At 47.2% G+C, this 205,374-nt stretch overlaps 11 protein-coding genes, 2 long non-coding RNA genes and 1 other non-coding gene across 18 annotated transcripts; 5 read left to right on the top strand and 9 right to left on the bottom strand.

Annotated features, from left to right (window-relative positions):
* Positions 1–768: 768 nt before the first annotated feature.
* On the bottom strand, positions 769–21,876 carry LOC116491177. Of its 2 annotated transcripts, none has more exons than XR_004253466.1 (5): positions 21,837–21,876; positions 1,333–1,398; positions 1,200–1,246; positions 973–1,109; positions 769–839 (listed from the first exon to the last, which is right to left on the bottom strand). It is a non-coding gene; the product is annotated as an uncharacterized LOC116491177 (long non-coding RNA). The 2 variants fall into 2 exon arrangements; XR_004253465.1 differs by lacking the exon at positions 21,837–21,876 and adding an exon at positions 1,474–1,542.
* A 3,462-nt stretch (positions 21,877–25,338) lies between these two features.
* On the bottom strand, positions 25,339–28,084 carry LOC116491179. The gene is made up of 4 exons (XR_004253469.1): positions 28,054–28,084; positions 27,910–27,975; positions 27,777–27,823; positions 25,339–27,686 (listed from the first exon to the last, which is right to left on the bottom strand). It is a non-coding gene; the product is annotated as an uncharacterized LOC116491179 (long non-coding RNA).
* Positions 28,085–34,164: 6,080 nt separating this feature from the next.
* Positions 34,165–47,862, top strand: CWF19L1 (CWF19 like cell cycle control factor 1). Its single transcript, XM_032190949.1, has 14 exons — positions 34,165–34,210; positions 34,303–34,387; positions 34,821–34,899; positions 36,599–36,700; positions 37,412–37,626; positions 40,442–40,560; positions 41,287–41,371; positions 41,921–42,064; positions 42,517–42,628; positions 43,679–43,758; positions 44,706–44,915; positions 45,677–45,793; positions 47,532–47,629; positions 47,718–47,862. Exons 1-14 carry the CDS (start codon positions 34,191–34,193, stop codon positions 47,860–47,862), a joined length of 1,611 nt encoding a protein of 536 aa, XP_032046840.1. The 5' UTR covers positions 34,165–34,190.
* LOC116491665 lies at positions 45,369–45,512 on the top strand. The gene has a single exon (XR_004253508.1). It is a non-coding gene; the product is annotated as a small nucleolar RNA SNORA12 (small nucleolar RNA).
* A 79-nt stretch (positions 47,863–47,941) lies between the features above and the next one.
* On the top strand, positions 47,942–79,247 carry CHUK (component of inhibitor of nuclear factor kappa B kinase complex). Its single transcript, XM_032191079.1, is given in 22 exon segments — positions 47,942–48,056; positions 48,058–48,105; positions 48,176–48,270; positions 49,285–49,399; positions 51,469–51,538; positions 53,984–54,072; positions 54,736–54,825; positions 55,027–55,151; positions 56,119–56,226; positions 58,257–58,392; positions 59,383–59,577; positions 59,898–60,000; positions 61,059–61,182; positions 64,593–64,744; positions 65,872–65,933; positions 68,877–68,986; positions 70,927–70,976; positions 71,727–71,823; positions 72,663–72,810; positions 75,016–75,152; positions 76,616–76,715; positions 78,914–79,247. Coding segments are annotated over 22 exon segments (2,274 nt in total). The 5' UTR covers positions 47,942–47,963; the 3' UTR covers positions 78,941–79,247.
* Positions 79,248–79,360: 113 nt separating this feature from the next.
* On the top strand, positions 79,361–101,741 carry ERLIN1 (ER lipid raft associated 1). Of its 2 annotated transcripts, XM_032191294.1 has the most exons (12): positions 79,361–79,542; positions 79,829–79,952; positions 81,288–81,369; positions 81,845–81,891; positions 88,101–88,162; positions 89,114–89,239; positions 90,500–90,573; positions 95,886–95,944; positions 96,982–97,073; positions 97,561–97,650; positions 97,928–98,007; positions 98,212–101,741. In XM_032191294.1, exons 2-12 carry the CDS (start codon positions 79,840–79,842, stop codon positions 98,428–98,430), a joined length of 1,044 nt encoding a protein of 347 aa, XP_032047185.1. In that variant the 5' UTR covers positions 79,361–79,542; positions 79,829–79,839; the 3' UTR covers positions 98,431–101,741. The 2 variants fall into 2 exon arrangements, with proteins under 2 accessions (XP_032047185.1, XP_032047186.1); XM_032191295.1 differs by lacking the exon at positions 79,361–79,542 and having other exon boundaries at positions 79,884–81,009.
* Positions 101,742–103,053: 1,312 nt separating this feature from the next.
* On the bottom strand, positions 103,054–115,792 carry ADAM8 (ADAM metallopeptidase domain 8). The gene is made up of 22 exons (XM_032191134.1): positions 115,732–115,792; positions 114,867–114,976; positions 112,391–112,467; positions 112,025–112,103; positions 110,984–111,060; positions 109,842–110,040; positions 109,381–109,446; positions 109,223–109,291; positions 108,562–108,731; positions 108,407–108,488; positions 107,423–107,571; positions 107,037–107,214; positions 105,908–105,997; positions 105,211–105,406; positions 104,944–105,043; positions 104,677–104,860; positions 104,515–104,592; positions 104,304–104,388; positions 104,017–104,131; positions 103,740–103,914; positions 103,490–103,540; positions 103,054–103,144 (listed from the first exon to the last, which is right to left on the bottom strand). The coding sequence occupies exons 1-22, from the start codon at positions 115,790–115,792 to the stop codon at positions 103,094–103,096; spliced, it is 2,442 nt and encodes an 813-aa protein (XP_032047025.1). The 3' UTR covers positions 103,054–103,093.
* A 2,019-nt stretch (positions 115,793–117,811) lies between these two features.
* TUBGCP2 (tubulin gamma complex associated protein 2) lies at positions 117,812–145,993 on the bottom strand. Of its 2 annotated transcripts, none has more exons than XM_032191236.1 (18): positions 145,924–145,993; positions 144,864–145,017; positions 142,332–142,460; positions 141,803–141,979; positions 138,442–138,601; positions 136,589–136,796; positions 134,656–134,855; positions 133,317–133,506; positions 132,260–132,405; positions 131,428–131,608; positions 130,350–130,530; positions 129,465–129,637; positions 127,990–128,118; positions 126,496–126,616; positions 125,830–125,973; positions 125,101–125,229; positions 124,055–124,218; positions 117,812–118,150 (listed from the first exon to the last, which is right to left on the bottom strand). In XM_032191236.1, exons 2-18 carry the CDS (start codon positions 145,011–145,013, stop codon positions 118,045–118,047), a joined length of 2,688 nt encoding a protein of 895 aa, XP_032047127.1. In that variant the 5' UTR covers positions 145,014–145,017; positions 145,924–145,993; the 3' UTR covers positions 117,812–118,044. The 2 variants fall into 2 exon arrangements, with proteins under 2 accessions (XP_032047127.1, XP_032047129.1); XM_032191238.1 differs by lacking the exon at positions 145,924–145,993 and adding an exon at positions 145,225–145,624.
* A 57-nt stretch (positions 145,994–146,050) lies between these two features.
* On the top strand, positions 146,051–152,288 carry ZNF511 (zinc finger protein 511). Its single transcript, XM_032191133.1, has 6 exons — positions 146,051–146,147; positions 146,197–146,320; positions 146,871–147,072; positions 147,294–147,418; positions 148,298–148,483; positions 150,366–152,288. The coding sequence occupies exons 1-6, from the start codon at positions 146,051–146,053 to the stop codon at positions 150,433–150,435; spliced, it is 804 nt and encodes a 267-aa protein (XP_032047024.1). The 3' UTR covers positions 150,436–152,288.
* A 7,195-nt stretch (positions 152,289–159,483) lies between these two features.
* On the bottom strand, positions 159,484–162,740 carry ECHS1 (enoyl-CoA hydratase, short chain 1). Its single transcript, XM_032191132.1, has 9 exons — positions 162,735–162,740; positions 161,064–161,177; positions 160,705–160,888; positions 160,498–160,625; positions 160,325–160,424; positions 160,141–160,245; positions 159,946–160,065; positions 159,801–159,868; positions 159,484–159,715 (listed from the first exon to the last, which is right to left on the bottom strand). The coding sequence occupies exons 1-9, from the start codon at positions 162,738–162,740 to the stop codon at positions 159,650–159,652; spliced, it is 891 nt and encodes a 296-aa protein (XP_032047023.1). The 3' UTR covers positions 159,484–159,649.
* Positions 162,710–165,362, bottom strand: MTG1 (mitochondrial ribosome associated GTPase 1). The gene is made up of 11 exons (XM_032191131.1): positions 165,224–165,362; positions 165,089–165,153; positions 164,748–164,852; positions 164,584–164,664; positions 164,335–164,391; positions 164,006–164,096; positions 163,858–163,919; positions 163,541–163,637; positions 163,253–163,334; positions 163,050–163,162; positions 162,710–162,911 (listed from the first exon to the last, which is right to left on the bottom strand). Exons 1-11 carry the CDS (start codon positions 165,360–165,362, stop codon positions 162,814–162,816), a joined length of 990 nt encoding a protein of 329 aa, XP_032047022.1. The 3' UTR covers positions 162,710–162,813.
* Positions 165,363–165,778: 416 nt separating this feature from the next.
* PAOX (polyamine oxidase) lies at positions 165,779–168,699 on the bottom strand. 2 transcript variants are annotated; one of them, XM_032190856.1, is made up of 7 exons: positions 168,552–168,699; positions 167,993–168,482; positions 167,692–167,891; positions 167,133–167,388; positions 166,760–166,872; positions 166,425–166,582; positions 165,779–165,929 (listed from the first exon to the last, which is right to left on the bottom strand). In XM_032190856.1, exons 1-7 carry the CDS (start codon positions 168,697–168,699, stop codon positions 165,798–165,800), a joined length of 1,497 nt encoding a protein of 498 aa, XP_032046747.1. In that variant the 3' UTR covers positions 165,779–165,797. The 2 variants fall into 2 exon arrangements, with proteins under 2 accessions (XP_032046747.1, XP_032046746.1); XM_032190855.1 differs by lacking the exon at positions 165,779–165,929 and having other exon boundaries at positions 166,144–166,582.
* A 373-nt stretch (positions 168,700–169,072) lies between these two features.
* Positions 169,073–174,367, bottom strand: LOC116491123 (lipase member M-like). Its single transcript, XM_032190859.1, has 9 exons — positions 174,254–174,367; positions 173,060–173,177; positions 172,205–172,403; positions 171,448–171,557; positions 170,825–170,970; positions 170,310–170,456; positions 169,940–170,011; positions 169,507–169,572; positions 169,073–169,306 (listed from the first exon to the last, which is right to left on the bottom strand). The coding sequence occupies exons 1-9, from the start codon at positions 174,356–174,358 to the stop codon at positions 169,073–169,075; spliced, it is 1,197 nt and encodes a 398-aa protein (XP_032046750.1). The 5' UTR covers positions 174,359–174,367.
* A 7,746-nt stretch (positions 174,368–182,113) lies between these two features.
* LOC116491122 (lysosomal acid lipase/cholesteryl ester hydrolase-like) lies at positions 182,114–192,880 on the bottom strand. The gene is made up of 10 exons (XM_032190858.1): positions 192,820–192,880; positions 190,026–190,115; positions 189,293–189,458; positions 187,484–187,682; positions 186,856–186,965; positions 186,342–186,478; positions 185,354–185,497; positions 184,325–184,396; positions 183,013–183,078; positions 182,114–182,347 (listed from the first exon to the last, which is right to left on the bottom strand). The coding sequence occupies exons 2-10, from the start codon at positions 190,107–190,109 to the stop codon at positions 182,114–182,116; spliced, it is 1,212 nt and encodes a 403-aa protein (XP_032046749.1). The 5' UTR covers positions 190,110–190,115; positions 192,820–192,880.
* Positions 192,881–205,374: the final 12,494 nt, after the last annotated feature.

Raw genomic sequence — 205,374 nt, 5'->3', positions numbered from 1 at the left:
CAGCCACCCCCAGATGCTGGCCCCAAAGTTGTACAAGCAGCTCCCAGCCACCTGCAGAACAGGATTCCTACACTTGTACAAGCGATGTTTCCCAGCCCGCCTAGACACAGGCCCTGACCCCCCACAGATGCAGGCCCCAAAGGTGTACAAGCAGCTCCCCACCCCTCCCCCAGACGCAGGTCCCAAGCCCCCCCCCCCCAAACACAGGCCCCTACAACCAGCACCCAACCCCCACCCCCGATGCCAGGCCCAAAGGTTTAGAAGCAGCTCCAAACCTCCTCCCTCAACCCAGGCTCCAACAGTGTACAAGCAGCTCCCAACCAACCCTCCCCTTCCCCCCCCCCCCCCCGCCCCGACACAGGCTCCAAGGAATACAAGAGCTCCCACCCCTCCCCCAGATGCTGGTCTCAACCCCCCCCCGCCCCCAGAAGCAGGCCCCAAAGGTGTAGAGTCAGCTCCCAACCCCCACCATGCTGGCCCCAAGGGTCTACAAGCAGCTCCCCCCTTGCCCCCAGATACCGGCCCCCAGACACAGACCCCAAAAGCCTAATCACAGGCCCTGAACTCTAGAGGCAGGCTCCAAAACCCAGGACAAAGCCCCAGTGGTTCGAGACAGGGCCCAAATCCCAGACACAGGCCCCAAACGCTAAACATATGCCAAAAAAAGTATTAGTGCTGGTGCCAAATGTTACAGTGTCTGTAAAAAAAAAAAAAGCCCAAAAGCCCGAGATGCTCAAGGCTGAGACGTAACTTGGCTTTTTGAATTACTGGAAAGCAGCTTTCATTCTCAGATAATTGTGTGCAGGCTAGATAGGATGGGGCTTCAGGCACCTCTTCACCTGAGGAAACACACTGCCATCAGGCACCGCTGTGCCAGACAAGCTTGTTCTGCTAGAACACCCTACTCAGATGCACTGTGGCATTCAAGTGAACTGCTTTCATGCAAATATAACGACTGATGTTACAACCCACCTTGCCTGTGGCACCTGATGAACAGAAGAGTAAGCCACCGCAGCGCTTCAAAACCATCCCTGCACGTGCCGCTCCTTGTCGCTCTCTGGCCTTATCTCATATCCTTATCCACTTCTGTGGAGAGCCTGCCACGGCACCTGCAAAGCAAGACGGACACCTTTCATAGTCACCTTGTGCTACTTGGTCGTTCTGCTCCAACCCAGCTCATGACCAGCCCCTCTTCTTACACAGCTCTTCAGAGTGCAGTTTGCTCCTTTGAGCCTGTGCGAGACACCTGTGAAAGAAAAAGAAACGCATAGGCCGATGCAGCATCCAAAGACACAGCACAACTAGGTAAGTTACTCTCATCTGCTCCCTTACCTCTGCCGCTTACCAGCCCCCGAGGCAGATGCTTCAATCTACCCTCTTCAAACAGCTACAACACCTCTAAAAGACAAAGAGGGGATGCTTAGAGGAACAGTGAGACCTACAACACAACTGCTACATCTGTTCCTCACTCACCTTGCCAGAGGCAGCTCTGCGTGTGACGTCCCAGGTTGTACACTGCGTTACCTAACCCTTACCGTAACCCTTACCCTAACCCTTCTTGTAATACACAATAAATGTTTGTTCATTGTCTTTTGTATTATAAAACAAGGAGTTCCGTTTGAGGAGCAGGAGTTGCAAAAGCTCCTGCTGAAGTAAGATGTATAATACTTGGCTAGACACTATGAAAATTCTTTTGCTTAATGTAACAAAAAGAGAACCCCTCCCCTTCTCTCCTTCTGCATCTCAGTTGCCTCTTTTGTTCAAAGACACTGCTGCAAAGTTCATGTAACCATCTCCTGATAAGTTGCTAAACTAGTGTATCAACATCCTGCATTCCTGTCTCACGCTGGGCCAACATGACCAAATAAAAAAAGAAGTTGAACCACAATGCGGAGGAAGACTACGGCCTTCATCTTCACGACCACCAGAGGGACAGAGACGACCCCCTAGCAACAGTGCGTGCAGTCGCAGAATACACCAGGATGTGCTGCGTAATCCTGAAATCACCAAGATATAAAAAGGGACCGTGGGGGGGTGAGGTGCGCGCCGTTGGCGGAGCCGAGACTCCCCGGCCGCCCAGCGCTGTTTTGCTTGCTGTTGCTTACTCAATAAATTCCTTTCTATTATTAATGCAATGCTCTCTGAAAATTAATTAAGGGGGCAACTTATAACAAATTTGGTGCCGTGACTCGGATGAAGGCAATCTGATTGAAAGACCTTCGGAGGGGGCGCCCCGCTGATTTCAGCGGCCTTCGCTAGGACTGCTTTCATTCAAATCCTTCACCGACGAACTCTAAATTCAGCAGCAAGCAAATAAAGCCGGCAACCCCTAGTAATCTTTGTGCACGAAGACTGAACGAGACTCAGGAGTGAGTAAGTATAGGCCGGTGATCCGTTCGGTTGGGGTTGGGTATCCTGGAAGTGTGTCGTTTGTGAGACTCCAATTGCGGACGAACGAGTGCGGGACCCCTCGGTAGTGCGGTTCCCACATCCCGCGAGGACTGGGCCACGAAAAAGGGGGAAGCGATCTTGTGTGTGTGTGAAGGTGCTTCCAGAAGATGGGACAGAAGAAGAGTAAGCCTTCTGGTCCCATGGTGGGGTACGTCTGATGTGTAGGTTACCCCAGGATTAATGATTAAAAAATTGGCAGATTCCCCTTTTAGGCGGGGAAGGAAATAAAGTAAAAATGATACATTATTGTGTTGAAGTTTGGGTGGTAAACAGATTCGAGGAGACCACCTTTACTGGCCCGTATTTTTTGTCCTTTTGAAGATTGGGTTTGCCAGGCCTAAATATTTATGTAAACTCAAAAGAACCTTTTAGTTTGGAAGAAAGTGAATATGCACATTTGTGGATCAGCTCAGAAACTCGAGCCAATTTATATCCTCTAAAAGAAAAAGGAGGGGATGGGAGGCACAAGAAAAACTGAGAATTAGAGATCCCAGCCCCACTGCCTCCCTATATTCCACCACCCCCACCTGCAGCCCCTCTGACTCCCGGGCTTCTTTATCTGCAACCCCAAGGAGATGCCAATAACAACTCTGATTCTAGCACTCAGGGACCAGTGACTAGGAATATGTGGCAGTCCCCATTAACTCCGGGGATGTCTGAGATTTTAAGAGAGACAGGAGGAGGGTAAGCGATCTTTAATGGCAACTGACATAATGTTTGCAGCTGCTGAGGAATAATTCTAACTGGAATAATAACTGTACATTGTATATTGTATATATATAAGCCCAGGCATTTTTGTTAAAGTGTTCTTTTATACATATGTTAATATGTAAATATGTAAATATAAGAACTGCCATTGAGGTTGTATGTCTACGGGAACAAATTTGCCCAGGCATTATCGGCTCATCAGGTTTAATGTCCTCAGTGTAATTGTCTACAGGACAGTTAATTTACAGTGGTCTGATTTTACGTTGTGTATCTGTATATTTGGGATTTTGGAGGGATTTGGGATTGACTAGTAAAGATCTTCTAGGAAAACGGTGGAATATTAACCACTGTAGATTACAATAGGAAAAGTTCAAAGCAAAGAAATCCCAGAGGAAAAGCCCTCATAGGATGTATACTAACACATGGAGGGATATAGTGGGGTGAGAGGGTACAGAAAGTAAAAGAACCCTTATCAAATATTGTAATCAAGTGGTGGCCACTTTATAACTAGAGGATGGAGCGGAGTGGCCCCTAAATGGAACTACTAATTATAACACCATAGTTACAGTCAGTGTTGTTTTTGTGGAAAGAAGGAAAACAGGATGAAATGTTAGTATTGATGTTGTTTCAGCATCTTGGAGGGAAAAGGTACGGAATTAAGCTGGCCCTGACCTGAGCCTTTGATGTCGCATTAGAAAAGTAAAGGCTAGAGAAAGATAAAGGAAGTGTTAAAGGTTTGTTGAAAGTGTTAAAGGTATTCGAAGTTGAATGAGCAGGGAAAGTGATGTAGGCATTATCTAAGAACAGTCTAGAAGTTTTGGTATATTTGCATATTTGCTGTGGTGTTTGTTCAGTTTCCCAAGCATCGGGAGGGGGAACAGCCTGCTCCACCTGGGCCTCTCCAGCTGGCCGCAGGGGGGCTTCGGCTCCAGCGCCTGGAGCGCCTCCTCCCCCTCCTTCTGCACTGACTTTGGTGTCTGCGGGGGGGTTTCCTCGCTCTCCCAGCCGCTGTTGAGCAGCAGGTTTTGTTTGTTCTTTGTTTGTTTTGTTTTCGTGGATGTGCTCTCACAGAGGCATGGACTGTGTTGCTATGGCTTGGCTCTGGGCAGCAGTGGGGCACCTTTAGGGCAGATGAAATTGTCCCTTATCTACCACGGGGAGGTTTCTGTTTTTGTTTTGTTTTGCTTTGTTTTTGTTTTTGTTTTTGTTTTTGTTTTTTTTTTTTTCACGGGGGCTGCCACTGCAGTTTCGCACCCCCACACCCCTCACACCCCCCGAACCTTGCCATCAAACCCAATACACTGGGCAGCTAAGTCATTATTGACTTGTAAAGTATCAGGATTAAATTAACTAATGAAACCCTAAATGTGATGGGGATAGAAGGAGTGGGATAATAGTGCACTTTTGGGGATACCAAGCTGAGACTAGGGGATAAAATGATCACCGGGCAATTATTGTATGTATCCAAGGCAGAGAACTAACTTGTTGGGAAGAGGATTTGATGACTAAATTGGGCATTCAACTAGTAAATTGTTAGACTGGAATAACAGTGTTATTAATGGAGTGCTCTCTGGCCCTGAGAGCAAATGTACATTGTATATTCACCTCTGACTGGAAAGACCCTGAAATGGGGGCGGAAGCAAACAATATAGGTGGACAATTTTACCTCAGGGGTTTACAGGGCCACCTATCTATTTGGGTAAATTCTAAAAAAGATTTTGGGGCAATTACAACCTCCCAAGGAGGTATTAATGTTACAAATATGTGGATCATTTTAGGAAAATCGATACTCCCTGATGGGAGAGAAATGCTGAATAAAGTGATAATGAGGCAAATATTAACTGTTTTACATCAGAAGATCATTGGGAGGTGCAAGCAATGTGTGATGTTGTTCCTAAGAAAGCATGTCTGTGTAGCAATATATACTTTAGGGAAGCACACATGCAGAGGATGTACTAATATGTCAAAAGGTAAATAAAAAGGTCTTCTGTAAACCTAATCTAGAGCGGGACAGGAGCCAGGGCTTTGACCTTTCCAAAGTATACAGGTAGACTTTACTGAGTTACTTGTTTGGCCTAATTGACCACCTGACTGAATGGGTGTAAAGCTTTACTGCAAGGATTAAAGCAGGCCTTAGAGATTGAGTGGGATTTTCACAGCCCTTGCACCCCTCCTCTTCTGGAAAGGTAGAGCAATGAATGGTGAAATTAGAAACAGCTAACAAAACTTGTGCTAGAAACTAAGGCTTCTTGGTAAAATGCTTATCTCTTGCACTGTTAAACATATGGACGCAGCCCAGAACTGATACAGGAATTCTCCTTTTGAAATGCTATATGGTATGCCCTATGACTCGGAATTGCCACTTGATCACCCTCAATTCTAATTAAGACTTGAAAGAGACTTTTTTAACACCACTGTGGGAAGGCCCCTATGGTTGTTTGCTTACCACAGAAACGGCTATTCGAACTGCGCAGAAAGGATGGACGCATGCCGGCCGAGTGAAAGGACCAATCCGGGAACGTAAATGGGAGGCAGCTCCAGGCCCTGACGACTTGAAGCTGACGCTAAGACGGACTCGATAAGTATTGTGTATTATCTGTGTATCGTGGGAAGGGGAGGAGGCCCTGTTTCGAAGGCTCCCTAGTAGGTTTCCCCTGAAGAACACTGCTGCTGCCAAGAAGAACCGATACCTTGTAGTTCGCTGCAACCAAACTGACAAGCGAGGCAGAGAAGTGAAAACGGTGGGGGACGGAGGGGCCGACAATTTAGATGGGCTCCGACCACATCCTACGATACATGGGATGTCAGTATCATCGTTTTGGTCAGCTATGGGTCTGCGCATCCCCACCAGCCTTTTAAATGGAGCTTAATCAGATGGGAGGATCAATTCATCATCCAGCAAACAACGACAGCGGGTGCTCCCAGTTTCCGCATCACATTATGTGAACCTGGCGTCAGTGGCAGCCATTGCTTTAACCGATCAGGATTTTATTTCTGCCCAAGTTCTAACCCAGGAAAGGTTGTACTGTAATTATCCAAACGCATATTATTGTGCATACTGGGGGTGTGAAACCATTGATACGGACTGGACACTCGGGGCTGGTCGGAATAAAATTCTTACAAGTGGGATATGGGCCGCAAGATTGTAATTGACAAGTGGATCCTCGTTACAGGTGGCAAGGGCATGGTATAGGGTATACAGGAACCTTCCATGGAAATGAAGAAATTTGCAAGGTTCTATATATAAATATAACAACTTGGACGATACTAGCTGGGTACTAGGAAAAATGTCAGATTTTACGAACACGGAACAGATAGGGGAGGACTCATACTAATAAAAAGGAGGATGCTGATAGGCAGTAGGACCAAATGAGGTATTGTCAGAAAGTGTCCAGGGAATCCAGCCTGCGGAAAATACTACAGTGCCAACCCTCAGCAGCCCTATGAGCTCAGGTGATAATTATACCAAGGATTCTATACCACCCTGAGGATTGTATGTATACCCAGCACACAGTGGCAAGTTACCATCTGGAAAGACGGGAACCATTCACGGCTCTAACTTCGGCCACCCTAATAATCCTGGGAGGAGCTGGAGTGGGGACCGGGGTAGCCTCGTTGGTTTAAACAAATCAAGAATTTACTTCCTTACACATTGCTGTGGACAGGACCTGACACAAATTGAACAATCCATCTCGGCCCTGGAAAATCTATCAGGTCACTTTCAGAGGTAGTATTACAAAATCGTAGGGGATTAGATTTGGTTTTATTTTTTTTTTACAACAGGGTGGGCTGTGTGCAGCCCTGAAAGAGGAGTGCTGTGTGTATGCTGATCACACTGGAGTGGTAAGAGATACAATGGCAAGACCCAGGGAAGGGTTGAAAAAAAAAAAAAGGAAACGGGAGAATGAAGCCTGACAGAGCTGGTACGAATCTTGGTTTAATTATTCACCTTGGCTTACTACTTTATTATCAACAATAACAGGACCTTTCTTGTTATTAATAATAGCACTAACTTTTGGACCATGTATTTTTAATAAATTGATTGCGATTGTAAAGGGACATTTAGAAGCGGCACATCTAATGCTCATACATGCCAAATACGAGCCAATAAGTACCAACAAAGGAATCAAGGAAACATTAGTTCTTAGTAGCCAGGCATTGCAGAGATTCAATGAACAAAATGAGTAACTAAAGAAAAAGGAGGGATTGTAATACACAATAAATGTTTGTTCATTGTCTTTTGTATTATAAAACAAGGAGTTCCGTTTGAGGAGCAGGAGTTGCAAAAGCTCCCTGCTGAAGTAAGATGTATAATACTTGGCTAGACACTATGAAAATTCTTTTGCTTAATGTAACAAAAAAGAGAACCCCCTCCCCTTCTCTCCTTCTGCATCTCAGTTGCCTCTTTTGTTCAAAGACACTGCTGCAAAGTTCATGTAACCATCTCCTGATAAGTTGCTAAACTAGTGTATCAACATCCTGCATTCCTGTCTCACGCTGGGCCAACATGACCAAATAAAAAAAGAAGTTGAACCACAATGCGGAGGAAGACTACGGCCTTCATCTTCACGACCACCAGAGGGACAGAGACGACCCCCTAGCAACAGTGCGCGCAGTCGCAGAATACACCAGGATGTGCTGCGTAATCCTGAAATCACCAAGATATAAAAAGGGACCGTGGGGGGGGTGAGGTGCGCGCCGTTGGCGGAGCCAAGACTCCCCGGCCGCCCAGCGCTGTTTTGCTTGCTGTTGCTTACTCAATAAATTCCTTTCTATTATTAATGCAATGCTCTCTGAAAATTAATTAAGGGGGCAACTTATAACAAAAGGGAGGCCCCAAAGACCCCCAAATGGAGCCTCCTAGAGTGAACAAGCACCTCCCAACTCCCCCAGGCACAGGCACCCCCCCCCCCCCAAACACAGGCCACAAAGGTGTATAAACAGCCCAGACCCCCCTTCAAGACCCAGGCCCCTATAGTGTACAAGCAGCTCCCAACCACCCACAGATGCAGGCCCCAACCCCTCTCAAAGGGAGGCACCTAGAATGCATGAGCAGCTCCCAACCCCCTAAACATAGGTCCAAAAGTGCACAAGCAGCTCCCAACCTCCCTCAAATACAGACCCCAAAAGTGTACAAGTAGCTCCCCCCCAGAGACAGGACCCAAAGGTGTACAACCAGTTCCCAACACCCCTGAGACACAGCCCCCAACCCCCCCCCCCAGACACAGGGCCCCAAATTCTACAAGCAGCTCCCAACCCCTGCCAGGCAGGCCCCTACCCTATACAAGCAGCTCCCAACCCTCCCCCCCGCCCTGAGGGAGGCCCCCAAGCTGATTAAGGAGGTATTGGGGAGGTATTGGGGAGGCAAGGACAATCCCCAGACATGGACTGTATATCTCGAAACAAGACACTGGAACTCATGATAAGGAAGCGGCAGACGGACAGAGAAACGAATGTAAGGACTATAAATCTCAAAACTGGACATTGGAATTCATTATAAAGATACAACAAACGGGAGAATTAGCAACAACCAGCTCTTGCAATTAAGAAACATGCCAATTCAGCAGATTCCTGACCAAAGGTGAAAAGTACACTGTGAGGAAGACTCGGGGTCTTCCTCCCAAAGACCCCTGCCCACGTCCCAAAGACCCCTGCCCACAATTCTTGGAAGGCTCTGCGCAGGCGCAAGGTGCCAAAAGACTAATTAGCATGAGAAGCGAGGGAAGGCGGGGATAGGTAATGCATATGTATAGGTGCTTGTAGAATATTGATAGATTGATTGTATAAATTCAAGACTGCTTTCTGCTTTGAGTATGCACGATAGGTGGAGAGATCCCCCGTGCATCCAGCGCTGCAATAAAGAATATACCACTTAAAGGAATTTCGGCTTCGATCTTTGAATCAATCTGGCACCCCAGATGGGACGACCTCTCTGCCGGACTGCAGGACCCGCTGGGGACAGGACTCCCTAGGGTACCCCCGGGATTTCCCGGAGGGACTCCTCGACTCACCGGATCACTGCGGAGGCAGACAAGGACCCCATCATTGTAAGTGAGTATATTCTTTATTCTGGTTTGGTTTTCTGGTAGACCGGTCATCTGGGACTGTCCAGTAAGTCGGAAGGTGACTTCTGCAGGACAGTATTTGGTATATACTTTGTGGTTAGTACCACAAGTATATCTGGGGACCTTGGGGTCCATCTGTATCTGGAACTGTCTGTAAGTCAGAAGGTGATCTTCTGCGAGGCAGTGTTTGGTATATACTTTGTGGTAAGCACCATAAGTATATTTGGGGACCTTAAGGAAAGAGCTCGCTTTAAGGTCCATCTGGAATTGTGTTGTCTATTTCGGTTTTCTGACTCATGGAGTATGGTATTTAACTTTGGTTATTGTTACTGTGATTTTGGCTATTTTTCTGGTGGTAATAGTAGGTTCGTGGCATTGTTATAAGAGAGATATCGTTACGGTGTTACACAGTTCGGTTTTCTGACTTATCGCATGTGGAATTTGACTCTGACTATTGTTATTGTGATTTTAGCAATATTGCTGGTAATAGTAGCTTTGTGACATCGCCACTGAAAGATATTGCGTGCCTGTAATTTTGTGAGTGATACATTTTTGTGATACACTTTTGTAAGTAACACATGTATTCTGAAAGTGTAAACTGGAAAATGGGGGGGCAAACAAGCAGTGAAATTTTAAAGAAAAGTGTGTTAGGATGTGTTTTAAGTCACTGGAAGGATATTGGAGGATCTGCCGGTGGAAGTGTGAACAGGAAAACATTGATAAAATATCGTAACCAGTGGTGGCCGCTTTATAAGCTGGAATGTGGAGAAAAGTGGCCCCTAAATGGAACTTTAAACCATAATATTTTGCTACAGTTAATGTTGTTTTTTGAGAAGCAGAACAGGATGAAATGTTGTATACTGATGTTTCAGCATCTTGGTGGGAAAAGGTAGGGAATTAAGTTGGCCCCTGACTGAGCCTTTGATGATGGCATTAGAGAAGTACAGGCTGGAGAAAGATAAAGGAAGTGTTAAAAGGGTTGTTGAAAGTGTTAAAGGTGATTGAAGTTGAATGAGCAGGGAAAGAGGATGTAGGAATGTTAATAGTTCTGCCTCTGCCCGAGGCAGAGATCTTAAAATCATGGGTGTTAGCCCTTTGGGTCAAAGGGACCATGATTGGTCCGAGAGAGTTGTCACAGAAACAGAAAACCAGTTAACTCTTAAAACAACCTGAGTTCATGTGCGAGCTCAGATTGCCGATGGGACCCGCTCAGGGAACTGTGGACAATTGCATTCCCCTGACCGACCCCCACTAAGACCCGAATCATCCTGAAAATTATGAACAGTTATACTAAAAGTAAAATACTAAAAAGTAAATACTAAAACCTGGATGAATTGGGAATTGAGAATATGCTTCCAACAAGGTCTAAAAGAAAGCCCTATGGAATTTTTGGACCAACTCTGAAATGTAATGAAAATAAATAAATAAATAAATAAATAAAACAAAACGGTTTGGACCTGGCTTCGGAGGACAAATTGACTAGCCTTTTCCTAGGATAATCGACCCCTGATTTCAACAGGAATAACGGGGACCTGGGGAATCTACCCTAGCGGATCCTCCACTGGTTATAATGAAGCTAGGGGAGGAATGGAAGTGAAATTTCTTATTGATATGGGGCAACGTATTCAGTTCTAAATCAAGCATTAATGCCTTCACAGAATTATTATGTTAGGGTAAAAGATGTGTTGTGGTTTAACCCGGCCGGCAGCTAAACACCACGCAGCTGTTCGCTCACCCTCCCCCTCCCTCTCTGGGACGGGGGAGAGAAATGGAAAGTGAAGCCCGTGAGTTGAGATAAAGACAGTTTAATAAGACAAAATAATAATAATAATAATAATAATAATAAGAATAATAATAATAATAATAAAAATAATAATAATAATACAATGATGATAATAGTACCACTACTAATAATGTGTACAAACAAGTGATGCACAATGCAATTGCTCACCACCTGCTGTCCGATGCCCAGCCTAACCCCGAGCAGTCCGGCCCCCTCCTCCTGGCTAGCCACCCCTATGTATTGTTTAGCCTGACATCAGATGGTATGGAATACCCCTTTGGCTAGTTCGGGTCACCTGTCCTGGGTCTGTCCCCTCCCAGCTCTTGCTGCACCCCCAGCCTGCCTGTTGGCAGGACAGAGCAAAAGGCTGAGGTGTCCTTGGCTTGGTATAAGCACTGCTCTGCAACAATTAAAACATCAGGGTGTTATCAGCACTCTTCTCATCCTAAGCCAAAACATAGCATTCTCCCAGCTACTAGGAAGAAAATTAACTCTGTTCTAACTGAAACCAGGACAAGGTGTAACCGAAAAGCCTTATTTTTGTGAACCTTTGAAGTACAAGTTAGGGAAACAATGGGGCATACACAGATTTTTATCTATGCCTAGCTCCTCATGGGCACTCTTAGGTAGAGATTTATTAGAGCAAGTAGGAGCAGAAATTGTCTTTGAAAAAGGGAAAATGGAATTAAAATAGGAGAAAAACAACTAATAAATGTGTTAAGCTTGGCACTAATACAAACTGACCCTAAAAGTGAAATACCTTTAGAGATCACAGATCAAGTATGTCCAGGAGTTTGGGCTACTGAAACCCCTGAAAGAGGTAAAACTGTGACCTTAATAATTATTAAATTAAAGCCAGGAGAGAAACCCATTAAGGTTAAGTAATATCCTTTGAGGACAGAAGATAGGAAAGGAATTAAAGAGATAATTGATCAATTTTTACAGTATGGATTATTGATTGAATGCGAATCAGAATACAATACACCCATATTGCCAATTAAAAAGGCAGATGAAAAAGTTATAGGCTAGTTCCGGATTTGAGGGCCATAAATAAAATCACTGAGGATATACATCCAGTAGTGGCAAACCCTTATACTTTGCTGACTAAATTAAAGAATAGTCAAGTCTGGTTTACCGTACTGGATTTAAAAGATGCCTTCTTCTGCCTAGGCTTAGCCACAGAAAGCCAAAACCTATTCGCCTTTGAATGGGAAAATCCCGATTCAGGCAGAAAGACGCAGCTTACGTGGACATTACTACCTCAAGGATTCAAGAATAGCCCCACTATTTTTGGAAACCAATTAGCAAGGCAACTCGAAACATGGATACCTCCGGACACTGAAGGTGCTTTGTTACAATATGTAGATGATCTCTTAATAGCTACCGAGACTAAAGGGAGTTGTATTCAATGGACTATAAGTTGTCTTAATTTTCTGGGTTTAAATGGATATCAAGTCTCTTGACAGAAAGTCCAGCTGGCTCAACAAAGTGTGACCTATCTGGGATTTGACATTTCGGAAGGACAACGAGAACTAGGAACTGAACATAAGGAAGTCATTTGCCGGACTCCAGAACCTCAAATGGTAAAGGAGCTACAAAGCTTTTTAGGAATGACAGGTTGGTGTCGCCTTTGGATTTATAATTATGGACTATTGGTAAAGCCTCTATGTGAATTGATAAAGATTAACCAGTCAAAGTTAGTCTGGACTGGAGAAGCACAAAAAGTCTTTAAACAACTTAAACAAGAATTGATGATTTTGAAATATCAAGCAATATTGGTAGAACAGGACAACGTGGAAATTGTGATAACTAATATTGTGAATCTAGCCTCTTTTCTTAGTGATGCTCCAGCACAACCTGTGATTCACGATTGTTTAGAAACTCTAGAGACTGTGTATTTCAGCCGACCAGACCTTAAGGAGGAGCCCATGGAAGATGCGGAAGAAACTTGGTTCACGGATGGGAGCAGTTTTGTTACGCAAAGACAACGTAAAGCTGGATATGCTATAACAACTACTCAGCAGGTAATCGAGTCTAAGCCTTTACCCCCTGGAACATCAGCTCAAAAGGCGGAGATAGTTGCTCTCACGAGAGCATTGGAACTGGCAGCGGGAAAAAGGGTAAATATTTGGACAGATTCTAAATATACATTCGGTGTGGTACATGCTCATGGAGCAATTTGGAAAGAACATGGATTGCTGACCGCTCAGTGAAAACACAAAGTATGCTGAAGTAATTTTAAAATTGTTAGAGGCTGTAAAACAACCAGAAAAGGTAGCTATCATGCATTGTCAGGGACACCAAAAGGGGAACACCGATTTTGAAATTGGAAATCAATTGGCAGAGGCTAAGCAGGCAGCTGAAATAACTGAGGTGAAGGCATTGTCTTTGATACCAGACGGTAAAATCCAAACTATATCCAAATTATACAAAAGAAGACTTAAAATTAATTGAAGATTTGAAAGGTAAAATGAAACCAGATGGATGAGTATATTTAAAAGATAACCACATAGTAATACCCTCTAGTTTGACATGGCCCATAGTTCTTACAGAACACAATAAAACGCATTGGGGAGCTGGCACACTGCATAAGAGCCTGAGTCAGACATTAGTGGGACGATATGATAAAACAAGTAACTCAACAATGTAGCATTTGCTTACACAATAACCCCAATACCAAGAATAGAATAAAATTTGGAATAATCGGTAAAGGAAATTATTTGGGGCAACAGTGGCAAATTGATTTTTCAGAACTCCCTAGAAAAGGGGGGTATCATTATTTACTGGTTCTGACTGACACGTTTTCAGGAAGGCCTGAAGCCTTTCTCTGTCAAACAAACAAAGCAAGAGAAGTGGTTAAAGTCTTGTTAAATGAAATAATACCATGCTTTGGGATTCTAGTAGCAATGTCTTCTGATAGAGGTTCACATTTTTGTGCACAAGTGGTACAACAGATAAGTAAGATTCTAAAGATAGATTGGCAACTGCATGCTCCTTATAGACCACAGGCAAGTGGACAGGTAGAAAAAATGAACCATTTAATTAAACAATAAATAGCTAAAATTGGATAAGAAGCTAATTTGTCATGGCCTCAATCCCTCCCTTTAGCATTACTTGGAATTAGAGTTAAACCTAGAATAAAAGGGAATTTGAGTCCCTTCAAAATCTTATATGGAAGGCCATAGCAATTTCTATTTAGTGGAGAGGACCTAACGCAGTTAGGATCAGAATATTTATATGCTTATATAACTGAACTTCAGAAACAATTAAATAAAGTACATACATTTGTTTTAGGGACCAGGGCTAGAGGGTTGGATCAACCAATCCACCCCTTTAAGCTCGGGGATTATATATATATAAAGACTTTTTCAGGACAACTCCTACAGGAAAAATGGAAGGAAAGTGGATGGGACCATACCAAGTATTACTGACAACACACACCGCCATTAAGATTAAGAAGCAAGCAGCTTGGATCCGCAATTCAAGGGTGAAGAAGGTCCCGGCGAGGATATAGACCACCACTCCAATTGGACCAACAAAATTACGGTTTTCCAGATCCTAATGATTGCAGGGGTGCGGTTCTCGGATTTGGGGTGGGCAACTTGGGATGAGAACTTACACCTGACCTTAATACAAACAATTTCTCAAGTAACTAATAAGACGAACTGTTGGGTATGCACCCATCTGCCACAGCATGGGAATAAGGGTGTATCGTTAATTGGGATTCCCTTGCCTGCAAACTTATCTTGGACTAATTTGTGGGAAAACACATCTTGGGGTCGAAAATATTAAGAAGTTTTGGAACTAGAAGTGAGTAGCTTCATGCCGTTAGAATCCTATTATGTATGTGTACAAAGGTGTAACCCGCGTAAGGGTATAGGAAAACAGCATTGTATAAATACGGATACTACCTATGTGGGAAATCAGACATCTTGTAATTGAACAATTGATATTAGTACGACTAGCGGCTGGGCAAATTCAACCAGCTGGACGGTTCCAGAAGGAAAAGGGTGGTATTGGCTATGCAATGATACAGCCCGTAAGGTCTTGCCTGAGAATTGGAAGGGAACTTGCACTCTTGGAGCGGTAGTCCCCAATATGACAGTACATGATGTAGTGCCTCGAGGTTACTTGAGAACTCATATGCGGAGAATCAGACGAAAAATTAACAATCCATTGATAGAGAGACACACCGCTTTTCATAGTTTCGTTCGATGGTTTATCCCATGGTTAGGAGTGAGTGAATTGGAAAAGGCAATAGTTAATATTTCTGCAATTATAGAGAAGTTAGAAAACAAAACTCTGGATGCTATAAAGGCTCAACAAGAAGAGATATCTAGTTTATCACAGGTAGTATTACAAAATCGGATGGCCCTAGACTTGTTACTGGCCGCTCAAGGGGGAGTCTGTACAGTAATAAACACAAGTTGTTGTGTGTATGTAGATCAGAGTGGAAGGATCTCTACCGACCTGGAAGAAATATGGAAGCAGACAAGGGTCCTACATGAGATCAGTAAAGATGATCTTTCGTGGAGTTTTAGTGAAATATGGAATAAGTTGACCTCCTGGTTGCCCAATTTTCAATGGTTGAAACAAGTGTTCATTGCTCTAATCGCATTAGTAGTGTTAGGAATATTTGTGTGCATCTTGTTTAGATGCCTGCTTTGTTGTGTTACTGTAAATAATGAAAGTATCTGATGCAAAAGAATTTGCATGGGAAAAGAAAAGGGGGGATTGATTAAGGAGGTGTTGGTGAGGCATTGGGGAGGCAAGGACAATCCCCAGACATGGACTGTATATCTCAAAACAAGACACTGGAACTCATGATAAGGAAGCGGCAGACGGACAGAGAAACAAATGTAAGGACTATAAATCTCGAAACTGGACATTGGAATTCATTATAAAGATACAACAAACGGAAGAATTAGCAACAACCAGCTCTTGCAATTAATAAACCTGACAATTCAGCAGATTCCTGACCAAAGGTGAAAAGTACACTGTGAGGAAGACTCGGGGTCTTCCTCCCAAAGACCCCTGCCCACGTCCCAAAGACCCCTGCCCACAATTCTTGGAAGGCTCTGCGCAGGCGCAAGGTGCCAAAAGGCTAATTAGCATGAGAAGCGAGGGAAGGCGGGGATAGGTAATGCGTATGTATAGGTGCTTGTAGAATATTGATAGATTGATTGTATAAATTCAAGACTGCTTTCCGCTTTAGGTATGCACGATAGCTGGAGAGATCCCCCGTGCATCCAGCGCTGCAATAAAGAATATACCACTTAAAGGAATTTCGGCTTCGATCTTTGAATCACTATCAAGTTCGTCGCAATGTGAGCTTCAGGTATTTGTTTCCTGGAGCGATCTCCCACTTCTCGTCACAAATGGGTCCTTTAACGTGGCTGGCATGTGTCCATCCTTTCTCTGCAGTCCGGATGGCTTTTTCTGCAGTAAGCAAAACAACATAGGGGCCTTCCCCATCGTGGTGTTTAAAAAAGTCTCTTTCCAAGTCTTTATTAGAATTGAGGGTGATCAAGTGGCAATTCCAAGTCATAGGGCATACCATATAGCATTTCAAAAGGAGAAATTCCTACATCAGTTCTGGGCTGCGTCCATATGTTTAACAGTGCAAGGGGTAAGCATTTTACCCAAAAAGCCTTAGTTTCCAGCATAAGTTTTGTTAGTTGTTTCTTCATTTCACCATTCATTCGCTCTACCTTTCCAGAAGAGGAGGGGTGCCAGGGGCTGTGAAAATCCCACTCAATCTCTAAGGCCTGCTTTAATCCTTGCAGTAAAGCTTTACACTCATTCAGTCACGTGGTCAATTAGGCCAAACAAGTAACTCAGTAAAGTCTACCTGTATACTTTGGAAAGGTCAAAGCCCTGGCTCCCGTCCCGCTCTAGATAGGTTACAGAAGACCTTTTTATTTACCTTTTGACATATAGTACATCCTCTGCATGTGTGCTTCCCTAAAGTATATATTCCTACACAGACATGCTTTCTTAGGACAACATCACACATTGCTTGCACCTCCCAATGACTCTTCTGATGTAAAACAGTTAATATTTGCCTCATTATCACTTTATTCAGCATTTCTCTCCCATCAGGGAGTATCGATTTTCCTTAAAATGATCCACATATTTGTAACATTAATACCTCCTTGGGAGGTTGTAATTGCTCCAAAATCTTTTTTAGAATTTACCCAAATAGATAGGTGGCCCTGTAAACCCCTGAGGTAAATTGTCCACCTATATTGTTGCTTCCGCCCCCATTTCAGGGTCTTTCCAGTCAGAGGTGAATATACATGTACATTTGCTCTCAGGGCCAGAGAGCACTCCATTAATAACACTGTTATTCCAGTCTAACAATTTACTAGTTGAATGCCCAATTTAGTCATCAAATCTCTTCCCAACAAGTTAGTTTCTGCCTTGGATACATACAATAATTGCCCCGTGATCATTTTATCCCCTAGTCTCAGCTTGGTATCCCCCAAAAGTGGCACTATTATCCCACTCCCTTCTATCCCCATCACATTTAGGGTTTCATTAGTTAATTTAATCCCTTATACTTTACAAGTCAATAATGACTTAGCTGCCCCAGTGTATTGGGTTTGATGGCAAGGTTCGGGGGGTGTGAGGGGTGTGGGGGTGCAAAACTGCAGTGGCAGCCCCCGTGAAAAAAAAAAAAAAAAAAAAAAAAAAAAAAAAAAAAAAAAAAAAACAAAACAAAAACAGAAACAGAAACCTCCCCGTGGTAGATAAGGGACAATTTCATCTGGCCCTAAAGGGGCCCACTGCTGCCCAGAGCCAAGCCATAGCAACACAGTCCATGCCTCTGTGAGAGCACATCCACGAAAACAAACAAACAAAGAAACAAACAAAAACCTGCTGCTCAACAGCGGCTGGGAGAGCGAGAAACCCCCCCGCAGACACCAAAGTCAGCGCAGAAGGAGGGGGAGGAGGCGCTCCAGGCGCTGGAGCCGAAGCCCCCCTGCGGCCGCTGGAGAGGCCCCAGGTGGAGCAGGCTGTTCCCCCTCCCCGATGCTTGGGAAACTGAACAAACACCACAGCAAATATGCAAATATACCAAAACTTCTAGACTGTTACTTAGATAATGCCTACATCACCTTTCCCTGCTCATTCAACTTCGAATACCTTTAACACTTTCAACAAACCTTTTAACACTTCCTTTATCTTTCTCTAGCCTTTACTTTTCTAATGCCGACATCAAAGGCTCAGTCAGGGCCAGCTTAATTCCGTACCTTTTCCCTCCAAGATGCAGAAACAACATCAATATACAACATTTCATCCTGTTTTCCTTCTTTCCACAAAAACAACATTGACTGTAATATGGTGTTATAATTAATAGTTCCAGTTAGGGGCCACTCTGCTCCATCCTCTAGTTTATAAAGTGGCCACCATTGATTACAATATTTGATAAGAGTTCTTTTACTTTCTGTACCCTCTCACCCCACTATATCCCTCCAATGTCTTAGTATACATCCTAGAGGGCTTTTCCTCGGGATTTGTTTGCTTTGAATTTTTCCTATTGTAATCTACAGTGGTTAATATTCCACCGTTTTCCTAGAAGATCTTTACTAGTCAATCCCAATCCCTCCAAAATCCACAATATATAGATACACAAGTAAAATCAGACCACTGTAAATTAACTGCCTGTTGACAATTACACTGAGGACATTTAAACCTGATGAGCCGATAATATGCCTGGGCAAATTTTGTTCCCTTAGACATACACCTCAATGGCAGTTCTTATATTTACATATTTACATATTAACATATGTATAAAAGAATACTTTAACAAAAATGCCCGGACTTTTATATATACAATATACAATGTACAGTTATTATTCCAGTTAGAATTATTCCTCAGCAGCTGCAAACATTATGCCAGTTGCCATTAAAGTTCACTTACCCTCCTCCTGTGCTTTTCTTAAAATCTCGGACATCCCCGGAGTTAATGGGGATGGCCACATATTCCATTCCTGGCTGGGGTCCGCCCAATCGCTATTTCTCGTAGGGGATATAATCCCTCCCTTAAAGCAGATTTCTGATTTCTTGCCCTGCTTCTGGTTACCGGCCCCTGTGTTTCATGATCCGATTCCGATTCTGCTGGATTAGCTAATTCGGGGAGTCCATTAAGGACAGGAGCCGTTGGTGCGGGAGGTGGAATATAGGGCGGGGGCGGTGTCCGGACTTCTAAGTCCTTTCTCTTTTTATCCCACCCTCCTTTTTCTTTTAGAGGATATAGATGCGTCCTCGTATCTGAATTTATCCAGAGCTGCGCATACTCACTTTCTTCCAGACTAAAGGGTTCCTTTGAGTTTAGATAAATATTTAGGCCTGACAAACCCAATCTTCAAAAGACCCAAATACAGGCCAGTAAAGGTGGTCTCCTCGAATCTGTTTACCACCCCAAACTTCAACACAATAATGTGTCATTTTTACTTTATTCCTTCCCTGCCTAAAAGGGGAATCCTCCCAATTTTTAATCATTAATCCTGGGGTAACCTAACATCAGATGTTACCCCACCCATGGGACCAGAAGGCTTACTCTTCTTCTGTCCCATCTTCCGGAACACCTTCACACACACATGCATAGATCGCTTCCCCCTTTTCGTGGCCCAGTCCCTTGCGGGATGTGGGAACCGCACTACCGAGGGGTCCACACTCGCTTCGTCCGCAATTAGACGTCTCGTTTGTTGTGTTCCAGATGCCCAACCCCAACCGAACGGAACACCGGTCTATACTTACCCACCCCATGGGTCTTCGTTCAGTCTTTGTGCACAAAGGATGCCTGGGGTTTACCAGTTTTATTTGCTTGTGTCTAATTTTGGGTTCGTTGGTGAAGGATTTGAATGAAAGTAGTCCTAGCGAAGGCCGCTGAAATCAGCAGGGCGCCCCCTCTGAAGGTCTTTCAATCAGATTGCCTTCATCCAAGTCATGGCACCAAATTGTTATAAATTAGACCACACAATTTTCTGGTCTATTGAAATTATTTTATTAATCAAGTAAGCAGGCACAAACAAAACAGCGCTGGGCGGCTGGGGAGTATCCGCTCCGCAACAGCACGCAACTTCCCTTTCCAGGGTTGCTGTTTTATAGCAGTCGAATTCCAGCTTATCGGGACTTGTTGAACTGGCTGAGGCTGCGCAGTCTATTGTTGAGAGGGGGGTCGTTGTTCCTCTGCTTCGTGTTCAGGTGGGGGAAGTGAAGTGGCAAAAAGGATGTCTTGTGGTAAGGAATTTCACAGAGTCTGGTTTCACTCAAGGATGTTTACCCAACACCCCCTCCTGCTATTTGCTTGCTTAATCCTCCACCTTATAAAGGCCATTAAATTGTACAACCTTATCTCCTCAGCTGATTCTCCAAATTCCTCAAAGACAATGAACAAACCCCCACGAATTTATCATATCAACCCCCTAAAGCTAATGACACTGACCTTAATCCAAACCCCAAACTGCCCCTAACCCCAGACAACCAACAACGAAACACACACACACAAAGATGGAAACTACAAAAAGGCAAAACCCTGGATACAGGCCCCAAATCACAAATACACAACCAAAACGCTACAGAAAAGCCCCAGATGCAGGCCCCAAATGCTACAGCTAGGGCCTCAAAAGCTCAAGATGCAACCCAAAGCAAAATGCAGACCCACAAACGTTACAGAAAAGCCTCCAAACCAGGCTGCAGAAGTCTACAAGCAGGCCCCAAACTGCCAACAGAAGCAGGCACCAACCACACCCAGATGCAGACCCCAACTGCCCACAAGCAGCTCCTACTCCACCACCCCCTCCCAAGGAACTGGACTCCACACAGACACTGCCCAAGACCCGGGCCCGCCCCCGCCCCCCCTCACCTCCCCACCCTCCCCCCCGACACAGGGTACAAGCAGCTCACAACCCGCCCCTTCAGAGAACAGTCCCACCCCCCCCCCCCCCCGAAGACATGGGATGCGGAGGTGTACAACCAACTCCCAACTCCCTCCCCCTCAAAGGGAGGCCCCAAAGACCCCCAAATGGGGGCTCCTAGAGTGAACAAGCACCTCCCAACTCCCCCAGGCACAGGGTCCCCCCCCCCCAAACACAGGCCACAAGTTGTATAAACAGCCCAGACCCCCCTCCAAGACCATGGCCCCTATAGTGTACAAGCAGCTCCCAATCACCCACAGATGCAGGCTCCAACCCCTCTCAAAAGGGAGGCACCTAGAATGTATGAGCAGCTCCCAACCCCCCTAAACATAGGTCCAAAAGTGCACAAGCAGCTCCCAACCCCCCTCAAATACAGACCCCAAAAGTGTACAAGTAGCTCCCCCCCTGAGACAGGACCCAAAGGTGTACAACCAGTTCCCAACACCCCTGAGACACAGGCCCCAACCCCCCCCCCCCAGACACAGGGCCCCAAATTCTACAAGCAGCTCCCAACCCCTGCCAGGCAGGCCCCCTACCCTATACAAGCAGCTCCCAACCCTCCCCCCCCCTGCCCCGAGGGAGGCCTTCAAGGCCCCCCACAAACACAGGCCCCTACAGTGTACAGGCAGCTCCCAGCCACCCCCAGATGCTGGCCCCAAAGTTGTACAAACAGCTCCCAGCCACCCTGCAGAAACAGATTCCTACATTGTACAAGCAGTTCCCAGCCCCCTAGACACAGGCCCTGACCCCCCACAGATGCAGGCCCCAAAGGTGTACAAGCAGCTCCCACCCCTCCCCCAGACGCAGGTCCCCAGCCCCCCCCCCCCAAAACAGGCCCCTACAACCAGCACCCAACCCCCTACCCCCGATGCCAGCCCCAAAGGTGTAGAAGCAGCTCCAAACCTCCTCCCTCAACCCAGGCTCCAACAGTGTACAAGCAGCTCCCAACCAACCCTCCCCTTCCCCCTCCCCCCCACCCCCCTCCTACCTGACACAGGCTCCAAAGGAATACAAAGAGCTCCCAATGCAGGTCTCAACCCCCCCCCCCCAGAAGTAGGCCCCAAAGGTGTACAGTCAGCTCCCAACCCCCTCAATGCTGGCCCCAAGGGTCTACAAGCAGCTCCCCCCTTGCCCCCAGATACCTGGCCCCAGACACAGACCCCAAAAGCCTAATCACAGGCCCTGAACTCTAGAGGCAGGCTCCAAAACCCAGGACAAAGCCCCAGTGGTTCGAGACAGGGCCCAAATCCCAGACACAGGCCTCAAACGCTAAACATATGCCAAGAAAAGTATTAGTGCTGGTGCCAAATGTTACAGACAGGCCCAAAAGCCCGAGATGCACAAGGCTGAGACGTAACTTGGCTTTCTGAATTACTGGAAAGCAGCTTTCATTCTCAGATAATTGTGTGCAGGCTAGATAGGATGGGGCTTCAGGCACCTCTTCACCTGAGGAAACACACTGCCATCAGGCACCGCTGTGCCAGACAAGCTTTTTCTGCTAGAACACCCTACTCAGATGCACTGTGGCATTCAAGTGAACTGCTTTCATGCAAATATAACGACTGATGTTACAACCCACTTTGCCTGTGGCACCTGATGAACAGAAGAGTAAGCCACCGCAGCGCTTCAAAACCACCCCTGCACGTGCCGCTCCTTGTCGCTCTCTGGCCTTATCTGTGGGATTATTCTGGGTTGTGCCTGCGTGCATGAAAGGAGGGGTCTGGGGTGCCTGCGAGCACAGTGGGAGGGGTCCTGGGTATCTGGGTGGGACGCTTTGACACTATATAAGATAATGTCACGCAGTAATAAATTGGCTTACGGCACAGAACGCTGGTCGTTGTGTCCGTTTGTCCTGGGGCTTTCGGTCGGGTTATCCTACATATGGTGACCCCGACGTGATACGAACCCCAACGTGGAACTGGTTGGCGCGAGTTAGGCGCGGCGCGAGTTAGGCACGGTGTGTACCTGCTAGGTACGTGGGTGGCCATGGGGCCTGGAGTCGATGAGGTGGTGAGTACTTTAAAATCCTTGGCCAAGGAAGTAGGAATAACTTTACAAAAGAAGGACATTCGGTCCCTCTTGTTTTGGGTGACACGCCGGAATCTGGCGGGGTCTCCTGTCCATTGCCTGAGACAGGCTACTTTAGAAGCAGTGGGACGGGATTTATGTGACAGTGCTTGCATCGGGAACAAAGAGGCGCAGACTTTATTACCGACCTATGGGTCGGTGCGAGCGGTTTTGGAAAAGGTAGCCAACGAGGCATGCCTGTGGGCTACTGTGCACTGTATGCTTTTGTCCGATGGGGACAGTGAGAATAAGCAGGCTCCTATGGAGCTGCCGATAATAAACAATCTAAAGGAAGGGTCAGGGCAGGAGAAGGAGGAGGCTCGATCGGGGGATGAAAATAATGTGGAGCAGGAGAAAGAAGAGGGTGGGAAACCTTTTGTGGCCCCCCTGCGAGTTCGGTTGGATTGTGAAAGAATAGCAACACCTAGTGCTCCTCCAGCGGAAGGGAGCACAGTACATACTTCATCGGACGGGTCCTTTTGGGGGGTAAATAAGAAGGGCTCCCTTATTCTGTTCCCTGCCAGGGGTCCTGAAGGGGCAGGGGTGGCATCCGGGCAGGCGCCGGCGTTTTCGGGCTCCCTCCGGCCGCTGCTGTATGCAGCGCCCCCCACGTTTGACCCTGGAGGGCGGGAGGGGGGGGAAGCGCGAGTAGAGTCTTTTTCGGAGAAGCCCCTACCATCGTCCATGCGTTGCGTTCCCGTTCTGTCGGGTGCTGCATCCCGAGAGAGAGAACGAGTGGATAGTGAGAGTTCAACAGATGAGGAGTCTCGGGATCCTAGACAGGCTACCCCACGGCAGCCAATGCACATCCGCGAGGAGGTGCAAAAGGCAAGAGAAAAATGGACTATTAGTATGAGAGAATGTCTTCTCTCAGGTTGTGAAATAACGCCAAGTCCTGTGCGGATAGGGTGCTATCCTGTTTTTGCGGGGTCTCAAGGACATCAGTGGCAGCCGGTAGATTATAAGATGCTGCTACAGTTAAAAAAGGCTGTACAGGAGGGGGGATTCTCTAGCCCACTGACACAAGTTTTGTTGGATGCGGTGGCCTTGCAAGGGCCCCTGATGTTTGATTGGCGGCAGGTTGCCCGAGCCTGCCTGACGGCAGCGCAGATACCCATGTTTGAGTCTTTGCTAGAAGAGGAAGGTGAAGTGTTAATGGCGCGTGCATGGGCGAATCCCCAGGATCCTTTACATGGTATGCCTGGGGAAACGTTGTTGGGACGGGGGAGGTGGAATACTCTACAGGAACAGCTGTTGCTGCCGCAGCCCGTGCTGATTGCCGCTGCTGATTTGGGCCGTAGAGCATTAGAGCGGATGAATGCTGTAGTCAGCCCGACTCCCAGTTATCTCCATATTCGGCAAAAACCTGAGGAACATTTTGGGCACTTTGCAGATAGAGTGCAGACAGCTGTGGTGAGCAGTAATTTACCACCGGAAGCGCAAGATGTTGTTTTGAGAGAATGCTTAAGAATGGGAGCTCTACCTGAGTTCAAGGCCGCTCTTGCAGCGCTTCCAGCTTCTGCAAGCGCGGGCGAGCTGATTGCTCGCGGATGTGCGTTTGGCAAGGCTCAGGAGATGCAGCCTCTTGCTGCTGCTCTCAGTGAGCAGATGGTTGGGGTCACATCTGCCCTCCAGGAGTTTGCTCTCCAGATTCATCCTGGAGGTTGTTTTCGCTGCGGACAGTGTGGTCACGTAGCTCGTGATTGTTCCAAGAAAAGGGAACCTGTGATCGAAAACAGCCGTGTCCGTTGTTGGGTGTGTGGGCGGCCTGGCCACCGCGCTCGCGAGTGTTCACAACGAAAAGGGGAGGTAAAAGAGGAAAAGAGGGGGGGGCTGTCGGGAAACGCCAGCGCCAGGACGAAAAGGGACCCACCGTCTCGGCCACAAGCGTGGGTCCCAACCCCCATCGAGCAGGGGTGGACAAGTCCGCCGTCCAGTCTCAGGCCAGAAAACGATTGCATACCTTTGCATCCCGATGACACCAAGCGTTTTGCTCTAACCATTCCATCGTTGAACAATATGCAGCCAGCAGCCCGGTATGAATGGGTTGTCCTCCCTCAAGCGACTTCTGCTTGTCCTCGCCTTGTGCCCTGCAGTGTATGGGGGCTACTGGCAGGAGTATGCTGTGGGCTACCGGACCGCTCCGCTGTTTCCAATGCCATACACTTACAACCTACGGTCTGCTGAGCCAGTACTCAATGGGACACTTTGTGGGTTGTTCCCGCCTGTTACTTGCCAGGGAAGGAAGCTGACTACCATCCATATCAATGCCACCGTGCAGGCAGGTATCAATCTGACACATGAAATACACTTGTCATCGGACAGCACCACGCATGCGACGGAGGACGGAAAAGAAACCGTTCTGCCGGTGGCACAATTGTGCAGCTCCATTGACGTTTGGGACAATGGGACAATAGCGGATGTGACCGTTCCGCCGTGGACAGTTAAGACCACGGTGTGCAATCAGTCGGTGGCCTGGCTGTGGGTGGGGCCACCGGGTCAAGCTCCTGCACCAGTGGACTTTTTCCCTGGGGATGCTTGGACTGTAAATAACCGTGTGACAGCCCTTTATCAATCAGTCCGCGTCGCGCATGTTTCGAACTCTGTTCATTGGCCTTTACCTAACCCCTATTGGTTGCTCTGTTCTCAGGAACGTGCTTGGAAGGTGATTCCAGCTAACACGACACTTGGTCTGTGCTCTATGGGTCTGCTATTGTGGCCGCATCGCACTGCTCGCAGCCCTCGAGCAACCCGAGGAGTCTGTAAAATTCCAGTGTTGTTAAAAATGAGAGATAAAAGGTCAGTTCAGTACACACAGCAAGCAAGGAGCAATCAAGAGGAAAATTTAATGATAGGGTTAATTAGAGATTTTGCAAAAATGCAGAATGTGAATCAAGTGACCGCTTGTTTACCTATACCTAAATCTGCAGGCGATTCTATACCCTGGGGTATAATCACATCACCGATACCCCAGATTGAGAAAAACAAAACAATCCAATGTGAATCAGAAACAGTAATAGAGACAGAAAGGCTGGAAGGGTTTTATAGAAAGTGTCAGATTCGCCTTTATTCTGGGTGTCAAAAGGAAAGAAATTACATATTTACGGACCTAGACAACGAGGATGGACGACTAGGAATGTGTGAGTATGATGCACCCCGCACACGACAAAAGGAAAAGGTTATATGGAAGTGTAAAGAAGGTAATGAGATAGGAAGATTAGAGGGTTGGGAGTCAGCATGGGCATTAAGTATACTGCAGAAATACCAATATGGAGGGAATACTCCTTGGTGTTTGCAGTGGGTAGGAAGGACGAATAATGACCAGAGTTTACTATATGAGACAGCTCAGAGGGAAACTAGTAGTCGGGAGAGGGTAAAGGCAGTCCCGTGGTGGAATTGTACACAAATATTCAATAGTGACACTGCTTTAGAAACAATATCTCTGCTCCTGGTAAAGATAGCCTTAGCCACCGGATGTGCATGCAGAGGTCTACAAGTTAACATGAGTATAACCAATCGGAATATAGCCAGCCAGACTGGTAGGGAAAAGACCTTAGTGAATTGTAAATCTTCGACTATACGAAGCATGGGACATTTTGTGTGGGCCGCCAGTGATGGAACTTGGACAACTCATTTAAGTTTGGATGGCCCAGTAAAAGAAATAACTTTAGGATTGCCCACCCTTTGCCCGCTTTGGAAAAAATCTCCTCTCATAGAGAGAAGGACAAAAAGAGAAGTAAGTGAAGAAGACGATGAGTGGCAGGAACCGTCCACTGGGATAAAGATAGGATGGGTGGTAGAATCGTTGTTTGCCCTGATAGCCTCCTACCACAACAGGGAGCTGATATACAATTTGATGGGGCAAGTACATAGACTGGCCAACATAACCAAAAGGGGGTTTAAGGAATTAAATATACAGTTACAAGCCACAACTAGAATGACCCTGCAGAATAGATTGGCCCTGGATATGCTTCTGTTAAAGGAACATGGCATCTGTGGATACCTTAAAGATAAGGTTGACCATTGTTGTATACACATTCCGAATGTAACTGCCGATGTAGAACGTGACATATCCCAAATAGCCCAGGTAGAAGACAAAATAAAAGAAGAGCAGCGTGACGCAGAACAGAATTGGCTGGGGGCAACTCTCGAGGGGTTAGGCTTTCAGCTAGAAGGATGGCTTAAATCGCTCTTACAAACAATATTGCTACTGGTAATAGTATTCATTGTGATAGGGCTAGTATATGCATGTATTAAAGCAAAAATAGATAGAAGCAGTATAATGAATCGCAGCATGCTGACCATTCTCACCAAAAATCATGAAGGGTTCCCATTGCCACTGCTTGCTCCTGGGACGGATATTCGTCCCTAAGTAATTATGACTAAATCACGCTTAGTGTAACGGGTTAAAGGGGGTACATTACTGCATAAAGAGGGGGGAGGTGTGGGATTATTCTGGGTTGTGCCTGTGTGCACGAAAGGAGGGGACTGGGGTGCCTGCGAGCACAGTGGGAGGGGTCCTGGGTGGGACGCTTTGACACTATATAAGATAATGTCACGCAGTAATAAATTGGCTTACGGCACAGAACGCTGGTCGTTGTGTCCGTTTGTCCCGGGGCTTTCGGTCGGGTTATCCTACATTATCTCATATCCTTAGTCACTTCTGTGGAGAGCCTGCCACGGCACCTGCAAAGTGAGACGGACACCTTTCATAGTCACCTTGTGCTACTTGGTCATTCTGCTCCAACCCAGCTCATGACCAGCCCCTTTTCTTACACAGCTCTTCAGAATGCAGTTTGCTCCTTGGAGCCTGTGCGAGACACCTGTGAAAGAAAAAGAAATGCATAGGCCGATGCAGCATCCAAAGACACAGCACAAGTAGGTAAGTTACTCTCATCTGCTCCCTTACCTCTGCCGCTTACCAGCCCCCGAGGCAGATGCTTCAATCTACCCTCTTCAAACAGCTACAACACCTCTAAAAGACAAAGAGGGGATGCTTAGAGTAACAGTGAGACCTACAACACAACAACTGCTACATCTGTTCCTCACTCACCTTGCCAGAGGCAGCTCTGCGTGTGACGTCCCGGGTTGTACACTGCGTTACCTAACCCTTACCCTAACCCTTCTTACCCTTACCATTACCCAAATCCTTACCTTTACTTTTTCCTTACCCTTACTCTTTCCTTTAACTATAACCTTACCCTTACCCTTAGTCTTACACTTCCCGTTACCCTAACACATACCCTAACACTTTCCCTTACCCTTACACTTACCCTTACCATAAGCCGTACAATAACACTTATATGTACACTTACGCTTACACTTACCCTAGCAATTACTCGTACAATTACCCTAACCCTAACCCTTAACCTTACCCTTACCCATACTCTTACCCTTACCCTTACACTTACCCTAAGCATTACCCTTACCCTTAACCTAACCCTAAACCTTACCCTTATCCTAACACTTACCCTTACCCTAACCCTTACCCTTACACTTACTCTTAACCTTAACCTTACCCTTAACCTTAACCTAATACTTACCCTTACGCTTCCCTCACCCTAACCCTAAAATTAACCCTAACCATTACCCTAACACTTACCCTTACCCTAACCCTAACCCTAACCCTTACTCTAACCCTTACCCTAACCCTTACCCTTACACTTACCCTTACCCTTACTCTTACCCTAACCCTTACCCTTACCCTTTCCCTTACCCTTACCATAACCTGTACCCTAACACTTTCTCCTACCCTTACCCTTAACCTTATGCTAACCCTAACCCTTACCCTTACCATTACCACAATACATACCCTAATGCTCATCCTTACCCTTACACTTGCCCTTACCCTTGCAAACAGCTGCAACGAGCTGTGTGTCCTCCAGTGTGCTGACTCCACTTCAGTCGCTACCTGCTCTACCACAGCTCTAAAGGGCTGTGGTATGGTCCTGCCTGGTGACAAAGAAGGCACCATGTAAGAAGCGGAGGTTCTGTCCTGGTCTCTTGCCACCGGATACTATTCTGTCCAAGTGAGAGCGTGGCTCGTCTTCCCAAGGAGCACGGGACATCTCCTGACAGTTTTCTAGCCATTGCTCGGGGCTGGAGACCCACACCGGGCCTTAGAGTGCCCCCCGGACCTTTCCAAACCAGCACGGTTGCCTCCGTATCTTGCCGGGTGACAGCTTGAGCCACGCGGTGCCACTCAGCGGCTGCTGCCTCGGTCCCGTGCTCTGGCACACCGGCCCATCAGAAAAGTTGCCTTTCCAGCCCCTGGCCAGGTTAGGACAGCAACCTTCCTCTTCTTGGTCTGTGCTCCACCAGTGACCAAGAGTAGGAATGTCAGGGCACGTCTCTGCTGTCCTCCTTTGTCTGCCCTTTCATCAGGGAGCGTGATGGCATTTCAAGGCATCACCAAGTGGTCGGGCAAGATGCCAATGGCCCTGACAACACTGCAAGGAAGGCTAAGTTTCTGCAAGTATAAGGATGTGGGGTCGTGACCAGAGTCACTTACACACCGGAAGCCTTGTCCCCAGTATGCCGGATACCAGCGTGTGGATGACTCACACCGAGGTTCACCTGAGGTTTCTTACAATGCCTCAGCACTTTCTGGTGACTCACAGGTAAGCGCAAAGCGGTCTGCTGATGCCACCTTGCAATTAAAGGGCACTGCATGTGCCTCTCTGTCCCTTAGCAAGAGAAAACAAGCCAGAGCCTCGGGTCAAGTGACCAGAAAAACAACCCACCAGGGAATGGTGCCTAGTTGACTGTGGCATGGCAAGACAGTGCTGAAGCCAGCAGATTCTCCTGGTTACGGCTCACTTTCGGGCATGACTCAGCAGCCTCCTTCATCACTCTCCAGGGCCCCGTGCAGCTCTGGCCTCTCCTCAGCTGTGGAATCAGTACGGCTAGTCGGGTAAGGCGCGTGCTGCGCCCTTCCCCAAGAAAACACTCTGACCTTCCGTGGCTGAAGGCAACAGCTGAACTGCCCCTTTGCATGGCACCAAAGTGCATGCATCACTGAGGCTGGAGGGGAGCAGAGACCTTCCACGGGGAGGCCCTGACCCACTGCAGCAACTGGCCTCAGGGTCCCTCACCTGCACACACACAAGGGTTCTATCCAGATTGCAGGGGACCTTGTCTGACCGCTGCCTTCCGCCCACCCCAGTGCATCTGAGCCTCCTCCAGGCTCTGTCCTGCACTGGGGCAGTCCTCCTGAAGAGGCTTGCCTGTGCTCTGAGCTCCTCCATAGCCTGCGGGCACCGCTGTTGCTCAGGCTCGGCCTCCGCCTGTCAAATGGAAACGCTCGAGATGTCCCTTCATCAGTGCTCCACGGGAAAAGTCCTAAGTGTGGCCATGATCCCCAGCAAGGGGAGATGTGCACAACCCCTGCTCGTGGCCTGAGCCTCTTCACGTCTTCGCCAGCACCTGCAATGAGCCCTCAAATGGAGAATTGGTCTGAGGCAGAAACAGATCTGCCGTCAAGCAACTCTCTTCCGCCTTACGTGGCACAACAAGACAGCCAAACATTTCAGGGGAAGGAAGAATGTCTTTCATCTGCCAGCAGAGCTTTGAAAGCCCAAATTACCCTTTCTGCCTGGGCTTCACGTTCATGCCATTTCAGCTGCCTCGAGGCTCTGGGCTGCAGTATAAGAAGGTGCCAGCTCCCAGCTGCTCTATCCTCTGCTTGGGCCTTGCTCTCCTCTCTGAAATTGGTACGTCTCAGTTCACTCCCTTTGCCTCTTGTCTCCTCACTGCTCAGAGTGGATTTTGTGGAGAGGGCTGCACTCGTTTTTCCTCCCCCGTCCTCCACAAATGGCCCGGAACTGACAACCACGCCTGACTTCTCTTCTGGGAGGGAACGTGGGAAGGCGTAGCTTCTTTCACCTGAAACGGGGCTTGGGTGGCCTTCTTTGTCAGCTGTAGCTCTTTTCAAGGCTCGGGGCTATTGCCAACACTCTCTAAACAATGACCGGGCTTCTTCCTCCACCATCCGTGGGGAAGCAGTGCCCTTGTTTCATTTTTAGCATGATGAGGAGTTTCCAAAGTAGACCTAGACCAAACCCCTGCCCCACTCCCTCTCCCCCCACCGGCACCCCAGACGTGTGGCGGTACGGCGGCTAATGTCCTCAGGAGCCCCATTGTCTTTTACTCAGAGCTGTCCCCCGCTGAAAGAAGTGGGAGAGAGGAGTTTACCTGACAAGACCAGGGCGCTTGGGAGGGGGAGGAAACCTATTTGTCAGAGCAAACAAACTGAGGTCCAGATGCTGGAAGAATAAAGGAAGAATTGCCTTCTGCTGGGAACAGCGGCTGATGAGCAAGACCTTCACAGCGGGGTGGCAAGAGGGGGCCTCTTGGTCTGCGGTAGAAAATCTTGCCCTGTCTGAGGCACTAGCAGCGAGGCTAAACTCAACCGATGAGAAAGAATTTGCATCCAGGTCCTCCTACCTCCTCAGGAGTTGGTGAACTGAGGACTCGCATTTTCCTGGCAAATTTTCCAGTGCAGTCTTCAAGGTGGAGCAGAACCCTTGTTGTAGGTTGTGAAGGAAACAGCCTTGCAGGCTGGAGATGTACCCTTGGAAATGGAGCAAGCGGAGGCCGGAGAGGGCCTCCACTGGGCACGCTGGGGAGAGGTGAGACAGGCTGGACAGGAGCTTGAGTTGCACAGGGGGAGCCTCCCCTTCTGTGATCACCCATAAACTACCAACAGCTACACACTGCATGCCCACCCAAATACCCACAAACACCCCCTCTGGTGCCACGGCAGGGCCTTCAACAACTGGGTCGTGCTACCACAGTGTCTTGTGCTGCACAACTACTGCATTGTGCTGCACTGTGCTGTTCTGCCCAAACACAGTGTGGTGCCATGGCAGACCCTCTTGCCAGACATAGCTTGCCGGAACGAGGCCCCTCGCCAAGGTCCTTCTCACCGCTGAGCTCCCAGCTTACGAGAGGTGCTCAGCTGGGAGCTGGGGGAGACTGAAATGCTGTGACAGCTCACGCCTTCTGCTCCCTCCCACCTCCATCTTGCAGGGTCAGCTCCCTCCTCTGCCAGACATGTCGTGCTACAGCCCGTGCCTGCCAGCCGCCTGTGGCCCAGCTCCTCTTGCAAACAGCTGCAACGAACCGTGTGTCCTCTGGTGTGCTGACTCCAGCGTTGCGATTCAGCCCTCTCCAGTCCTGGTGATGTGACGGGCCCAATCCTCAGCTCCTTCCCTCAGAGCACAGCCGTGGGATCCACAGCATTGGCTGCCGTGGGGAGCTCGCTCGGTGCTGGCAGCGTGCCCATCAGTGCCAGGGGCTCCCTGGGCCTGGGGGGCTTTGGGTGGTCAGGGCTGGGCCGTGGGCTCTGTGGTCCTCTAGGACGGGGCAATCTCTTCTGCTAAAGCGCGTCCATCACCTGCCATCACCCCTTAGTCCAACCTACGCATTCATTCAGCATCAGCTTGAGCTGGTGTTCAATACACAGTCCACAGAGTTTGGAGTTTCTCAGATTTGTATACACAACTTCTCTGAGCAATCTGTTGCAGTGTCTGACCAGTCTCACAGTAAGAAAGTGTTTTCTTGTATCGACATTGAATTTCATGTGTCTAAATCACTTGCCGTGGTGATCAACACTTGTGCCTGAACAATCTGCAGCAGAGTGAAGGTTCACACTGTACGGGATGTTTTCCTCTACCAAGGAAAGCCTAGGGTGACAGAACCGCTAACATCTGGCAGCTCTCATGAGAGCAGCTGATGGGGCTTGGGCAGTGCCAGGAACAACAGTGACCAACCCCCACACTTATAAAAGGAAGCCCTAGAGAGAGCGCCGACCAGGGAGGACAATTTATGATGCAGTGTGCGTGAAAGGGCACAGGGTGGACACCTCTTAGAAAGACGGCTATTGTACTGGCAGAGTGGGACACTCAACACATGTTTAACCCAAGAACAGGGGACTGCTCAGTGGTGATTTGCTTTGCTCAAGGGCTCTCCTCCAACCTGAGCCTTAGGGCAGAATGTGCAGGACTCATCCAAGAGTAAAGCTCCAGCTGGGGGTCTGCACCATCTACACCAGTGCTGGCTGATGCCTCCACCCAGATGGAGCTGCTGAAGGGAAAGACTGCAGTGCATACCTCAGAGTGGAGATAATGCCTAGATCTTTCTCCTGTGGCAAGGATAGGAAGTAGACCTGCCTGAAAAAATGTGCCCAGGGGGAGGACCTCCTGGATGGCTCAGCTGCAGGAGGCAGTGAGAAGGCTGTGTAACGTCAGGGAGACTGCTACAATTGCAGTGGCAATTGTTGCAGAGCAGTGCTTACACCAAGCCAAGGGCTTTTCAGCTTCTCGCTCTGTCCTGCCAGCAGGCAGGCTAGGGGTGCAGTACGAGCTGGGAGGGGACAGACCCAGGACAGCTGACCCAAACTGGCCAAAGGGGTATTCCATACCATCTGGGGTCATGCTGAACAATATATAAGGGTGGCTAGCTGGGGTGGCGGGGCTGGCTGCTCGGGGTTAGGCTGGGCATCAGTCAGCAGGTGGTGATAGATTGCATTGTGCATCACTTGTTTTGTACACATTATTATCATTATTATTGTTATCCTGTCTCAATAAACTGTCTTTATCTCAACTCACAGGCTTCACTTTCCCGTTTCTGTTCCCCATCCCAGAGAAGGAGGGGGGAGGGTGAGCGAACGGCTGTGTGTTTAGCTGCCGACTGGGTTAAACACCAACAATCCTTTATCTTGTTCCCTGTCTCATCCCAGGCCCTTTTCTACCGATCTGCCTTCCGACTAGTCGCCTCCAGCACATCCTAGTTCGTGGGACTGCCCTTCCGCAGGGGCAGAGCTTTGTGTTTCCTTTAACTGAACCCCACGAGTTTTCTCTCAGGCTGGTGAGGTTCCTCTGCCTTCTCAGACGCTCCCACCGATTTTGCGTCACTTACGGCTGTGCTGAGGCTGCAGGCAGCCCCCAAGCTGCAGAAGGACCTTCACCAGGCTGGTGAAGAAGATTTCCCGTTCGTAAATCCACGCAAGCGACTCCTGCTGCCTATCAGACGAGTCCCGGAGGCCGCTGCGGGAGACCAGCACAGCCCCGCGCCGCGGACGAGCCCAGCCGCTACCGCCCGGCCGCCGCTGTTTCTCCCGCTTGGTGGCGACAGCGGGGCGCTGTGGGCGGTGCACCCGGAAGGGCGGCCCCGCCGAGCAGTTCCGAGATGGCGGCGCCGCTGCGCGTGTGAGCGGAGTGGGCTCGGGGCGGGGGCGAGGCGGCGGCCGAGGCGCTGCGGGGTCGTGCCGCGGCAACCGCTGAGGTTCTGTCTCCCGCAGGCTGGCGTGCGGCGACGCGGAGGGGCGGCTGGAGGCGCTCTTCGGGCGGGTCCGGGCCATCCAGGACAAGAGCGGCCGCTTCGACGTAAGGGCTGCGGCGGGGCGGGGGGAGCGGTGCCGGGGTGCGGCGCCCCCCTCGGCTCCCGCAGCGGGCACGGGGCGGAAGCTGTCCCGGAGGTGGCTGGCCGCCCTCCCCGCCGGCCTGTGCCGTGCCCGTGGGCAAGGGGGCTGGCGGCGGGGTCTTCGCAGGCCGTCGGCCTTGCTGGCCTTGCGCCGAGGTGCTGGGGGAGCAGAAGGCTGCAGGCTGGGCATGGAGGCGAGCAACTCTTTCTTTTTTAGATTTAAATGCAGTAAAGTCTCCCTTATGCCTTTAATTCGTGACATCAAAGAGCAGAGAGGGGTTTCCTTACCAAATGAAATGGTGTTGAAGAGATGCGTGTCATGGTGTGGTGAAACATCTTTGTGAGTGTACCTTGCTGTGGTTCTGTAGCAACTCTCACTTTATGCAATGTTTTTAGATGCTTTTGTGTGTTGGGAATTTCTTTGGCTCTACTTCAGACCCTGAATGGACAGAGTATCGCACAGGGGCCAAGAAAGGTAAGGAAGAAGTTGTTTTGGATGGCATATGCATTAATGTGCTGGGGATTGTCCTATTTAGCAACCCACTTATCTGCTTCGTTGTGACAGGTGTTTGAATTCAGTTGTACAGGTTGTAATGTTAGAGTAGTTAAACTCAGCTAAAGTAGGAAAATGCCATGCAGGAGGGAAAGATGGGTTTATTTTAAAATCAAACCCATTCCACTACCAGTCCTGTGCTCAGAAGCATGAGGATGTATGTCTCCAAGTGGTCCTTTCATGGCTTGGGCATCAAAGGTAGTTTTCTGCCTGTGGGTATGAAAAATGCTATGTGGGCTTCTCCTCTGCCTCTTTCCACATGGCTCTTACAAGGGAGATGCTCTCTCATGATGCACTTCTATGAGTATTTGTTCCTCTTTCCTTTTCAGCATTGCTCTGGCTCTTAACTCTGGCACAAGGAGAGCCACAAGGGAGCTAGGGTTCTGGCTTTCATGGTCATCTCTGCTTCTGCAACGCTCACCAGAGTTACACCCTGGCTTGTGTGAGCTGTCTGGACAACAGTTGTCCTGTATGCAACTCATAGATGAGGACTTAACATAGGGAGGCTAATCAGTCTCTCATAGCATTTGGTGGTGGGAGCTGGAACTTCAAGCACAAATCGAGCAAGAGCTGTGGCAGAGTTGCTATACTGCTGCAGCTCTGTGCTCCAAAGTGGAAAGCTATTGCTGGATTTCATTCAGGGAAAAGCTTAGTATGGCCTGACCATGTGAGATGTTGACAGGCTTACTGCCATGCTGGTCTGGCAGGAAATCTACAGGTGGTGTCTCTGACACCAGCCATTGCTTTTTCTAACTTTTAGTAGCTTGAGAAAATTGATTTATCCAAACAGCATAAGTACAGTCTTTACTGATCACTTAGCTGTAGAGAATGTAAAACGGGTACTTCACATTGTTTTTATTTTTAACATATATCCACTAGTTCCTGGCCTTGCAAGGGCCATGGTTTGTGCACATGTTGAGAGGGAATCATAGAATTGTTTATGTTGGAAGGGACCTTAAAGATCATCTAATTCCAACCCCCTGCCATGCACAGGGACACCTTCCACCAGCCCAGGCTGCTCAAAGCCCCATCCAGTCTGGCCTTAAGCACTTCCAGGCATGGGGCATCCTGTTCCAGTGCCTCACCTCCCTCAGAGTAAAGAATTTCTACCTTATATCATGTAACAAGTTATTCTGCCAAGTGAATCAAAACTGTGATGTTCTTGACCTTTTCCCTGAAGAAAAAATATCAGTGGTTTGCAGGTTTTCAATAGCCACAGGAATTTAGAATAGCTTAAAGTGAATCACCAGGTGTCCCTGTGTATTTACTTAACATCACCCTAGGGAAAATATGTGTTCTTAGGGCTGTGGATCACATAGGAGTAGATGATGCTCCTACATAGAACATCATATGCAGATGGCAGAGCTAGTTCTAGTTAAACCAGAGGTTGTTTTCAGCTGGTGAGATAAGCATTTTTTTGAAGCAGCAGGCTTGGGGACCTTACTTTGAAGGAAAGTTATATACTTGTTCTGGGCTTATTGCTTTTCAGCCCACTTGAAGGAAGGGGTGTCTGGATGGTGAATTGATGGCTGTGATTCCTAGTACACGTGGACTGAGCTTCTCTTAATGTACTTGATTTACACCAGACCAATTGCCTGACCAATTGTCTTTTCTCCCTCAGCTCCAATTCAAACCTTTGTTCTTGGCGCTAATAACCAAGAGACTGTGCGCTATTTTCCAGACTTCAGTGGCTGTGAATTAGCTGAGAACATCACTTATTTAGGTAATATAGTCGAGTGATAATGCTTTCATGAAGTTTTTCTGATTTTCCTGCTTCGAGCCTTCTGACACTAAGACAGGAGTTGAACTTCACATTAAAAGGCTGATATCTGCTCTGTAAAATGGGAAAAAGCAGTTTTTTATTGTTTTCTAACACTCTGAATTTTGCTAACCAAAAGAAAGAGTGGTTTATAGTTTTGTGTGAGAGCAATTTATTCCTGTCCTGTGTCCATCTCCGTGCGGTGAAGGTTTTCTGTGTGAAGCATGATTTTGTTGTGTTATAAGACTGTATTGGAGTAGCAGAGGTAAGTATCATCTTTAAAGATAATGAAGCTGTAGCAAAATGAAAAGCTGATTTCTTTCTAGAATGCAGCCTGACAAAATAGTAACAAATGAAGGCACTTCCAGATGGCTTTTTTTATTCAGTCTTTGTACCAAGCTTTTGATATCAATTGATTTTTGGGAGGTAAGGTAACAGTGAGGAAAGAAGAACTGGGAGTTGTCTAAATGTCGTCTGCACTGTCATCAGGGTTTGTTGCACTCTTTGTTGCCATTGCACTACAGCATATTTATGAACATAGAAAATGATCTATCCATAAGTAAAGTTTCAGTCAAAGTAAGGCATGACTGCTAAATTTGGTCCTCTGTTTACAACACAGATCAGATTTAAACACTGCAAGTAATCTCTTAAGTGCTTGCCTTTGTATTCATGCAGGCCGTCGAGGTGTTTTCAGCAGTACCTCTGGACTGCAGATTGCATACCTGAGTGGCACTGAGTCCCAGGATGAGCCAGCTCCTGCCTACAGCTTTAGCTCAAAGGATGTGACAGAATTAAAAACATCTTTGTTATCAACCCCAAACTTCAAGGGTGTGGATATATTGCTGACGTCTCCATGGCCCAGAGATGTGGGGAATTTTGCCAACAGTCCGGTAAGTCTTGTGTTTTCTAGTGGAATGAGTTTCTGGATAAATTTAGCAAATGACTGCCTTTCTGCTTGTTCTAGCTGTTAGCAGAAGGACCCTTCTCTTTGCTGGAATTTACTTAGGTAAGGGCTTTGGGGGATAATTGCCTTTAGACATGGAAAGAGTTGCCTTTAGGCTTTCTTTCCATGGAGATTACTAGCATTTGTGTAGAAAAGTTGAGGTCCAATAAGTAAAGCTTACAGCAAGGTGCTGTGCTCAGACTGTGAGGCTGTACGTCCTCACAGTGCTGCTCCCTTGGAATCATTATTTTCTCAGCGAAGTCTTCCTGAGTCCTACAGACTTGACCCCCTTGGGATCCTGGCATTTCAGTTGGAAGGCTCAAGTGGAAATGTTTGGTTTGCCTTGGTTGTGCAAAGGCAAAGCCCATTGCAGGAAAATGACCCCACAAAAAGCCTAGGATTGCAGTTTTCTCCATAGTCTACTGTAAGCCTTCAGGCTGCCAGGGTGCTAATGCTGTTTCATCAGATAAAAAAAATCATCCTAATCCTTAGATGTCTTTACTGCTGTCTCTGGAGTGAGTAATCCTTGCTCATTCTGTAACTGGTCATGCTTTACCTTAAACTTAGGTTTCTGTTAATATTTATTTTTTTTAAGAAACAACACACTTGTGATAATCATGGAAAGGCTAAGTTATTTCCTTGAATTCTGTTTGTTGTGTGTTTTTTTTTTTTCCTTGTACATATATTATTTTCTTTAATAGTCCCTTCATGGCACTGTTCCATTCTTGTAGCTCTGCACATTTAATCTAGTCAACATGAGTCTCTTGAACCCCAAAGCAGTGTTCCAAAGCAGGACTTATCAGTGGGTTTAAGTAAAAGCCGCTTGCTCTGTTTTTACAGGTTACTTCAATCCAGCGTTGAGAGCTGTCTTAAATGAAGGTGATGGAGGAAACTGCTCTGGTTTAAGAGTCATTTCTTCCCTCCAGCTCTTTAATTGTTAGAGGAAACTTGTATCAGGCTTACTCTGTACTTTCTCTGTCCTGGTGCCTCTCTTGCCAGCTGACCTTGTCAAACACAGGCTGCCGCTTAAAACTTGCCTCAGATATATAGAGAATATCTCTTAAAGATTTTTCCCTTTGGCACTGCAAAAGTCCAGAGCTGTAGAAATGTTACTTGTGAAGAATCAGATCCAACCTTCGCCTTTTGTGGATGTTGCTATGAGGGCTGCAAATGTTTTCCCAGTATGTCTTTTTCCCTCTCCACCCAGCATTCTTGATGCTCTGGAACTTCAGCTTTACCAAAGTAGCTGTCAGTTTTGTCATTTACATCAAAGTTGAATCCCACTCATTGGGCCATCTCCAAGGGCTTGCTAAAGTTGAGAGTGAAAAATGGACGTTGGATGTTCTGGCTCTTCTTCAACAATGAAGTTAAGGACAGATGGGGAGGTGGATTTGTGAAATTTCAGCGTGTTTTATCTTTCTGTGATAGAAAAATCAGAGTAAACAGTTTTCATTTACTCACAGGTTTTGCTCTGCATTCAACTGGGTGCAGTTATTGTGGGGCCGTGCCGTTAGTCTCTGAATGCTATGTTCTAACCACCTCCCTTATTACTTGATATAAAGTCATCTTTCTGCACCCTTCAAAACTTTTCAAGTGTTTGTGTTTATTTCCTTAAGTATCAGTCAGTTGTACTAAATGGTCTGATTCTTCCTCTGTCTGAATTTTGAGGGTGTTTAGTTTGTGTACAACTTACAGTTGTAATGTTTGCTTGGCAAAAATGACTTGCCAGTCATAACTAAGATGATCTGAAACCTCCCTGGTGAGGAATGCTACATATGACAAAATGACGACTTTTTGCTGCTTCTCAGCATCTTCTGACATGCAAAAGGGGGAGATATGATCCTCCCTGTAAAAGCATAAAAACTGTCTTCCCAGGCCCCTCAAAAAGCAAACGTCTACAAAACAATGAAACAAATAAAAAAGCCAACCCCACAAGACTAGGTGGTTGGAGAGGATCAAGATGTAGGGATGTTCTACGTTAAAGAAAAAAAATGTGCCTAGAAATCCACATGAGGATCCTCTGTAGTAGTTCAGCATATTGTTCTGATCTTGGTTTCCTTCAACATTAATTTCTGAAAACATACTCACTTGGATTAAGAGATGAATACGTTAATAATGATATTAAAATAGGCATCTTACTGAAATGTGTAGTTCGTGACCTGAAGATTTCTGTAATAAGTCTCCGAGATTCCCTTGTTCTCTACTTTACTTTTCAATAATGAAGTAACTTTTCAGGCTAATAAGGAACAGACAGGACAAAAATAGCCTTCACCGAAGATAACAGTTTGAAGTCTGCTCTTTGTTGGTATTTTGGTTTGCTCTGATGTCTTAGGGATGGGAGTGGGATAACATTTTGCTTCCTCAGGAAACTTCAGCATTTTCTTATTCACTTGATTCATGGACTATAGCTCTGACACTCTGGGCATGTGCTTAAAACTCATTTTAATGATTTTGATGTGTGTTGGTGTTTGCCAAAACTCATTATATGCTGCACTGGCTTCACGAGACCAAAAGAAGAAAAAAAGGACAAATTTGAATTGGTGAAATGAGTAGATACAAACCTTTAGCCCACAGAATGGAATAAATGAGTAGGCTTGGGTTGGAGATAAGGGATGTAGCCAATTTTACTTTCCTGCTACAAGGAATAGCAACAGTTGTAGTCATAACCTCTAAGTATCCAGTAAGCATTTTGTTATAAAACAATTTCTTTTCACTGTAACCTGACAGAGTTTTTAAAATAAAACTTGTTTTATATTTTGTAGGGAAAAATAAATACCAAGAAACATGGTTCCACATTAATATCTGATCTAGCTGCAAGTCTCAAACCAAGGTATCACTTTGCTGCACTGGAGAAGGCCTATTATGAAAGACTTCCGTACAGGTTTGTGAGACCCTCTGAAATCTCATTTATTTTGTAATGAGAGTTCAATTTTTGAAGGACATAGGAGGAAATCTCTAAGGTAATTTTATGAAGTCACGCTACCACTTTAAACCTCTCACTTTTTTCAACAAGGAGTAAAGATTGTTTTTCAGATATCTCTTATGACTATAATGCCTGCTGCCTCAAAAATTATGCTATTGTTGATGATACTGATCCAAGTATGCCATTGTGAATCTGATGGCAATTTAGTTGCCCTGAGTCCTATTTCAAAATTGTTCAGCCTAATTTAGGGGTATATCTCTAAAGTGTATTGTGGAAGAGCTCTCATATGGTTAAGAATTTGGTGTCTTTAATTGTAACTTCATATAGAAAATGTGATTAGTGACATAAAGAAGGTGTCAGAACAACCTACAAATAAAACTAAGGCTGTTTTTGTGAATGCTGCATAATACTCTTGCCACAGCAAAAACACTTGAAAAATGTAGTTGTTTTCAGTCTAGTGAATTGTCCTCTTGGCTCCATGTTTGGTCTGCAGTGAGATGCCATTTTGGTCTGCACAGCTGTTGGTCATTAGATCCCCTGAGTCTTTATGTTCTCAAACCTCCTTGTTCTCAGTGAAGGCCTTCACGTGTTTGATGTGGTATCTGAGTGCCTTCATGAAGGACGTGTGATTTTCTCACTCCTTTTACGTATGTGCCAATACAATCACATTTTGTTTCCCTACAGAAATCACACAGTGCTACAGGAGACCCCACAGCATGTGAGCAGGTTTATTGCTCTTGCTGATGTTGGCAATACAAGCAAGAAAAAGGTATTGGCACTCTTGAATCTTTCTTCTTTTCTCAAGTACAAATAACATGGCAGTAACCCCAAATTTGGCTAGTTGGAAGACAGTGTAAATCACTTAAAAGCTCTGCTGAAGTGGAGGTGTCTCACTTCAGTAACGTATCATTTGCCTGTCATGTCAGAACGATACCGACTGCAAGATGTATTCTGAGACTCCTTTGTTTCTTTCTACCTGCTCAAGTGGAATTTAGCTGTGAAGACTGCTGCAGAGGAAAATGCCATTCCTTCCCCTTCCTCAGCTTCTTTAATTTTCCCTTCCCATGGGCTGCTTTAGGAAAAAAGCAAAGTTCTATGAGAACCCTTACAAATTGTTTAAAATATCTTTTGGGGTGGGATGGGTGTTTTGTTTGTGGTTGTTTGTTGTTGTTGTTGTTTTAACCCGTTTCTCTTCTCCCCTTAAGAAAGTTACAGAATATTGGTATAGAGGGACATCTTGGTAGTTTAGAACTGACCTCTTCAGAGCTACTGTCGTGGCAAAAGCTTCTTGCATTTGAGCAGTCTGTTTTCTTTCCAGTATCTCTACGCATTCAGCATTGTTCCAATGAGCTTGATGGATCCTGCAGAGCTAGTGAAACAGCCACAAGATGTCACAGAAAATCCATACCGAAAGTCACGAAAGGAGGCACAGAAGACCACAAAACCACTTGTGTGTGCAGAGGTATTGCTGCACTCAGCTGCTCTGGTTTCACTCTGTGCTCAGGTGTTCTGTCTTAAATTACTGCTTACTCAAATGATTTCAGACTCCATGTGAGTTTGCTGTGAGTCTAGCCACAAAGAGATAAAGCCATCATTTTAGCACTGGCTGTGAAGTGAAAAGAGATATGAATCATCTGTAGAATTGAGCAATTCTGAATGTTGGACATGAGGCTATGCAGGGAAATGTAGCAGTTTGTGGCAGCTCTCCCATAACTCTTTCCCCGATTGAGGTTATGTATCCAGGCTGGCAAAGGTTATTGCATGAGTGGGAGAGTTGAAGCCGTTCTGATCCAGGATATTGAGGTTTTTCTAGATGGCTACACACTTCTTCAGGAAAACAGCAGATCCTTGTATGCACTGTGACTCTGGGATGCAGATATAATGAATGGGTTTTGATTTTCATTTTCTAAACAGGAAGAACCAGCATGTCAGTTTTTCTTTGATTTGAACAAACATCAAGGAAAGAAACGTCCCTCAGATGTGAAAGAAAGAGGGAACTCGCAACCTAAGCAAGCCAAAACCCCCTGTAAGTCTGGATGCTTTTTTTTTTTTCTTTCTTTTTTCCCCTAAGATCTTCTTTGAAGGCATTGGACCATCTGACTCCTCATTTTTCTCAGGCTGTTGGGCTCTCTATGATATCACCTTGCAAATGTACTAGGTAATGTAGGTATACAGAGGAATGAGCGATCCCTTGTTTCCTAAAAAACTGGCAGTAAACAGATGGAAGAAAAGTCAAAAATATAGTTTAAAAGTTAGTTGAACTGTGAGTCTTGGGCTAATGCCGTTTACCCTGTGAACCAGACCGGCATCTCCACTTGACAGCAGGCAGTTCTGCAGACCAGCTTGTTCTGTGGGACATAGCGTGCCCTTGTGCACATTCATATAACTTCCAAAATCTTCCGGAGTTTCATGTTGTGCGAAGGGAGCCTCAATACACTGTTTTGTTTGGAAATGAACCCTTGTCTTGGACCTTTGGTTTCCTGTGGTTCTTGAGAGAGCCCTATCATGTATTGTATTTGCAAAGCTGATTCCTGTACCTGTGCAAAGCTTGTGGAGGAGGGTGTGAATGCAGTGTTTAACCCTATTGAGAGGCCTAGGTTATCAGTGCCGTTAGTTTATATTAAAGATCAGATCAAGTATTGCGATTCGTGTGTGAATTCAGATGTTCTGAGTGTGATGAACAGGCCAAAACAAGCATGTGTGTTTGACAGCATCTATCCTTATATCTATACGGTAATTTTAACTCATTTTGATTTGTGTTTGAATTGAGTGGTGCTTTTTTATTAGTGAGCTGTAATCACAAAATTCTTGGACATAGTGCTCTTCCAGTAAATTAGAGCACTCAGTGGGAATGGCATTCAGCAAGTTTGTGACTCTGCCACCTGCTGCTCTTTTGGTGGAATTTCCCAGAGGAATCAGTTCTCTGGCCAGATCCTGTTTCCCAGGGCTGTGACCTTTTGACATCTTCAGCACTGCACCAACTGGTAAAGGTGGCTGGAAAATTCAGCTCTGCCAGACCTTGTTCTGACCAATGAGCTTTTATCTAACACTTGTTATTTTTCCTTTCCCAATAAAGCACAGCCCACAGGGCCCTGCTGGTTCTGCCTTGCCAGCCCAGAAGTGGAGAAGCACTTGGTCGTTAGCATTGGCACGCATGTAAGTACCCGTAGCAGTTTCCGACATGACAGCAGAATCATGCTAATGCGTGGCAATATAAAATACCTGTCCTCTAATTTTAAATGTTAAAAAAAGAAGAAAACAATCTGTTTGAACTGACTCCTATTTTTGTTTTGAGTTACTTTGCCCCCCCTCCCCCCCACGGGAAGACATAGGTATGTGGCAGAAGTCTTTTCAAGTATGAAATGTGGCCATTTTGCTCCATCAGCAGAGCTGAGTTCTAGAGCCTTAAGAGTTCTTGCTGTAGCAGTCTTCATGATTTGCTTCAGTTACTAAATTCAGAACTTTTCCACTATGAATTTGGTGTAAACTGAGACCATTGCTGACAAGGGGATGTACTGTCTGGAATTATGCCAAAACCCCCTGCATTGATTGGTTCCAATATTGTCACATGTAGATAAGCAGAAGATGAGACAGCTTTTAAGCCAACATTTCAAAGTACATCTTGGAGATTCATTAAGTCACTGGTATATTTACTTGAGCAACTTGTTGCCTCAAGTTGTTGCTACTGTATGGAATAATCCACTTCAAACTCCTAGGACACCTTTGTCCATGTTTTTAGTTTAAAAGTAGGTATAAATTTTCAAGGTGAATTTTCCTGTCATGATGAGAAATTCTAGCAGCAGTGGTAAAGTTCACCTCAGCTGTTTTCCTGCAGACCTTGCATTCTCTGGCATTCAGAAGAGTGTTATTTATTTATAAATTCAGCAGTTCATTTTCCTTTCTCATTCTGCTTGTAATTTATTGATTGCTATTCAACAATCCCTAATAAGTGAACATGGGGTAAAAGACTGTACTATTCCTAAGGTAAAACAGCTAGGCTGGGGGGATACCTAGAGTGCAGCCGGAGAGCACAAGTAAATTTGCACAGCACACCAGTAAGTGTTGCTTGCAGTGAGTAACTGTTGTGTATTGTGTCACTCTAGTGTTATCTTGCTCTGGCCAAAGGTGGATTGCTACCTGATCACGTGTTGATTTTGCCTATTGGGCACTATCAGTCGGTGGTTGACTTGTCTCCAGAGGTGATGGAAGAAGTGACCAAGTACAAATCTGCCCTGAAGGAATTTTTCAGAAGCAAGGGGAAGAGATATGTTTTATTTGAAAGAAACTATAAGAGTCAGCATCTGCAGTTACAGGTATGGTTTTAGTGTAACCTTAAGAGAGTATAACCTTGCACTTCAATAAATTGAAAGAGAAAGCTCACCTTCAAGCTTTCCCTCTTCATTCTGTGCCTTTTCAGAGTACAGGGAGAAGTCATTCTGCCCACAGATAGAGGCAAGATAAAAATAAAACCAGTGTGATGGTTCTGCCACAGCCCTTAAATTCTTCCTGGTACAGCAGCACAGTGTTGACTGTGTTGGAATGAATAAGGAATACTTTTCCCTTGGACCCTGATATTAAAAGCCCTCATGATTTCTAGACAAGTTACGAGACCTTGCTCTTCCTCTGATAGGCTCCCATGGATACAGAGGCTCTTGGTGCTCACAGTGTAACTGGAGTAGACTGAAAATCTAAGGATATATGCAGAACTCTGGTCATAGTCATACCAACCCTTTGGTTTTATTTTCCATGTATATCAGTCAGTGGCTCCTTGTGGTAGCTTCTGGATTTGGCAGATCTGTAACTGTATCAGAGCAGCCTTGAACTACCACAGAGATCAGAAAGGAGGGAGAACTGTGCTGAGAACTTCTTCAGACTCCTAGTTTTCAGCTTTTTGCTCACCTCCCACAGAAAATCTCTCATAAGTTTAAGTCTGTACAGGGAGGTGCTCACCATTCCTGTTTGATGATGTTGATCAGAACTGAGGAGCATACCAGCTCCAATGATGGATTGATCTGCTTTTTTTGCTTTGAGTTGTTTCACTCATCTCTTTGGAAATGTTGTCTCCCCTCCCCAGGTAATTCCTGTCCCATTGGACTGTACTTCCGAAGATATTAAAGAGTCCTTTATTACACAGGCACGGGAGCAACAGATTGATCTATTAGAAATCCCAGAGCACTCGGATATCACGCAAGTATGAGACAAGGTTTCACTTCCTTTTTACTTCACCTCTGCCCTGTTGGGGCTTCTGTTTCCCCATGAGATCACTTTGTGGGGTGAGGTTAAGCTGTTGGAGGCAGACCATGGTAGACTCAATTTGGAGCCCCCATGCCAAATGTGTTCTGCTCCAGGTAAAGTTCCTGTAAACAGTGTAAGATGCATTGTTTATCTGAAAATTAAGTGGTTTGTCTTGCCTACAGCATTGTTGACTACCTATGGAGGGGCCTAAAGCATGGGTCTTCTTTCCATTTGACACACGTCTGTGCTCTAGTTCTTTTAGCACTTCTGTCACAATGCAGAATGCTAAGATGTCCTCATGGTTTCCTCAGCATGGCTTTTCCTAGAGGCAAAACTCAAAATACAGCTAAGACACAAGGGTGACATACAAACATGATTCAGAGGGCAGGGATTTAAGAAATAGCCTTCATCATGTTACTTCAGCTCTGTGTAAGGCTTGCTGAACTTACTTGTCCTGAAATCAACAACCCCTTTTCCAGTGTCACTGCACATCAGGTAGTTTTAATTTCCACCAGATAAGAATTTTAAATCTTCCTGATATGGTGAGAGAAGTGAGTCAGCAGGGACTTAGGGTTCTTCTGTGTGTACCAAGTGGTCACAGGGAGTCCTGAAACAGCATGCACTGTGCATGCTGGTTGCTTTCTTAGTCATTACAATTGCTTATAGCCACCCTGGCAAGCTTTGAGGCCAGTTTCTCAGCTGAGAAGTACAAATGTACTCTCTTCATGTAATTTTCCCTTCTTCCTCTACAATATGGCATATTAGCATGGGATGGCTTTGCCAGGGAGTTCTGATCATTTGTACCCGAGCTCTGTTATTTAATGTCCCTGTAGTGCTATCTGCAGAATTAAACTGCAACAAATATTATAGTAGTGTTCTGTCCAGTGCCCTGTGTGGCAAGGGTAGACTGTGAACCCAGCAGAAACCAATCATAGAATTGTTTAGGTTGGAAAAGAACATCAAGTCCAACCGTTAGCCTAGCACTGCTAAGTCTGCCACCAAGCCATGTCCCTAAGCACCACATCTACACATCTTTTAAATACCTCCAGGGATGGGGACTTCCCTGGGTAGCCTGTCCAAATACTGCTTCACAACCCTTTCAGTGAAGGAATTCTTCCTGATACCCAACCTAAACCTGCTGTGGCACAACTTGAGGCCATTTCCTCTTACCCTCTTGCTGGTTGCTTGGGAGAAGAGATGGACCCCCACCCCACTGTGGCCTCCTTTGGGGTAGTTGTAGAGAGCAATGAGGTCTCCCCTGAGCCTCCTTTACTCCAGGCTATGAAACCCTAGTTCCATCTGCCTCTTTTTGTAAGACTTTTCAATCCACCACTTTCTTAGATTTGGAAGTTAACTTTTTGAGATCTCCACTGATGCAGTGTGGAATGTGTGCTGCAGTCTGGGTTTGCTTGTTTTGTTGGGCTCCCATGTAAAAGTAATGGAGCTGGAGCCTCTTGTGAGGCAATGCCTGCTCTTTAGAGTAGCTACCAGACATGGATAGGCTCTGCATGTGTTTTCAAACCAAAAGGCTTGAGCTTTTGGGTCTGTATGGTTTCGGAGAAGTGCTGGGGGACACACGAGTTCCCCTGGCACCTAGGGAGGCAAGTGGTGAGGAATCGGCAGGGAAACCCATCGCAGGGGGACGTTTGGCGATCAGAGCGCAGGCCTCAGCCTCCCTCTTCCCCTCCCCGCAGGTAGCACGGCCGGGCACGCCATACTTCTACGTGGAGCTGGACACGGGCGAGAAGCTCTTCCACAGCATCCGCCGCAGCTTCCCGCTGCAGTTCGGCAGGTGGGCGCCTCCCTCTTCCCTCTCCCCCTTCCCCCGGCCCCTCCGCCGGCCGCTGCCCGGCGCTGAGGCGGCCCCGTTGTGTTCGCAGGGCGGTGCTGGCCAGCCCGGCGCTGCTGGCGCTGCCGGAGCGCGCCGACTGGCGGCGCTGCGCCGCGGGGCGGGCCGAGGAGGCGGCGCAGGCCCGCGCCTTCCGCCGCGACTTCCAGCCCTTCGACTTGGCCCTGCCGGAGTGACGCCGGGGCGCCGGGCGGGGCGGGGGAACGGGCGGGCGGGCGGCGGCGCTGACGCGGCAATAAAGGCGGAGCTGTCCGGGCGCGGAGTCGGCTGCGGCGCCATGGAGCGGGGCGCGGAGCGGGGCCCCTCTAGCAGCGGCCCGGCGCCGCGCGGGCAGCCGGCGGCCAGCTGCGGGCTCTGGGAGATGCGCGACCCGCCTGGGCACCGGCGGCTTCGGCAACGTGTGCCTCTACCAGCACCAGGTGGGGCCGGGGGGCGGGGGGCCGGGGCCGGGGCCGGGAGCGGGCCCGCTGACGGCGCTGCGTCCCGCAGGACACGGGAGCCAAGGTGGCCGTCAAGTCGTGCCGGCTGGAGCTGAGCATGAAGAACAAGGACCGCTGGTGTCACGAGATCGACATCATGAAGAAGTGAGTGCGGAGCACGGCCCTCGAGTCGCCTCAGCTGCGATTCCCAGTCCTGGGCCGGGGCTTTCCCCGTGGGTGCCGGGACCTCGCCCGCCTGACCCCATCCTGGGGACCTGGGGGTCGCTGCAGCCTGCCAGGAGCCCTTGTCCCACCTAGCTCTCCTGCCGCGCCTCGCTGGCCTGGTGGCCAAGGAGGCCACTCGCAGGCAGCGCTTCGGAGCCCAGCCTGAGCTGGGACTAGGTGGTTGCCGCTCCTGCTAACGTTTTCATACAAACCTGTTAGTTGCCGAGCACAGACACTCAGACACATGTCTGTAACTGCTCTTGTGTTGGCTTGTAGGGGGGTTGGGATGTGTACAGAAGAGGAATTTGTCCTCAGGTTCTTCCTGATATGTTTGTCATAGAATGACAGAATGGTTTTGGTTGGAAGGGACCTTAAAGATTATCTAATTCCGTCATTGTTCCAAGCAGTAGTGAATTAAAGGTAGTTGGGGGGGGCCCTGCTAGAATTCAGTTGCAGAAATGAATCCTTTGTAGTGTACATGTGTTTCACCCACCTGGTTCCACCTCCCCCGTATAGTTAGACAATATTCTCAAGAAACCCCCTGGACCAGAAAGAAGCTGTACCCATATGCAGAGAGACATACAAAATGACTTTGCAGGGAATGTGCAGGAATCAAGAAACCTGGGTCTTTACCGTCAAAGTCCTATATCTTGGCTTTGAGATATTTCTGCTTCTTGCTGGTTTCTGTATTCATAGAATCACAGAATCATTAAGTGGCTTGGATTGGAAGGGGCCTTAAAGATCATCTAGTTCCAGCCCCCCTGCAGTGGTCAGGAATGACACAATGTAGAAATTTTATGCAATTGGATACCAACTGGTAGGTGGCACTTCTTAGCAGGGATATGTTTGGGGAACAGAAATGATACCTGAAATAAAACTGGTTAGCTGGCAATTTTTATTGCCCTTCTTCCAAAAGAGGAGTTGGAGTTTTCATCAAGATCTCCATGTGCCTAGGTTGAACCATCCCAATGTAGTAAAAGCCTGTGAAGTTCCTGAGGAGATGAACTTTCTTGTTAATGGTGTTCCTCGTCTGTCAATGGAGTATTGTTCAGGGGGTGACCTCCGTAAGGTAATGTCTGCTTTGCTTTGCACTGTGTAGCAAAATGAGTGCGACTAATACTGTGTCCATAGCTGTGGTCATCTGTGAAACCCTGTATGTTCTGTGGCACTTCTCTTTTTAGTAAAAGTGCAAGGAAATAAATGTACAGCGATCATGAGTGGGAAAGTAAGGTTTGCACTACTGAAGCCAGATGACAGACAGCAATCCCTATTACCTTATCTTGAAGCAGTGTATCCTTTCACAGAACTGCTTCAGCATTAGTGCAGCTTCCTGCAGCCTAGATCCTAGCACCCACTGTGTCTGGCTTTGTTGCTCTGTGTCTGTATCTGTTTAAAATTAATTTGTGGCTCTCTGGTGTTGCATTGCTTAAGGAAGAATTCTTTTGTACCGGATTGGGGCCACTAGGATTTCAGAGGCTTTAGCAGGTTCTTTCTTGTTGAGCTGGGAACTGCCCCCTGTGCAAGGCAGCAGTACTCGGGAAGGCAGCAGCTGCATGGCCAGAGGGGAGCTCATGCTCCATCTCCATTGTAGATAGTTAAGGTCAGGAAGCAGCCATTTGTGTACGGATGAAGAAGTAAATTTCTGTTGCTTAACATCTGCTTAGAAGTTAGATTATTTAAGCGATCGGGAAACTTTTTCTGTTAATTTTTTGTTTTTATTTCTGGAGATACATAGCAGATGAACTAGGAAATGTCAGCAGATGTTGAATGCAGTAACTGCATATCAGTGGCAGCAGTTAATGTGTAACTTACTTAGTCTCATTTTATTTTTTAGTGTTGTTTGAAACAATTGGGACATTAAGAGGCTGAAAGGTTGGCAGTTAAAGGAAGTGGGTGCGCACAAAAATAGCATATTGCAAAGAAAATTCCAAAGAATGGTGACAGTTGGGTGTTGTATTTATGGAAAAGTTTTGGGGACATTTAAAGGTAAATTGGAGCCCAAGAAATTTGGGGTTATATTAGCTCTACCTTCAGTGCAGTATTTAATTTCTAAAGCGTAAGTGGTGGTACAATTTAAGAAGTAACATGTTTTATTTCACTTGATCATATTTAATGCTTTGTTCCTTAAAAAAATAGCCATGGTTTCTTAGTTCTGATCCTACTCATCTTTGAATCTTTCTCTTCCAGTTGCTTGGCATTGTGTTTTGCACAGCTGTTAATTTCTCATTACACATCCATAATCTTTTATAAAGACAGCTTCTGTATATGGGCTATGCACGTATTTTTTGTTTGTGCTTTTTTAGGGCTTTGAGCCTGATTTCTGACTTTGCCCCATCCTCCTTTGTTGCTCAGTAGAGCAACACCCAGAGTTCAGGGAGCAGGATGGTGAAGTTTGGTTTCTCTTCCTGTAGAAGTCTGACTGCTGCTTGTGCCTGTGATGTCGGAGGCAGGCAGAAGTACGAGGGTACATCAGGTGGCTGCAGAGCAGAGAGTACCTCAGTCATTTATAAAAGTCCTCAGTGAAAAAAAAACAACAACAGATCACATGCCAGTTGATTCAAGGGCGTATTCACTGTCTGAGACGGTAATTCAGGAGAGGGTGTCCTGCAGCGCTTCTACCACACCTTTCTCTAGAGGAAAAATGCTCTGGGCAAGGGAGAGGAGAGATGAAGGAGCGCTTTAGAGTGGGTGCAGAGCTGAGACTCCAAATCATGGTCCATGATCTGCTTTTTACTTCAGGGTTAACCATGTGGTTGATCTCGGAGTCAGCATGCCTGAGTGCTGAGCAGCTTCTTGCCATTTTGGGAGAGTAGTCAGGAAGGAGACCGTGCTCCAAAACAGGGCTTGGTTAAGTCGCATGCAGCCCTGCCTGAGTCTCTTGCCTTCAGATGGCTTTTATGCTTCTGCACTATTATTCTAGCAGCCCAACTCTTTTCAACCCTGACTCAGTGCAGTGAATTTTTGTTTGTTCAAACTTGTTTTCTTTCCTCCCATCCCCTCTTTTATTTCACTCTGTTCAACTAGAGTTACATTTGAGCTATGGCTGTTTTCTGTGACATGTGGGCAGGGAATGTAAGATGACATTCTAGACTATTAACTGTTGCATTGTGAGTATAAACATCTTTTTCTTTACTGTAGCTGCTAAACAAACCAGAAAACTGCTGTGGACTTAAGGAAAGTCAAATACTGTCTCTGCTTAGCGACATTGGTATGTAGTCTACTGCCTATCTTGTTTGTTTGTTTTTATGTGTTTACTATGTGTAATGGCATTTTGCTTTTCAGCTGACCCTGAGAAGGTACTAACAAGGTCAGGGAGCAAAAACAAATTGGGCTTTTGTTACAGAGGAGGGACCTTGTGTCTGTCCCTCCTGACCACAGAGATGAGAAATTTGCACTAATGATGTCTGTGGGAAGGGACTGGAAAAGATGTGCAGTGATCAGTTGTGGGTAACTGCAGCATTAAGGTGGCAGTTTTACTGTTCTGAACGTTCAATTCATGGCTCTGCAGATGCCAATCTCCATGTCAGCTGAAGCAATTTGTGCATGCCTAAAAGCAAGAAGCAATCTGAGAAGCGCCAAAGTTGCAGTGTGGCTTGTCTGTGTGGGGTTTGCTTAGTAGCAGGGAAATTGTGTTTGGTGAAAGAAAAAAGCCATTTCAAGTGGGGGGCATGACACCACTTGAAAAATCACGGGAAACAGTCCAACTCAGAAGTGTTGGAGGTGCGGATCAGGTGCGTGAACTCAAAGGCCTCTCCAAATTCACAGCCCGTTTAGCAGCATGCTTCTCTTCTTCCAGTGCTCAGAGGACTTGCAGCTGAATTTCCCGAATTGGATGCAACTCCCATCTTCCTTCATCCCTGTTCCTTTTCCACATGCAGAGTTTTGCTGCCTTTGTATTAAATTCACGCTATAGGTGCTTTTCTGTGTCTGCAGTGGCTCTCAAGGCATTTGAAAATGCCATGGAGAAGAAATGCACAAATGAAAAGCTGTTAAGTGTGTAAATGAGTGATAAATCAGTGAAGGCTGGGGGCTTGGCTCTGATGGAATGAAGTGTTGAACTGTGGATAAGGCACATGGATTGAATTTTTCCCGTATAATAATGCCATAATGAATTTACAGGCATGGCTGGTTAGTACTAGGCTTCTGGATTAACACAATTTGCAGTCTGAATACCTTTCGCATAGCAAAATTTAAAGTACCCTATGATGGAGAGAGGAAGATACACTACCTGTCTTGGGCCTTTCACAGGATCTTTTTTTGTTTAGTTGTTTCCACTTGGACATCTCCAAGACTGAAAAATCATGACTTAGAAAAAAATAAATTTGATTTTGAAAGTCTTTTTTTTTTTTTTTTTCTATGGATTTGTCCTGTGGCAGATACTTAGCAGAAAACCTTTTATTTAGCAGCCTGCATTATTCTTTGGACAGACTTGATTTTTCCCCTTCTCTCCGGCAGGATTTATGCTGTGTTTCTTTTTTTGCTAGTGTCTGTACAGTCACCTCAAGGCAACTTGCCACAGTGCAAAATCCTGCCCTTTGCCTGTTCTTGGGCGAGTGCTCCTGTTCCCTCCAGCCTCACCCATAACAATGTGAGGAGTAGGCTCTGGAAACCAGCCTGGCTAAAACCTGATTTATTTTTTTCTTGTGCATTTTCCAGCTGGATCAGCTCCAGGATCAAGCTGATCACACAGCCCGATAAATGCTTGTGCTGCCATGGAAGTTGTGTCTGGGAAAGGAGAGCTCAGGAGCCTGTGTTCATTCTGGGGACAGACCCCATGTAGATCAGCTTAAAGCAACCATGGAATTAACATTCTTAAGGGTGGGAGTGACAAAAGCGATGCTGCTTCAAGCACACCGGTTCCCCAGCAGGAGAAGGGATTCCCTAAGCCAATGAGTTCAGTTCAATCTGCTGAAATGAGTTCAGCAGTTCAATCTGCTGTTACGGATGGGGCTGCTGCTCCATGCAGTCCTAAGCAGAGGCTACCCAGACATGAGTCCTTAGCTCCAGCTGTGCTTCTGTCTTACTGCAGCTGGACAGTCCCCTCCCTGAAGCAATGATGTGCACTGCACTGCTTCAGGGAGCAGTACAAGTTTATGAGACACTTTGTAAGCCACTGTTTGGTAGTAGTTCCAGGTCAAAAGAAAGTTGGACTTGTTTCATTTACATAATGAATGTCAGTGCTTTCTTACAACGGTATTTTGCATAACGTCTTAAAAGTATAAATAGGCCTTCTCATTATCTTGTCCTTATTTACCAGTGTCTTAGAACAGAGGACATGTAGAGAGGTTTCAGGCAGTCTGCACGTTTTAGAGACCTTTTTCGTGTCTGCATGTCATGATTCATTTTGTAACTGTACAGTTTGAGAAGAATTCATCTCCCTTCTCTCTCACCTTTAAGGCAAGGGATTTGACCTGCGGTTATACCACAAGGTCTAAACCCCACAATGGCCTCAATTTTTGCAGAGCAGAGAAACAGGGCTTGTTTAGTCCTGTATCCATATGCTTAAAGCTTATAAATCTAAGTCAAGTTCTTAGCGATGCTTTTAAGTGAAAATGTGCTGCTGTCAACTCTAAAATCAGACATTAGATTTTTATTAACAATGTCTTTAATCAGTGTGGTTTTTTTTTCCTCTTAAATCACACGTGTCTTTCAGGGTCTGGTATCCAGTATTTGCATGAAAACAAAATTATACACAGAGATTTGAAGCCTGAAAACATTGTTCTACAGGATGAAGGTGGGAAGGTAGGTCAGGTGGCCTCTGTCAGCAGTGTTCCAGCTGTCATTTCTAGAAATTGTCAGCATCTGCTTTGCCTGAGAGAAATAAAAGAGAGTGTGTAGTTTCTGGCATTGAACTGGGCTGAAAACTCAACTCTGAATTTATGAAAAGTTCACATCTTCTTCTTTGATTCACAGAATCAAATGCTATTTTGCTTATTCTGAAAACCATGTCAAACAACTTTTGCTTCCATTCAAGAACCTTTAATGAAACAGAATATGAAAGATATGAGATTGTAGCTTATGATAACAGTATATTTGTAGGGTTGACAGTTGCATGTACAATCAAACTAGTTAAAATAGACAACCTAGGGGATTTTTTTAATAAAAGGGGTTTTCTTTATTGTTACTGTTTTAATAAATAACTTCAAATGCCAGGATAGAAAGCTAGATACAGCCAAGCTATAACTGGCCAAGCTCTATAAATAGAGTCTAAGCTGAGTTAAGTGAATGAGGCCAGCTTACGTGGTGAAACAGCAGGCTTTAACACTGTATCACATTTCAGAGTTTCACCATGGACCTTTTCTGGAATTTCTGTTCTTTTTCCCCCTTCTTAGGTGCATGCTCTGGATGTCACTGAACAGGTTTTGTTTTGTTTGTTGTTTGATGAACTATTTAATCTGCTTTCAGATTGTTCACAAAATAATAGACCTGGGTTATGCAAAGGACCTGGATCAAGGAAGTTTATGCACTTCATTTGTTGGAACATTACAATATTTGGTAAGATGGGGGGGTGGGTGGGTGATGTATACAAATAACTTGTTATTACCACATTTTATACAATCATGGAAGCATGTGTCAGAACCTGCACAGGTCCCTTGTCAGCCTGCAGCTGGCACTGGGGCTGGCACCAGCTCTAGGTCAGGGCAGCTGTGGCCTGAAAACGCTGCTTTCAAAATGTCTTTTTATGCTGTTTTCTAGGCTCCTGAACTCTTTGAGAATAAATCCTACTCTGTTACTGTTGATTACTGGAGCTTTGGAACGATGGTGTTTGAGTGCATTGCAGGATTTCGACCTTTCTTACATAATCTACAGCCATTCACCTGGTAAGACATTCTCAAGAGGACCCAACGCCTGTTGTGTGTACTGAGGGGACTGTGTGAACCAGAATGACAGATTTATTGTTGGTTGCATGGTGAGGCTGTTGGTCTGTTCAGCTTTGCAGAAGCAGGTGTTTCTTCCATGGCATCAATGATGATTCAATTGGCTATTTATACATACTGTCATATGTGCTCATTACCTCATGTGATAGCCTCTGGGTATAGCAGTTCCTTCAAAAGGGAAATTTGAATCAAAAAAATTATAAACCAGTCAGTTAGTTAAATGATGGTGCATTGAGGCAGCAGCAGAGTCAGAAAAATTTCAGGTGTGGGGAGGAGTCATACAGTCCTATGTTCACCTAGGCTGTGAGGTTACTTACGTTTTGGCAATAAATAACACACACAAGACAATGTGTTCTGTAGTAAACACATAGAATATGCTTTTCAATAACTTTGCAAAAATGAGGACTAACAGACTTTAACTTGCATGTGGAAGTTTCTTCTTGCTCTTTGATAGCTACAACAAAGGGCAGAGATGCTTATTTATGTATTTCCACTTCTTGCCTTGCAATATCAGTACTGTATGTAAGCCAGGTATTTAAAAGAGTGATTCTGCAACAGAATAAACATTATTATTTTAATAATTCAGTATCTGTCCCACTTTTTCCAATATACGGAAAACTTGCCCTGGAGTCAGTGAAGGGTTACCTGTTGATCCTTTTGTTTAATGCTCTCCAGATGTCCTTGCAAGCAGATGTGAAAATGTTTCCAGAGGCAGAGATAATTGCAAGGGTTCGTTTCTTCCTCTTGGAGGTAGTTGTTCGAGGTGGATTGTTTGGAAATGTCTTCTTTGCGCTGAAAGAACAGTTTATTTTCTAAAGTTGCTATAATTTGGCACTTCCTGATGGTACCAAATTTAACTTGTACCTTTACAAAAGTAAAACTGTTAGTATATCCACAAATTGTTTTCTAGGCATGAAAAAATCAAGAAGAAGGATCCAAAGCACATATTTGCTTTTGAAGAGATGAATGGGGAAGTTCGCTTTAGTACTCATTTGCCACAGCCTCACAGTGTCTGTGGGTAAGTGTGATGATGTGATTTCAAGTGATATTTTTTCGCTTGCCTTTTAAACAGAAGGGTCCTTCTTTCTTCTAAACACTGTTTGAGCCCTCAGGCAAGCTACCATTTGCAGTTAAGTAATACAGTATGAGAAACATAAGCCCCATATTTAATAAGGGAAATAAGGAAGACTAGGGGAACTACAGGCCAGTCAGTCTTATCTCTGTACCCAGTAATATCATGGAGAAGATCCTCCTGGAAACTCTACCAAGGCACGTGGAAAATAAGGAGGTGATTAGTGACAGCCTACATGACTTCACTAAGGGCAGATTGTGCCTAACAAATCTGGTGGCCTGCTATGATGGGGTGTCCTGGTTTCGGTTAGGATAGAGTTAACTTTTCTCTTAGTAGCTGGTATGGTGCTGTGTTTGGGATTTAGGATGAGAATAATGTTGATATCACACTGATGTTTTAATTTTTGCAGAGCAGTGCTTACACTAAGACAAGGACTTTTCAGGTTCTCATTCTGGCCTGCAAGTGGGCAGGCTGGGGGTGCAGTACGAGCTGGGAGGGGACTGGGAGGGGACGGACCCAGGACAGCTGACCCAAACTGGCCAAAGGGGTATTCCATACCATCTGACAGCATGCTGAACAATTAATATGGGAGGGCTGGCCTGGGTGGGGGGACCGGCTGCTTTGGGGATAGGCTGGGCAACAATCAGCAGGTGGTGAGCAAATGGCTGTGTGGTGCTTAGTTGCTGTCCATGTTAAACCACAACAGGGGGTTACAACATTGCTGAATTGAGATGTTAGGAAGAAATTCTTCCCTGTGGGGGTGGTGGGACACTGGCACAGGCTGCCCAGAGAAGCTGTGGATGCCCCACCCCAGCAGTGCCCAAGGCCAACTTGGATGGGGCTCTGGGCAGCCGGGGCTGGTGGGAGGTGTTCCTGTGCATGGCAGGACTTGGAAATGGGTGGGCTTTAAGTTCCCTTCCAACCCATGCCATTCTGTGATTCTATGAATAGCCTATAGCCACAGTGGCTCTTTTTTTTTTTTTTTGATACTTTGGGCTCTCCAATGAGAGTGGAGCTATAAATAATATGGTAGCAGTTCACCTTGCAGTGTGAGCTCTGTCACTGCTTTCCACCCATTATCACACAGCCACTGAGTAGTATTAGTATCTACCTGAAAATTTGATGGTACTAAATATCATAAACCAGGTATTAAACATTTCTAATATAACTTAGTCACAGGTACTTGAATTAGCTGCTCTGTGAAAGCAAAGGCTTCTAGTACTTGTGATGGGTAAAAACTGCAGCAAGCCCAGCAAAGGACACGAAGATGGTCAGAGACTGCTAAGCGTATTAGAAAAGAGGTCCCTGAAGCTGCGCTTGTTCAGACAGACAAAGAAGGCAAAGGGGGATCTGATTTTTGTCTCCCACTGTCTAGTGGGACGTTACAGAGACAGTGGATTCAGACTCTTAACGGGGCAAAATGAAAGGACAGAAGGCCACAGTGCAAGTTTCAAAAAGAGAAGTGAAATTTGACATAAGAAAGTTTCCTCATGCTAGTAATGCATCCATGGGACAGGCCCAGGCAGTGGGAATTCTTCATGCTTTTATCCTTGATACAGCCCTGTGCAGCTTGCTGGATCTGTGGCACTGGCCCTGCTGGGAGCAATGCCCGGACTGAGAGACCTCTGGGTGTGCCTCCAACCCAAATAAAGAAGGAAGAATAAAGAATTCTAATCAAGTCAGAAGTCAAACTCAGGTTATTTGTCACTTATCTAAAGACACAAGTGCTAAAGTGCCTAGCAGGTGCAGCACAACTCATTGACCCAGGCAAACTTTGAGGAAAAGTACTGAAGTTGAGAATGAAATACAGAGTTACGTAGTGCTTTGAGCTTTCTGCACTGTGTACTATTCTTTGAGATGTTCTTGTAACTGTACTGCTTTTGTAAGACTCTGGTTTCCTAAGTGGGTTTAGCGTGGCAGAATATCTGTCTTCTCTTTCTCATCACTCTTCTGTTTATAAAATTATTATTGTTTAGTTTAATTGTAGAACCTATGGAAAACTGGTTGCAACTGATGCTGAATTGGGATCCACAACAGAGGGGTGGAGGTTTTGATCCTGAGACCAGTCGTCCAAAATGTTTCATAGTAATGGATCACATACTGAATCTGAAGGTGAGCGTAGTTCTATTGGGTTTACTGAAAGCAGAGGACAGAAATTGCATTCAGTGGAGCAAGGCTATAATCCTGGCATCATCAAACTTGTGGATCATGAGGAATGTTTTGTTGATACTGGGAAGTGTATATGCAGCCTGTCCAGTACATATTTGAAGGTAAAATACCACCAGTTATATTAATCTTTCCAGGAGAATGGCCCTATATTCCGGCCTGCCATCTTAATAAGGACTCAGCAAGCTCAAGTGATGGTTTAGTATTTTCTAATGACTGTTATTTTTGAACACTGTTACTGATACTGTGATTTCCAGGCCTGTGTACTACTATGTGTAGTAAAGCAGGGATTGTATTCGCTTGACTGTTCCCCTCCAAGTAATTTGTTGGAGCTTTGCTGCAGTGAGACTAGCTGAGGCAAGTGCATGCAGAAGCCAGAGGACAGTTCGGTCTGATCTGGAAGGATTCCAGAGGAATTGGAGACAGAAGCAAGAAATGTGCCAATAATTGGAACTTGAAAAAAATTGTATATTGTGGTGGGGTTTGAGTCCTACAGTCTCCACCCGGATACAGTAAAACTAGAGAAAGCAATGAGAAGATAGGCAGAGGTGTGTAAATGCTTTTTTTTTTTATATGGAGGAATTAAGAGATGTGAGACTCCCCTTCTTAGGAGTGATGTTGGCTAACATCAAAAACAACAGGATTGAAGATGGCCTTTTTTCTAGCTTGTTGCTATTCTGTTGGTGTAATTAAGCTGCAGAATGGCTTACAAAAGCTGTCAGTGGGTTTGATGATAGTTTTCTCTGACATTAAAAGTTAAAGGCCCAGGCTTTGAATTTTTTGTTATGGGGCTTTTAGTTGATTTTTGTGGCCATCAAAACTCTAATTATGCTCTTAGCCTAACTTCCACTTACTGCTACGTACTCCCTCTAATGCCTTTGGGTCCTTTGTCTTTGACAGCCAGTGATTTGTAATTAACTTGTACTCTTTTTACAGATAGTACATATTCTAAATATGACCTCTGCCAAGATTGTTTCATTTCTCTTGCATTCTGAGGAAAGCCTTCATTCCCTTCAGACTCGGATTGAGTATGAAACTGGAATAAGTACTGGTAATCAGGAACTGCTCTTGGAAACGGGAATTTGCCTGGACCCCCGGAAGCCTGCTTCCCAATGTGTTATTGATGGCGTAGTAAGAATGATTCTGTTAATTTAATGCCTTTCACATTCTCAGGAAATGTAAAATCTTAGGAAAGATTAATTGCCTTGTTCTCTTCCCACTGGGGAGTTTACTCTATGCAGCATTATTTTCTTTATTGGGTAATGTAAATTAGGTTCCTGTGGTTATACTCTAAATCTTTATTTAAAGTAACTTGCTAGCAAATGGTCCAGTGTTTCTGTAGGATCCATCAAAATGTGTTTTTTTTAAGGCACCAGATGAGTTTCTGTCAACAATAATTAACTCATGTTGTAACCAGGATTTCTCATGTTCATGTTCTTTTTCCTCACCAGAGAGGCTGGGATAGCTATATGGTCTATTTGTTTGATAAAAGCAAAACTGTCTATGATGGACCCTTTGCTTCTCGGAGTCTGTCCGACTGTGTAAATTACATTGGTAAGTAATGCTGGAGGACCCCTTGGACCTGAAAGCATTGCTTCTCACTTAATACGGAGGTAGATTTGCCTTACAGATCTCTGTGTATATCTTGAAGGGCAGCCTCTAGTTCAAAGAACGTTTAAGAACCTGGAGCAGCCTAAGAAAGTTTCATCTACAGTGCTGTATTTCCATGTTCTGTAGATTTAACAGGGCAAAGCATTTATTGCCTGACCTACTATACCTCTACAACAGAAAAAACAGTGTCAAAGGACAGGAAACATCTGCAAGGATGCTGCATGTAAAGGAAATGCCTCATGACACGTACCAGTTACTGTTAAATATATTAATTTTCTTTGGCCTGATTCTACAGGATTTCCCTGACTCCTTTTACTGACACTCAGGTTTATTCTGTGTGTTTGTTTGTTTGTTTTCTATATGTTGGACTATTTTAGTCTGGTGAGTCCCTTTGTATTGCCCTATTCTGCTGAATATCTTGGGGCTAAGGCTTTTTACAGCATGCTCATTGATATACCAGTGTACTGACAGTTCCTCGTCTCTGTAGGGGAATCCACGTGAATCCTACATCTTTTCTTTAGGTATCTACTTCAAGAATCTGGAGGGAAATGTAAAGAAGATTGGAAGGCAATTTCAGATGAAACACATGTCAGGACAGTGACCAGTGTCAGTTGGTTAAAGAGAGCAACTAAATTTGTTTTGATAGCTTAATCAAGTACTTCAGGTAACGGAGTTATTGGATAAAACCAGTCATGGGTCCTGTCTTCTGCCATGTTTCATGTGGTGTTAGTCCATGACTTGTAGTGCCAAAAACCAAAATGCTCAAAGAAATCTTAGCTGTGAGTTTAAACATGAGCTACTGCCTGGCCAGTACCTGAGAACTGTAACATGAAAAGCTTGTATGTGCTTAAGCATCACCATGTAACAAATAAGCAGCTCTTACATGTCTTGATCTCTTAGTTTAGGCACCTAAATCAGGAATTGGGAATGGTGTAATTACTAGGTTCCTTTTCAACAGTTGTTCTTTCATTTATGTACAGTCATGTTTTTCTTGCATTCAGTACAGGATAGTAAAATACAGCTGCCAATTCCTCAACTGCGCAAGGTATGGGCAGAAGCAGTTCACTACGTGATTGGCCTAAAAGAAGATTATAGCAGGCTTTTCCAGGGCCAGAGAGCTGCCATGTAAGTTGTTATTCCTAATTCTGGACATACAGTATTACGTAAGCATGGAGACTGTTTGAATGGAAATGTACATCTCAGGGGAGTTTTGATTACCAAAAATTTTACAGCCCTCTGCTCTTCTGCACTTTTACATTATAAAGCGTATCTGGGCTTGGAAATAGTTCCACTCCATGAATTTTACTGCATAGTTCCTGATGTTGATAATAATTTAAGAAAGTTGAACCTTACTTCTAGAATGGCTGAGTTTGGCAGGGACCTCTGGAGGTTATCTGGTCTAACCTCTGCTCACGCAGCTTTCCCAGGACCACATCCAGACAACTTGAAAAGATCTCCAAGGAGGGAGACCCCACAACCTCTCTGGGCAACTTATGTCAGTGCCCTGTCACCCACGCAGTAAAAACTTGTTTCCTGATGTTTAGATGGAACCTCCTGTGTTTTCATTTTTGGCTTATTGTATCTTGTCCTGTAACTGGGCACCACTGAAATGAGCCTGGCTCTGTCTATACCCTCCCTTCAGGTATTTGCACATGCTGATCCTCAGTCAGCCTTTTCTGCTCCAGGCTGAACAGTCCCTGCTCTCTCAGCCCATCCTCATAGGGGGGGGCTCCAGTCCCTTAATCATCTTCGTTGGACTCTCTGCAGTAGCTCCACATCTCTCCTGTACTGGGGAGAGCAAACCTGGACCCAGCTCCAGGTGTGATCTCACCACAGTTGAGCAGAAGGGAGGGATCACATCACCTCCCTCAGCCTGCTGGCAGTGCTCCTCCCAGCGCAGCCCAGTACAGTTGTTTTGCAGAATCCATGGAACTGGTGACAGAATCTATGGAACTGCTTGCTACATTTGTAGGTTTTATCCTATGACCGAGTAGCAGAATGGGCACTGTTCTATATCAATTGATTAAAAAAAAGGTGACATAAGAAGTAAGGCTAAAAGCTGGATTGCTACCCTGGACTTCCGGAGAGCCAACTTTGATCTCTTCCGGGACCTGCTTGGGCGTATCTCATGGGCTAGGTTGCTAGAAGGCAAGGGTGCATGTGAGAGCTGGGCTACATTTAAACAGCACTTCTTCCAAGCTCAGGACCTGTGCATCCCTAAGAGTAGGAAATTCCGGAAGGTGGGCAGGAAACCTGCGTGGATGAGCAAAGAGCTCATTGGCAAGATCAAAAAGAAGAGGAAGGTTTATGAAATGTGAAAAAAGGGCCTGTCCTCTTGGGAGGAGTATAGAAGTGTTGTCAGGGCCTGCAGGGAAATGACAAGGAAGGCTAAAGACCACCTAGAGATGAGGCTTGCAAAAGAGATAAAAGATAATAAGTTCTTTTTTTTTTTTGTTTGTTTTTAAAGTATGTAAACAGTAAAAGGAAGACTAGGGGTAACGTGGGTCCCTTGCTGAACGAGGGGGGTGTCCTGGTAATGAGAGACGCTGAGAAGGCGGAGATACTGAATGCTTTCTTTGCTTCAGGGACTCCCCCCCCTGGAGGGAGGAGAAAGAGTCTGGAAAGTGGAGATCTCCCCCCTTGTTGACAAAGGAGTGGTTCAGGAGCATCTGAGTGGGCTCAATGCACACAAATCCATGGGTTGCAATGGGATGCATCCACGTGTGCTAAGGCAGTTGGCAGAGGTGACAAGCCAAAACGCTCTCTATCATCTTTGAAAGGTCCTGGAGAACAGGAGAGGTGCCTGAAGATCGGAGGATAGCCACTCTCACTCCAGTCTTCAAGAAGGGCAAGAAGGACGATTCGGGAAACTACAGGCCAGTCAGTCTCATCTCTGTCCCTGGAAAGATGTTAAAGCAGCTTGTTCTGGATGCCATCTCCAGGCAATTGTAAGAGGAGAAGAAGAAGGTTATGAGGAGTGGTCAGCATGGATTCACCAAGGGGAAGTCGTGCTCGACCAACCTCGTTGCCTTCTATGATGCCATCACCAGCTGGGTAGATGGGGGGAGAGCAGTGGATGTCATCTACCTTGACTTTAGCAAGGTTTTCAGTACTGTCTCCCATGACATCCTCATAGCAAAGCTGAGAAAGTGTGGGATACAGCAGTGGACAGTAAGGTGGGTTGAGAAGGGGCTGACTGGCCAAGCTCACAGGGTGGTGATCGGCAGCACAGAGTCTGACTGGAGGCCTGTGACTAGCGGTGTTCCCCAGGGGTCGGTGCTGGGTCCAGTCTTGTTCAACATCTTCATTGACAACCTTGATGAGGGAATAGTGTCTGCCCTCAGCAAGTATGCCGATGACACAAAGCTGGGAGGAGTGGCTGACACGCCAGAAGGCTATGCTGCCATTCAGCGAGACCTGGACCAGCTGGAGAGATGGGCAGGAAGAAACCAAATGAGGTTTACCAAGAGCAAGTGCAGAGTCCTGCACCTGGGAAGTACCACACGTATCAGTACAGGCTAGGGGATGACCTGCTGGAGAGGAGCTCTGAGGAGAAGGACCTGGGGGTCCTGGTGGATGACAGGTTGACCATGAGCCAGCACTGTGCCCTTGTGGCCAAGAGGGCCAACGGGATCCTGGCGTGCATTAAAAGGAGTATGGCCAGCAGGTCAAGGGAGGTGATCCTCCCCCTCTACTCTGCCCTGGTCAGGCCTCACCTGGAGTACTATGTCCAGTTCTGGGCTCCCTGGTACAAGAAAGACAGAGATCTCCTGGAAAGAGTCCAGCGGAGGGCCACAAAGATGATACAGGGCCTGGAGCATCTTCCCTATGAGGAAAGGCTAAGAGACCTGGGTCTGTTCAGCCTGGAGAAGAGAAGACTGAGAGGGGATCTCATCAATGTGTATAAATACCTGAGGTGTGGAAGACAGAGGGATTTGGCCAACCTCTTCTCAGTGGTTTGTGGGGACAGGACAAGGGGCAATGGCCACAAAATGGAGTACAGGAATTTCCACACCAACATGTGAAAGAACTTCTTCACAGTGAGGGTGATGGAGTGCTGGGACAGGCTGCCCGGGGAGGTTGTGGGGTATCCTTCTCTGGAGATATTCAAGGCCCGTCTGGACGCCTACCTGGGCAGCCTGCTCTAAGGAACATGCTTTGGCAGGGGGGTTGGACCCAATGATCTTTTGAGGTCCCTTACAACCCCTTCAATTCTGTGACATCATTCACATGGAGCCACGTGTGCTACAGGAGTCCATATATGCTAAAAGTAGTCCACACTGCAAAGACTGTTTAATTGGGGGCTGGGGGGGATGAGGAACCATGGAAGTACTTTCTCTTTTGCTTGCTGAGCACCTGCAGCTTCTGTGGATGTGAGTCTGTGGCCCCACCAAGACTCCCTGTTCCAAAGATCCTAGGCAATTTTTTGCTAAGTGTCTTCCCTTCAGGTGATGTGACAGCTTCTTTGGTCTCTGGCTACGTAAGTCCACATACACTTTTCAACTAACATGTACTGTTCTTGTTTCACTTGTTAGGTTGAGTCTCCTTCGGTATAATGCCAACCTAATCAAAATGAAAAACAATATGGTATCAGCATCTCAGCAACTGAAAGCAAAGCTGGAATTCTTTCATCAGAGCATTCGCCTCGACCTGGAGAGATACAGTGACCAGATGGCTTACGGCATATGTACGTATTTGTGTAATACTCGCCTGAGTTTCTTTCCTGATCCTGTAAAGGATCAGGTTGACTATGAAGGACTGTGGGTAGGAACTAGCTTAAAAGAAAATGAATGTAGGAGCTGCCATTCTGTTCCTCAGCATCTCTATGTCTTTGCTGGGAGTAAATGCAAGAGAAGAGTTTGGCACAAGCAAAGGCAGGAAGATAAGTAAAAGATGTCTGTGTACCTTCAGGCACAGTGAAACAAGTAGATTGTTCCCTACTAATATCAAGCCAGGAAAATAAAGGAACATTGGGCTCCTGTAGCACATATGGCTCCATGTGAATGATGTCACTTTTTTATAATTTAAGATATATAACACTGCCCATTCTGCCACATACTCAAGTTGTAAATGTTTGCTGTTTATTTTTTCAAAGTTTTACAGATTTGGAATGGTCAGTGGGTATAAAATGAAGGGCAGAGTTGTTGCACTTGATGTGCAGTAGGAGAGCTGCTAACCATCTGTGGCAAAAGAAACCAACATGGTAATTGTAACACTGTTTTGAACAGTGCTGAAAGAGCAATTTTGTGGTGGCTGATACCAGGAGGTAGCGCAAGTCAGGTTGAGAGATTAGGTAAAAAAAAAAAAAAAAAAAAAAAAGCCCTAACTGCAGTTTTAATGTTGTAGAAATGTTTGGATATTACAAATATTATTCAGGGGACAGTAGCAATTTATGCATAGTTTGGACATATGGCTAGAAAGTGAAACTTGAGTCAAAAATTATAACTGGGCAGAAGGATTATGATGGAAAATAGAAGTACTCACTGAACTGTTTTTGTACAGTCTGTATTTAATCAAATGTGGCAGTTGTTGAGCTTAATAATGGTGTTTAAAGACTCAAAGCCATTTTAGACCAGTGCTTGCAAACAGTGAAATCCTATCAAAACAGTTTGCTTCAACTTAAGGTCAGCTTGGAGATTCTGTTACATTGTGGCTTTACTGGCTCTCTCTGATCTCTGGGTTTATGGCTCCTGCTTGGAGATTTGGCCTTATGCTGTTTGCGTTTAAATTCAACTGATAGATGCAAAGTTCAGGTCGTGCTTTATTTTTGTTATCTATAGCTTTTTTTTAAATTAACAAATCTCTTCTCTTAAGCTTCAGAAAAGATGCTCAAAGCATGGAAGGAGATGGAAGAGAAGGCTTCTCAGTGTGCCCAGGTAGGTGATATTAAAGAGACTTTGTTATCTCTCTGTAAAGGATGTGACAGCAACTTTAACTGTCTTGTATTGCTTTGTCCCTTTAGTCTATTTGATAAACTTTTTGCTGTGAGAATGAGAAAATCATGGCTACAGGTGGGAGCATTAAAAAGAAACAGTCCTCAGTCACAAGGTTGTTTGGATTTATTGGTTTGAACAAAACAAATGCAAATTTCACCAGACTCAGTTGTCTGTATAGGATGGTAGACTGCAGAAATGTTATTTATTGCAGAGAAGAAATAGCGTTGCTATAGCCAAGAGTATTTGTTGGTTTTGTTACACACACAAGTTTGCATTGCTGAAGCTGAAAATAGTACCAATCCCTTACTAAACAGTGGTTTCAAAATTGCACTACTTCATTGAGGACTACAGACATACATTTGTTTGTATTTTGCAAGTAAATATGCAAATTAGGTTTTGGTAAAAGAAATTAAATCATAGAATCATAGAATATCCTGAGTTGGAAGAGACCTGTAAGGATCATCAAGTCCAACTCCTGGCACTGCACAGGTCTACTCAATATTTTAGACCATGTGACTAAGAGCACAGTCAAACACTTCTTAAATTCAGACAGGCTTGGTGCAGTGACTATGTCCCTGGGGAGCCTGTTCCAGTGTACGACCACCCTCTCAGTGAAGAACCTCTTCCTGATGTCTAGCCTAAACCTCCCCTGCCTCAGCTTGACACCATTCCTGCGGGTCCTATCACTGGTGATTAAGGAGAATATGTTGGTGCCTGCCCCTCCACTCCCTCTTGTGAGGAAGCTGTAGACCACGATGAGGTCTCCCCTCAGCCTCCTCTTTTCCAGGCTGAACGGGCCAAGTGACCTCAGCCGCTCCTCATATGTCTTCCCCTCCAGGCTCTCCTCTGGACACAGCAGTTTTACATCCTTTTTGTACTGTTGTGCCCAGAACTGCACACAGTACTTGAGGTGAGGCCACACCAGCGCAGATGCGTTCTTAAGAAATTCAGAGTGGAGCTAGAGCTAGTTCTTACTCAGAGTTGTCCTAATGGATAATGGATGTCTTCATTTGTAGACAGCTGAGCTGACATAATGGCTTTCTGTTTCTCAGCTAGTTAGTCCTACAAGAAGGTTTAGTTGAAATTTATATCCTAATTAGAATTCTGATCTCCATTTTTGAGGAATGAGCATTTTAATTCTACTTCCACTGAAAGCAGTGAGGAGTTGGACTAATTCTGCTTACAGTTCTGTCCAGACCTTAATAGGGATAGAGTAAACTTCTAGCTATGAAAATTAGGTTTGGAAGTAGAATGAGTGTAAAAGTTTATTGTCAAATGCTGTTGCTTCTTCTTTTCTAATGGAAGCTGCAGCTTCCTTCAGGGCATACCCACCTGTTCCTTCGGGGGCTCTCTATGGGCTGTAGCATGGATGTCTGCTCTGACATGCTCCTCCACAGGCTGCAGGGAAACATCTGGTTTCCTATCTGGAGCACCTCCTTCCCTCCTTCACTGGTCTTGGTGTCTGCAGGGTTGCTTCTCTCATACTTTTCTCACTCCTCTCTCACTGCTGTTGCACTGCATTTTTAGCCCTTCCTTAAATAGGTTATGACAGCACCACTGATAGCATCTCTGCTTTGCCCAGCACCAGGTACGTTTCGAAGCTAGCTGGAACTGGCTCCGTCCAGGATGGGGGCAGCTCCTGGTCTGTTTGCACAGAGGCCACTCCTATAGCCCCTTGCTATGAAAACCTTGTCACATAAACCCAATACAGTTCCTTTTAGAATGCAAGAAAGATAGAATGGAAGCTGCTTCTAGCAGGATAATTGAAAGCTGTTGATGGCGGTTTACAGAAAACCAAGAGCATCAACATCTGTTTGCTTTTCAGAGAATCAGAATTATGTTCTGTCTTCAAGCTGTGTAGTCCAATAACTGGTCACACCACATAAGATTTATCAGGAATGGAAAATATTTTACCGTGTAGTATACAGTGGTATCTTAGACCATCTAGAGAGCACCTTAACTTCTGTGAGACACAGTTTGTGAGCCATCGTGCTCCAGATAGAGACTCTGACAACATGGTTTACTTCACATTTTTCTCACAATCTGATTCTCTTTTGACCATGTGTGACTTCTTCTCTTCTTGGTTTGTTCTTTACTTCCAAGATGTCCTTTTCTGGTCAAGGGGTCACATCCCACTTATACAGCCTCATGCCAAGTACTTCTGCAGCTTCAGCACCAAGTACATTCTAGAAAATACTCCTTCTGCAGATCCTACAACCCCAAGACAGAAAGAAAAAGCTGAAATATGGCAAAATACTTTCTCAGGAAGGCAGTTTCTTTGCCACCCAGTTGTATTGTGTGATCAGTGCCCAGTCCATGGTACAAAGATGTTAGCCTGTGTCTTCTCTACCATGCTACCAGAGATCTCTGGTGCGTGTCAGGCACCACTTGGCTAGTCCTCATGCTCAAGAAGTTCTTGATGTTTGCTTCATCTAAGTCATGTGGGGGGCTTGGTATGAGGTTGGTACCTTGCTCTGAGGAAGGTGTGAAATACTAGAAATATATCAGACCAAAATGCAGATTTATTTTACGCCCCTGGCATATGGAGGTATAAAATAAATGAGAACATCCTTCATTCATTCTGTAAGAGCAGGGGAAAAATTCTCCATTGCTGGAACATTTGTAGAGCCTGCGTGTGTGTGAAGTGTGCATCTTAAAGCACTGTGATTTATATAGAAGTTGTTTTTTCTCATCCAGTGTGATTGTCAGAGATGTGAATGGAGGTGATATCATCACTGAGAAGGTACTAATAATGACCTCAGTTATTACAGCAGCAGCCATGTTGAAGAGCCTTTGTCTCCTGAAGTCTGCCTGTTACACAAGTGTGTATTCTGGGAATTTCTATCTCCTTCAGTTTGATTTGCAGCTACGTTTCCCCATTAGGCTGAAGATATTGGATATCTAGATGAACAGATTATGGCTCTGCACACAGAGATTGTGGAGCTTCAGAAGAGTCCATACGCAAGACGCCAAGGAGAAGTCATGGAGAGTCTGTAAGTCTTTTGCTTGCTGTTTTTGTTGTACATGAATGGATTTTGTGGGCTTTGGTGTTTGAGCAATATTTTCTGTCTTTTGTAATGGCTGTTCTGTCAGCACTTTAGAAACGCGCTCCTCAATTTTTTTTTTTTTTTTTTTGCAAACTGAGTATGCAGAGTAGCTTTGCAATCAGTTTAAGATCATTCTGCTGGTAAGAGAGGAAGTCCCACTTTCTTTGACGTATGCTCCGCCTTCCTCTTGAAGATCAACTGATCAGTTAGCAACATGGCAAGGCAGATTGACACTGATTTGTCAGAAAGCTAGATGTCCAAGAAAGATTAGCATTCAGTCACAGGAGCAAGCTTACCTAGCTTATCTAACTTAACTGCAGCCACAGAATAACTAGACTTGGGGAAACCTGGAGAACACAGCTGGAGAAAACAGGATGCTTTTCTGTCATTGACTGTGAGACTTCATCTAAGAATAGGATGGGCCCAAGATATGAATATCTTGGTCTCGAAAATGCAGAAGATTTCTTTTGGCACTGGGGAAGAGTGAATTTACAATGTTTCCTGAGAAAGTTAGGAGTTCATTGTAAAATCGTGTTAAATAGCTTTAGTATGATTTCAGAGCAAGGATAATTAAAAACTCATGAATACTTTAATATTTTGGAACTTGAGTATTTGTTTTTTAAAAAGCATTAAAACATGAAAGAGTGAACAGATACTACTGATGTTAAGAAGTGCTAGGAAGCAATTATATTTCAAGCTGTTGTTGAGAGCACAAGTGACAATTATAAAAGAGGGGTCAAATAACCACCAAGGTTAGATCTGTTAATTTAACCTGTATTGAATATTCTGAGAGGAAACACGCCTGTTCACGGCATGTTCTCCCCTGTCCCTCTGCAGAGCTAGATCAGCTGCTAAAGGTTGTTTTTTTTTTTTTTTTCAAGAGAGGAAGTGCTGGAAGGGAGAAGCCACCTCTTGCAGCAGTAGCCCATATTCAGATCAGCTTAAACTAATGAATGTGCCTCCTAAAATGTTGTTTTTAGTATTTGGACCATGCAAGGCTGCATCAGCTATTTTCAGGGTGCTTAAAGCATGCCCTAAGCTGTTGATTATGCTAGTCTAACACTATGAAGGTGAAGTTCTGTGCTGCTGTTCTTAATGAGGAGAAAAGAGCACCTCTTCCCTATCTTTGCCTTAAGCATGAGTCTCAAGATAGATAACTATCCAGTATGCTGGAAACAATGTATATGAGAAGAAGCTTGCGCGATGGAACCATATTGGGGTGATCTAGGGGCAGTTAACGAAAGAGGCCTGGTGAGAGCCTAAAGTGCAGTGTCAAAACTGGCTAAACTGATTGTTTGTGACCAACTTCTGATTTAGATGTGAAGATTTGTTCAAAGGTAGAAGCTTCAGTGTTTGGCTTCTTTTGAAATATTTGAGAGAAAGAACATAGACTTAATGGGAAGAAGAAAAACACTATTGTTCTATTGTTTTTGATATGGCTATCTTTCTGTTTGCAGAATTTCACTGTGAAATTGACCAGGCAAAGTAAGCAGAACAGGAACAATAATTTTTCAGGCAGTTGTGCAGAAGTACCTATAGTTGAAAATTAAGTTTCACAATTAGAGATACCACAGAATGAATACATATCTGAGCCACATGAAAATTTGACACTAAAAATAACCTCCAGTTACTGTGGTTGTCTGAGAAGAAAATGCATAATCACAGGAAAAGAGAGACTGCTTTTAGGGAAGTCTTGACTTCCATCACAGGAAGACTGTTAACTGTATCCCAAATACCATACTTGTGCACTTGCAATGGAAGGCGGCATCTCCAATGTATGAGGTTCAGCAAGGCATAACTTAATTATAATGTTGTTGTGTTGTTTGTTTTTTTCTTGAGTCATCTCTTTGTTGATACATGTACGAATAATTTTCTTCTTTTCTAAGGGAACAGAGAGCCATAGACCTGTACAAGCAATTAAAAACAAGACCACCAGGTATGGAAGGAAATTGTTCAAAGACTGTTCTGAATTTGTACCTGACCACTAATTTTTGCTATTTTTTCTGAACTCAAATTCTGCAACCCTGAAAATAATGTTTAGGAGAAGGAAAATTATTGTATTAAAGCTAACCAGACTCAAGAGCATGCCTCAAGCTGATTTCTTCTTGCTCAGCCTAGAGCTCTCCCAAATTCCTGTAGCACTGTTCCTCAGACATGAGTTTGTCCTACAATTTTCAGACTTGGAACATCAGCCTTGAAGAAGTCTGTCTGCCTCCAGGCATTTTTTGTCCTGTCCCAGTTACAGGGTAGTCCTTTATTCCCCGCAGATTCAGGAAGAACTCTGTCATCACTCCAGTCAAAGGGCAGTCTCTTTTCTTCTCCTGCTTCTACCTCTTAATTGTACTGGATGGAGCCCCATGTCTGGGTGTTAGGTGTTCTGAACATAGTAGCTCATGAGCAGGAAGAGTCAGTTACGTATGTGTTTGACAGCCACCTGCAGACTGTATTGAAACCAGTATCTGGGCAGCAAGAGTTGCTGGAATTGTATACATATCTGTGGAGAGAAGAGACGTTAAGGAAAAGCTGTGCCTAATGAGAGATTTTAGCTAATTTCAGAATTTTTTAATTATGTTTGTTTATGTGACTGCACGTATTCAGTGACTTTCCTTGGTGCTGGGCATTTGTATCCACAGTGGCTCCTCACTGAAGAGTATTATACTTATATGGTGATTGATGTCCCTTCCAGATCATGCCTACAGTGACAGCACGGACATGGTGAAGATTATTGTGCAGACAGTTCAGAGTCAAGACCGAGTTCTCAAGGAACTTTTTGGCCATCTTAGGTATTTATGCAGAAAAACAAACAAACGCAACTTTCCATATTTGTATCTTTGTAGCAGGAAAGGAGAGGAAAACCATGGAGAACAGAACCCAGATGATGTGTTCACAAATGTGAACTTCTCATAGCAGTATTAGTTCTGCTCCTTTGTCAGAGTTGAATTTCCACCTAGCTCTTTTAAAATGCAGCTAATGTATGCAACTAGTAGCAAAAGGGAGGAGAACGTAATGGCTTGTACTGTTAGCATCCAAGAGGCTGCTCTAAAATGTGACAAATTCTGCCAGTGCTTAGGTTGGGATTTTTTATTTTTATTTTTTTAAATAAATTAAAGAACATTGTAACAGTTGAGAAGGTAACATTGATTTGTTCATTAAATTTTCAAACAGATCAACAAAAGAAATAATATGTAGATCTCAGTAATCAGCAAAACATGACCTAGTTTTATTTTCAGATGTAGCTTATGCCACAAAAAAAAAAGTTGCTAGCTAAAGTACGGTCATCCCACAGAGACCAGCACAGACCAAAGAAAATTAAAATACCATGGTTGAGTTTCTCTGTTGTTCATTGTCATTAGGACCAATTTTTGTATCTCGTATAAGAATAGCTTATATTCTGGGTATTGTTGTGTGTTGTCTGCCCACTTTTTTGAGTCTTAACTGGACTTAGAAAAGTCCAGGGGCCTCTCCAGTCTTGTGGCTATTGTACCTGCATCACAATGTTGTGCTAAGGGAAAGGGCTGTTCTCACAGGCGTTTTCATGAATCCCAAGATGAGGCCACCTTGGTCTTGCCAAAGCATATTGCCACACAAGTAGAAAAGTAACTGTGCTTTGTTTTAATTTCAGCAAGCTCTTGGGCTGCAAGCAGAAGATTATTGACTTGCTTCCAAAGATTGAAGTGGCTTTAAATAACATCAAAGAAGCTGATAACTCGGTGATGCAGATGCAGGGCAAAAGACAAAGGGAGATATGGCATTTGCTCAAAATTGCTTGCGTAAGTAGCTTTTGGATTAGTTGTTGTTTCTTCCTTCCATTACAGGAACCAGGGAACATCAAATGAAACTAAAGAGACAAGATCAAAACAGACCAAAAAAAAAAAATATATCCACACAACCGGTACTTTCCTGTAGAGAAGGGAAGTTTGAGATGCTAATAGTTCACACAGATTTAGAAAGGCACTAGACAAATTAATGGAAAAGAAGTCCAGTAAAAGAGTTGTTGGTTCCAGTGAGTCCTCAGATGGCAAACTGCTGGAGGCTGGAGTACAGTACACATGGCATGGCACGACATGAGCCTTGTTCTTATGTTCTCTGAGCATGTAGCACCAGAGGACATATACTGGGATAGGTGAACTCCAGACTGCTCTTTTAAACCTATCATTATGATAGTATTGCTGCAAAAGTGAAATAGGTGCTTTCTTGAATAGTATAAGGTGTTTTAAGGATACACTGCTTTTTATGCATTGTTTCTAGTGACTGCAGGGCCAAAACAATCTCCTGATTTCCACATGCTAACATTTAAGGTTATCATAGGAAACATAGCCTTTACACGCTCAAAATTGTTGTTGCTGTGCATGGCTCACGGTTTAGGACATGGCATATTGCAGTGGGTGGGCCTCCACATTCCCACCCAGCTGTGTTCTCACTTCCCTTCCAAAGCAGGACAGGGAGAGAAATAAAATGAATAACCTGTGGTTGGAGATGAGGACAGGCAGATTGCTTACTAATTACCATCAGTTGTCACAGACTCAGCTTGGAGAAGATTAATTTAATTTTTTGCCAGTTGATAACAGTAGGACAGTGAGAACTGAAAAAAAAAATAAAACCACTTTTGCTCACCCTCCCTTTCTTTCCACACTCAACTTTGATCTCTGTTCTTCTGCTTGTTCCTGCCCTGGGCAGCACGAGTGATGGTGAATGGGAGTTGCAGTCAGTCCATAATGCTTCATCTCTGATGTTCCTTCTTCCTCGTGCTCTTCCCCTGCTGCAGTGCAGGGTACCTCCCATGGGATGCATTGCTTCCCAATGTTATAAGTGGCTCAGTCTTCAAAATAGGATTATAATGAAAGTTTACAATTTATTAAAAGAATAGAGGTAAGCAAACAGTGCTGGGTGCACCGGGAGTCTCCGCTCCACCAGGACGCACACCAGTTACATCAAGTAGCTGATTTTTATGCTCCAAGACTAATACATATTCATTACTACTTCTAAAAAAAAAATAGGTTATTATAATTAGCTTCCGTGATCCAGTCCCTCCTACTGGAGCATGCGCATCGGTCTCCGGTGGTCCCTCTGGGGGTCTTTAGGGGTCTTTCATGCTGAAGGCTCGTAGTTTTTTTCTTTCCTCTCCCAAGTTTTTTTCTTGTCCTTCCCCTTTGTACTCCTTGGCAGCATGTCAAATTTACAGAGCATCCCCTGCAAGTCTTGTCTCCTAGCTGTCCTTCAGCTTCTTTTTTTTCTTCTTAATCTCCTGGCCAGATATCAGAGGCTTGCATAGTGTCCCATTCAGAAGCCATAACAGTCACTAGTTGTTAGCAGTTGTTCTGAAACCCCCAGACTTCAAAGAAAGAACATACAAACACAAATAGCTCTCTTATTGACACTTCACGAGTAGTTAAAACATTCCTCACAGGCCATTCACAGGGACAGTCACATCTATAGCAGTGCTAAATCAACCACAAAGAAGACAAAAAAGGCTGTAACTGTTAGAAATAAGAGTTCAGAATAACAAAAGCAAATAGGTTCATAGATTTGAGGAATATTTTCTGACACAAATTCCTTTGCAAGGTACAAGAACTATATACATCAACCATTCTGTTTTTCTTAGACTTGTGGTTATACAAGGGTATGTAAGACAGAAGGTCACATTTATCATACCATGTGGCCCTAGCACTGTTCCATACTGACACAAATCAGATGAACATATATAACGCCAAGCTGCTCCTTTGGATGGGATGGAGTCCTTCAGGAAAGGACTGCTCCAGCATAGGTCCCCCACAGGTTGCAGCTGCTTCCACAAACCTGCTCCAGGATGGGTTCTGCTCCACAAGCTGCATCTTCCTTCTAGGCACGTCCACCTGCTCCAGCATGGGTTCCTCCATGGGCTGCAGTGGGACAGCCAGCATCACAATGGTTCTGTCCATAGGCTGCAGGGGAACTTCATTTTGTCTATAACAGCAAATCGATTTTTTTTTTCCTAGACTCAGAGCTCTTCTCGATCACTGGTAAGCTCCAGCCTGGAAGGGGCAGCCTCAACTTCTGCAGCCACCTGGCTCCCCCAGAGCTCTTCGGAACATGTTCCTCACCCGCTATCACCTATGGCAACTCCTGAAGATGGGTAAGAACTATGGGGAAAGGATGCTGCTGCAGAGAAAGAGCCAATGTAACTATTGTTTGTGTGTACACTTTGAAATCCTGTCCTCTGCCACTGAAGTCTTCAGTGTTTGGGGCCCCATCCGTTTGACATGTCTTCGCTTCCCATGTGGTGGTTTCTGGGTAACAGGCAAGGAGTGTTATGGCATACTGTACTGCCTCCGAAGGCAACATTGTTCAGTTCCTGACTGGCATTTTTAAATAACTTCCTTCCAGCTACACCACAACAGTGGCCCAGGGGACCACAGCAAAATTAGACTTTGGCCGGTTTCTTTTCATACCCAAGTTCTCATAGAAGTCTTAGATAAATCAGACTATATTTATTGCTTGTTACAGACAGCTTCAGTAATTTTAAAAAGTCTTAATTGTGTGAATGGATGTCTGAAGCTGGGGTTATTAGTAAGCAGTCCATCTGCTTCAATATCTGTTTTTTTAATCCTTCTCAAAAAGCTTTCAATACCTAGTAAGTTACTAATACTATAAAAATCAGAAGTTAGGTTAACTTTATTCACAAACTTCCACACTCTGGTCCTGTGCAAGTTCTGCAAACTACTTTCAGCTACAGCTTGGAATCTCCATCAGCTAGCACTGTACAATTAATTTATTTCATGTCAGATTACTTAGTCTTGTGGTTGGGTAATTTTCATTATTAAGGTCTATCAGCTAGTCCTAGCTGAAGTAGGAGAGTTGTCAGGAGCTGAGGGGTTTGGATTTTGTCTTTTTTTTTTTTTTTTCCCGCTCTTCTGAATTCAGTAATAGTTTTACTTCCAGTCAGCCTAACAAAAAGAAGATACTCCTCAAAGACTGCTCAGCACTCGATCTGCAGCCATGATGATTTTGTTGACGAGGGCAGGGGGTATAAACACAAGCATTTAATTTATCAAACCATTTGGCCATCTCTTTGTTTTTTGGTTGTCAGGGAAATATTTAGGTTCTGAAGGTACACATTTTCTAAGCAGGCTGTTGCTGGAAGTCCGTTTTTTGAAACTTGAGCAACTCTTGCTACTTTGTCTTTTCTGTCTGCTGCTGCAGGGCAAATTCCACCTCCAAGGGATGTGCATTGATCACCCTTTAGCTGGTGATCTCTGGCAAAGCTCCTCCTTGAACTATGGCTTTTCTGTGAGGCACTACGAAAAGTTGAGAGATTTAATTCCAGTCCCTTTGTACTCAGTTTGCTTCCCAGGTTCTGTTAAGGTTGGATTTCAGTGTGGTTTGTGTACTGCCTCTGAAGAGCAAATCCAGTGTCAGGATCTGCACAATGCCACCTCAATACAGGTTTTGTGCACTACAAGGCAGCTCCTACAGTTGCATAGAACAATTAGTTCTTGTGTTGTTTTTGTTTGTTTTGTTTTGTTTTCTTCAGTGCAGGGCCTACTGACATCAGTTTTAATTGTCTTTTAAATCAGTCTTCTTATGCTTTCCCTACAGGGAAGATTTTATTGATGTGATAGAAGAGAATCTGAATTATCTTGACCGCTTCAGCAGTATTTTACAGGAGGCAAGACAAGAGCAGAGTAACAGCATGATGGTAAGTCTGTCGGTGTATTTCTGAGGACCTGATTTTTAAAAGCCACAAGATCCTCTTGGGGTGCGGATAACTCCTCCTTAAATAGGCTAATTTATAATTATGCAAATTGATGTGGCTGCCACATGATGTCTTTCACTCCCCTGGACTCTGCTAACATGCTGGTCCTTATGGAAAGTAGTACTTGGAAAAGTGTCAGCTGGCTAGACTGCACAGAGCGAGACTCTCCGGCGGGTAGAGTTTGATCAGAATATTGGTTTCATTTTCAACAAGACTGTTCTGGTTCACATCAAAGAGAAACCAAACTTCACCATCCTGCTCCCTGAACTCTGGGTGTTGCTCTACTGAGCAACAAAGGAGGATGGGGCAAAGTCATCCCTGCACTGGAGTGAGCAGGGCTCTCCAATTCTGAGAGCCCTTTTCTGATTATTAAATGAAGCTCTCCTTGTGGCAGAAGCAGAGAGTCCTAGGAAGGCTTTTTGTATTAGTCTGTGCTTGAAATACCAAGACGTGAAAAAAGTAGATAAAGATCACCCAGAAGCGTTGATGTGATCTGAAACTGTTCCTGAACTACTGGTGAAGGCTGGTAAGTTACTGCTTAAAAGAGCTCATTTACTGGGAGGATGAAGAGCACCACAGAACACCAGGTTTCTAGAAAAGGTTCTTACCTGATTTTGGAGGCTATATCATAGAAACACCTATATAAATACAATGAGAAAAGAACAATTAGGCATGTATATCAAACTTTTTATCAAGGAGAAGTGTCAATACAGCTTCTGTCAGCGTGAAATTGTCTCACAGATTTATTGCAGTCTTCTAAGGAAGTCACTGATCTGTGGAGAAGTAAGATCTGTTGGCATGCTATACCTTGGATTTTGAAAAAGCTTCTTATAGTGTCTTCTTAGGGCTAACATCTGTTCTCATGAGATAAAAAGTTAAAGCTGTTTACCAGTTGTAACTGCTGAAATAGCAAGGAGCAGAGGGTTGGAGAAATGAAGATGTTTGAAATGGAGCTCTTGTAAACATTTTAATTCATAGACATTTTAATGTTCTGCTGTTTATGAAACATAGTAAACAGCGAAGTGAGTTTGTTGGAGTTACTAAGTTATTCAGGATGAGTTCAGTGAAATGAAAATTCATCTGCAAATGAAAACTCATTAGTAGGAGTTGCAGACAACTTCATAATACCAAGGCATTGAGCAATATGCATGAGGGATGAAATTAGCCACTGAATAATGCAAAGTAGTTATGTTAGCAAGAAAACTGCCTTAATTATGCATAGCCATTGGCCATTGAATACTTTGTTCAGCCCTGACAGGGTTGGTATCAATTCTGTAATACAATCTTTCCTGTTGTGTTTCCTTGCTGTTGCTGGAGAGGAGAAAGTAGACCTGTGACTGCCTACTTATCTGTTGATCTCTGTCCTCTCCAGCCTCTCATTCCAAGGTGCAGCATCTGTCTCTGGTATATTTTAATCCAGAAAGATTGTTTGCTTGTGGTGGCATTATGCTCTGCAGATCAGCATATGGATTGTTGATGCATAGAATCATGGAATCACAGAATATCCCAAATTGGAAGGGACCCCTAAGGATCATAAAGTCCAACTCCTGGCACCGCACAGGTCTGCCCAAAAGTTTAGACCATGTGACTAAGTGCACAGTCCATTGCAGATTGTTTATGCTTGGTTTCCTTCCTGCTTTCCTTGCATCATGAAACAGAAGTTAGGCAACAGAAAAGCAGCAGAACATGAAATTTGTCCTCTTCAATTCACTTGGAAAAACACAGAGTTAAAAAAGAATAGCTGTAAGATTTTCTCTATTCTTACAGAAGTACGACTTGGAGCCTTTAGTTTTCTTTTTCTTTGGTGTTCTTGCAGTACCTGTACAATCAGTAGGACCAGTAGCACTAGGTTCTGTTCAGACACAGAATGTAATTCCCAAAATCATGTATTCACAGATCGTAATTTCCAAAGCGACTTCACAGTACAGCTTGTGATGTGCCCGAGTGCTGTAATGAGGACAGGGACTTTTGCACAGGAGGCAAACCAAGCAGTGAAATCGGGAGGATTTTTTTAGCTGTTCCCTCAAAATGATTCTTTCGAGGAGAGCCACGCAATAGTGAGAACCCTTCGGTTACTGCCTTGCCCTCAGGCATGGAGCAGCTGCTTCCTTCACCAGCCCTTTCCTTGCTTCTTCTTGCAGGGATTTGACTGGAGTTGGCTGAAGTAGCACTGAGACCTGCCGTGCTGCTGCCTGAAAAGAGGGTACTGGGCTACTGAGGGGCACAGCAGCCCCCTCGCCTCGCCTTTTGGAACCGCAGCCGAGCCGGTGCCAACGGCTGCAACGGACATACGTGCCTAGCAGTGAAGGGGCCTGGCGGCCGTTACCGCATGGAGCTGGGCGGCGCTGCACCGAGGGAGCAGCCGCCGCTGCCGGGCTCTGCGCTGAGGGGACGGGCTGGAGCGGTTCGCGCTGGGGTGCCGTGTGTTTTTAACCCGAGTTTATTGTAAATAAACGCTGCCCCGAGGCCCCCTGCTGCTGTCCTGCCGCTCTGCTCGGGCAACTGTGCAGCGGTCGCGCGCCGTGACGCCATCAGCGGGCGCCTCGTTTGCCGCGCTCTCCCCCTCGGCGGCTTTAGAGTGGGGGAGAGGCGGAGCCTGCGCGCAGGGCGTGGCGGGAGCGGTTGGGCCGCCGGTGCAGCGGGCGCGGCCCGGCCCGGCCTCGCCTTCAACAGGGGGCGCGGCGTCCGGCGGCACGGGCCCGCGCCTGCCTCCAAAAGTACGAGGGCCCGGCGGGCGCCTCCCCCGGGACGGCTCTGCCGGGTTAAACGGGTGAGAGCTGGTCCCGGGTCAACCCGCAGGGAGACGGCGAGGTGTGCGGCTCCCCGGTGTGGGGGGCGTCGAAGGAAGGTCGCGATAATTTGGGGGGCGGAGAGACCGCGCCGGCCGAGGCGGTAACAGCGCTGGGAACGGGGGAGGCCTGCGGGGTGCTGCGGGGGCGCCTCCCGCATCGCCGGCCTAAGCAGGCCCTTTGCTTCCCGTTGCAAAAGGGGCAGCGGGAGGGGAGGCGGGACCCCGGCCCCGCCGCCCGCTGAGCTGTTTTGTGTTTGTCCCGCAGGTGCTGCAAGGATGACCATGGCCCAGGCTGGAGCCGTAGTTGCCGCCGCCACGGGAGTTCTCGTCTTTTTCTTGTACGCCTCCATTCACAAGGTTGAGGAGGGGCACCTGGCTGTGTATTACAGGTACTGTTTCCTTCTAGCACTCTGAAGGTTTCCGTGGATTTTCGTCTATTTTTTTCCTGTTGCTAGGTTTCTTCCTCGGCCCTTGGACCACATTTGGAGGTGATTGCTCCCCTCTGATTTTTTCCCAGGGTTTCGTTCAGAGATTGGCAGGCTGAGTTGTTTCTGCCCTCTTACACGAATGTGGGTCTAGAAAGCCTGTCTGTGTATAGAGCCATTATGAACTTTGGTCTTTCTGAATCCTGAGCTACTTTTCATATCTCTTATGAGATGACTTTTCCGGTCATAACTTGGATCTAAAAGCGTAAAGTCAGTGTTCTTGGTTTACCCAGTCCTTTCCTGTTTGTAGACCCTCTTTCTCTCATGCTGAGTGCTGTTACCTCTGTCCCAGGCCATCCAGAATATTGACTCAGGACCAAGTTTCACAGGGGGCTTGCAGCTGCTGTGGATACTCTTTGCAGAGCAAGAGAGATAGTGGTAGCAGTCACTAAATGCCACTAGTTGACCAGATTTTACTTCAAACTTTAATGAAGGAACAGATGAATTCAGCACCCAGCCTTTCTGATTTTCTTTCTTTTTTTTTTTTTTTTTTCCTGCCGTATTTCTGTTACATCCTTTCTACGCTTCACATTTGCCATCATGGGCCATTTCCTTTGTGCTGCTTTTTCTTTTTATTACAAGCGCGTTGAAGTAGGATGCTGCAGGAGACATTAACGCACTGAGAGGATTCATTACTTAAGAGTTCTGTGTCTCTTGTCTTTTAACTAAATGACCACCCAGGAGACTGTAGATTTGTTTTGTGCTTTGGGTAAGGGACTGTACCGAATGCCTTGTGGAAATTCAAACTGACATTATCACACCAACTGAATTTTTCCATGGTTGCCAGTCAACTATTTAGGGAAGAAAAATATGTATTCTTGAAGCTCTTTGCAATGCTGCCAGTGATGGAGGATTTTAGCAATATCTGCTATCTCTAGAAGTTAATTGCTCACAGGACTGAAGAAAATGATTGTCAAGTGGCAATTGACAAGCATCTGATGCAGAATCAGCTCTTTCATAGGTGAGTTGTGTAGTCAGGGCAGTTCGCTTTATGCTCACCAGCTTGCTGTTTGGTATTGTAGTCTATAAGGTTACAGGCCTGCAGTGACTCCTTCTGAGACACCTTGTGTTGATGCTGCAACTTTGGAGCAGGTGAGTAATGTAATTTGCCCTACCACAGCTGTGACTCCTGGTGTTTTGAACATTCTCTCTCAGAACCAGCACATAGTATTTTCTGTTTGCTTGAATCTTTTCTCCATTTCCCTTTTTTTTCCTGCATTTCTCTTTCTCTCTCTCTAGGGGTGGTGCATTATTAACTAGTCCGAGTGGACCAGGCTACCACATCATGCTCCCATTCATTACCACCTTCAAATCTGTGCAGGTTAGTGCCTCCTCATCTTGGAAGAGGGTGAGTGGGAGCAAACGTCAGAAGGGATAGTGCTGCATAGGGGTGACTTAGGTAACTGGTGTTTCCAGAGAGGCTCAGTGAGTTGGCAGTTGGAGCAACAGCTCCTCAGAAACCCTATGTTCCCACCACCTGGGTGCCCTAGTGCATGTGCCTTGCTTGGACAAGACATGTCTTGCTTCAGGAAGACAGTCTGCATTTGTGGCCTGATTGTTTGCCAGGAGAGTTGCAGGATGTATGAGTAGGGAAATGAGCACAGCTGCATTGTGTCTTCCAAAATGCAGTCAGAACAAAGTCTGTCTTCAGCTCACACCTACAGAAGTCATGAGGGAGGCAGAGGACATGTTTTTGATTCCACATGCCTATGTAATGGTTGTAAGGGACTGGATACTGTGCAATCTTCCTTGGGAATGTGGTGTTTTTCTGAGCACTGGCTGTCTTTTTATTTCAGACCACGTTGCAGACTGATGAAGTGAAAAATGTGCCTTGTGGGACAAGGTACGTTTTTTCTCTGTATTTCTTCAGGTGATGGGCAGATGTCTTCTATTGCATAGCTTGCAACTGTATATATTACTGTGACACAGAGGCTGGAAAGTAAAGGCACCTACCCTAAAATTGGTCCCAAACATGAACACATACATTATACGTGGAAATTAAGCAGAGGTATGGGAGAGAATGTTCTTGCTTTCACTGGAATCTATGTTCAGAGATCATTTGCATTTCCAGTGATATTCTCTTAACTTGTTTTCTTCCCTCAGTTACTCTGCTAACCCGTTGTTGTGCCTTGGACTGCCCTGTGTTTTGCAGTATTTCTAGTCTGAGGCTTGTGGCTCATACAAGTGTTGACTCCAGCAGTGGGCAAAAGTAAATAATGAATGGGAGAATAGGAAGCCTCCCTTCTGATGGGGAGATGGTTCATGTCAAAAACAGCTCAAGAAAATGAGTTTCTTGGGATAGTTGGGGCATTTTTGGAATAAGCATTTCACCTGACGTAAAGGAAGAGGCAGGCTCAAGAGACAGCCTATGCATGGGTGGCCCTTGAGTGCTTCATAATTAAGTTGATCCTTTTATAGTTCCAACAAGTAGAGCAAGAACAGAAGTAGAGAGCAAGTTGAGTTGGGTTGCAGGTTCTGGTTTGTTCATTCATTCTCAAGTTAAAGGGATCACAGAATCTGTTCCTGCAGGATCAATCAAGACCAGTGATTCTTCCTGTGTTTTAACTGTAATGTGTTTTAACTTAATATTTCTGTTGTTGTTGTTGTTTTTTGGTTGGTTGGTTGTTTAAAAACAAACAAACAAACAAAAAAACCCTGCCAGTATGACTTGAGTAATGACACATAGCAACCCTGCTGAAATTGAAAGTTAAACACTAATAACATCCTAAATAAAACAAAGTTGATTTTGATCTCTTTTTCTTCTTAGAATTATTCCTATAGCAAGTCATGAGACATTGCTTGGGCTTAAATATTAAAATTAAATTCTTATGGATTGCTAACAGATCTAAAATTTTAGATCTTAAACTTCTTACAGGAGTGTTTGTAAATAATGCTACTGTTCAGAGCTGCAGCCAGGGCTTTGTTGTTAGGTAAAGAATCTTTGGGTGCAAATGAAAAGCAATTGCTGGAAGAGAAGTAAGACTTGTGATTTTTCCATGTCTTAAATGGCATGGTTAAAAATAAGTCGTCAGAGCAGAGTTTTAAGAATGTGTTTAATGCTAACTTCTTTGGCTTACAAGTATCAATAATATTTCACCTACTGGACTTAGTAAAACAGTGTCACACCTCTGGGCCAGAGACATTGTCCTGGAAGCCATCTCAGCAGACCTAACAGATTTCTGCTGAAGCTTAACCACGGTAGACATACAGTCAAAATTAAACTGTGCTGCTCTGTTCCTGCTTGAGCAGAGACAGTTGTTCTGCAGGTCTGTCATTTAACAGCTAAACTTTGTAGTTTCATATGACAAGTTCATTAAGCTCCTGCTAAGTTTCAGAGTTGCAGAATTCAGTTGTGCACTACAAGTCGTTGTGAAGTTGCAGGTAATACGCATGCTCAAATACACCAAACAGCAGCTGAAGTAGTTCTTAGTAATTGAATATACTTCAGACCAAAGGTCCCAGTAGACCTGTCCATTTTTAAGATGTTATTACTAGAATGAGTTTCTGTATTTTCTTTTATGCATTTAAATTTTCCGCATTTGGAATCAAAAGTCTGAAGCTACTCTGTGCCAAAGGTTTGAATCCAAATTTCTGTAATAAAACATTTGTTTATAAGTAATGAAGGGATCAAATCTGAAATTTTACTATCTAGGCTCAGAGTTTGTTAAAAGAGCAGACCCTAAACACTTAAAAGTTCTGTAATTGTATTCTGAACCATCAGACTTCAAAGGCTGGTTTCTCTTCCACCTTGTTCATGTCCCCTGTATCCTCATCTACATTGGGAAGATTTCCAGTGGCTGTGTGGGTGCCCATCTCCAATTTTTGCCTTACTTGTCCCATTTATACTTTACAGTATTAAATGATTATGTTTAATAGAGGTTTTAAAATATTTTGGCACCAGATGTATGTTTTTCATAAAACAGCTGTCACCCCAGAGACTACATGTAAAACCATTTCACTACAGCAGGTAGGATATTTATGTGCTCTAAGCCATGAAGAAAATCAATTATGTGATTGCCTCTAGCATCTGAGACTTCTGACTTTCCCTGACAAGAAAATGCCTTCTCACTTCCTTGGGAGGTTCAGCAGTTTCCTCAGGGCACATCTCCAAAATAAAGGAGAAATCAGGAGAGCTCAAGAAACTAGTTGTAGAAGAGCAAGGTATTCCAAAGAACTGACTTGAAGAATACTTCACTAAATGTATTACTTGTGCAATATAATAAACAAGTTGAGAGTAGTTTAGTCAAATATTACATGAGAGAATTAGGTAAGTGGCATTTTTCTTGCAAACTTAACTGGAAGGACTCATTCTAAATATTGTACAGGTTTTACCATGCCAAGAAACAATAAATAGTCAAGACACTAAGTAGTATTGTTACCCAGGTAACGTTAGATGTTTTATTTGTATTAACATAGATGTTTTATTTGTAGTATTAGATGTTTATTTGCAAAGGTGTGAGAGTTGTGTTGTGCTTGTGCTGAAGATCCTAGGCAGGAACCCAGAGTGCTAGAGGAATGCTGCTCTAGGATGGATCCCTGTTAGCTAGTCCTGTGGAAAAATGTGTTGTGCAGATTGCAAGTGGATGTGTTAGGTTTATCAGGTCTAACCTTCAAGCCTTGTTTTTGTATGCTGTCATTACCTAACCTTGTCTGGTCTTGTCTGTGGTCAGCTCTAGCAGTGAGCATTGAAGATTTGCTTTTTTTATAGCCTCTTTTATGGCAGCATCCTTAGTTCTTCCCTTGACTTCTCCTGGCCCAGCACAAGCTAAAATCCTGAAATGTATGAGACTAAATTCTACTGAAATGCTTGCTAGTGTATGTCAGTCTCCTGTAGCATCCCCTGTACGTTTTCAACTGTCCTGTAAAGTTAGGGATGGCTTTTTTTTTTTTTTTTTTTTTTTTAACAGTACCCAGAATAAGAGCATCTTGTTTTGTGGCTAGGGCTGACAGGTACTGCTGAAGGTTTGTAGTAGAGACATTGCTACCATGGGTCTCTTTCTAGCAACTTTTCTTGGTTTCATCTCTTAGATGATATAGCAAACTGCCACATGCTTAAACTTCTCCCAGATGCACATAGCCAATGTGCTGATTTTCCTTTCAGACTTCCTACGGACTTCTTGTTCTTCTCTCCCTGACTAAAGAGCCTGCTCAGTTCAGGGCTGCTCTGTCTGACCAACCTCATGAGCAGCTCTGACATGAGGACTTTGGGCCCTGTGAGTCACCACTACAGAGGCTGCAAATTTGAGTGCGTGAGAGGCTGCGGAAACTATGATGCAGAGTTGTAAGCACTGGAGGTCCCTGCGGGAGCTGTACTGTAAGAGTCACCCTGCCTTGCATCTGGCTCTTGTAAATTGAGGTGTTTTTTGAGTGGATGTCAGTTGCTGAAATGGGAAGAGCTTTGTCCTAGATGGCGTTTAAGCTGTAGGTGCTAAAGCAGTTGGATTCTCATCCCAAATCAGTGCATGGTGCTTTGCAAGAACAACTGTCCCCAAACTGCCCAGGATGCTATCTCCTGCAGCCCAGTAGATTACCAGTATCCTCTGTACCAGGCTGTTTGCGAGGAGATCTTGTCTGAGGTGCTCATCATAAGGTCAGTGTGTTACAGTCCAGTTTGGCTCCTGGATCTACATCAGCAAGGTCCAAAAGACCATCAACGCTGCCCAGTGTTAGATGAGATGCTTCAACAGCTGGCTGAACGTAAAACAGCGTTAACTGCTTTGTAGGCTTGCGCCCTCAGTGAGGAAGGAGGTGGCCTGCCTATTCAGCGGGCATACTCGCTTATGCCCCTTCTGTTGACCCACACTGGTGGCTGGGATCCTTGGAAGAGTTATAGATAGTGTTGGTTGGGTTGGGGTCAGCAGGCAGTCCTTTCTGACCTGAGGTGCTAATCACCTCATGCATGCACATGAGGTGATAAGGAATTGCATATGCATGCTGCATAGGAGACAGATTGTATGAGATGTTACCATTTTTCTTCTAATAGCCCCATAAAATTGAAATGCAAAAAAGACCCCAGTATTTAAATGTGCAGCATTGCTCTACTGGGGGATTGCAGTGGATGAAACCCACACTCTCTGCTATGGTTCCTCACCAGGATGTTTTGAAGATAAGCCAAGATGGTAACTGGATTTCCCTGTCCTTGTGGAAGCGTTATGAGGTGACTGGAGCAAATCATTAGGATGAAAGCAGGTTCAGAAAATCCTGCAGAATGATGTTGGAAGTCACTTGAAATGATAAATAGTCATTTTTTTGAGCACAGAGGGACAGAGTGCAGAACAAATGAGATGGAGAAAAATGCACATACCGTGTTGTTATAACTGCTCATATAGCTTGACACATCTGTGAAGGACTTTGAAGGCCTGTCTTAAATAAAAGTAATAATTCTTAAGTAGGAATGACCATGGCCTAGAAAGAAATCTTGAGAAAAAAAAAAAAAGAGAGAAATTCTCCTTAGAGTATTATCTCACCAGGGAATAAGTCTATCTTCAGCTATGAATGTCTTTTCTGCTGGCTTTTACATGTACCTCTCAGCAGACAAGTGCAGTCCATCATCATCTTTTTCAGATAACAGCTTACCGTGAAGCACACTGGTTTGTAGAACAAGCACAGGCTGTGCCTGGCAGACCTCTCCTAAAAGAGCACAGAAATGATGCTCTTGCAATAAGATTTGGCTTAAAACTGGCAAGGTAATTTTTCTGCAGACTTACTTTTTAACTTCATCAGTTAAAAGTTACAAAATAAGAAATCAAGTTTGTTGTGGGGAATACATCTGAGTTAAAACACTAGAGAGTCTTAGTTTGGAGCTGGATAAGATCCACATCTAGAGAGCAGCTGTCTCTTAATGGTTTCTGATAAAACTTCTTCTTTGTGCCCTGCCTTTCAACAGAGGGTAAAACAGAGAGTATCATATTTTAAAAACATGCTCTTCAGAAAGTTAAAAGCTGTTGCAAGTTAGTTTTTTCTACTCTGCAGAGTCTGTGCTTTTTACCTGTGTCATAAACAAGGCCTGAATTTAATGGCATTTAATTTCATAAATTAAAGGTAGGGATGAGCTCTAATAGAGGCTAAGGAGTGAAAGGGAGTGGAAGTACATTGGATGCCGCTTAATGCCTTGGACTGAGAGGCAAGTCTGGAGACCATTAGGATCAGGAGGTCCATGTGCTGATGATGGTTTATTTCCATCTAGTGCCACAGATTTAAAATAAATGGCTAGTGAGTCTTCCTGTGGGCTGGCTCAGAGCTTTCTCTTCTATTTTGGATTGTCACTGCTGTTGCTCTGGAGTATGAGCAGTAGCTCCAGTAGTCTGTTATCATTTGGAAGTGCTCATGGGACCAAGCCCTGCCAGCTTTCTCTGGCCCATCTGACAGTGCCTGGTCTCACCAGGAGGGCCATGGGTTCCTTCCTATCAGCATCTGGAGGTGTGGTTGTTTTTCTGCAGCTGCATTACTGCTGCAGAGCAGTTGTGGTGTGGCATGGTGACACGTGAATGCAAACTAAAATCTCTTACATGCTTTCTTTCTTTCATTTCTGACAGTGGCCTTGTCCAGTTACTGCTGGAGTTAGTGAACTTAAACAAGTGGATTTTCTGTTTAAATGTATTTGCTGTCTAGAAGAGCTGCCATCTGTCTCCAGTTTGTGTAAAACAGAGGCTGCTCTGCTGCTTTCAGTAGGTATACCTGCTGTCTTTGCTGCCTTCCCTTCATTGTGTTGGAATCCAACTTTCTGATGGTTGCAGCTACATTCCTGTTTGAGGTTATTTTCCTTCTGTTGGTTGAGTAGGAGATAAGGTGAAGTGAAAGCTGCCTTGCAGACTTGTTGAAACAGGCTTTTGATTTATGCAGAGAGAGGGACCAGTCTGTGCAAAGCTGGGGCTTGCTTGCTGCCATCTGATTGCAAAATGCTCGAGAGGTCAGAATTGTCCTGGGTAAAAATTAACTGCAAGTTTCCAACAGAGTTTGGTAAAAAAGTGAAAAAAGACAACTTTGCTTTAAATGCAAACCAGTGTTAACAATTTAATTAGTAATTCATTAACTCTTCTTTTTCACTTGTAGTGGCGGTGTTATGATCTACATTGACCGAATAGAAGTTGTGAATAAATTGGCACCATATGCAGGTATTTTCCTGTCCTGTTTCAACAAGCAGCACTGTGACTGTTTTCACTCATCCTCTAGCAGCTCTGTCTTGGTTTGCAGCACTGCTTCCTTTTTTTCTGTCTTAGTACCTTTGTGGTTACCAGTACTTAGTTTCATGTTTGTGTCTGCAAGCTTTTCAAAGAGCCATAGATTTGCGGAGATGACAATAAGTTCTAAGACTGCTTCTCCCTTGAAGGATTTTATACCTGGGTATGTTAGGCTGCTTGTGGCAAGTGCTAGAGCAATCCTATTTCTTGGAGCTGAAGAGAAGGGAGACCTGTGAAACTCAGCGTACACAGCAAAGCTCCCAGCTGCTTGCCAGCTCAACAGCTGAGACCATTACAAAGGCAAAGCCCATACAGGAGCCTCTTACCTTATTTCACCAGCTGCCAAACCCAAAGACCCAGACAGCTTTTTTTTCAGCAGCATAGTTTAATGCAAAACTCTTGTGTTACTGAGGCGTTTTTCATGTTACAGTTGTAGGAATGATGCTTTTTGTCATTTTTTTTCTAGTGTCCTTTCCTATACATGTGGGTCCTGAACAGGGGCCATTTTTTTTTATGTTGATCATAAACCAGGATAATGTTTGACAAAATATGTTGCTGTATTGACTCATCTCTTTGAAGTCATATAACTCCAGCAGTGCTTGTGGAGAGGACCGCTGTGGGTTTCTCCTCTGACCTCCCTCCCACTTGCTGCAGGCATATCATGAACAGCCGGTCTGGGCAGTTGTGACTGTGTCCGACCAAGTCCTGACACATCCAAGGATGGATGTCCCCTAACTCTCTGGTGACCTACTGCTGTACTAGTTTCCTGATGTCTTGAGCTGTCATTTTGATGTTCAGGCATTGCAGAAAGCAGTACTTGTCAACAGAGTCACTGGATGTGATCGATGCTGGTGGTGAGCTGAGATAATTCTCTTATTTCCTCAGTGTATGATATTGTGAAAAATTACACTGCGGACTACGATAAGACCTTGATCTTCAATAAAATTCATCATGAGCTGAATCAGTTCTGCAGTGCTCATACTCTTCAGGAAGTATACATCGAGCTGTTTGGTAAGTGGATGGCAGCCGGACACACCTACCAAGGTCTGTGTAGTCTCCCTCTTCTGTTGTGGAATATGTTACAACAGTTTCATGTGAGCAAACAGCCTCTGTACTGAAGTTGTAGTCTAGAAACCATCTCCTTATATATCTGTATGCCACTTCCTTTGTAGCTTTACTCCTTAATGATTTGGATTTCTTTGTCTTACCCCATCTATATGTGGGATTTGATTTGTCCTCTTCCACTTAGGACTGAATTCTGGATATACTAAGTAGCTCTCTGCTATTGTGCATGGAGTCGTGCTCATTGTTTTCATTATGATGATGCTTCTGTCTTGTTCGCTTACATTTTAAGCCTCCGTTCTGTTGCTGCATTAACTTCTTTACTTAAAAAGCTTAATTCTGACTGTTGGCAGGGAAGAGCCAGAAGGACGTGCTTGCAGTTCATTGCACTGCTCTAGTTTTTTCACAAGGGGTATCAGTCATTCAGGAATTATCCCATTTAATGGTCTGCTCCTGGGATCCAATGCCCTGACCTTGGCATATGCCTGTGGATCCAAAGGCATAACAGCATAATGTTCCTTCTTAAGGGAAGGAGGAAGGGAAAACGGATTTATCACTTTGGAAGGTGAAAGGCTGTCAGACTTCTAATGTTAAGAAACAGTAGATCTTTGAATGCTGTACTTAGACTTGCCAAATATCTGTAGTCAGAGAGGAATTTTCTGATGGTATGTGCAGTTTAATCCCATTGTTACTGTCCAGTTTAGTGGAAAAATCTTCCTGGAGCTTGGAAGTGACAAATACATTTTTTTTTCAGTAGCAAGTATTGGATCCTGCATGTCCCTCAAGACCAGAGCTTGCTGCTGGCAATGGGATTGGCATGGCTCTGGCTAGGGAGGGATGGGCTTCTGCTGTGGGCTCTGGGTATGTTTCCTTTCTGAGAAAAGCCACTTACCCTCAGCTCAGGTATCATGAATTCATCAGTAGTTTAACTTTTCCATAGGCACTAGTGTGTGGTTCTTACAGCTCTCCTCTTGGGAATATTTTCCAGGGAGTATAGGAAAGGAAGCAATGTACTCAAAAAGTCTTTTTATCTTGCACCATAGAGATGCCTCTTCAAAGCCAGCTGACTTGTTGTCACACAGAGAAATGATGATAAACACTGAAATGGAGATAATATGATGGAGATAATGGAGATAAATGATGGAGAATGGAAATAAGTGGAGAAATGGTGATAAAAGCTAACTGGTCTCTCTCTTGTCCTCCAAACAGATCAGATAGATGAGAATCTGAAGCTGGCCCTGCAGAAAGATCTCAATGTCATGGCACCAGGTCTTACTATCCAGGTAGGTTCCTTGCCTAACAAAACATATTTTTTTCTACCTCTTATTTGCTCATGTTTTACTGTATTGATGAAGTTTCTTGCTTCTGTTTTCCACCTCGTGAAATAGTTGAACCTGGAGATGTGAGGTTTGTCAGTTGAAGACTGTCCATGTGACAGTTACCACTTTGAAATGCTATGAATCCTGATTGATTTTCTGTTTAATGTTAGAAAATCATCTTTAGTCTTAGTCAGGCTATGGGACCTGCCAGCTTTTTGTCATGTTGAAGTTCAGGGCAACTGACTGGGAAAACCTTAGGCTTGCAAGGGCTAAAATGGAAGTCTCTGGAAACTTTCACTGTGGGGAAGAAAGAAACTAAATCTGTTTTGCTATTTTTATTGCGACATTTAGCTAAGCTGGCTGTGCAGGGACAGAGAGCCTCCCTTTGACAGCATATGAAGTGCTGCAATAAATACTGCTTTCTGCTTTAAGGTTTATTTTTGCCATAGGCTGCTCTGTTGACAAGAGTCAGCCACAGACAGTATCTTACCAAAAAAGATGAGATGGCTCTGCTCTTCCAAATATCCAACTGTACATTGCTCACAGCATTCCTATGGAAGATTTTCATAAAACAAAATTACCATCATGATTAAAAGCTCAGATCTTTTCTTATTATTTTTTAATAATTCATAGAATCATAGCATGGTTTGGGTTGGAAGGGACCTGAAAGATCATCTACTTCCAGGCCCCCTTCCACCAAACCAGGCTGTTCAAAGCCCCATCTGGGCTGGCCTTGAGCACTTCCAGGGATGGGGCATGCACAGCTTCTTGGGACAATCTGTGCCACTGCCTCACCACCCTCATAAGTAGAGAGTTCTTCCTTACATCTAATCTAAATCTGCCATCTATTAGTTTAAAGCCGTTACTCCTTGTCCTATCACTACACTTCCTGATAAAGGGTCCCTCCCAATTCATTATTGCAAAGGTGGTATTAGAGGGATTTAACAGCATTTATTTCAAGGTCCTATTAAAACTAGTTAATGTAGATGAAACTTTGACGACTCCTCCAAGTTGCTTGATAAAAAACTTTATTTCCTAGTGGAGTGGAACGTTGACCACAGTCTGAAGAGTTGGAATTGCTAGTTAGTCAAGGGAAATGCTTGTCCTGCTCTGCTTTGCACTGGTGCAGCCTCACCTCAAGTACTGTGTGCAGTTCTGGGCACCACAGTACAAAAAGGACATGAAACTGTTGGAGAGTGTCCAGAGTAGGGCTACAAAGATGCTGAAGGGCCTAGAGGGGAAGATGTCTGAAGAGCAGCTGAGATCATTTGGCCTGTTTAGCCTGGAGAAGAGGAGGCTGAGGGGAGACCTCATCGTGGCCTACAGCTTCCTCGCAAAGGGGAGTGGGGGGGAAGGAGTTGATCTGTTTTCTTTAGTCACTAGTGATAGGACCCATGGGAATGGTGTCAAGCTGAGGCAGGGAAGGTTTAGGCTGGATATCAGGAAGAGGTTCTTCACTGAGAGGGTGGTCACACACTGGAACAGTCTCCACAAGGAAGTAGTCACTGCACCAAGCCTGTTGGAGTTTAAGAAGTGTTTGGACTGTGCTCTTAGTCACATGACCTGAATTTTTGGGTAGACGTGTGTGGTGTTGGACTCTATGATCCTTACAGGTCCCTTCCAACTCAGGATATTCTGTGATTCTAAGAGAAGCGGAGGCCAGTGGATAGTAAGAAGGTGTCTAGGGACAGTGTCATAGGGCAGGCTTTTGCACTTTCCTTCAGATAGCAGTACATTCTTGGGCTTTTCCTATGTGTCTGGACACAAATGGGTGCATCTTGGGAAACAAAAATGTGCAACTGGAAACGCTTGCCTGTTTGCAGTCCCATGGCTTGTTGGGGATAGCTCACGAGATGAGATACTGTGTAAGTGAAGACTAGGCAAACACTGGGTATGGTGTGGTCCTTCTCTGCTACAGACTTTCACCCTAGCTGGGTGACGAATGAAGTAGATAAAGCTGCATGAGGAAAACCAAAGGAAGCATCGTTATCACTAGAACTCATGGAGAGCTTTAACCACTGACATATTTTTTGGAAGGGCAGAAAGGGTTGGCTGCAGGCAACACCAGATTTTCTGAAGGGCATTGAATACATATTTTGGCATGGGTATGGATGAACACAGTGCTCCCAACTGAGTTGAAAAGTGAAAAGCCTACAAAAGGGGATAGGTGAGCTGGGGCTTGGACTTAATGGTGGATGTTCAGGGTAACATAAAGGGCTTCAGAGGTGCATCCAAGCGAGAGGAAGCCTCAAGAAGCTGTAGGCCTACTGTACTGTGGGGCAGAGGATGTGGTGGCTAAGAACATGGAAAAGGCTCACGTACTTGGCACCTTCTTTGCCCATCGCTTCTTTCCAGCATGGCTTGCCCTCAGACTGCCCAGGTCCTTACCCTGCTGCCAGAATCTGCAGAGGTAAAGCATTGCCTGCAGTAGAAGACATTTGAGCATAGAAACCACTTAGGCAGATGGGAATACACAAATGGGTGGAACCAGGGGTGATGCTGCATCCAAAGGGTCTGAGTTGCTGCCTCCTGACATTGTGAAGCTACTCACTTATCTTTGAAAGGTTACAGCCAGCAAGGGAGGTTCCTAATAACTGTGAAAAGGAATCTTTGACCATGTTTGAAAAGCCACACTTCTGGAAACCAGTCTTTGTTTTGGTGCAGGTGGTATTACAGAGGTAGAAGTAATATACCCCTATGCAGCCTGCTGTGGCTGGGAGCATGAGGGAGTTGCTTCGAGGAGAGCTTTCTGCATGCAGAACCTTTCCAGGAACTTGGAAAGGCTTTGTTCCTGTTGGGAGCTTAAAAAAAGTCCTTTAGCTGAAAGATGTTCTGGTCTTAAGTACCATAAATCTGCTTGCTTTGCTTGTTTAGAGAAGCAGCAGTTGTTCCTGAGTGTCTTGTGATGCCATGCTGGCTGCTTCTCTCCAGGCAGGATGCATGTAACAGGGTTGAAGTACCTGTCATACAAATGTTTCCCTTTCTCTTACCACCTGCAAAGACTTGTTTCAGATGTGCCCATGTGATGTTCCCCTCTGTGGAAGTTTAGATCTGTTCTTTGCAGATTTGCTGGCCCCAGAGAGAAGTGAGCAGCAGGTTCGGTGCTAGACCTGCAGTGGAGCTGGAACAAGAGGGTTGTGAAACCATTGTACTGCCATGGACTGTGTTAATCTGCATCTTGCAAAGGTCCCTAATGAACCAGGCAGCACATGGGCTGTGTTATAAATGAAGTCTCAACTCAATCTGAATTTAGTAATATTTATAAAAGGAATATTTATAAAAGGCAAGTAAACAGTGCTGGGTGCGTGGGGAGTCTATGCTCTACCAACACACACACACGAACATAACTTTTAATCGGCTTTTACATACTAAACCCGAGTACACCTATACATATGTACAATCAGGAAAAGTAACAAACAGTCCTTTAAGTCTATTACTATTAATGTCCATGACTGGGGGAGCATAGTTGGCCTGGTTGAAGTGCTCCCATATCTTCCATGACTTACAACAGTCTCCATTTTCCATTCCTTCTCTTGATTACAAACACCAGAGAATTCCAGGGCTAGTCGTGGGAACAATATGTCTTGCTTTAAGTTGTCAAGCAACTCGGCCTTTGAGCCTTATATATCCTATTCTTTCCGGATTGAAGGAAAACATACCCATCTCCTTTTTAAGGCCTGGGTCAGAAGGCACGTCCAGGTCACCAGGGGGTGTAACAGCGAAAGCCTTTGATGGCTGTAGCAGCAGAGGGGCCGATGGCGTAGCAGTCAGATCAGTGAACGAGCCTGCAGCTCCCTCACTGTCTGGCAAACTACACGTTTCTGACTGTGGCCCCACACGGCTCTTTAAGGCCTCAGAGACTGCTCGCCAGGTGCCGAGCAATCCCACTGTAACCTTGTCGTTTTTACTTGCAGAGTCCCACACCTTGACCTTAATTTGGTCCCATATTTCAGGATCATAAACTGTCTGATTGTTACCAGGACAGTCTTTGTTTCTAAGGAGTATGATTCCCCGTAATGCACAACTGCTTACCAGCGAGGGGCAGTTGTGTGCGCAGCTCCGCTTCTCTCAGCTTGACCTTCTTCCCAGCTCCGGTGTGCCTATTTCCATCGACTTTCTGTAGGAGCTTCTCTGAGAAGGTTGCTGAGTTTGGCCGAACCTATCATCATGAGGTGATCAATGTGCCTGTTCCCGTCCTGGTCTCTGTTCTGCTAGCCTGTCCCTATTCATTCCTTTTTATCTTGAGGACAGGTTCCCCTCTTACACCCTTCGCCCCATAGCAGTTCTTTTCAAAACAACTTTTCATTGCTCACACAACTTGGCCCAGTAACAGCAAACACCCAGCAACTTCCATGCTGTAATGGCTGGAGAACAAGCAACCCAAGACTGCATGGCATCTCCTGAATCACCCTTTTTTGTTCCCTCTAACCTCTCTTACACTCCTGATGGCCTCATCGTTAAGAGTCTGATGTTATCATCAACCATGGGGCTTGCTGACCCCTGTGGCCACACTCCCAAATCTCCCCCTTCTTTATTAATATCAACCATCTTATTGACACAAATTATTACTCCGTATATCACAGCTGGGAGGCATCAGCTCTTGGTCTTGTCTCTAGATGTTTCCTTCCTGTTTCAGAGGAAGCCCTCTGCAGAGCAGCTCAGCAACTGGCTCTGCCTCTTGCCACGTGGTATCAGTATTGCCATGCAAATCGTTCTTGGTGATCAGCGGTCACATGCAGCAGCTGTGCCCAGTTGCCACATGCCCTGCTGCTCTCCTGTGTCTTCGCTGCAATGTCTGTCATTGCATGGTAGCTTCTGCAAGCTTTTCTCCTAGAAAACTCATTACTGAGCTTGTGGCTCTGCCTCTGTTTGCAATTCTTACTCCTGCAATTTAATTTCATTGGGTTGGTGAACCTCTTTCTTGAGCACTATTTTGGGAACTGTTGTCTGGTGATGCTTGAGGAGTCTTCCCATCTGTGGGATGTAGAGCTGGGCTTCTAGCAGAGTTGGCGAACCTCTTTAGGAGTCTTTTCCACATTCATTACTTGATCACTTTGGTTTCATTAAAGGTACAGAGACAGGAAATAAAATGTAAGGTACTTGTCTGGAAGTGGTTGTACTCAACTGTCTTGTACACAAGGACTGGAATCCTCTATGTGTGGTCTTGGGTTAATTTGAAGATGTCTGGTTTTGCAAAGACATTTCATAGCTATGCAGATCTCGTCAAAATGTTTAATCTAAAATGCACCCACTTTTTTTTTTTTTTTTCTTTATAGGCTGTTCGTGTTACGAAACCCAAAATCCCAGAAGCCATCCGAAGAAATTTTGAGCTCATGTGAGTAGCAACACCTAAAACTGTATGAATTGGTTTGGAAGGCTTATGCCTTCCACCCTGTGTATTGTTAGAAGACTCTAACCTCGCGTTCAGAAGGTGAGAGGTGGACTCTAGCCAAGCAGTTGCTTGGTTAGGTACACCTGTGCAGTCTTTTTCCATTTTCATATCTCTTTCACTCTGAAGCCTTTTAGCCTTTCATGGTTATTAGATGGTTAGTCTGTAGCAAGGCTACATTACTACTCCCTTTTGGAGGGGACACTAATCTATAGAGAACCTGTAGAAGATTGATAAACCAAATTCAGGGTTCTGGAGTCCGTGTGCTTTGCTTGCAAGGTCCTGTCTGCAAACTTAAAGAATCATAGAAAGATTTTAGTTTGATACAGACCTGTGGAGATCTCTTGTCCAAACCCCCTCCCAAAGCAGGGCCAACACCACAGTTCCTTGGGGCTGTGTCCCAGAGCATCAGGGTTGTCTCCAAGGACAGAAATGCCCTGCTTGCATGGGAAGGGCTGTCTCCTCGGGGCTGTGTGGTGCTACAACTTGTGCCGGTGCCTCCAGTGCTCTCACTGTACCCCTGGGAGCAGGGTCTGCCCACAGCATCTCCAGGACCCCCTTGGGCCAGAGGAGATGCCCTCAGGACCCTGGTGCCTCCTTGCCTGCAGCTGAGTAAGCCCTGCTTCTGCATCCTGGCCACACATACCCACCCCCCCCCACGTACGTGTTTTCCACCCACCATCACCAGAACCTCCCTGGGTTTGCTTCTGTTTGTTGATGTCTCCCTTGCAGTGGGGGGACTCAAACCATATGCAGTGTCCAGATGTGGCCTCACCAGTGCCAAATAAAGAGGAGGAATAATCTCTTCCATTGATCTGCTGGCAATTCATGTGCTCGTGCAGCTGAAGATAGAGCTAGCCTTCATTGCTGCAAGGGAATGCTACTGACATCTGGTCAACATCTTCCCACCCAGGCATCTACTGCCCTTGTTTGCAGAACTGCTCCCCTACTGTTTTCATGTGATGTTGTCTTTTGCTGTGCAGGGAAGCTGAGAAGACCAAGCTGCTCATTGCAGCCCAGAAGCAGAAGGTAGTAGAGAAGGAGGCAGAGACAGACCGAAAAAAAGCACTTATTGGTAAGTGAGCAGTCAGTACCAGCAGACTGGGGCTAGACAGTTTTCTCTGAAAGCTGCACCAACAGTCAGAGACGGTAGAAAACAGGAGTGTTTATGTTGCTGTATCTACTTCCCACAGCAGCAGAGCAACGAGTGCCTCCATCCTACAGCACGGCTGCTGCTGGAGTAGATCAAGAGTTAACAGTTCTGCCAGCAGAACTGATTGGGCTTTAAAATGTCCCCAAGTCAGGGAACATTGACATATTTGTAAAGGGAGGGGGTCAGCCAGTTCGGTACTAGACGCATCAGCACTATTGTCATTCTATAACTGTTTCTTGAAGCATAAACGCACTGAACCTATACAGGACCATAGGACCCAAGCAGAAAGGGAGGCAGCGGAGGGCAAATCACTTGCATGGCAGCATGTCCCTGACCATGTCTGGAGTCAGGGTGCTAATGCTTAGGCCTTAAGAAGTGAATATCTGAGATGAGCCTGTTGTGATTGCAGAGGCAGAGAAGGCTGCTCAGGTGGCCAGGATTCACTATCAACAGAAGATTATGGAGAAGGAAACTGAGAAGCGAATTTCTGAGATTGAAGGTAACCATAGTGCTGGCATGCTGCTGGGGGGCATCTTTCAGCCTAAGGGTGGTTGTGGGTTGAGAAGCCTCAAACTGGGCTCGCAAGCGGTACTGCCCTACAAAAATAATAAAGGGTGCAGTAGCGTGAGATCACCTCTCCAAGAAGCCAGAAGTGGAGGTGCCTAGCAGCGGAGCTGTCGCAGGTACACCTGGGTTAGTTTGTGCCATGCTGGGCACGCAGTATTTGTTCACTTCCTAATGCTTCTTTTCCTGTCCATCCTCTGTTGCTGTGTTAGATGCTGCATTCTTAGCAAGAGAGAAAGCAAAAGCAGATGCAGAGTATTACACTGCTCGGAAGCTGGCTGATTCCAACAAGGTGAGCACTTGAAAGCTGGTCACGAGAGGACTTGCTTACTCTTTTTCTCTGCACAGACTAGGTTAAGGTGGGCAGCATTGAAAAAAAACACACTAGATTTAACAGCCCACATTCCAGTTTCCAGGAGGCAGCTACCTGAGATGAAATCTAATGATGCCAACCCTAGAAAATTGTCTCTTACAGTCTCTGGTTTCTTTTTTGTAGCTGAAACTTACCCCAGAGTATCTGGAACTAATGAAGTATCAGGCGATAGCTACGAACAGCAAGCTGTATTTTGGTGACAGCATCCCCAGTGTGTTTCTGGATTCCTGTGCCTTTCAGCAAGCTGAACTGAGGACTGCCCAAGACACCAGCCTTTCTTCACAGGAAGGTCCAGACACCTCTGCAGAAAGCCACCTCAAACCAAAGGAAAGTACTGGCTGACAGGGGTAGAAAGAGACCTGGTGTAGCTTGACAGCTTACTCAGCTGTGAATGGGGATGTTGCCCTGTGCTGGTGGGGCACGTGTGGCGTATGTGGACATCTTGCATATAGGTGGCAGTTGGGTTGATTTTCTTCTAGCAGCACATTGCAAGTGCTCTGCCTCTTCCGTTTCTTCCCTATTAAATTGGTGCTTCCAAATGAGGGATAATTCTGTACTAACATACCTATACTGGAATATTAAAAGACGGTCACCAGGAAAGCCTTCTGCAGTAGGTGCAATTATTTAGCAAGCATTACCCTTGAGGTAGGATATTTGGCTTTGAGTGAAACGTGGCTGCACACTGGTTGTGCCACAGTGCTCTCGCTGAGGCTAAGCAGTTTTCCTTCGTCTTGCTGGGGAAGCTTCACTTTGTGGACTCCAAGGCAGATTTATGCTTACGGGACACAACTCTCCTCAATATCTCTGTAGTTGGCCAGCAGAGGCTGCCTGTTCTTGCTCAGAGCAATACCCAGCAAGGAGTGGTTTGGTGTGGAATAGTTTATTTGAATAGGATCTGCATAGCCATTATCTTTTCCTTTCCTGTAGGCAGTGGAAAGTAGATAACAACTCAGAGCAAGCAGTCTCTGATGGGGTTCTGTAACGCCCCTTCTCCAAGCAAGAGCCTTATGTTGGGTGGCCATGACTGACTGCAGTATACTTCATCTGGGTGGCTGCGTCTCACCTTGCTCCATAAACCAGTGTGTGGAACACCTCAGAGCAGCTGGTTGGGAACAGAGGGTCCAGAGCTGGGAAATCATTGGTCAGATTGCAGCTTCCCTCTAGGTCTTTTCACCACAGAAAGGGTGCTGAATTTACACGGCTTTGCCTTGCTGCAAAGCAAAGGGAGAGAATTGATGAGAGATGCAAGAAATTCTTGGGGTGGAGTGCAGGAGTCTTATCATTATCCTGCTTCTTAGATGGACTTCTGTTACAGACCACTGCCAGGCAGATAACCAGGTGCCTGAGGTCAGCAGGCAGCCTTTCCAGCCCAGTGCTGCTTTGCACTCTCCATCCCACTTGTGCAGTTGACCCTGCTCTGCAGCAGATTGATTCCTCAGCTGCAAAGCTGGCAGGGCATTGCCACTTCCCAGAGCAGCATTCATCACTCCAAGAAGCTGGACTGGCCTTGTACATCCTTGACCAGCTGTAGTGGGGAGTCTGTCTCCAGTCTCACAGGCACTGGCTGGGCTTTGCTGCCTCACAGGTTTTTGACTCATCAGCGATGCTGGCGGGATGACCTCCTGCTCTGGCATGTGTCATGATGTACCCATTTCCCTGCTCCCTGTGTATCACTTCAGGGTGAGAGAAGAGGCATGCAGCAAAGGTGAATTTCCTTGTGGGGGATGAAATCTGTTTGTATAATCTGCTTTCCTCTTTTCTTCCATGCTCCCCTTTGCCTATGAGGATGTGCTTGTTTCTAGAACCTGTTTCTTGTTGTGTTCTGTGACAGTCTCAGAAGATGATGTCTGGAGAAGCCACTGGCAAGGACCTGAGCCAGAAGGCCATGCCCCTGCTTGCAGTGCTGTCTGCCTCTTAACCCACCGCATGTTCAGAGACCACCTCTCCTCCATGTACCTTGGATATCTGTATGTTCCCGCTTTTCTGTCCCTAGCACCATCTACAGTCTTCTGGCAAGGGAAGGAACTCACTTAGCTTTTGCCTTGGTGGAGCATTCAACCCAGAATGAACAACATGAAAGTGTCTGCTAATGATCTCCCCAGGTAGTTGTGTGTGTGTGTTAGTTCTTCCAGTGCTATTTTGCTTATACTGTTTAGCTTTGTTGGCTGAAAGGATGGTGGTGTCACCCCCTGAGGAAGTTCAGTAACATAGGGTGCCTTACCATTTCTCAGTTCCTGCCCAGCTGCTGCTCATCCATCTCTGGAGTAGAGCAGGGATGTTTTAACCCTTTCTTTCCTCCATCTGCAGACTCCCAATGCCTAGTTACTACTCTGCTTCAGGATGCATGTGCATGGCACATGGGTTGCATGCCTCTGTGCAACTTACAGATGCAGTGCTTGGGGACTGCCAAGCAGAGCTTTTGCAGGGGGAGCTTGTCTCTTTGCTGCCAAAGGCTTGAGCAAGCAGTGTCCTCCTGCTGCAGAGCAGAGATGTAAAGGTGCTAATGGCTAGGGATTGCTGAGGGCCCTGAGGACTCCTCTTGGAGGTGGAGAAGCAGGAAGGGTGCTGAAATCCCATGGCTGGTGATGGGAGAGGAACAGGCAGGCACAGGGTTAGCCTTTCTAAAACTGGCAGGGCCTGCCCCTGGGGAAGGGTACAAGCCAGAGGCGGGATGGCAGCATGCTTTGTGTCTGTGGTGTTTGGAGTGGCTCCTGGAAGTACTCTCGGATTTACAAGACCCCCCTTTTCCCTGTGGGAAGGCCTTTGAGGAGCCAGTGGAGACACATATCAGTTCTTCAGTGTTGCTGGCTTGCAGCAGTCGCTTTGCAGCAGAAACACAGCCTCTCCTCGTCAGTTTGGTTGGCTTCTGAGATGAATGCTGACTTTCTGTGAACAGAAACCTTCCTTAGAGAGGTGACAGAATTGCCTGGGATTAGGCATTGCGTAGTGCTGGCATCAGACCCCAGGGGTCATGCCACAGGTGAGCAGACAAAGGTGGGTTATGCTAGCCTGGAGGTGCTGGGGAGTAAGGGCATCAGGGGACCTTGAGCTGACACCAAGGCAGCTTGCAGATCTCTACAGCAAAAGACCCCCACACAGGGAGAAGGGTAGCTAGTGCAGGAAGGGTTGAGCCATCTCCTGCCCCTGCAGCCATCCAGGTGTGTGTGTGGGTTTGCCTCCAGTGGCTGTCACTCTGGCTAAATGTTGTCCCCATCTGGCTAGGTGTGCATCTGCCACCTCCACCCTTTGTCTTATGGATGGGTTATCGATGCTCTTGGGGTTTGAGATCCTGCAGCAATATCTGCATGATGCTCAGTGCCTTGCACAAAAGCCTCCATCCCCACTTGATGGAGGAGCCTGAGTGGATGTACAAAGGGTGAGGTGCCATGGCTGGCAGCTGAATGAGCACCGTGACACCTGGGATGGGCTTTGCTTCTCACTCAGCCGGGAGGGCTGAGTGAGAATGTGGATGTAATGGGGAACATGGCTTTGAACTGTTTTTTCTCTGTTCAAAAGGGCCTGCATGCTGTTGTGACTAGAGGGGCTTGCTCCTTCATCAGCACCTTCTTTATAAAAAGCACTATACATATGTTCAAGTTTACATGCACAGTGTTGTGTTCTTTTTATAAAACAATAAAACTATTTTGTTACCATTTCTTTGGTGGCTTTGTGTGTCTTAGAGCTGGTGTCGCTTTTTCCTGCTCACACAGCAGTAATGCTGCCTCTGGTGTGTCTCCTGTTGACTGCAACACTGGAAGCCCCTCAAGCATCCCAAGCTCAAAGAGAACCACAGGACGGTGGAGCTGTGCAGTGAACACGGTATTTACAGCTTGTTCTGTCTCTACCCCCAGAGCTCGGGGTGGGAGCTGGGCTGCCACACATGCTGCAGCCATGTGATTCACAGGGATCTAGCATGGGACCTTTCCCAGGGACAGAGTCCTTGGGCAGAGATGTAAGGTACCCATAGGCTTTTCTTGTGACCACTGCGCTGATCTAACTGCCTGCAACTGGGAGAAGGCACTTGGCCCCTGCACCTCTGGCACAGGATGCAATTCAGCTCCAGCACTTTGCCCTTGCCCACCATCCACACCTTCTTGCCAAGCACAATTAGCACCGAACCCTGCAGCCCAGAGCTGTCCTCACATGGCTCTGGTTCGATGTGGTGCATCATGCATTTACCCTCCTGCCTCAAAGCTATGATGCGACACCCCAAGCCACTACTGTCTTCAGTCTTTTATTTGTATAAAAGCCCTCAACTTAAATGATGTAAAAAAAATGGGGAGGATCAATTTCACAACAAAGGGCTCAAAATGATTGTGTAATCAAATTAATGGCCACAGTAAAAACACACATGGGAAATCTCATTTCAAGAGATCAGTAGCTTGAGCAGCTAAAAACCTGCTGGGGAGGGAAATTACAGTAAAGCCAAGCCTGGCTCGGACCTGCCAGAGCACTGGCAAGATGCGTGGTGTGCCTGGCCCTGGCTGCAGTGTCAGGTCTACACAGCATCTTCATTGTGCCACCCCAGGGTGCTTAGGGCCAGGAGCTCCTTACTATGGCCTCAAAAGGGATGGGATGTGAGGAACAGGACATATTCACTACATGCAGGGAGAAGGCAGCAGCACCCAGAGCACATGACAGACTAACAACCCAGGCTGGCCTCCAAATCAGAGCTGTCCCATCAGTGGCACCAAGAGAGGCTTGGGGGAGAAAAACGGGCATTGTTTGGGGGAGGGGAGGGTTCTGGGGGTACAGTGGTGTCAGCACTGTCTCTGCTGCTGGTCTCCCTCTGACACTGAGCCCCCAGCTCATGGCTGTCTGGGCAATTCATAAAACTACGAAGTCTGTTAAGGCACAATTCAAGTATCTGTAAACATGAATGCTATCCAGGGAGGTTCAGCAAGCGATTCAGGTACCGGTGACAGAAGACGCAGCAGCCTTCAGCCAGCCTGCCAAAGTGCCAGCACCCATACCTCCTCTGCCACAGTGACGGACATGTCCCAGGTCACCTTCTGGCTGCTGTCGGCTTCAGGGCCACTTTGGGGGGGATGTCCAGCTGCAACAATGAAGGGGATGTTAGGGGGATGGGGCGCAAGATCCCCGTGGGGCCTCTTGCTGCTGGTAGGGGACAGAAGTGACACTGGGTGTTGGGGGGCACTGGGCACAAGCTCACCTGGGGCAATACTAGGAATGTGCATGGCTGAGACAAGAGGGTCGGAGGCTTAGTGGGAGGTGCTGGTGGTGATGGCGATGCTGCTCCTGCCACCATGCTGCAGGGCTGGGCAGAGGGGCAAGAGGCAAAGGCGAAGTAGACTCCCTGTAGGTGAGCCTGCACAGCCTTGCTCCCCAGCCACCAGCCCCAACTCCATCCCAGCACCAGTGCTGTACTGGGGGCACCTACCTCCTTGCTCTTTAGGGCTGGCAGAGGTTTCCTGGGTGGCTTTGGCCTCTGCTGGGGACAGGAGGGGAGAGACTTGAGTCCTGGGTGCTGGGAAGGGACCTGTGTGAGGGATGGCAGCCGGACTTCGGGGCAGAGGAACAGCTGCCCCAGGGAGCAGGGATGGTGCTGTCCATCAGGCAGAGGGATGTGGATGAGCCAGAGCTCAGGTTCACTGCAGCTCCCACCCCAGGACTTCATGCTGCACTCCTACCTGTGGGACCGGGCGGCGGGGCACCAGGGGCCGGGTGCTGTGTGGGGCCATGGTGGTGCTGAGCAGATTGGGGCTGCTGATGTCACGGTGGGACAGCTGGCTGCTGGGGGGCTGCAGCCGGTTCCCCTCGTGAAAGATCGCGTTGGTGAGGCCAGTGGTGGTTCTGCTGGAGGTCCTGTGAGGCCAAGGACCAACAGGCAACAAGGGCTGCTGCAGCCCTCCAGCCCTGAGCTTGTCCTGTATTCTTGTAGCTTAACCCTGCTGCAGGCCTTCTTACCCCTTCTGGAAGTACCTCATCCCTCTGCCTCTGAGCAGAACAACACCTCCACCGAGCAGGATGCTGGAGAGTGCCAGCACGGACAGCACAGCAGCCAGGACCATGCTGCTGCCCCCTACAGAGACACAGTTGGCACTGGGACAGACACCCCGATGCCAGAAATGCCCCATGGGGACAGAGAGGTGGCCAGCATGGCAGCAAGACACTGACCTCGTTCCTTGCTCCCACCCTGGCACAAGCACAAAGCTCAGAGAGATGATGCTGGCTACGTGCACAAGGTGCCCTACCTGGTGTGAGCTCCAAAACCTTGCGCTGGCAGTATGGTGGTGCCCACCCTGGCTCACAGTGGCACTCCCGCTTGTGATTGCACACCTGAAATCAGGGAGGGCAGAGTCAAGGCAAGGAGGCAAAGTGAACGGCAGGGACTACCACCCATGTTGCTTGGAGATGGAGAGCCCTGCTAGCTGCAGCCACAGGGAACATGGAAGCACAACCTACCCCATGGCTGTTACACTTTGCTGAGCAGTTCTTCTTGCCATAGACCAGAAGGTTCTGGCAGTGCCCAGTGTAGCAGACCTGGGGGTGGGTGAGAGGCTCTGAGCACAGCCCCATGGCCGGGAGTCACCTCCCACTGCTCCAGCACATCCCCCAGGCACTCACCATCTCCTCCCCACACTTGGTGCCAGTGGCCACCAGCCTGAGGTTAGCCACCATCTCATTGCCATCATTGCTGTCGAGAGCTGCTTTGCACTTGAATTGGCCAAAGGAGAGAGTGAAGAAGCCGCTCCCAAGGACAGGACTGGTGTTGTCACTCATGCACAGCAGTGTGCCGCACTTCACATCCCTGTCAGCAGAGCAGCTGTGAGCCCTGAGGAGCTTTGCCTGGTCCCCAGGGTCAGAACTGAAAACAGGCTCCCTGCTCCTTACTTGGGGCTGCAGGGCCTCTTCCCAGACTCAGTCAGGCAGTGGAGTTTGAGGTCTTGCCTGCTGTTCTGCTTAAAGCATTCATCGGGAGCTACTCGGGCTGCTGTGGGAGGCACAGAGCAGAAGGATCATGTGGAGCCAGAGCCTGCAGCAAGCCAACAGCAGCTGGCAGCAACATGAGGGCAGCTACCTCCGGCCATCCCTGACACCAAGAACTGCCTGCCCCACCACCAGCCCTCTCCCAAGGTGGGGGGAGAGGAGGAATGCTACCTGCACCCCAGAGCACACGGCACTGCTCAGCGTGTGAGGGGCAGGCCCCGTTGTAGCAGTAGCCATTGCCACTCTGGCAGGGGATGCCGTTTTCCTGGAAGACATCGTCCGGGCACTCGGAGCTGAGGCCAGTGCAGTGCTCTGGAAGGTCACAGTCATTCTTGCTGTCCCGGCACATTGTGCCAGCAGCCTTCACCTGTGCAGAAAGAAGGCTGTCAAGAGCCACACGGGCACCACATCCCATTGCCCTGATCCAGGACAGAGCCTGTCAGCACCCAGGTCTGCAAAGCATCTCTTTGCACCCCCAGAAAGGGGAATCCAGACACGGTGGCTTGTGTCACAGACAGATCTGTGCCAAAGATGGCACAAAGGTGTTTGCTTTTGACTGGGCTACTGCACAGGAAGGGGACATACCATTAGACCAGTTGTTCCTGTACTTAAGTACTTCCCCCCATGCAACACCTTGTGTTTTGCTTTTAGGTTGGACTTGCCCCAGTGTCTTCTTACTGTACTGTCCCTTCATATCAAGGCATTTCTTACACTGGACAGCAGCAGAGGTCCTCCAGGCCCTTTGGCAGCTGTAGGCATGCATTTCCTCTGCCACAAAGCTCCTCGGGAGTTGGAGTGGGGGGATAGGGGAGAGTGGGCATCATGCCCTAGCCAAACACTAGGCCTCCACCAGGTCTCTGCACAGTACCTTGCAGTCCTGGCAGCAGTCACCTTGTGCGCACTCGGCCCCCTCTCTCAGCTGGCAAGTGGTGGCATTGCAGCAGCGATCAAAGCACTCCTGTGAGACACAGCCAAAAATGGCTTGGTTTTGAGACAGCAGAGTCCAAAGTGGTTGGAGGAGGAGAAGTTGCATGGGGCCTGTGTTGGTGGGACCAAGAACCAAGGCTGCATGGGGCCTCTCATTACCACAGGACTGACAAGTCTCAGCTTTGCTTTAGCTGCAAGCTCCCAAGAGAAAAACACCATTGCCACAAATCCACGCTGCAGAGAGAGCAGCAAAAGCCTTCCAAAAGAGGAAGGGGCTGAAACTTTTCCAAGTGCCCCCTGAAAGAATCTATCCTTATTTTTGGGTGGCTGCCAAGTTACTAGGGCAGTGTAACCATCATAGGCATAAAATGGCTCCAGGTTGAACCATGGGGCAAAAGCACAGCAACGTCCTGGTCCAAAACTCTGCACTGCCTGACTGGGGCCCTGCACTGTGGATGTGAACTGTTCCTGCAGCATCTTTACCCCCATTACCACCATAAAACCAGAAGACTACAAAAGATTTTTCATAAGATGTGGAGTTTGGAGGAAAACAGACATGACCTTGGCCCCTGGAAAGGTAGCACCCTTCGCAAATCTCCAAGAATGACACAGAGGATCTCTGCGCTAACTGCATGAGGAAGGCAATGGGTTCCTCCCCAAAGGTCCCAGCACAGGTCTCCTGGCAGTTTGTCACAAAACTTCCCCCTGTGTTGTACTGAGATGAGGAAGAGCTAAACACGCCTCTTGTGAGGACAATGTGCTCTGATGTCCCCTTTCTTAGGCCATCTCTCCTGAGGACATGCTGGGGGATGTTTCCCTGGGGATGCCTTTCCTAGGAATGCTCCTGCTAAAACCACGGCCAGCTACATGAGGGGTGGGGGGGCACACATCTAAGTTAACAAATGCCTTCCCCAAGCTATTTTTTGGCATGAACATAAGGAGCACAGGGAATTCAGGAGGTCTTGCAAAGCCCAAGGGCGGGAAAGAAGCTTCCACAACCCCCTCCGAGTCTGAGTGAGGAGGTTTCAGGTCCCAGCCACTCCATTTCTTCCTGAGCACCCAAGCTGTACCTCTGGCCTGCCGCAGTCACACTGCTCTCCCCGCTCTACAAACCGGTTCCCACACACTGGCTCCCCATACAGCTCATCCGCCTGGGGGACGTTCAGCAGGCAGCTGGTCCTGGGGTCCTTGAGGAACCGCCACATGTCCTGCTCACTGCAGCTGCTGAAGAGCCTGGGATAAGTCTGGCTGAAGGGGCACAAAACCAGGCAGTAGTGAGCACGGTGGAGCACCTGCAGTCCTTCCCACCCAGCAAAGGTCAGTTAACAAAGTGGTGAATGTTCTCCCAGACTCCCTGACAGTCTACCAAGCTTCACTCCAGCTCTCATCAGGACATCTAGAAATATTTGCTGCCCAGGGCTACTCTTCACTCTTTCTTCACATTTTCTCCACTCACCTGATCTTTGCTGCCATAACACATCCTCCTTGATCTTTGATTACAGGACAGTGGCAGCCAGCAATATCTTCATCATGAGACATCCCTAGGTTGTGTCCCATCTCATGAGCCATGGTGGATGCAGCACCGATAGGATCCATGCTGTGGTCCTATGGAACAAAAAGTGAAATGTGGTCACAGAATCACAGAATATTAGGGATTGAAAGGGACCTTGAAAGATCATCTAGTCCAGTCCCCCTGCCAGAGCAGGAACACCTAAATCATTTCACACAGGAATGCATCCAGGCAGGTTTTGAAAGTCTCCAGAGAAGGAGATTCCACAACCCTCCTGGGCAGCCTGTTCCAGTGCCGTCACCCTCACTGTAAAAAAAGTTTTGTCTCATATTTAAGCGGAACCTCCTATGTTCCAGCTTGCATCCGTTGCCCCTTGTCCTATCATTGGGTGTCACTGAGAAGAGCCTGACTCCATCCTCCTGACACCCCCTTTACATATTTATAAATATAAATGTTAATAAGGTCACCCCTCAGTCTCATCATCTCCAAGATAAAGAGACCCAGCTCCCTCAGCCTTTCCTCGTAAGGGAGATGCTCCACTCCCCTAATCATCCTTGTGGCTCTGCACTGGCTGAGGTAACTGAACACAAAAGCTGAGCCTGGTGTCACAGCCTCTGAAGAACTCCAGACTGGGCTCTGAAGGGCATAAATCAGCATAGATAAAGCAGCTACCCTGAAATGCTGCTTTGCATGTCGCACATTTGACTGCTTACATTCCAGTAAAGGATGTCATCCCTGGGAAGGAGTGGATGGATGAGAAGCATAAACAAGATGACGAAAGACCAACTGCAAGTCAAGTCCCAACCATGTGACAGGTGGTGTGAGAAGCCCCATGTCCATAGAGCAACTCTGGGATGCTTTTTATTGCTCAGGTACCTCAAAGACCTCTGCTGCAGCCCTTGTGGCATGTGCCTAGGCAGTGGGACCCACCTGATTGACACCACCTGAGTCCCTGGTGCACATCGCAAGCTTCTTTGCCAGCCCTACGGTTGTGTCATGGAAGTCTACACCACTGTGGGAAGGAAAAGTGACCATGGGCATGGAATCTCTGTGCCAGCTCAGAAGAAACCATCCAGCCTGCTTACGTGATCAGCTGGGCATTGTCGTGCTGCTTCCTCTTCAGCAGCTCTGTCTCCCGCCAGCGGAGGAAGTTCTCCAGTGTCACCTCTGCATTGCGACTGACGGTGATTTTGTCCCTGTTGCTCCACACCTCCAAGCCAATCAAGGCCACACGCAGGCCCAGAGGCTGGTAAAGCTGCAAAGGAATACAGTGCTTGTACCTTAGCCATGCGGCAGAGGAACAGTCTCACCTCCCCTGGGAACTTGTTGCCCAGCCAGGCCAGGCCCCCCACCAGCAATACTATATGAGGTCTAGCACCTCAAGTCCTCCTCACAAAATAGCATGAGCTGGGCTAAACTATGTAGACAGGTCCTTCCTTTTCTTGAGGGCATCTGTAGGACATGTTCCCAGAAGAAATTTCCTGCTGTCCCTTCATGTGAAGTACCTAACAGAGAGCTCAGAGGCAGGCTTCACATGCTCCTGAGGACTCCAGGTAGAGGCGAGCCTCAATGCCTACTTTGCACACCCCACTGGCCAGCAGAGTTGGTCACCCTCTGGTCACCTATCTAACGGTGTGAGGTTGGCTCCAGCTCTATCACAGATCTCTCCCAGCTTTGACTGGGGTGACTGGGGCCTGTGCTAGCACTGCAGGAGTAAGGAAGGTAAGTTGGCACCCTGGGGCTCACCTTGTCGACATGGTTCACAATTTCCTTCATGCGGTTCTGCACCCTGTGCAAGTCCTTGTATTTTCTGAACTAGGGGAAGGACACAGAGAGATTCCCAAGTTGGCTTCCAGTTCCCAGAAGCCATGTAAGACTGAAAGCACGAACTCACCCTCCCTTACCTCTTCATTGTCCACAACCAGGACAAGCTCCACATATCGGGGCCCTTTGCGTAACTGGGCTGATTTCTGGAAGGGAAGACAAAAGTGAGTGCAGAAAAAAGTACAGCTCTCTGGTTTGCTGAGCCCTGTTGTTAACCATCCTGTGGGATTTGTTGGAACCTCAGGCATCTTCCAGTGCAATGCAAGACTAGAGGTTCTTCTAACTCTGCTTTCTGATGTTATTTTGCCCAGGTGTTTCAGACATCTTCCAACACACAAGGAAAAGCTCCAGCCTGCTACTGCTTTAAGGCAGATGAGAGGCTCTGTGAGACCCTGTGTGGGACTGTGCCAGGCAAGGAGCAGGGCAAGGGGAGGGAAGCATCTCCATGCAATGCAGCATGGCCCAGCTCTCTCCTGGGCTTCGCAGACCCTAGGCTCTCAAAAAGTCAGCTATGACAAGGAGAAGCAATGCAATCCTTAACCCAGTGATAAAGCTTCATGGGTGCAGCACTTTTAGGGTCGTGGTCATACTCCAGGTGCATACTCCAGGTGGCACCCGCCTCTTGGCATGCGCCGCGCTTTGTCCTGAGGTGGGCAGCTCTGTACACCACATGCCAGCCAGCCTCGTCCTCCTCTAGAGGCTTCAGCAGGAAGGTGGTCTCATTCACTTGGAAAAAGCCACTGCCAACAGAGAGGGCAGGCATCAGGCTGGGGCGGTGTCATGCCAGCAGCCTCATAGACACTGTGCAGGATGGACAGACCACACACCAGCCCTGTGAGCACCTGCGATACAACACACAGCCATACAGGAAAGCACCCACCACTTAACCCACCCTTCTGTGGCTCCCCTAGGTAGTTGGGATGAGTTACGGGCCATTCACAGGCTGTGGCAATCAGGTCCTCCTGGCCATGTGCAGGCCATCACAAACAGCAAAAAGCCCTAAGCAGCTCTTGGGCCATATGTTAATGTCCCATGTATGCACATGCTCTGCTGAGCCAGAGTCCCTGCAGACACAACCACTGCTCACAAAACAAGGAACCAGCTGCCACAAAGCTGCAGCAGGCACTTGTCCTGCAACCTGGCATTTGTTCATCCTGCTAACACACTTGCTAACTCCATTCACTGCTGCAGACACCTTGTCCTTCTCACACATACCCCTGCAAGACAACCATTCCTCCCCAGCTACTAGATTTATTCTTTTGCAATTTCCGTCTGTCAGCTGAGCTTTTTTAAGAATAGCAGGATGCAAATCTTGCATGGCAAACTGAGCAACCCTGCATGGAGCTGGGGGCTCAGGTTCCTCTGCAAGGGAACTTTCAGCTGCTATGTAAAGATAGAGCCAAAGCAGATTTTTGAGGAAGGAGCAGCAGCACTGCGAGAAGCTAGGGGAGAGCGAGTTTGGCGTGGTAGAGTGGATGGCTCTGGTCCCATTCCACTTTCACTCGGTGCCATGAATCACTCCCCCAGAAGTGACACTGTAAAGCTCTGTGGCTGTTTTCCCTGCTAGGCGCTGAGCCACAGAGCCATGCACACCCAGAATGTGGGGAAAGAACGTCTTTGGTTTTCCCTTTCTTCTGTACTGCCCCCAGCCAAACTGTTCCCCAGGGAAACCTCAGGTCCTACCTGAGCCCACCACAGGTGCTGATGCTTGCTGCAGAGTCTGTGTACCCCACAACATGGCCTTGATAAAAACAGTGATCCTGAAACACAGAAAAGAGGTGCATAACATTGTGTCTGACCAATCTGGCCCTCTGCAATGGAGCAATTGCATCAGTGGGCAAGGGAAGACCAACTGATGTCATCTACCTGGACTTCTGTATGGCCTTTGATATGGCAACACTCTTGCCTCTACATTGGAGAGACATGGATTTGATGGATGACTTTCTGATTTGATGGATGGACTATTTGGTGGATAAAGGATTGCCTGGGTGGCCACATCATAGAGTTGCAGTCAATGGCTCAATGTCTAAACGGAGACCAGTAGCAAGTGGTGTCCCTCAAGGGTCCATGCCAGGACCAATACTATTTAATATCTTAATCAGTGACATGGACAGTGGGATTGAGTACATCCTCAACAAGTCTGTGGATGACACCAAGCTGAGTGGTGTGGTTGATATGCTACTGGGAACTGATGTCACCCAGAGGGAATTGGACAAGGCACAAGGATGATCAAGGGGCTGGAGAACCTCTCCTATGAACACAGGCTGAGGGAGTTGGGGTTGTTCTGCCTAAAGAAGAGAATATTCCAGGAAGACCTTCTAGCATCCTTCCAGTGCCTAATGGGGGTTGCAGGAAAGCTGGGGGGGGGGGGGGGAGTACTTTTTACATGTGCCTGTAGCGCTATGACAAGGTGAAATGGTTTTAAACTAGAAGAGGTTAGATATAGATCACATAAGAATACAGAAGAACTTTTTACAGTGAGTGTGTGAGACACTGGAACAAGCTGACTGGAGAAGCTTGACTGTTGGAAGTGTTCAAAGTCAGGCTGGATGGGGCTTTGGGCGACCTGATCTAGTGAAAGCTGTCCCTGCCTATGGCAGGGTCTTGGAGTGGGTCTCAGCTCAGCCCTGGAGGCATCTCAGGAAGCATGATGAAGGCTCTCTGTCATTGGTGGTGACCCAAAAACTCCTCTTCCAGGAGGCTGCTGTTACTCCAGACCCGTACCTGGACATCTGGCTTCTCTGTGATCTCTGTGCCATCAGCCAAGTAGTGTGTCTCAGTGTAATGCTGTCCCAGCAGCTCCCTGCAGATCAGAAAAGGGAGCAGCATCAAGAGAAACATCAACTTTGGAGAGAAGATGGCTAGAAAGCAAGGCAGAAGCGTTCCATGTTGCTCCAGACCTCTCAAGCCAAATCTAACCCACCTGACCCACAGCACATTTGACACTCCCAAGAGCTTGGATTTATTTTCCCAGTGTGGGTCTGGGCTGATGGCTTTGGTGGCCAGAGCTGTGATGTTGGGTCCCAGAAAAGTGACGTGTGCAGCAGGGTGGTAAGTGAGCCTGCCCAGGGCCTGCCCACCCACACTCACCTGTTCTTCTCTACGTACAGAAGGTAGTCCCTGCCTTCAGCTTGGATGCTGTAGAGGACATGGTCCGGGTAGGTGCTCTGCAGGAAACAAGATGATGGCACAAGTCAACACAAACTGCATAAAGGATGGCTCCATTGCCCTGACCTTGCACATCCTTCCTTCTGCAAGGCAACTGTGGGATGGGGAGACTTGCTCCTCATTGGCCACGTGCAAGCTCACCCTGAAGGCATCCAGCAAAGACGCAAGAAATCAGACAAAAAGAAAGCATGTGGGCAATAATGTGAATCCCCAGCACATCCTGAGATAATAAGCAGGTCGCCAGCAATGAAGCTGAGTCAGCAAAAGCTGGTTTCCCGTGTCTGACACATGGCTGCAGATGGCCACATCAGAAACTGAAGTTTCCTGCTCATCAGTCACAAGAGCTCCTTTTCTGGGACTTAGTTCAGAACTTACTCACAGGCTGAACCACAAAGATCCCTGGTGCCCAACTGCTTTCATCAGCAGAGTCTTCCTTATCTCTGCCTGATCTAACACGAATATGATGAATAGAAAATAACCTGATTTGGATTCTTGTCTGCTACTGACGGTAAAGTTCAGTCTCATTGTATTGGATTCCTCCCTTCTCCCTCCTTCCCCCCCAGTATCACCATAGTGCTTGTGGAAGGGCCCCAAAGGTGTCTCAAGCACGCCCTATGGTCCCTAGGACCAGGTCAGTGGGGCAAAGGCCCAGAACCCCCATGGAGATGCTGTATATCCCCAGAGAGCAGGGCTGCTCCACCTTTATGGGAAGATTTGTTTTCAACTGGCCAAAGATCCCATGTGTTCCCCCACCCTTGGAGGCTGGGACAGAGACCTCCAGAGATCCCAGCTCCCTGGGGCTGGTGGGAGAGACAGCAAGGGATGTGGGACCTGAGACCTCCTCAGCCACTGCTGCAGCAAGGAGAGAGTGCCCTGAGGCGCATCCTCAGCTCTTATGGATCCTGGGGTGGGGACTCAAGCAAACTGGAAAGTGAGGGCTCACATTCCTCCTTGATGAGGTGTCTGGCTTCTGCCTGGGTGGATGGTGATGGTACCTATAATCATCATGGAGCCTGGTCAGGTAGAGGGGTTTTCCTGCTCTTGGTCACCCTCAGTCCTGCTGCCTGTCTTTCCAGCTTGCATTGCTGCTGGCAGTAATCGGCTGCCTGCCAGAAAACGCTCTCACAGGTTCCTGGCAAATTCTTCTCTCATGAACAATGTCTCCCATATGACATGTCTGTCCAGCGCCCTCAGACAAAGTGGTGCTGTGTTATTGTTGGCAGTTCTGGAGGCTTTAAGAAATTGCAGAAAAGCAATTCAGAGGGGAGAGTAGCGGCAGTCTCTTGGATACAACCACAGAGTGAGGAGACGAAAAAAAGCCATGATAAAGTTTCCCCACAATTCACCCAGCCACACATCAGAGGCTTGGCTGGCACCATCCCGGAGGACTGGTCCAGCCCAAGTTCCTCAAAGCCCTTCATGCTCCTCCTCCAGGACCCTTTCTTGTGGGGGAGCAGAGGGATGCAAAGAGAGGGGCAAAGATGCCCAGTGGCACAGATGGTGTCTTTAAATAGCAACATTTGTCTCATGGACAAGTTTAGGTTTCTAGAGCAGAGAAAACAGATGCTTTCGGGGAGTGTTTTTGAAACTGTTTTATCAGAAAGGGTTTGAATCACACATGAACAGGCTGTATGAAGAGTTTACTAGGAAACAAATGTCCTCAACCCTTCCATCCCCACAGGTGCTAAAATTGGTGCTTTTTCACTCAAAACACAAATCCATGTATTCGGCTGGTCTTCACTTCTTTCAAGGCAATGTGGAAAGCCTCTTGAGTTCAAGGCCTTCATCACATGAATGCCTACCTGAGCACTCAAAACTCCTGAGTCAAACCCCATTCCCTCCCTCAGATTACAAGGTTTCCCAAAAAAACAAAACAAAACAAACAAAAACAAACGAACAAACAAAAACCCACTGAGTTTCTTTCATGTGGGTTTCTGAAACTTTCTGATTCTTATTTCCTGTCCCCAAAGGATTAAAAAAAAAAAAAACAAAAAAAAACTTAAGCAAACACAGCAAGAAAAGTGCTTAAAGCTCAGCAAGAATCTGCAAACTCCTATTTAAGTAAAGACCAGATGTCACAAGATCAGTGCAAGGCTGGAAGGGATAGCCACACTACATAACATCTCCAAAGAAAGCACTAAACATTGCCCTCCCTGAGAGTCCTTCCTGCTATCAGCCCCTATTTTGACCTGAAACCATCCAGAAAAGCTGTTGTGATCAAATACCTCCACCCTCTGGGGTGGACAGAACATGCAGTATCATTCAACCAGTGCAGACACCTGGCTAAAGAGGTCCAGCTCTGAGCTCTGACTTCTGCTGACCAAAACCCTGCTGGACACCCTGAGAGGCAGTGAAGGTGGCTGTGCAGAGATGGAATTTGGGAGGCAACACTACTTACAGGTGATGCAGAGAGGTCCCTCTTCCCCCGGGGCTCCAGCACCCTGCGGGGCATCACCATCTCATACTGCTCGACATGGGCCAGCTCCTCCTCTGGTCCACTAGAGACACCTAGAAAATTCAAAGGGGGAAAAATTCAAAATTCATCTGTGCTTTGAGCTTGCCACCTTTGCAACCCTTGTTTTTTGATGTCTGAAAGCAGAGGCTCCTCAGCACAGGAGCCAGCCAGGCCAGCAGTGGAGCAAAGTGCCTGTCTGTGGTGCCTGGAGCCTCACACATGGTGCCCGAGAAGAGCCAGCAGCCTTTGCTGCCTCCCCCTCGGCTGGCTGAGTCACAGTTTCTCCACCAGCACATCTCAGGCTACCGATGACAAATCCCCCTTCCCCCCATTCTCACAGGAGTTTCATCCAGGTGCAATTGCATAACGCTGCACAGCCCACGGGCTGGCAGCATGGCACAGGACAGAGGTCACCAGGAGCACATCTGTGGTGGGGACCAGTGTCAGACGGGGGCTTCTCCGGCTGTAGGAGGCAAGCCAGGTGCTTGGGCTCAGTCCCAGTTTGCCATCCCCTGTCCTCAAGTGAATATGAGGTGGTGGATGGCACATGGAGAGGTGATGGAGAGTGGGGTGGTGATGGCGTGTGGGACGGCGATGGAGTGTGGGGCGGCGATGGCAGTGATGACCGCCAGCCTGGCACTGGAGCTCTAGCCCCCGTCTGAAGCAGCCGAAATCTTCCCGACCGAGCCGTCCCGACAATCCAGCACCCCTCCGGTCAGGAACCCCGCTGCTGCCGCGCCCCGCGAGCATCCCCGCGCACCCACCCGCGAGCTCCCCCAGAGCCCTGGGCACCTCCACCCGTTCTCACCGTGGCCGAGCAGCAATAGCAGCAGCAGCCCCAGCAGCCGGAGGACGAGCGTCGGGACCATGGCTCGGCACTGCCCGGCCCCATCCGCTCCGCGCCGCTCCGCTCCGCGCCGGCAGCCTCCGCCCGGCGTGACTCACCCACAGGCGGCAGGACAGGACGGGACGGGGCGAGACGGGCCTCCGATGGGGCCGCCCCCGGCAGGGGGGGGTCCGTGGGACCGGGTCGGGTAGACCGCAAGAGGAACGCAGCAGAGCCCCCCCCGCTTCCGGACAGCCGTCAGGCTGGGGGGGGGGGATGGTGACGGGGGAGCCCCGGCTGCAGGCGCTGCAGCGGCCCTATGGCCGTGGAGGAGAACCGCATCTTGGCCCTGGGGAGGGAAGCGCGGCTGGTGTCGCTTGCTTGTGGTCATGGGCTCCTTCCCAAGGGCTCGCATGACCCAAAGCTGCTGGGTTCTGGAGGCCTGGGTCTCCACTGGCCTCCAACTCCTTGCCACAACCTGGGGATGGGTGCTGCTTGGCGAGTCCCCCTCCTCTTCTGGGTTCTCCTGGGCTCGGGGACCACATGCTGGTTGTGGCTCTGCTTCATGTCCTTGGGCCAGTGGCTCTGTCCTGTGTCACCATTGCAAGTCACTGGGGTTTACTCACTGTCTTTTGCCTCTTGGCCAGGGTGTCCTAGGGAGCCTCAGGGACCTTGGTGGCCTGCAGCCGGGGTGCTGTCTACCTACTAGAACCCTTTTCCTGCCTATTTTTTCCTTCCATTACTTTCACCCGAACACTCCTAGTCATGTCTGATCATAACAATATTATTATTTCTATTACACAGTTGTACTCACTGCAATGACTGTGCTTGCAAGTTGTGCAGAGCTGAGCAGGCCTTGAAAGAACCACAGACCACTGCAGGCGACCTGGCTCACAGGAGAGATACGGACTGGTCAAGCAACAACAAGCTTCTCCAGACACTGAGACCTGACCTGTAGGATGTGAGGCTGCTGAATTCAGACGGTTGTTCCTTGCCACTCTCCTGGCACAAGAAGGCTATGCAGCCCTTTGTGGAGGGAAGACATACAGATGCCTCCTGCTCTGTGCTAGCAGGATGTCCAACCTGGCCTGCCCTTGGAGAGGGTGTATCTCTGAATACCCCCAAACCCCCCAGGTATTCAGAGGGACGATCCCTCTGAATACCCCCAAACCTTCAAAATTGCCACTCAGTCAAGCAAATAGCCACTTGTGGGTCACAGTTTTTGGGCAGCTGAAGTTACCTGTCAGTGTGTTCTCATTCTGGGGACACTGGAGGAAGCTTGCATGCTCTCCCCATGGCCAATGGCCAGGACAACACCTTATAAGAATATGAGTGTAAATGGCATATGCATGTGAAGCAGGATGAAGGAAAAACTGGAGGGTGTTCAAAAGATAGATGACCAACAACTGGATTAAACAGTAACCCAGGGAGCTTTAAAGGGGCTTTTGAAGCAAAGCAGCAATCAGCCTGACAGCCTACAAAGCTGTGTAAGGTGGGTGTAGAGCTCCGCATATAAACAGCAGGAGCTGAAGGCTGCTGGAACACTTCTGTTTTGCCCCACCAGCATCACCACCTCTGCCTAGGACAGTGAGCCATGTGTGTACATGTGCTGGTGTGACCAGGACATCTTGGGGTTACTCACAGATAGGTGCTTAGAAGTTATTTGTTAACTTTAAAAGTTAACATTTCACAGCTATTTGTTGTACTGTTTAAACTGATCCTGAATGTAGAGATCAATGATTGCCCACTACTATACCTGCTCCCAAACAGGCTTGTGCAATTCTTATGCCTGCACAACCCCACAGATACTGAGTGCTTCTGTGAAGGACTCAAGACAACATGATTTGAGTATCACATATTTTAACCAGCTACAAATCCCACTTCATCAGTTTGAGCAGCTGATCAGCTCCATTTCAGCAGCCATCCAGCTGGGCTGTCTTCACAAAACAATGCTGCATGCAGCTAAGCCAGACCTCTGTGAACTGACCAGGATTTAGTCATGTAAAGACTAATTTACAATGTCAGCTGTTAACAGAAAAAATTTTCATTTTTTTTTTTTTTATTTTACAACACACAAATACATCATTTTACAATGCAGTTTTAAAAAAAAGGGACTTAAAAGCCTCAGAAGGCAAAACCCAACACATACAATCCAGAAGATCATATATTCCCCTGTCTCTCTGCGATAACCCTTGTGGTTTGTTTCCAGCTCACAGTGAGTGTAGAGGGCTGGAAGCGATTGAGTGTCCTGTTCTCCGCTGGTGCAGAAGATACAGCAGTTGCAGTGGCAGGGCTTCACTGGGCAGCTATGGCTGTGTGGGGAAGCAGGGGAGCTGCCTTCTGGCTCCGCTCAGCAGACATGTGCTCCAGACGCTCTGTGTAGAACCCATTGAAGTCCAACCTGAGAGACAAAAGGCAGATAGTTCATCAGCCTCCTTGCTCACCTGCCCCAAACAGTGGCACGCAGCAAGCTGGATATGCTGCCCAGGGCCTCTGAGAGCTTACAAGTGCTGCAGCACGTTTGTCAGGGTGCTTGCAGGCAGCAAGGGGTTCCCAAAACACATTGACTGTTTTACAGGCCATATGAATTTCAGGACGCAGTTTGCTGAAAGGAAGGGGTCTGAACCAAAGCCGTGTATTTCAGCATCTGCCCTGTGCCACACGTGTGCTGTGACGCACCAGAGACATGTGCCCTGCTCTGGAGGAATGAGCCACTGAAGCCAACAGGAACAGCTGCCCAGCCACAGCAGGATTCTGTGTGTGCTGAAGCATGCTGCTGGGGCAAGCCCCTCACTACAGACCAAGAGGACAGGTATGGGCATCAGGCACCTGCAAGAACTGTATGAGGAAGCCGTGCATTTTACTGAGTGGCCAAGGAGCAACCCTACATGTCATCTGAGGAAAGCTGGGCTTTAATTCATCCCCACCATTACCCTGACTGCAAAAGCAGTAGCTATGTCCTGAAAATGGGACTTTTTTAGGACTAAATTTAGGACTTGTTAGTGTTAGGTCAGAGGTTGGACTAGGTGATCTTGGAGGTCTCTTCCAACCTAGATGATTCCGTGATTCTGTGAAAAGACACGCAGTACATTCTCCTTCCCAAATTATCTCCTTAAACATTGAACTCCTGTATGAGGAGTATAGCATGAAATCTACCAAATTATCTACTGTAACTACTATGAAATGCAGTTTCCATTACCACCATCTTTTTGTTAAGACAATTATGTTTTAAACAGATTAATGATTGAAGCAAACAAATGGCTGAATGCTGCTGAGGCAAAGTCACAGGTATCGCTGATACATTTAAATATATCTATAAAACAGACAATACCAGCAATATCATAAAACTGTGTCCTTAACAATCCAAGTGTCTCATATGCCACAGAAACACCCAGCTCCACTCCTGCTGTGGCCTTCCTTAGGCTGTTCTCTGCACTATGAAGCCACGTAACACACATGGGGCTCTTCAAAATGTGTGTGCTAGGAACACCAAGTGAAAAGTGTGAATCACACAAAAGTTGCTCTGTTCATTTCTCAAATAAGTTGTTCCAATACTCAATGAATGGGCACAATATTTGAGTTTCATGTTGCTTAACAACGTTGCATAAATGCCAACAAAGTGTTCCTTGACATTTTTTGAGACTGTGGAAAGCAGCCTAAACAGATGGAATTTACTAGTTGCTTTCTCCTGGTTGAAAAGCTTACAACTCTTTTGTCCTTTAAATGATATAAAAAGGAAATGCGACACTGAGGCAGTCATATTTACCAAATTTTGACTCAAATCTAAGGGCTTGTAAGGCCAGGACTCATTTACATCCTTTTCCATTTCAACTCTGTTTTTACGATCAAATTATTTTTGATAACTTTCTTAAGAATTTGCCTGGTGCTTCCTCAAACCCAGCATATACTTCAGTTTCTTGTTCTGTGGCTGGAACTTTTATTTGCTGTATTTCTCCCTCACTTCATATGTTCTACTGGTCTTACTCTAAGCTCAGTCATTGCTGTTGACTCCAAATTTGTGAAGGAAAGATATTTGATGAATGCTAGCTACACTTGATGAGTAAAGTTTTCGGAGTATTTGAAATCAGTCAGTCACCCATCTGACAGTTCCTTAGGCTGTAGTTCTCCTTCTGACTGCTGCAGAGTGAAAGAGAAACTTTGGGCATTTTCTGCAGCTGGCAGCTCCTTGCCAGCACTGTTGTTGATGAAGCCAAGACACCTGAGCATCTTCAGCATACTGAAAATCTGAATTATGTGTGTGCTTCACTGCTTGAAGAAACCCCCCTAGATCTCTGTCTCCTGTTCTTTGATGCTACAAATATGACAGTTGGTCCTCGGTTACTCAGTAAAAATGTACAGGTACTATAAACCGAATAAATATTATTCAGGATTAATAAAAGTATTAGAATTATGAATAAAAGGTATCCATTACCTATTTTACATTTTGACAATCATCTTTAACAAATAATCAATTAAAAAAGAAAAGACCAGTATTTCTTATAAACTCCTCTGTCTCTCAAGTATGGTATTTTAGATGGTAACCATGTCCATTTGGCTTCTTGGGTTCCTGTTGCCATAGAGTCCAGGACTCAATCCAATAATCTCTACAGACTGAATGAGAGCTAAATGTCAAGTCTGGGCATTCACCATGGGATTTTCACTTTTTAAAACATTATCTAGCAGCCTGTAGAAATAGAAAGACATTCTCTTGTATGGCCTGCTAACACACAGAATTCCAGTTGAGAAAATAGGGACATCTGCTTTGTAATTCAAGGTCCATCTGTGTCCAACATCTTGGTGAGGGCTCACATGATCCTAGATGGTCCAAACTGGGGGACTTAACAGCAGTGACAGTCCTGACAGCATAAAGACCCAGTACCCAATATTTCCTCTGCAACCCTTGAACAGAAATGAGGCATGGAAGTACCTGAGGGCAAAGGCCTCAGACTCTGTTCAGAACAGCCTGTCGTGGCTTAGCTCACCATCCTCAACGCAAACTGAAAAGGAAGAGTTCTGTAGCTCTGGAGTAGTTCTGGAGTGCGGCGAACAGGACAGGCAAACAGGGCGTGGTGCATCGAAGGGCGTGGCGCAGCAGTTTGTGCGGGCAGGGCGAGCGGGGGGCCCATCGTCTCTCTGTTGCAGCTGCCTCTCCCTTTGGTGCTTGTAACCTGCTTGCCTAGAACCTGACCATGGTATCAACCAGGCAGAAAACCGTGGCCTCTGCATCTCGTGCGGCATCTCCAGCCATGGTCTCCAGTGTGGCTACTCAGATGGAGGGCTCGGGGAAACATGCAGCCGTCCAGGTCCTGGGCTGCAGAGTGTGCCCCAGCCTTCTGTCGGTCTCCGACAGCAGTGGTGGGTATGCCTGTGGGAGGTGTGCCCAGGTTGAAGAACTGCTCAGCCAGGTAGCGGAGCTCCGGGAGGAGGTGAACAAGCTCAGGAGCATCAGGGAATCAGAGATGGAAATTGACTGGTGGAGGTGCACTCTACCCTCTCTGAGGCAGGCTCACGAGCCTGCCACAGCACAGGCATCTCCTGTTATGCAGAAGACGGAGGTTCCCTCCTCCTGCCAGGCAGCGGGAGGAGACCTAGATCAAGGGGGGGAATGGAGGCAGGTGCCTATTCGGGGTGGTAGGCGAGCCCTCTCTTTGCCCACCTCACCTTCTCATCTACCCTTAAATAATCGATATGAAGGACTAGAACAAGACAATCACCTCGAGTACTGTGTGCAGTTCTGGGCACCACAGTATAAAAAGGACATGAAACTGTTGGAGAGTGTCCAGAGGAGGGCTACGAAGATGGTGAAAGGCCTGGAGGGGAAGACGTACGAAGAACGGCTGAGGTCACTGGGCCTGTTCAGCCTGGAGAAGAGGAGGCTGAGGGGAGACCTCATCACAGTCTACAACTTCCTCGTAAGGGGGTTTCGAGAGGCAGGAGACCTTTTCTCCATTAACACCAGTGACAGGACCCGCAGGAACAGGGTTAAGCTGAGGCAGGGGAAATTTAGGCTTGACATCAGGAGGGGGTTCTTCACAGAGAGGGTGGTTGCACACTGGAACAGGCTCCCCAGGGAAGTGGTCACTGTACTGAGCCTGTCTGAATTTAAGAAGAGATCTGAATTTAAGAAGAGATTGGACTGTGCACTTAGTCACATGGTCTGAACTTTTGGGTAGACCTGTGCGGTGTCAAGGGTTGGACTTGATGATCCTTAAGGGTCCCTTCCAACTCAGGATGTTCTATGATTCTAAGTTTTCCCACATCCTGCTGAATCACCATACTTCTCTTTTCTTCAGAAGCAGGAAGTGCTCTTAAAAAACAAGTTCTCATTACTTGAAAGAACTGCCTCCACAGCTCAGGAGTTAACCTTCTGACACAGCTAACACTCGTGTGGTCTGTAAAACACAAAGAAATCTGGTGGAGGGTGACTCCTGGCCTGGACACCAGCGGCTCACAGCTGAACAGGATGCACCGGTAATCTCCATGGTGCAGCATCACCAAGAGATACAGCTTCCATCACCCTGCTGGAAGCATAAACAGTTGAGAGAAGGGTGGAGAGACAATGATAAAAGGGGTGAACCTCTGATGCTATGCTAGGAACAGCACTGGAAGGAGGGCAACACCTGAGCTACCACCAGAAAATACATTAATATAATCTCTGGCATAACATGTGATGGAAGGCTGCTCCAGGACATCTGCTGTTCCACGGTGGAAAGAATGGTCAAACACTTGACATTCTTCTGAATTCCTGAGTAAGCTGAGAACCACCTCCAGCCTTGGGCTGAGCTGGGTGAGGCCACCAATGGGAGGATCTCCACACGTTCTTTACAGGATTCAGGGACTGTGGGCCATGATGCTCTTCTATTAACAATTCAGGCAACTTGATCTTCAATAGTGTGTTGGCTGTGCCCAGTGCTGCCTGCAATGATGTTCAAGAGGCTGGATCATGGAGTTAGTTGCCATTAGGATCTCCTGGATGAAGCATCATAAAAAAGCCAGTCCATTGGAGCTTGTACTGGAAATGATAAAATGTCCTCCCTTACATGACGAATTCAGGGAAAATGACAATTTTCTACAGTGGTGTGGGAGCTGGTGGGCTAGATTTCACTCCTGGAACCACAAGTGGTAACAGGAATGACAGATTTTACTCTTCAACCTTGGTCTCAGCTGTGTGACCACATCTCAGGCATAGTATCAGATGCCAACACAGGAGGCTGGGAGCCGTGTAAATGTACAGTAGTTGCTGATCAAGAAGTTCTCAGAAGTAAAGGACAACTGGAAGCCCAGTCTCCTGCTGGAATACTTCACAAAGCAATATTTGAACACGTAGGTACCAGCGATCCTGGACGGGGCTATCAGATATGGCCAGAAAAGGCAAAGGAAAGTTTCAAGAGCCATGGCATGAGGAAGAGACAACAACCTGCATCAAAAAAATCTTCCTGAAGCCTTTACTCTCTTATTTCAGGTGTGGCACATCTCAACAGAGGTGTAAGAATGAATGTGTCTGTTAGGCTTACAAACAGAATAAGCACTTCAGAAGAGTTGGTGTTGAAATATTTTATAATAATATAATTAATATTAAATATTAAATTATTAAAAAATATTAAATATAATATGTTCCTGAAACTCCTAGCCTCTTAAAATTATTCCTCTGTGCAATACTGGAAAAAATAATTTTGTTTGTTTGTTAAGTGCCTAACAGTCTGCAAGAAGCATTACTGAACCATTAGAGTCTTTGCGAGGTGTGAGGCAGTCAGTATCCAAGAGCTCTTTTATGCAACTCCACCATGGAAAGTCTTTGAGTTAACAGATGCCAACTCCTGACAAACGTTTGTCTTCTTATTCTGTGGTCATGCACATGCCTCAGCTGAGCATTTCCAATCTGCAGGCTGACCGGTTTCATGAGTGTTTAACTCTTAAAAAACATAGTCCAGCCATAAATATTAAAAGCTGTTATCAAAATAGGCATTTCTGATTAAGCTCTTGCATGTTTTTCTAATTTTGGAATATTTATGCTGCATTCAGGAATTAGCTAGCACATTAAAGAAAAAATCCGTCTACTCAATGAGATAATCCCCATGAAAACTAATGTTTGTATTAGATTTACAACATTAATAGAAAAAAAAAAATCACATAATCCAAATGATTATTTTTAAATGTATGTGTTGAAAAGCAAAGCAACATTTCTTGTGATTTCAGTGTTATCACTAATGCAGGAGATGCACAATCATAAACATCAATCATTTCTTCTGGGCTGAATCTGAATACCACAGGAGGGAAAGTTACTGAGAGGAAACTACTGGCTCACCTGTAGATGATGTTGAGCATGCTATGCTCACAGTCATTGGTGCTGTAAACACTCAACTTGTCCAACAGGTCAAGCAGATGCATAGAGAAATTAGTATCAAACTTGTTGATTGTTGCTTCGAAGCCAGATGTCAGGTGGAAGTTGTCAGCATGCTCTGCTAAAAGCTACCAAAGCAAAGGATGAGTAGTCTCACATTTGCTGATTCACACTTGCTAAGGAGATGAAACCATTCCCTCCATTTTTCTAACCTGTTCAAAAATATTGCCATAAAACTTAACAGTCACTCAGGCACTGAAAGAAGATCTCCAAAGCAGTTGCAAGATCCTGGGTAATTAAAAACCTTGTCCTGCCCATCAGGGAGAACATCAGAGTAGATCCTAGTAGAGTAAACCTCAAATACATGCTGTTGCTTATTTTCAGGCAGTAGGAAAAGTCAGTAAGAAGAAAGGGGAGTGTTACCTAAGCCAGGCTGCAACCTCTGGAGTGCTCTCATTGCCTTGCAGTGTGATGGACTCTAGTGCCTCTGTGCTAGAGAGGGGCTTTCAGCAGGACAGTAGGCAGTCTGCTAACAGCAGAGCATGCCAAACAAATGCCTTAGTAAGCATGCCTCTAGACATGGAATACAAACAACACAAACAGGAATAACAGACAAGAATACAGACAACACAAACACCCCGGATATGAAAGGCTGTCACACTCACAGCTTTTTGGCTTATCTGTCATGAAATGCAAGTCTGGAAATAGGAAAGTTCTTGAGCTGCAGAAAGCCTGCATGTATCCACTGCACATCTGAAAACACAGCTAAGAACTTAAAAACAAGTGCAGTGAATTCTGTGGGAGACAAGGTCTTCAAAGCAGACTTTGAGAGCACCAGTGCTCTATGCTGCCCTCAAAAATGCCCACAATTCTGTGAAGATTCTGCTTTTGGGACCAGTGGTGCTCTAGAAACCAAATGGTCTATCTGCAGGAGGCACGAAAGCCACCCTGACCAAGCTGCAGCCCCAGGCAGCATTGATAGAGGCTGAGCTATTCTCCCAGCGTCCCACCTTGTTAGTCAGCTTCTTCTTTGTGGTCTCTTCAGCACGCTCCTCCTCTGTTGGTGGGCCCAGCATTGTGCCATGTTCTAAGGTGAGCCGGTCCATCTCATTATCCAGCTTCATGCTCTGGGTGAACCTCTTGGAAGGACAGAGGTTTGGAGAAACAGTGAGCTCCCATTTTTTCCACTTTGCAAACCATGAGGTTGATTCAATCCTGCTAGCCCTGATGCTAGCTAATCCCAATGGAAGCTAACTCTCTGAGATTAAAATTACAAAGTTAATAAACAAAACTGACTTAACCCAATGGAAGGTTGTTTTTTTGTTTTGTTTTAAGGCTCCCTGACATGCTGGCTAGAATCTGCCTAAGGAGAACAGTCTTCACGGGTCCTTACAACAGTGTGTTAAAAACTAGAGAGCATCTTAAAAACTGCAGAACTTACACCTCTAATTCTGCTGCAGAAATGGATGAAGAGAGGTAATGAGGTTCATATGAACCTGATCTCAGTACTGAAATAGAAGAGCATAAAGGCAATTTTGCAGAGGGAGAAGCTATAGAAATCACTTGGAGGAAAAGTCCGAGCCATCAAAGCTTATAAAGCCTGTTGGTGGGGGAAAGAGAGGCTCTTCCATATGTACCAATGACCAGAGGGGTAAGAGTTGAAAGAAGGGACTGTCAGGGCTGCCTGGCACCCAAAGCAACTGATGCCAGCATGGTAAAAATGGGGAGGCTATACATACCTGCATGCAGTTTGTGAACATGACACAGACAGACATCAGCTTGGAGAAGATCTTCAGCAGCTCTGGATTGGTTAGCATGCAGTCCTTCAGGCAGTTATCCAGGAAGCTCGTATGATGGCTCAAGACATCATCAATATTAGAAGCCTATTACAGGACAGAACATAAGTGAAACAAACCAGGACAGCTGGGCTGCACTGGACCAAAGCTCTAGGCCACCATCCTGCTTCTGACAATGACCTCTGAGACATGCTCTAGGACATGTTGAGTTACTTCTTGTGTACCTCAATGAATCAACTGACGATGCCTAGACCTGCTTGTGATCTTTGTACCCAGCATCCTTCTTCCTTTTCCACAGATTTCTTTTCTCTGTGTAAAGTGATGTTCAGTAGAACACCAACTTTCCATAGCAGGATGAAGAGTATGGGAGCTGGGAACAGATAGGAGGATGCACAAGAGGAAAGGGATTCATGACTAACAAAGCAGAAAGGTTATGCAGAACAGCAGCAGAGTTTGTAGTGTGATAAGAACAATAGTTCACCCAACAAAGTGTCTTAAATAAAATACTGAACAGTGGCCTACAGTAACCGAAATTAAGCAGTTTTTCCCTACATTAATTTTGGTAACTTAAGAATTTTCTTTGTACTTCTCTCAAGCATGTACACTCACCAGTTTCAAGTTCTTCTCAAGAATGTGCCACGTTGGCTCCATCACTTCAAACATCATGTAGTACTGGATATTCTGTACAAAATTCAGCATCCGCTGCCGCAGTGTGAAAGCACCAGCAAACCTAGGGAGAAAAAAATCACACCCACACAACTTAGAACTACCAGAAGCCATGAAGAGCTATCACTAAGCTTGCACAACCAAGCAAAGCAGAGAGCTAACTATTTCTGTCCTAGCAAATTCACTGCTGCAGTGTGACAGTGATTATAAAGTTAATGGAAAACATCTCTGTTTTCCACTTATTTAAATGTCTTTCCCTTAATTTTGAATCTGGACAGTTAATTTGAATATTTGCTCATACTCAGCCATAAATGGACAGTATTAAAGCCATTTTACTGGTGTAGCTATCTAGTGAGGCATGCATTTGTTAGCAGGGTAAAATATAACAAGATAAATGGCTCATGTTTCTTTCTAGCCTATAAATGCTTGCTTGTTAAATGAATACTTAAAAATATTAAATTTATTCAAATCACCTGCCACCAATGGCATTTAATGCAATTTCACCTTTGCAGGCTATGGCAGAATGGCGGGATTATATACAGGTTCTTTCAATGTTAATTTACACAGACACTGTGATGCCAAACTAAGAACTGACTTCACTAAAGTGGGACAGGCCACCAGAGAGGTGAGGGATACCCACCCTAGGGGTTTTCAGCCACAATGACCTGTCCACTGCTGGTGACAGTCACATTGTAAACAGGGCGTTGTACTAGAGACCTCCACAGGTCTCTTCCACTAACCTCCTCTACAATTACAGAGGAACCAGAGCTACAGTCATGTTGGCTGAGGTCACCTTGTGACAGGGAAGTGCCACTGGCAAGGCAGAAGGGATTGCCTTGCAGTGCTGGCACCTCTCTCATGCTCCAAACAGGCGTCCCCTTCACTTGGTGTGCAGCTCCAAAGACTAAAATCTACCCTCACAGATGGAACAAGGTTGAATCATTTTCTAGGAAAACACCTCACCAATTTTACCTTATTCACTTGGTATGACACCAAAATCCCAAACATTTGCCAAGCTATGTGAAGGTCACGAGTCTTGCATAGTGGCCTAGCTAGAAGTGAAGAAGAAGCTGCTTTTAAACTACTGGGGCCTTATCTAATCTTGCTGATGCTAAAGTAGCGAGCAAGACGATGTCCACAAACGTACTCTGCTGTAACTGCTTGGTATATAATGAGCCAACCCTAAAGATCATTGGCTTCCTTTCCTAAACTTTTTGTCAAAAAAGAGGAACAAGTCAAGCAGCGCAAAGATTATTGAGCAGACACTTTCAACTGAAACCTAAAATGTTATATTCTGACCTCTCTTAGCCTGTCAGAAATTTGTAATGATCTGTTTCCTGTCAAAGTGATCTGATTCATGTCATAGCATACCTGACTAACATGGAAACAAGGAAAACCAAAGCTTCACAACTGACCCAGTAGAAAAAAAGGCCATACCACTTAGCTGAATGTAGGGAGAACTGCTTGGCTGTCTTATTGCTGATCCAAACGTTGCACAATTGTCTTTCTACATGTTTGCAATAGAACATGTGTCTGAAAAGCATCTGGTATCTTGTCAGAGCTTTCCTGGAAAGAAAGGAGAAAACCATTCAGATTAAGCCCTTTTCTGATTGACAGACAAAGTAAGCTATGAAGGCTGAAGCTGCTCAAAGGAACACAATATGTTTCTTACGCCTTCAGATACACACAGATCTGCACTGAAATAATTCAAATCAAAGTAAAAAATTACATTTGTAATCATCCCAAAGAATTCCTCTCCAAGGAGACCCTCCTCCATACTTCCTGCCACAAGGTAGAGACTCCTTTTCCAGTTCCATTGAGCCACCTGTAGAAAGGTCACTCACATACCTACTGGTATGGAGGGCTAAAAGCCTGTAGTTTTATACCCGGTACATTAAGACTGCAACAACTGCCAAAACAATTCACCAGGATTCTTCAAAAAGATGAAGAAAAACTGTAACCAAGCTACAGGCAGCAATACTGTGCCAGCAATGCACTGCTAGAAACAGATGGGGATGCTTATTTATAGTATCTGGGACTGGATTCAGGTTTGCATTCAGACACTTCCATGTAGGTGTCTACAGAGGTCCAGTCGACACAGTTTGTGAACCTGCATCACATAGTATTTTCACTCTATAGTTACCATCAAAGTTAATATGCTCAATTTGAGAGAAAGAGACACAATTTCTAAAGCATCATGTCATTAGGAAAGTCCCGCTGTGTCAACTGATTTTTTTAAAGGAGAAATGAGGGGATAAGCTAATTACTGGCATTTAGCAATCAACATCTGTCACCCTTTTCACATAACACTGCCTGTCCCATTTGCCATGGCTCACAGTAGCATGTCTGCCAGTGTTCCTCCAGGAGAACAGGAGACACATTGCAGAAAAAAATTAAACATTTGGTTCCTCCTAATTCAATTAAATGCAAAATGGTTTATACAGTAATTCTAGCAACAGACTGTATCCTTCTAGTTTGTAACCAGGGCTACCAGAAAGGACTTTTTTTTCTGCCCCTCTACACCTAAGAAATGTTTGACTGGAAACATGGAAACCTTCTAGTGAGAGTTCACTTTCAAATGAAGATCTTCTCGTGGAGATTCTTCAAAAAGCTGTGGACAAAAGAACACTGGGAAACTGGTCACAAGATGACCATGGACCAGGCTGAGATTCCATTTAAAATGGAACCTTGACTTTCCAAGTACGTCTTTGGCATAGTCTGTTGGAGCTGTACTGTCACACGATATTCCATAGTCTGTAAGTGGAGCTCAGCAATCCCATAGCATTTTCTACTGGTTGATTTTTAACATCACTTTAAAGACATTGACTTGGCAGTATTTTGCTGTTTGCAAATGTGTTTTAACCCCACACAGAAATTTCTGCCTTTTTTCCTCCAGTGGATGAATACTTTACCTGTTTATAATAAGGGACAGAGGCCATTTAACGATGTAGTCAAAAGAAAATGCTTCCAGCCCGCTGAGAGTGAGCTCTGTGGGATCTGCACTAATAACGGCCTTTTCCTGTTTTGTTTCTATGGCCAACACCCTCAAGAGCTGCGTAATGAGGTCATGGGGCATTAAATCAATCTATAAAGAAGGAACAGGAAAAAAGTGAAGTCAATAGGGTACTCACAACTATTGCGTAGCAAGAGCTATGTGGCAGAACAACTGCATTTTATCCAAGTTGCTCTCAAGTCATCAGATCAACCTAGAATACAACGGTAAATAGTCTGATCTGGACAGTGCTACAGCAGACAGCAGAGAGTGTCACTGTAGTGTTTGACCATCACCATATAACATGCTACTATGCCAATAGTTCTACCTTGCCCTCGGCCTCTATCAGGTCAATTCAGATTCCACATTCCCCAAGTGCGGCTTCTGTGCCAATTCACATTCTGTAAAATACTACAGCAGAAGCTCTTGACTTTCACCTAAGATGTAGTAATCATTATATGTCAGGACATCTAATTAGATATTTCCTTGGACTCCAGAGCGGGCATCCAAGCTGAGAACAAGCATGAAACGTGCTACTGCTCCCATCTCATCCTGATGCCACCAAAAGCACCTTCTCTGTGTTTGGGCATCAGCCAAGAAAATGTGCCCCCTTGCACAGGACAAGTGTTTCCCATTGCTAATGTGGATGAAACAGGACTGAACTGAGAGAAGGTCTGCAGAAATATAGGCATTAATTCTGTTTTCATTGACTGCACTTTCAGCAGCTTCTTACAGGCATGCTGATTTTCCCAATAGCAGGCCTTCTGCTCAGATTCAGTTATCTTCTGCTTATGTACATTCTTACCTTTAAATCGTCCTTGAAAGGATCTGTGTTGGCTGTGCTCATTCGCAAGGCTAATTCAAGCAAAGCTTCTAGCCTAGTAGTTATGATGTCATCTACAGGCTTCTTAAGCTCCTCTTCTGTGAGATCCATAAAGTGAACAAAAAAGTCCCCTTGATCCATTAGGAAATAGTGTTTTATAGATCTGCTCAGGAAAATAAGGATAATTGATTACATTTTTAAAAAACAAACTTTTTTACTTGTTTACAGAATGCACTGATATAAATAACACATTTGAAAGCTAGTCTTTTATTCACGTTCCCCTCCATCCCATCACCTCAGTCAGCATGCTTTTGTGCACTCATATCAGGGTTGCTGCTGTTCTTTTTTTCCTGTAAAAATGCACATTAAGAAAAAAGGTATGCACTACACTGCTACGCAAAGGATCATATTGCTGCTCTCCTGAAAAACAACCCAGCCTCCACAGAGTCCAGATCTATCCAAGAGGCAGTTGCTAACTCAGTAGAATCCTGAAATCTCCTGACCAAGTATCTGTGCTGACTTTTGAAGTATTCCATGTACTTGTGTTGACTTCTGCTATAGTATGATGCATTAACTTCAATTATTACATGGCATGAGGGAGAATCAACTGCAGTGGGCCAGGAGCCCGGAAACAGCTCACAGAAGAGCTAGCATCTGGCCAAAGATCACACACGATCACTGCCATTTTCAGAGTGAAAATGGGACTAGCACAGTCTTAACATACTGTGGTTACACACGGGGCATGGGGCTGTGCGTCAGCATTGGGCTAGACAAAGCCAATGCCACCCTGACCTAGTTTTGGTGGTAGCCTTCAAGGAGGAAGTTGGACTAGAGACCCCTAGAAGTCTTTCGCACCCAATATTTCTGTGATTTTACACCATTTTTTATTATTTTTGGGAAAAAAAAAACAACTTTTTTTTTTTTTTTTAAGGTCAACATTTCTAACAGGAACAGAGCTAATACAATAGTAATATTCCAAGAAAATAGAACTAACTTTAAAACCTTATTTTCATTATCAGAAACAATCTATTTAACATACATTTAAGAAAATAAATCAAACCTCAGGTGAGCCACCAGCTCTTTCTCCTCCATTAGGAAATCCAGAAGAACTTTGCTAGCATAGTTGTATGCTTTCTCTATTTGTTCCACATACGCTCGCTCTTTTAAAGTATAGATGACCTCTTTAGCCACAGGGCAGGTAACATCACGTCCACATTCTCGCACAACATTCAAGTATTTCCCTGGATTAAAAGAGAAAGAATTACCAATATTCACAACATTGTATCTGCCTCCAAGAAAGAAGCTTCCAAATCACTATCATGAAGCAGAAGATACATTGTGAAATGTTTATATTAAGTTCTACAGAAAGCTGGAAAGGATTTAAATGCCTTTCAAAAGATGATACAGAATTTAAATTAGGCTACTAATACCATGTTTAAGGTGATTCAGAACAGTTTTGGGTTTTCCAGTGGTGGTAAAACACCTTTGCAGACAGCCAAAAAACTTTGAAAATCTGGTGCTGTACTTTTGTATTTTGAGGAGTTTGTACTTATGGCAGGGAACAATGGTAACCATTGGGTGGCATGCTTCCTTCAAGTGCCCGAACTAAGAGTCTGTGTGTCCAAACCTCAGCCATGTAGCTAGCTGCTAGAAAACTGTACCCACGTAACAGAGGAGTAAGACAGAAAGCTCCTCTTTCTGCTGTACTCCTTCAAACATTTTTTTATTTACATGATTTGGAGTTCCTTCTAATTTCCTCTTTTCCTCCGAGAAGTTGCAGCTGGATAACCCCATGAACTGGCAAAATGTGATGACATTTATTTAATCTTTATGTAAAGAATGGCGATGGTCATCTTAGATTTCTCTTATATCAGAAACATATCTTTACCGACCTGTGCTTAGTATTTTGTCAGCCATTTTCTGTAAGAATGATGGAATCTGTTGCTGTACAACAGTATATCTTTGATCCCAATACTTGTCATTATAGTCTTCCTGAATCTTCTCCTTCTGCAACTCGTGTTCCTCCACCATGAACTCACTGAACATTTAAAGGAGATGTTTAGAAGCAGGAAGTGGTACAATGAGGATTACTTGTTTTGACCTGTAAACTGGTAATATAATCTATCAGAAACAAGGTCTCATGAAGATACATTCCAACTGAGAACTGACATTAGTCTGTATTTGTAGTAAGAGAAGCATTTTGTGGAGTGTTTGCATTAATCTGCAATCAATTATCACAGATACAGAATTTTACAGGGCTCAGAAACCAAGCCTAAATGTTATTTGGCTGTTAGTGTACAGGTGAGAAAGCTGACCTTTGCTTTCTCACTATCAGGAAGGCTTTCTTTTTAGCTACATGTATTTTAGTTTCTCCCCTGTTAGGATTCTGAAAATGTGTGAAGAAATTAAAACACTTCCGTATGCAACAGGAGTGTTGCATAAACTATTAAGAACAGAAAAATGCTTTAAATGATTCTACAAGACAAGAAACTTTAGAGAGTGTTGTTAACTCATATCAGATGATCATATTAGTGGACTACATTAACACAGATTCAGTGAGTTAGCACACTTGCGCTTTATGAGAACAGGGTTCACCCCTGTCCTGAAGGGGATGTGGATATGGACGGAGAACAATTCCAGTGGGACAAGCATGGTAAGGTGGAATTTGACTGGATTACACATTTGAACTATCGTGCTATAAAACAAGTGAGCATGCCCCTGATTGTTTAACTACTGAATCAAATAGGAAATGTAGTTAAACACACTCCAGTAGCTCCCCTTCCAGGCAATGTTGCCTTGTGTACCAACTGCTGCTCGGTCTGGGCACTTATGCTATCCAGACTCTATAAAACAGAGGGACAAGTACACTAGAAAATGTAAAAACCACAAAGACCGAAACAATATTTCTTAACTTTTTGATTTCATTTTCATTCCTTAGCTGTTCTTTACCTGTATGGATCATTAATGATGCCTCGATATATCCACTTTTCCAGAATTTCAAAATAAGGCACACTGGCTGCCTTGGTTAAATACAGACACAGTTCCTGGGCCTGGCTGTCTCCCGTGTAGTTGAAAGTCTTATCATGGAGTAAGCTCAGGGTTGATCCTCCCATACACTCACCCTTATCCACAGAAGTAGCTAAAATTAAAAAATATAGGTGTGTGAGACACAAGGCTCTTTATTTAAATACACAAATTATCTGCACAAGCTATGCTGACCAACTTAATGACTTTATTAGTTGATTAGCTGACATCAACAGTTCTCCTAGTCAGCAGTAGACTCCTCCTATACATTTGTGAAGATGCAAGGCTATTCCACCATGCAACCAAAAGCCTATAGCCTGAAACACACTGAAGTAAAATCCCAAATGATCCACCTTACAAACAAGCAATAATGAAAAGCAGTTCTCCAAACAAGGAGAACTGAACTCAGGCAGACACAAAGCATCTGATGGCTCAAAGTTCGAAAGGCTTCTGTGCTGAAGCATATACAGAGATCTTTCTTTCCAGACACTAAAGAAAGAATCCTACACTTCAGTGACTTGCTTGTCAAACCTCTAATCTCAAAAGTACATCCATTCTCCAACGTAACACTGAGCTAGTCACACATACAGCTTGGAACACCTGATTTTGGGTAAGCTTGTAGTAAAATTTATACTTTGCACAGCAAAAGGGATGTAAGGGACAGAGGAAGTGGAATACAGTACTGTCATGAATTTTTGATTGAAGTAAACCTTAATGTAGATGGCTAATTGTTGTGTTCCAGAAACCTAAAAATTTCAGGAAACATGAATACCGGGAAGGATAATCCAACTTCGGATTCTATGTGAAACAGATTTTTATGTCCAGATAAAGCCTCTGGGCTTAGTAGACAGAAATATGAAAGTATTCTCATTCCAGAGAGTTTAATTTAATCAAAATTATTGAGGAAACAATACAATGAAGTAAGAAATTGAAAGTATTAAAATGCTATTAATGAAAGTGCTGCAATTCTTTCCTATAGGAAGGATTATCTGCCTGGCAGTATTCCTGTGAGATGTGCAAGCAATATATGTTCTCAAATGGGTTGCAACTGTGCCTCATCACTCAGCACACTAGTGTAATTCTGAGGTATCCAGAGAGGGCCTGTTCTGCCTTTCCACCATATGTGGTGCAGCAGATGGCTACTGCTGATGCAGTGCCTCTTAACATAATGATACATGCCATGTCTGTATTGTTACTATGTACAGTTCTCAGAAACCACTGTCATGCATCTGTCAAAACAATTACTGTATTTTTTGAAACTTACCAAGTGAAGCAAGAATCTCTAGAGTCCTCATTGTGGGCTGGATATAAAACCAGAGTTTCTGCAGTGACAGAAGTCCCTGTCTCTGAAGATGTTCCAGCTGTGTAATTAGTATCATGTATTCCTTGATCAGAGTACGCATAGCAGCAGCCAGAGCGTGATTTACCTGTCCATACTCAAAGGAAGACTTCTCCTCTATAAACCTGCAAAATGCAAAATGGAAACTCCTGGGTAGACAAGGCAATTTCCATCATTTTCAAGCACTTTAACTTCAGAAGGCTATACAAACATGAACAGACCATGTGTTGCAAAGCATACCAGTCTTCATCTGGAGTTTCATGTTTCACATTTGCTCTGTGTCCCCCTCTTTACTTCTCATCACCAAGTTTCTTAGTACAGAATGCTATGGGAAAATGTTTCCTCTCAAACTGCAGGGGATCTAGAATTTAGAGTAAAACCACTATAAAAAGTGAGAGCCACCATTTTCAAGGTGACTGCCTTTATATAAGAAACAGATTAGAAGACAGGAAAAGATCTCAAAAGGAAGCAGTATCATGGACCCAGACACTGGGGAAAACATTGTTGCTAGCTTCTGACTCTCCATGCCACAGCAGGAATTCACCTCATCAGACATAGACAGCTTCATATATGTTAGTGTGGTGGTTTTACTCAGGTGGGCAGCCAAACTCCACCACAACTGCTCTCTCACCTCCTGTCCTCAAGAAGAAGAGGGAAGAAAGTATACTGGAAAGAAAAAAAAAAAAAAAACAAAACTCACGGGCTGAGGTAAAGAAGATTTAATTAAAGGGAAAAGGAAGATGGAAAAAAAAAAAAAAAAAAAAAAAAAAAACAAGCAAAGGCTGCACAGAAGCACACAGAGAGAAAAGAAATTACTCACTACTTCCCATCAACGAGCAATGTTCAGCCACATCCTGAGAAGCAGGACCTCAATAAGTGTAGCAGTTGTTTGGGAGGACTGACATTTTCACAACGAGAGCACCCCTTCCCCTTTCCCATCTTTTATTACTGAGTGTGATACCGTATGGTATGGAATATCCCTTCAGCTGGTTTAGGTCAGCTGTGCTAGTATGTCTTTTCCCCACCTCTTGCCAACCCAGAGCCTGCTGGCTCCGGGGCGGGGGGGGGGGGGGTTGGAGGGAGTCCTGATGTGGTGCCAGTAGTGCTCAGCAATGGACAAAACACTGGTGTGATACCAGTACTGTTCTAGCTACATGTGCAGAGCACAGCACTGTGTGGGCTGCTTCAGGGAATGTTAACTCCATCCCAGCCAGACCCAGCACAGTTAGTGGACAAAGAAAGATGCTTCCAAATACAAGTCACATCAAGGAGTTGTGTAAAAGAGACTAGATAAATTGTTTCCTTAAAGAGTTTCTTTCTCTTTTCTGATCTTTTAGGGACATCAAATCAAACACAGACATCCACCCTACAAACGTCTGCTGTCAGTGAGCTGTACCTTATCCTAAAGCCTTTCAACCATTATTAAGGTAGCTACCAGAAATTAAGCAGCAGTAGGCTGTGTCTCCCGCTCAGCAGCAGACAGAAAGGTTGTTTTAGTCCTGGATGCCCAGAGGAGATCAAAAGACAGGAAACAAAGAGAAATCCATAGCAAAGCAGGAAGAGACAAGCCATAATAAAACAACACAACCCATTTTTCCTTTGTCTGAATGCACCAAGACAGTGTTTGGATACAGCAAAGGTGAGGTGAATGTAAAAGTGAATACACAGCACAGAGGAAAAAGTCAGAAAAAAAGAAATGCAGTCAAAACCATTTCAAATAAGGTGTCATTCTTATTTCATACCCCCAAAGGTTTAAATTTAGCTTGGAAGTCACAATCTGCAAAATGACAGACTATATTCTACATCTTAATGCTCAAAGGAGAACATCCTCCTTCGAGAGGAAATGTCAGTTCTGTACCTGGTGATAGCAGAGTAACTTGCTGCTACAGGAAGAATCCTGGTCACCAGCTCTTTGATGGACAAGTCCAAGTTTGGATCAACCGAAAATGTTCGGTTCTGCCTGCCTACAAGAGTCTGTGCTGTGATGTATCTTCCATCCACACCAATCAAAACATATAGCAAGTCCTCCACAATCACAGATTCCTGAGAGGCTAATGGCAAAGTACCTGTTTTCAAAAGGAAGACAAAAAAAGCACACAATCAGATCATGCCATTTCATTCATATCATTTTGACTGAAGACCTGAAGCTTAAAAGAAGACATACTACCATACAAAGAGAACAAAGATCAGCCAAAGCTGAACAAAGATACAAAGAAATATAACAGAATTAGGGTCAGCTCCAAAATCTTCTACCTTGCTTTCCAGGCAAAAAGAATCCTTTGGTCATTTATACTCAAAGTAAACCAGGCAGACAAGGCTATACATCTGACATCTGTGACCACAAAAACATCACTTGCACTGCCGATTCTTTCACTGAAATGGGCTCAGTTATACTGGATCTGAGGAGTTCTAGTCTTGCTGACAACTCCCCCTACTTCCCTTCATTGAAACATTCAAATATACAGTTTAAATACAGACAAAAATAAATGCTAACTCAGCAAAAGCTGCAGGTGAACCAGAAGTTGCAGGGTCTCTGAATGGTGCAATCAACTACAACCCACAAAGAAGGATAAAGGACTCAACTTGAAATGTGATATAGTATATTGGAGGACCAGATCAGAGTGGCTACAGCACTCACTATGGCAAACCTTATCTCATGAAACTAGCTAACAGTCCCTCTCAGTTTGTAGGACTGTATGTGCTGGTGCAGCATTTGACAGTCATTTGACAGTCACTCATCAGTGATTACTGGGCACTACACAATTTGTTAATCCCTGGAAAAAAAAACATTTAACTGAAGATATGACAGAGTCTCAGTCATATGATTCAAAAGACTCAAATAAAAGCATGTAAAATGTATGCATCAGGCATGCTTAAAACTCCCATGCAGCTAAAAGAACCATTTGACAACAGGGAAACACTCAGCCCTGCTATTCAAATCAGCATCTCAGAGAAAGATCTGTGTGCAGCAAAAACATACTGGCCTTTTCCAAACTTTGACAAAACAAATGGTTCTGAGCTTGCTGGGAACATACCCTTAAAGAACGTCCCAAGAGGACACAGCAGAAACACAATGGTGGATTTATTTATGTATCATTATTTAGGGGAACCTCCAGGAATAAGCCTACTGTTGTCATGTTCCACACAGTCCAAATTCACATAAGAAAGAAACTACAGGTTTCCTACAAAACTACAGGTTTCCTACAGGAGTTCTATACACAACTCTGCTTAAAGCTGTAACACAATAGGTTAAGATTGGTCCCTTGCAGCTCTGGCTAGAAACAAGAGCAAATCGGGCAGTTTTTTATAGTTTTACTGGAGAGGAGATTGAACTGGATGGATTAATGATGGCTCCTTTGACAGGTACAACTACAGATACAGCTGAGAATAGTTATGGAAGCTATGACTCGAGAAAAAGGACTGGGAAAACACAAAACAGATTACATTGTGTGGTTTAACAATGGGGATGGAATTCAGCACAGGAGAAGCACTGAAGGAAGTAAGTTTGTTGTTGTTGGTTTTGTTGTTTGTTTGTTTGCTTTTGTTTTGTTTTGTTTTTTTTGGAACCCTGGTCTTCATCTGCAGAGTCCAAGGAGTCATGTTTTGCTTTTAGACCACTTTCATCCTGAGTGTGATGAAATCTGAATTTCATCATGGCACTTCTGAATGGAACATAATACGTTAAGGTAACTTTCCCTGTGTATCACATACCTATAGGTACCATTGTGTCAGTGCTTAAACTGGTGCCAGTTAAGAAGTCACCAATAAGTGCAGGTCTCTCATATACCCAGGATGGAAATACTGGAACAGGCTGACCTGAATTCTTCTTGTTTTGCTTATCTCGGAGCACTTTTCGTGTAAGCTCAAGAGGCTGTTGAGAAAAGAGAGAGGGAGAGAGAAAAGGAAAAAGATCTTCAGAAGCACAAGAAATTTTGAATTTTAAGCAGAAATTGACTGAAGCTGCTACCTTGAGAACAGAAAATAGAATAACTGATGTAACTGATGTCCTGCACAGCGCAGGATTTGGTCTGTTAGTACCATCTAGTCTATTGGTCTCAGTGCTGCAGAGATGATTTTTTTTATACAGTTGGCATTCTTTTTATTGGAGAATACATCAAATAATGCCTTGCTGTATGCCTCCCCACCAGCCTCCGTGCTATGGCACAGATATGGGAGCAGAATGGGGACCTGCACAAGCACCAGGAATCTTATTAGTTTGCAAAGTGCATCACATAAAAGCCAGCAAACTACTTGGAGAAGCTGTAAGCAGTAACATCTTATTAAAGGAGCACTTGCAGACAGGTAAATGAACACTTTTGAACTCAGTTTCTGCAGAGTGCCCAGTGAACAGCTGTATCAGAAATGCAATCCCGATAATCCACTGGTGGAAAATAATGCTGTTTTTACTCTGAATCAGTCAGTGAAGGAATTAAGCTCTTAAAATGTCAAAAGTTTTCATCACCAGCTCTGGATATCTGTCAGTAAAATAAATGGAGCGAAAGATTAATTCTCAGCTATAGGGGCCTGCATGACATGTAACCTACATCAACATTTACACCCACAATTGCACAAACATGGGGGACATGCTTATAAAAGCTATTTCTTAAGCTCTACAAATACTTACGTGAAATGGAATATGCACAGGGTCATTTTATTTTCTTCTTGTAGAAGGTCTCAGAGGACTCAGAGGAATGTGGGAAGGAAGCGAGCAAACATGAGCTTTGCATCTTAAAGGACAGTGTGAATTCATTCACCCTGGGGCTTACCCCAACCATTCCTCACATCCTAAGAGATGCCCAGTGTGAGGTCTTAAAACCCTTCAAAACAATCAGCCACTGGACGGCTCCCCCAGACAACACCAGTTCTGCTGGTGTTTGCTGCAACCTCAGTGCTGGCATAACCCTGGTGCAAGGTCCTCAGACCTGAGAGGCACCAGATTCATGGCCTTGCAGAACATCCTATCTGCTTGGGAGCCTCTCTGCAGTGACAGCTGTGCCTCTGGATTTCTCTACCATCTCTACAACAGCTCACAAAGCGCCTCTGAACAGAAGTGATCTTCTCCGGCAAGCTTCAACTCAGAGGTATTGGATTTAGGGGAAAAAAAAAATTTTTTGATTCCTGGATTAAGCTGGAATTCTGGAACACCAAGAAGAAAGACAGATGAGGTCCAAACATTCCCACAAATATCTTCAGGATAGTAAGATTTGACAGGAGACCTTTTTTCCCCACATAGGAGCAGCAGCCGTAGGCTAGGCCAGCGGGGAGATGCAGGATCTCTTTCCTGGAGGGACAAAACAACAGCCACCCTCACTTAGTGCAGTTCTGTGAGAGGGCGGCTGAGATATTTCTGCTATGTGAGTTGATACGGTCACAATGACCCAATGACCCTGAGCATCAGACCTTTTATGAGAGTTTCAGCTCTGTAAGCCTGAGCTTGAAGAGCTCTGTAAGCTGCCATAAATGGAGCAGCTGGGAGGCATAAATCTTTTCAATTGGCTTATGTTGCCATTTCAATTCCTTTGGTTGCAGAGTCATAACTGTGCCTCAAAGGAAAAGCATGCATGGGAAACCAACTCGTAATTCAACTATACATCCTAGGGAACGCTGCTTACTCTTCTCTCCTCTTACAGTAAGTCCACACATAAATCCTATTAAAAACATCAGTTATCTTACTAGAAATTTGTCTTTCCTTCATGATCTAAATCAACCACTTGACTCAAAACATCTGTGGATTTGGATGAGGCAAGCAAACAGTCTGTGGAGACATGCGCTTCACAAATATCTGTGGAACAAGACCAGCATCATCACTGCCTGACAGAAGACGGGGGGTTTGCACTCCCCATCATCACGTGCACTTAAAGCCCTTAAAGCTGAGAAACCCTGTAGGCATCCCTAAACACTAAACATGGAGAGTTCCCCTACAGAGCGAGCACCTGAGTATTCACACCCCATCAATATGAACAGACAACACACACAATACAGACACAGCAATGCCTCCACAGACCTCAGGCAAAGAGCTGCTGTGGCATAGACTGAAGACTGAAAAGACCCTGGCACGTGTTTTCTGAGTGTTCACAAGCAGGTCTACATCTCAGAAACATTCAGAGCCTATAGGTTTGTCCCTTGATATATTTTATTGAATAGTCAGCCAAAAGGCAAAACAGAAACAAAACCAAAACTCTGAGGAGAATAGGAATCACAAAATTTTAAATGGAAGAATTTGCACATATTGTCCAGTTACTCACTACGGACCTCTGAGCCCCCACTCTTCTCCTTCTCCCCATATATCATCTTTGCTTCTGTCCAAATAACTGTTCATACTGTTGCTCCTGTGCCTTCTACAGCCAAAATGCCTAAGCATAGCTAGGAAATGGTCATTTATATAACTGATTATAGGAAAAATGATGTTTGGATTTAAGTAATAATCATCCCTTTGAACTTTCTGACCTACTGATAATGAAACATTTGCCTATCTGTTTTCTAAGCCTTACAATAATACAGTTTACTTTTACAGTTGTTTCATTTGTTTGTTTGTTTTTACCCTTTTTCCTCTTTGACTGGGATCAATTTGAAGCATTTATTACAGGAAGACTCATTCAAATAGCTCAGAAAGAATGGCTGTGCCCACTTGTGGAATGATTATGTGAGGCATTGCACCCACATATCTGGGAGAGCAGAATTTTCAGCAAGGATGGGACAGGTCATAAAGGCTTCTGGGCTCCCGAGTAAGCACTACTACAGGCAGAAAAGGAAATGCCTGAACAGGTTAAAGAGGTAGTTTGAAATGGAAAAGTGAAATTATATTGATCCCAGCCACTAAGGACTGCTGTGGCCTAAAATCAACTCACCTTTACTGACTTAAATAGAAAAGGCTACTTTTATGAAGAACAGCACAAAGATTTAATACATGTATAATTTGACTAACACATCTTGAGAGAGAAAATATATTATCTGCATAGATAGGAACATTTTTAATTCCACTAGATGATAAAAGTTAAGAAAGAGCACAGCTACATGCAAGCAGTAGGGAAAGATCTTGTTCCCAAGGCTAGGGAAGAGACTATGCTAGTACCTGCTGTACACTGGAGTTGGCTGTGACACTGCCTAGCTGCTTGCGTAGCTCCTCAAGCTCCTGTAGAGATATCTTGGAAGTAGATGAGGAAATGGAAAAATTTGTGCTGCCACTGGCTACTGCATTTGCTGCAAGTTCCGCTCTTTCTTTAGCATTTTGTTGCAAATACTGGAGTGTCTGTACACACACAAAAAAAAAAAAAAAGATTTTGTGAATACTGGTCAACATGTAATAAAGCAAAAAACATCTGACCATAAGATGGTTATGCTGCATCAGACCACAGGTCTTCACATCCCAGTATCATGTCTTAAAGTGGACTATGTCAAGAGGAGCGCAATTCTCAGTAGTACTTTAATGTAAATGCTAGAACTGGTTATATTTAACAGAAAATGCTAGAACTGGTTGTGTTCTGTTGATTTCAATGCATTTCACTTAACATTATCATCAGAAAGCACGTGCACTTAAGACCAATGCATTGCTACTACTTCTGAATACTTACAGCAAACTCAATTCTAATACAGAAACAAACCTCTTTATCTTCTGTGAGCTTTGACAGCAGATATACTAAAGAATCTAGATGTCTTGTATTTTTAGACTTCAGCTCATCGTACTTCTTTAAAAAATCTTCAGGTGTTCGAGAAAATTCTGCTATTTTAACCTGTAAAACACCATGTTAATATTAAATGTTTAACAGACATTATCATCACAGCATTCAAGGGAGGAGCATTATGCAAGGATGGAGACAAGGTGTAGGCTGGTGCTGGCTCCAAAGTACTTCAGGGTATAGGCTTTGGACTGAATGATACAGCATTGGCTTCCTACTAATAATTACAACAGAGGTGTGGGACGGTCCTAGCACTTCAGGTGATGGCCATGGTACTGCAGGAGTGAAAAGATTATGGAAAGCACAAGATCTGTAGCAGAACTGACTTTGTGCATGCACAATCTGAAGCAATAGTTTTGTATCAGCAGGCTTATTAAGGCACTTGGCACCAATGAAGCCCCATCTGGATACCAGGTCCTCTTTGGGGGCTTCACTAACAATAGAGATATGAACAAAAAGGATTGAACCCAGAGCATGGGCACAGCATGTTGCCCATTGCTCACAGAGGAGTTGCAGACTTTGCCATGAGAGGAACAGCAAAAGCACAGGAGGCACTGACACAAACAGCACCAAAGAAAGCCCAAGCTGTCCCTGGGGTCCTTTACTGAGAGAGCAATGCTGCCGTGGGATGGGGCCTAGGCAAACGAAGGAATCTCTTGAAGGTATTCAAAATACAGCTAAGCAATCTGCTGTGGCTGAGATGTTGGCCCTGCTATGAACAAAGGGTTGGACTATGGATCTCCAGCAGTGCCGCCTCCTCCTTTAACCTTCCCACATTTCAGTGAACTATAGCTGTAACATAAATGATGCGTAAGTCTGGAGTACAATGGCCATTGAAGTATGCCTGGTCATGAGTGTCAGGCTTTAAATCCCTGATACCATGGGTGGGTACTCAGAAAGAAAGTCAGATATTGTTCAGACAATCACATTTCATAGGATAACTATTTTTCATTTATTTCTCCAGAGAACAACCCCTCTAATTACAATTTGAAACAACCATCACAGGCACAAAATAAGCTCTTTTTAATTTTTCTCCCAGTTTTAACAAACCTCATGTTCTTTCACCAGTCCCTCCAAGATGCAAGGATTTTTTTATTCTATCTTTTCATGATGAGATCTTTTCTACTCTAAGTTGAAAATCAAGATTCCAGATGAGGTTATACACAAAGAAATCACACTGAAGAGAGTTTATGCCTAGTTTCTCCATAGGATGCCTTGTCTTCGTGGAGCCAGCAGTTTATAGAATCATAGAATCATTAAGGCTGGAAAAGACCTCCAAAATCATCTGGTCCAACCATCTCCCTACCACCACTACTACCCATTAAACCATGTCCCTGGGCACTATGTCCAACCTTTCCTTAAAGGCTGCCAGGGACGGTGACTCCACCACCTCCCTTGGCAACCCATTCCAATGCCTCATCGCTCTCTGAGCAGAAACGTCTCCTAATTCCCAACCTGAACCTCCCCTGGTGCAACTTGAGGCCATTCCCTCTAGTCCTATCACTAGTTACCTGTGAGAAGAGGCCGACCCACAGCTCCCCACACCTCTTTTTCAGGTACCTGGAGAGAGCAATGAGGTCTCCCCTGAGCCTCCTCTTCTCCAGACCAAACAACCCCAGTGCCCTCAGCCGCTCCTCACAGGACTTGTGGGCCAGGCCCTTCACCAGCTTTGTAGCCCTTCTCTGGACACGCTCCAGGGCCTCAATGTCCTTGTAGTGAGGGGCCCAAAGCTGAACACAGCACTTGAGGTGTGGCCTCACCAGAGCAGAGTACAGGAGGACAATCACCTCCCTGGTCCTGCTGGCTGCACTATTCCTGACACAAGCCAGGATGCCGTTGGCCTTCTTGGCCACCTGGGCACACTGCTGGTGCATGTTCAGGCGAGCATCGACCAACACCCTCAGGTCCTTTTCCTCTGCACAGGTTTCTAGCCACCCTGCCCCAAGCCTGTAGTGTTGCATGGGGTTGTTGTGACCAAAGTGCAGGACCCGGCATTTAGCCATGTTGAACATCATCCCCTTGGCCTCTGCCCATCGACCTATCCTGTTCAGGTCCCTCTGCATGGCCTTCCTACCCTATGGCAAACCGACACTTCCCCCCAATTTGGTGTCATCTGCAAACTTACTGAGGGTGCATTCAATTCCCCCATCCAAGTCATCAGTAAACATATTAAAGAGTTAGGGCCCCGACACCGACCACTGGAGAACACCACTGGTGACTGGTCGCGAGCTGGATTTCACTCCATTAACCAACACTCTGTGGGCCCAGCTGTGTAGCTAGTTTTTAGCCCAGCAAAGAGTGTACTTATCCAAGCCGTGGGCTGCCAGCTTCTCCAGCAGAATACTGTGGGAGACCGTGTCGCTTTTAGCAGCAATTGCAAAGGAAGAACAATGCTTCAGTAGGTCTGCCCATAAGACTTTAAACACATCTCAGCCGTTACTAAAGCACAGCATTTACCTTAGCACTGTGTGCAGAGACAGTGGTGGTAACATACGGCGTGCGGTTCTTCTGCAGAAGATCGATGTACACTTCAGCTCCTTCCCCTCCATGGACATGCAGCAGGCTGAGCAGCTCATTAACATCGTGGTGGATGCGGAACTCACTCATATTCCTGCCCGAGGTTACAAACCGCATGGTGCACAGAAAGGCAGTGAGATATTATTTTGCTTCTACATATAAAAATGTAACCAAACAAACAACATTTCCTAACTTTATTATGAGCCCACATGGTACACAGGGACATTTAATTGGAATAAAAAAAATACGTGTAAGGGGAGAAAGCAAGCAAAACTGCAACTCCGCATCTGGCCTGGTTTACCTCTGCTCACTTCAGGTGTGGGTGAACCAGCAGAGGACTTTTCATCATGGAAGTGACATGAGCTGCCAAGTAGTATACTGTCTCTTTACGAGAAGAGCTGACATGCTGAGCAACACGCTGCAGACACAGCCGAAACCCTCTATGCCCCCATTGTTTCTGGAGTTACTCAATGGCAGCTCTTCCATGCTGAAGGGTTTTTACATTCCACTGCCCTTTATTACGAACAGATGAACGCAAAATTAACTGTTAAAGTCTGCAGTTACGACGGCCACAAGTGAAAGAGCAGGACAGAACCAACAGTGAGGGGTTCGACACTGCAAGCCTTAGACGTGCTGAGCAGAGACCATATGGACGCGCTTTTGGCTTGCCGAAAAAGAGAAAAATTAAAAAAGAAAAAAGGAAAAAGGGAAAAAGGAAAAACAAAAAGGAAAAAAAGAAAAAAAAAGAAAAGGAAACAATGAAAAAAAAAATGAAAAAAGAGAAGAGAAAAAGAAAAATGAAAAGAGAAAAGGAAAAAGAACCGTTTGAAGCAGCTGCCTGAAGGCCCCAGCGTGAAGCTCCGCCCGGCGAGGAACCAGCGAGCGGTGGATCCCCGCCCCGGGGCCAGCCTCAAGCGGCGGCCCCGCTCTCTCCCGGCCGCCGCCGTGCCCCCTCCCGCCCCGCCCCGCCCCGCCCCGCCGTGCCGTGCCCCGTCCTCACCCCGCGGCTCCGAGCGGCTCCCGCTCCCCAGACCCAGCCCGAGCCCACCGCGGGCCTCCTCCCGGAAGCCTCCGCCACCACCCCACGGAAGCGCTGTCGGCGCCTGCGCGCTGCCCGGCCTGACCCCATGGCGCAGCTCCGCCGCCTGCGGGAGCGGCCCCCGCCGCCCTGCCGGGCTCTGCCGCGGCCGCCCTTCTCCTTCGCCCCGCGCCGCCTGCGCCTGGGCCCGCAGCACCCCCTGCTGGAGGTGAGGCGGAGCGGGGCGGGGGTAAGGGGGAGCGGCGCGGCCGCGGGCAACCCCCAGCTCTCCTCTCCTCTTGCAGGACGGCGACGTGCAGAGGCACCTGTACCTGCGGGACGCCCTCACGGGCCGGGCCGAGGAGGCAGAGAGACCCAGGTGCGGTGCTGGGGTTGTGACAGCCGACAGGGGACCCCAGCGAGCGGCGTCGCCACGATCCTAACTCCGTCGCGTCTTTCGGCTGTTTTTCGGATTGTTCGCGTACCCCGAGCTGGCAGGGACCCGCAAGGAGCGCTGAGCCCAGCTCCTGGCTCCATGCAGCACCACCCAAACCCCAAATCCTGTGCCTGAGAGCTCCTTGACCTCCAGCAGCTCAGTGCTGTGTGCCCAGTCCCGGGGCAGCCTGTCCCAGTGCCCAACACCTCTGGGTGCAGATCCTTTCCCTACCCCCCAGCCTGACCCTCCCCTGTCCCAGCTCCATGCCGTGCCCTCGGGTCCTGTCGCTGTCCCCAGAGAGCAGAGCTCAGCGCCTGTCCCTCTGCTCCCTGCGAGGGAGCTGCAGGCTGCAATCCTTCCTCTCCCCTTTCTTCTTAAAAAGGCCACAGTTAAATAAAATCTTCTAAAGAGGTATGCACAGCTTACATTAAGGCACTAATTTTTATATTGAATATGGCTGTAACATACTGTTGATATCCTAATTTCCTTGTAGGGTGTCTGAATTCTGTTGTCACATCTCTGGGTGCTCCCAGGTCTTTGACACCCTGGAGGGCTACGAGCACCACTACAACACACTGCACAGAAATGTCTGCTCCTTCTGCAAGCGCTCCTTTCCTTCAGGGCATCTCTTGGATATCCACATATTGGAGTGGCATGACTCACTCTTCCAGATAATGGCTGAGAAACAGAACATGGTGAGTCTTCCACTGGATGAGTCCTGTAGAAGTGGCAGTTGCCCTGTGTGTGGCAGGATGCTGGCAAGGCAGTGAGACTGGGAAAGCCATATTTTCTTTAACTTCTAGTTTTGCTCCATTCAGACATTATGAAGGAGGAGAGGAACCCACCAAAATGATCCTGCATCCCCCATAGGTTGCCTTTGCCAGTGGTGTCTTTTTTTTTTTTTCCTGTCTTTCAGTACAAGTGCTTGGTAGAAGGCTGTGCAGAGAAATTCAAGAGCAGCAAAGACAGAAAGGATCACTTGGTCACCATTCACCTTTATCCTGCTGACTTCCGATTTGGTAGACCAAAGAAAGTGAAAAGGTAACTGCTGAATTGCAATATCACAATGGGCTTTCCCACATAGAGGTAGTGTTATGCTTCTCTGCTGGTTTGCTCCCTTTCCAGAGTAAGCAAGTTAGACTCAGAAATTAAGTTTTTTTCACCTTATCTTAACGTTGAAGTGTGTCTTAGTTCTCTCATGCTTTCTTGAGTTTAAATGCAAAGTCCAACGTCTCTCTGCGTCACCTTTTGCATGTTTCCTGCTTTATCTGCAACTCTTTGTGATATTCCACTCCCAAGAAGTGTGAGTAGAGCACAGGGAGTCTTTGTAAATACAGTGGATGGTTTTCCCAGCTGGCTGCTTTCGAGCGAGCGCTGCATTTACTACAGGGATTAATACAGGGATTGATACTGCTTAAAACCAGTGTCAGTGACCTGGATGATGGGATGAAGAGAAAATTCCTTTCCTTTCTGCCATGGGGGTGCAGCCATGTGATGGGTGCCCAAAGGGACAGGGAGCCTGGGTCTATGGAGTCTTTCGACACTTGCTCGGGTGACGTGCTCCAGTCATACAGTACATCCTGTTTGAGGCAGAGGATTGGACTAAAGGCCTTCAGAGGTCCTGTCCAACCTAAGTTGGGAGTCAAGCCTGTGAATAAGTTATGCTTTCTGGATAGAAGAATAAAACTTAGGGACTAAGCTGTGTGCTATAATGCAGCAGTGCTAAATACTTTTGCTTAGCTCTCAAGCAGCTTTATGGCCTCTGTGGGTGTTTTGTGCAGCCAAATGTCTTTCATGCAATAACTCAAAAAAGTCTGACTTGACCTGCTTTATAACTTCATCATTAAATACCTTTTGTTTCCTTTGCTCTGGGCTCACATGGCATCTGCTGAGAAAGGATACAAAATGTTGTCTCTGCAGTGGCACCAAGCACATGAGCTGTCCCATGCAGCAGGGTGCAAGTGTGCCAATGGATGTCAGCATGGAGACTTCGGAGCAATTCCAAGTGGACCCCATGGAAGTAGGGCCCAGTGAGAGCATGGAGATCCCTCAGCCTGCAGCCAGCCCCAGCCCCACAGTGCCAGAGAAACGACTCTATAAATCCAGGTCTGTACCACTTGCCTTCACAGGCAAAAATTTCCAGGGTTGGGACCGTACCATCTTAATTTCATACTGCAACACAGCTCAGGCTGTCTCTTACTGAAGATAAAAGAGGTAATATTTCTATTTATTTTTTAAAAGCCCTTTTTAAAAAAGAGAAAAGCATAAGGAATAAAAAGTGTGTGTATGATGTGAAAGCCTTGTTAGCAAGTTGTTTCTGTTACTCTGCCAGCTGGTGATCTCTTCCCAGAGTACTGCAGAATGGCATGGGTCTGAAGGTAATTCTGTTGCAGTCTAAGCCCTAAAGTATTCAAACAAGTTTCTGTCCTGCTTTGTAGCACTTTCCCATCCTAGCTAACTCTGGGCCAAGCTGGTGTGTTTGGCTGTAGCTTTCTGGGCTCATGGGACAAGGTATAAATAAAGTAGGTGAACACCCTACTTACCTTTTCCAAGGCCAGATCAGCATTGCTGTATTTTCTGTTTTTTTAGATAAAAGCATTACAGAAAATTGAATCTGAACAGCCTAATACTGCCTTGACTTTTGAAATCATCTTTATCACTTACTGTAAAATCTATACACAGTGGCAGCATGTGATGTGATCCAAAGGTCACTGAAGCAGCATGTCACCCTCTTCCCAGCACCTGGATTATTGACATATTAGTGACAGTGTTAATGGTCAATATAGTTCAAGTATCCTGCTCTCGGCACCAATAGTTCCAGGTTTTCCTTATACTATTCCAGCTACCAAAGGGATACTTTGTTCTGAGTTTGCTGCATCTGAGACAGGCTCACAGTCTGGAAGAAGCATGGTGTGCCCACAACTGTGCTGGAGTGCCACACAGGGACCTCAGCTCCCTTGCACTTTCATTGGCATTTGCACTTCACTTTGTAAAATTATGCTGTTTCACAACTCTAAGTTGTGAAACCATGTCTGAAAGTGCTCACCAACATGCTACGGCCTACTGGGTCTGCTTTTGACAGTAGCATGTAATGGTCTATATGACAGAAAACTGTTGCTTTACACGTACATGGGGGTAAGGTGATGCTAAGTGGCTGACAGAGTGACATTTTAAACTTGACTGCTTTTTCAGGAGTAACAGGTTATAAGCAAGGAAGAAAAGCTGTCTTGAATTTGACATGATGCTCCTGGTCATAAGAGACTTTGCTGAAAGGCCTCACTTTTCTTGTTGCTTCTGCTCTTCGCAATCATACGCCTCCACAAAAACAAACACTCTAACTGCCCAGTGGCATATTACATTTTGTAACAGCTTGTAACTGCTTGTGAAGAGAGAGGAGAGCCCTCCAGCACATAAATGAAATGTGCAGAATAAATTGAAAAGAAGACAGTATTTCCCCCATATTTTGCTTTGTTGTGTGTGATGCCTTGCTCTTCCTATCCTGTGTGCTGGAAACCATGCAAGACAAAAAACATCCCAGTGAGCCTGTGGGAGGTGAGGTGTTAAAGGATGGGCAGGGTGTTGGGAAATGGGCTGGCTATAAGCACACCGAGAGCTTGTCCAGGCGAATCAGTGTGCAGCCAGCCCTTTGCACTAGCAACCTGTGTCCTACAGAGCTCCTGCAGTGCTTAATGTGCTGGCAAAAGCTGAAATAAGTGACTGTTTCTGCAAGACTTCCTAACACGGGCTGCAGCTGAGCCCTGTGCTTCAAGTCTTACTCTGTGCAGCAGTCAGTTCTGCACTAATATCAAATAAAGATCACTTAACTCGTTTAACTCCAGCATCATTACCTTGCATTCTTGGGCTAAGCCAGCTTCTCATTTTAAAGCATGACTGTTTCTGATAATTGAATGGTCACAGCAGGACCTCTGCTGATACACAAAGAGCAAAGATCTCACAAATGCGTGTTAACAGATGTCTCTCTTTCCAGGGTCCCATCCACAATTTGCTTCGGGCAAGGTGCCACCAGGGGATTCAAAGGCCCAAGGAAGAAAGTCTGAAGCACTAGAAATAGTCACAAGATGCAAATGTACCAGCTGCCACCACCAGCAAACATTATTGATAGTGCCGTGGCCATGCAGGAATATTTGCAGTCACATGCAAGGATCCACTCCCTTACAGGAAAGTGGAAAGGAGACAACAGGGGTTGTGCGGTTTGGGATGCATAAGTATCTCGGGAGGTACTTTGCTACAGTCCCTTTGTGTCTGCGTACCTCATCCCTTGGAGAGGATTTCTGAGCAGAGCCATGCTTATATTCATCTTCCATGAGCCACAAACCTCTCTTCTCTGATACCCCCAAAACCAAACTACAGATAAATTTGTCTGCCTCTGTGCTGCTGAGTTGTTGTGTCTCGTCATCAGCAGGACTCCTCTGGGTAGTAGCAACTTTCTAAGACATACCTTGCCTGATCTTGGTAAATGATTTTCTGAACTCCAGACAGACACAAGAATTGCACAGACTTAATCACTGCCAAAAATGCAGCCGGGGTAACACAGAGAAACATCCACTGTATGCCATCTTCTAGGAAGCCCTTCATCCTCCCAACCCCATCAGCTAGCCTGCTGGATGAGTATCACACTTCCCTACCAGCCCCTGCAGGTGAGGACTGTGTTTGTATGGAGCAGTGTCTGAGAAGGGCTGTTGGAGTGGCTTAGGGTTGCGCTGCTCCTGAGTGAAACCATGCATGCAGAAAAAAACATTATATTTGCCATACCTCTATCTTCTGCAATCTTGCCTTAAGTGTACAGAGCAGAGTATGTCTGAAAGCCCCTAGATAACAAGGCACAACACTTTCACAGTCTAGCTTACTTTTTGTCTGACGTTTTCTAGCAGCATTATTGAAAGATGATGGTGCAAACAGCCCTCCCAACAGCATATGGACATGGGGTGGGGTGAACTTTGTTTTTTTGTCACCAGCTGCTAGCAAAAAGTTCCAGCCTGCAGCAGAGCACTGCAACGTGGAGGTGAGAGTAAAGGTGCTGTCTTGCAATGCAGGTGGAGCCAGAAAGGCAGAAGGAACCTTTGGCCTTTGCCCCAAATAACTCCAAAATCAATTGATGATGGAGATGATTTTTCCATCCATAAAGAAAAAAAATAATCACAGGAGGTTGCTGGTATGGCATTTATCCAAGAAGCTTAGGATCTGTAATTGCTTTTTTTCCCTTTCTCCTCTCTAGAAGGAACAAAGGGCAAAAAAAAAGGCTTTGAAAATGCCTTGCAAATAGGAGCAGAGAGCAATTTTTAAAGGGACATAAGTGATTTCCCTGTGAGGTTTAAAATGTTTTATTCTGTTTAAAACAACTGGTTTGTCCAGCTTTAATCCTTGCTCCTCAGCTACAGCGGTCCCTGACCAACAAACCAACTGGAGCTGGGTAGAGTGGAGGGAAATGTGGAAAGGGAGGGCAGGGACAGCGTGAAGGCTGTGCAGAGGGAAGCACAGGTGCTGGTAGGGACAAATGGGGTGGAGGATATTACATAAGGAGGGATGTCACCCCGCATCTGGTGCCTGCCACCAGCCACAGCTACAGCAGTGCAGCAAGCACCATGCACTGCCCTGGGACCTCCAGCAGCAGAGGCAGGCCATCAAAAACACGTCCCAAAGCAGGAAGCCCCTAATGAGATATTTCCATGCTGAGATAACTGAAAATGTTAAGTCCCTGAGCCTGCAGGCTCAGGTGCGCTGAGGTATGAAGATCACACGGGAGAAACCAAGTCTGCTGCTCAGTGCTCCCCCTTGTATGTTTAGCTCTGAAGCTTCCATCTGGAAACATCTTTCTTCATTTTTCCCAGACTCTAAGTGTCTGAGTGTCCACCCTTGGTCTTAAAAAATAAGTAAAAATCATAATCACAGACTCTGGGCTCACTGCTGCTTCTTTTTGGGGTGATCAGCTTTTTGCAGAGTCCATGGGCCAGCCTTTCCTGGGTGGCTGGTGCCATTGAGAAAACTTTATTTCAAGCAAGGAAGTGAAGGGCATGTGGTGTGACCCCTGTTTAGCTTTGGCATCCCTGGCATGTCTCTGGTGGTACATAACCCTTTGGCTGGTGGCTCTTGGAGCTTGCTCCTCCCTGGCAGTGCTGCTGCTGGGGATGCCAGGCCTGCAGGGCTGTCTCCAGTCTCTGGAGCCATCACTGGACTTGGGATGTGGGTGGGCACCACCCTGAGGTCTTGCAGCCTTCAACAACAGAGATCTTTCCAGCTCCCCCTACTTCGCTAGCCTGGGAGCCCTGTGCTGCAGAAGACAGGTTTCGTGAGGCCCCAGGAGCCTTCAGGAGCAGCCAGCACAGGAAGGACCTGTCAGAGAGGGTCCAGAGGAAGCCATAAGGATGATCAAGAGGCTGAAGCACCTCTTCTTGTGAAGACAGGCTGAGGGAGCTGGGATTGTTCAGCCTGAAGTAGAAAAGGCTCCAGAGAGACCTGATAGCAGCTTTCCAGTGCCTAAAGGGGGCTACAGGAAAGCTGGAGAGGGGCTCTTTGTCAGGGGGTGTAGTGATAGGACAAGGGGGAATGGCTTTAAACTAAGTGTAGGTTTAGGTTAGACATTAGGAAGAAATTCTTCACTGTGAGGGTGGCAAGACACTGTCCCAGGCTGCCCAGAGAAGCTGTGGATGCTCTACCCCAGCAGTGCCCAAGGCCAGGTTGGATGGGGCTTTGGGCAACCTTGGTCTAATAGGAGGTGCCCCTGTCTGTGGCAGGGGTTGGAACAGGATAGGCTTTAAGGTCCCTTCCAACCCAAACCATTCTGTGATTTTGTTCTACGAATCCTGGAGGTGCTGTCTCTGGCTCCAGCACTGCCCAAGTGCAGCACTGCAAGAAGAGGAGGTGGTTGAGCAGCTTTGGCTTGCTGCAGAGGTTTTATGCCCCAGAAAAGGAAAACAAAACAAAAACTCAACAAAGGAAAAGGCAGCCAGCTCTAGGCTGTTTCTCCTCACAGTTATTCTGCCTCATTCACAAGCTGTACCTGAGGGTCAGAACAGAGGACAAGCCCCAGACTCACCACTTCCACCCAATGCACTGAAATGACAGGATTGCCTGCTGCTCACCTGCTACTCGCCTGCTGCTGGCACCCACCAGCACCATCCTGCTGCAACAGGTGGGAGATGGCACCAAAATCCCACTGGGATTCACGCACAGGGTGAGCAGGAAGCTTTGTCACGTGTAGGAGGTGCTGCTGAGGAAATGCCCACACTCTCACAGCCTCATGCACTGCTCCAGGCACCAGCAGCTGCTAGCTCAACCATTACAGTGGCAGCAGTCCTGGCAGTGTTGTAGCCACTGAAGCCACGCGCAGCACCTGGAGTAACATGGTCAAAATGCAGCATGTCCACCGTTGTTGGGAATTGGCATAATTGTTCGATCTAAGCTTGCTTTAAGCAACCAGGGTAGGCCTTAGAAATCTCAGGGCCTGCTGTAGCTGAGCAAACCAGGCTGCCAGAGTAACTGTGAGAAGCTCCCACGGCAATGACTCCCACATCACCCAATTAAGGAACTCAGAAAATATTGTTATCAGCAGCTGGCCTCAAGGACTAGGCCTACATGGCCGTAAAGCACAAAGGGGGTTGTTTTCCTAACTTCTAATCAAAAGGGGGGTTCTTTTCTTGCAGGTGGTGTTATTTTCTTAACGGTTTGTCTGAGTGCTTTTGACCAATAATCTTGTGTGAAACACTGTCCACCCCTGTAAAATTCACTATAAAAGTTGGACTATTCGGGCAATAAAATGGTGAAGCATGATCTGACTCTGCTGGTGTCTGTCGTGCTTTCGTCCGTGCTTCGCAACAAATGGCACCCGAACAGGCTGAGACCTGAACTGGACCTGAACAGGACATCGCAGCGGGAGACCTGAACAGGGCCTGAACAGGACATCGCAGCGGGACAGACATCGCACCGGAGCAGGACATCGCAGCACCGGAGCAGACATCGCAGCCGAGCACGGACATCGCAGCGGCGCCGGGGCGAACATCGCAGCGCAGCGGGACACCAGCGCAGCGGGACACCAGCGGCGCCGGCACATCTGAACGCAGGTAGAGCAGGAGACCAGCGGCGTTGGGACCAGCGGCGCCGGGCGCCGGGACATCGGCGCGGCGCCGGGACCAGTGCCGCCGGGGACCAGCGGCGCCGCGACATCACAGCGCCGAGACTGAGACATCGGAGCGGCGCGGGACATCGGAGTGGACATCGGAGCGGACATCGGACCGGCGCTGCACCTGACCAGACACCGAGCCGCAAACACTGTACAAAGGACTCACGGTAAGACACGGGGAAAGGAAACCGTGGGGAGCGTGGGAAAAGATCCGCGGGGAAGCGCGGGAAACGGAACCGCGCAGGGACGCGGGAAAAGGAGCCGCGGAAAACGCGGGACATTGAAATAATCGCGGTGCGATGCGGGACATCCGAGATGGAGTTGCTACGGGAGACCAGAGGCGTCAGTGGACAACGGTAGTCGACTCTCACCGTGTGGCGAGTCGGCACAGAGCAGAGGGACGGACATCAGGACCCTGCAGCCTGTCTGACGTAACCATGGAGGCAGCAGCGGCTGTGCTGCTTCTCTCTAGCATTCCTTTTCTAAGAGGTTTACCTTGCAATGCAAAAAAGACTATTCGTCCCCAGATCGGTGTTATAACTATGTTTCTGGATAACATTCCGTGGGGTTGCCACATTCTACAGACTATTAATGACGAATTAGCTCTATTGCGGGGCAGGAGTGCAGAGACGCAGATTACCCTGCCAAATGACCACCGGCAGGCTGTTTCACAAACAGCTTCTAAGGTTGCAGCCGGCACTGCCTGCAGCCGTATAGCAGACGTTACACTCTCTTTCCTAACTAGTAATCATGTGTCTCATCCATTTGTGGTGAATGGTCAGTGGCAAAAAGAAAAGGGGGAGAGTAAGGGGCGACAAAGACAGAAACGGAACCAGGAGGATGCCACTGACACTAACAGCAGGGGTAATAGGAGTAGTATAAGTGACACAGGTGTGGGGTGGTGGCGGGCGCTGCCGCGCTGCGGGGCGCTCTGCCTGCTGCTCGCCCTCGCCGGCCTGTGCACTGCTGCCGACAGTGCTAGAACAAAATGTGAAGACTGCTCAGATGGCAGTGATGAGAGTGCTTGTGTGAAGAACATGTGTGCTGAATCTGACTTTGTGTGCAACAGTGGTCAGTGTGCGCCAAACAGACGGCAGTGTGATGGGGATCTGGACTGTGAAGATGGGTCTGACGAAAGTGCTGAGCTGTGTCATATGAGAGCATGCCGGGTAACTGAAATCAGCTGTGGTCCTCAGTCAACCCAGTGTATCCCAGTGTCCTGGAAAGGTGATGGTGAAAAAGACTGTGACAGAGATCCTGATTGCAAGGATGGAAGTGATGAAATTAACTGCCTTTCTCAGACCTGCAGGCCAGACCAGTTCAGATGTGAAGATGGGAACTGTGTCCATGGGAGTAGGCAGTGCAGTGGTGTGAGAGACTGTCTGGATGGCACTGATGAAGCAAACTGTAACAATGTTATTCAGTGCTCTGGACCTGGCAAATTCAAGTGCAGAAGTGGAGAATGCATAGATATCAATAAAGTGTGTAACCAGCAGAGAGACTGCAAGGACTGGGGTGATGAGCCCCTGAAGGAATGCATCATAAATGAATGTGACTGTCCAGCTGGGTTTGAGTTTGTAGACAAGAGAAACTGTGGAGACATTGATGAATGCCAAAACCCTGGTAGCTGTAGTCAAATCTGTATCAACCTGAAAGGTGGCTACAAATGTGAATGTAGCCATGGCTATCAGATGGATCCTGCTACAGGAACCTGGAAAGGGCCATACGGGTACAGAAATACAAATAACACCTGTGATTACAATGACACTGCTAAGCAGGGTTTAGGGGTTTATAGCATGGAGACAAGCGGTAACAACTACAGTGTTTGGAACAATTGTACAGCTTTGGCCTTACCTCCTGATGCTTTTCTGATTTGTGGTGATAGGGCCTGGCAAGGTATCCCTGCAAATGCTATCAGATGTCCATGTTACTTAGATAAACTCATTGTATTTGCTCCTAGCTTGTTACAGTTGCGTGAGATCACCAGACATAAATGGGCATTGCTTGCACCGGATTGCAATGATAATGTTGAATTGTGTGGGGTTGCAGCTAGAGCGGCATTGGCAATTTTAGTGCCTGGAGTGGCATCTGCAGCCGCACGTAACAACTGCTTGGCTGTGGGGATCGGCTGTGGTGTGGACGCCCCTAGGTGCACCCTGAGCGTTTTGTTCGGAGGGGACTCCACTCTCAGCTGCTCACCGCAGGAGCAGACAAAGATCTCCTGAAGCTGCAGACAAACAGTATGTTTTCAGCTGCTGGAGGGATACTAACTGGAGTGTTAATAATTGTGTGTGTTATTCTTAAATGTCCAGGTATTTTGTGTTGAAAGTATTTGTGTAAGAGTAAGGTTTTAAAACAAAGTGTTGCAAGTCATTTCACGAGGAACACAATGAGAGAAAATACTTGTTTGTTTGCTTATCATTCTAAATTATGTTCTTGTGGTATGATTGAGAGTGAGATGTGCCAGAGGCCTCTGGGTGTGCGATTGTGCTCTGTATGTGTGATTGTACTATGTGAATAAGAGCGCGCTTTTGCCATAGTGCAGGTTATTGCCATAGTGCAGGTTTGCCACAGTGCAGGTTATTGCCTTAGTGCAGGTTTGCCATAGTGCAGGTTATTGCCATAGTGCAGGATTCCGGAATATGGCCCTAGTACCGGTTATTGTTGCCTTAGTGCAGGATTCCGGAATATAACCATAATACAGGTTGTCATTGCCAAAGTGCAGGATTCTGGAATATAGCCTTAGTACAGGTTATTGTTACCATAGTGCAGGCCGGCAAAAATTATCAAAAGATTTATTAGAAAGATTCAATATGATATCAATCCTTTTAATCAATAGTTCACTGATTTGTTTGAAACAATGCACAGATGGTTACTGGGATTAGTCAAAGGGGGATTAGGTTTAAGTGTGTCACTATTAAATTGTGTTACTTTCTATTAGATTGTGTTACCATTAAATGCTTACAGTAATTATAGTATTATTAGGGTTAAGTTATATAGTTGTGTTATATTGTATATTTGACACCTACTGTAAAACCAAGTACTGCCTGTACTAAAAGAAAACGGGGGAATTGTTGGGAATTGGCATAATTGTTCGATCTAAGCTTGCTTTAAGCAACCAGGGTAGGCCTTAGAAATCTCAGGGCCTGCTGTAGCTGAGCAAACCAGGCTGCCAGAGTAACTGTGAGAAGCTCCCACGGCAATGACTCCCACATCACCCAATTAAGGAACTCAGAAAATATTGTTATCAGCAGCTGGCCTCAAGGACTAGGCCTACATGGCCGTAAAGCACAAAGGGGGTTGTTTTCCTAACTTCTAATCAAAAGGGGGGTTCTTTTCTTGCAGGTGGTGTTATTTTCTTAACGGTTTGTCTGAGTGCTTTTGACCAATAATCTTGTGTGAAACACTGTCCACCCCTGTAAAATTCACTATAAAAGTTGGACTATTCGGGCAATAAAATGGTGAAGCATGATCTGACTCTGCTGGTGTCTGTCGTGCTTTCGTCCGTGCTTCGCAACACACCGTCACCTCCCGGGGGCTTTGGGTGCAAGCCACAAAACACAGGCCCACATGGACAGACCATCTCAATGTCCTGCTGACGGCCAATTCCTTTCTTAAAACACCAATGGCCCCCTTATGTACTGCTCACCCACCTGCACAGAAAAGCCCAGTAGTGCACAGCAGGTTGCAGCTGTAGTCGTGCATAGTGAAGTGCACGAGTCCCAGTGTAAAGTAGGGTGCAGGTGCAGCAGTGCAGGTCAGGGTGCACTGGCACTGCTTCCCCATGGAGCACCAGGAGACAGACACGTGGCTGCACCGCACCTGAGGATAAAGTGCGGGGCAAAGGCCAGGCGCGGGCAGAGGCAGCCATGGCTCTGTGCGGCACGGCCATCCTGCTGGGCACCGCTCTCCTCCTGCTGGCCCCCGGGGGCACCCAGGTGAGCTTGAGCCTCTGCGGCACAAGGAACTCTGATGCGAGGAGCCACTGCCCTCATGCATGCCCCCCTCTCTCCTGCAGGCTCTTGGTGGCCCCGTTGGGGAGGATGTGGACATGGACCTGGATGAGGTGAAGGAAATGTAAGAAATATCATGGCACCACTGTTCAGGGGGGTGGTGGAGGATCTGGCTGGGAAAAGCAGCAGGCAAAACAACACCCCCAAGCATAAGGCACCTCAGGGGGAATGCATTGCTCTTGCTACATGTGATTTGCCTGCCCTGCTGTCCTACATGCTGCCTCTGCTCTCCCTTCCAGCCTCCTGGGTCGAAGAGCGGTGGAGCCACCAGAGCAAGGTGAATGGGCCAAGGATACTGGAGCAAGTAACATGGTCTGCCCTGGCAGCGCCCAGGCCCTCTGCCACCACCTTGGCCACTTAAAACCTCTCTTCCCCCCTGCAGGGTCACCCCAAGTCCAGGTGGGACCGGAGGAGGACCGCGACCACCTCTACCACTCTGTAGTGGAGGCTGAGGCTGAGGAGCCTGCTGACCTCGGGAAACCCCTGGTTATGTCCATGGAGGTGCAGAATGGCCCTGAGAAGGACCGTGACCACCTCTACCATGGCTGAGTAGGACTGTGGCCCTGCCTGGGCTGCAGACGAGAGGCTCTGCCCTCCCCAGGTGCCCCCCCAATAAAAACTCTCCGCACTCCTTATCCTGGTTGTCTCCTCGTTTCTGCCAGGAGCACAGTTCTACAGTTCTGTACTATCTGGGGGTGTTTAAGGAAAGGTTGGATGTGGTACTTAGGGGCATGTGGCTTTAATGGGTAATATTGGTGGTAGCGGGACAGCTGGAGCTTAACGATCCTATGATTCTGTACCACAGTGCAGCCCCAAAATTCTCAGCTTTGGGGAACTTCGACAGGCTGGGGGGGGGCTCAGCCCATCACCCCGGTGCAGCGTGGGGACCTCAGCAAACCCCAACACTTCCCAGCTTGGGCGGGCCCCTGCCTGGCTACCAGCAAGGACACCAATGCTGCGGCAGCACCAGGAAAGCCTTTTAATAGTGATGTCTAACTCCCTGACAGGGATTGCCTTGCCTAGCGCAGAGGTAATTGGGGTGATGTGGTGCTGGGGGTGGGGTGTACATCCAGCTGAGGCACACGGGTGACAAACGGCAGCCGACACCTGTGCCATTGCAGCTCAGCTGTCAGTGAAGTCTGCTTTGCGCTTTTCCACAAATGCCGTCATCCCTTCCTTGCGGTCATCCTGGTGGAAGAGTAGAGGCTGGAGGAGGGGAGACCGTGGGCCTGCTCCACCCACACAATGCACCGAGGGCCGGCCCTACACTCACGGTGGCAAAGGTGGCGTAGAAGAGACGCTTCTCTGTCCTGTTCCCTTCCGCCAGTGTTGTCTCGAAGGCTGGGAAAGGGAGAGAAGATGGGGACACCATGCAGCCAGCACCTCCCACGGTGCTCCCTACCCCTAAAAACCCATACCAGCATTGACAGATTCCTTTGCCATAGCCACCACCAGCTTGGAGTTGCTGGCAATCTTCTCAGCACAGCTGATGGCCGCGTCCAGCAGCTTGTCCACGGGGAAGACCTTGCTGACAAGACCTAGAGGAAAAGCAGGGAGCTGGCAGCAGGGTCAGGGGGGTGTTGCTGTGATGCTGGCCTTGCTCACATCCCTACCTGCTGCCTTGGCCTCCGCTGCTGAGATCCGCTCCCCAGTGAGCACCATCTCCATGGCCAGCGACTTTCCCACTGCCCTGGTTAGCCTCTGCGTCCCACCAGCACCTGGGGAAGGGGTGATGGGCACAGTGGGCGGGGACCCCCAGCTGTCCCTGCCCTGCCGAGCTGTGACACCCGCGCTCACCTGGGATTGTTCCCAGCAGGATTTCAGGCTGCCCGAACTGCGCCGTCTCTCCAGCGTAGATGATGTCGCACATCATGGCCAGCTCACATCCACCGCCCAGCTGGCCACACAGCGGGGTTAGCACGGGCGTGGGGCACGCGGCGCAGGGCACGCAGGGACAACGGGACACTCACGGCATAGCCGTTGACAGCAGCGATAGTGGGTTTCCGGACAGTGGCCACCCGGTCCCAGCCAGCCAGGAAAGCGCCGCCATAGCACTGCTGGAAGCTTTTGCCCTGCATCTCCTTGATGTCTGCGCCGGCTGCAATGGGAGCAGGGGTGCTCATGGCATGGGGACCCCAAGGCAGGCAGGGCAGGGAGGCGGGCAGCCGCGGTGCTACCTGCGAAGGCCTTGTCGCTGCCGGTGATGACGATGGCGCCCACCTGCGCGTCGGCCTCGAAGGCGTCGAGCACCCGCTGCAGCTCCGCCATCAGCCCCTCGCAGAGGGCGTTCAGCGCCTGCGGCCGCTGCAGCCGAATCAGGCCCACGTTGCCCTTGCTCCCCGCCTTCTGCACCTGCAGGAACTGGAAGGGGGGCCCTGCCCGCGGCCCGGTGCCCGGTAACCGGTCACGCCGCCGCGTCCCCCCGCGCCCCCCCGCCCCCCACGCCGCGCCGCCCGCCGCCATTTCAGGGCGACCTTCGCCGGGCGCGGCGCCCTTTGCCCCGCGGGACGCTCCCGCTGCCCGGAGCCCCGCTCACCGGCGCTGCTGCAGCCCCGCGCCGCCGGCAGACGCCGGCCCGGCAAGACGGGGACGCACAGGCGGCGGCAGCAGACTGCGGGACGGAGGAGCGCGCGCACGGCGGCGGCCATGTCTGCGGAGCGCGGGGCCGGAGGGCAGCCGAGGCCACGCCCCCCGGCCCCGCGGAGCGCCCATTGGCTGGCGCGGCCCCGCCCCGCGGCGCGCCCCGCGCCGCGCGTGGGCGCGCACCGGCCGCGCAGCCCCGCTCCCTCCCGCGGCACGGCCAGACCGGAGGGGAACCAGCGGCGGGCCCTGTCCCGGTGAGCGCGGGGCGCGGGCGGGAGCCATCGCGCGCGTGTCTGGAAGCGCGCGGCCGCGGTGGTGCACGCCGGCGAGGCGCGGGAGGGAAGGAGAGGGGAGCGCGCGCGACCGCCGGCGTGATTTGGGCACGGGCGCGGGCACGCGGCCGCACGGCAGTGCCCACAGCCTCCTCTCGGGGCTGAGCGCGAACCCGCACGCGGGCGCGCCAGAGGGACACGGGAGCACACGAGGCTGTGCCACATGTGTGTAAGCCCGTGCGTGCACGCGCACGCACGTGCAAGACTCAGCAGGGTGCGCGCGTGCAGCCCGTGCGCTGCCGCACGTGCTACGCCCACACACCCCACGAGCGTCGCATAAGCGAGGGCACGCGTGCAACCCTGGCACGCTCTGCACGTGCTCGCATGCCTGCCACGCACCCATGCAGCCTGGCCATCCCTGCGCGCAGGTCCTGTGGAATGAGGCGGCGCCTGGCGTGGTGCTGGTCGCTGATGCTGCTCACCGCCACCTTCTGCGATGTGGCCGCCGGCAAGGGCGGGCGCGGGGGTGCCCGGGGTTCCGCGCGGGGCAGGGCGAGGGGGGCTGCCCGCAGCCGGCTGAGGGCCCTGCCCCGCTACGGTGGGGCCCTGCGCGTTGCGGCAGCGGCGGCTGCTGGCGGGGCGGCAGCAGGGGCTGCACTGCAGCAAGGCCGGCTGGCCAGTGGGCCTGACGACAGCATCGAGTACCGCGAGGGCAATGCAACAGCTGGCGCGTGGACCTCGGTGGCCCCGGGCTGGGTGGCCTGGGGTCAGGTTGCCTCCTGGCTCTGCCCACTCGCTGCCCTTCTGCACCGCTTGGTGGCCTGATCCTTCCCATCCCCCAGCAAGGACCAGACACCCACGCCTGGCCAGAGGTGCCCCCCGCTGTGGGCCAGGACCCCACAGAGCCCCGGGCTCATGGCCTGCCTGCGCCAATGTTAAACCCCACCACCTCAGACGCCCCTGTTTGTACCACCCCTTCGCACATGGGATTCTCGATGGTTTGACAGTGACAACGCAGCAATAAACCCAGGCAGAAAGTACACGTGACTGGCTGCAGCCCAGGCACCGAATACGGGATGGGTGGCACAAGCTGAGTGCCCTGGGGCAGCCGAAGCCCCTGTTCCAGGGCCACAGTGGTTTCATCTGGGGCTGGAGGTTGTGACTGCAGTGTTTGGTTTCTGCTCGAGGCACCCACTTCCCCCAGTCCTTGCAGGGTGGCCACAGCCATCACTGAGGCACCTCATCCCCCATAGCAACACTACAGGGCAAGGCCTATGGCACAGCCAACCCCCTCGCCCCCCAGACACGAGTTCCAGCAAGGCACAGATCAGCAAGAGCCACTTTAATCATACCCCCATGCTACCAGGGCCTGCCTCCCTGCTGCTGCTGAGATCTCTGCACCCCTTGGTGAGCCCACGCTGACCCCATCCCTCAGTCCAGCGTCACCCTGCCCAGGCGTCCGGCACGGAAGGCACGCAGGAACTCGTAAGCAGCAGCTGAGTAGTTGAGCATCGTCACATTGACATTCCCTGGAGAAGGAGGCAGCTAATGTGAAGGAAGGTGCCAGAGGCTGGTGCAAGCACTCAGCAGAGTCCACAGCCCTACAATCCCCCAAAACCCAAGACCACAAGACCCCCCAAGACCACAGAATGCCCCACACTCCTCACCTGTTCCCGTGAGCACCTTCACCTTCTGCGTCTTGCCCAGGATGAGCGCCACATGCTTCAGCACATGCCCAATGTCATCACTGGCCTCAGGCAGCCCATAGTGCTGCACGTACCTGCCAGAAAGACGTGGCTGCCACCTAGCCCAGCAGGTGGCTGTGCCTAAGGGTGCCTCCAGCTTCTCCCCGTCTCCACGCCATGCTCACCCAAATTGCTGCTGCCTGTTCAGTGTGTATAGCAGGTAGTCAGCCATGATGTCCTCCCCGACCAGGTGGTCACGGATAGCTCCTGGAAGAGAGGGCAAGTCCCGGCAACTTCAGCCTGCCTCAGCTCTGCGCTATGGCAGCCCCACTCCCAGCCCTGTCACCTCTCCCTGCACCCATGCATCACCTGTGGACACTAGGCCAGACACAAAGCCCTCAAGTGTTGGCTGCGGACAGTGGTGCTGCTCTGCCCAGTGGCCAGTGCCAGCTCATGCCCTGAATGCATCTTACCACACAGTGCCAGCTTCATGCCCATCTCCACGTCCCCCAGCTTTGGGGGCAGCACTCCAGGAGTGTCCACCAGGTACATAAGGGGTGTCTCGCAGACCTGCAGTGGGACGGCGGGGCTGTTATACAGACATGTGGTCCAGTAATTACTAACACAGGCTCAGGCAGGGGTGGTGACACCACTAACAAGCTGAGCTCTTCATTGGAGTCTTGCTGCAAAGTAACGGGGTACCTTGACAGGCTTCTGAGGACATGCAAGCGCTCAGGCCCTTCTCCAAGGCCAGCACCCACCCAGCTGGCAGGGAGAAAAGGGACAGTACCTGAATTCTGGTCAGCACTGCCTTGGTGACACCCGGCTCACCACCAACTGCGGTGGCTTTTCCTTTGGGGAAAGGAGAGAGTGAGGGAAACAAGTGACATGCCTCGGCACGGCTATGCCAGTGGCTCCTTCCTGCGCCAGAGAAATACCCTTTCTGAGGTGCAGCCTCCGCAGTGAGTTGATGAGTGATGACTTGCCCACGTTGGGCACACCGATCACCATGATGTTGTACTCAGCATTCTGGAAGCAAGGGGGATACGCGCAGGCAGAAGCTGGTTACCAGCCAGCTACACCTCAGCAGCCACACAGAAGCAGCCCAGTGTTTGCCAGCACTTCCAGGCATGCAGCACCCTCTCCTCAGCGGGAGAGGGAGGTGCCTGCAGCCCTGATTCCCTGGTCACCCGCTTGCTGGTGGGGCACTAAGACCGCAGGCCCAGAGTGACATTGCACACATGCTTGCAGTCTCGTCTCTTCTCACCTCGGCCCTGTCATAGCGGGGACTGCTGCTGACGAGCTTGGCAACCAGGGGGACAATCTGCAGGGAAGCAGGGAGAAGGGTTCTTACTTGGGGCCAAGGAGAGGATGGGGCACCTTGGCCAATTGGAGCCAGCCTTGGAGATGTGGAATACTGTGGCCCAGTGATGCTGGTCACCAGGCATGCTACTACGTGTCACCTCCCCACAGCATGGCATAGCGGGGAGCCACACTGGGGTTGCTGTCCCGTTACCTTCTTGACATTGCTGTCCCGCTGACAATCAGCAAAGACAACGTGAGAACATCCCTGCTGCTTCAGCTGCTCCAGGACTTTCTGTGGAGACAGAGGCACTTCTGGCACTGTCCTGCAGTAGCCCCACCAGGACCCTGGCCAGCTCCAGCACCCCTCCTGCTCACCAGCTGCTGGCGAGGGTCGGCCAGGTCCATCTTGTTCAGAACCAGAACATGTGGGCGGATGCCCAGTGCCTCCTGCAGCATGGGGTTACGGCCTGACAGCGGGATGTACTCACTGCTAAGGTGAACAACTGCATGCTGGCAGCAGGGGCAGATACTGGGGAAAACAGAAGGGCTGGGGGGGTGGGAGTGTGGTCCGGGGGCTAATTTGGGGGTTACAGGGCTTGTACGGGGGGGGGGGGGAGGGTTAAGGGACTTAGGCCAGGGCACCAGGAGGCGATGGGACACGGTGCTGGTGTCAACGCGGGGCGAGGTGCCGGGGAGGGTGGCGTGGCGGAGGATATGCGAGCGTCGTGCACCTCGACCAGGCAGTCTGCGCGCCGCAGGGAGCCCCGCATCTGCCGCAGCCCTGGAACGCAGCGCCGGGTGGTGAGCAGCGGGGCGCCCGCTGAGGGGCTCGCCCGCCGCCGGGCCCTCACCTTTGGCCATGTGCCCGGGGAACCAGGAGGCCACGTCGCGACCGCCGAAGTCGAAACGAGCTCGGAAGGCGCCTGGCCCCCAGCGAGGCCCGCCCGCGGCGGCGGCGGCCGCTCTCAGCGATCCCGCCCGCCCCGTCATGGCGGCGCCGGCGGCAGCGGCAGCGGGCGCGCAAGGGACGAGCGGGCCGCGGGGGGCGGGCTCGCGACCGGGATCGGGGCCGGGCCTCACCTCTCCCCGCCCCGCCCCGTTCCTAGAGCCATGGCGACACCGCGCGCTGCAGCGCCTGCGGCGGGGGGCGAAGCCTCGGCGGCGGGGCCGGGAGGGGCCCGAGGGGCGCCCCCCGAGGTCCCCGCCGCCCCCCAGCCGCCCGCCGCCGCCCCCCAGCCGCCCGCCGCGGAGCCCGCCCCGCAGCCCGCCCCGCAACCCGGCCCGGCGACGGCCCCGCTGGACGACGTGCGCTTCATGATCGCCAGCACCAACTGGTACTAGCGGCGCTGCGGGACTGGCGCCCCCCCCCCCCCCGGCGGCGCCGGGTTCAATAAAGGAGGCTCGGATCGCTGCGGCAAGGCGGGTTTATTGCCGCTCGGCGGCTCGCGGGAGCCGGTTGAGGCGGTCGGCCTCCCGCCAGCCCGACAGCAGCGCCCCGTGCGTAGTGGAGTAGAAGGTGCGGTGGGTGGCCTCGCCGGCGAAGAGGAGCTGCAGCGGCTGCGGGGAGGTGGGCGGTGGGAGGTGAGCTCCCCCGGGGGGCGGGGTTGTGCTGAAGCAGCTCCCCCAGGACCCAAAGGCCTCCCGTCCCCGGGGTCCGGCGTGGGGGGGGGGTGCCCACTCGCATGCACAACCTGCTGTGCGGAGAGCAAGAGGTGGGCACCTCTGCGCGCTGCAAGCACGGTGGCAGAGGCCAAGGAGGAATACTGCGTGGCCTGAGGGTGCTGGGAAGCGGGTGGGGGGGAGCTGCACATCCCCAGAGTGTATGGGAATGGGGTACCCCCCTCATCCCTGAAGCTTGGCAGGAGGACTCAAGCGTCATGGACTCCTGAACAGAGCAGAAGCCATCTATCTGTCCTTGTACCCCCTGTCCTTGGGGTACCCTGTTCCCACCTGTGGCCACCCATCCCCACACATCTCTGCCCAGTCAGAGGAACAGCACCAGGGCGGCTGTCCCATGGGTCCCATACACCCGCCATTTCCCGGCATAATTACCCTGGGGTCTGATGCGTCATCAGGCAGAGGCTGGGCCAGCGCATCAATGTCATCCCCTGAGCTGCCAACAGCCACGTAGCTGTAGGAGCCCCGGGTGTAGGGTGCACTGTGCCACTGGGACCGGAGAATGCTCTGGGGAGCAGGCAGGCTTGGGTTCCCTACACACATGGGGACAAAGCTGAGACCTGTCCTCCCAGCACCACTCTGGGTGTTGGGAGAGTCCGCCAGCCTTCTGCCTAAGCAGCCTGGGAGCTCTTGCATGGAGATTTAGGGGATCTTCCATCTCCGAAGGCACCCTGGCCCCACTGGGCAGCAGTGGGTAGGGGAGCAGGTACCTGTCAGCGTGCGGAGAACGTTGGTCATGGTGCGGAGAACCTCTGCATCGCTTAGCGTCTCCATGTACTCTGCCTCCTTCCCAGCAATGAAGCCACAGAGGACGTGCCCAAGCCTGGGGGAGGGAGAGGAGGGCACCTGTCAGGATGGAAGGCAATGGGGCTAGTTCCGCGCAGGCAAGAGCCCTCTCTGCCCTGGGAACACCACCGTTCCCACTGTGCTGCAGCCAGAGGTGACAGCGGCTCTGTGAAGGCTTGACACCACAGACGGGACCGAGACACTCATTCACGTTGCGTTGAAGGTGCCCAAACACAGCACTGCCTGCCAGCACTGCAGAGATGCCGTGGTGTGGGGCTGAAGTGCCCAGCCACATACTGCTCTGGTGGCTGGAGGACCACAAAGCCGATGAGCTTCTTGAACCAGCCGGCTTCCAGGTCAGTGCTGGGCTCTGCAAGGGGTGATTCGTCCTCCCACACCACTTCCAAGAGCTGCTGCTCAGGCTCCCAGAAGGGTTGCTCAAACTCCAGGAAGATCTTGTTGTTGGTGCCGAAGCCCAGGCGGCGAATGGCCTCTGCTTTCCACTTGGGCAGGGGGGGCTGGAAAAAGTCGTGATGGTGTTCTTTGAGGAAACCTACAGAGAAAAGATCAGGCAGCTCCTTCCACTGCAATCCAGCTGCTCACTGAGCCTGGGGTGGCAGTGGGGCTCAGCAGGGTGATGCAGCAGTCAGGGAAGGGGATAGGGCCGCAGTGCTTGGGTTTGGGATACTTTCTCCTCATGGTCCATGGGAAGGGGAGGCTGGGAAGGGGCTCAGGCCAATCCTGCCCATATTCAGCCTTGCCAGCCAGCAGCAGCGCACAGGAACATCCCCTCGTGGTGTGGGGCAGGGACTGTGGGTGCCAAGGGATGGGCAGGGCAGGGAATCGGTGGTCTCACCCAGCGGGATGGTGATGATGACGTGGTCAGCGAGAAAGGAGTCACCGTCCTCGCACTCCACCCGGACGGGGAAGATCCTCGCCACATCCCCCTTCTCACAGAAGGACCCCTGCCACTGGATGGTTTTCACTGGCTTGTTGAGGAGGACGGTGCCCTCAGGCAGAGCTGCAAGCATGCGGTCGGGCAGGCTGCTGTAGCCGCTGTGGGAGAGGATGACAACCGGGATGCCTGCCTGCCCTGCTTGGTCACCCTGTGTGGGACCCCACCAGGGGCTTCCCTCTGCTCCCTGCCCCACACTTACCCTGGGAAGGTGCAGTCAAGGCCGGGCAGCGAGGTGTACTCCCCAAAGGACCCCAGGGCCACCAGGTCCATGCTGTGGGTGCCGCTGATGCAGCACTCCAGCTTCAGACAGGTGCTGAGGATGGCCAGCCGGAGCCGCTTGCTGTCCTCATTCTCATCCCAGGTGGGGGCCAGCCGGGCGAGCTCTGCCCGCAGGTACTGCCCCACACCGGCAGCAGGCAGCTCCTTGGCATGGAGGAAGGCCTGGGCCGAGCCCAGCAGCTCAGAGAAGAGAGCGCGGGTGCTGCTCACCAGCTCGGGTCTCAGCACCTTCCCTGAGCTGCCGTAGGTGACACAGGGCAGCAGCGGGTGCCCCCCAGCCTCCACCTGCTGGTTCTCCTTCTCGGCAGCGCTGGGCCCCAGCAGGCCGTAGCAGGAGGCCAGGTGAAAGACGGGGTTCCCCTCCGAGGGCCCATGGATCCAGTGCGCGCCCAGCTCCGCCAGCCCCGAGGCTGCAGGAGGGGGACGGGCTCACCCCGGGGCTCCCGAGCTCGGAGCCCCCCCTCCACCTCACTACCTACCAAAAGGGTGGCTCCAGATGCGGCCCCCGACGCGGCTCCCCGCCTCCAGCAGCCGCACAGCGCCAGGGCCCTGCAGCCGCTGCGCCACCCCCAGCGCCGCCAGCCCCGCGCCCACCACCAGCACCCGCCGCCCGCCGCCAGCCTCCATGGGGCCCGCGCCGCTTCCGGGGCCACCCCGGATCTGCATGGCTGTGGGGAGCTGCGGCAGCGCCACAGCCCTGTCTCGTCCCCTTCAAGCAATGTGTTTATTTATTTATTTATATTTATTTTGTTTTTCTGGATGTGCGGGTATGGGTTTTGCAGCACGCAGCAGGGTGGGGACATGCAGAGCAGGAGCAGGCGGTTTGGCAGTGGCACCGCTGTCATCTGGCCCCATGTTCCCCGCATCCACCCCGAGCCCCCTGTGGCAGCTGAGGAAGGTTTGGCTCGATCCATCTCCTCGCTGCCACAGACAGGGGCTGCTCCCAGCACCCAGCCTCCCCGTGTCCAGATGCAACTGGCCTGCTGAGCTGGGTCCCGCTCTACCGGGACCTCTCCATCAGGGCCAGGATGTGGCTGTAGAGGCGCCTGGGGGCATCCAAACCCCAGATGAAGTCCCAGTGGTTCCAGTCAGCAATGTGCACGTAGGAGACGACATGGGCGATGCGGGGCAGCAGCAGGTGCACGTCCCTCCAGTCGGCTGCCCAGTCCTCACCCCCTGACCACACTGCAGTGGGCACAGTCATCTTCTCCAGCTGGTAGGAGGGAGGTATCTCCTGGAGAGACACAGACACGTCTGAGAACCCCCACAAGCTAACCCAGCCCTGCAACATCTGGGACAGACTCGGCGTGACGCTGGCAGTGGTTTTGGATGGGGACATCCTGGGGAATGAATGCAAGGGGGTTTCCCCAGCCCCTGCCACTGCCACCTGACCATCTCCCTCCTCCAGACACCAGCGCTGCAGCCTCCTCCTACCTGGTGGTATATTGCTTGGTTTTCACTGCCATAGTCAAAGGCTTTGAAGTCTCCTGAGGTCATCACCTGGGAGGAGAGGACCAAACTGCAGTGAGATGCGCAGTGGGGCCCCTCAGTGCAGCTGCAAAAGTCCCACATCTCAAAGCCTCCTTGAGGGACTACTTTGCAAGAGGGTGCTTGATGTTTCACAGTGGGGTAGCATCCCCACAGAGCCAGACCTTCCTCTTGTACAGGGGTGGTGATTTGACCTCCTGTGTCCATAGCTGCCAAGTTCACAAAGCAATGGGTTGCACATGATTTCGTGCTACCCTTGCACCTGTGTGACCCTTCTCGCCAGCAGTGTTTTGTGTGCTGGGTGCTGCAAGAGAACTTTCTGTTGGTGACTTTACTTTCACACACTCAATGTCCTTCTGCTCTCTTTCAGGGAACCTACCTGGGCCCAGTGTATCATGTTTTTGACAGATGTCCTGTCAGGATAGTGGGCTGTGTATACATCCAGCCGGGTCTGCAGGGAAAAACATTCAAGATATCATTCCTTGCAAATAGTTAGGACCAATGACAACAGTTGCCAGACAATGCATTTTCCAAAACAGCCGCTGCTGAGTTGTGCTGCATATAGACTTGGTTCAGGTTCAGAAATATAATTTCCATTAAAAATCAATTGCTCTGTGGTGCGGCTGTGGTGCTTCCTTGCGCTGCCAGGAGGTTTAGCATGTCTCCTGGGGACAAGCAGTGCACGTGCAGAAAGTTTGTGGACTTCTTCTTTTGGGGTGGCAGCAAGAGGGGTACAGAGGCACACATACCATGTTGAGGTTCTTCTCATTGTAGCCTCCCAGCAGGAACAACAGGGTGGCACAGGGCTTGTGCAAGACTGGGTGCCTGCACAAGTCAGGAAGAAATCTCCAGAGCTTCCTCATTCGCAGTGAGGCGTCTGTTTGGCCCAGCAAGAGCTGGGGAAACAAAGAGCAAAGGTAACTGCTTGCATTTCTCTTTCTGCACCCACCCCTCAGCCTGTCTTCTGCAACCCGGCTTGCCAGAGCCCTGCGGTGTCCCCATGAGCTGTCCTGTAAGGGGACGTGCTGCACAGGGTGCCTGTGGGAGCAAAACCTGCTTCCCTCTACCCTCCGCCCTGCTGGGATGCGTGCAGGTTGCTGAACGTTGTGCTGCCCATGTGCTGGTGGAAGGCACGCTGGGGAAATCGATGTTCTTGCCTCTTCTCTTTCACTCCACCTCTCTGGTGGGCTGAAAGCACTGGATTTGTTTCTCACTGTCATTAAAATTGAGCTCAAGGGAGTAGAGTAGGGACCATATTTCATACCTGAAATACCTTGAATTGTCTGTCAAGCAGGAACGACATTTTCATAACTGGACTTTTGGCGTGCTTAATTAACACTGCAGGAGCCAGGGCAAAAAACATTTTGATTTTCTGAGCCAGTTCTGGCATGGATGAAAACGCTATGAATGCTGAGAAAACAGAAAAACAATATGAGACTTGTTGGTCTTTGTTCTCTCTTATGTTCTCTCATACCTGTGGTGGCCTAGCTGGTGAAAAAAAAACAACAATGCGTGCTTCATCAGAAAGCACAAACTGTGACCTCCATGCAAAATGCCTCTGTGTTTGGTGCGGAACATTGCAATTCGATTTTCTGGACTGAAATTTGGTTTTCAGGAGCTTACTGAGGTCACCAAGAAATTTTCCTACTGATCTGGAACATGCTGGTCCTCCCAGTTCTCCTTTATAGAAAGCACTGCTGCTGAGGGATTCCTCACTGCAAGAGACCTTCTGAACATTGCCCTCATGTGCCTGCTCGGCTGTTCACAAAGATAGGACCTCTCTAGAATTTCTGTTCACATATGGAAAAATTATTGTTTTCAAGGTGGTACGGGCCATGCCTTCCCTGCTGTGGAGAGAAAGGTGATGTCCAACCCTTTCTAACACACCAATAGTGGCACCCTGAGAGTAGCCCACGTAATATATCTGCTTCTGGCCGGTCTTCCGCAGAACAAAGTTGATCATTGCTGGGAGGTCATACATAGCCATTTCATGGAAACTGCAATACAGGAATAGCATGTCAGTTACAAGGTATATATACAGAAGGCTTTGACATCTGAGGGTAATTTTCCAGTAGAAAATTCTCATGGCCAAGAAGAGCTCTGTGGTGGGTGGAACTACATGAGATCCGAAGGCATCTCTCCTACCATGGCCTCATCGTTCCTTGAAAAGGCTTAGTCCTCCCATAACCGTAGTTGGGAAACTGTGCAGACCCCAGCCAGCAGTGCAACACAGCATTTCAGGTGCAACACATGACAGCTCTGAAGACCCACAACTGGCTCTGCAGGTCAGGGTGCCAGCACCTGCTCTGCTTCTCAAGAGCTCCTGCCCATGTGTCTTTTAGAGTGATACGGTGAAATGCAGACCTACATTATTAGCTTGTCTACTGCAAGCTGGTGTCTCCACAGGGTGGAGACCTACAGAGGCTGCAGCACCCCACTGCCTGGAGATGCTGGCACCATATCACAAGCTGGGTTTGCACAGGTGTCTCCAGCCTTCCTGCCTCCAGCCTCCACTGGGAGGTCTGGGGGAGGCCATGTCTGGGACTATATGCTCTGACTTGCCTTCATGGAGGCACCCACCTCTGCCCAGAGGTTAGTGACAGATAGGAAAGTTTGCCAGCTTTTGTAATCCACTCCAGCCTACCTGAAATCCCAGAATTCAACCTGATCAGTGGAAAGATGCCGGTGTCTCTGGGACCAGCGTGTTCCCCGACTGTTTCCCAGCCAGACGTCATAGCCAGAGTCTGCTAGTATGAAGCCAAGGCTGTTGTTAGACAGATTTTCAACCCAGTTGCTGCCTTCACCGAGTAGCCCATGCTGAAGAAACACAACTGGTTTGGGGCCTGGATTTGAAAGAGAAACAGCATGTTTCATTCAAACAGAATCCTCCTACTTAACCCAAATTCAGGCTAAGACAGCCTCCTTGTTGCATGCTCAGACAACATGCAATGCATGTTGTTATGACATCTCCTTGAGAAGATGAAGCCTGGAGAAAGACATTAGATCAGGGACATTAGGAAATCTCTGCGGTAGTTGTCTCGTGGCTATTATCCTGGTTGTCTCAGGCTGGAGAGCTGCTGTTGTCTCTCCCAGGTCCTTCTGGTCCAACATGCCCATACCCTCAGTGCCGTGGCCACAGGCAGCTCACAGCAACCATGTAAAAGCTCAGGCCTACAGGCCTGTCCCCAGGATAGTACAGATTCCAAAGTCACAGATTTAGGAGGAAAAAGTAAAACTAAATTATCCCACGATATGTCTTCACCCTCTGAGCCTTGAAGCCAAGTTGCTGCTTGATAAAAAGGGTTCCCATGCTGCACCCATTTGCTGGCTGGCAAAACCTTGGCTGTAAATTGGAGAAGTGCCATGGATTTAGTATTTTAGCTTTAACAGCATATACTCCCTTAGCTGGATAAATTTCATCCCTTCACACAGATCTCAGGTAGCTGATCAGTGGGTTACACCTTTTTTTTGCTGGCTTCCTTGCCAAACAGAACCATACCTCCATTTCCAGGCTTTTCTCTCCCGTGAGGAATTCTGTTCAGGATGATGTAGTAACCATCACGAGTCAGGACTTCGTACTCCTCACTGGGGTACCCTCTGTAGCAGATCATTTGGCTCTGAGAAAACAAGAAACAAGGTGGAAAACCCAATCAAATGTTTGAAAATACCAAATGCTGAGGTCTACAAGGGATGAGGAGGCATGGGCAGTGACTGAGCAGGAGTGGGGCTGCTCAGGGTCAGGAGGCAGCAGGGCCCAGCTGCAACATGCATCACGTGTCTTTGGATTCCTCCAAAAGTGAGGGCTGAAAGCAAAAGGGCTTACTGGCTCCTGATACTAGCAGCAAAACATGTCATGTCATGCTCTGAGCCAGCTGGCAGGGCAGATAAGATTGTGGGCATATCCATCCTGCAGAGCTGGGCTGACTGGAAGTGCCTCTTGTGGCAACAGGACAAGCTCCGTAGGATTTTTCACAGGACTCACGTGGCTCTGCCAAAGCTTTATCTATGCTGAAAATTCAACAGATTGGGACGTTTCAGTCCAGTGAAATCAAGCCTACAGATTGCCATGCTTGCATTTTCACATGGTTGCTAGAAGAGGCTGATTTCAGCAATTTCATTGCCAAACTCCTGAGTGCATCTAAAGGTGCAGCCTGCTGGATCTGCAGTGCTGGCCCAGCTGGGAGTGGGGCCAGCAGGGGTCTGGATGCAAAGCCCTGCCCTGGTGCCTCCAACCCAGGACTGGTGTGCTGGTGAGCCTGTGCCTGGTGCAGCACCACCAGCGCTGGCTCCATTTTAGGCTCACTTGTGGGGCTTTTAATTCCTCACTGAGCTCCAGCCTTATCAAGGGGAATGGGAGAATGCCAAGCTGTTTGAACAAGGAGAAGAGGAGCGTGCAAAACTTTCTACCCTCAAGGAAGAAATCTGATCCAATCCACATTGTGATTACTGCCTCCTCTAACTGACCTGCTTATAATTGCACTTAATGCTGGGAGGAAAAAGATTCATTCAGGAAGCAGGGCTTGTTAATTGTGTTTTTGAGGCAGCATAATACTACTCAGCTGTACAAACCCAGCACACACAGCTACACAAGCCCTCTCCACACACCCTCCACCCCTCTGCAACCCTCTTTCCCCTAGCTACACATCTGCAAACCTTCAGACAGAGAGGAAATTCAGGCTTCTCCTGAACTTACAATATTCATGAATGTCTCAGGATTTGCACCCTTCGTGTGCTCCATGACATCTTCTGAGTTTGCAGCTGTTTGTGTCAAAAACAAAGTTGCAATGAACAACCACATCTTGCACCTGTGTAAAATATTATTAGTATATTATTATTATTCATTAATAACTGTATATCTGTAGATCACAAATGACAGGTTGTGCTGGGGAAGAAAAGGAGATTCCCATCTCCAGGTTTCATTTAGATTCCCTGCAGGGCTCTCCATGCTTCTCCACACAGGCTGGATCGGGAACTGGGCAAGACCCATTTGAAGTTTTAATCGTAAAAAGATGATGTAATGCAAGTACTAGGGTGATGGAAAATGCCGTTGGGCCAATTGTCACATGGAGGGAATGAATCCTAAATAAGAATTTGAACTACGAAAGAAACACATATCTATACTTTTGCTGTGTCTTTACTGCTTAGCTTTTGCACACAGAAGCCACCGAGGGTCCCATGAACTGAAACTACTAGAGACTTGTAGAAAGACTATTTATTAAATGTGTTGCCTGAAGAAAAAAAAAAAAAAAAAAAGGTTTTTAATCACCTTAGAATCTCTTGCCCCGAACAAAGATATATTCGTAACACAGTTAATATTATATGTGATTCCTAATGCTTTGCCAGTCTATTAGAAGTTAGAGTGTAACTTCTACTCAGTCACGTGAGCTGCAAATCTGTTTTTTCAAACCACCAGCCATCTGTTTTCTCTCTACCTTCCTTCATCCTCCTCCCGGTGGGTCTCCCACACCATGAGACATATCTGCCCTCTGAAATATTCCCAGTGTTCACAATAACTCTATGTTAATAACTAGAGATAAGTTACTGAGAAAAAAAAAAAGAAGAAAACAAACAAACAAACAAACAAACAAAAACAGTCAATGCTTTTTCACCCTCAGGATAGCTCCAACACAAATCTGAATTACAGTAAAATACGTTACCAGGCAGAGCCCACTGTCATATCTGATCAGGCTGGTGGTGGGAATGGTTGTAGCTCTACCAACACCAGCATTAAAAGGAGCGTGTTGTGTCAGAGCCCTGCTACGTCGGCACAACACTGGACCAGATCATGTGTCCTCCAATTAAGGGATGTGAGCATGGGTCATATCTTTGATAACTTCCTCCACTTGGTCTTGTGGTCATAACTCTCAGGCTTGCAACGGATTACATTTTCAGAAACAGCTGAGGTGACGCAGTAAGGAATTTCAGCTATGGAATTTCATCTTAAGCTGATGATAGCCACAGTAAAAAACATCCAAATATTTCATTTGGAAAAGGTCATTTCCTAACTCCCGTGTGCCCATGGGAATGCCTCTTAGAAGGGGTTGTGGAGGAAGGAGAAGACCCAGGCTGCTCTCACTGCCTGTGCACACAGACCCCATGAAATGATGTGGGCAAACGGCAGCTGTGTCTGGCTCTCTACCAGATTCATGAGGCCACACAAGCATGCTGACCTCTCCATCCTCTCACATGAGTGTCAGACCAGACTTCATTGGCTGTGTGGGTGGAAAACACTAGGCCATTACACTATCCTTCATAAATGGCAGCGGCCCAGGCAGCCCCTACATACCTCTTAGGCCCAAGCAGTATTGTATTTGCAGCTGGCAACTTGCAAAACCTCTGTAATGTTCTCTGGGAAAGCACCAACCTTAGCATCTTGCCGATAGACTGCAGAGAGGAGAGCTTGTGCAATGCCTCTGTTTGGCTGAAGCGATGTGTATTACACAGAGCAAAGGTGCTCTTTCTCCACCTGCAGCCCATGATGCTACAACCTGCGCTTTTCTGTAGCTGCTCAGTAGCCACCCAAAAGTCCAAGCCTTTGTCTGGCTACCAGGTGCCCTGCTTACATGTATATTTCCTGGACAAGGATTAGGTTGACTTCTAATATTTATACCAGCCATAGTCCAGGAGCAGTCTGTGAGTTGTGAAACACACTTCTTTAAAACACACACAGGTTACTCCATCCACAAGACTAATTTTCTATCAGTGCTCATCACTGACTGAAAGGAGCTATGTGTGTGGGTACAACCTTCCCACAACAGGTGTGCGAAAGCCTTTGCTGTTTCATTACCTCACTTCTGTCCATATTTGTGCCTCTTAAGTGTCTTCCCCCTCTTGTGAACACCAAAGTCCCACTACATAAGATAGACTTCACAAGTTGTGTAGAGGACAATTCCAGCATCCATCCTAAGAGTGTTTAAACAATGCCCCGTGGATGGAGAAACCAGCACCCAGCCTGTGTTCTCTACACTACCCTCTGGTTTCCTTCAACAGCATCAAGACAGACTTCACCTTTTACTTGTACAGTCAGCTGCTTCATCCACTGTCATGTCTGTTGCTTTCTGCCTCCGCTAGGTACTAGCTATGTGGTGGAGGTACTAGATACTAGCAGTAGTGACTAGTAGAGGTTGGAAAGATGGCAGTGTCCTCTGGCCAAGAGACAAGGCTGTCAGAGTGGTGTATCAGCACTGTGACTGGTGTCGCATTTAGCACTGGTACTTACCATATCTATGGTAGGAAAGAGAGGAGTTGCAAACAAAAAGCAGCTAGTTTTTTACTGAGAAATTCTTGTTTAGCTTAGTCAAAGGAAGAAATGAGGACCTTAGAGGTTTCTGAGGTTAGGGGACCAGAGCTGAACATTTTGACAGGTAGGTGCAAGTTTGGGTAAAAAGAACAATACTGTCATGACACTGCTGTGCATGTACATTTGACAGAACTGTGAATCATCACTGATATGAACCTACAGTGCCAGGGCCTCATAATACCTGGTAGGGTGCATAAGCAAATATTGGGTAGACTATTATGGGAATCTTAAAATTAAACTGTATAATCACACTCATGGAATATTCGTACAGTACTGTTGTAGGATCTAACTTAAGAAAACTCAAGAGCATTTAGAAACTGAAAGACATTCTACTTGACTTTCTAAGCAAGTAAACCATGCAAAGAACACACACTCTCAGCAGGGCCAAAATGTGTGTGTCCAAGTGGTCTGGCCGAGGTCAACAGAGGGTGACATGGAAGGCAAAGGTTGCCACTGTTGAGTTGTCAGTACACTTTCGGTTTCCTCTTGAGCACCCAGGCCAACTCCTTCCAGGACAGGCCTCTAAGGTCTTTTAGAAGACAAAAGTTGTGGTGTGATGTTTTGGCTCTGCATCTTATTTACTTCAGGCTTCATAAGTGTTAGGCAATGATGGGCATCTTTCATTTTCTTGTTTGGGATTATAACCTGTCATCCTCTTGGGATAACAGGAAGAGAAACAGCCCATAAGATGTACTCTATCCCCTCTGTTGTTGTTCTGTTGCCAGGCGCGTGTCTTCTGCCAATGAGTCACCTTTTCTGTGGCACATCAGGGTGCAAGCAACACATTCCTCAGTGCTTACAAGAGTGGTTGGTGTTAATCATGTCCTCGGCAATCAGTGCACACCAGATCAATGCATACTGTTCTTCTAACTCTTGTTTTGTCAATTCTCCTGGTGCTTTCACACACCTAACAGCTTCCAGGTAGTATGTCCAATGTGCTGGTTGTTACCTTCTACCTGCTAATGCTTACCAAGCATGAGGGTAGGCAAATCACAAGTAGGGAGATGCTTAACTAGCTGTTGTCTGGTCTTGGCATCCTGAGCTGGGAAGAACAGTATCATTCTGATTTTAGGAATGACAGACTCTTCTGTAATACCAGCCAGATAAATATGATTCCCTCACAATAAACTTAAACAACCTTGCTCGAGTGAAAAATCTGATAAGGAAAGTGCTGCTTATCTAGTTGTACATCTCCTAGTTTAAAGCCCCTCCATGAGGCTGGTATATCACCAGTATCTCTGATTAAACAGTTAATAGGGACTTTACCCATGTTGCACAGTCAGGCTTGATGAAACAATGAATTATTTTCACAACACCTTTCTATAGTTGTTCATGCAATCATTTTATGCACAGTAGTGAAACTGAATCAACAAGAGCTTACATGTTTCTTAAGGTTTATTGCAAAATAACCGTGATATGGTGACCAGTGATTTCTCTCACCTCTATTCCTGTTTCTTTGCTCAGGTGAATCCAGAAGAATCCTGAACTTCTTGTACTCTTCTGATCTCTCTTAACTGTACACTTCATTTTAAAACATGTCTAACATTGAAATAGTTTGGTTTGTTTATCAACAGACTTGGGCAACTTCAGAAAACTTAATAAATTAATATTAATAATTCAAAATATTATTAAAGTATTAACTTTTCAAATTTGGCATTTTAGTGCTCTTGGGCCTGTTTTTCAATGTATTGCAGAAAGTCTGACTTAGGGTCAAGGCAATCAGAGACCTTCAGGAAGCAGTAACAAGACCCACACAACAGAGTCCAGGGTGAGTTGCGGCAGTCAGGAACAGAGACCTACTCCGGTTAATGAAGAACACTGGAGTTAGTTATATCTCAAAATTATTTAGGCTAAACGTAACTTTCCATGGCTTCATCCTGTTCGCATCTGCCTAATGTACCAATGCACAAAAATACAAGTCTCCAGGACCAATTACCCATTCTTTCTTCCAAGCATTCATCTAGCAATCTTGAAAGAGGTTTCAGAAATAACTTCATAAATAACACAGAAATTGCTGATAGTTACTAAACCAAGAAATCTACGTGTCCTCAAATGAGAAAAACTCTGAATCTACTTAGCAATGGCAGTGACTGCGGGAGATGTTTTTCAGGCTTGCTGTTAAGGATCAGAGAAACATGAAAAGGCTGTGCACCATATGACATGGCTTGATGAAACCCTGTCCTAGTTTAATCCCAGTACAATTCAGTTTCTAAATAGCACTGTAGGCCAGTAGATTGCTCTAAGCAAATACTAAAACAATCCTAGGATTACTTACAAAAGCACATCGTCATTTTAGGCATGTGCCTTTGCATAATCCTCAAGCAGGAATGACTCCGTAGAAGATGCACTCACCACCTCCCTGATGTGGACACAGCCCTGTGAGCTGACCGTATGCTCCACACAAAGGCACATGAGCCTGCTGCTTCTTTTACATTGGCTGTGACGATAATAGAAAATTATAGGTCAGCAAATATGGTGTGATTACTGTGTTTTGAATGGGATGTGACATAGTTTTAAGCCCTTCCTGCTTGGCACACTGTGCACAAGCAGATCATGAATTGCTTTTCCTGAGAACATCTGGAAGAAAGTTAAGTAAGTGGCTAAATGAGCAACACCCTCCAGATATTCAGGTGTATGGTCGAGGTTTTTTCCTTTGCTCACCCCTGGAGAATAGAAAGGGAGTATTGCTGTGCCATGAATACACTCCCTGGGATGGTGAAGGCCTCATGCTGGGCTGTGAAGTCTAAGAGTGAGAGACTGAGCTGGTTTAGACCCCGACCCACGGGCTGCTGTCTGGGGCTGATCTTGCACCTATGTCATCACTGTGGACTTGCCTGATGAGTCTTAGTTGCACTTGGCCACCATCCTGCTCTGCTCCCTTGCTGGATGGAGGTTCTGGTACAGGGGCTGGTTGGGGAAACCTGGCTCTGCTGCCCAAAATATCCCCCTCATCTTTCTGCTGACCAGCTCTCAGAGAGCTGACAGCCCTCACAGTGCCTGGACATCCTTGTTCTGCCAAGAGACAGCTCAAGCCGCAAAACAACAGGCTTCAGATGGGCAAGGACTCCAGTCCCTCCAAGATCAGCACAGCTTCCCAGTTAACTCAGTCCATTTATTGATCAAGGCAATCTAAGATGACAGAACATCACAATATTTATGCTTACAAGCACCTTGATTTTTTACTGTTCTCTTTCCTTCCAAAATGCACTAGTTCAACTACTGCTGAAACCTTAACATGTGGTAGTTGATAAGTACCAGTTCCATAGGGAGCAAGGCACTTCTAAAACCTGGTTTGGAAAGAACTTCATCAAAACACTCCATTGTGGAAATGAATTAAATAAATTCAATACAAGCATTGCTTCAGACAATTACAGAAGTGGCAGAAACATTCTAAACTGACTAGAAAGAAAATGCTGCAATTCTTACGAACCTTCAGAATTAATAAGTTAGTACTTTTTAACTAAAAATAATTAAGTTCTTACAAGCTGTTCAGAAGTCTGTTTGGGAAAAGTCTTGCCAAGCTTTGTATGTTTATTTGCAAGGATAGAAGAGTCTTGCATTTGCATGGAGATCCACTGCAGCGCTGGAGGAATGTTGCTCTAGGACAGAGCCCTGCAGTAAATAACTACTCACACAGAAAAAGATGTCATTATAAATACAACAAGTGATGTAGCTCATCACTGGAGCTCCTTACAGTACCTAAAGGGCACCTACAGGAAAGCTGGAGAGGGATACTTTGTCGAGAAGTAATGGTATTAAACTAAAAGAGAGTTGATTTAGATTAGATATAAGGAAGAAATTCTTTATTGTGAGGGTGGTGGGCACTGGAAGAAGCTACCCAGAGAAGCTGTGAATACCCCATCCCTGGAAGTGTTGAAAGCCAGTTTGGATTGGGCTTTGGGCAACCTAGTCTGGTGGGAGGTATGATTACCTTGCCCAGTCCTGTTTTGTTCTAGCTTTAAGGATGGGGAGTGAATGTTTTTACAGTTGGTCTCCTTTGATCATTTCTGTAGACTCAGACAGAGCCTGCTACAGTTGTCCTGCAGGGATGCACACCAGCAGCCACATCCCATCACCTCTAGACTCTTGGATGGAAGCAGGTTGCTAGCACCCACAGCATGCCTTTGGGGAGGGCATTCCCACCCCTCCTCAACTTCCATCCTGCCCTCTGCCACCCAGCTCTTCCCTCAGGGTGTGTGGATGCTAGGGGCATTGTGGGCAGCGGGCACCTGCCAGTGTTGCAAGCCACAGAAAGCTGTCCTAGAGCAGGGGGAGGACTGGGTAAGCTGAAGTCCCTTGCTTGCATGCAACAAGAGGTCTGTGCTGAAAATCTCTGTGCTCCTCCAGAGGTTTAAGACAGTACAACCACACAGAGCCCAGTGGACCCTTTTTGCTTTATTATTATTTTTCATACATTTTGTGGGAAAAGTGCCTTATCCTTTGCCCTGCTTGCTTGTAGACATATTTTAAGAATATCATTGCACAAACAGGCAAATTCACCATTCCTCCCCTAATCAATACTTTATTATGAAGGGTAATCCAGAGGCTAAGAACAGAGTTAGACTCCCGACTCTTCTTCTCTCTCACACATAAAGAAAACCAAAGCATTTTATGAGACTCAGCAAAAAGTGACTCTTCCTGCTGGGTTTGTACCTTGGGACTAATACATAAAATGGTGCAAAATGGTCTTTTTTGGTACAGCTTATTGAAAACCCTGTTGTGTATGATCAAGTTTGGTGTCACCTGAATCAGCAGGACTAGTTCTTTTTATTACTAGCAGAAAGTTTTTAGCTCCTTCCGACTGTAAAACAATGAACTGTGTGGTCCCATCTGAGCACACTTGAAACACCAGCATGCACAACAGAGCCAAGCTACTATCCTGTTGTTCACAGCTGGGAACTCAGCCATAGGGAGGCCAGAGCCTACAGCAGCAGCCAAGAGCCAAGCTCCACAGAAATTTCCTGCTGCTGGAAACCCATGTGGGTGAGGCACCTGAGAGACTCAGAGTCAAAAGTCCATGCCCAACTTCTGCGAGGACCTCCATCTACTTAACCTAAATCCCACATGATTCTCTGATCATGGGATTAGCCTATTTTCCTCGTTGCCAGAGTAATAATAATCCCACAACAAGCGCAGCAGTTTAATGAACCTTTTCCCCCTCTTTTTTCCTTACTTTTTTTTTTTTTTTTCTTCAAATAAAAGAAGCCCCCAAAGACAAAGGAGAAATGAACAATTACTGCCACTTTTCCAACTCTAGGCATTCTTCTTCATCAGTTCAAGAATTTCTTTGTATACTTGCTCATATGCTTGCATACCCCAAAGGAAATCAAAGTGGACAAATTCAGGAATATACTTCTTGTACACCATGTTGGTTATACGAGGCAGTGTTATATTTACATCTTCAGGGGCTGAAATCCAGTCCCTGCCGCCATACCATGCAGCAAGTGGTGTTTTCATATTTTCCAGCTCATAGAAAGGAGGTGTGCTCTGGAAGATAAATAATATTACTTGAGAAAGAAAAGCCTGTGAAGTCACAGACAATTTGAAGATACAAAGTGTTCTTATTGCTGCTTGGAATTTCTTGCCTATCTGGAGAAATGGCCCAGAAAATATCACTGCAGATCTTGACTATGTCTTGGACTCCCACGCATCTCACCAGAGAGACGAAAAATCACCAATGAATGATATCACACATCACACAATTCTTCTTTATAAGAAAGGTACAATCCCATATGACAAGGTAAATTCCATAAATCCCATAAAATTCAGTCTCAGTCACAGCAATATTTTCATTGTCATTTGCTTTTCCTTCCTTCCTTCCTTCCTTCCTTCCTTCCTTCCTTCCTTCCTTCCTTCCTTCCTTCCTTCCTTCCTTCCTTCCTTCCTTCCTTCCTTCCTTCCTTCCTTCCTTCCTTTCTTTCTTTCTTTCTTTCTTTCTTTCTTTCTTTCTTTCTTTCTTTCTTTCTTTCTTTCTTTCTTTCTTTCCTTCCTTCCTTCCTTCCTTCCTTCCTTCCTTCCTTCCTTCCTTCCTTCCTTCCTTCCTTCCTTCCTTCCTTCCTTCCTTCCTTCCTTCCTTTCTTTCTTTCTTTCTTTCTTTCTTTCTTTCTTTCTTTCTTTCTTTCTATTGACAAATGAGAATGAATTTCTCTTACCTGGTTATAATGAAGCACATTGTCGCTGCCATAATCATAATATTTGAATTCCCCTGTTTGATAGAGCTAGAAGAGGAGAGCTATGTTTATTTTCCATGCATTGCATGAGACCATGAGAAAGATAAAAGCAGGTGAGGAAGGGTGGATAGATGATTTACTCCTGCATAGCTTCAAATATCAGTGAGAAGCTATTTTTGACTGCATATTGTATTAATAGCAGAAAAGATAGCCAAATTAAGCATGCTGATGCCCTAGAAATTACGTATTTCATTTCTCAATGGTAATAAACTGATTGAAACTGAACAGAAATGCTTTAGGAAGGTTTTGCACTGAAGCACTGGGTGTGCCATCATTTCAAATGTGAGCAGGGGACCAGAGTTCACTTTCCTCTGGGATGGAAGTATGAGCTGTGTTCCAGTTTGTATTTTCCTGTCATGCTTCTGCTGTCACACAAGATGCTTCGTTTTCACTTAATTAGTCCGACCAACACTTGATATCAACAGGAATCAACGGTTGCAGAAGGAGGACATTCCACCAGCTCTGTGCAATAAGCTCCCTGCTCCTTGGAGGAGGTTCAGCAGCTGGTGCCCAGTGCTGGGGCTTGCTGCCAGCCATCAGAGGGAACAACTGCATGGTGGAGGTTGCCAGGGGACCCCACTGCTCCCTCCTGCCACCAGGGCTCGAGGATGCTGCTTGTTGTGTGTGATATTGTCATTCACAAGGAGAGCTCGACTCCTAGGAAGATTTCAGTATGGCCTGTAAGTTCCCTCGGCATTGCTCATGGTTTTCCTCTCTCCTCTCTTGTGTGACTGGTAAGCTGCAGAGCATAGATGCCTGGAGGCTGAAGCCCCAGAAACACACAGTGCACCTAACACACATCCAAGAGCTATTCTCAAAAAAAGGCACATGTCATTAACTCTGGGCAAGTTTCCTTTGTCTGTCATAGTCCATGGCTACAACAGAAGTTGTGCTTGTTTTCAATGATTAATTGTTTTGGATACTGGATCTATTGGCCCTCATCTATTAGCCTTCACTCTAATACCTCTTGTTCTGATTTATTACTAGTTTTTCCTTCCTTCTCCATCTCCTAGCAGCTCTAAAGTCTTCTGGTCATCTTTTGTTGAAAGTTGCAGCCAAAAGAACTGCATCTGCACAACTATTTCATGCCAAATTTCCCCTTTCTCTCATAGAGCTCTGCAGGGAAAGTAATGGAGGATTATACCTAAGTAATGAAAAGAGGTCCTTGGCAGCTTAGAGAGAAGAATATGGTTCCTGGTTGCATGCTATCTTATTCTATATCAGGAAATATTACCTGGCGCCAATGTAACATGTTTTTTAGGGATGTTGAATCAGGGTAGCGAGACAAGTAGACATCTATGCGGCTCTGGAAGAAACCATGGAGATATTTATTCTCTGCACTGGGGGAAATCCCATTAGAAATACATTTAATCCTGTTCAGTAGCAATACAATGTCTTTGATTCACACAGGCTAGCTGGGGCTCTCATTTGCACAAACTGCTTCATCTTATCTCTTTGAAGGCAAGACTCAGCCCCATGTCATGCAAACCCACACTGCAGACAGACAGTGGCATGAAGGGTGCTGTAGAGATGCCTTCGGTAAGCCTGGCAATTTTCATGGGATGCTGGGTCAGATTACTTCAAATCAAAGTAAAACTGTATCTTGTGCTCAGGACCCTGTTGCAAAGACAATGTGCAACACATCACAGTAGTTCTACACATTATTTCTAAAGCATTCCCTCCTTGGAAAATTAAGGAATAACACCATCAATTTCTTTGAGAAATAGTGGCCTAGCTCTGACTCTATCCATGACCAACCTAGGTACCTCCATTGACCTGTCACTGATTTTACTTGCAGGAGCCAATTGTGACAGGATCTGGTTCTGAGGAAATGGCCCTTCCCCACATGAAGCTGTGAGGGGTCTCCATCCTTGGGGACAGCCTCAGCTCACCTGGACACAGCAATGAGCAACCTGGGTTGCTGCAGTGCTGGCCCTGTTGGGCGCAGATTTCTCGGTGAATGAAAGATGCAAAAGGCAGGTGAAGGCAGCTATCTGATGGTGCTGCTTTACTTGGCTTTGAGGCACTACATGTGTCAAGTCTTGGAGTATTTTAGGTGACTTAAGAGTCACGGGGTCCCAGAACGTTTCACACAATCTCTGCACTGAGGGGTCTGCCATGCAGGTGGCCAGCCCCACAGCCTGCCCCACTTCTGACAGCCAGTGAAAGCAGGATACCGTGCTTTCCCTGACACTGCACAGTCAAATCAGGCTTAAACAGTCAGAAACTGGATCACCTAACAAGTAATCTGTAGCATACATACCACATTTAAGCTGTTGGTAAACCCACCAGGCAAGTAAAGGACCAAAGAGCAAAAGCTTTTAAAGAATGTGTAGCTGCACAGACGGGAAGTCACTTGCTGCAAAATCTCGCCCTTATCGAAGACCAGTATGTGTCCTAAAATGAACTACAAAATGCAAAAGCATCAATCAGCATGGTTCACAATGCTTCAGCAGCATGCAGAGGAGAGCTCACAAAGCCAGAACAACCCTCAGAAGATGTTGGCTACCAAAGATGGGGACCAGGACTCACATTGTGTAGCTGATGCTGGCATGGGCACACTCTGTGTGGCCATGTAGGTCAGGAAAATGGGGAGCAAGGCTCTGTCTACTGGGACATCTACAACCACCTGAACTTGCTGTGCATCTGCCCTGGATTGGCAGCTGCAAGCACGCTGTGCCACTAGGATGTGACATGGAGGTGGCTGTCAGCAGTGAATCCCTACGCCCCCAAGCCTGCTGTGTGAGCTTGGCAGGAGGTGAGTCAGCAGCTCCATCCCTGCCCTTTGGAAGGGCCCACACTCCTATTTCTCTTCCAGATGTTCCGCCAGCAATCTGTTCACCCCTGGAAGTTGCTGTCTGCATTCCCACAACTTTGCTGTGCTTTGTAATTTGTCCTTTTCCAAAAAGATCAGGGCCCTGGAAGAGCCAGGATCTTTCCTAGAAGTTTCGTCTAGAAGGAAGGACTCAGATACAATATCTAGAAATAACTCTTCTCTGGTTAGGACTGGGCAGCATGATGCTTTACATGGTTTAATGCTCCCCAGTTTCAAGACTACAATTACAAATGTACCCTGCTCAATGCAAAAGGCACACAGAGAGCAGGGAAATGGAAGCGACTTTCACCTTCCCCTCTCAGTTCATATGTTTCAGGGCAAACCTTCCTTTTGGTAGGACCTTTCTCAAGTGCTAAACCAAGGACTGACCAACAGGAAAACCAGGAAACCAGGTGAGTGTGTGGCGAGAACCTACCTTAACGAGACCCTCAGGAAGGTCAAACACTCTGACCAAGGGTGACTTCATGTTTGAGCTTGTGGTGATAGGAGCCAACGCGAAAAACATCTTGATTTTGCGATCCAGCTCAGGAATGGAAGAAAATGCGATGAAACCTATTGGAGTGAGAAGAAATCAGACCCTGCCCTGCTATTTATGTGTGAGTTTTCGCTCCCTGATGCATGTGGCCATTGGAAGAGTCCCTAGAAAGTGCTCTAACACGCAAGAACAAGTGCATGTTGGTGACCTGACCTGGACCTTTTGCTGCTGATGCATTTCAGCTCCCAGCTAGAATGTTGAGACCAGCTGCAGCTCCCACAAGCCCTTCTTCAGGCTCTGGCAACAGCAGGATTAATCAAAAACCAATGCTGCAACAGTTTTTGGACCACCACTGCTCAAATATAATATAAACCTATACACAAATATAATACATATATAATAGACTTATACACGAGGTGCACAGCCAACCTGATCCTGATGCCGTCATAAGTACCTGTGGTGGTGCCTTGAGAGTAAGCCACATAGTATAACTGCTCCTGTCCTGTTTTCTGCAAAATATAGTTGATTGTTGCTGGAAGGTCATACATGGCCATTTCATGAAAGCTGCAACAGAGATGGGCATGTAACTAAACTATTAGAATGATGAGAGTAATAGGCATGCCATGACAAGTTTTTCCACGTAGTATTTCCACCAGCACATATGCAGGATCTGTGCTGCCACCTCTGAGTGGCAAAGTTTATTTGTTATTTGTCCCCATAAAAGATTAGTACATTTTCTCTGGAATGTGCCATCTGCTCCTATCATCTGGAGAAGCCCCAGCTGCATGAACACTTTTGAGAATGAATGTGTTTGCAGCAAAAGGCTAAATTAGGGAAAGACTATTTGGGTAGAGCTATTTTTGCTAGGTCTCTAGCAGATACGCCGGTCATGTCTTCGTAGTGAAAGTAAACTTTATGCCCAATGGCAGCTTGTGCAATTGCGCTGGTGGAGCCACTTCTCCAGTCTAAGGAAACTGCAGGGCCAGGGCTAGAAGCCCAACACAGTACCAGATACCTGCTTACTCTTCTGAAAGCACTCCTGGGCAGATCTAATGGCATTTCTGTAGCTTCATTGAAAATACCTGTAAGCTGAGTATTTCTCGTTGTGATATTCAAACTCTTTGTGTTTGCGCGACCAGCTGTTCCCCCTGCTGTTTCCTATCCAGACATCATAGCCAGCATCTGCGAGGATGAAGCCCAGGCTGCTGTTGGGCAGGTTAGTAACCCAGTTACTGCCCTCCAACACCAGGCCATGCTGCAGGAGCACTGCAGGCTTTGGAGCTGAAGAAAGAAGAAAAGGGTCATTTTCTCCAACATAACTTTCTATTCATACTTCCGATACTGTTTTGTCAGCACCCCACTGGAGAATTGTCTACAGTGTAGGGAGAATAATTTGCCTGTGACCTTCAGCCTCTTTGGCGATGTGTTTTTGGTGAATGTGTCGGCTCTTTGGTAATCCCAGGGCAGAGAAAACCGATAAAATGAAGCTGAAAAAAAAAGGTGGGACTCCACACTGAATGCAGCATGGTAAATTACGCCCTCAGGAAGAAGGAAACCATGCCCCATGTCTGTCTGGACACTGAATGTGCCCACTGTATGGAGATCACCCTCCTCCTTGTGCCTTTTGTTTGGCTCAGTGTCTGACCAGGAGACACCAAAAACCCAGCATAGTCTAGGCTTTGTGTCTATCTCTCACAGCACAGTCCCATCACAAGAGACACAGGTACTTGAGGTGGCCAGAAGCATCTCCTCCACCTATTTCTGCCCACTTCAATCCGTATGGGCAAATTCCAGCACCCCAGAAAAAAATATATATATATGTTTTTTTGACACAGCACCAAAAAGCATGAACTGCCATAGGAAAAGAGTAGAAGAGAGCATAGAAAGATTCAATTTGGAAAGGACTGCTCCAATTCCCTGGTCAAAGCCGGTCCAACTTCACGGCCACAATAGGCCATCATAGGGATATCTGAATTCAAACAGAAAGTCTACCACAGGCTGCAGCTATGAAAAGATTCATATAAAAGTCCTCTCTCCTCTCCTCTCCTCTCCTCTCCTCTCCTCTCCTCTCCTCTCCTCTCCTCTCCTCTCCTCTCCTCTCCTCTCCTCTCCTCTCCTCTCCTCTCCTCTCCTCTCCTCTCCTCTCCTCTCCTCTCCTCTCCTCTCCTCTCCTCTCCTCTCCTCTCCTCTCCTCTCCTCTCCTCTCCTCTCCTCTCCTCTCCTCTCCTCTCCTCTCCTCTCCTCTCCTCTCCTCTCCTCTCCTCTCCTCTCCTTTTTTTTGTCTTCTCTTTGTTATGTTATTTTCTAGACCCTCACTGTAAGATGACAAAGTAACCCTACACTCACTTACACTGACTTACACCCATCTGCCATGTTCATATGTCAGTCCTCCCATTTCCCAGGAGACTGACACCCTGCCCAGAGTGGGGAATCATCCTTTCCCTTTGAAACAATAGCTCAAGTCAGGAGCAGAAAGCAGTCAAAATGGAGAGATGGCATTGGACTGGATACGTGGTTTATTTTTGGTAATAAATGGCTCTTAGCTGTTCTACAAAGAATACCTTTACCAGGTTCATGGGTCCATATTCCAGCTTCCCTTGTACTTTAGTTCATGGGTTTGTCTGGCTTTGGACTGGAGTAAAGTCTGGGGACAGATTTCTTTGCCTCATTCATTTTCCTTATCTTTCCCCTCCTCTTTTGGGTAGATCCTCCTGGAACAACAGGGTTGGCACGGTGGGCACCTGCATTTCTTCTGTTCCAAGGCTAATCCGACAGGGAAGGATACCTATCTGAGGACCCACCCATGTTGAGGCAGACCTTCCCATAGACTCCTCCAGCCCAGCAAAGTTTTCAGGGCCCCAGGACCCAGAAGACCTTCCTGTGGCACTTACGGACACAAAACATGCTGGAACCTTGTGTCTCTGCTTCATGGGAGGTGCTTGAACTCCCCAAGTTGTCTCTACCATGAGGAATCCTCTGTATGGTGAGGTAATAACCATCATCTGTCACAATTTCATGCTCTTCATAGGGGTACCCGTGGTAGCTAATGATTTCACCCTGCAGGACAGGAGGGATGACATGGGACAGGTCTGAAGGGAGGTGGGGGTTCTCCGTACTGGAGAGATGCCACATCAAGCCCCGGCCACCCTGTCCCAGATCTGGTTACTCCTGCTGTCAGCAGGAGGGTGGTGTAGGGACCTCCCTATGTCTTCTCACCAATGCTGTGGAGATACCATGACTTCAGCTAACAGTTTTGGCAGGTGTGAGTTTCTCTCACTCAGGTCTAGTAAAGAAAGGTCCAGGGCTGATTTTTATTTTGCAATCAATGCCTATGAAGAGCTAGGCAGCAATGAGAGTGAAGCTCCAAGCCTGAGACAGCTGTCTGGACCAAACCAGTTGACCCAGACCGGACTGCCCATAAATGCCAGCTGTAAATCTGTGTGTATATATACACAGGTAGACAAAAGGTCTAATAAACCTCTGGCACCAAACTCTGGTAAAAATACACATGCAGAGACCATGGGTCCTATCTAGACTGTGACAGTATATACCTTACATATACAACATTTGACCATTTTAGGGGCTGGCACATCAAGAAAAGAGCAGAGAGAAGGCAGGACTTACAACATCCATGAACACCTCGGGGCTTGCATTGCACTTTTCAGTGCTGCAGATGAAACAAGCAATGGTGATGAACAGCCACATCATGGTTCTCTGAAAAACAGTGTCAATATAATGAGAGTAAGAGACATTGATCTTGCTGACACAGGAGACAGGAATGGCATTTGACATGTGCTATACTTTTATTAGTAGATTAATCTGACCACCCAACAGGTGAAACAATTTTAAAGTTGAAATCATACAATTTGTTTTAAGAAATGCTCATTTTGCTTATCTTGTACAATGTCAGGGTCCAAACTCCATCACATTTTAATCACACGTTCTCCATCAGAGCCTCGTATTTTGAAAAAGTATTTGCATGCACATACACGTATACATCTGTACCCACCTAAGCATTCTTGGTCTTTGAAGAGAGGATTACAGACTATTCATTTTAAACGATGTTTCAGATAGTCAAAATAATAGATTATTTGGTTAAACTTGCTGAACTAGTCAGAAGCAAATCACTCAATTTTAAATTTTAGGATAATGGAGGTTTTGTTTATAACACTTTTGGTTGGGCTCTCTTTATGGCTGGAGGTAAGACTGTAGAAACCTTAGGACACTTTGGATTTGTTTGCAAACCAGCATGATGAACTGTCCCAGGAGACCTGCTCTTCTCCCTGATGGCACAAATGCTGTACCAAGACTTCAGACATTCTAAGGAGCCCGCATGGGGGGTCCCACTGCTCCTGCACGTGTATGGCTTTCACAGCACAGGCATCAAGTCTGCATGGTCAGAGCTGGAAAGGATCTCAGATCATGCTGTGGTCACACTGAGGCAGCATGGAGACCAGCTGATGAACCTGGTCGAAGGCCCACTGCAATCCACCCCACTGTCTCCCTGCAAAATATCTTGCTGGCCAAGGAAAGGAGGAGAGCGAGCAGGTTTCCATAATCTCTAACTGGCTTTCCTTGCTGCAGGAGGTGGTTGCACAGTGGGGAAGAAGGCCACCTACTCCCTTTGCTGTCTCTGCAGCAGATGTGGTCAGGATCACACCAGCACTGCTGTGCTGGTGGAGGGGGTATTTGGAGGTCTTTTGCCCATGTCCTACTCACAGCAGGGCTATCACCAGCACTGGGTCCTGGTGATTGTGGCATGACCCAGCCAATGGAGACCCCCCACCTTCCCAGGGACCTCCCTGCTCTGGGGGAGAAGGGTTCCCTGCATCCAACCTGCATTGCCTGTGGCAGCTGGGGTCAGCCACAGGCAGCTGCAGGGCCTTTCTCACCACACTCATGAGGAGGGCAGGGCCACCAGGACCAGCAGGCAGAGGAGGGAGGGAGGCTCAGCAGGGCAGCAGCTGTGTGTGCTCCTGATGGCTCCACTCCCCAAGATGCCTGGGTCTGTCTTGTTGCTTTGTATTGAAAAGCAAAGCAAGGGGAGACAGAAAGAGACAGAAAGCATTTTTCATGGTGCAACATCATGGGAATAGCATGCAATTTCAAGGGAAGAGCACCAGCAGCACGTTTCTGACTTCTGAGCATCCCCACCATCCCTCCCTTGAGCAGAAAACAACTGTTCTGTTTCCCCCCCCATCCGCCGGGCTCTTCAGCTCACTGCACCTCTCTCCTGATGCCCACACGGATGCAGTTCAAGTGCAGAAGGAGGAAGGGTTACCTGTCAGCTCGTCTGCCGCAGCAGGGCAGGTGTCTTTCTCCCAGGATCTGCTGAGCAGGAGGGAGCGGAGCGTGCTCTCTGTGCTGCACTCTCCCCACACACATCGGGCTGTTATCCCTCTCCTCCGTGCACCTGGCAGTGACGCAGGTCACCACTCCCCCTAATCCCTTCTCCCACTAATGTGCAACTTACCCAAGGACTGGAATCGCTCCAAAAGGAGACACCCTTCCTACCCAGGCTCACGTCAGAGTATTACCCAGAAGAGGAGAGAGACATGGTGAATCGGACATTCCCACCTAATACAGTGCAGTGTGATCTGACATTGCTCATGGCCTCCATGGGGCCAGTATGCTGCTGCCAAACTGCTCCCTGCCTGTAACGGGTGGAAGGGGCTGGGGATGAAGCTGCCTTGCGCTCCCATGGGAGCAGTTTCATCAGGAGGACATGCCCTTTCTCACATAGCATGTGGGATGCCTGCTGGGAGCACTGCATGAGGTGACTTTCTCTGCTGGGTGTGCATGGCCACCCCCACCTGCGTGGTTACCTCCATGTGTCGGCGTGCACTTAACGTGGCCCCTGTTAGGCGATGTGAGCCGGCCCTGTGTGCCTCCTGTGGGCTGTACTGCTTCACAGCTGTCAGTGTCCTCAGTCTACTGCTGCCAGGGAGGCTCTGCAGAGCTGACAAAGGCTGGCAGGGGCCGTGGGTGGATTTTTGGCAGCACTGCCTTCCAAACCAGCACTCCACCCCTTGCCAAACTGCCTACACACTTGCATATTGCAACAACCCAGCTTAGAGGGAGCAGTGTGATCTGGGGTCTGACTCCTGTTGTCCTTCCTGATGTTAATATCTGCTAGATTTGGTCAAGCAGAGCTTGTTAAAAGACAAACAGGAGCTCTTTGGGAAGCCTAGACAAGCCCACCTCAATCCAAAACTGTAATGACTGGTTTTCACTAATGACTAGCTTAAGGCAGGGCCAAAAGCTCTCTCAGCCACACCTCTCATGAGCAGTGACTCAGCACAGAGCCTGATTTTTCCCCTACGGGGAGAGGAGGAAAGGCAGAAAAGCAGGATCAAGTATGTTGACAACAAACCACTCCTCCTGCCCCCCAGCATATATTAACACCAATGAAACTCACCTTTCTTTGGGGGAGAGGCCTTCAGAGAGTCTCCTGATCTAGCCATGGCTACTCCTGGTCCCATGCACCAAGTCTAGGTCTGTGTTACTTCCCATACTACTTTCCATATTACTTGAGCTTGATGGAAAGAGAGCAGAACAGGAGCTAAGCCTTCACCAAGTTGTTCCCAGTGACCTCAGACCTCAGCGCACTCTTGTGTGGGATGGGGACTTTCCAGAGAGGTCCCAGCACATCTGCTGAGGCTTGCTATGCCACCAGGATGGAGTCGTGTCCCCTGGGTCCCTTCTGCACCAGTCCCAGCCCATATCTCACTACTGCCATCTCTGCAGCCCCATGAGTATTCCCTCCCTCTCCTCAAGCACTGATAAAATCAATCTGGAAGGCCTCCAGAATGACCTCAATCAGCCCTGAATTATTGCATAGACTATTAAGGTGTGAACAAGCCAGTAAAATCAGCCCCATTCAGATCTCCTGAAGCACTGACACTTGCACCTCCTGAAGTACTGACATAAGCACCTTGATCTGACATGCTTGTAGATATTTGGATTACTGCCCTTTCCTTTCTCCTAAAAATGTTACTGTATTTTTCCTACTGGCTGCATTTGTTATCGGAGAAATAATACGTTTCTCTCATCTGTCCAAACAAAGAAGAACAGCAATTAAAAAAAAAAATCAATTTACAAAATTAAAATAAAAATAAAGAATTCTGAGCTGAAAAGCCAGGCTTACCTCATAGGTTTTAAAAATTATTTTATATTCCTCTTGCAACAACAAATGCCCAGCAAAGGGAAGAGAGAAGAGGATATTACTTGAAAGCAACCACAAATCAAACTGCTGGACTGCTTTATCATTTGTGCTGCTGGTAGGTATCAAATCCCAGCAGGACTAGTGTAAGTTGGCCTGAGTAAAGGTAGCAAATTTCCAACACACGCGGGTTTTGTCTGCCCATAGAGCAGGGGAATATGACTTCTGTCTGGCTGAGAACCAGTGAACCAGAGCAAGAGTCACTGAACTAGTAGGAGAAAGTTCCTCTACCTTGTGGGCACTTGGGGTTCAAGGAATCATCTGAAGCTGCTGCTGATTGCAGTGATAGCCACAGGAAAACATGGAAGTTTTGGACTTGTTTGGGTTCTAAAATGGAATTTTTCAGAGATTTTAAAATATATGTATTCTGAAATCTCTTAAATTTTCTTGAGATTTTTTTTTCCAAACTTTTGAATGTTTTTGTTGTCATTTGAAACTGTGCTTCGAACACAATATTTTGAAACACATATGACCTTTCAGGAAACACCAAAGCCAAATTCTCTGTTAGATAAAACCCAAGTCACATCTATTCGACAGCAATCCTTACAAAGCCTCCTGCTCCTGAAGGGGCTTTCTGCAAAGAAAACCACAACGGGAGCTGGTGCCAGGGCAAGAGAGTTAGGGAAGAGAAGGTCACCAAGCACCCTCCCTACTCATGGACTGCCAACGCCCACCATGCAAGCTGCCACCCACCAGTTGTGCTGCCAAGGGGTGCTCCTGGAAATACTCTTGGGTGGGTGCACAGCCTTGGTGGCACAGGGACCGAGGCTACTTTGCCCCAGTGGCTCCACAGGCCCCAGTCTCCTTGGGCAGCGCTGAGAGCAGACCTCCTCCATAACAGGAGGCCTCCTGCCCAAAGCCTCTTTAATCACTCTTTCCTAAACTGCTCCATGCTATTTGCTCTTTAGCTGGCTGCTCTCTGGTCACATACGCAGACAGGTCTTGGCCTGAGTGCTCTCCACAGGATAGTGATCTCCTAAGGATAAGAGAAATCCTGAGCAGCAGAGGGTGCTGTGAAAGCATTTGTGAGGGAGATGATCCACATGGACTATCTGGATCCACGTGGTGTTTTGGAGACCAGGCCGGGCTCAGAGAGGACATTTGGTGGTTCCCCACAGCCCTGAGGAGACGTGAGGGGTGGCTGGGTGCTGCTCACCCATGGCCACACGGGGCAGAAATTCTGCAGGGATGGAGCCTTCTCTGCTAGGAGGATGGAACAGGCCACTCTTGGTCCAACCCTGCACTTTGATCACAACAACCCCATGCAACACTACAGGCTTGGGGCAGGGTGGCTAGAAACCTGTGCAGAGGAAAAGGACCTGGGGGTGTTGGTCGATGCTCACCTGAACATGCACCAGCAGTGTGCCCAGGTGGCCAAGAAGGCCAACGGCATCCTGGCTTGTGTCAGGAATAGTGCAGCCAGCAGGACCAGGGAGGTGATTGTCCTCCTGTACTCTGCTCTGGTGAGGCCACACCTCAAGTGCTGTGTTCAGCTTTGGGCCCCTCACTACAAGGACATTGAGGCCCTGGAGCGTGTCCAGAGAAGGGCTACAAAGCTGGTGAAGGGCCTGGCCCACAAGTCCTGTGAGGAGCGGCTGAGGGCACTGGGGTTGTTTGGTCTGGAGAAGAGGAGGCTCAGGGGAGACCTCATTGCTCTCTCCAGGTACCTGAAAAAGAGGTGTGGGGAGCTGTGGGTCGGCCTCTTCTCACAGGTAACTAGTGATAGGACTAGAGGGAATGGCCTCAAGTTGCACCAGGGGAGGTTCAGGTTGGAAATTAGGAGGCATTTCTTAGAGAGAGGGATTAGGCATTGGAATGGGTTGCCCAGGGAGGTGGTGGAGTCACCGTCCCTGGGGGCCTTTAAGGAAAAGGTGGACCAGATGATCTTGGAGATAATTTTTTTAATGATTCTCTGATTCTCTGATTCTCTGATTATTAACCGTAATGCCACCAGCTACACTTGTGCTGCTTCAGCTTGGTGGGTTGTATGCATTCACTGTGCTCATCACAATGTAGTATGTTCTGCTGTTTTTTCAATAGCACTTAGCAGCAGTGGATGGGCAGGAGCATGGAGGCCTGTGCCCCAGCCTGCAGTCTGGTGAGTTCGGGTATCACTTGGAAGCTCAGTAGAGGTGCAGCAGAGGTTTCTGTGGCAAGCAAGATCTTTATCTGCAAGGATATGGAGCCTGCCTAGCAGCCCTCATCTGTGCTAGACTTTCTGTTGCACAAACATCTGCTGCTGCAAGACACTTTCTATTTTCTAAGATGAAGATGAGGGCTTGAAGCTGCTTTATTTTAGGAAAGTGAGATGTACTCTTTCAGTGACAGCAGCACAAAACACCATCACCATGTGCTGGAAGACTCTGCAAAGTCTTAATTTATGCTTCAGGCCCTCAGCAACATGCTGCAGCTGTGAAGTTGGCCCTAATGTGAGCTGGGGTCAGTCCACAGACCTCTGGAGTCTGCTGCTACCCAGCACTGCCACTATGCGTTGGTTGACTGTATTTCTTCTCTTTGCAGCTGTGGAGGAGTGAGAGGGGAAGAAAGAAGCCCCTCTATAGTTCCCTCCTTGTTTTCTAGCTGGTTATGAAGCTTTTTGTTGCTCCTTTTGAAGAATATCAGAAGAGGCTTTTCTGTACTTTTGAGTTTAATTTAACAAAAAGCTTGAGTTCAGGCTTTTTCTGGTTTGTTAGCAGCAGAGTGTGAAGTCCACTACTGAAAACAAACAAACAAACAACAAAAAAAAACACAAACAAAAACAGAGCACCTCTGTGTCTGGATTGCTGTCCTCCTTTGTCACCAGAGAGAGAAGCAAGGTTTTGTGCATTTCCATTGCTATATGGCTAACCTCCATCATCCACTCCCTCTGAAGCTATTTTGTAAAGCATTGCAGGATGGCAGCCGGGCAGAAGCATGGCATTAACTTCAAGGACTGACTGATGCTGGGCTGCAGAGTGGTGGAGCAACTTCCTGAGTGTCCTCAGGTCCATCCATATTTTTCAGCACTTTCTTGGTGAGGGAAAGCACACCTTGACTTTGGCTTTGCTTTTGTTGATTAATGGCCATGCACATGCTGTTTGTCTGCTCACCATCCTCTGAGCCAAAAGCTAGTCTTACTCCCCAATGATGTTCACACTCTGCATCCTTTTATAGCTTGGCTTCACTATAAAACACAGGTCTGTCTTTATGTGAGGGGCAGCTCAAGGAGAAAGGGTTTCTGGACACAGCCTGCTGGAGAACAAAAGGGTCAATCCTGTTCCTGAGATCTGTGGGGACCACAGTCCCACAAGCAACACATTGAGGGGCCACAGCAGGGTTGCCCCTGCTTATATAAAACATGTCCTCTCTCTTCAGGGGAGCAGCAAGGCTGGGGGAAGCCTCATCCGCACCTGGGAGCCACCAAGCCTGTCCATAAAATAAGGCTGGATTAGTATCACACCCTCAAGCCATGGTGGTGGGGAAGGCTGCCACGTCACATCTGCTGGTGGAGGTTGCTTCCAATGCTGGAGGTGCTGGGGAGATGGCTCTGTTCTGGAACAAGGCTGGGAGCTGGGTTTGACTGAATGTTTTGGTCTTTGAACAGCAACCAAATGCAAAAGCCGTTTTTAGCCCGTCGGTATGTAGCAGGCAAGGTAATTCCTAGACTTGGGCTCTTCTCATTGCTTCTGACATCTGCCTGAGAGGGAGCTGTGTTCCTGCTGATGGTCCTCAGGTGTTGTTCTTCATGCCCCAGCCACAGTCCTGCATCTCAGAACCATTCCCAGTGGTCCAAACCCAATTCATATGCACCGAGGATGAGTTTTTGTTGTTGTTGTTGTTGTTGTTGTTATTGTTGTTGTTTTGTTTTGTTTTCCAGCAGAAAACAGCATGAAGTGCCATCCACAGCTGCCTTCTCACAATCTGTTGGGTGGCACACAGATTGAAGCAGTGTTAATGAACCCTAGATAAAGGGACTCCAAACACAATTTTGCTACAGGGCTCACAGCCTCCTGGAAGAGCAAGCCATGGCTGGCTGGTTTGAAAAGGAGACAAACTGCTTGTTGGTCATGTGCCAAAAGCCTTGGGGTCCCCATGGAGCAAGGGAGGGCTGTGAAGGGCTCTGGAAGCAGGGGGAGAGATCCATGGGCATCATGAGAGAGGCTGGTCTCATCATGGTCTTGGCTGTGCCATGGCCATGGTCTGAGCTGCCCAAGGACCAGGAACTGGGGCAGCTTTCTGGGGCCTGAAGTTCCCAGGGTTCCCAGAGGCCCTTCTCAATGGCCAAGCTGCCAAGAGCAGCTGGTTTCTGTAGGTGAAAGCTACTGGTAGTTCCTTGCCAGCATCTTGCTTGAACGCTTAACTGATGATCCATCAAAGATGTCAAGTTACTGTGACCTCCTCTTTCTTGGATGACACTCTTGTTCCTGGAACAAAATAAGGAAACAACCTGTGGACCTGGTGCTACAGCATCTTACTGGGATAGACAGGTTGTGATGGTCTCTTGCTCGACCAGTGGGTTGGTGAAAAGGGCCTCCCTGCCCTGTGCAGGAGACTTCTGGAGACATCTGAAGGTTTGGCTTTGGGCTGAAGTGCAGCCAGTGTCACCTGCTCTAGCTGTAGGAAGGCTGCGTTATAGGAGCAGTGCTGGAGGCAAGCATGCCCAGAGGTCTCTGCATTACTACTGGGTCCCTGTGTGCTGTGATGAGCTCTTGAAAAGCTTCATCATGCATAATGAAGCATGGTCCATGCACAGAAGACATGAGATTCTGGAATGATGCCTTCAGTGATGTCAAAATTGGGTCTCAGCAGACATAGACACCTCAATGTAGCTGCTGGGCAGATGTGAAGTGGTGAGGTCTTTTGAACTACCTAAAACACCGCTGGACGTTGGAGGGTTTGCAGAGCCACATGCAGACACACCCAGCATTACTCATGTTACATGAAGGAAGTCATGCCTGCAATTTATGAAGTAAGGAGATAAAACTTTATGTTGTCTCAGCACCAAGTACTTCAAACTTCATGGGCACAATTGGGGCACTGCATGAGGCCTTGTAGCTGCAGAAGAGCTCAGGAGAAGAGCCAAATATGACACCCAAGAAGTTAATGCATCCACTTTGACCTCAAAGCCCTTCCTTCCTTTGCTTCACTTCATCAGGCTGCTCAGAGATAAAGCAGCATCCCTGGTTCTGTCCTTCTGGATGATGCCTGGATGGGGAATGGTGAGTCTAGAGGACAGCCAGACATTTCTGCTGAGCAGGAGGAGCCTGGGGAGTTCTGGTGCTCAGATACACGCCTTGCTTCATGTAGGGAGCTGCTGCAGGACTCTGCTTCATGGAGCTGGGTGGCTCAGCGCAGCAGTCCTGGCTGCCCAGTACTGTCCCCACCTTGTAAAGCTCCTGACCCTGTGGGGTTAGTCCCACCAAAGCCTCCGCTCAGGAGGCTTCCTCATCAACAGTCTTCTGTGGTCCAGCTGTGAGTGTGTCAATCATGAGGTGCGACATTTCTCCTGCTGCTCTTTGCTCTTCCTGATACAGACGTGGGTTAAGTTAGACAGACCCTAGGAGGTCTCTGGTCTCTACCTAGTCTCAAACAAGGGCAATTCTCCAGCCAGACCAGTCTGTTATGTACTTTGTCCTGCCTAGTTCGGAGCATCTCCATAGATGGACATCCCACCAACACTCTGGGCACCTGTTCTATTGCTTAATTACACTTACAAGATTTTTTTTCCTAGACATCTGCCACATTGCTAGACCTTTCACCAACTGTTGATCTTACTCTGCAGGTCACTGAATAAGAGATGATTTATTATGTTGGCCTTTCTTGGGACAACACTTTAGGAGTGTTGAGACAGGAAATACCATTCATGTAACGCTGTAGGGCCATTAGAAGTCATTAGAATGTCTGCTCCATACATAAGCAGCTTGCCCCAAATGGGAAGCTGTTACGAAAGTTTCCTCTTCTTGACAACCAGTAATATTTTGCGTGTCTTCTGCTCTAGCAATTGCATGCCAGTGGCTTTCCCTGCCACTTCTTAACCTTTTACTTGTATTTATGTTCCTTCTTAGATACCTGTGGTTAAGGCTGTCAGTGCAAGGTAACATCATATTGCATAAAAGGAGCCTTGGATCATCAAGTTGATAATGAAATACCTACTTAATTCCATTGTACTTCTCAGCATAGTTTTCACTCTTTTCTTGTATGTGTTTGTAGGTGCTTAAGTTCCTGCAAATATTTTATACTTCTTATACTTCTTTGGGTTTCATTGCATTTTCTTCAGTACCCCAGGTGACTCAAAAACAAAACAACAAACAAATGAAACAAAGAACAAGACAAAATTAAAAAAAAAAAAAAAAAAAAAAAAAAAAAAACAAAAACCAACTATTTTTGCACTTTATCCTCTCTATGTTCTTCAAAACATTAAATCTTCTCTGTTACATGCTATATCCACCAAAAGCATTGCAGATACTCTGTTTTCCACAACATATTCTGGTTTGCACAAGCCACTGTAGAAGAGTTTGCAGGTAAATGAATGCTGCCGTTTGGATTGCTTGGATTGCGCTATCAGCCCTGGATGTGAGTCCTGACATTTGTTCTCAATAAAATGCCTTGTGAGTGGTTTTAGCTTCCCACTGAGTTACCAAATCAGCCCTCTTCCTCCAGGACCTCAGCTGGGTGTGGGGAAAAGGACCTGTCATTAAACAAATCTCTTACAAAGTGCCACATCCTGCTTTTGCATGTGTGTTTCAATTTAGGAAAACAAACAAAAAATAATCCCAATGGTGAAAACCACAATAAACATAGGTACATCCAAAACAAAGGTATTTCACGCTGACAGAGAAAAATATGCTAAGAAAAAGTGTCCAAAAAGTTAGGAGCACTTTGTGCTTTGTTCTGTCTTCCTCTGTGCTAGATGATCACTACCTGAACTCCTTCAACAAAGGTGACAGTGTCCTTCCAGACCTGTGGATCAGCTTGGTCCATGAAAAACTCAGGAAGGAGATCTCTGTGGTCTGCAGTCATGTCCTCAGAGCAAGCTGGAGCAAGAGCAAAACTTGCTGTTCGGATAGCATTGAACAAACATATCAATCATCAAGGTGGAGATCCTCCTGCTCTATGGGAAAGGGTTGCTCAGTTTCCTAGAGAGGATGGGGGGGGGGGGGGGGGGGGGGGGGGTTGTGCTGGCACCCAGTTTCAACAAGGAATAAGCTTCCATGGTTCCATTGAGTGGAAACTCCAGTCAAAACCAAGCTGCCATTGTATATGTGATATGGTGACATCTTCAGCCAGGACAGGTTGTGGTGTCTATGCTTGTACTTCAAGGGTTCTCCCATATCTTTGCTACCCAACCAGCTATTATTGACTTGGAGATCTCTCATCAGCCTTCACTGAGATACCTGTATCCTGACCAAGCCTTTCCAGCACTCCCTTGTTGAGGAGGACCCACTGAGGACAACATGGTTCTATGGTCTCTGCCCTCCTGGCTCTGCACCTCAGCACCTGCCCTGTGCACAAAAGCTTTTTCCTACCACTTCTAAGACTTGCTCAACACCCTATGAAGAGGGGGAAGCTGTTATGGTCTTTCTGGGGCTGTGCTCTCCAGGATAGTCTCAGCCTTGTGGATTGCCAGGACAGTCCCCTGCCATGTCCTTCTACTAAAATCTCTGTTCTTGGCAGCTCCTTGTCTCTCATGTAGCATGTATCAGGGCTCCTAGCTGTAGGGAAGAGCAAGCTGCTCAGGCAAACTTGCAGGCAGTGGTTTGCAATAGATCTACCACTTCTTGTCTGGCCACAGAAGTCCAGTTTGCTTTCCAAAGCAATGGCCTCGAATAACCTTCTGATACAAATTTTGCCATTTAACACTCATGAGTCAGAATTCAGAGAAAAGCTTGTGTAGGACAGGAAAGATGAAATGGGAAAAGAGCGGTTGCAGGGTAACTGGAACAAATCAAGGCCTTCAAAAGCCCAGGACTGTGTATCTCTGAGCCAGTACACAAAACATGCTCATCTTTTTGCAGTGAACAGAGCAGAACATGAAAGGGACCTTCTCTGGTCAGAAGGTTTTGGCCCTGGAAATAATGCAGCCTGACTTGGGTATCGAATGGCCATGCTGTGAAATGAGCAGATTCAAATTTAGTCCTATACCGAGCTTTCTTCTAACCCAGATGAGACATTGCAACACAAGCTCTAGACCTGAAGCTCACTGTAAAGGACCTGACCGTCTGGTTGTTCTGTGGAGACGTAACTTTGGCCAAACACAGCTGTTGCTTGTTCAGACCAAGTTGCAATCCCCAGTCAGGCTGGTGGTTCCTAGAACTTGCACAAGCTGCAGGCAGGAGGAACCCTTCTCACTTAATGTATTTGCTGCCATTAAAGACACAACAAAAAAAAACAGTTAAAAAAACAGGGTACATCAGCATGTCCAGGGCAGACATGTCTCCAGCAAGGGCTGGCAGTGGCTGGCAGTAAATGCCCAGGCAGGGTAGTGGCACCGAGGGAAGGCTTTCAAACATCACAGAGACTATTTTCAGCTCTTATTCGACTTCACATAAAATGAAATGAAAAGTCAAATCTGACAGTGACTGGATTTTGCCATGCCAAATGGGTGGGTTGTCTACCAGCCTTGGCCAAAGCAGTTCCCAGAAGAAGACCCATGGTGGTCTCTCCATCTTTGATTCAGAAATAAAGCTGCAGAGTCTGGTGGACAAAGCAGAATGCAACCCTGTTCCCAGCTCAGAGAGCAGAAATGTTCATGCTGGGCAGCTGCTTCTGCACCAGGGAAAGGTCTAAAGGAGGTCTGTGCAGAAGAGGGTGTCCCAACCTCACAGCAAGCTCTTGCGGATCTATTGAATGAAGCAAGGAAGGGAGGTTCTGGGCCATGAACCTCTGGAGCTCCCACACTGACTGTCCTGCTTTCCCCAGCTGTTGGAAAGTGGAAGATGTCCAATATATCAACTATGAGAAAGATGGAAGAAATACCCCAAGGTGGGACCCCAGTGCTGCAATCTTAGTGAGCACTGCATGAGAGAAACACAGTGTAAACCAGGAACCGTTAATGCACTAATTGCTGGCTCAGGGATGACTATCCCTTGTGCCAGTCTGGTTATGCTTGTTTTCCTCCACCTGTTTTTTGCCTGTATGCTGCTCTGCAGTCACACAGGTCCACCTCAGCCAGAGCCATGGCTTCTGGTGACAGTCCTGCTGTGAGTGGGAGGCTGAGCTGTAGATCCCAGAGTTTCCGTCCTGCCACCATTGCTCTCCTGGCAGGAGGAGTGGTGGCAAGGTTAGGAGACGTTTGGTTGTAGGGGCCTGTGAATGCAGAGCTATCACAGAAGGTTGATGGTTGTGCCAGCCCACATGAGATTTGCTTTGCAATTTGGATTTCCATGCAATAAAAGTCAGACTGTCAGTGCTGTGTGAAGCTGGTATTCCTCCTTCCCTGGGTGAGCCTCTGTCTCTTCCCTTTTAACCCAGGCATGGTTGAGTCACCTTCTCTAGGTAATGTGGTTGTCCCTGTGCCTGCTGAGGGCATGCAGAGCTGATATGCATTGCTAGTGAGTGACTGCAACAGAAAAGACAAGTACGAGCAGCTGGTGACCTCTTCCAACCTCAGAGCACATTCATTGCCCTTTGGATTACAGATGAGGTGGCTGGAATATCCATGAAGAGGTATGCCAAAAATGCAATTTCCAATTGCAGGGTACCACAAGGCCTGGGTGTTCCTGATGATGTGATTGTTGCCCAACAGCTCGTTATCTGCCTTCAAGATGTGGTGCTTTGCTACTGCTCCCTGAGGTTTAGGACACTAGTGTCTGACTCACAGGGCTGGAGAGGAAGAGAGGGTGGTGTATTTGGAACAAGATTGGTCTTTCATGTTCTTGATGGACAAGTCCCAGCCTCTCTGTTCCTCTTTATAAGCCAAGACGACCAGTTGTCTTGGTGCCGCTGTCCCTCCCGACTGCACAGACGAGCCTGGAGCAGAAGGTCAGGTTGATCTGTAACATCTACTCTCCTTCTAGCCCAGGCTATTGCTGGAAGAAATGTTCCTGACTGAGTCATAAGGCTTTGTTTATAGCTCTGGCTGTTCATTTCTGCTTCTAGAGACACACATGTCTTTTTAGTGAGCATAATAGTTAAAGTTTCCTTTGTAGAGTCTGCTTTGCCATTCTGCACCTGAAGTCTTTGGGTTTTGTGAGGATGAGCTTTGGTGCTTCCCAGTGAGCTTAGGAGCAATGCAAGTCCCCATGGACTCATGGTCAGACTATTGGGCTCTTGTCAAGTGTGTTGTCATGTCGTGTGTTGTCGTAGGTACTTTGGCTTGGTGCTGGGGGGCAAATGCTCGCAGGACCCACAAATGAGTTGATGGATTCATAACATCCAGGGTCTGAGCCTGGGGGTGCTATCATGTGATGGGGAAGCTCCAAATGAGATGAAGTCCTCTTGCTAGGACTCTTATTCTGGGGTACGAGCAGGGGATGCTCTGCTGCAGCCTGGCTCTGGACTGTGCTGAATTTTTTTTGTGCTAGAGAATTTTCCAGGGTCATGGATGCAACTTGGATAACTTGTGCACTCCCAAGGCTTGGGTGCAGGAAATGGAGACTGTCGTTTTGTGTGGTCTGTAGGTTATCTTACCCTATTAATGCTAGCTGAATGTCACAGGTATGTGACTAATCCCTTTCTTTCCTCCTTTGCCACAGAAGCTTTACTCTCTTGAAGTACCAGGACAAGTTGCCCCAATAAATGGCTGAGTGCCAGTGATCTCACTGACATGTGTGGGCTTTGTGGCAGAGCCCATTCCAGGTCTGAGCTATTGAGGTATGCCACCGTAATACCTGGATGACATTGGCATGGGCAGCAGAGCCTTCAGTTATGGTGGTGTCTTCCAAGATATATGGGAAATTTTAGTGCTTCTTCCTGCTGCCAGAGCCCACTGCTCAGGAGCTGGGCAAGGGGGTGGTAGGTGGAGGAAATCCTCATCACAGAATGTTCAGGGTTGTAAGCTGGCCATGAGCCACAGAAACCATAGACCTGTGGCTTGTCCAGCCCAGCCTTGAAAACCAAGGTGTAGAACCTTTCTCCTCTGCTGCCCTGTGTCTCAGGGCAGCCCCCACCTCCCACTTCCTTGTGTCCAGTCTGAAACTCCCTAGGGGCTGTCTGCTCTTTTTGCTCCTCTTTACATCATCTACCTGTTTTCTGGCCAAAGTCAAATCAGTTGGCCAAAAGCAGTACTGTGCTCACAGGTCTTCTGTACCAGAAAGGGACTACTTCTGATGAATACAGAAAAGCAGGTTATTATGGCACAGCATTTCTGAAGCAGCTTTGTTGGTCTTTGACAGATTTGCCATCTCAATATCAATGACTACAGAGAGAACATCATTGTTTAAAGATATGACAAGTGATGTCACAGTACATCAAACTCACCAGACAAGGGATAGGCACTCCTTCACACTCACTGCCAAACTGGGTCACATTTTATTTTTATATATATACACCACAAAATACTGGAATACAAACAATGCTGCCCACCTCAGCTGTTTGCTATGTGGAATGTGCAGCAGGAAAATGCAATTGGTGTGAGAACTCATGGTGAATTTTGTGACAGAACAATAGCGGTGAGAAGCATATTGTTATGACTGGCTTAGGGAGGATGTCTGGCATCTGCTAATTCCTATGCAGGCCAACCTCCTCGGTCCCTTGTAATCCATGCTGCTTGTTGAGGTGGTTATTTCAGTAATGAGTTGTCTCTGATGTCCTCAGGCATGGCCTGCAATGTCT

The sequence above is a fragment of the Aythya fuligula genome, chromosome 7, assembly GCF_009819795.1.
Source record: "Aythya fuligula isolate bAytFul2 chromosome 7, bAytFul2.pri, whole genome shotgun sequence".
In the NCBI taxonomy this organism is placed as follows: domain Eukaryota; kingdom Metazoa; phylum Chordata; class Aves; order Anseriformes; family Anatidae; genus Aythya; species Aythya fuligula.
This window is presented reverse-complemented; position numbering and strand designations above follow the sequence as displayed.

Coding starts and splice junctions, on each gene's coding strand:
- CWF19L1 (XM_032190949.1), top strand. CDS start 34,191: ATGGCGGCGCCGCTGCGCGT. Junction 34,211..34,302: donor ATGGCGGCGCCGCTGCGCGT/GTGAGCGGAGTG, acceptor TGTCTCCCGCAG/GCTGGCGTGCGGCGACGCGG. Junction 34,900..36,598: donor TCGCACAGGGGCCAAGAAAG/GTAAGGAAGAAG, acceptor TTTCTCCCTCAG/CTCCAATTCAAACCTTTGTT.
- ERLIN1 (XM_032191294.1), top strand. CDS start 79,840: ATGACCATGGCCCAGGCTGGAGCCGTAGTTGCCGCCGCCACGGGAGTT. Junction 79,953..81,287: donor CACCTGGCTGTGTATTACAG/GTACTGTTTCCT, acceptor CTCTCTCTCTAG/GGGTGGTGCATTATTAACTA. Junction 81,892..88,100: donor AATGTGCCTTGTGGGACAAG/GTACGTTTTTTC, acceptor TTTCACTTGTAG/TGGCGGTGTTATGATCTACA.
- ADAM8 (XM_032191134.1), bottom strand. CDS start 115,792: ATGGTCCCGACGCTCGTCCTCCGGCTGCTGGGGCTGCTGCTGCTATTG. Junction 104,389..104,514: donor CAAAGTGTAACAGCCATGGG/GTAGGTTGTGCT, acceptor CCCTGATTTCAG/GTGTGCAATCACAAGCGGGA. Junction 103,541..103,739: donor CCCGCCGCCCGGTCCCACAG/GTAGGAGTGCAG, acceptor TCCTGTCCCCAG/CAGAGGCCAAAGCCACCCAG.
- TUBGCP2 (XM_032191236.1), bottom strand. CDS start 145,013: ATGAGTGAGTTCCGCATCCACCACGATGTTAATGAGCTGCTCAGCCTG. Junction 136,797..138,441: donor TGACACAATGGTACCTATAG/GTATGTGATACA, acceptor TTTTGAAAACAG/GTACTTTGCCATTAGCCTCT. Junction 132,406..133,316: donor ATCATTAATGATCCATACAG/GTAAAGAACAGC, acceptor TTAAATGTTCAG/TGAGTTCATGGTGGAGGAAC.
- ZNF511 (XM_032191133.1), top strand. CDS start 146,051: ATGGCGCAGCTCCGCCGCCTGCGGGAGCGGCCCCCGCCGCCCTGCCGG. Junction 146,321..146,870: donor GAGGAGGCAGAGAGACCCAG/GTGCGGTGCTGG, acceptor ATTTCCTTGTAG/GGTGTCTGAATTCTGTTGTC. Junction 148,484..150,365: donor AAACGACTCTATAAATCCAG/GTCTGTACCACT, acceptor CTCTCTTTCCAG/GGTCCCATCCACAATTTGCT.
- ECHS1 (XM_032191132.1), bottom strand. Junction 160,889..161,063: donor GCGGGGCTGCAGCAGCGCCG/GTGAGCGGGGCT, acceptor CCCCCCTTCCAG/TTCCTGCAGGTGCAGAAGGC. Junction 160,425..160,497: donor CTGCTGTCAACGGCTATGCC/GTGAGTGTCCCG, acceptor CTGTGTGGCCAG/CTGGGCGGTGGATGTGAGCT.
- MTG1 (XM_032191131.1), bottom strand. CDS start 165,362: ATGACGGGGCGGGCGGGATCGCTGAGAGCGGCCGCCGCCGCCGCGGGC. Junction 164,853..165,088: donor TCGAGGTGCACGACGCTCGC/ATATCCTCCGCC, acceptor AGCAGTGAGTAC/ATCCCGCTGTCAGGCCGTAA. Junction 162,912..163,049: donor GAAGGTGCTCACGGGAACAG/GTGAGGAGTGTG, acceptor CTCCTTCTCCAG/GGAATGTCAATGTGACGATG.
- PAOX (XM_032190855.1), bottom strand. CDS start 168,699: ATGGAGGCTGGCGGCGGGCGGCGGGTGCTGGTGGTGGGCGCGGGGCTG. Junction 167,892..167,992: donor CTTGACTGCACCTTCCCAGG/GTAAGTGTGGGG, acceptor CCTCTCCCACAG/CGGCTACAGCAGCCTGCCCG. Junction 167,389..167,691: donor CATCATCACCATCCCGCTGG/GTGAGACCACCG, acceptor TTTTCTCTGTAG/GTTTCCTCAAAGAACACCAT.
- LOC116491123 (XM_032190859.1), bottom strand. CDS start 174,358: ATGTGGTTGTTCATTGCAACTTTGTTTTTGACACAAACAGCTGCAAAC. Junction 171,558..172,204: donor GTTGAATTCTGGGATTTCAG/GTAGGCTGGAGT, acceptor CCTGTATTGCAG/TTTCCATGAAATGGCTATGT. Junction 169,307..169,506: donor ACCAAGCAATATACCACCAG/GTAGGAGGAGGC, acceptor GTGTCTCTCCAG/GAGATACCTCCCTCCTACCA.
- LOC116491122 (XM_032190858.1), bottom strand. CDS start 190,109: ATGATGTGGCTGTTCATCACCATTGCTTGTTTCATCTGCAGCACTGAA. Junction 187,683..189,292: donor TTCCAGCATGTTTTGTGTCC/GTAAGTGCCACA, acceptor TTCTTTCTTCAG/CTCCAAAGCCTGCAGTGCTC. Junction 182,348..183,012: donor ATGTGCTTCATTATAACCAG/GTAAGAGAAATT, acceptor TTTATCTTCCAG/AGCACACCTCCTTTCTATGA.